General features: G+C 44.3%; 1 protein-coding gene across 5 annotated transcripts; it reads right to left on the bottom strand.

Annotated features, from left to right (window-relative positions):
* Positions 1–73,375: 73,375 nt before the first annotated feature.
* PPP1R12A (protein phosphatase 1 regulatory subunit 12A) lies at positions 73,376–255,172 on the bottom strand. Of its 5 annotated transcripts, XM_068276618.1 has the most exons (27): positions 254,694–255,172; positions 181,306–181,436; positions 179,214–179,332; positions 168,824–168,983; positions 166,238–166,382; positions 155,254–155,328; positions 154,088–154,170; positions 151,837–151,994; positions 147,834–147,949; positions 143,364–143,480; positions 142,685–142,900; positions 140,708–140,802; positions 137,702–137,815; positions 135,399–135,560; positions 132,067–132,243; positions 129,500–129,590; positions 122,478–122,648; positions 120,104–120,278; positions 117,818–117,933; positions 116,011–116,076; positions 112,940–112,956; positions 102,194–102,323; positions 97,743–97,847; positions 93,781–93,828; positions 88,821–88,871; positions 84,176–84,344; positions 75,524–75,604 (listed from the first exon to the last, which is right to left on the bottom strand). In XM_068276618.1, exons 1-26 carry the CDS (start codon positions 254,928–254,930, stop codon positions 84,210–84,212), a joined length of 3,210 nt encoding a protein of 1,069 aa, XP_068132719.1. In that variant the 5' UTR covers positions 254,931–255,172; the 3' UTR covers positions 75,524–75,604; positions 84,176–84,209. The 5 variants fall into 5 exon arrangements, with proteins under 5 accessions (XP_068132720.1, XP_068132723.1, XP_068132719.1 ...); XM_068276619.1 differs by lacking the exon at positions 84,176–84,344 and having other exon boundaries at positions 73,376–75,604; positions 254,694–255,171; XM_068276621.1 differs by lacking the exon at positions 132,067–132,243.
* Positions 255,173–288,358: the final 33,186 nt, after the last annotated feature.

The raw sequence follows: 288,358 nt of genomic DNA, 5'->3' as shown, positions 1-288,358 counted from the left end.
CACCACGGCAAGGTAATGATCACGAAGGGGAATGGGCGCATGCACATGCCTTTTCTTTTGTTGTTGCAGCTGCCCGCAGTGCAGCCAGAAAAATTAGGCAGTCATGTACACGCACCAGAAAAATTATTACAGCGGCCGCTGCTAGCAGCGGCCTAAAAAATTCAGCAATCCGCCTGGAGTCCCGGGCCCTGTTGGTGGTGGCGGAGAAGGTAGTCAAGCGGCCTGCAGGCAGACATGCTGTGTGGAGGGACTGGGAGTGACTTAGTCTTCTTGGGGCAGGCCAGGCAGCCAGTCACACGGCGTGCAGGCAGAGATGCTGTGTGTGCGGGGACTGACTTAGTCTTGGGGCAGGCAGCAGCCCTCCGGGATCCATGCCTCATTCATTTTGATAAAGGTGAGGTACTTAACACTTTTGTGACTTAGGCGACTTCTCTTCTCTGTGACAATGCCTCCAGCTGCGCTGAAGGTCCTTTCTGACAGGACGCTTGCGGCAGGGCAGAAGAGAAGTTGGATGGCAAATTGGGACAGCTCTGGCCACAGGTCAAGCCTGCGCACCCAGTAGTTCAAGGGTTCCTCATCGCTGTTCACAGCAGTGTCTGCATCCACACTTAAGGCCAGGTAGTCGGCTACCTGCCGTTCCAGGCGTTGGTGGAGGGTGGATCCGGAAGGGCTACGGCGAGGCGTTGGACTAAAGAACGCCTGCATGTCCGACATCACCATGAGATCGCTGGAGCGTCCTGTCTTTGACTGCGTGGACACGGGAGGAGGATTAGTGGCAGTGGTACCTTGCTGGCGTTGTGCCGTCACATCACCCTTAAAGGCATTGTAAAGCATAGTTGACAGCTGGTTCTGCATGTGCTGCATCCTTTCCACCTTCCGGTGAGTTGGTAACAGGTCCGCCACTTTGTGCCTGTACCGAGGGTCTAGTAGTGTGGCCACCCAGTACAGCTCATTCCCCTTGAGGTTTTTTATACGGGGGTCCCTCAACAGGCAGGACAGCATAAAAGACGACATCTGCACAAAGTCGGATCCAGTACCCTCCATCTCCTCTTGCTCTTCCTCAGTGACGTCAGGTAAGTCAACCTCCTCCCCCCAGCCGCGAACAATACCACGGGAAGGTTGAGCAGCACAAGCCCCTTGCGATGCCTGCTGAGGTTGTTCTCCTGCCGCTGTCCCCTCCTCCTCCTCCTCCTCCTCCCCCAAAGAAACACCTTGCTCATCATCCTCTGAGTCTGACTCGTCTTCTGCACACGACTTCTCTTCTTCCTCCTCCTCCCCCCTCTGTGCTGCCGCAGGTGTTGAGGAAACAGCTGGGTCTGATGAAAATTGGTCCCATGCCTGTTCCTGCCGTAACGGTTCCTGGTCACGCTCATTCACAGCTTCATCCGCCACTCTACGCACAGCACGCTCCAAGAAGTAAGCGTAGGGAATTAAGTCGCTGATGGTGCCCTCACTGCGGCTCACCAGGTTGGTCACCTCCTCAAACGGCCGCATGAGCCTGCATGCATTTTCCATCAGTGTCCAGTTGTCGGGCCAGAACATCCCCATCTTCCCAGACTGTTTCATTCTACTGTAGTTGTAGAGGTAGTGGGTCACGGCTTTCTTCTGTTCTAGCAGGCGGGAGAACATGAGCAGGGTCGAGTTCCAGCGAGTTGGGCTATCGCAAATGAGGCGTCTCACCGGCATGTTGTTTTTGCGCTGAATTTCCGCAAAGCGTGCCATGGCTGTGTAAGACCGCCTCAAATGCCCACAGAACTTCCTGGCCTGCTTCAGGACATTCGCTAAGCCAGGGTACTTTGCCACAAATCTTTGAACCACTAGATTCATGACATGTGCCATGCAGGGTATGTGTGTCAGCTTCCCCATATGCAAAGCGGCAAGCAGATTGCTGCCGTTGTCGCACACCACGTTGCCTATCTCCAGGTGGTGCGGGGTCAGCCACTCATCCACCTGTTTCTTAAGAGCAGCCAGGAGAGCTGCTCCAGTGTGACTCTCCGCTTTGAGACAAGACATGTCTAAGATGGCGTGACAGCGTCGTACCTGGCATGCAGCATAGGCCCTGCGGAGCTGGGGCTGTGTAGCTGGAGAGGAGAACTGCCACTCAGCCAAGGAGGAGGAGGACAGCGAAGAGCATGTAGCAGGAGGAGAGGAGGTGGCAGGAGGCCTGCCTGCAAGCCGTGGAGGTGTCACAATTTGGTCCGCTGCGCCCTGCTTGCCATCGTTCACCACCAGGTTCACCCAATGGGCTGTGTAGGTAATGTAGCGGCCCTGCCCGTGCTTGGCAGACCAGGCATCCGTGGTCAGGTGTACCCTTGACCCAACGCTCTTCGCAAGAGATGACACCACTTGCCTCTCAACTTCACGGTGCAGTTGGGGTATGGCCTTTCTCGAAAAATAAGTGCGGCCTGGCATCTTCCACTGCGGTGTTCCGATGGCCACAAATTTACGGAAGGCCTCAGAGTCCACCAGCCGGTATGGTAACAGCTGCCGAGCTAACAGTTCCGCCACGCCAGCTGTCAGACGCCGGGCAAGGGGGTGACTGGCCGAAATTGGCTTCTTCCGCTCAAACATTTCCTTCACGGACACCTGACTGCTGCTGTGGGCAGAGGAGCAGGAACCGCTCAAGGGCAGAGGCGGAGTGGAGGAGGGTGCCTGTGAAGGTGGAAGGGAGAAAGCGGCAGAAGCAGATAATGCACCTGATGGAGGAGGAAGAGGAGAAGGAGGGTGGCTTTGCTTTTGTGTGCTGCTGCTGCTTTTGCTCAGGTGGCCATCCCATTGCTGTTTGTGCCTTTTCTCCAGGTGCCTTCGTAAGGCACTTGTCCCTACGTGAGTGTTGGCCTTTCCACGGCTCAATTTTTGTTGGCAGAGCGAACAGATGGCTTTGGTCCGATCTGAGGCACACACATTAAAAAATTTCCACACCGCTGAGCCACCCTGGGATGTGGGCACTATGAGGACCTCAGCAGCTGATGCTGAAGGGCAAGTTGGCTGGCTGTACATAGGTGGCGATACATGGTGCCGGACTCTGCCACCAGCTGTTTCTGACGAAGAGCTGCCCCAGCTTCTTTCAGCAACTTCTCTCCTCCTACTACTCTCTGACTCCCCCTCTGAACTGTCCCCCTCTTCATCTCCTCTATTGGGAACATACAGAGGATCCCTATTACCGTCATCATCGTAGTCATCCTGCCCAGCTTCGCTTGCCTCAGACAAATCCAAACTTGAACCATCAGTAGGTCCTTCATCCTCCTGACACGTTACATCCATAGTGTTGCCGCGTAACTCAGACATATGAGCTGGTGAAAATTCATCTGGCTGTAACAACAATGGCTGTGCATCAGTGATTTCAACACTAAATAATTCTTGCGAAGTGTCAAATGCAGCGGAAGTGGTGCTAGTAGTAGCGCTGGTGGCTGAGCAAGATGAGGTGTTCTGTGTCGCTAAATACTCAACCACGTCCTGACAATCTTGGGAGGTGATGGGACGTGCCTTCTTCCGAGCACTGTACTGTGGGCCAGGTCCACACGAAATTACATTTACACGACCTCGCGCAGACCTGCCGGGTGGCCTTCCTCTGGCTCTGGCACTACCTCTTCCTCTACCTGTTTTGTCCATATCGGGTATGCACGGAGTGGTATTTCACACTGCGTGCACTCACGTAGGTAGGTGGGTTCACTTAACTGCACAGGTATGCGCACTGATGCGGTGGGTTCACTGAACAGAACAGGTATACAGTGGCGGGTTCACAGAACAGGTATGCAGTGGCGGGTCCACTGAACAGAACAGGTATGCAGTGGCGGGTTCACTAAACAGAACAGGTATACAGTGGCGGGTTCACTAAACAGAACAGGTATACAGTGGCGGGTTCACAGAACAGGTATGCAGTGGCAGGTTCACTGAACACAACAGGTATGCAGTGGCGGGTTCACTGAACAGGTATACAGTGGCGGGTCCACTGAACAGAACAGGTACGCAGTGGCGGGTTCACTAAACAGAACAAGTGTACAGTGGCGGGTTCACTAAACAGAACGGGTATACAGTGGCGGGTTCACTAAACAGAACAGGTATACAGTGGCGGGTTCACAGAACAGGTATGCAGTGGCAGGTTCACTGAACACAACAGGTATGCAGTGGCGGGTTCACTGAACAGGTATACAGTGGCGGGTCCACTGAACACAACAGGTATGCAGTGGCGGGTTCACTAAACAGAACAGGTATACAGTGGCGGGTTCACTAAACAGAACAGGTATACAGTGGCGGGTTCACAGAACAGGTATGCAGTGGCAGGTTCACTGAACACAACAGGTATGCAGTGGCGGGTTCACTGAACAGGTATACAGTGGCGGGTCCACTGAACAGAACAGGTATGCAGTGGCGGGTTCACTGAACAGGTATACAGTGGCGGGTCCACTGAACAGAACAGGTATGCAGTGGCGGGTTCACTAAACAGAACAGGTATACAGTGGCGGGTTCACTAAACAGAACAGGTATACAGTGGCGGGTTCACAGAACAGGTATGCAGTGGCAGGTTCACTGAACACAACAGGTATGCAGTGGCGGGTTCACTGAACAGGTATACAGTGGCGGGTCCACTGAACAGAACAGGTATGCAGTGGCGGGTTCACTAAACAGAACAGGTATACAGTGGCGGGTTCACTAAACAGAACAGGTATACAGTGGCGGGTTCACAGAACAGGTATGCAGTGGCAGGTTCACTGAACACAACAGGTATGCAGTGGCGGGTTCACTGAACAGGTATACAGTGGCGGGTCCACTGAACAGAACAGGTATGCAGTGGCGGGTTCACTAAACAGAACAGGTATACAGTGGCGGGTTCACTAAACAGAACAGGTATACAGTGGCGGGTTCACAGAACAGGTATGCAGTGGCAGGTTCACTGAACACAACAGGTATGCAGTGGCGGGTTCACTGAACAGGTATACAGTGGCGGGTCCACTGAACAGAACAGGTATGCAGTGGCGGGTTCACTGAACAGGTATACAGTGGCGGGTCCACTGAACAGAACAGGTATGCAGTGGCGGGTTCACTGAACAGGTATGCAGTGGTGGGTTCACAGAACAGGTATGCAGTGGTGGGTTCACAGCACAGGTATGCAGTGGTGGGTTCAATGAACAGGTATACAGTGGCGGGTCCACTGAACAGAACAGGTATGCAGTGGCAGGTTCACTGAACAGGTATGCAGTGGTGGGTTCACAGCACAGGTATGCAGTAGTGGGTTAACAGCACAGGTATGCAGTGGTGGGTTCACAGCACAGGTATGCAGTGGTGGGTTCACAGCACAGGTATGCAGTGGTGGGTTCACAGCACAGGTATGCAGCCAGACAGGAACAAGTTAAGTCTAACTAATCTTTCCCTGAGAGACAGTCTGCAGCAGCTCGCCCTACTCTCACTAACGCAGGCAGCACACGAGTGACCGTAATGGCCGCCGCTGCCTGCCTTATATAAGGGGGGGTGGGGCTCCAGGGGCTAGTGTAGCCTAATTGGCTACACTGGGCCTGCTGACTGTGATGTAGAGGGTCAAAGTTGACCCTCCATGTGCATTATGGGGCGAACCGAACTTCCGCAAAGGTTCGCCTGCGGGACGCGAACGCGAACCACGGAAGTTCGCATGGAACCGTTCGCAGGCGAACCGTTCGGCCCAACTCTACTGTGAGCGTTATCACTGCAGCCATAGGGGAAAGACTCTACACAAGAGCCTTACAATCAGCTCCTTGTCGTAGTGATGCATTTTGTATTTGACTTCTTCTGTTGAGATGAGGTCCTTCATTTTAGCCTAGTAGCATGGATCCAGTATTGTGGCAATCCAATACGCATATTTTTTTTTTATATGCTCTATGCAAGGGTCATTCTTGCAACATTCCACAACATTCCAACATGAAGGCATTCTAACAACAAAAAACAAAACTGAGATTCTTGAAGGTCAGGAAGCACCACTGTGTTCTCTTACTGCCCTTCCCACCCATGGACAATGGTGTTAGTGATGAATGGAATGTTTTTTTGAGTATCCTCCAACCTTTCTTCTCTACTCTTCGGCCTACAACCCTCTTGTACTCCCCACCCTTCCTTTATCTTTGGCCCTGCAAGAATGGAGATTCATGACTGGCATGATGTGCTGTAATATGTACGAACAGAGGCGCCAAGCAGAGTTAAACAATGTTCTAAAAATGATAAAAAGAGGGAAGTCGAGGTGGACTTACCTCCCTCTGGTAGTGGACATATACTCAAATGCAGAGTAAAAATATATATACAATTTATTCACAACTCCATAAAATCGCAACGCGTTTCGCGGTCAACAGTCCCGCTTCATCAAGCAGTATAGGAGCATAAAAAACTGGTTCAGGTCCATAAAGCGTGTGAGCGCCTCTGTCACAGAGGCGCTCACATGCTTTATGGACCTGAACCAGTTTTTTATGCTCCTATACTGCCTGATGAAGCGGGACTGTTGACCGCGAAACGCGTTGCGATTTTATGGAGTTGTGAATAAATTGTATATATATTTTTACTCTGCATTTGAGTATATGTCCACTACCAGAGGGAGGTAAGTCCACCTCGACTTCCCTCTTTTTATCATTTTTAGAACATTGTTTTACTCTGCTTGGCGCCTCTGTTCGTACATATTACAGCACTATTAAGTCCACCTCTGGTGGAGGGGTTCTTTCCCCATTTTCCGATCTACAAAGAGCGACTTTTATACCTGAGTGGGGTCAGGTACTAATACTCCCCACCTGCCTGTCAAGTGGTTGCCTGATGGTAACCCACCTTTGTGAGTATAAGAACCTTTGACATTATTTTATATATTGAGCTTACCAGACAATATTGCACTATTGGGCTCTCGGTGTCCTCTGTTTTGTTTTTACAAATGACTGGCATGATGAATACTGCTTCTTGCTCCTCTCTCTTTTTTTATTCAGAACCTATTCCTCAGTGGCACTGAAACTGACATGTAGAGATGTAGCGAATGGTTCGCCTGCGAACGGTTCCAGGCGAACTTTGGTGGTTCGCGTTCGCCTGGCGAACTTTTGTGGAAGTTCGATTTGCCCCATAACGCACTATGAGGGTCAACTTTGACCCTCTGCATCACAGTCAGCAGGCACATTGTAGCCATTCAGGCTACACTAAGCCCTGGAGCCCCCCCCCCCCTTATATAAGGCAGGCTCGCTGGCCATGACACTCACTTGTGTGCCTGCTGCAAAAAGACAGACTAGGGAGAGCTGCTGCAGATTTTTTCTCCTAGGGAAAGATTAGTTAGGCTCTTGGCTTGCTCCTGACTGATTGTTATTGCTAAAATAGCACCCCATCAACAGCTCTTTTGAGAGCTTATGTTTTCCTGATGTGTTTTTTTTTTTGTGTGTGTGTGTGTGTTGCTCACTGACACTGACATTATACAGCCCTATCTGTTGCAGCTGGACCTTGGTAATTTTTATTACTGTGCCAGCCAGGCCCTGCCTAACTATCTATACTGGGACACCTACCTATGCCTACCTAACTACTGGGGCACCTACCTATGCCTACCTACCTATACTGGGTCTCCTACCTATGCCTAGCTAATTACTGAGGCACCTACCTATGCCTACCTACCTATACTGGGACTCCTACCTATGCTGGGTCTCCTACCTATGCCTAGCTAACTACTGGGACACCTACCTACCTATACTGGGTCTCCTACCTATGCCTAGCTAACTACTGAGGCACCTACCTATGCCTACCTACCTATACTGGGTCTCCTACCTATGCCTAGCTAACTACTGGGACACCTACCTATGCCTACCTACCTATACTGGGTCTCCTACCTATGCCTAGCTAACTACTGAGGCACCTACCTATGCCTACCTACCTATACTGGGACTCCTACCTATGCTGGGTCTCCTACCTATGCCTAGCTAACTACTGGGACACCCACCTATGCCTACCTACCTATACTGGGTCTCCTACTTATGCCTAGCTAACTACTGAGGCACCTACCTATGCCTACCTACCTATACTGGGACTCCTACCTATACTGGGACACCTACCTATGCCTAGCTAACTACTGGGACACCTACCTATGCCTACCTACCTATACTGGGTCTCCTACCTATGCCTAGCTAACTACTGAGGCACCTACTTACCTATACGGGGACACCTACCTACCTACACTAGGGGACCTGACTATGCCTACCTACCTATACTGGGACTCCTACCTATGCCTAGCTAACTACTGGGACACCTACCTATGCCTACCTACCTATACTGGGTCTCCTACCTATGCCTAGCTAACTACTGGGACAGCTAGCTATGCCTACCTACCTATACTGGGTCTCCTACCTATGCCTAGCTAACTACTGAGGCACCTACCTATGCCTACCTACCTATACTGGGACTCCTACCTATACTGGGACACCTACCTATGCCTAGCTAACTACTGGGACACCTACCTATGCCTACCTACCTATACTGGGTCTCCTACCTATGCCTAGCTAACTACTGAGGCACCTACCTACCTATACTGGGACTCCTACCTATGCCTACCTACCTATACTGGGACTCCTACCTATGCCTAGCTAACTACTGGGACACCTACCTATGCCTACCTACCTATACTGGGTCTCCTACCTATGCCTAGCTAACTACTGAGGCACCTACCTATGCCTACCTACTACCTATACTGGGACTCCTACCTATGCCTACCTACCTATACTGGGACTCCTACCTATGCCTACCTACATACAAGAAGATAATAAGGTCTTTGCTTCATTGTGGACAGACCAAATTTGATCAGCTGGACAGTCACTGTTGTTCTATCATTGAGCTACCACAGCCCGGCGACCATATGGGCTGGAAAACTGCCATGGCCTGCACTCTGGCCATGTTGCGCACCAGTCCAGCATGGCCGTCACTACGCAAACAGCTGTTTGCGGTGCGTTACACAGTGAGTTTGGTGCGTCAGTGTGAAGCAGTACTCTAATTACACTCCCTGATTGATGTATACACATGCAAGATGTTGGAAAGCACTTTAGGCCTGCAATTTAGCATTCAATGTGATTTCTGCCCATAAAATGCTGCTTTGCGTCAAATCCAGATTTTTCCCCAGGACTTTTGGTGTCTATCCCACTCCGCCACCTGGGGGTCCAGGTGTTAGACCCCTTGAAACATGTTTTCCATCACTTTTCTGACCAGCATAATTTTTTCTATTTTTCAAAGTTCGCCTCCCCATTGAAGTCTATTGCGGTTCGCGAACTTTTACGCGAACCGAACCTTCCGCGGAAGTTCGCGAACGGGGTTCGCAAACCGAAAATCGGAGGTTCACGACATCTCTACTGACGTGAAGGAAATTTCAGCTCTTCCAGATCCTCCTGTGACCCCATCTCCTTGTTGGTGAGCCACAGCATTATTCCAGCATGCAGACAGTTGGGTTGATGCCACTAAGGACTACTTGATCAGAACTGTCCATTTCAGTTGTTACTTAAAATGGTACGTGTCTTCTATTTTCAACTACGCCTTGTGAGGGGAAGTAAACCAATTCCACTGACCTGCTCATCCGCACAACTTCTAACACATACTCCATTAGCGCAGCTATTGTAACATATTGAGTGTAGCATTTCAATGTGTACCAACACAGCACATCAGCTGTATTTTTTAATGTTATATTGGTGCTGGATTTCTGCCCACCGAGCAGTGAGTGTGTAAATCTGTTGGAAACATGCACTTTTCTAGCCTTTTCTGATAGCAGATGGAGGCTTGGGTATGTAGTTAGAAAATCTAGCGATTTGAGGTTTATAACATTGGCGAGGCAAGGTATGTGTGTGACTTTCCCAAGATGCAGGGCTGAAAGCAGATTAGCACCCTTGTCAAACACATCGTTGCCTAGCTTGAGGTTGTGTGGGGTCTGCTTCGCAACTGCCTGGACCTGCAGAACCCTTAACATTTCCTGGGCAGTATGGTTGAGATCGCCAAGGCATACCTGCATAATGACACTGCTCGTGCACCACTGTTCGATTTAAGTTGTTTATATGGAACACATGCTGGTGAGAATGGTGGCCATGAAAGATTCTCCATGAAAAAGGCGGATGAGGTGGGGAGAAGGACAAGGAGGTGGGAATTAAGAGCAAGCTGAAAAGTGATATTAAACAGAAGATAAAAATTATCTTCTTGGAGAAAACGTAGGAGAAAAAGTTAATTGTATAAGGGCCAATGACAGAAAGCAACTCCCCCCCCCCTCCTTAAAGAGGAACTCCAGTGAAAATAATGTAATAAAAAAGTGCTTCATTTTTACAATAGTTATGTATAAATGATTTAGTCAGTGTTTGGCCATTGTAAAATCTTTCCTCTCCCTGATTTACATTCTGACATTACATGGTGACATTTTTACTGTGGGCAGGTTATGTAGCTGCTGCTAGCTGTTTTGGCTGTTAGAGACAGCTGTAAACAGCTAATTCCAGTCTGTGAGCCTTGTTATATTTTAACAAACTGCCAAAATACATACAGCGCCCCCTGATGGTCTGCTTGTGAAAAGCAATATACTTCTCATGTAAAAGGGGGAATCAGCTACTGATTGGGATAAAGTTCAATTCTTGGTTGGAGTTTCTCTTTAAGAGAGAAGCTCGGGAACCAGAAGCCATGCAATATTCATATCATGTTATTGGGCTGGGGGGTTGCTTTGGAGATTATGTTTTTTTACACTCCAGCAGCTGTCAGATAGAAGGCCTGGCCACCAATACAGGCGATGTAGTAGTGAAAGGCAGTCCTGTTAATCGTGAGGATAGCTTCATTTCAAGCCTATGCTACCTGCCTTGACACCAGTTTTCCAGCTCAGCCTCTCACCACGGCTGGAGGTTGAAAATGTTAAGCCAATGATGATGAAGGGTGATTTGGCCTGAAACTGAAGGCTGCATCAGTTTGTCACTTTGTTTTCCCTTTTTCTGTCCAAGGATGTGGGTGCTCTGGACTTGCCTCTTCTTCCTATTCTAGTACTCTCTCATTTGCTAGGTGCTGCTAGGAAAAGACTCCTGTTTGAAGTTGTTTCCTGTAACATGGCAGCAACGACTGACAGGCTCTTGTAATATGGGGGTAATCTAATTTGTAACATGGAATTAGAAGCGGGTCTGTAATTAGTGGCATAAGCTCTGTGGAAGCTGTAGGGCCTGAAACCTGTCTTCTTACTTGGCTTCCCCTCTGATGCTAACTTTGCAGATACCTTTGCAAAGTGCTCTGAGGAGTACTTGTACCAGTTTTATATTTACCATGCAGCAGTCCCATCCTCCTATCTGCAATTCTTTTATCTAAGAATTCAGGACCTATTTTCTCCTCCCATTTGCCTCATTCTCCCTCTCCTGGTGCCCCCACTGCCATGTCTCAATGCTGGACCAAGAGAGGAAGAGTGATGCAGATGGGAGCAGAGACAGGACAAGGTCCTCCAGCACCCAAGGCTCAGATACCAAAGTGCGCCCCTCCATCTCTCCCACCCCAGCCAAAATATACTTATTGCTATTAGACTAAGAGGTGCCCCAGGGCCCCCAACACCTTAATCTCTAGTTATCTGGCCTGCAGTCACTGCCATGCATCCCCTTTTCTTATTTCTCTCTGCTTCAAACACAATAGGGGAATGATAGCAGAGTGAGTTGAGCGCCCCCCTCCTACACTGCGCCCTGAAGCTGGAGCCTCTCTCACCTCTGCCTCGGCCTTGCCCTGGTTGGAAGGAAAGGACCTGCACATCGTAAAAGGTAAATATAAAAACAAGTATTACACATGATGTAGTCAAAGATATTCATGTGTACACACACTGCATCATACCCATATAATCACTTGGGAAACAGAAGTGTGTCAAACTACAAAAAGAGTAGACATTTTAAAATACACATATTAGGTGATTTAGGAAGTGTCTTAACGTCCGCAATCCCCGCATGCGCCCTGTGCCCCTCGCCCATCCACGACTGCTGCCGAAGCCTGTCTAAGGCCGTGTCCTGTGCATGGATGTTAGGCAGCGGACAGGGACACAGGAGGATGCAGAGAGACAGTGGTATTATATAGGATACTAGTGACTTTAGCCCGTTTAAAAACAGGCTAGGTCTGTCACAAATCCGCTGTGCACACGCTCGCACCGCACGCCAGCCCCTTTTGGCCCCCGTCCTCCTCCGGCTCTCGGCAGTGTCTCTGCGTCTGTCCTTGCACATGTGCAGTGCAAAGAAGCCAGGCCTGGATTTACCTCACAGGAGCCTATAGGCACAGATGTCCTGGCACTCTAGACTTTGCCCACCATGAACCTACAAACGCCTGCCGAACTGCAACACAGGTGTGCTAGCTTTCCCAGCAGTCACTTCTCCCTTACTTTCCTTGTAGGTAGCTACAGGTGCGTCTTTGTATTAAGTAGCCACAGCTATCCCCGGTATTAAGTAGCTAAAGACTCTGCATAGGGTGGAAGGCACTTGGGGAGGGAAGTGAGCCACCTTACCATCATCAGGCGCCTGTAGGCACATGCCTACAGTGCCTTATGGTAAATCCCGCCCTGATCTAAAGTAAGCACAGAGGTGTGTTCATACTGGATCCACATACCTCTATGCGTTGTCCATTCCTTTCCTCGTTCCCCCTGTTCGCCATAATCACTTCTTTTGGCTACAGTCACATTTTCAAACAGGAAGAGGCAGGCTTGCTGTGATGTTCCCGCCTATCACCATCCCATTTCCTTCTCTTCCTGGCCCCCAGGGGTGGCCCTACCATGAAACGGACTGAATCACATGATTCAGGGCAGTAGACTGTAGGGACAGCATCAGCTCTACACTCAGCGTCCGGTGTCCCGGGATCCTCTCCGCTGCAGATGCCGACCTCGCCAGGTTGGCATCATCTGACCAATCGCGCTCACGTGGCCTGTAGTGTTTTGCGCAGGTGCAGAACTACTGCGCAGAACGATCCATGCCTCAGAGCAGGGCCGCGTACTCGCGTAGGTGCAGAAAATGCCAACCTGGCGAGGTTGGCATCTGAAACACAGGGGATACTAGAGCTGTAGCGAGGGACTATTTTAGCTGCCAGGGGCTGGAGGAAGCCCCAGGTAAGTAGATCCTGTTTTTTTTATTTTCCTTGGACCTGTCCTTTAAGAAGAGGGACTGGGAGGGTGATAGGAGAGAACATCATAGCAGGGCCGCCTATTCTTGTCTGAAAATTGATTTAAACAAAACCTGTGACTTTAATTTAAATAAACATCAGACCCATAGCTCAGGAGGGGAAAGCCTCTGAATCCTAACGAAGCTTCCCCTGTCCCTCTCTGTCCAGCATTAACAGTACATTCAACATCAGAAGTAGATACATAAATTGTTTAGAAATACAACAATAAATGTCATTCAGATGCCTTAAAGAGAATCTGTATTGTTAAAATCGCACAAAAGTAAACATACCAGTGCGTTAGGGGACATCTCCTATTACCGTTTTAAAAAGTTTGTTTATAAACAAACAAAATGGCCACCAAAACAGGAAGTAGGTTGATGTACAGTATGTCCACACATAGAAAATACATCCATACACAAGCAGGCTGTATACACCCTTCCTTTTGAATCTCAAGAGATCATTTGTGTGTTTCTTTCCCCCTGCATCTCTCATGCACTGAAGTTTCAGGCTGCTCCTTTCTTCCTGCAAACAGCTTTTCCCTTGTCTGTAACTCCTCAGTATGTGAAAGCCCAGCCAGCTCAGAGGACGATTTATCCAGCTTGTAAAAGATAAGAGAGAAGAGAGAAGCTGCCCTAATCTAAATAACACACAGGCAGTGTGCAGAGAGGGGCCTGGAGGGGGGAGATGCATCACAGAACCACAACACTGAAGAACTTGGCAGCCTTCCAGACACAGGCTGACAAGTCTGACAGGGGAAAAATACATTGATTTATTACAGAGATGGTGATAGCAGAAAGTGCTGCAGTAAGCCAGAACACATTTGAATAGCTTTTGGAACTTGTAGGATGATAAAAAACAGGATGCAATTTTTGTTACGGAGTCTCTTTAAAGTGTAACTGTCGTGCATAAAATCAATTCTTTATTTTTATCTGGTAATACGTAATAAGGATGCTAACCAGGCAATGCAAAAGTTAAAATCGCTATTACTTTTCTTGTTAATAAATGATCATTTCCCAGTTTACCTGACTTATTTGGTACACACAAAATTTGGTACACAAAAAGGAAGTTGCAGGGCATGCTGGGTTGTCCTTTTTTGCTACTCTACTTCCCCTCAGACTTAACTAATGCAGCCTGATTGGCTGAAGCCTCTCTCTCTCCTGTTTCCTCCTCACACACCTCTGTTCCTCTCTGATTGGCCTATATTTCTCATGCTAAGACAATGCACTTTTTATAGTGGAGGGCAGCCAATGCATACACAATCAGGAGGAGAGTAAGGGAGGAAATAACATCAGGATTGGCTTCAAAATAGCCACAGTTAAAATGGAAAATGCTAAGGATTTTCTCTTTTTTTACTGTAGAAAAATCACTAAAATCAAACCGTGGACAGTGCAATACATATGTAAGTAGAGTAAGTATTTCTCTACTTATAAATGTGGGTTTTTTTCTGAGATAGTATGGCTGACAGCTCCTCATTAACTACAACAGGACATCAAAAAGTTTATTGCGAGGATATTCATTAATTCATGACAAATAGATAAGACCGTGAGTGCCGCGGAAGCCGTTACAGTGAACCAACGTTACTTCCACAGCCTTGCAGGGTGATTCCGTGAGGAGAAAAAGTGAACTATTACAGATGAGAGAATAACAATGGTCCTGAGGAAAAGTTAATTCATATGTGTAGCTTCTTCTTCTGACTTTGGTCTCCATTTCATTTTCAGGCCAAGGAACCGAAAGCTGTGATTAAAGTTGACAGTGTTAACGCCACATTTCAGCCAGAAAAGATGAAACACAACCACGGCTTTCAGATCTTGTATATTAAGGATAACAGGGCCAGAAATATATTTGTGTACCACAATGATGGGCAGGTAAATAATCTGTAAGCATAACTCCTAACTGTCCCTCTTTTGGAGGGACAGTCCCTCTTTGGGAGCCCTGTCCCTCTTTCAGGGACTTTGTCTCTCTTTCTATGTGTGTATGTATATATATGTATATATATATATATATATATATATATATATATACTGTATCGCTAGAAAGGTTATATAAAGTGCGGCACTCCTATTCAGCTGTGCAGTGGAAGGGATAAAAAAAGCAAAAGCACTCTCACCACCTCTGGCCGGGTTCTTGCTGCAATTCACATATGGGGACGTGTGCTCCGCTGTAGCATAGAAAGAAAAGAAGCCAATCTGTATATTATGGAGAAAGAGAAAATACGTGCACCTTCCGTCCTCTGTAGCCGTGTTTATTTCAGCAATGGATTCAACATTGCTGAAATAAACACGGCTACAGAGGACGGAAGGTGCACATATTTTCTCTTTCTCCATAATATATATATATATATATATATATATATATATATATATATATATCTACTAAAAAATGTGTTTGATTAACTCTAAACTTAATTCCCATCCTTTACATTGATATATTACTAATTTGTAAATGTTAATATGAAGGAAAATGGACCAGGATAGAAAGGACCAGCATGGTTTGAATTATAAAAACATATTTTTCTTTGACATCTTTATGGTATGTGTGACTAGGGGTGTGATCGGGGCGTGATCAAGGGTGTGGCAGGGGTGTGACTTAAGTGTCCCTCTTTTCCATCTCAAAAAGTTGGGCGGTATGGATATTACATGTGTGGGGCAAGTACGGTGCACTTGTGTTTACATCTAGCGGGTGAAACTTGCTTCAATGTTTCCGGCGGGGGGAGGGGGAGGGGGTTATGGCATGGGGCATGCTTGTCAAATAATCCCTTTAGAGGGAACCTGGTGTGAGAGGAATATGGAGGCTGCCATATTTATTTCCTTTTAAAAACAATACCAGTTGCCTGGCAGCCATGCAGATCTTTCTGGCATCACACACCTGAAACAAGCATGCAGATAATCCAGTCACACTTCAGTCATAAACATCTGATCTGCATGCTTGTTCAGGGGCTATGGCTAAATTAATTAAAGACAGAGGATCAGCAGGGCTGCCAAGCAATGTGCATGGTTTAAAAGGAAATTAATATGGCAGCCTCCATATCCCTCTCGATTCAAGTGTGCTTTAACCCTCCTGGCGGTCTATTAAAAACCGCCAGGGTGCAGCACAGCAGTTTTTTTTTTAATCATGTAGCAAGCTCAGGGCTCGCTACATGATAGCCTCTGTGCAGCGGCATCCTCCCACCCGCATTGATCGCCTCCGGCGATCTCCGATCAGGAAATCCCGTTCAAAGAATAGGATTTCCTGAAGGGCTTCCCCGTCGCCACGACGACGGGCGAGATGACGTCACCGATGTCGTGAAGTCATTGGGAGTCCCGATCCACCCCTCAGCGCTGCCTGGCACTGATTGGCCAGGCAGCGCATGAGGTCTGGGGGAGGGGGGCGGCATGGCGCGGCGAGGGGCGGGTAATCGGCGCGGAGCAGCGGCGATCAGAGTGCACACGCAGCTAGCAAAGTGCTAGCTGCGTGTTGCAAAAAAAAAAATTTATGCAAATCGGCCCAGCAGGGCCTGAGAAAGCCTCCTGCGCCAGGAAGGTTAAAGGTCACATGAGACGAAGGATGTAAAAGAATTGATACTTACCTGGTGCTTCCTCCAGCCTCATGATCACCGTAGCCTCCCGCGCCGTCCTCCCGGACCGGGTGCCTCAGTTTGCTGCACTATTGGCACCGGTAATCTTCTTTCAGTCGCATGTGCAGGAGAGCAGACTGACACGACTGAGGCTGGGGGCACACATAACATAACATGAAAGGCTGCGTTTTTTGTTTGTTTTTTTAAAGTGTTTTTTATTTAATTTTCAATTTTTTTCCACAATGGTTCACAGCATATAATCCAATACATTTTTATATAAACGTGGTTCCCTCCCCCGCCCTCCCCTCCTACCCTCCTCCCCATCCACTCTCTGATCCAAAATATTGCATTCTTAATTGAAATGCTAGTCCATATTTCAACGTTCATACAACAATGAATGACACCTCAATATGGGCGAGTTATACTCCAAAGTTCAACTGACCCAACGATCCGGCAATGTGTGCTTTAAGATACCACTTGGTATATTTAAAGGGTGTTACTAGAGCACAGAGTTCCTCATCCGACATAGTATCTAATAGAAATGGTTTCCATTTGGTAAAGAATCTCTTGGTTCCCTTTTCTTTGTTTAACGTTGCATCCAGTTTTTCCAACATCATTAAATGTCGTAATTCTTCTTTTAAGTCCCATAGGGAGGGTGGCGTTGAGTATAACCATCTATTATATATTGTTTTTCTAGGTGCTATAAGAATTACATGCATTAAGTTGGATACTTTGTCTGCATTGGCTTCCTTTGGCACTGAGTTAAATAGCAATATTAATGGATCCTTAGCCATATTACACTTCCCTATTTTATTGGCATATTTCCATACCCTATCCCAGAATTTCTGGATTACCTCGCAACCCCATATGCAATGGAACATATCTGCTCTTAATTGCTTGCATTTTGGGCAATAGTCTATATAACCAAGTTTTGGTACTCTATACTTTATATTAAATGCATACTTTGCCTGATATATCATAATAATATGAGATTCTCTCCATCTTTCACTAGTTATCATTTGTCTTACACAATTATTTCCTTCTATAATACGGAGTTCCAGGTCTGGCACACGGAAATGCTTGTTCCAATTAGACATGTTTTTTGGAGCCTTCCCCCTCGCCCCTATATCCGCTAAAGCTTTTTGTATCTCAGAGAGACATTTTCTCTCCTCTGGGTTTCAGAAACGTATCGAAGGGTAATATCTGGGCTATTGGATCGATTTTATGTAAAAGAGCCCCAATATATGATCTTACCTGTCCATACGCTAGAAAATCAGCCTTTGGAACGCCATATTGCCTAACCACCTCCATAAAAGTTAACCATTTATGGGTAGATAAATTTAAAAATTTTCCTAGTTTTGTAATTCCTTTACATACCCATCTTTGGTAGTTTGCCTGCATTAGGCCAGGCTTAAATTCTGGATTACCTTCCAATGGGAGATATTTTGAAACCGTCCATGGAAGATTAAATATTTTTCTAACTTCTCGCCATGCCACCATGGTGTCTCTGTATATGATGCTATGCTTCAGTCGAAGTGGAACGTTTGCCCATTTTGAATGTAATAATCCGATTAAATGAAAGGGTTCTGCTACATTACGCTCCAAACTTGTGTTAGAAAATTCCTCCGTACCCGCTATCCAATCTCTAACATGTCTAAATGAACAAGAAAGATTATATTGCCTGATGTTTGGCAAGCCTAACCCCCCCCATCTCTTTTGGGAATTGTATTCGTAGTAGTTTGATACGTGCCTGTTTGTTGCTCCATACAAATTTTGAAAATGCTTTATTTAACGCCTGTATATCTTTGTGCTTCCATAATAATAGGAGAACCTGCATTGGGTATAGTAGTCTGCCTACACTAATCACTTTGAGTAAAGCTGCTCGCCCTGCCACCCCCAAAGGTATCGTGTTCCAACTATTCAGTTGTGCTATAACTGATTTGATCAGTGGGGAGCTGTTGCGTGTATACAGGGAGCTAGGATCTCTGCCAATTTCTACTTCTAAGTATTTAATCCTATCTTTTGCAACCTGCAGACCCAGTCCTTCAAAGTCGCTATGATGGGCATATTTTGACAAATACAGAATTTCACTTTTATTAAGATTTATTTTAAATCCAGAGTATTGTCCTATCTCCTCAATGGTGTTTAATGCCTTAGGGAGTTGTGATTGTGGTTCTGACAAGAACAACAGCAAATCGTCTGCAAATAATGTTTGCACTACCCTCATATGTCCTATCATGATCCCTGATATTTCCTTATGGAGTTTGCGAGCAAGTGGCTCTAATGCAATATAAAATAATAGAGGTGAAAGAGGGCACCCTTGTCTAGTCCCTCATTGCAATTGTATGGGTTGAGATAAAAAACCTGGTGTGTATATTTGTGCCTGTGGTGTTTTGTAGAGTAATTTAAACATGTTAAGGAAGGCCCCTTGGAATCCCATTCTTTCTAATACCCTTATAGTCCAGTTCCAATTTACAGCGTCAAACGCTTTTTCAGCGTCAAAAGTAATGATAGCACTATTTTTATGTGATTTCGGATAAGCTTTTACATGTTCCAAAATTGTAAGAACCTTCCTTATATTTGCAACTGCAGCTCTTCCTCTCACAAAGCCTACTTGTTCTTTATCAATTAGTTTTGGCATATATTGCGCCAGCCTATATGCCATTATCTTTGTCAGAACCTTTAAATCTTGATTAAGTAACAACACCGGTATACTTGATCCTGGGTCCAAAGGATCCTTCCCTGGTTTTAATAACAATTTTATATGTACTTCGTTTCCCGAGGCCAAAAATTTTTCTCCCTTCAAAATCTTATTATAAAGCTTAGTTAAAGTGGGTGCTATTTCTTTCACTAGCATTTTATAATACTCCCCTGGCAAACCGTCAGGTCCTGGGGCTTTATGGTTTGCTAGGGATTTAATCGTTTGTTCTACCTCTTTAACCGTGATATCAACATTTAAGTCTAAGAGTTCTTCCTGGGTCAATTTGCTTAATTTAATATCTGCTAATGTGTTGTCTATATTTTCTGCACTATCCCCAAGGGGATTTGTACTAGCCATATATACATTTCTATAGAATTTTTCAAAAACTTTATTTCTTTCGGTTGGTGTACCAGAGATCCATCCCCAGTTTTCAGAGAATGGGCTGCGTTTTATGTCATGTTATCATTTTCATGCGTTTTTATATTTCCATTTATGCAAATCACTAGGAAGACAACAGGAAGCGTAAATACATCACAAAAAAAATGTTTGTGTGGAAAAAACGCATATAAAACGCATGAAAAACGCATACCTTTGCATTCCCATTGACTTTCATTATGTGCGTCTTTGCTGCATTTTTGAAGATTATGCAACAAAACCTGCATTTTTTTCCTGTGGCCCATAGACTTCCATTAGCGCCAAAAACACAGCATTTTCCACAATACTAGCCTTTCTGCTATGTGTGCACCTAGCCTGAAAGAAGATTACCAGGGCTGATAGCAGGCGAACGGAGTCACCCAGTTCCTTTATATCCTTCTATACAACAGGAGGAGGTGGCAGCGCTTCAAAAGGAATTTATAACCTTCGTCTCAGGTTCTCTTTAAGCATTGAAACATCTAAGTTAAGCAGGTTCTGGGGCTATTTACATTTGTCAGTAATGAAGGGGAAGAGTTGGAAACACTGGGCAGACCTTGGCAGTGATTTTCATGCTAGTAATCAGGGATGTGGAACTCAGTAATCAAGGGCCGAGGTCCTCAAACATTTTTAGCACAGCTCACATTACTTGATGGGACTGAATCAGGAAAGGTGTGACTTATCGGGTAGAACATATTTCTCGGTCCATCCTATACACTGGCGATATGGCCCTTGAGGAGTGGAGTCTGACACCTGTGACTTACCGTAGGTTGTGAATTTCAACTTCAGGAGAAACGTTATTGTTGGATAGTGTGGAAATCAGGCTCGCATATACATCAGAGGAGCCTATAGGCACAGATGTCCTGGTACCCTAGACTCCGCCCCCCCCATGAACCTACAAACAGCCGCTGAACTGCACCAAAGTGTGCTGGCTAGCCCAAGTCACTTATCCCTTACTTCCCTTGCCCATCATAGGTAGCTACAGGTGTCCCTTAGTATTAGGTAGCCTGAAGTACCCTCAGTATTAAGTAGCTAGAGGTGCTCCTTAGTATTAGGTAGCCAGAACTATCCTCGGTATTAAGTAGCTAGAGGTGCCCCCAAGTATTAGGTAGCCAGAAGTACCCTCAATTTTAAGCAGCTAGAAGCACCCCTTAGTATTAGGTAGCCAGAAGTACCCCTTAGTATTTGGTATCCAGAACTATCCTCAGTATTAAGTAGCTAGAGGTGCCCCCAAGTATTAGGTAACTAGAAGTGCCCCCAACTGAAGGGAGATCTGGTCATTGGAATGCCGAGAACTGGGTGAGTAACTTTTACACTCCACTCGGGATCCTGCATAGGTAAGGCAGGAGGGAGGCACTAGGTGAGGGGAGTGAGCCGCCTTTCCATCTTCAGGCGCCTATAGGCGTGTGTCTTATGGTAAATCCGGCCCTGAAAGAAACACTGACACAGGGACACTTGGAAATTATATAGAGAGATAACAGGACAGATATATGCAGTGAGATGAACTGTGATCGCCAAGCCAACAACTAACCTCTTATTTCTATTGCTCATGATGAGCATGAAACAGCGGGCCTAACACACACGACATAAAAGCCATTTGGAAAACGTTATATGTAGGCAGAGCATGAATCCTTTAGGAATATTCTGAATGATGATTTAGTAATCTGGAATGCTTGTCTAAGGCATAATCATATTGAAAGGCTGGGAAACATAGGATAGCACATACTCTGATGTAGTGGAATTGCTGCAAATTAAGCTCCAAATAAGCAGCCTTTGTAGGCAAAACTAATTCATTAGTCAGGGAACACCTTATTAACAGGCCACAGTATTTGTAAGTATTGTGCACCTGAGCAACATATAATGAATTTCTGGCCCAAGGGACTCTGCAATTGATTGACTATATAAACTCTATATACCCCAGGTGTCTTCTGAATACAGAGCTATAAAACAATCCAGTTGTATTACCCAACCATGACTGGTGTCCCAAACTGACTGAGATGTCAAGGAAACTGATTTATGAGGTTATAATTATGCATTTGTCAGCAAATGAATTTCTCATTTTATAGTGGTTACCATCATGATTAAACAAATTCATATTTTCTTAGTTTAAATTATATTACGTTGGTAAAGATCAATGTTATGCTGAGGGAATAGTACAACAGTAATATGTTATCAAACCACTTTGTATATAAATGTACTGCTAAACCGGATCTAATGCGTTATTTCCAATTTGAACTTTTGCAGGTGGAATATGGCAACAGCCTTCACATTTTCCTGTGAACAGAAGTCTGTCTAGAGTACATTTTGTACAATACGTACTATATTATTTAGAAAACAAATATCAGAATAGCTGTTAAAAAGTGCATTTGTACTTCTGTAACTTCTCATTTGAGACTCTGATAATTATTATTAATTTATAAAGTGTCAACATATTCTGTGGGGCTGTACAAAGAAAAACCAACATTGGGTACGTCATACAGACAATAGTATACACCAAATATAGACACGGTTACAAAAACAGAATTGGAAATTTTAGTGAAAAAAATGTAACATGATAAATAAAATATCTAACAGATTGCAAGATACAAAATGAATAACAAATTCCAAGACAGAAAAAGGTGTAAGAACCCTGTCCTTGCAAGTTTACAATCTAAAGGAATGGTGTGTGTGTGTGTGTGTGGGGGGGGGGGAGGCAAGGGATGGGGAAGTATACAGTATTAATATAGGCGGTGTTTTTTTTTGGGGGGGGGGGGGTTATTTAGTGAGGAATATGACTTGGCCAGAGGTCGAAGGGGAATGGCCGCAGTTAGAGCATATGCTTGTCGGAAAAAGTGAGTTTTGAGTGAGCGTTTAAAGATTTCAAAGTTTGGAGAGTGGCGGTTGTGTTGGGGAAGGGCATTCCAGAGGAGGGTAAAGCATGTGAGAAGTCTTGTATATGGGAATGCAAGAAGGTGATTCTAGAGTTGGACAACAGAAGGTCATGTGCAGATCTGAAATTGCGGTTGGGTTGGTATCTGGAAACAATTGAGGAAATGTGTAGGGGATAGAGATTGTGGAGAGCTGTGCAGGTTAGGGTTAAGAGTTTGAAATAGATCTTCTCACTAATTGGTAGCCAATGAAGAGCTTAACAGAGAGAAGAAGAAGGAATCAATTCCTACTACATATAGCACATCAGTTTTCAGTAGATTCCAACAGGGTTAGTAGCTATCCTTGTTGGAATTTACTGGAAATTGATCTGAATCAATCATTTTGGAACATTGGATGGAAATCTATAAGTGTATGGCCAGCTTAAGTCCCTCCTCACATGCATTCCTGACTGTTTGTCTGCTATATCCTCTTTCATGACCTCTCGCTTCTTAAAACTTAGTATGAGTAAAACAGGACTAATCATCTTTCCATTGTCTCTGTCCACCTTTCTGCTGGATATAACAATAATTGGTAATAACATCCCTATAGTTCCCAAAGCACATTGCTTAGGGGTAATATCAGACTCCTCTCTCTCATTTATTCCTCACATTCACTCCCTAACCGGCTTTTGTCGCACTACGTGTGTTACTGTAGCAATGGACGTGCTACTCGAGTACACTAGTCATGCTAATACTCGCGTTACTTTCAGACGTAAGTTAGGGTGATATTTCCCTATGTTATGTGAGCACGGTTATATTACCGCTGTTTATTGAATCAACCCTATAGAATTAAGGGTTAGAGACTATTTTCAAATGTATGCCATGAGTTGATTTACAAATGCATACAGGGGATTAATAAATTATCATGAGTGGGGGAGGGGATCAAATCATTTCTGTACAAAAAATATTTTCAATGTGCATGTTCTCAAAATGCTTTATTTCAAATATTTTTATTAAAAGTCTGACAAAACAACATTCCAATGGCTTTTCACCTGCTTGAAAGTAGATATCACAGGCTCTAGTTACAAAGTATAAGAATTCTATCTAACCATCACATTACATCAATCCTCTGAATGCTTATATGTATAAATTATCTTATTACATTAGTATGTTCTTATTTTTAGGCGTACTGTAGTCATTTTTTGTTATAAAGCAAACATGAAATTAATACCCAAGGTTAACCACTTGCAAGTAGAAAGTTCTAAAGAACAAGGCTAGCTTTTTTCATCTTTGTTTACCAACCGTTGCTCTACGATCAGATTACCTTACATAGATGTGACTACTGCGGAACAGAATACCCCCCCCCCCCCCCTCTCCTTAAATCAATGTGAGACATTCCATCACCTTGCCAACATGCTTTTACAGGTGACTCCAAGAACACAAGTTTTGCTGAACAATTTTTGCAAGGTGAGTATCAAGGGGGTAGTTTCTCTAAATTGGGGTAAGCAGAATCGAGTGTGTAAAGTTTTCTACACGATGAATTAGGGCGTAATGCATTGCATGTATTATATTGCATTCTGCTCTACTCATGAATTACACAGCCCTTATGTAGACATCCAAGGTAGCCTTTGTTCTTGAACATTGTGCAAGCAAGTGGCAGGTCTCACAGATGTGATAAGTAAACTGCAGCCCACTAATTCCAACTGGAAGCTAGTATTAACTCACTCTCCAAGCCAGATCTCTGTTCCAGCTACCTCTGCTTCACACACTGAACCATATCCTTTGTTTATGCCTGTCCTTGTGTCCAGTCTCTACTGTCTTGGAGACAGAGCTTAGTTTAGGTCCTTCAAGAATGCTTGCCAGCTCTACTTTTCCCTGCAATCATGTACCTTCTGTGAGCAAAGTCAAAATGAACTTCCGCACACTCATCCAAATCCATTCACAGAGATCATGCAGCAACCAATGCTGTCCCTACAGTTAAGTTAAAAGCTCGGATCTTCGCTACAAGAATAAAGTCCTTCTGTGAGCAATGAGCACTAGTCAGCTGTAGCCTACTTACTAGTGAACTACAAAAGAACTACAAAAAAAGACTTCTTGTCTGCGGCATTGCTGAGAATTTGTATACTCATACTGTGGAATCGTTGGTCTCAAATCATGTCCAGTAAGTAGGTGAGAAGCTGAACTCCAGAACTAGATCTATGTTTATGGAAACCTTTCCTCTTCCCATATATACTACTTCTGGCTTTTAAAGTTGGGTTTTGTTCCCTCCCCCATGCATCCAAACATTCTAAGATTTCCCTAGTTCAGGCCTCTGAATCCAGTCATCATCTGGCTCACAGGGGAAGTCAAGTTCTCTTACTATGAACAGAGCTGCATTCCCCCCTCCAATTCTTCACTTTTGTCTCTGCTTAGTTCTAATGCTGAACTGTCAGTTCAGGAAGCCATTCCTCCCGCTCACAAACATTTCCTTAATATTCTTTACTCCCCAATTGTCTTTTTGACTTCCCAATTGAGCTAGGCTAAAGTCCTATTCAGACAAGTCTCCATCTCCATACCCAAAACCTGAGTGAATTGCACTATGTAAATATACAGATCTTTTTTCATCCTAGATATCTATGCATATCATAATTTAAGTTTAATGAGCTTGGTGTAATATTCTAGATTCTTAAAATCTTGATTGAAGAACACCATGACAGCCTGTATACAACACTCCATTCTACCACCGTTAAGGTCTTTTGTGTTTCGTCACAGCAGATAATATCATCCCATCGCGATGCAATGATATTCCTATGGTGTTTCCACATTAAAACCTCCCTGGCGGTTTATTTATTTTGCCAGGGAGGCTGCGGGAGGGTTTTTTTTAAATTAAAAAAAAAATATTTCATGCAGCCAACTGAAAGTTGGCTGCATGAAAGCCCACTAGAGGGCGCTCCGGAAGCGTACTTTCGATCGCCTCCGGCAATCGAAAGTAACAAGATAGGCCGCAATGAGCGGCCTATCTTGTTTCGCTTTCCTCGTCGCCATGGCGACGAGCGGAGTGACGTCATGGACGTCAGTCGACGTCCTGACGTCAGAGCCGCCCGATTCAGCCCCTAGCGCCGGCCGGAACTGTTTGTTCCGGCTGCGCTGGGCTCGGGCGGCTGGGGGGACCCTCTTTCGCCGCTGCACGCGGCGGATCGCCGCGGAGCGGCGGCGATCGGGCAGCACACGCGGCTGGCAAAGTGCCGGCTGCGTGTGCTGCTTTTTACAGAATTAGAATCGGCCCAGCAGGGCCTGAGCGGCGACCTCCGGCGGCATACCCCGAGCTCAGCTCGGGATTACCGCCAAGGAGGTTAAGTGCAGTGCCAACAGAGTAACTCACAGTAACAGCATGCTGTGCATGTAGCCAGCAATGTGCACATTTGCAGTATCAGTGAAGCATACTTTCATTGAACTGTATGCTTCACTGTATAGTCGAACCGGATGTCAAATGCAGGGTGAGACCTTCGGCAGCATTGGTATTGCAACACAACATTTGCAGTGTAGACCCTTACACTGAAAGGGAGAACCAGCATAGTCCTCTTTAAATCTACTGCCAGGGTTACTCATCAGCCCATTGATCTGGAGCGAAGAGAGGCCTTTCTGAGGAAATTCATGAACCGAAGAGAAACCCCTGTGGTAAGTTCAAAGTGTTTTATGCCAGGGCTGCCTTCTTACTGCTAGAGATGGTCAATGACAAGCAAATAATTCTGGTTTGCATGCAAATGTAATGCAAATTATATGCATCTTGGAACTAGGTCATACAAGTGCACTTCCTGCAGTCTAAGTCCAAGAAGCATACAGTACAATCATTAATTTGTATTAGCTTATTCAGGCTTTTGGTTTATGTATACTGGTATGCTAAACAAGTCTATTTTGGTAGTTTTTTATTGGCAAGGGGTTTTCAAAACAGACATAGTTTCCTTGTTGGAGAGTCAGCTGGACTTTGATCTGTGTTTTGCACTCTCCCTTGCTATTTTTATACACTTGTTCTTATATTGTTCATCACTGTTCCTTTTGCACTGCATTCCCTTGTTACAGAGTTTTTAGATGGATGTTTTGCCTTTCAGGTCTCTGCATTCTTATGTATTTCAGGAATAAACATTTTTGATTTTGTATTTCTGCAGATACCCACTCCTGCAATAAAGCTTTTTGATAAACTAAATTTGCATGCAAGCAGTATTATTTGCATCTCATTGACTGTCTCTACTTGCTGTATGTTATCACTATAATGAACATGTAGAGAACCTCGGCAAAGGCATTGAATCTCTTAGGGCCTTTTTCCACTACACAGCTGAATCGCAAAATCGCAAATCGCTAGTGATTTTTAAATCGCTAGGGTTGCTACTTTATCATAGGAATCAAGAGAAGTATTTTTCACTATAGTGATTCGATTTGAAAATCGCAAATTGCAATCACTTTCTGGAGCAATTTTAACCCCCTTGGCGGTATGAAAAATACCGCCAGGGGGCAGCGCAGCAGTTTTTTTTTAATTTTTTTTTAAAATCATGTAGCGAGCCGAGGGCTCGCTACATGATAGCCGCTGCTCAGCGGCATCCCCCCAGCCCCGCCGATCGCCTCCGGCGATAGGCGATCAGGAAATCCCGTTCAAAGAACAGGATTTCCTGGAGGGCTTCCCCCGTCGCCATGGCGACGGGGCGGAATGACGTCAGCGACGTCGGGACGTCATTGGGAGACCCGATCCACCCCTTGGCGCTGCCTGGCGCTGATTGGCCAGGCAGCGCAGGGGTCGGGGGGGGCCGCGCGCCGCACCGGATAGCGGCGATCAGGCGCGCGGCGGCGGCGATCGGGGTGCTGGCGCAGCTAGCTAAGTGCTAGCTGCGTCCAGCAAAAAAAAAATTATGTAAATCGGCCCAGCAGGGCCTGAGCGGCACCCTCCGGCGGTTTACACCGTGTCACACACGGGGTTACCGCTAAGGAGGTTAAGAGGGATAATGCAATGCAAATGAAAAATCTCAATCGCATAACAGAATTAATGAAAAATTGCAATCGCTGGCATTTGTGATTGCGATTGCTAGTGGAAAAGGTCCCTGACTCAGATTCTATCCAAGAAACACTGTAGGAGGTGCCCTGTATATCTAGTATCAAGTACATATATTAGGAGTGAATGGAGGCTTTATCGTTGAACGTGTAAAGATGCTGGAGGCACGTTCTGAGTTGGACCCACCCACCCCCTTTGCGAGCTATGAGTCCCAGACAATGGACACCGCACTGATAGCCACAGTCGGGGACTGAGAGAGACACATCGGTGCTGAACTGCGCCATTCTTTTCTACATGCGATCATTTCATTTTTATCTTGTGAGTATAACTTGAACTTTTATGAATAAACCTTTTGAAGCTAACACCCTATGGAGCGCTCCATTTTTCTCTAGATCTGCCACATTCCGCACTGCCCAAGAGCAGCATCTCTCTTGTGTAACATTTGACTGATTATCCTGGAGCGTGCTAACACTTGTGGGAGCACAATATACTTTATACTTAGGAGTGAATGGAACTTACCCCCTTCAAGGACAAACCACAAAGGTAAGTATAAATTTTACTCATGCCTATAAGACAATGCATTTCACGGGTGCTGGCCCTCTTCCTCAAGTCAATACAAAAGTGCTTTGTCAGCATAAACATGGAACTGATAACTTGATAGCCCCACTGGAGATGGATTTATGTGTCTAATTGCAATAGTAAGTTCAGATGGGCAGTTCTCAATCAGGCCGCAATCAGGTCCTTTTCTGCTACCACATAGAAAAATGTAAGACATTGGCATCATTTCTCATCCTGTTTAGAGGCTTAGGGAGATCGAATGTAGCAAATGCCGCCAACTCCAGAAGCTGCATTTGACATCCAAGAGAACTCGATCAACTGTGGCGCTTGGGCAAACGATGGTAAATGATGTGGGATGAACACTCCCATTCATAACAATTACAAGGCGGTGGATACCTAGCGGCAAACACTGGGGATAAACGTCAACAGACGCCCTTCCCTAAATTAGGCCCACTGCATCACAACCATTACACATAAAATCTTATTGTACAACAAAAAATGCCTTTTCTGCTTCTTTCTTTTCCTACTTCTACATTTTTTATTATTTCCTTTCTTCTCATTAATCTGAGTTTGCTATCCTGCTTACGCTGATTGAGACTACAAATGATCATGGCTGTCTAAGCTATACAGTGAAACAATAAAAAAAACCAAAAAATCTGTGAATTTATCTCTGTTGCGGAAGCTCATTTCTCTAGCTCACAGAGTAGTTTTGTTGTATGAAAAAGTTTTTGGATTGGACCTAGGAATTTCCAAATCATGTAGAAAAAAACTCTTTGCAATAAATATATTTATATAAATACATGAATTTAGTTTCTGGATATTTTCATGTCTTCTAAGCATACCTTTTATAATAACTACAGCTGGAGGAAGTGGCAGATGGATAGCCAAAAAGAATAAAGAGGTAGATTTCGCCATAGCTTCTGTTCCCAAACAAAGTCATGAATGTAATCTATCCAGTTCTACAGCCTTGATAATCTGCACATTTCCATGTTAATCATAGGTGTATTTCTTATAAGCTCCTGTGGTCACAACAGACCATGTGTTGTATATGCACTGTATTTTAATATAACCTGTTATAACCATTCATTATGGTCAAATGCAGGATGAGCTGTTGTGCAACTTGTGATCTCACAAGATGTTTATAGGTATATACTGTAGATGTTTTCTGGTTTTAAACCACACTCTCAGTTTGTAGGCTAAATAATTATCCTATATATAAACTCCTATTCAGTAAATAAAGGAGGAACTCCTCTAGGGGAGAGGTGTTCTGATGACATCATAACACTCTGCCTAGCTCTGCAGACATGAAAGGGGAAGTCTGAGCCGTGACAGAAAACTGCTACCTAGGATGACAGGAATACTGCTGACAAGCAGTTTGAGCAGCACTGGCGAACTGAGGGGGCTATTCCCGGTGTCTGGAACCTCCCCCCCCCCCTGCACTGAGCTGTGTATTCAGCCAGGGAAGCCCACATAATATAAACAGCCTCATTCTCCCTCCCTTTTAACTTCTGGTGCCTCCCTCCAGCTAATAGAATGAGAGAGGCAGCCCAGCTTCCCTCACAAGAAGATGCAGCCTGCAGTGAGAGAATATTGATTATGGAGTCCTGGACTCTCCACAGCACAGAAGTGTCAGACATGATGAAATTAGAGTGCAGGCAAGCTGGTAAATATGCACAGCATGATGCAGAGCTTGCCTGGACTCAGGGTCTGTGGGCAAACATCTGTCTGGTCTCTCCCAATTGTTATAATGACTGCATGTGTGGGTAAGGTGTTTAACAAGCTGAAAAGTTTTTGACAGTCCCTTGACTCCAGGAGGGCTTCTTTCTGACTTGTGTGAGAGACTGACAGGGACAGGAGTCCGATTACAGGCAAGTAGCCTGTGTGATGTGGGACTGCAATACAGATAAGTTCTCTGCTCCATCTCAGGCTATTCTCAATTTCTCCACTCCTCTCTCTGGGCTAGTGCACGCCAAAATGACAATAGCAATCACTAGCAATTTGTGAGTGTGATTTTGTGAAGTGATTTTCAGAGCGATTTTTGAATGAATTGCTCAAAAACATGCTACATGCAGTATATGTGCGATTTTGAAAAAATCACAACGCTGCTGTGGGAACACCCACATAGGGTAACATTAGCCAAGCGCTTTTCAAATCACTGTTGATTTGAAAACCGCTCAGAAGCACTCTTGGTGTGCACCAGCCTCCTTCATTCACCTTTGTTTCCCTCTTCCCCTAGAGCTGGCTGTGTGTTCTTGTCATACAGGAAAGCTAAATAAAAGTGCAATTCTGGTGAGGCAAAATATTATTATTTAGTATTTATATAGCGCCGCCATCTTCCGCAGATGCATATATCCCTGCATCATATGGGAATCGCTTGCGCTATGTGACACTATGTAGCATATTCCACTGAATTGTCCAAACTAAGTCTATCTCCTGTTCCTCTCTTGGGGAGTTGTTCCAGCGCTGTACCCCGTTCACATTTGCTGCTACCAGAAGCCCTCAGAAACACTCGTGTCCTTGAGTACTTCCAAAGATAGGCAGCTCCGTAATACGCCAGCGCACTTTTGTGCATGGGCAGTATGGAGCCACCTGTATTCGGAAGCACTCGGGGACATATGTGCTTCTGGACCTTTCAGGAACCCCCCCCTTAAAAATCCTGCGTTTGCCCCTGAGCACTGTACTAATCTGTGATCCTAGGTGCAAAATTGTGCAATATTTTTTATAATAGAGAGGATAATCACATTTTACAGCTAGAACAATGTCTTTTGCAGTCAGAGATTGATAAAAGATATATTAGGCCACATTTACTAGCCATCACTGCGCTGGATCATACATGATTCAGCAAACCCTGCCTAGATTTATTAGTTCTCACAGTACATATATCAGTATGTGACTGCAATTTAAAGCAGTTGATTCACTTGATTCAACAGTTGTCACTTTTGTCTGATAGAGCTTAGGCAAACCATTGGCAATTAAAAGCATAGGCTTGCTAATTGATCTAGATCAAATCTATGGAACACCGATTTTTGCATTCAGATAATGTGGAGATGAGTTAGAATTATTTTTGGTTGTCCCTCACTCCCTTCCCTGCAGGGTAGTAATAATCTCCTGATTTTACCTTTGCCCATAAAGAGAAGGTAAATGTAAACCTGAAGAATTTAGCAGCAACTGACAATTACAATTCTCTGTTTTAAATAGCTCAAGTTTGATCTGCAGTTGCTCCAAACCTAATTCTACACTGACTTCTAATTCTCATAACTCTTTTTTTCCAAACAGCGGTTTTCCTAATCCTAGTTCTTTTCCCTAGCTTAGTTCACTTTAGGTTAGCTGAGTTAGGGTCAATGTTAAATTAATAAGAGTTAGAATTAGTAGAACTAGATTAGCATTAGGAAAGTTGAGAGAATTGAGATTAGGAGTGGCATACTAAAGGTGCCCATACATCAGGTGAGTTGTCGCCGATCGACCAACCGATTAGATTAGTATAATCGAATTGGATGAAAATTGGTGCCGCCAGGTACATGCCCGACCAACAATGCGACCAATTATGGGATGAAAATTGGTTGCATTCTCAATCACGCATGCTGCAAGATGTTGTGTCAACTTGCTCAATCGGGTGCACAGCGGGAAAGGCACACAAATTTGCGATAATCGACAAACGTGACGAAACCCCCAGTGCTGTCCCACCGGTGAAAAATGTCCCCCCAATGCCCAGTGTAAAGTATAGATTACCTGTCTGCAGCCTGCCCTTGTCCATCCGCTGCTCTGGGCACATTCCGTTCTGTATACACGCTCGCCCCATGTGGTTTTCTAGTAAGGGTGCGCGACGTCACATGCGTGCCTTTACTAGGAAACCATGTCGGGCGCGTGTGGATGCAGGAGAAATCCCGGAATCCAGCAGGGAATAAGTGCAGGCCACGGACAGGTAATGTATACTTTACATTGGGCACAGGGGGAGAATTTGTCTTAGGGGGAAAGTGTCGGGGCCGCAAGGTGGCGGATGCAGCACACAAGGCTGAGTCCGGATCGATTTCAGCATGAAATTGATCGGGAATTGGCCTGTAGTGTATGAGCAGCTGACAGATCTCTCTCTAATCAGATTCGGTTAGAGAGAGATTTGTCTCTTGGTCAAATCTGCCCATCATCGCTAGATGTATGGCTACCTTTAGTCAGCATAAATAAGACTAGGAGAATTATGAGAAATACCAGAATTATGGTGCCAGAATTAATATTAAAGGGTACTTGAAGTGTGCTTGCTCCATCCCCAGGACAAATGATCTTTTCATCTCTATCTTACTTATATCTTCTTTTTGGGCTCAGCGCATTGTGAAAAGCATCAGAGGATGAGAAAGCAAGGCACTGCTCCCTTAAAAGCACTTAATTGCACCTCAAGCCTGTTGGCGAGCCATGAGTCTCCCCGCCTCCGTTCCATTGTGTCAACAAATAGAGGAGCGGCTGGGTAACCATGGTGAGCATTCAATGTTATATGCACTGCAAGGCAAAGCAGAATACATTACATGTACATTTCTACACATTAATATACAACCTATTTGGATGCTGCTGCTACATTGTGAAAATAATCCACTGGCATTGGGCACTACAGCGTTGTGGATGGAAAGCATGTGGGTAGGTTGGTGTATATGTACAGACTGTTAAGATTATATATATATATATATATATATATATATATATATATATATATATATATATATATATATATATATATATATATATATACACACTATACATACATACACACTAGTGGACCTAAGCCCATTTAAAAACGGGCTCTAAATCTGTTTTTCTGCCACCGCTGCCAGTCAGTGCGCATGCGTGCGCCCGCATCCGCCGCACGCGCACGCAATCGCCCGCCCACCTATATCTATCTATCTATATATATGCGCCATGTAAACAATAGGCAGCCTGGAAATGTTGGTGTCAACTGTCAGTAGAGTAGCAAAATTAGAAATCCATTATAATTTTATTATTCATCAGGGACCTTCTTGGAGTTGATTCACCATACTCCTGAGACAAGTGATTCATCATATTTATGATACGATTACATTATACAAAGCAATGAAAAACCTGGGTGTCACTTTCGGTAGTCCATAAATGTTTAGATTGACTGCAGTGCCATAATGAGCAGTTCTAAGCATTAGAGGCATCCTTGCTGTTTTTCTACAGCACTGTTAGAAACTCAATGAAGCATCAGGAAAAGATAGTGATAGCTCAAGCTGTCTGCATATAAGAAAACATAAATCTGAATAAGATACCCCAAATTCCTCCTCCTTTTTGTGCTTGGAAGCAACAATAGGCCTTACTTGTTTACAGAATTCAGCAAGTACATCTTGCGGGGCTGTTGGAGCCGTGTCTGGCAGAACAGCGATTTCACATAAAGTTAATTTACTTAAACCTGTGTGCATTGTGTAGTTTATATAAAGACATTGAAGGGATTAGAAAGATTCAACACTGAAGTGTGAGTCATAGCTCTGGCAATACACGACAAAGAAAGCCAGCTATAATCCTATAGCCAGTAGGACATTTTCTAGACAGCTGCACTTCAATGCCAGTGTAAGTGTGCTGGGGGTAGGAGAGGCAGCGTTTGCCTTGACTATTCACTGTGGCATCTCAGCAACAGAACAAAACATTATTTTTGTTTGTATTTCTTCTCAAGCACTGGATGTTTACTAGTTTAATAGTCTGTGGAATAAAAAGCAGAAGCATAACCAGAAACATCTGTGCTATGCACGTTTTCAGATACTACATCTAATTTAGATTTAAATGTTTACGTAGAATGAAGCATAATATCGTTTAAAGCAACACCAGGAAACTTCTGTAAGCTTGGAGTTCAAAATTATAATTAGTCTTTCTAAGCATTTATATGAAATACTGGTGTTGAGGAGATTTTTTTTATTTTTTTTTTGGTAAAATGTACTTTAGACCCTTTGCTAGATCACGAATGCTTTGTAAAGTTTACAGAAACAGATGTAGCCTTAAAACAGTTAACGGCTGTATAAAACAGCTGTAGCACGCTTCTATTGAGGGTTCCTTCCTTATCTTTCTCTTCCATGGTGCCCCTACCCTGTCCCTTTTTTGAAGTGCATGGCTGTTACCACTATTATTCCGCTTCACCCATCATCTGCAAGTAGATGGGATATGGATCTGGGTCAGTAGCATGACATTATTGAATGCAGAGATAATGGGCTGTGGGAGAGGCTGAGACAGACCTACCATGCAGCCTCCTACCTATTGTTTTCTGAAGCATGGAATGTGGTATATCCTTTGGAATGTGGGCGGTATTCAGACGCCAGGAACACCGTACCCATGATCATTTTTACGGCGATTTTACCGACAGTGATTTTTTTGGAGTGGTCGATTCCGCTATCTCATGACTTGGGTATGTGTGTGTGATTTCACGAATGACATTTTGCAGCAATAATGAATGATCCCAACAGATCTTTTAGATCCCCAACGACTCCCACGCTAAGTACCGCGATTGGGGGGGCGTGGTTAACTAATGGAGGATTAGGACGCTGTTCTCTGAGCTCCCGGCTAGCTGAAGCCTATATCCTGCACAAACAGCAGCTACTCCGCGCACTGCTAGATCTCCGTGAGGGGAAGAATGCCCGAAGGGTCGCGGGCTCCAAAGAACGGCAAAAAGAAGGGGAAGGAGCCATCCACAGGTCCCGGAATCCAGCGCTACCTGCGTGAAGCAAATACAGAGCAGACTATGCTCTCCAAGATGGCGACGGCCCGGCAGGAGAAAGCTGGCGCTGCCACAGACGAGAACACCCCACCTCCGACCCACCGAGTGGAATGCAGCCCTAACGCTCAGGCGAGCTCACCAGGTACAGGGTCACAGAGGAGGGTGGAAGACAGCCCGGGTTCTCAGGCGGGGAAGCCTCTCGGCTCTCAGAGTCCCCAGTCCCCACAGCAGAGAGACGCAATAGCGGACCTCCGCGCCCAGATCCGCAACCTTCCCACGAAAGAAGATTTAGACTCTTTTGCCAGCCGCATAGAGAGATCTTTCAGGAGAGAAATAGATGAGCTACATAAAGATAACACAGCTATTGGGCACAGAGTGGTGAATCTGGAAGATCACAGGGAGGAGGCAGACTCTAAGATGGCGGCCATGCAGACAAAGCTTACTAATCAGGATAAGCAGATAGAGGCCCTGATCTCACAAATGGACGATCAAGAAAACCGCTCCAGGAGGCAAAATGTGAGAATCAGGGGTCTCCCTGAAGCTACAGGAGCAGAGGACCCTAAAGCTATAGCAGCTGAAATATTCAGCACAATCCTAAACAGGCCTGCCTCAGAACCCATTGATATTGAAAGAGCCCACAGGGCCTTAGGTCCCAAGAACACTGATCCAAACAGGCCGAGAGATATAGTATGTCGGCTACTCAGATTCACTGATGCAGAACAACTATTACGCAACATGAGAAACAAAGAGAGCATAGACTATGCCGGTGCAAGAATAACCCTTTTCCCTGACCTGTCAAAAAGGACATTAATGCAAAGAAAAGCGGTGAAACCTTTATTAACAGCAATTAAACAAAAAGGAGGGATCTATAAATGGGGATACCCCTTTGCGTTACATGCAACAGTAGAAGGGGTCTCTGCTACTCTGAAAACTAAGGACGACCTGTCTAAATTCCTGGAAGATTTGAGCCTACCACCTGTCACCTTCGATGATTGGAGAGGCCCACCGAGTATCCCTCCCATGACGCAAAGGGACCGCTGGCAAACAAAGAACTCTAAGAGAAAAAGGGTTCACACTCAAGCTTCCCAGCCAGGGTCCCCTGTGGCACACAGGAGCCAGGATGAAGAGGCGGCTTAGCGGTGCTGCGGATATAACAGGAGAGAATGGGGATAAGAAGAGCTCGCCTTACACTACATGATACAGATAACTGGGACGCAGGCGAGCTCTGTGTACTTTGTCCCCATAGAAGGAAAATTACAAGTGCAGGAACTACAATACAGTTTATGTCGGAGGGAGGCGAGAGGCCTCTTTTCACACTTTAAAGCACATGCCGGGGGGCACAGATAGAGGACGACTGAGTTAAGATGGTTTGCTTTCTCCCACTTAGGGTTCCCTTTAATGAGGGAAGATTTGCAGAGATCTGCGGGCTCTGCTTCGACTGGAAGAACTCTTACTGGAGCCGCGCTTTAGGCTCATTTAGTTATGTTAATTTCTGTTATTTGAGTTTAGTTTTACAATTTCACTTTTGGATTGTACACATGTACTGGATGACATTCATGCTTATTTTGTTGGGTTTACTGTCATGGCTCAAAACGGGAAACTGAAGGTAATGACCTATAATGTCCGGGGATTAGGTTCGCCCTGTAAACGGGGTAGGTTATGGACGGAAATTAAGCGGCTGAAGCCGCAAGTACTTTTCCTCCAGGAAACTTATTTCAAAGATGGCTGTACTCCCCGCTTGCCCAAACACCTTTACAGCCACTGGTTCTTTAATAACACCACTATAAGTAGAGCAAAAGGAGTGGCTATAGCCCTGGCTAAAGAAATCCCCTTTCAAGTGTTAGCTACTGATAAAGACGACTCAGGAAGATATGTAGCAGTGAAAACACAATTAGGAGATAGGAAATTCACATTTGTGAATGTTTATGTGCCCAATGTACACCAGATCCTCTTCATGACACGCATTAAAAAGAGAATAGAGGCCTTTGCAGAGGGGGCCCTGGTGTTCGGCGGAGACATGTACATTGTGAGTAACCCAAAAGTATACGTCAGGGGCACATCAACCTTGTCCCTAAAAACCCTGAAAGATTTTAGCCTATTAATGAAACAAATGCACTTAGTGGATTGCTGGAGATATATACACCCATTGGACAGGGATTTCTCTTATTACTCACAGGTGCACAATGTGTACACACGTATTGACTCTCTTTGGGTGGATCAGTACCATCTACACGACCTACAAAAGGCAAAAATTGAAAATAACAGTATCTGATCACGCGGGGGTGTGGATAGACCCAGGGGCGTATCTGGGTAATATAGCGCCTATGGCAAACAATTGCGCCCCCTTCCCCACTAAAAAACGCATAATTTCTCGTGTACATGTGTTATGGTTGCTTGTGTGTTTGTTTTGGCTCAGGATATTGCTGAGGTTACTTTTTTGGAAATGGCTCTTGTTATTGACTCTCTGTCCTCTGTTCTAAAACTAAGCAAAGTGTGCCCTACATGCATAACTTAAAGGGAACCTAAACTGAGAAGGATGTGAATTTTTCCTTTTAAAATGCCAGTTGCCTGACTCTCCTGCTGATCCTGTGTCTCTAATACTTTTAGCCACAGCCCCTCAACAACAAGCATGCAGATCATGAGCTCTGACTGAAGTCAGACTGGATTAGCTGCATGTTTGTTTCAGGTGTGAGAGCCAGATACTACTGCAGCCAAAGAGATCAGCAGGAGTGCCAGGCAACTGGTATTGTTTAAAAGGAAACATCCATATCCCATATTCTCAGTTTAGGTTCCCTTTAAGTAGCCATGTTCCCCAGATAACAGCATTAATCTGATCTGAGGTCTGAATGACTGGGAGGCATGGAGGAAGGCAGGCTAGTGCAGCACAGGGGCATGCATGGTACCCATGGTGCTGTGGCTCCCGCGGCACAAGCCATACCTGCACCCCTCTAGATACGCCTCTGGATAGACCTCCATCTGTCTCACTCTCTTTCCAGAGGGCACCATTGGAGATTGAATGAGGCTCTCCTGGAAGATTTTGAAGTGAAACAGACGGTTGAAAAGGTGATTAACCATTACTTTAGGGAAAATATCTCCCCAGAGGTTTCAGAGCGAACAGTGTGGGAAGCCCATAAGGCAGTAGTGAGGGGAGAGCTTATTTCGCAGGGGGCACGTTTAAAGAGAGAGGAACAAGGATGGATTTTAAAAACACTAGAGAAAATTTCCACATTAGAACAGGCGCACAAAAAAAAACCCAACCAAGGAAATAGAGAAAGCCCTGGGGGAGGAAAGAAAAATCTTACTCGGGATCCTGGACCGCAAAACAAAACATAAACAAAGGCTCTGGTGGGCTAGAATTTACGAATTCAATAACAAGTGTGGAAAGATGTTAGCAAATAGCATACGAAAAAAGAGGGAACTAAATTATATTCACAAAATAAAGGACCAGAGGGGCCTGATGGAGTTTGGGGCAGACAAAATAGCTGACCTATTCAGAGGGTACTATGAGGCATTGTATAATATAAGAGGGAGACAGTTGGGGGAATCTGTAGAGAAATGTAAACAGAAAATAAAAGACTACTTACAGAGGGTAGGGATGCCCAAGTGGTCGAAGGAGTGGTGTGTGGATCTGGAACGAGACATATCTGTACAGGAATTGCAGGGGGTTCTAAAAGATATGCCAAATGGCAAAGCACCAGATGGCTTCTCAAAGAAATATTATTCCACTTTTGCTGACCTATTGCTCCCAAGATTAACGGTAGCTTTGAATAGCCTGAAAGGAGGAGGAAACTTTCCAGCACAGAGCATGGAAGCCCACATTGTGGTTATACCAAAGGAGGGGAAAGACCCTGCCTTGTGTCCGAGCTATAGGCCAATATCCCTTATAAACCTAGATATTAAACTATTCTCAAAGATACTGGCAAATCGAATTAAGACAGGATTGCCGGCCCTGGTTCACCCTGATCAAGCGGGCTTTGTGATGGGGAGAGAGGCGAGAGACAATTCTTACAAAGCATTAAGCATGATCCATTGGTCACGATATAGTGGCTCTCCTGTTCTCCTCCTTTCAACTGATGCAGAAAAGGCCTTTGACAGGGTGAACTGGGGTCTCATACAAGGAGTATTGGCTCATATAGGCTTGGGCCCTGTAATGAGGACCTGGATTACAAGCCTATACACAAACCCGTCAGCACGATTAAGAGTAAATGGGACCCTATCGGGGAGTTTCCACTTGACGAATGGCACAAGGCAGGGTTGCCCTCTCCTCTTCTTTTTGTATTAACTTTAGAACCGCTTTTAAGGAGCATAAGGATGAATCAGCAGATTAAAGGGGTACAAATTGGGGACCAAACTTGCAAACTATCTGCATTTGCGGATGACATATTGTTATACATAACAGATCCACAGACCACCATCCCTGAACTCCTAGAAGAATTTCAAAAGTATGGGGCAATATCTGATTTTAAAATCAATCCAAATAAATTGGAATTTCTAGGGGTGGGCTATAGCCAGGAAGACCTTACTAAATTCAAACAAAACTTCCCATTCACTGCAAAAGAAGGATCCCTAAAGTACTTGGGCATTAAACTACCTGCTAATTTGGCGGATTTATACACACTGAATTTTACCCCCCTACTGGAGGTCATAAATAAAGACCTAGATAGATGGAATGGGCATAGCTACACGTGGCTGGGTAGGGTTAGTATCTTTAAAATGAATGTCCTCCCCAGACTACTCTTCCCAATGTCCATGATACCAATATCCCTACCGAAAACATACTTTGGGAAAATCAGGTCCATCATGATAAAATTCCTCTGGAGAGGGAAAAGACCCAGATTAGCATATCAGATAATGACCAGATCAAAAGAAGGTGGGGGCTTAGGGGTACCAGACCTCAAAACATATTATAGAGCAGTAGCTCTTAATAGGGTCCTGGATTAGCAACATAACGGAAAACACAAAGGGTGGGTAAAATTAGAAAAAATTCTGGCGGGAAGGAATCTGGCAGGTGCAGTATGGATAGGACAGGAATATCGGGGTCTCGCTGGGGGAACCCCCCCATGGGTTAAACATACGCTGCGGCAATGGGATGAGGTCAGGAAAAAGCCAAACTGGACACAGGAACCTTCACCCCTGACCCCTCTAGAAGGCTTTATACATTTTCTTCCAGGCCTAGAAAAAGGTTACTTTGGGAAATGGAAGGGGGACAAAATAATGATGCTAGGACATTTCCTCAATGGGACTAAACTAAAAACAATAGGAGAACTAAGGAGAGAATATGGCACCTTCCCCCTTGATGCCTGGAGACTAGGCCAGATCTCTCACTGGCTTAGCTCCAGAGGAGAAATAAGAGCGATAATAGACATGACAGAGTGGGAGAAGCTTTTCGTTCAGGAAGAGAAACGTCCCCACTATCTCTTGGATCTATAAATTTCTACAAGAAGAGTTAAACAAGAGTAAACCTCTATACTTGAGGGAATGGGAAAAGGATACAGGTCATACACTAACAGAAGCACAGCGGTCCAGGATCCTGAACATGTCCCATGTGTCTTGCATAAGTACCCACATTCAGGAAGGGTGTTATAAATTACTGGTTCGCTGGTATAGAACCCCGGTCTTGTTGGCCAGGATATATGGGACTGATAATAAATGTTGGAGGGGGTGCGGGACCACAGGTACCATTCTCTATATTTTTTGGGAGTGTCCGATAATTTCCTCCTTCTGGTTAAAAGTTATTGAAATTATAAAAGAAATTACGGGGGAGACTCTGGAACTAGATTTATGGCAAATCTTATTCCATTTGGCACCTACACCCCTGAAACGGTATAAGACCTCAGTTACGCCTTTCTTATTAAACGCAGCGAAAAGTATGATACCAAAATATTGGAGGCAACCTAACCCCCCATCAATCAAACAATGGTTCCAGCAGATAAATAAACTGCATGAAGCAGAGGAAATTATCATGACAGGAAGAAACAGAGGGGAAAAATATAAGATGGTCTGGCTCCCATGGCTTACGTTCCAAGACTCTGACGCCTATAAACAAATAGTTAACTCAGGGGAACCGGACTAAACGGGACTTACCATTGTGGAATGTTGGAATAGACAGTAGCGTGGCAACGAAAGATACCCAGATATTTGTGTACAGTTAAAGGTTATATGTTTTGTTACTTCTCTCTACCTTTCTATTTCTTTATAAAGTTCTCTACCTTTTCCTTATCTTCTCTTCTCTTCTTTTCTCCTCTTCCTTTACTATTAAATACCAAAGAGTGTCGGTGACATAATATAACTACTGTAAAGATATAAAGGGAACTAATAGAAGAATATATACATCAAGACCCCTATTTGGTCTTTACAGTGAAGAATGTTCCTTGATTGCTGTTATTTAGTTTATATGCAATGTTTGCTGGGCAAATGTCTGTCAACTTATACTCTTTGATGACAAATAAAAATTATATAAAAAAAAAAAAAAAAAGTACCGCGATTGTTTGACCTTGTGTCGTGTGTCGTCACTTTTTCCCGTGGGTAAGAAGATGGATCAGGAAACCTTGTTTGTCAGGAGTCATCGCTGTGAGATTTCCTGGTCCATTCAGGTGAGTATTCAGCTGGGCAAAAAAAAAGCGGAGGTGTTTCTACCTTGGTGCCAGAGCACTAGGCATTGAGTTTACACAACAATAGTGTAGAACAGGATGTTGAAACAGTCCTCAAGAGCCGAGGTCCTCACACATTTTTTGGCACATCTCAAATTAATTGATGAGACTGAATCAGAAAAGGTGTGGTTCATCAAATACAACACATTTCTCCGTTCCACAGACCATCCTAAACACTGGCATGGATATGGCCCTCGAGGACTGGAGTTTGTCACCTCTTGCTTAGACTTTTGTGTAGACAAAATTTTTGGTACTGACCTTTGGTGAGCTCAGTGCTGGAGATTTTAGCACTAGAATTCTTCATTAGTGGAGTACAACTCAAGTTCCAAAAATGTTTCCATGATACAGGCAGCATGGTGGCGTAGTGGTTAGCGTTCTCGCCTTGCAGCGTTGGATCCCCGGTTCGTATTCCAGCACACACTGCAAGTGTGTCTGTACGGGTTTCCTCTGGCACTCCAGTTTCCTCCGGGTTCATCCTAAAAACAAAGTTAATTGGCTACCCCCTAAATTGGCCCTAGATTACAATAAATACATGATACATACATAGACATACGACTATGGTAGTGTCACACTCACCATAGTCGTCTGTCTCGGCGTCCTCGTGCGTGTCCTGCAGTGCGCACGTGCGGGGATTCGCTGGGCTTCCTGTGCTCTCTCCCTGCTCGGCGTTGGTATGGTGCAGAATGCGCACGCACGCAAAAGATTGCACACGCGGTGCACCGCGCATGCGCGCACAAAGGGGTTCGCGCATGCGCAAAGGACTGCGCACATCCTGCGCATGCGCAGGGCGTTCATTTTGGCGCCAATGATTACTATATAAGCAGCACTGCCCTTGACTGCAGTGCTGCTCGTTCTGATCAGCTTGGTGATCCGTCCCGGTGAACCGTTGTTCCTGCTGTGCCTTTGTTCATTGACTTCCTGTTGTGACCTCTGCCTGTGACCCCGACTTCCGCTGATTGCCGTCTGCCTCGACCTTTGGATCTGCCTCTTGAACTACTGCTGTCTGCCGCCTGCCCCAACCTTTGGCTTGTGACCCCGACCTTGTTTGAACGCCGCCTGCCCCGGACCTCCTGCTATTCGTCTGACTCCGCCTACTCCATAACTAGTGTCACCTGTTCTCCCGACCACTCGCTGAGACAATCCCAGTAGTGACCTGGTAGGGCACTAGGCAGCGAAGTTCCACATCCCCCTCCTGGGGGTGTGGTCCTGCACCCCCCTCAAGGGAGTGTGGATGAAGACCCGTGGTCACCTAGACTCCACTACTGGGTAACATCTTCCTTCGTGGGAGGGTCAACAGGGACTGAAGAGAAGTCCTAACAGTAACAAGAAGCCAAGATGGACACTAATGGAGCTCGTACCCCGGTGGAGATTTTGTATGATTTAGTGACACAACTGTGTCTCGGTGGATGAGGTCCAGAGAGGCTACCAAGAGATCCGTGATCAGCTCCGGGTGGCAATTCCCGTCTCCGAGGGCGTCTCCGCTCCTGCCTCTGCTTCTGCCGTTGCCTCTGCTCCTGTGGCTCTTCCCCGGCTGGAGATAGAGTAGTTCCAGTGGAAGGTGCTGCCTCCCTTCCTCCTGAACCAAGACTGCCACTACCTGAATGATTCTCGGGGGATCGTTCCAAGTTCCGCTGGTTTCAAAGTGCCTGCCGTCTTCACTCCTCTGTGTTACCTCGGACGTATGCTAGTGAGGAGATCAAAGTCGAGGCAGTCATCTCTTTGCTTCAAGGGGAACCCCAGGCCTGGGCCCTTCGTCTAGTTGAGCAACAACATCCGGCCTTAGGAAATCTTAATACTTTCTTTGAGACCATGGCAGAGATCTATGACGACCCTGGGAGGGCGGCTTCTGCTGAGAGTGCTCTCCAATCCCTTAGGCATGGAAGAAGACCGGTGGAGGACTATGTGATGAAGTTCCGCCGGTGGGAGGCAGATGTCACCTGGAATGATTCCGCCCTGAGGTTCCAGTTCCATCAGGGGCTCTCTGATACTCTCAGAGACGAGCTGGCCAGGGTTGGAGTTCCTGACTCTTTGAAAGACCTGATCCATCTGTCCATACAAATTGACAGACGACTGAGGGAAAGACGTTCTGAGAGGTCCGGTTCTGTCAGACCAGCCTGGGGTGTACCTAGTCCCAGACCCACGCCTGCTCCAGTACCATCTGTTCCTCCTGTTGAGGATGAATCTGAACCTATGCAAATAGGCCTGGCTCGAACGGCCATTTCACCAGAAGAAAGATTACGCAGGTGGTCTTCCAACCTGTGTCTGTATTGCGGGGCTCCGGGTCACTTCCGCATCAACTGTCCGGTCAGACCTTCGGGTGAGCCTGAGTTTGTGGTGTGTACTAGTCAGGGGAGGACTGGCCCAGGAGGACGGGGGGCAATTGCCCCCCGGGCTACCCAAATCTTAAGTAATTAGGGCCAGCCGCTGCTATACGCAGCGGCCGCAGACATACCACAGGTGACAGGTTTGCAGTGGGGATCGTAACTCCGCACGATATTTCCCGGCAAGTTGAAGTATCCAATCAGAGAAGGGGCTGAGGCGGCCGGCCGTGGTGTGCCCTTGTGCGTGGCTGCGCCTGCGGTGGATGTGAGCGGCACAAGGACACAAATAGCTTAGGTCCTCTCTGGCCCGGTGGGTTGACCCTGCTTGACTCCGTCCCCTGCCTGGAGCCATTGCCGCCCGCAACGTGCTGCTGTGCATGCGGTGTCATCGGAGTGAGCTGTCTCACTCTTCAGCTTTCTGTGCTGGGGGGGCTGGGGGCCTGGAGCTGCGGTTACGAGTGGCTGGCTGGCTGTCCTGGCTGGAGGAGTCAGACACTCTGGGGGCTGGGAGTCGGAGATGCCACCTATAGCTGCTTGCTGCTGTGGAGGAGGAGGAGGTGTAGGACTGAGGAGACAGGAGGATAGAGGAGGTCGGGTCCCAGGTTGCCAGAGGAGAAGGTGGTTTTTATAAATTTTGTTTCTGTACTTCTTCTCCCTTCTTGTCACTGAGTTACTCACACTTTGCTGCCTGCCTGCTACTGCTGTCAAATTCAATTCTCTGCCCAGGCCAGTTCCCTCTGAGTTTTTTTTTGTGTGTGATAATCATCCCAATTCTGACCCTGGCCTGAGGGGGAACGTTTTTTCTTCTTGTGGTGTGATTGGCAACAGGGGAGGGGGGAGGCAGGCAGTTATGCACTGTCAAACAGGTAGTTGGAGGGGAGGGGGTAGGTGTCAGACAAGTAGTTTGTATGGTGGGTGGGCAGGAGTGGGGTTAGGCATCACCAGGTAGGTAGGTTTGTGTGTGTGTGTGTGTGTGTGTGTGTGTGTGTGTGTGTGTGTGTGTGTGTGTGTGTGTGTGTGTGTGTGTGTGTGTGTGGTGGGGGGGGGGGTTGTTTAAAGGAGTTATCAGGCATTTTTAATGAACTAAGTGCTACTTACCCGGGGCTTCCTCCAGCCCCACGCTCCCAGCATGTCCCTCGCCGCAGCTCTGCAGTCAGCCATTCGCTGCCGCTGCCTCCCAGTCCCCGGCGATGGCACCAGTTCGACCTGGATGTCGGCCTGTACTGCGCCTGTGCGAGCAGCACTGTCAATCACCGCCACGTGGACCGGAGTGTACTGCGCAGGCGTAGTAGTTCTGCGTCTGCACAGTACGCTCTGGTCCATGTGGCGGTGATTGACAGCGCCGCTCGCACAGGCACAGTCGGCCTGACGTCATCGCCGGGGGCTGGGAGGCAGCGGCAGCGAACAGCTGACTGCAGAGCTGCGGCAAGGGACATGCTGGAAGCTTGGGGCTGGACGAGCCCTGGGTAAGTAGCACTTATTTTCATAAAAAAAAAAGCCTGATAACTCCTTTAAGGTTAGGCATCAGACACAGACAGGTAGATTGTGCGGAGAAATGGGGTTAGGCATCAGGTACATAGTGTGTGTGTGTGTGTGTGTGTGTGTGTGTGTGTGTGTGTGTGTGTGTGTGTGTGTGTGTGTGTGTGTGTGTGTGTGTGTGTGTGTGTGTGTGTGTGTGTGTGTGTGTGTGTGTGTGGCTGGGGCTGTTAGTCATCACAACTTGAAGATTTGCACACAAGAAAGATATGGCTTTGGGCTGGGGATGCCGTGAAACGGGCCTCTAGTTTGTGTTGTCCCCCCAGGCCAAAAGGTCCCAGTCCTCCCCTGGTACTAGTGGTACTCTTTCTCCTCCGTTTACCTCGTCTCATGTACCACTCACTCTCTTGTTACAGGGACCGCAAGGAAGGACCGTCCCAATTAACGCCATCGTGGACTCAGGAGCCTGCTCGTGCTTCCTAGATCTTCAGTTGGCGCAACAACTTCTGCTCCCTGTTCGTCAAAAACGCCAACCCCTGGTCATCCAATTAGCAGATGGATCTGCCATTAGTTCAGGCCCTATCACTACAGAGACCCTGCCGCTTCTTGTCACCATTCAAGGGGAGCATCAGGAATACTTAAGTTTCGACTTGATACCATCACCGCAGTTTCCTGTGATCCTGGGAATGCCTTGGCTGAGGACTCATAACCCCGCAGTCAATTAGGTTTCTCATGAGGTGTCTTTCCAGCCTGACTACTGTCTACGTTCCTGCTTCCCTCGAGCAGGAGCCTTGTTCTGCCTGGACTCACCAAAGAAAGATATAATTCCGGTGGCCTATCACGATTTCTTGGACGTGTTTGATAAGGCTAAGGCAGATACTCTCCCTCCTCATTGTCCATATGATTGCCCCATCGATCTGCAACCTGGAGCTCCCATTCTGTTCGGGAGAACATATCCTCTTTCTGAGCCAGAGACTCTGATCCTGAAAGAATATATCGAGGAAAACCTGAACAAGGGGTTTATTCACCCGTCCACATCTCCTGCGGAGCTGGAATATTCTTTGTTGAAAAGAAGGATGGTTCTCTGCGCCCCTGCACAGACTACCGGGAGCTTAATAAAATCACAGTCAAGGAACGCTACCCACTTCCCCTGATGCCTGACCTTTTTCAACGACTCGATTCTGCTTGCACCTTCTCTAAATTGGATTTGCGGGGAGCCTACAATTTAGTTAGAATTCAAGAAGGGGATGAGTGGAAGACGGCTTTCCGCTCCCGCTTCGGACATTTTGAGTACTTAGTAATGCCTTTCGGCCTGTGCAACGCTCCCGTCACCTTTCAGCACTTTGTCAACGACATCTTTAGGGACTACATTGATCACTTCATGGTGGTGTACCTGGACCACATCCTTATCTTCTCTTCCCAAAAGGAACACCGGGTGCACGTGAGAAAGGTTCTAGCCGCCTTCGTACCCATGGGTTATACGCCAAGCCTGAAAAGTGCAAATTTGACAAGGTGAACATACAGTTTTTGGGTCTGAAGATATCTCCAGGAGACCTTGTCTGGCTGTCTACTACTAATCTCAAGGTTCGTTGTTCTTCGAAGAAACTTGCACCTAGGTTTATTGGGCCCTTCCCCGTGTTGCAACAGATTAACCCTGTGGCATACAAATCATCTCTCCCTTCCTCTCTTCGAGTACACTTAGTCTTCCACATCTCCTGTCTAAAGAAGGTGGTAGCAAACGAATTTCCTGGCCGCACCTCTGATCACCCTCAACCAGTCATTATAGAGGGCTCTGAGGTGTTTGAGGTGGAAGGGTTTTGGAATAGAAGATAATTCCTGGGAGCCTGCTGATAATGTTCATGCGCCCCTACTGATTAAACGATTCCACCAGAGGTTTCCTGAAAAACCAGGGCCTAGGGGCACCCGGAGGTTGCCCGTAGGGAGGGGGCAATGTCACACTCCCCATAGTTGTTCCTGCTGTGCCTTTGTTGATTGACTTCCTGTTGTGACCTCTGCCTGTGACCCCCACTTCCGCTGATTGTCGCCTGCCTCGACCTTTGGATCTGCCTCTTGAACTACTGCTGTCTGCTGCCTGCCCCGACCTTTGGCTTGTGACCCTGACCTTGTTTGATCGCCACCTGCCCCGGAACCTCCTGCTTTTCGTTTGACTCCGCCTACTCCATAACTAGTGTCACCTGCTCTCCCGAACACTCGCTGAGACAATCCCAGTAGTGACCTGGTAGGGCACTAGGCAGCGAAGTTCCACATCCCCCTCCTGGGGGTGTGGTCCTGCACCCCCCTCAAGGGAGTGTGGGTGAAGACCCGTGGTCACCTAGACTCCACTACTGGGTAACGTCTCTTCCTTCATGGGAGGGTCAACAGGGACTGAAGAGAAGTCCTAACAGGTAGGGATTGGATTGTGAGCTCCTCTGAGGGACAGTTAATGGTTAATGACAAGACTATAACCTCTGTACAGCGCTGCGGAAGATGTCAGCGCTACATAAATACTAAATAATAATGTGTAATTTGTAATTCATTTAAATTCTATATACGGTATAACAGAAAATAGATCATATAATGCTGAAAATCATTTGATATAAAAAAGCGTATTTGTGAATTGCATGTGAGCCCGTGTCACAATTTTTGCTTAGAAATAGGTTGTATTTTGAGGCTTTATTTTACTTTTGGTGTTAGGAATGAAGTCCATTTAGCCTTACAGGGTAGTGATGATGAAAGTTAAATGAGTGAGTTTTAAATCAAGCAGTATAACGCACTTTAGTAATAGCAAGGCATGAAATCATTTTGTTATTAAGGGGCACTCTCCTTCAAGGGACGCACAAGGTGTCAATGGGGTCACAAGGAGAAGCGCAAGGTCTGCATCTGTGTTTTTAAGCAGTGGTTGCATTATTAGTGGACTGGAAGGAGGTTCAAGGACCCATTTATGCATTTGCAGTTATAAGTCAAAATAACACATTTTTATTCATTAAAGAGAATTATTATAATTATTTAGTATTTATTTAGAACATAAGATGCAGCTTGTGTTGGCTTTTCTTTTCTTAAAGTGGTCCCAGTAATAACTCAAACAATTGCTGTACAAGTTTACTGTTTTATACAAATGTGAAAACAGGCAATCTTTAAAACCGTATGACAACAATGGAAGGTAGGGCCGCTGCAACCACCAATGCAAAGCCAAATGGGAGCCAGGGATCCAAAAAGTCTCAAAAGCCAGGTTTCCAGAAAGGATGTCCCACTACACCAAATGGCAGGGTAAAAATACAAATCTTTATTTAGAACATCAAATGTCACACAGGTAAAAGCTCACGTGTATTGGAGCTCTGCTTAGCTCCTTAATACATAGCCAGCTATGATTAAAGAGCCATGCAGAGCTCCGATACGCGTGAGCTTTTACCTGTGTGTCATTTGATGTTCTAAATAAAGATTTGGATTTTTACCCTGCCATTTGCTGTAGCGGGACATCCTTTCTGGAAATATGCCTTTAAAACAGCATGTCCTTCTTGAAAGGCAAACGTTTGCTGTGTACGTGGAAGTTTTAATTTGAATGTGTTTGAACTATGTCGAATCTTAAACCAGTTTGAGGTTTTTAATGGGATCTTAGGAAGACGTGTAAACCAGTGTTTTAAGCTAAGTACACACAGATCAACCTGTAGCCTGATTATCGTCTGACTTTAGTCTGTTGGACGATAATTATGCATGTGTCCGCGTGCAAACTACTTGATGAGCGACTCATAACAGGCAGTTTGCCCGATCCAACTGTCGGATCTATGTGGGTCTGATATCATGCAGTTGGTGCGTGTGTATAAGTCGTTTGAATGACTTGTACTTGTTTTGAATGTGTAGTCTGTCAATCCGCTTGCGTACGCAGTATGTAAATGAGTTACTCGTTTAACCACCTAGACGTGGACATACAGGTCGTGCGGATTGTCATTTCGATCGTGTACATGTTTGACATGTGTACACACCTTTCTTTGCATTTGACATCATTTGCATTCATTTATTTTGCAAACTTCTTATCTTCCATGTAAAGTGATTTTCTATTTGTTTGATCACGTCCTCTCTGCTCTAAAAGATGCTCAAAAGCATAACCAACTTTAAACAAAAAACATTTCTTTGTTACAGCTGATACAAATCCTAAAATAAATATGCACGGTTTCTACTTCCTGATTAATGGAATCAGAAATATTAATATCCTGTGCTTTCAGATGAGCTTATCTGCCATCTCTGCCGTGGCAGTCATGTGACACGGGAGAGATCAAATTGCAACTTGTGATTAGACACAAATGAGGGGGAATTAAATAGGCAAAACTTTCTAAATACATACAGGGTGCATTTGTTTTAGGTTTTCCTTATGTCCTATGCAAGAGTTCAGGTCCACTTTAAAATTCAGGGGGTGACACTGACCAAAACATTAAAATGCAAAGGAACCATCTATTCCAAAACAAAAGTAAGTATCTATTCAAATTAAAATAATTATATATTCACATAAACACTGAACACAAATATCCATGTACACAATTGGCATACGAATTCCTTATATAAATTAAATAAGCTATTGGGTTTGGATTTGACACTACACCGATATTCAGGAAGTGTTAAGCTACTGAACAATATAAGGTATGAAAGCAAATGAAAATGTGCAGATCAAGTGGCAACTTGTCTCTGGGTTCTCTCCCGGAACCACCAGGTGACTGACCCATGAGCTAGTGGGAACTGATCTGACAGGTTATTTAATCAACCACCAGCAGTTGAGAGAGAAATTCTAACTTTACCTACTATCTCACCAAGTCAGATTCATGAAATAGTATTTTTTTTTAATCTTTTACAATCTGATTAGTCAGTTGAAGAATCACACAAAGTGAAATATTCTTATTTAGCACTGGATCCCATTTTATTAGCATAGGTTAGGCAGGTAAATGTTTTATTCTACCCAAAAAATACTAAGATAGTGAGTTTAGCATGGTGTTGTGTGTCCACCTGATTGTTGAGGTAGTGACAGCATCACATTGTTGCTCTCCTTAGTCATACATCAAGCATTTTTCGGTTCTTGTAGGAATTACTCAACATGCCAAATAAACCGTTGAATTAATGTGGAGCTATAGTGTGCTGTAAAAAGAATACAGAAGTAAATAGGCAGTTTTGAATCTAATCGAATTTTCAATTCAGTGTTTTCTTTCAATGAAACAAACAAAGGAAATCCAACTTCAAAATCATATTCAAAATGTCCGAGTTATACTAGTATAACAAAAAACATTATCACAGTCTTGCAAATGTGAACAAAGATACACATTAAGGCTGGTTTCACAGTGAGCTGCACAACGCGGCTCACTCTGACGTCCAGATCCAGCACCACCAGGCGTTGAGTTAGGGGGACGTTATGCGACCTTAACGCCCCCTCTAACGCAACGTCCTGGTGTGAAATTAGCCTCAAGCAGTATAAAAGCATTACATAATATTCAATAAAAATGTGTTCTCCCACTTTTTATATGCCATATGGTTATCATATTAGCTTTTGTGCATACATATTATTCATTTACAAATTACAAGCTCCCAAAGTACACTTATTTGCTCTGAGAACTGACTTTGCATTTTATTCATAACTGGTTTATTCATCTTGTAATGTGTGCAGAAATGCTTTCTGAGTGTCCGTCTGTGTTCAGGAGAGTCTGCAGTGTCAGAGAAGTGTTTACTTAATTGTATCAAGTGAGGAATGTAAACACAATATAACATTATCTCCAGTTCAGATGCGTCCAGCTTTCCCGGTAGGGAGCTTGTAAGTCCTGTGTTTAAGCCTTTAAATGCTGTTCTAGTAAAAAAAAAATGGTGGTAGTTTATAATATGCTGTAAATATTCTTTTAGAGCAAAGAAGAAATTCTGAGTTTCATTCCGCTTTAAGCACTATGTCAAGCTATTGAACAATTTTCTAAGCCTTTATTCAACAGTTAACAGACATTCTTATCAAAATACTCAAGTTCAGCCTCTGTTAATGAATGCTATAGAAAGGTCTGTCAAGTCTTTGGTTTCTCCCAATTAACATAATTGAAAGAATAGTTTGTACTATATAGGAGCTGTCTTGTGATTCAGGAAGTTGCTAGTTATTTTGTCTATAAATTCGCTCCTAGGCAATTGCTACAGCCAGCATTTTTGGGAGCTGACCCTCACAACTTCGAGCTACCTGCGTAGGCCAGGACCAAAGTCAATAGACTTGCACAGGAGGACACTCACTCTCTATGGGCTTTTAAGTTCCCCTCAAGGTTTAAAGAGGAACTCCAGCCTAAACAAACATACTGTCATTACGATACATTAATTATGTTAATTAAAATAGATAAGTAATATAATCTCTTACCCACCCTGTTTTAGAAGAACAGGCAAATGTTTGATTTCATGATGGCAGCCATCTTTTTGGTTGAAAGGAGGTGACAGGGAGCATGAGACACAATTCCAACTGTCCTGTGTCCTGAGCACCTCTCCCAGTTGATGGGCAATGTGAATAACAACATAGGAAATCCCATCATGCTCTGCACAGCATCAGGGAAAAAAATCCCGGGCTTTTTTTTGTGATGGGTGGAGCTTATCTAAAAATGCAGCTAAAAAATGATGCTTTGGTAAGAAAAACAGTTCTGATGCTGTGAAACTGTTAAAGAAACACCAAGCCTTTTCAGTTCTGCTGAGTAGATTTTTAGTCCGGAGGTTCACTTTAAGCAGTGCATTTTTACAGACATGTACCGTGACACCTACCCATAGCATGTCACTGCTATACTGAAGTATTGCAGTATAAAAGGCAACCTTAGTTAGTTAATAACCAACATGACAGGTTTCCTCCCTTACCAAATAAACTATTTTTAGATATTATCAAGTCTGTTTCAGAAAAGTTTATGACAAAACGGGCAGGATTAAAAATATGGGGAGTTGGTTTATTTGATAAATTACCTATTTTTCTTGTACAGTTAACTTAAATGGAACCTGAGACGAAGCATAGGTAAAAAATTGAAAAAGATTTTATACATACCTGGGGCTTCCTCCAGCCCCATAAGCCTGGATCGCTCCCACGCCGCCATCCTCCGCTGCCTCTATCCCGTCACTTCCGCCGGACGCGACCAGTTGTATGCATGTGCAGGGGCTCCCTCCGGCTTTGTACGCATGCGCCTGCGCAGTACAGAGGGAGCACACAGTGCTTGCGTCGACTGGCTAGACTGAGGCATCAGAGGACGGCGGAGTGGGAGTTATCCAGGCTTATGGAGCTAGAGGAAGCCCCAGGAATGTATAAATCTATTTCTTCTACGTCTCTGGTTCTCGTTAAGCATTAAGTTCAAAGCTGATTCACTGCATTCCTGTGGCAGAACGAGGTATTTCCCTTCCCGAAATCCCCGGGCAAAATTCTATCGCAGAATTTTGTTTTCTGGAAGAGGCAGATTTGCCTCTGCTCCAGTCAATCTCTGCCGACCTCCACCTCTCCGCCCCTCTGTCTTTTCACTGAGAGGAGCGGGGAAAGGCGAAGATCGACAGAGATTGACTGGACTAGAGGCAGAGCTACTGTGCAAAGCTCTGCCTACCACCGGGCAGCAAAATCAACCTGAAAAGTTGTGGAATTTTGCCCCAGGATTTTTGGGGGATAATTACCTTGTTCTGCTGTGTGGGTGAGGCGAATCAGCTTTGCTCTTAATGCTTAAGTTAACTGTACAAGAAAAAGAGGTACTTTAATTGGCTTCAGACTCTCTTCGAAGAGCACCTAGGTTAAAATATAAAATACATTAATTTAAACCGCTTCATAAGTTATGCTAGAATCGGTGAGTGTAACTAACCTGCTCAACCATAAATCAATATTAATATGTTAATCCGTTTTGGAATAAGGCTGTAACATCAAAAATGAATAAAAAAGTGATGTGAAAAGTGAATACTTTCCGAATGCACTGTAAATGCACTTTCTTTGCTGGATTATTTGCTATTGCCATGTTTTATTACTCATTGAGTGATTCTTGTTTTTTTTATTACACATTACTTATTTCAATAAAGATTTAGACTTTTTCAATCAGTTTGGTGCTAATTGGGCTTTTATTTGTTATTTAAACATTCTTTGGATTATCCCCCCAGCACATTCCAGTTAAAATTAACCTTTTCAGTATATTGGTATGGTGCTTGTCCATCTACTATAACAATATTGTAAGAAAAAACATTTGTGGCGAGTGCACTCCCATATTGCAATTGTATTGGTTGTAGACCCATTAGGTGGCGGGGCAACTTCCAGAGTATCAGTTTAAGCAATGAATCAAAAAGAAAAAAAGCTCCAGGAGCAGCTCACCATAGCCATAAAAACACTTAACTTTAAGGCTAATTTCACACCAGGACGTTGCGTTAGAGGGGGCGTTAAGGTCGCATAACGTCCCCCTAACTCAACGCCTGGTGGTGCTGGATCTGGACGTCAGAGTGAGCCGCGTTGTTCAGCTCACTCTGGCGTCAGTGATGCCGTGATGCGCACTCTTGTGCGCATGCGGCATCACGTGGTCCCGCCGGCCAATCGCCGCACAGAGCGGCTGCTCCAGGAAGGAAACACTGCACGTCATAACGTGCAGTGCATATTAATTAGCCATGTGCCTGGCCGCTCTCCGCTCCTCCCCAACATTAGTGAGCATGTGCAAGCAGTCTAACGCGGCTCAGCCGCGTCTAAAGTACTGCATGCAGTACGTTGCCTTGTGACGCAGCGTTACAATGTAACGCAACGTCCGCACTGTGAACAGCCCCATTGATTTTTTCATTACTGTGCGGTGGGCTGCGTTACAGGCTGCTCTAACGTGCGCCTGTAACGTCCCACTGTGAAACCAGCCTTAATTAGATCCATTAAAAAAAGTTGACAATCAATGCAGTAATAGAAATATACTTACCGATTCATCGGTCTCGAGAAAACCCTAATAGAGGGGCGAAACGGCCGTCGACTATCCTCCGCACCTCATCTACACATGTGTCTGATAAGTATATGTATTACTGCATTGATTGCATGTCAACTTTTTTAATGTATCTAATTAAAAGTTAAGTGTTTTTATGGCTATGGTGAGCTGCTCCTGGAGCTTGTCCATCTACTATTCAATATACGGACAGCGGGAGACATGTCAGCGCTTTCATACAGAGGCTGTACCCGAATGATCTATCTGCAAGGATGTGCAGAGCTCCAGAAACTGGACAACATTACACAACTAGCACTCAAAACAGGTATAACAAAAGGAGGGTATTAGCTTCAGTAAATAATTTGTGCACAGACTATTCCCTATTGGACTTTCCCACGGCGATGACGGACCCTCACGGGCAAGACCTAACACTAGTCGAACAATAAAAACATAATTTTTCCTTGTACTGCTGATCATAAATGGTATACACATTTCATCAAGCAGGCAGACAAATGACAGCGCTCAAGGCTGCACCTGAAATGAAAACCAACAGAGGCATGCAGAGCCCCACTGGGGCTAAATACATGCCTTGAATGCAAAACAGATGCAATTATGTACTAATTGTAATCTAAAAGATTTTGAATGCAGATTGAAGCAATGAATGCAGCTAGCCACAGGTATACTTACGTTCAATTTGTACAGCGGGAGACATACACATCTGTGCACAAATTATTTACTGTATTTACAGTATACCTGTTTTGAGTGCTAGTTGTGTAACGTTGTCCAGTTTCTGGAGCTCTGCACATCCATGCAGATAGATCATTTGGGTACAGCCTCTGTATGAAAGCGATGCCATGTCTCACCCTGTACATATTGAACGTAAGTAAACCTGAATATTGCTTCAATCTGCATTTAAAATCTTTTAGATTAGAATTAGTACATAATTGCATCTGTTTTGTATTTAAGGCATGTATTTAGCCCCAGTGGGGCTCTGCATGCCTCTGTTGGTTTTCATTTCAGGTGCAGTCTTGAGCGCTGTCATTTGTCTGCCTGCTTGATTCAATATATGGAACCTACATTTCTTAAAATGTAGACTTCATGGATAATGTCTTTCTTTTATCACCCATCTCAATATCTTGATAGCAAATTAATAACATTGAGAACATCGGCACACTCAGTACACAGCTGACCCCTAGTCAAGGGTGGCTTATACATATGCTCTGATTAAATGATTTGGTGACCACCTTAACCTTGGTGACATGCCAAACAACAAAAACATCTATAATAGGATTTCATAAGGTCAGCCATAATACTACAATTTCTTTGCTTTTAAAACAGTCAACATATATCTAGAATTCTAACAATTTACTTGAACCGTGGGGATGCAAATTTACAAACCTCCATATGTGCCATTAAGATATTACATCTTGTTTTGATTTATAAATTGCACACATTAATATGCTGTAATTTTACAATAATCCAAATATAACAGTTTTGAAAACAATTGAAATCTGTTTAGTTAAAAAACCCCAAAACTAAATAGCTCTAAATATAGCAAGATGGGAATTCTGACATGGTCAAGTTATAATTTTGTCATATGTGTGTGTATGTATGTATGTGTGTATATGTATGTACAGTGATGGGAAAAACTATTTGCCCCCTTCCTGATTTCTTATTCTTTTGCATGTTTGTCACACTTAAATGTTTCTGCTCATCAAAAACCGTTAACTATTAGTCAAAGATAACATAATTGAACACAAAACGCAGTTTTAAATGATGGTTTTTATTATTTAGTGAGAAAAAAAACCTCAAAACCTACATGGCCCTGTGTGAAAAAGAAATTGCCCCCTGAACCCAATAACTGGTTGGGCCACCCTTAGCAGCAATAACTGCAATCAAGTGTTTGCGATAACTTGCAACGAGTCTTTTACATCGCTTTGGAGGAATTGTGGCCCACTCATCCTTGCAGAATTGTTGTAATTCAGCTTTATTTAAAGGGTTTTCTAGCATGAACCGCCTTTTTAAGGTCATGCCAAAACATCTCAATAGGATTCAGGTCAGGACTTTGACTAGGCCACTCCAAAGTCTTCATTTTGTTTTTCTTCAGCCATTCAGAGGTGAATTTGCTGGTGTGTTTTGGGTCATTTCCCTGCTGCAGCACCCAAGATAGCTTCAGCTTGAGTTGACGAACAGATGGCCGGACATTCTCCTTCAGGATTTTTTGGTAGACAGTAGAATTCATGGTTCCATCTATCACAGCAAGCCTTCCAGGTCCTGAAGCAGCAAAACAACCCCAGACCATCACACTACCACCTTCATATTTTACTGTTGGTATGATGTTCTTTTGCTGAAATGCTGTGTTACTTCTACGCCAGATGTAACGGGACACGCACCTTCCAAAAAGTTCATCTTTTGTCTTGTCGATCCACAAGGTATTTTCCCAAAAGTCTTGGCAATCATTGAGATGTTTTTTTTAGCAAAATTGAGACGAGGCTTAATGTTCTTTTTGCTTAACCACTTCCCGGCCGCCGTATTGACAATTGGCGGCCGGGAAGTGGACCCCGCAATGACCGCCGTATTGACAAATGGCGGCGGTCCTTGTAGGGGCATGGGCGGAGCGATCGCGTCATCCGTGACGCAATCCTCCGCCGGCGCCTGTCTCCGCTCACCCGCCGCAACATCCCGCCGGCCATACGGAAGCGCCGGTGGGATGTTAACCCGACGATCGCCGCATACAAAGTATATAATACACTTTGTAATGTTTACAAAGTGTATTATACAGGCTCCCTTCTGCCCTGGTGGTCCCAGTGTCCAAGGGACCACCAGGGCAGGCTGCAGCCACCCTAGTCTGCACCCAAACACACTGATTTCTCCCCCCCCCTGCCCCAGATCGCCCACAGCACCCCTCAGACCCCCCCCTGCCCACCCCCCAGACCCCTGTTTGCACCCAATCACCCATCAATCACTCCCTGTCACTATCTGTCAACGCTATTTTTTTTACCCCCCCGCCCCCTGCCTCCTCCTGATCACCCCCCACCCCTCAGATTCTCCCCAGACCCCCCCCCCCCCCCCCCCTGTGTACTGTATGCATCTATCCCTCCTGATCACCTGTCAACTACCTGTCAATCACCCATCAATCACCCCCTGCCACTGCCACCCATCAATCAGCCCCTAACCTGCCCCTTGCGGGCAATCTGATCACCCACCCACACCAATAGATCGCCCGCAGATCCGACATCAGATCACCTCCCAAGTGCAGTGTTTACATCTGTTCTCTCCTCCAAACACCCACTAATTACCCATCAATCACCCCCTGTCACTGCTACCCATCAGATTAGACCCCTATCTGCCCCTAGGGCACTCAATCACCCGCCCATACCCTCAGAACGCCCTCAGACCTGAGCCCTGATCACCTCGCCAGTGCATTGCTTGCGTCTATTCCCCCCTCTAATCACACCTTGAGACACCCATCAATCACCTCCTGTCACCCCCTAGCACACCTACCCATCAGATCAGGCCCTAATTTGCCCCGTGTGGGCTCCTGATCACTCGGCCAAACCCTCAGATCCCCCTTCCGATCACCTCCCCAGTGCATTGATTGCATCTATTTTCCCCTCTAACCACCCCCTGAGACACCCATCAATCATCTCCTGTCACCCCCTAGCACTCCTATCCATCAGATCAGGCCCAATACAACCTGTCATCTAAAAGGCCACCCTGCTTATGACCGGTTCCACAAAATTCGCCCCCTCACCACCAGTCATCAAAATTTTCAGATGCTTATACCCCTGAACAGTCATTTTGAGACATTTGGTTTCCAGACTACTCACGGTTTTGGGCCCGTAAAATGCCAGGGCGGTATAGAAACCACACAAACTGACCCCATTTTAGAAAAAAGACACCCCAATGTATTCTGTTAGGTGTATGACGAGTTCATAGAAGATTTTATTTTTTGTCAAAAGTTAGCAGAAATTGATTTTTGTTTTTTTTTCACAAAGTGTCATTTTTCACTAACTTGTTGTGACAAAAAAAAAATCTATGAACTCGCCATACACCTAACGGAATACCTTGGGGTGTCTTCTTTCTAAAATGGGGTCACTTGTGGGGTTCCTATACTGCCCTGGCATTTTAGGGGCCCTAAACCGTGAGGAGTAGTCTTGAAACAGAAATGACCTGTGAAATCCTAAAGGTACTCATTGGACTTTGGGCCCCTTAGCGCAGTTAGGCTGCAAAACAGTGCCAATCATGTGGTGTCGCCGTACTCGGGAGAAGTAGTATAATGTGTTTTGGGGTGTATTTTTACACATACCAATGCTGGGTGGGAGAAATACCTCTGTAAATGACAATCTTTTGATTTTTTTACACACAATTGTCCATTTACAGAGTTATTTCTCTCACCCAGCATGGGTATGCGTAAAAATACACCCCAAAACACATTGTACTACTTCTCCCGAGTACGGCGATACCACATGTGTGGCACTTTTTTGCACCCTAACTGCGCTAAGGGGCCCAAAGTCCAATGAGTACCTTTAGGATTTCACAGGTCATTTTGAGAAATTTTGTTTCAAGACTACTCCTCACGGTTTAGGGCCCCTAAAATGCCAGGACAGTATAGGAACCCCACAAATGACTCCATTTTAGAAAGAAGACACCCCAAGGTATTCTGTTAGTAGTACGGTGAGTTCATAGAAGATTTTATTTTTTGTCACAAGTTAGCGGAAATTGATTTTTATTGGTTTTTTTCACAAAGTGTAATTTTCCGCTAACTTGTGACAAAAAATAAAATGGTGAGTCCGTGGCAGATTTCATTTTTTTTTGTCGCAAGTTAGAAGAAATGGAAACTTTTTTTTTTTTTGTCACAAAGTGTCATTTTCCGCTTACTTGTGACAAAAATTAATATCTTCTATGAACTCACTATGCCTCTCAGTGAGTACTTTGGGATGTCTTCTTTCCAAAATGGGGTCATTTGGGGGGTATTTATACTATCCTGGAATTAACATGTCAGGTGGTCAGAAAAGTCATAGATGCTTGAAAATGGGAAAATTCACTTTTTGCACCATAGTTTGTAAACGCTATAACTTTTACCCAAACCAATAAATATACACTGAATGGGTTTTTTTAAATCAAAAACATGTTTGTCCACATTTTTCGCGCTGCATGTATACAGAAATTTTACTTTATTTGAAAAATGTCAGCACAGAAAGTTAAAAAAAATCATTTTTTTCCAAAATTCATGTCTTTGATGAATATAATAAAAAGTAAAAATCGCAGGAGCAATCAAATAGCACCAAAAGAAAGCTTGATTAGTGACGAGAAAAGGAGCCAAAATTCATTTAGGTGGTAGGTTGTATGAGCGAGCAATAAACCGTGAAAGCTGCAGTGGTCTGAATGGAAAAAAAAGTGGCCGGTCCTTAAAGTGGTCTAACACCCAGCATTTCAACTTTGCTTTAAAAGATTGCTTACAGCTTATAAACTATTATGCCAGATTTTTTTTTTAGCAGAAATTCACTGAATGGATTAAACATGACATTTTAGTGCTGCATTTAGCTAGAAATCCTCCTCCGTGCTTGCTTGTTTAGTTACAAATGTATCGATCTACAATGTAACAAACAAACACTGCTCTGAGAGAACAAAGAGGGCTTCCCCGGCAGGCTTTTCAAAGGTCTATTTGTATTTCAAATAAAGATACATTTGTAACTAAAGATAAAAACGGATTCGGATTCCTAGTTAAATCCAACACTAAAATGTCATGTTTAACCCATTCAGTGAATTTCTGCTTAAAAAAAATCTGGCATAATAGTTTGTAAGCTGTAAGCAATCTTTTAAAGCAAAGTTGTAATGCTGGGTGTTAAACCGCTTTAAGAGGGGGTAAAGCCCACGGTAATCAAGTGGTTAAAAGTGGTTTGCGCCTTGGATATCTGCCATGCAGGCCGTTTTTGCCCAGTCTCTTTCTTATGGTGGAGTCTTGAACACTGACCTTAATTGAGGCAAGTGAGGCCTGCAGTTCTTTAGATGTTGTCCTGGGGTCTTTTGTGGCCTCTCGGATGAGTTTTCTCTGCGCTCTTGGGGTAATTTTGGTCGGCCGGCCACTCCTGGGAAGGTTCATCACTGTTCCGTTTTTGCCATTTGTGGATAATGGCTCTCACTGTGGTTCGCTGGAGTCCCAAAGCTTTAGAAATGGCTTTATAACCTTTACCAGACTGATAGATCTCAATTACTTTTGTTCTCATTTGTTCCTGAATTTCTTTGGATCTTGGCATGATGTCTAGCTTTTGAGGTGCTTTTGGTCTACTTCTCTGTGTCAGATAGCTCCTATTTAAGTGATTTCTTGATTGAAACAGGTGTGGCAGTAATCAGGCCTGGGGGTGACTACAGAAATTGAACTCAGGTGTGATAAACCACAGTTAAGTTATTTTTTTAACAAGGGGGGCAATCACTTTTTCACAAAGGGCCATGTAAGTTTTGAGTTTTTTTCTCACTAAATAATAAAAACCATCATTTAAAACTGCATTTTGTGTTCAATTATGTTATCTTTGACTAATAGTTAACGGTTTTTGATGAGCAGAAACATTTAAGTGTGACAAACATGCAAAAGAATAAGAAATCAGGAAGGGGGCAAATAGTTTTTCACATCATTGTATGTATATATATATATATATATATATATATATATATATATATATATATATATATATATAGATAGATAGATAGATAGATAGAGAGAGATAGCGTATGCCTCAGACTACAATTGTACATTACAACTCCAGATTGTGTTATTGAATTCTTTAGCTCCATCTACTGGATACAAAGCACATACTTATGATGATCTGTCTTGATTCAAAGGCTTCACAGGCATGCTGGAATTGTTTGCTAGATGAGAAGACAAAGTAATCACTTGTAAAAATCTCACTTTTTCCATGAAGGAAACTATGCAGAAAATAAACAAAAACAATATGCTTTGCTTTCAATAGGCCTGTTCGCAAGAGTCCATGTGCAGTGTCTGCACTGACTTAGGTGTAGATTCGAGTTTTTATGGGATGGTCCCTGTTTGCAGGCAAGGATCTGAAGAAGAAATGAGAGCACAATGTTAGTATTTGGCTACAACCAGCAAAAAAACCCAGCAACATCCCTGCAACTGACACAAGAGTAATTTGTCCTAATTGTTTGAAGTGATGTGTGTCCAAGCTGTGAGAAGCATGGGAGAATAGTAAGCTTCATTGTGGAGATATTGCCAGCTGGTAAGCAGCCTAGAATGAGGCATTATGGATTAGTAAAAATGTGCTTCAGCTATTGTGCGTAGTTTTAGGTTGGGTTCACACTGGCAGTAAAAAATTCCGTTTATTGTGACTTACCAGAATGGATCGTACGCAAAGCAATAGGATCTGTTCACAACAGTCTGTTTGTAACAGATCCATTCGTACAAGTGGATCGCAAGTATAGGGAGTACTCGATTTCTGCTGATTGGCTAGACGAAGTGGATGGCAACAGGCCAACAATCAATGCTAGCCTATAACAACAGATGGTGTCCATTCTCACTAGGCTGCTCACGTTAACTTCACAGATTTGACTTACCTGCTATTGTTCGTTTGGTTCTTCATTGAGTCACGTTCGTCACTTGTGCCAATATTGCTCACCATTACTGCCAAGCACCCGATTGTCCACGATGGGCAGACATCTTGCAGCATGTTCGATCGATACGTGCAACTAGTTTTGGCTCGAAATTGGTCTCATCATTGATCCGGCATGCTCCTGGCGACACAGATTTTCATCCGATTCAATAATTATGACCACCTTAAAGAGAAATTCCAACCAAGAATTGAACTTTATCCCAATCAGTAGCTGATACCCCCTTTTACATGAGAAATATATTCCTTTTCACAAACAGACCATCAGGGGGCGCTGTATGACTGATTTTGTGCTGAAACCCCTCCCACAAGAAGCTCTGAGTACCGCGGTACTTTTGGCAGTTTGTTACAATGTAACAAGGCTCACAGACAGGAATTAGCTGTTTACAGCTGTCTCTAACAGCCAAAACAGCTAGGAGCAGCTACATAACCTGCCCACAGTAAAAATGTCACCATGTAATAAATGTCAGAATGTAAATCAGGGAGAGGAAAGATTTTACAATGGGCAAACACTGACTAAATCATTTATACATAATTATTGTAAAAATGAAGCACTTTTTTATTACATTATTTTCACTGGAGTTCCTCTTTAAGTTGCAAAAACATTTGAAACTCCATGCAGATAGTGCCCTGGCTAGGATTCAAGATGGGGACCCAGAGCTGCAGGAAAGTCCAACAAGGTTTTTACCAAAGGTCCATTCTGGTATCAGCAGCAGATCGATGGTATTAGATCAAGCAAAAGACATAGGACATTTGTGTATCTGCAACACAAAGTGCAATTTGGCAGGCGGAGTTGTAATGGGAGCTGGGTGGCCTCTGCCATTTAAGCTGGCTCAGTCCCTCACATTAGGCATGATATACAGAACTATGCCATTTCTCCCTAAGAGGAAATAACCGTGCAAATAGCAGCCCAATGTCACTACTTGCCACCAACTGAGAGGAACCTGAGACCCCACAGACTGTATACCCCTTATGCTGCCCCCTATATCGTCCACATCCTGTATACCACAACCCCTTATACACTTCCCTTATTCCTACAGCCACTCTTCCCATGCTAATGCTTTGGCAATGCTAAATGTATTCGCTCCTGCCAATAAACTTTTTTTGGATTCACAAAAGGGTACTTACGTTTATAAGACTATCTGATGAACGTATCAGGGATTTAGGCTTGCTGCCAGAGGGTCTGGAGTTGATAGGAATTGATGGCACATCTGTGAGGCAGTCAGAACTGGGACAAGGTCCTTCAGCACACAAGGCTGATACACCAAAGTGCGCCCCTCCATCCCTCTCACCCCAGCCATCATACACTGATTGCTATTAGACTAAGAGGTGCAACAGGGCCCCTAAAACCTAAATCTCTAGTTATCTGGCTTGCAGTCACTGCCATGTATCTCCTTTTCTAATTTCTCTCTGCTTCAAACACAATGGGGGAATGATAGTTGAGTGAGTTGTGCACCCCGATTGGCATCTGGAACTATTAGTTCTCAAACACTTTCTGCCTTTTAAAAGACACCAATATAAGGGGAACTCTGCTGTCCCCAGCGCATGATTTTTGCTGAATTTGGAAGAAGAGCGATTATTCCTCACAGGCGGCAGAAGCAGCACTCAGTTCTCATCGAAGCAGCATAAATGGAGATCCGATTGCTAACTCACCGCATGGAGTGCATGAAATGAATGCTACCCTAAATCTGACAACCAGCGCAAACATTAGTCAAGGGCAGCAGTACCTGAGATTCTGGTGGATCTGCTGAGTGTCAGCTCAGCAGCAGCCTGGCCTCATCAAAGCTGCAGAACAGGAGACCACAACAGAGGCGCCAGGCTATGTACAGGCAGGGCCGGTCCTGGACTTTCTGCTGCCTGAGGCAAAGATCGTAAAGGCCCCCCCCCCCCAATATTTCTACAAAACATGAGCGGCGGCCGGCGGCAGCCAGCCAGCCTTATCATTATCGACACGTCGGCGGCGCTCGCTGCTCAGTGACTGACCGTGACAATCAGCCGCAGCCAGGGCAGCAGAGCGGGCGGCAGCCGCCGCCATGAAATCAGCAGGCTTAGGCACTAGGCAGCGTCACCAGCATACAGCTTTGGAGGAGACAGGACAGGCCGCAGAGCTCAGAGTCATCGGACTCGGAGGCCGGCGGCAACAGTGCAGTTTCTAGGCTAAAATGCACCCAGGGCGAGGGTGTAAAAATTGCGCCCCCCCCCGGTATAGGTAACCAGCTATAGGTCCCCCCCAGAGTATAGGTGGCCAGGCATGGGTGAGCCAGTAAAGTTGCCCCCAGTATAGGTTAGCCAGGTAGTTGCCTCCAGTATAGGTAGCCAGTATAGTTGCCCCCAGTATGTTAGATAGGCAGGCACCCCCCCCCCCCCGGTATAAGTTAGATAAGTAGGTGCCCCCAGTACAGGTTAGCTAGGTAGGTGCCTCCAATATAGGTAGCCAGTATAGTTGCCCCCAGCATAGGTTAGATAGGTAGGTACCCCCAGTATAGGTTAGTTAGGTAGGTGCCCCCAGTATAGGTAGCCAGTATAGTTGCCACCTGTATAGGCTAGCTAGGTAGGTAGGTGCCCCCAATACAGGTTAGATAAGTGCCCCCAGTATAGGTTAGATAGGTAGCTTCCCCCCAGTATAGGTTAGATTAGGTCGCTGCCCTTCAGTATAGGTTAGATTAGGTAGGTGCCCCCAGTACAGGTTAGATTAGGTAGGTGCCCCCAGTATAGATTAGATAGGTAGCTGCCCCCAGCATAGGTTAGACAGGTAGCTGCCCCCCAGCATAGGTTAGATAGGTAGCTGCCCCCCAGCATAGGTTAGATAGGTAGCTGCCCCCCAGTACAGGTTAGATTAGGTAGGTGCCCCCCAGTATAGGATAGATAGGTAGCTGCCCCCAGTACAGGTTAGATTAGGTAGGTGCCCCCCAGTATAGGATAGATAGGTAGCTGCCCCCCAGTATAGGTTAGATAGGTAGCTGCCCCCCAGTACAGGTTAGATTAGGTAGGTGCCCCCCAGTATAGGATAGATAGGTAGCTGCCCCCAGTACAGGTTAGATTAGGTAGGTGCCCCCCAGTGTAGGTTAGATAGGTAGCTGCCCCCCAGTATAGGATAGATAGGTAGCTGCCCCCCAGTATAGGTTAGATAGGTAGCTGCCCCCCAGTATAGGTTAGATAGGTAGCTGCCCCCCAGTATAGGTTAGATTAGGTAGGTGCCCCCCAGTATAGGATAGATAGGTAGCTGCCCCTAGTACAGGTTAGATTAGGTAGGTGCCCCCCAGTATAGGATAGATAGGTAGCTGCCCCCAAAACAGGTTAGATTAGGTAGGTGCCCCCCAGTATAGGATAGATAGGTAGCTGCCCCCCAGTATAGGTTAGATAGATAGCTGCCCCCCAGTATAGGATAGATAGGTAGCTGGCCCCCAGTATAGGTTAGATTAGGTAGGTGCCCCCCAGTATAGGATAGATAGGTAGCTGCCCCCCCAGTATAGGTTAGATAGGTAGCTGCCCCCCAGTATAGGATAGATAGGTAGCTGGCCCCCAGTATAGGTTAGATTAGGTGGGTGCCCCCCAGTATAGGATAGATAGGTAGCTGCCCCCCCAGTATAGGTTAGATAGGTAGCTGCCCCCCAGTATAGGATAGATAGGTAGCTGGCCCCCAGTATAGGTTAGATTAGGTAGGTGCCCCCCAGTATAGGATAGATAGGTAGCTGCCCCCAAAACAGGTTAGATTAGGTAGGAGCCCCCCAGTATAGGATAGATAGGTAGCTGCCCCCAAAACAGGTTAGATTAGGTAGGTGCCCCCCAGTATAGGATAGATAGGTAGCTTGCCCAGGTAGGTGCCCCCTCATAATGGCGGAGCCGGAGCCGCGGTGAGGGCAGCCCGACCTCTCCCTCCCTCTCCCCGGGCCGCCCTCCATGCTCCCCCCTCGGACTTTAGGCAGCAGAGTTAGCGCGCAGGGAAGCGCTGCTGTACACAGTCACAGCCTGTTACTCACCTCCCTGGATCCGATCGCCGCTCCCGCCCTGCTGGTCTCCTCTCTGCCTAGCCGGCTGATACACACGCGGCTGCTTCCTGTGTAAACAGGAAGCAGCCGCGTGTGTAATGTATCAGCGGCTACATTGCAGAGAGGAGACCAGCAGGGCGGGAGCGGCGATCGGATCCAGGGAGGTGAGTAACAGGCTGTGACTGTGTACAGCAGCGCTTCCCTGCGCGCTAACTCTGCTGCCTAAAGTCCGAGGGGGGAGCATGGAGGGCGGCCCGGGGAGAGGGAGGGAGAGGTCGGGCTGCCCTCACCGCGGCTCTGGCTCCCCCCCCCCCGCTCAGTCACAGCCATTCATCTGGTGCCGCCCCTCCACTTCCTGCCGCCTGAGGAACCCGCCTCACCCCGTCCTCATGGGCGGGCCGGCCCTGTGTACAGGACCGCATTGGTGATATGCTCCTATTTATTGCCTGAGGAAGTGGGATATACCCGCGAAACGCGTTGCACCTTGTTCGGAGTATGTAAATAAAATGATTTTTGCTTAAAACAGCATTTTTTGTGTCTGTTTTGGAGGGGTAAGTTCACCGCTACCTACTTCATTTTAAAGAAATATTGTTTTTACCCTGTTGGCGCCTCTGTACTAATTTTGCAGTTGTTTCCACCCCTGGTGGAGGGGAATTCTTTTTTCCCGATCTACAGAGAGCGACTTCTTAATCCTGAGTGGGGACAGGTCTAATCTCCTCACCTGCCTTCATAGTGGTTACCTGGACGGTAACCCTTGTTTGTGAGTATAATCTACCTATACTTACCTTCCATACCCAACTTACAGTACATACTACACTATACTGGGCTCTCGGCGTCTTCCCTTATATTAGGACAGGAGACCAGTTTGCTAGCTCCCAGCATGAAGTGAATTAAATTAATTCTACCCATAAACCTAACTATAAGTAGCATAAACATTGGGCAAAGACAGCAGTACCTGCAATTGTGGTGGTTCTGGTGGGCATACATTTAAAATGGCCACGGCAAAATTTCGGTGCAGTGTGAAGCACATAATTCTGGCATTGGCTACTGACGGCAGCGAAATTACCTTTTTGCTAATTTGAGCCAAGTGCTGCTATAGACATAGGCGGCACCCAAATCATCAGCCCCCACCGTTGCAGTGTGGTCCCCCGAAAGAAATCCAAGAACTTGCCAAATTTCTAATCACAACTGTGCTTCTCTTCATGTACGAGTTCATACGTACTGCAGCCGTGTAGTAAGCTGGATCCAATTACGGCTGCCCAGGTGCAGCACGGTCACACATGAATGAAAAGCACTGTCAAAATTTATAGGTAGCGTTTAGTATAAACTCTCCCACTTCGTAGGTAAGTATCTCTTATGTTCCTAGCCATCTTGGATTCTCTTTAAAGGAGTTCTTAGGCAAAATGAGTAAAATGAGGTTTACTCTCACCTGGGACTTTCTCCACCGCTCTGCTCCCCGCCGCTGTCCCGGTCTCGCTGCACGGCGCAGAGGCCGACCGCAGGGTCGGCTTTACTGCGCCTGCGCGAGCCGCCGCTGTCAATCATCGCCACGTGGTCCGCGGCACACAACTACTGAGCCTGCACAGTGCGCCGCGGACCACGTGGAGATGATTGATAACGGCGGCTCATGCAGGCGCAGTAAGGCCGACCCCGCGGTATACCTCTGCACCGTGCAGCGAGACCGAGACAGCAGCGGGGAGCAGATCGGTCGGCGTGGGACAGTCTGCTGCAAGGGGCTGAAAATTTACCTTCATTCAATTGGTGCCGATTTAGTATTTATCTTTCTATCTGCACACTGACATATGGTAAAACTGTGCTTCTAAACTCACTCTACATTTGGCGTTTCACTATAGCAAGCACTTGGAACCTGTCGTAGGACATCAATGCAAGGCTGCTACTCAAAGTGTAACTGTCGGGCATAAAATCAATTATTTTTATCTGATAAATAAGAAATAAGGATGCTAACCAGGCAATCCAAAAGTAAAAAAAAAAAAATCACTATTACTTTTCTTGTTGATAAATGATCATCCCCCAGTTTCCCCGACTCTTATTTGGTACATTGCCGCACAAAGGAAATTGCAGGGTATGCTGGGTTGTCTTTTTTTTTTTTTACTTTCCTCTCACAATTAACGAATGCAGCCTGATTGGCTGAAGCCCCCCCCCCCCTCTGTTCCTCTCCGATTGGCCACTATTTCTCATGCTGAGTCAATGCACTTTCTATTACAGAGCTGGGTGGCAGTGCCTGAAGACTGGGAGGAGGGCAGTCAATACATACACAATCAGGCAGAGAAGAGTAAGGGAGGAAATGGCATCAGGATTGGCTTTAAGATAGGATTCTCCATTTTAACTCTCTAAGAAGGATTTTCTTTTGATTTTAGTGATTTTTCTATAGTAAAAAAAAACAAAACAAAAAACAGTGCAATACAGAGGTTAGTAGAGCAAGTATTTATCTACTTATATATGTGTTTTTGTGTTTCTGAGATAGTATGGCTGACATCTCCTCTTTAAAGCAAACCTATGAGGTCTGCTAAGGTCACAATTCAGTACCTCAGGAGGGGGAAGCTCTGGATGCTCTGTCCTTGTATATCAGCCCATTCCAGTGCGCCCCCCCCCCCCCCATCCCCACTAGTCAGAAGCCCTGATCTACTCACCTGAGGGCTTTCTCCTGCGCTGGCCGCAATGGACACCCTCCTCCTCCATTGGCGAAGTCCCGGTCTCTGTCGTTACAGTTACGAGGCTCGGTGACGTCACCAATCCTCATAACTGTAATTACAGAGAACACAAGACTTCGCGATGGAGGAGGAAGTGCACCGCTTCCACCACAGGAGAAAGCCCTCAGGTGAGTAGATCAGGGCTTCTGACTGGAGGGACGGGTGAAGAGGCCACCCACAGCCCCCATGGAAGGGGACAGCCCCCATAGAAGGGGGAGTCCCCGACCCCCCCCCCCCCCGCACAGATGGAGGATCCCCGCAGACCACCACCAGCCCGCATAGAAGAGGGATCTCCCCCTACACACACAGGAGTCCGACCAGCCTGAACAGAAGGGGACAACCACCCCCCCACAGAAGGGACATCAGGCCACAGTCAAGGGGGAGTATGGTGATCGGGGGCAATGGGGGGCAGAGGCACCAGCAAACCAGGCTCTCTATACATCTGTCTCCTATACACCTGGCTCACTATATACCTGGCAAAACATCTGGCTACCTATTCCTGGCTAATAGATCTGGCTAACTATACATCTGGGGTCTTATACTCACCATTGGCGTGCTGATCCCTCGTCACGTACCTCTGATAGCTTCCCCAGTGCCTTCTTCCATGTCTCTTGGCGGATTTTGCTTCTCCCTCGGCGATCACGTCTCCTATTAATCGCCGTTGATGGCACCAGGGTCACACAGCATCAGCATCTCGCAGCAAACACTTTTTTTAATTGAATTCAATACAATAACCTAAATTGAATTCAATATATAAAAAAAAATTGATTGGAAAACAAAATTGGTTGAAAATTATTGCAAATTGCACGGAAATCCTGGGGAAATAGAACGCCAGGGTGGCTAACATAGCACCAACTTAAAGTGGCACAAAACTGACACAAAACATTCAATAAAATGTGTTTTCCTACTTCTTTACAGTTACCATATTTGTTTTTGTGCACAAGAAATATTGTCGGTGTACAAATTACCAGTTCCCAAAGTACAGTTTATCTGCCCTGAAAGTTGCCATCGCATGGATGCTATATTTATATATTAAAATCTATCTATTGATCACTTCTCAGTTTTCTGTTTCTATCTGTGCAGCTCAGTTTCAGCACTGCTGCTAATGTTTACTAAACGTAGCTGACAAAGCAATGTAAACAAACTAGATTGTTCTCACCTCTTCAGATTTGGCAACAAGCTTTTCACTGAAGAAGAAAGTGCTGTGTTTAAAGGATACATCCAAGCTGTGAAAAAAAACACAACACTTACTTGGGGCTTCCTCCAGCCCGTGGCAGCCGTCCTGTGCCCTCGCCACAGCTCCAGGTCTACTCCGCTGGCGCAGTGCCGTCCTGATGACGTCAGAGAGACCACGTGACACGCGAGGTGGAGCGCAGAAGAAGCCGACCCGGAACCCGACCTGGCCAGGTCGGCTGCGCCAGCAGAGAAAACCAGGAGCCACCGGAGCTGCGACAAGGGCACAGGACGGCTGCCACAGGCTGGAGGAAGCCCCAGGTAAGGTTTTTTTTTTTTTACAGCTTGGATCACTCCTTTAAAGGACAACTGAAGTGAGAAGAATATAGAGGCTGTCCTATGTATTTCCTTTAAAACAATACTAGTTGCCTTGCAGCCCTGCTGGTCCATGTGACTGCTGTAGTGTCGGAATCACATGAGAAACAAGCATGAAGCTAATTTTGTCAGATCTGATCATGTCAGAAACACCTTATCTACAATATGCTTATTCAGGGGCTATGGCTAAAAGTATTAGGATCAGTAGGACAGTCAGGAAGGAAATAAATATGGCAGCCTTCATATCCCTCTGGCTTCAGTTGTCCTTTAATGGTTTGAATTCTGTTCTGCTACCAATTTTTTTTTTTTTTTTTTTTTTTTGTGGTAATAGGTTTAAGGCTGTAAATAATCCTCAATGCCTGTAACACACCATGCTATTTCCTAGCCAATAGACAGATTAGATTCTTTTCAACAGGTCCGATCTGATTTCTAATTCTTTTTTGATCACTTCTATACAGAAATCGATCAGAAATCAGATTGGACCTGTTTGCATGGCAAATGGTATAAGACCATCTGCTTGCAGCTTGATGTTCCTGTGACAACAGCTTTCAATCTTAACCTTTTCCACTCCCCACAACCATGATGGTAAACTCATGTCCGACAAAGAGCATTATGGCTACCTCTGGCTAATGTAATCCAGCACGGCACCAGGCCACGCTGATCAAATTGTTATAGAAAGTCCAACACTTTGAGCCCCCGAACACTAATATTATGTGGAAGCATTTGGGATACTATTGCCCACACTACCACAGGATCTATTCCGAGACAACTGATCTAAGTGTCAAGTCCCTCAAATCAAGGTGTCAGACTAAGTAACAGATGTCCCCCAGCACCACATGGTGTAATTTGTGTGGAGTTATTGCGCACAAGCTGGAGCCGTCCCTCTGAGTGATGGGTCTCCTCCTTGCACTAGTGCAAAATGGAGGAGACCCCCACTGGCTCTCCCCAGCGTAGATCACCCATGTTAATAGAAATTAATTGTTTCGAGCTGATACAAATTCATGTAGATTTTATGCAGCTTTGACTTGCTCCTTACCAGTCAGTATAATAAAACAATGTTATCTGTAGCACATCTTGCTTCCATTTTCCCTGCACTGTATTAATACGTCAAATAAATATACCACACGATTCCTTAAAATAGCAAATGAAATACCACATAAATGAAAAATACTGGATAGGGGACAGTGTCCTCTACATATATGTGTGCATTCACTAATCAGGTCTCTGTCATAAAGTCCTGGAAGTGAGGGAACATTTTTTGATAATTTTACAGTTTGTTTACTGGCTTTTATGAGAAAAACTTGAATTCATAGTGAAGCAGTAAATACAATTGCATTACTGTATACCATTGGTGATATTGATCACATCATATTATGTGATTGGAACTGATAAGAGGATGTGAGAAGTGCAGCACTGTGGGTGGATGACGAGGAGAAGCCGGTCCAGCCAACTGGAACAGGTAAATATAAAGGAGACTCCCTGCACCGCTCTGCATAGTGGCATTAGGCAGCAAAAAAGCTCATGCCGCTAGAAGACGCCCTTGCATGCATTATGTATCTCAAGATAATGTGTGCAGGGCTGCTAATAGGTAAAGGGTGTTGGTGGTGAATTTTTGATCAGCGCTGAAGCTATTCATTTGTTTCATAAGGAGGGCTTATCTAAAGACTTGAATTTTGGCAGCTATTTGGAAATTTCTCAGGTGCAGATACTCTTTAAAGTCCTCAATAGGTTTGAATACTTCATGTGAAAATTATACAAACTATGACTTTCTGCAGGACTTAACATTTGTCTACAATCTGTCCATATCTTTCCAATGCAGCTCAGAAACACTCGGGAAAATTATTGTAAGATTACATTTATATGAACTCAAATAGATCTTTAGAAGAAAAGTTAAGGTATATGTCACCTATCTTAAAGCACTTCTCAAGACATGAAATTGTATAATGCCACTTTACTATAACAGCGTGCCTCTAAGAATAAATGTCAAGTTGTTCGGTCTACCAAAGAAACAGAATAAGTATAGTGCAAGAATAAATTGTGACGCTAAAAGCTGTCATTTGGAGAAGCAGGAAAGCAGCTGAACATGAATAGATGTCCGTGTAGCCTACGTGGTGTTGAGAGAAGTCATACCTATGCTCTCAGAGAATGCATTTAGTATTTCACAATCCGTACAGTATAATCCGTATAGTAAACATTTGGCTATAGTAAACTAAGTATCCAGGTCCTGGCAAAGCCCCATTATAAGTATATGGGAGTAACTCCTGGTATAGAAAACCCTGATCTAGTACTTCTGTTAAAGTAAACATGTTTTTGGCTCCTGCTGTATTTAGTATCTGGCTATAGTGGAAAGTGGGCAGATGCATGAGTCAGTTGGAGACCCATGAGCTGTAGACAGTGGGCAGGCTGGCAGCCACTTGTAGCCTGCTCACTGTCTGAACATAACTCTGGGCCTGGATGGGTTACCTAAAAAGCACCAGCCGGTGAGATCTAGGTTTCCTGTGTAATCTGCTGCCTGATTATGGAGAATATTGCCTGCCATCTGTGAATTGCTAGTGCATGGCTGCAACACGACACTATCATCCAGTCTGCACAGTAATGTGGACAGAGGAGCACAATATTTATACTTTATCTGCATGAACTAATGAGACCTATGCTTCCTGTGCAAGCTGTTGTGTGATTACTGAATGCAAATCCCTGCATATTGAGCACTGTCCATTGAGATCTAGCTTAAATGTGCTTGCTAGCTGAAGTATTGAAAAAAAAAAAATGACTCCCAATTATGGACTGCATTAGGATCCAGTAATCTAGTTCACTTAATATGCTTGATGATGACCTTTTCTGATATAGTAACCTACTTATCCCCGTCCCTTGGAATTTACTACAAAGGAATTGTACTGTATTATCCTAACATTTGCATAGCGCTATTCTCCTGTTAGACTCAAAGTGCGCAAGAGCTGCAGCCTCTAAGTGTGCGCTCTAGGACCCACCCTGCAGTGTTAGGAAGTCTTGCCCAAGGACTGAATAGGTTCTGATCCTAGCCAGGATTTGAACCTTAATCCCATGTCAAAGGCAGAGCCCTTAACCAGTACACTATCCATCCACTGTATACACATTTGGATTATTCCAAACTAGTTAAAAGCATTTAAAATGTATAACTGGGATACATGACCTAAAAAGGCCGTTGCAGAGCTCATGGCATTACATGCCCATTAATACCAGTGCTAAATGGTCTTTAATGCAATGACACCTTTAACAGGTTTATATACACACAGGGAAATAGTTTAATTCATTTTTATTTGTATATGTCAAAATACACTTTTCTCAAAAGATTAAGTTTGTTATGAGTTCCATGAAGATACAGAGCCTGCTCATTACTGCCAATAAAATCACTGTAGCACAGTAGCCAATCTATTTCAGATAAACAATAAATAACCTAAATATAAAATACTAACTTAGAAATATTTAATCATTCTTCACAGACACCCAAGCTTTACCAAGTATAACCCATAATATAAGCAATCTAACATCTCCACAATCGTGCAGCTTAGTCTGCTGCGCAGTTGTTTTTACCTGCATCCTCAAGATGCAGATCTCCAAAACCCCCACATACACAAATAAATGAACAACCCAAAATTATCTTTGTACCTTTAAAAAGTCAAAAATCCTGAGCTTGGCAGTAAGAGCAAGGCAATGTATCTTCATAAAACTTAGAAACCAAACAGGTGGTCATCAAGTCTGGATAACAAATAAAAAACAAACAAAAACCCCAAAATAGGCAGTAGATCATGATGACTTTTTTTGTAAATTAAAGGGGTACAAATTCACATTTAATATAGTATACATTACAGTCAATACAATAGCTGCTGCAAGCTTTACAATTTACAAGTTTGTTTTTAATGACCAAGCCGCTTCAGTGGATTAGATAATTCATGTGCCATCGTTACGCTGTCGTTCTCATAAGTCAGTGAAAATATAAAAGCTAAACAGAAAGAAAAAAAAGCAGCAACTCTCACTTAGCTGTATACACATACATATTTATAATATCAGTTACTTTCTGCAAAAAGGCCACTGAAATGTAGAAAATAGATATGACGGTGGTATTAAATACATGCCTTCTGACATGGTAACAGTGCATTTACACAACTGAGTGCATGTTAGAAGCATAGTGACATCACTCTGACTAGCACAAATATCGACAGCACTCAAAAGAAACATGAAATGTAGTGAAAATAATAACATTTTTAATAGTTGTGGCTTAAAAAGAAAAATCTGAATATTTTACAGTTATAACTAAAGTCACGCCTCCATAAAATAGATAATATATCATAAAATGACCGAACTTTATTAAGATCACTACTACTTAGGAACAATCTAACCTGGAGTAACAGACATTGCGGAGGAGTTGGTGGATTTGAGCATGCCACACAGTGGTTTGGAAACAATACAGCTTCTCCATATATACCAATATATAGATATAGACTTGCATATCTATATATTCCTGTATATAAGCACACACACACATATATACACATGCAAAAAAAAAAGGAAAAAGGGAGGGGAAGGTGAATAGCATCAGTACCGGCCAAAAGATTGTGAAGCCTGTAATACTGAACATCTCGTTCAAACCTTCTCATAGAAAGGGATGGCTAGGAAGGAAAGAAGCTTTGCTTGTTTATCCAGAGAGGATATCTTAGCACACAAATGGTAAATGCAACCTCCCCACTAACATCTGAGTAGTCAAATATGCCATTTAAAACCGATGCCCCAAAAGATGATCAACTGTGAGACATGTATCTGCTGTAAATCAATGCTAGGCCCAATCAGTCTGTAGCTGTCTTATCAGAAATCTTGGTACGTTCTCACAGTTCAACAACTGTATGAATGCTGCAGGCTGCATACAGGACCGCTGTAATAAGCTCTTTACAAACTATAGGAAGGAAACTGCTGGCACACTCACAGAATTAAAATTTTAACAGAATGTTATATAAAAGTAAAAATTAAAGTGAACTGAAAGATTTCACGTGTGGCACAACAAACTGTGTGTAACTTGTCTGTGGTAGCAGAAAGCTTTTTTCTTTTCTTTTTTTCTTTTAAATAGCAAAAAGGCATATGTACAACTAAGGCTTACTGGTTAAATATATAGGAGGCTTCTGGCCTTGAACACTTTTCCTTGCACGTTGTAACTGTAAACAAGAATTCATAGTCATTTTCTATCCTCAGCAGCTGCACTTTAATACAAAACATCTTTTGTACAAAATGGGGGTGGGGAAAAAGAGAAGGAGGGAGTTGGCAGGATTTTTTTTTTTAAAGATACAGTCGCCAAAGGAATTTCCCCCCACATATCCAGTGACTGTCGTGCTAAGGTCCACTGGAATTGCGCATGTGCAATGCCTTTACTGCTGCTGTGGAGAAACCATTTTTATTTGGAAAGCTTGCTTATAACTCTGATTAAGGCTCCATTTTCATCTTTTAGCCTCTGGTTGTCTGCTTTCAGGTCAGGTAACATCTGTGTGGAGAAAAAAATGGTAAGTTTAAAAGTAACAAATATATTAACTGGAAAAAAAGACTTATTTGCTGGCCTTTCTAGAAAGACTAGTTATGTGATGTTGGGCAGTGTATCAGTTTCAGAAGAAACCTGTCTAGTAAACTGCTCACAAAGATGAAACTCTTTTATAACCAAATTTAGAATTGTGTGCGTGTGCAACCCTTGAAACAGAAAAGCTTAAAGGGACTCCGAGCAGTGCAGTAACTATGGAAAGATGCATACCATTTTGAAGTTCTCTTTCTCCTCTTTCCAATGATATAGAAACCGCCACCCTACGCCTTTTAGTTTTTGTTATTTTCGCGGCTGCCATCTTGGATTCCTTATTCAGCATTGTATTATGCAGGACGACACTTTCCCCAGTGTCGGCAGCTCCATTCAGTGCAATGCAATGCAATACAAGGAACCCAGGGGGGGGTAGAATTACAAACATCATGGTAGGTGTGAGGATATAATTAATTAGTTGTGGGTATGCTTAAAGGCATACCCACAGGCACTGCTCGGAGTCCCTTTAAGAGTGAAAAAAAATAAAATAAAAATGAAAGCCCAACTCCAACAAAGATTGATTAATTATGCTTCATACACACTTGAGATAAAAGTCTTTAGAAAAGGCAAGATCAGAGACTAATTTTACCCCCTTCCATGTAGTATGAGAGCCATACTCTACACAGTCTATTCTATGGAGCTGCACTCCCCATCAAATACAGTCTTTGCAGGATGCTGCACACAAAGATGCCTATACACACTCAAAAGATCATTATCTGCAAAAGATCTGTTCCTGCAAAAGATGCATTCCTGCAAAATGCATTAATAGTCTGATATCTGCAGATCATCATACACGCCTTGTTTAACAGACAATCATCTGCAGATCATCTGCAGATCAGATCCACCAGGATGGATTTTCAGATCTGCAGATGAAGTCTGTTAAACAAGGCGTGTATGATGATCTGCTGATCTCATAGACTATGAATGCATTTTGCAGGAATGGATATTTTGCAGGAACAGATCTTTTGCAGATAATGATCTTTTGAGTGTGTACGGGCATCTTTGTGTGCAGTATCTTGCAAAGATTTTTATCTGATGGGGAGTTCAGCTCCATAGAATAGACTGTGTAGGTATGGCTCTCATACTACATGGAATGGGGTAAAATTGGTCTGTGATCTTGCCTTTTCCAAAGACTTATCTCAAGTGTGTATGAAGCATTACTCTCAACAATCACCCTTGCAAAAAGTCAACAAACTTTGTTCTTAAATTGTTCTTACTTGAAGACTCAAGTAAGGAGTCAATGTGACCACTCAATAGCCTTCCTCCCAGGTGTAGAGAGCCGAATAACTCAGGATCTATTCATTTATAGGGCTGCAATGTTACTGGATGTCTGGGGACTAGGATGCGGATACTGAGATCACTGTATTTGGACTTAATTTAAAAGACATTTGAAGCCAGAGGGATATGGAGGCTGCCATATTTATTTCCTCTTAAGCAATACCAGTTGCCTGGTGGTCCTGCTGAGCCTCTGCCTTTAAAGTGAACCTCCAGACTAAAAATCGACTCAGCAGCACTGAAAAGGCCTGCTGTTTTTTTAACAGTTTCACAGCATCAGAACTTTGTTTCTCTTATACAAGCCTCATGTTTAGCTGCACAGAAGAAAACTGCCCAGGCATTTTTCCCCTGATGCTGTGCAAAGCATGATGGGATTTCTGATGTTGTTGTTCTCGTTCTGCTGTTTTGGTGCAAATTTTTTTTTTACATTTTAAATTTGACTTTTGAAGCCTAGCGTGTGCAGCTGGGAGGGGTTAACAGGACACAGGACAGTTGTAACTGTGTCTCATGCTCCCTCTCACCTCCTTTCAACCAAAAAGATGGCTGCCCCCATGAATCACAAACATTTGCCTGTTCTTTTAAAACAGGGTGGGTAGGAGATTATATTACCTATCTATTCTAATTAACATAACTTATGTAACTTAATGACAGTATGTTTGTTTAGGCTGAAGTTCCTCTTTAATACTTTTATCCATAGACCCTGAACAAGCATGCAGCAGATCAGGTGTTTGACATTATTGTCAGATCTGACATGATTAACTGCATGCTTGTTTCTGGTGTTATTCAGACACCACTGCAGCCAAATAGACCAGCCAGGGCTGCCAGGCAACTTGTATTGTTTAAAAGGAAATAAATATGACAGCCTACACAACCCTCTTGCTACAGTTTTCTTTTAAGGTAGATTAATCAATTATGAAAAATGTAAGTAGACGATAACCTTAAAAACGCAAAACCTGTTCCTTACCCAAAGATAGTGTGTAGGTACTAAAAATTATTTAGCACAAAACAGTGGTAATGTGACTTGTGTCCACAATTTTAAAAGCAGCCTGCTACTACTGCTAGAAGAGTGTCTGCTATATGTACACAAATTACATAACATTATAGGGGTTTTCCTATGAAGAGCTATTGAAAGAAGTTTTGTGGTTAAAAAAAGACCACAACACACAAGTTCATTAGCTTTTGAATAACAATTTCAAGATAAAAAAAAAACAAAAAACAAAAAACTAAAGATTGCCTCAACAAAAATTTTATAATTTCAAGTTAATGCAATTTAAATCTTGTTAACTTTAATGAAATGTAGGCAGCTTTGGACTTGACCAATCAAATGCAATATGTGAAGATGTTCAACAAACCACTTCCAAGCTGCTTGTATTTCCATATCCTCAACATAGCTCTGAATGATTAGCATCTCATTGACCCTTACATTGCTACTTGGCCATACTGAAAAGTGCACAGTCCCACTTCTGTACTGGCATCAGTAGGGGAATGCCATATATAAAAGTGCCCAGTCCCACTTCTGTACCTGGCATCAGTAGGGGAATGCCATATTGAAAAGTGCCCAGTCCCACTTCTGTACCTGGCATCAGTAGGGGAATGCCATATTGAAAAGTGCCCAGTCCCACTTCTGTACCTGGCATCAGTAGGGGAATGCCATATTGAAAAGTGCCCAGTCCCACTTCTCTACCTGGCATCAGTAGGGGAATGCCATATTGAAAAGTGCCCAGTCCCACTTCTGTACCTGGCATCAGTAAGGGAATATTAAAGGAGCCACTGGTTATTTCCTCTTTTTGTTACTGCTAGCTCCCTGGTTGTGCTGTCCCTCGACCCCTAAGGGCCAGAGCTCACTAACGCAGTTGTGTCCGCTTTTCAGTTACACATCAATGTTACTGATGCTGAAAAGCGGACACAATTGCATTAGTGGGCTCAGGCCCTAATGGTTTTTGAACAACCGTACCGAATCAGAGAAAGTATGAAGATCTGAATTCTGCCTTCACTCCCGACTTCCTAAGCGGCATGTTAGTGCAGAGGCGTGACTGAAGTTACTCAAGCCAAAAGATCAGCATCACAACCAGATCACTGGCGGTTTTTAAGAGGAAATAAATAAGACGTCATCCTCCATATTACTCTTATTTCAGATGTCCTTTAAAGTGAACTTTAAGTGGGGGAAAAAAAAAAGAGTTCTACTCACCTGGGGCTTTCCTCAGCCCCCTGCAGCTGATCGGTGCACTCGACGTGTCTCTCCGATCCTCCTGGTCCCGGCGGCGACCACTTCCGGTTTTGCCATCAGGACCCGACAGGCTGGGAACGCAAGTGATTCTTTGCGTTCCCAGCAACAATAGCTCCCTCTATGTTGCTATAGCAGCATAGAGAGCTGCTATAGCAAAATAGAGGGAGCTATTGTTGCTGGGAACGCAAAGAATCACTCGCGTTCCCAGCCTGTCGGGTACTGACGACGAAACCGGAAGTGGTCGCCGCCGGGACCAGGAGGATCGGAGAGACACGTTGAGGGCACCGATCAGCTTCAGGGGGCTGAGGAAAGCCCCAGGTGAGTAGAACTCTTTTTTCACTTAAATGCCTCTTTAAATCAAAAAATATGCAGATTATCTTGGCAGGAGTTTGGCTTTAGGTTATATTAATCAGGACCTCAATCAAAATGAGATTGGGAAAAACACGCACACACCTATTGCATCACAAACAAGGCTGAAATTGGTATTGTCGCTTTTAAAGCTCCGAGAAAACTTCAATATGCTTTAAGTAAGTGACGAATATAGGTCAAACTGACTAGTGTTAACACAAAGTGAACACTTCCACAGCTTTAAAAATGGATTTTGTAGAAAGCCTCATCATACATGCTTAAAATCCAATATATCCTTGCATAAAAAAAACAAAAAACAAAAACAAAACCCACTACTGCCAGGCAGTTAAAGTGCAAGCACAAGCACAAATTATACCATATGTTGCATTGCTCACATGTCAAGTATTGAAGAAAAAACAAACAGCCATTTCCAAAAAATAGATTCTCCTAAAAAGTTCTCAATAGCATGAAATTTCTATACTTTGCAGTGGCTCATTACTGCTACCCCATACATACCTTATTGCTGCTTATATACAGACTGGATATAGTGTACACCGCAACCAACACAAGCCGCTCCCCCTCCCCCCTCAAAAACAAAAAAACATTTTCAGCCACCAGATATTTCAGGATAATGAGCACTTTATCCTATAATAGAGCCCTGCAAAGAAACGGATCCCTCTATTGAGGAGTCCCACCAGTAGCAAGTTTCCTGTAGTTAGGCGGTCACTGCTTTAAAGTTAACCAGAGTAGATTAAAAGTAAAAAGTGTTATACATACCTGGGGCTTCATCCAGCCCCATCCGCACGGATTGCTCCCACGTCACAATCCTCAGTCTTCTCCCTCTTCGGTACCAGGTCCCGTAACTTCAGCCAGTCGACGCAAGTACAGTGCGCTCCCTCTGTCTCTCTCCAGTGGAAAACAGTACTGCACAGGCGCAGAAGCTCCAAGCAGATGGAGAGAGCGCACTGCGCATGTTCAGACTGGCCGTGACTGGCTGAAGTTACGGGACTCGGTACCGGAGCTGGAGAAGACAGGACGGTGGCGTGGGAGTGATCCATGCGGATGGAGCTGGAGGAAGACCCAGGTATGTATAAAACTTTGACCACTCTCTGGTTAACTTTAAAACATTAGGCATCACCTATCCTAAAGCCTATGTCTGGCACAACTCCCCAGTGTGAACGTAGCTTTACAGTTCCAGAACAGGGATGAACAATGAGATGCAAAAAATTCGGAGTTGATGCAGAATTATGTTAATTTTTAATGCAAATTCATGCAGCTTGAAAACAGACCAATCAAATCCCACATTTGCTTTAAATTGGACTTTTTCAAGCTGCATTAATTTATTAATTTGCACAGTTCTGCATCAAAATGGATTTATTTGCACCTGATTGACGATCTCTACTCCACAAAAAAACAAAACAAAAAAAAAAAAAAAAAAAAAAAAGACAGACAGTTCCAGTGACAATGGAATGGGTGTATTGCAACTGGGAGATTGCTTATCAACAAACTGTCATATTCAGGAAAAAAAAATTATTTCAGGCCTGATAAACTGATAAAACAAGGCACACCCATGGCAAAACCTAAAAAAAGTATATTAGCAAGCTTTCAAAAGCAGATTGCAAGAGTAAAAGGATTTTGAACTAGCCAGCTTCTAGGATATGGATACCTTTTGATACTACCGTATATACTCGCATATAAGCCGACCCGCATATAAGCCAACCCCCCAACTTTTCCCTGAAAAACCAAGGAAAAAATGATTGACCCCCATATAAGCCGGGGGTAGGAAATGCTGGATTGGTGCAGCCCCCCAGTGTGTCCCAGTATAGCTAGTATAGTGCCCAGTATAGGTAGGTAGTGCCCAGTATAGCCAGTATAGTGCCCAGTATAGTGCCCAGTATAGCCAGTATAGTGCCCAGTATAGCCAGTATAGTGCTCAGTATAGCGCCCAGTATGGGTAGGTAGTGCCTCAGTTTAGCTAGTATAGTGCCGAGTTTAGCTAGTATAGTGCCCAGTTTAGCCAGTATAGTGCCCAGTTTAGCCAGTATAGTGCCCAGTATAGCCAGTATAGTGCCCAGTATAGCCAGTATAGTGCCCAGTATAGCCAGTATAGTGCCCAGTATAGCCAGTATAGTGCCCAGTATAGCCAGTATAGTGCCCAGTTTAGCCAGTATAGTAGCCAGTATAGTGCCCAGTTTAGCCAGTATAGTGCCCAGTTTAGCCAGTACAGTGCCCAGTTTAGCCAGTACAGTGCCCAGTTTAGCCAGTATAGTGCCCAGTTTAGCCAGTATAGTGCCCAGCATAGGTAGGTAGTGCTCCCCCCGCTGGTATTACCTGCGTAGGCAGCGTCCGCTTCCTAATCCGCGTTCCTCTTCTGAACTTTCAGAGTGTATCACAGCAGCGCGCCCGGCGCTGCTGCTGTGACGATGCAGAGTGCAGGAAAGAGCGCGGCTCCCTATAGCGGCGATCTGTATCGCCGTTACCAAGGGAACCGCTCTTTCCTGCCCCCCTGCATCGCCACAGCAGCAGCGCTGGGCGCGCTGCTGTGATACACTGACAGTTCAGAAGGGGAACGCGGATTAGGAAGCGGCCGCTGCCTAAGCAGGTAATAGCAGCGGCGGCCGCGGGGGGAGCGGGGAGGGGGGAGAGGGGCGCGGACCACCCACCACTAGACCACCAGGGAAGACTCGCATACAAGCCGACCCCCCAACTTTTGACCGCCTTTTTGGGGGTCAAAAATTCGGCTTGTATGCGAGTATATACGGTACTTCATGGAGATTTGCCTTAAAAATCAAAATTCAAAAATCTTGGTATTATGTATGACATACAAGCATATGGGGAGCTATATTTGCCAACTGCATATGCAGGCTCTGCTATTCTCAGTGCTTACATCCCTCAGTAGGACTTCCAAATAACTAAAAATCAGTAAACCATTTGTTCAGCCGGTAGACTCTTCGTAGCCTCTGACCACCTGATCTTTTTCCTATACTGTGTTATGCTGAGAATACAGTTCGTTTCTGGGGCTTGATTCACCTCTCGATTGTTTTTTTGCCACTCGATTCTGCAGTCGATTCTCTTATCTTTTTCCATTCATTTCTATCAGAAATCGAGCGACGAAAGGGAGATCGGACATGACGGAAATTATCTATCGAACCATCTTATCAGCTCAAAAACGAACAGTGTATTCTCAGCATAACAAATTGAAGGAACTCTTTCCTAGTTAACACATTCTTTCCTCTCCCGAAGGCCTCTTTTCCATGGACTGCTGATAGGCAGTGAAATGCCTCTCAAACTCTCACAACTGCTCACGGTTGCCTGGTAACTGCTTGTTGCTGCGTCGTAATTGCTCACTGCTGCCTGGTAACCGATTGCTGAGCACACAGCTCAACAATCCGTGGAAAAGAGGCCTAAATAATGATATTTTGTAATTTTCGTACGGGGCTTACTTACTCACATATAAATTATACGGATAGGCTGGCTTCTACTATCAGATTCAGGCAGAAGGGATTTTAACAGTCAAAGGGCAGAAAGGTTATTATATAATAAATTAAAGGACCACTACAGTGACGAAAGTAAGCAGTTAAAAACTGACAGGTTTTGAACTAGTCATCTTCTCATTGAAAGGAAGTTGCCAAGTATAAGAATGGGTTCACATATAAAAGGTGTACAGTTCCGTTACAGTCCTGTCAGTTTTTGGCTTGGTTCACACAAATCTGTACAGATGTGTGAACCAAGCCTAACTGCCAAAATAGTAAGTACCCAGCCAGCATCCCTACCCACTTGCACACTATTTTGGCAGTTACACTTGGCAATGTCTGTTCAGGAAATGCTTTTGAAAACAAAGAAAACCTTTAGAATCCTCCATGAGGAGACTGCATAGTCCAAAACCTGTAGGCTCTTTCAGAATTTAACTGCTTGCCTTTTTCGCTGCAGTGGTCCTTTAAAGAGTTCTAAATCATAAGTGTGTGCATGACAGAAATTAGATGTGTGCTGGGAAATAATATCAAAGCGGCTACAGTGCACATTTTTGATCTTCCCACCCCCTCCATAGATCAAAAAAGACCAAAGATGAGTGGAGATTATGTCTGCATTATGTGTACATGAGGAAATCTTGTGTTCTATGTCAGTCTGTCAAAACTAAGCCACAGATAGCCTCCCCAATCTGTGTGCCACTTCAACAAAAAAAAGAAAAAAAATTCAACTATGAAGAACCAAGCTTTTCCTTAAGACACTTTCAAACACAAGACATTGTGTCATGAATTATAGACAAAAAATACTGCATACATGGTAACTTTGTGATGGCGTTCATATTTTATTTTTTTTACAAACTCTTGCTGTGCACATATCTCTATTGAAGTCTATAATCACCCAATGTCATTTTTGCATGAGAGCAGCACACTAGGCTGATTAAGATGGAAACTGCTATAAAACTATATTTGGGCTACTACTGCAAAAATTGCAACAGGGGGTTTGATTTTAATGTGTGATTGTCCTGTGTGAGGCTCTGCACTGGGGATTACCATTCCAAACATTAGCCACTGCATGCAAAAAGCCACACTATAATTAACAAGCAAATCCCCAGGCACACTTATGCACTAGTAGCAGATTCATAGCAAGCCACTTGCTCAAAACAGGGCACCTGCCTGACTAGCCACAGGAGAGTAAATGCAGAAGAAATTATAAGTCCACAGATTGTAGCTGTCTACAGGACTCAGAGAGCTTCCCAACAACTCTAGTCAAAGCTTTATTTTCAGCCACCAGTCGTTCATTTAACTGCCTCAAAGTTTGTATCTGTTTTACTTGATGAAGGTTCTGCAGAATCGAACAGACAAGATAAAAGTGAAAGAATTACACATGATAAAAGGGTACATTAAGGCTTGAAAAGAAAAAAAAAAGTGAAACTCCACTATTGCTAAAAAAGGCAATGCCCTTCAGTTCTAGTCTATGTATTGTAGGAGTCATTTGCTAGCCTTATTTTGGCTTGCTTAAATGTAAAACACAGCTACTCAACATGGGAAGCAGGAAATTTGGGCAGTGGAGGCACAGGGGAAGTTTGGGCGACTGTACAAATATCAGCTATCGTGGGAAGGTTGGGCCCCCATCCCTGCAATAGCCGATATTTGTATGGGTGCCTACGGTGGTGGTTCCCAAACTACCGCCAAACCAAATATTTTGCATCAGGTTTGCGGTGGGAGGGGACAAGTGGGCGTTAAAACATGGGTGTGCGGGTGTGTGTATGTACAAATTGTAGCAATTTCCAGTCAGGGGGCTTTCAATGTAACATTATAAGAGAAAATGTAAAGATGCTGCATAGTTCTGATAGGCATTCCTGCAATTCCATACACTCTTTTAATGTGTAATGTATTGTAGCATTACCTGAACAATTTTAGATTCTAGATCCTGTAAACATTGAGCCATGTGGGTGCGTTACTGCTTGGAATCTAACCTGTGTACAATAGCATTGTTCTCCCCACCTACCTCACTCAGAGCCCTTTTGAAATGCTCCATGCTGTGGACCTGCCCTCTACAGCAAAAGAACACAATGGCCTCAATTCACTAAGCTTAACTCTTGTCTTTAATAACTCTTCTGAGCTGTTTTACAGTTATCACAATTATATCACCATGGTGATAACTGTAAAACAGCTCAGAAGAGTTATTAAAGGAGTTCCTTCGCGAATGATAAAAAAAATAAAAAGTGGTTTATGCATAAACTATTAAACATCCTTCTAAAATAGTGTAAAAAGTTTTTTAAAAAAATGACTGGTTTCCTCAAAGCAACATGTAATGTAATTAGTGACGGATGTCGGACTGGGAGGCTAATCCATTTGATAGGGGTGTTTGTTTTTTTTTACTTGCATTTCACAAACATAACTGCTGCCTAGTTTTCAGTTGAGTAATCTATTGCCATCAGTTGCAGTTACAGTGATAATGGCTGATCTCTGCATATTTTCTTCTTGTATTCACACACACAGAGAAAGGACACACACCCCTCCCTCCCTTCCCTGCAGGAATGGCTAAAGCACATGCCGATAACTATTCAGTGAGTACGTCAAATGTTTACATAGTTGCCCGGCAACCAGACGGCATCTGTGCAGAATAGTTCGTATCTTCTGCAAGCGAGTTATCTGCTATCAGCTGTAGTGTGTCCCCTTATTGAACTGCTTGCTTGCAGAAGATACGAACTATTCTGCACAGATGCCGTCTGGTTGCCGGGCAACTATGTAAACATTTGACGTACTCACTGAATAGTTATCGGCATGTGCTTTAGCCATTCCTGCAGGGAGGGGAGGAAGGGGGGTGGGTCCTTTCTCTGTGTGTGTGAATACAAGAAGAAAATATGCAGAGATCAGCCATTATCACTGTAACTGCAACTGATGGCAATAGATTACTCAACTGAAAACTAGGCAGCAGTTATGTTTGTGAAATGCAAGTAAAAAAAAACCACCCCTATCAAATGGATTAGCCTCCCAGTCTGTCATTTACATTACATGTTGCTTTGAGGAATCCATTCATTTTTTTGAAAAACTTTTTACACTATTTTAAAAGGATGTTAATAGTTTATGCATAAACAACTTTTTATTTTTTTCATAATTCGCGAAAGAACCCCTTTAAAGACAGGAGTTAAGCTTAGTGAATTGAGGCCAAAGCCTAGAGGCGCATATGTACAGCCTAGGCACTGCTGTTGCCAGAGGGATCGAGTCCTGTTCCCACCTGGGTGATGGCAATTGCAGGTCTGTGTGGTTCCTTAATGTTGGCAAAAAGTCCTGAAGTATTCAGTATAGGAATATGTGCCTGATGTGATGATCCTTAACCACTTCACCACTGAGGGGTTTTACCTCCTGAGCACCAGAGCAATTTTCACCTTTCAGCGGTCATTCCATTCATTCGTCTATAACTTTATCATTACTTATCGCAATGAAATGAACTATATCTTGTTTTTTCCGCCACCAATTAGGCTTTCTTTAGGTGGGACATTATGCCAAGAATTATTTTTTTCTAAATGTGTTTTAATGGGAAAATAGGAAAAATGTGGGGAAAAATATAATTATTTTTCAGTTTTCGGCCATTATAGTTTTTAAATAATGCATGCTACTGTAATTAAAACCCATGAAATGTATTTGCCCTTTTGTCCCGGTTATAAAACCATTTAAATTATGTCCCTATCACAATGTTTGGCGCCAATATTTTATTTGGAAATAAAGGTGCATTTTTTTCATTTTTGCGTCCATCCCTAATTACAAGCCCATAGTTTGTAAAGTAACAGTGTTATACCCTCTTGATATAAATATTTAAAAAGTTCAGTCCCTAAGGTAACTATTTATGTATTTTTTTTAATTGTAAATTATTATTTTTTTAATTACAAAAAAAAAAAAAAATGGGGAGTGTGGGAGGTAATGAGTTAATTTTATGTGTAAAAGTCATTTATTTGTATGTGAAAAATGTGTAGGGTGTAGTTTACTATTTGGCCACAAGATGGCCACAGTAACTTTTTGTTTTAATGCGACCTCCAAGCTTCCTTCCGGAAGCTTGGAGGAAGTATAAGGAGGCTGGACACGTGAGTTTTTTCTCACAACGATCGCGCTGCCCATAGGAGAGCAGCGGATCATTGCGGGGCTTAGATCAACGAACGGGAATGGATTTTCCCGTTCATTGATCTCTGGGCGAGCGGGCGGCGGCGTGTTTACTAGCGGCGGGCGGCGTGTTTACGAGCGGGAGCGCGGACAGCGTCGGGAACGCGGAAAGTACGTATTTCTCCGTCCCTGGTTGTTAAAGGATGGAAAAAGGGGCGGAGAAATACGTACGCGCGGGGGTAAAGTGGTTAAAGGATACCTTAGCGATCACACATTTAAAAAAACGGGTGAGCAGGCATGTGCAGGAAGCGGTCCTCATGTCCACTGCTCCCCTGTTCTCTTCTAAAGGTCTTGTAAAATTACTTCCTGGTCGGCAACTAGTACGCAGGCACCATTACCTCACGCTTTGTGCATGCACACCAGGTATGGGGATGTCTTTAAAAATTGTGACTGCTAAGGTATTCACTGGTCACATTGATTTTTTTTTTTTAAAGATAAAATGTTTCTATCTGTATTGATGATAATAAACACCATCAATATGTTCAATATGTTCCATGTTAATATAATCAATCAATGTACAAAAACAAATAAAAAAAACTGAAGCAAAACCTTGTCAAATAAAACTTTGTAGAACTATATTGCAAAGCGCTGTGGAAGATGTCGGCGCTATATAAATACTAAACAGCTGGAATAAGGGGAAAAAGTTTTATTGCTTTATCAGCAGTTTTATGATCCTAATCTCTGTAAGAACCTTAAAGAGAACCCGGGGTGGGATTTAAGTATGTTACTGGGGCACAGAGGCTGGTTGTGCACACTAAGACCAGCCTCCGTTGCCCCATGGTGTGCCTCCAGGACCCCCCACAGTGCTGGCGACACGCAGCGCGTCGCCAGCACAATGTTTACTTATGCGCTGTCAGTCAGTGCCGCACCCCCGCATCGGCGCTACCCGCCCGTGTCACTTCCCTCCTATCAGTGGGAGGGAAGGGACACGGGCGGGTAGCGCCGATGCGGAGGTGGCGGGGGAGCGCCGCTGACAGACAGCGCATAGGTAAACATTGTGCTGGCGAAACGTTGCGTGTCGCCAGCACTGCGGGGGTATAGTGGCGCGCAGGGGGGTCCTGGAGGCACACCATGGGGCAACGGAGGCTGGTCTTAGTGTGCACAACCAGCCTCTGTGCCCCAGTAAGATAATTAAATCCCACCTCAAGTTCTCTTTAAGTGTGTGCGGTTATCGATCTATTTCATGACATTTGTAGCCATCTTCCCTAGTTGCCTGTACTTGTTATGACACGGAGCATTACTTCTCAACATGGTGGGCTTGCCCATTCTTTAATGCATTGTGCACATATCCACACTTCCTAGAATTGTTCATCTACAGAACAAACAAGGATGTGAACTGAACATCAACCGGTACTGCATGTGTAGCATGGAATATATACATATACAGACTTTTTTTTAAGGTAAATACAAAATTGTTTTCAGAATGTGTGCATATACAAAATGTGTTTCTAAGCCTCCGTCCATTTTGAAACAATACTTATGGCTTTTCTCTGTCCAACATAACATGGCGTGAAAGTATTTATGTTAGACTTAAGGAAATGTACAGAATTTAAAAAACATATACACCATTAATATTAAAGTATTATTGGATCAAACTGTGCCATCTAATTTTTCACACTAAACATATTGTAAGGGCATGTTCTTCCCAAATACTTACTTTAAGCTCTTCCTCCATTTCAGATATCCTTCTTTCCAAGGCCCTTCTTTCCTAAAACAAACACATTTATGTTAATGACTTTTGTAATCTTAAAGCTGAATAATTCAGGCATGCAAACATTAAAGGTAGCCATACACTGGTCGATTTGCCATTAGATCGACCAGCTGACAGATCCCTATCTGATCGAATCTGATCAGAGAGGGATCGTATGGCTGCCTTTACTGCAAACAGATTGTGAATCGATTTCAGCCTGAAACCGATCACAATCTGTGGAGCCGCCGCTGCCGCCTGTCCCCCCCCCCGCGCATACATTACCCGACGCTGGCTCCTGGGCATCTTCACCGCATCTTCTCCACGCTGCACCCGCTCCATCCCGGCGCTTCCTGTGTCACTCCGTGACCAGGAAGTTCAAATAGAGCACCCTCTATTTGAACTTCCTGGTCACCGCAGTGACAGGAAGCGCCGGGATGGAGCGGGTGCAGCGCTGAGAAGATGCGGAGAAGATGCGGAGAAGACGCCCGGGAGCCAGCGTCAGGTAATGTATACCTGATCGGATCGGCCGCCGCTAGCGACGCGCTCCCTACCCGCGGGTGATCGAGGGTAATTTACCGCACGGCGCGATCGACGGACCGATCCGATTTCGGGAGGAAATCGGATCGGCGGGTGCGTTTAGCGCGAACGATTGGCAGCAGATTCGATCCCAGGATCGAATCTGCTGTCGAAACGGCCGCGAATCGGGCCAGTGTATGGCCACCTTAGACTGTGTTCCCACTTGAGATGAGAACGGACATTTTTTGTCTGTTCTCTGCTCACTGCAAAGTTGTCAGTGAACAGCTCCTATTTTATATATAGGATCCGTTCACACTTGTCAGCCTGCAATGGATACATTGGATCTGTTGAGGGGCGTACACACTTCTGTGCAGTACGCAACAATCCTGGAAGAGCAGATGCGTTCCCCATAAAGCCTATGGGCTAACATCTGCCCTGGGCTCCAGCAGGACCCCAGCAAACCATCTGAGTGGACACTATACTGTCCGCTCCTGCTGGCCGCACAAGATCTGGCGCAAGTGGGAACAGAGTCTAGCTCAGCACACGGAGGGGATACATATCCAGACAAACCATGTATGTAGCAAAAGTAGCAGACATTTGAAGAACAAATAACTTGTTCTAGTCCATTTACCTTCTCACCACACAAGGAAATTAAATAAAACCATGTTTTACAAGGTAACTGAATCGGATGCAGTTGTGTCAACACTTATTGTGTAGAGAACTATAGATCTATAGAAATATATGACTGGAAACAAGCAGTTTAGCTTGAGTGCAGTTGTCACAGCACATGCTTCTGTATAGACTTGGGATACAACCGGCCATTATGTTGCCATACAAAATGTTTCCTGTATTTTCTTAGGTGGCGTGATTTAAAAAGATATAACAATCAATGGGCTGATGCACTGTACACTGGTGAAGTTGCCATGCGCAGGCAGTGCACAGCAATTTTCCCGATACTACCACTGCGAGAACATAGCCCGTTAACACCTTAGCACCACACGTTTCTCGGTTAATGCTGCGTAGCTATGTTAACTCGCTGCGTAATGTGCATTGTTCTTGCACTGCATGTACTGGTAAAATTGCTGTGTGCTGCCTGCGCACGCCAATTTTACCACCATATAGTGCGTCAGGCTTAATTAGCTTAATTATGCATACCGTATATACTTGGATATAAGTCGACTTCGTGTGTAAGTCGACCCATATATTTGACCACCTTAAGCTGGAATTTTTTTGATAACTCAATTATAAGTCGGCCCAGGAAAGTAGTAAAGTGTGTCATCATGATGAGTGTTTATTTATGCAGTACATGGAGCAAGATACCTGGAGCAATTGACCCCCTCATGATCCCCATGCACCTTGTGCTACTGTTATTGTGTTAATACACATTAATTAACAGAAGTACAGTGTGGGGAAGAAGCTTTGCCTGTGAGACTATGAGGGGTTAATGGCACAGTTCAGTATTTAGTAATGGGAAAAAGTGCCCTGCTGTCCGTGGACTCATCTTTTCCTGGCAGCCTTCACTACCTCTCTGCTCTCAATGGCGCAGTGCAGTAACTGCTCTCCTCAGCCGTCCCAGCTGCAGATGAGTAAAAGTGCCCTGCTGTCTGTGGGCTCACCTGACAGCCTGCTCACCGATCTCCCCGATCACCGCATGTGTCGCTGGTTTCGGGATAACTCCTGGCTGCCTGATCAGCGCTCTCCCTGATCGCGGCTGGTGTCATTTCCTCTGATGTTGCTCATGACAATTCCCGCTATTAGCATCTGCCTTGCCGCCCCGATCATTGCTGCATTGCTGGACATGCGTAGCATCCTCTGCTCCTCCCTTTGCCGGAACTGTCAGCGTAAAGACCACCAGCAACGCAACAATGATCGGGGCGGCCAAGAGGATGCTAATAATGGGAAAAGTGTGATCGGGAGCAACATCACAGGACATTACACCAGTGGTGTAAGGGGCCAGAAACAAGTGAACCCGCAACCAGCAACACCCGCGGTGATCGGGGAGATCGGTGAGCAGGCTGTTAGGTGAGCCCACAGACAGCAGGGCACTTTTACTCATCTGCAGCTGGGACGGCTGGGGAGAGCAGTTACTGCACCGCGCCATTGAGTCCACGGACAGCAGGGCACTTTTACACATCTGCAGCCCGGGCAGCTGGGAAGATCAGAGAACGGGGCGGCCGGGGAGAGCAACTGTGGTGGTCGGAATGGAGAACCTTTTATACAGGCTATAAGTCAGAAATTTAGGTATTATCTGAAAATAAGTCGACCCCCTACTTTGCTTCAAAAAAATCTGACCTAAATTTCTCGACTTATAGCCGAGTATATACGGTACCTATAAGTGAAACAAGTGGTTTGACAAGGACAGCAGCGAAACTAAGGTAAATTGTATTTGTTAAAGTAACCCTTTTATCTCGCCCGGTCCCAGAACGTAAAAAAATAAATAAAAATAAAATGCTAGTTTTCCCATACAAGCATGCATTCTGGTATTCCACTTTCATGTACTGTAAGTACTGCAACTAGAGGATCAGGCATTATGTTAAGTAACCTCACACTTTCAGGAGGGCAGCAAGTGCTGACTTTACAACAGATTTATTTATATTTTCTGCAGTGGTTGTGTTTGGGCTCATGCTTACTAGAAACTTTCCAATAAGTTTTCCCAAATGCAAGTGTTTTATGTAATGCAAGGGCATTTTCACATAGAAAGCCACAAAATCTAGGGCTCATTCACACTATGTGCTGCGCTGTAAGTTTTGACACAATGCACATTGTGTACGATCCATATGGCAACATGAAAGTCCATAGACTTCTATGTTAACATTCTGACTACAGGTGTGCGTTAATGCATCTCGGAAGATTTTATCGTACGACATATACCGTATTTTGTGGACTGTAAGACGCACGTATTCTCCCCCAAAAATGGTCCCAGGTGTTAACGAGCGGCATAACAGCAGCTGCTGTGATGAATGTAAAGACTCTTTCTGGCTGCGATCCTGCCCCTTCCTCAACCTCATATCATTGCGATCCTCAGTGCTCCCAAGCGACATAGCAGCAGCCGCTGTTATGAATAGAAAGAACGGTACTCGTTTTGGCTGGTATCCTGTCGCTTCCTCCGCCCGATCCTCATTGCTCTCAAACGGCATAGCAGCCGCCTCTAATGTCTGGGGATGCTGCGCCTGGCTATGATTCATCTGTCTGCGTAATCCTGGGCCGGCAGAGATGTACATCTTCAGCCACTATAGCGGCAGAGTCCTCAGAGTCTTCCGTACTGTGCCCTGTTGCCAGGCGCCCTCTGATGACCATGTGCGTCTTAAATACAGTACATTTTCCCGATGGGTACAGCTGCCGACGTCTACGCTTTAGCGCAGCACAACGTGCATTCTGTGCGATGGTAGCGCATGCATGAACTCACATTCATGCATGTGTTCTGTTGTGTGAATGAGCCCTAAGACGTATGCATGCATGCAGTATGTGTGCCTTTTCATGTTATAGTGCACATGCTGTGAAAATTATGTGCGTGCAAATACTTTTCTGTTTTTGACACCGCACTTTGTAGTGGAGGTGAGCCCTTAGCCTTTTTACAGTACAAAAGGCATACACCACATAGCTGATGGCTGCAGAATATCTGGAACATGGCATGCCGATAGAATATGCATTCTTTTAACCTCTAAAAGGTATAATTAAAATGAGCTGTGTAACAGTGGGTCGCTATCTGAGCTATGGGGGCATTTGCAGAGTCAGATATTGTGATACAACAATGAGTATATTACAATGCCATGGAGGGAAAGCAACAAACTAGAAGAGCAGGCAGAGGGTCACCAATAAATGTAGATTATAATAATGGAAATACAGTATTTGTGCCTAAGCACAGAAACTGTAGCAATGACATGGTAAGATTACACTACTTCGATAGGTTCAGATCCTTTGACTTTCAATTATGACACTGCCTTCTATTGTATTAGCTTCAGCATTCTATTTTGATAACTTGATAGATTAATATTTTGCACTGGTCTGCTAATCTTTTAAATAGCAATTACACTCAAATGTTTCAGTTTTGGCAGTTATTCTGGCAGCCTGCAGTTCACATGCTCTGAGACCCCAGGAGGATCTCTATGCTTCCAGCACCTACACTATAATTGCAGCCGTTGTAAATGGATAGATTGTTAGGTGGTAAGCTGGATTCATGTATTTTACATGATGATAAATACAACAGGTGGAAGAAGAACAAGGAGCATTCAGACTATGAAAAAGAGAAGTGGTCACCAAGTTCTAGAGACTAAGTAAGCCCAGCCTATGGGCCTCCACAAATAACTGAAGTATGACCTTAGCGGACCAATATAAAATTTCAGAGCTGGCTCACAAAATGTCAGAAAAGGAAATCACTCAGTGAAGATATAAAATAAACTTGAAAACTTACCCTTTTTTCTATTTCTAAAAGTGATCTGTCAGCAAATCTTTCTTGCCTCTAAAACACAGAAAAAAGCAAAACAGACTTATACTTTTGCAGTCATGAGAAAAGGTGTACAGCAAGATCCCTAATATCCTGCACACAGGTCCAGCCCTAGGTTTCACAGCGCCCTGAGCGACACACACACACACACACACACACACACACACACACACACACACACACACACACACACACACACACACACACACACACCCCCCTTGTGTATATAGGCAGATTCCCCCCATTTAATATATGTGGGCAGATCACCCTTTAGTGTATATAGGGTAACACATGGCTCACACAGACTCAGTAAGAGTCAGCAGTAGGTTCCCTGAGTCTTCGACCCCATCACCCCCAGCGGCACCAGGGGGCGGAGCTGCCGCTCACAGCAGCCACAAACGGAGCCGCAGCCAGCAGGTAGAAATGCAGCCAGGGCCAGTTGAATGCACATCACGTGCGCCCCCCTGGAACTCTGGTCGCTCAGGTCAAAGGCCGGCCACGCCTGCACAGGTGGGGTTTGATGTGTGCTTGCCTGTTTCTTGAGAAGTTAAGCAACTGGCACTAAAACACCACTAACCTGCCCCCTGCAGAGTGGCATGCAGCACATGCAATGTGCCAAACCTCTAGGCGTCATCTTCTACACTTCCTGCAGCTTTCCTCTGTCCTCTTTGTACAGCTACCAATGTGTGCATGTGACCCAAAGCGGGTCAGGTGACACGCCAGGCCCTGTACATGGACACAAGAAAGCTGCAGGAAGTGAAGACGGCACCACTCTGCAAAAGCCAAAAGATCCACGCCCATTCTCCGACTCAGGCATGCCGGTTGGTTGAGACTTCCGGATGCCCGATTTCTGGATAGCAGGGGTTTACTGTATATCTTTTACTTCTAGGTGTCCTTGTCCCATCCATGTTAATATGTTTTGTTTTTTCCCACAGAAACCACATTTTTTTGAAAGAGGAAAGATATTCAAATTGAAACATTGAGAGGACTCCCAAAAATGTATAATGGAACTAAACTTTGGGCGAGATCTAGTCATTAAGGGTTGCCTTTTTTGAATAAAGCAGCGATGTTTATGCGAGCCAAACTGGTCCAGCTGAATGAGGTCACAGCAGGCACTGTTGGCCTGGTCACTGCAGTTTGACTCTGAATCATACCATGCAATGCAGACTGTAAAGCTGCAAGGCACCGACTGAGCAACCTGCAGCCTTCAAGTATGGAAGTCTGTGCTGCAGGGGTTTACAATCACATTTTAAAAGATCAGCAGCTAATCAACAAGCTGATACAAAGATAAAAAACAAGCTCCACCACAGAGGCTACACAGGGTGTGGAAGCAATTTGTGTTGGTGTCAGGTATAAAGGCACTGCCAAGTCAAAACCACAATATATTAAAGGTAGCCATACACTGGTCGATTTGCCATTAGATCGACCAGCTGACAGATCCCTATCTAATCGAATCTGAGAGGGATCGTATGGCTGCCTTTACTGCAAACAGATTGTGAATCGATTTCAGCCTGAAATCGATCACAATCTGTTGAGCTGCTCCTGCCGCCTGTGCCCCCCCCCGTATACATTACCTGAAGCTGGCTCCCGGGCGTCTTCTCCGCGCTGCACCGCACCACTCTGTTCTTGCTCCATCCCGCTCTGTTCTTGCTCCAGAGCGCCCTCTATTTGAACTTCCTGGTCACTGCAGTGACACAGGAAGCGCCGGGATGGAGCCGGAACAGAGCGGTGCAGCGCGGAGAAGACGCCCGGGAGCCAGCGTCAGGTAATGTATACCTGATCGGATCGGCCGCCGCTAGCGACGCGCACCCTACCCGCGGGCAATCGAGGGTAATTTCCCGCACGGAGCGATCGACAGACCGATCCGATTCCGGGAGGAAATCGGATCGGCGGGTGCGTTTAGCGCAAACGATTGGCAGCAGATTCGATCCCAGGATCGAATCTGCTGTCGAAACGGCCGCGAATCGGGCCAGTGTATGGCCACCTTAACTCTGCAGGGTCAGAGTTTGGGAGTCGGTGAGCATTTTTACTTTTCAGCTCGCATTCAGAGAGAAAGCAGTGATTATACAATACAAGAGAATGCTGGTTTGATTGTGTTAAACAAAGTTACATCGATAATTTTGGTGGTCATTAAACTGGGCTCATTCCAGATGAACCACAGTTTCCATTGTAAACTGAAAAGGAGAAGTACCGTATTTTTCGGACTATAAGACGCACTTTTTCTTCCCCAAAAGTGGGGGGGAAAAGTTGGTGCGTCTTATAGTCCGAATAATAAATTTTGTTACTGGCGCTGTCCTTCCCCTTGTCCCGTCTGGTGTCTGCTGTCCTCTGGTGTCCAGTCCACCTGTCCTTTGCCCCCTCTGGTATTGCTGCCCCCCATCCCCAGTGACCCCCCTGCCCCTTTAACATAGATACGGAGACCGCTGCAGAATACCAGCAAGTATCGCATATACATACACCGAGGGACGCGGCCACACAGCTTGACATTTCCCACCTCCAATCCGGTGACCTTTGCCCCTACGGACAATGCTGCAGGTTACCGGCAAGTGTTTTCATAGCACGGATATGAGCCAGACAGCTTCAAAACGCAATGCCCAATCAGGCGGGGAGCGCTGCGCGAGACAGCCAATCACAGCTCTCTCTGCTCCCTGCTTCCTCCCAATCACCAGCCCCGCTGATAGAGCCTTTGTCCCGCCTTCAGGACTATCGGGAAGGCTGTGATTGGCTGTCTCGTGCAGCGCTCCCCGCCTGATTGGGCATTGTGTTTTGAAGCTGTCTGGCTCATTCCCGTGCTATGAAAACACTTGCCGGTAACCTGCAGCATTGTCCGTAGGGGCAAAGGACACCGGATTGGAGGTGGGAAATGTAAAGCTGTGAGCCCGTGTCCCTCGGGGTATGTATATGCAACACTTGCTGGTATTCTGCAGCGGTCTCCGTATCTATGTTAAAGGGGCAGGGGGGTCACTGGGGATGGGGGGCAGCAATACCAGAGGGGGCAAAGGACAGGGGGGCTGTGATTGGCTGTCTCGCGCAGCGCTCCCCGCCTGATTGGGCATTGTGTTTTGAAGCTGTCTGGCTCATTCCCGTGCTATGAAAACACTTGCCGGTAACCTGCAGCGTTGACCGTCGGGGGCAAAGGACACCGGATTGGAGGTGGGAAATGTAAAGCTGTGAGCCCGCGTCCCTCAGTGTATGTATATGCGATACTTGCTGGTGTTCTGCAGCGGTCTCCGTATCTATGTTAAAGGGGCAGGGGGGTCACTGGGGATGGGGGGCAGTGACACCAGGGGGGCAAAGGACAGGGGGCGGGACACCAGAGGACATAGGGGCCATGTGAATCTTCCTCTGCATGAGTTACAATGCTGCTGCCCAAGTTTTGATCATAATGCTGGAAGCAACATTTGGACGTTTGTAATGTAAAGCAGCATTGCTTCAGCCAGGCACCCTCCTGCTAGCACTCACTGTCTTCCCTCTCCAGATTAGGATGCGATCATCCTAGTGGCCAGCCAGCTGAGAGGCTGATTTCCCTGCTATAGACAGGACTCAGCTGAAGAGCTGCTAAAGTAGCTAGTTAGTAAGTGGTGATAGTTTGCAGTGATTTTATCAGTAAAGCCACTGGAGGAAAAAGTACACATGGACAGAGGGGCAGAGAAGCACACGCGGGACATAGGGGGATACAGGAGGAAATGAGGACACCAGAGATACAAGGAAGGAACAAGGGGAACAATAATTGGGGGAGAACATATACAAAATGTTCCTGGACCATGGACACACCAGGTTTAGTATATTTTTTTTTTCCATGATTTTTATGCTCTAAACTTGGGTGCGTCTTATAGTCCGGAGCGTCTTATAGTCCGAAAAATACGGTACATACTAGAGGGATTTTGCCAACTTTCATGCAGAGCAAGTAATCCAAGATTTATTCAAACCTGTGTTGCTTTTTCAAGCTGCAGCTTCAGGTCTGTTAACTCCAGGTTTGTGTCATGGAGCTGGGCCTTTAGTTTCTCATTTTCAGCAATAATTTGTTCATATAACTGGGAAGAAAAACAAAGTCGATACATGTAAATACAGAAATAAAATATAACTAAGCTGATTGTTTAAATAACACATTTTACATCATAAAGCAAGTTAGCCAATTATAATGACCTAGCAGTTTTGTACACGGAAAGGATCAGCATGCACAAGGGTCCATCAGCTCAGTACAGGCTTCTAATGCTGGGTACTTACTGAGATTTTCTGGCAGATTTACGGTCAGATTGATTATTTCCAACATGTCCGATTTGTTTTCCGATCAATTTCCGAGCATTTCTCCGATCAATTTCCGTTCACTTTAATAGGAAGTCGATTGGAAAATGCTCGGAAATTGATCGTACAGCAAATCGAACATGTTGGAAATAACCGATCTGACAGTAAATCGTGTCAATTAGTTAAAAAAGGTGCGCTTGGCTATAAGAATCACAATTGATCATTTCCTCAATAGGAGACTTTTATTGTCACATTAAATGTTAAAAAATACATATAAAACTATCCCACACTCTATATGCACACATCCATCCACAATCACTCTAGAGCGTGCTGGTTCCCCTAAAAAAGGAAAAAAAATTCTGGGCAAAAAGACCCTATTAAAAATTATGTATCTGTGCAAGTTTCCTCAAAGACCTAAAAAGGAATTTATCTTTTCCAATTTACTTCGAAACACGGTCCGCATCAATTCGCATGTGTCCTATATCTGGGTCATGCAATAATCAGCAATCCCTAAATGCGTGCACATCCCACCAAGGGATAAAAGCTCAGTTGTGCGTGCTGACAGTTTATATTGTCTGCTATTCAAGAGAACAATGTTATTACCCTCACCGGCTCGGTACTCCTGGCCTCCTCTGCTGAGGGGTATTCTCTGGATACGTGTTGTCCGGAATTCCGCTCTCGTAGCTACGGCTTCACTAGTGTCTCGCCGTCCCAGTACTGGTCGTTGGCTGACGATCTTCCGGTCCCAGTGATGACGTCACTTCCTCCAGTGCGTCTCACTCTGCTGTTGTAAGCACTTCCTTGCGCTCCACCTCAGTTGCCTGTGTATCGTCTAGGGCAATAAGGGTTTTTCAAAGAGGACAAGTGGCTTACTGCTTGGTAGATAGAATGGGGCGCCCCTCTTCTCCCACGGAACAGCTTTAGAATCTAGCCGTGATTCTTATAGCCAAGCGCACCTTTTTTAACTAATTGACACTACACTTTTGAGGTGGGGGTAGGGGGTTAACCCCATCTGGTAAGGTCGCAGCTGGAGGAAGATTTCTGTGCACAATATAAGGGTTGTAACTATTATAATAAGTATTGTTGCAATTCTAGCAGCGCCCTCCATTACTTACTGTTTGGAACTGACAGTAAATCGGCCAGAAAATCTCAGTGTGTACCCAGCATAAGATAGACTGGGTAAATGAACTCCAGGCAAACAAAAGCCTCACTGTATACCAGTCACTGAGGCATTAAACACCATTAGCTTTAACACAATGGAAACATGGCTTTCCAAGCCCCTACACCTGCCCTGGTGCCATGCATAAAATTAGGGAAAAATTATCTGTCTAAGCTCACAATCTTAAGGAAAAGCCCTATATGCACCACACAAAAATGCAACTTTTATTGGTATACATAAAATAGAGAAGCTGTCACGCTATATACACTTATTTACAACAGCTGCTGTAACATGCGGCCTAGTGTGTACAATATGGTTCAGAGAGTGGTAGTAGTAACACACTGCCTATCTATTAGGCAACCATTCCAGGATGCAGAGCACTGGTCAACTAGTCCAGTGAGTGCTCATACAATACAGTGACACCTCCTGATAACCAGGCAAGTTTTGTCTTTGAGGCAGGGCTTTGTCAAGGGTTTAAAAAAGTGCATTCAAGAAATTAATCTAAAGCAGCATTGTATACTTAACCACTTCACAACTGAGGGGTTTTACCCCTTGAGCACCAGAGCAATTTTCCCCTTTCAGCGCTCCTTCCATTCATTTGTCTATAACTTTATCATTACTTATCGCAATGAAATTAACTATATCTTGTTTTTTCGCCACCAATTAGGCTTTCTTTAGGTGGGATATTATGCCAGGAATTATCTTATTCTAAATGTGTTTTAATAGGAAAATAGGAAAAATGTGGGAAAAAATAAATCACCATTTTTTCAGTTTTCGGCCATTATAGTTTTAAAACAATTCATGCTACTGTAATTAAAACCCATGAAATTTGCTCATTTGTCCCGGTTATAAAACCATTTAAATTATGTCCCTATCACAATGTTTGGCGCCAATATTTTATTTGGAAATAAAGGTACATGTTTTTCAGTTTTGCATCCACCCTCAATTACAAGCCCATAGTTTATAAAGTAACAGTGTTATACCCCCTTGACATAAATATTTAAAAAGTTCAGTCCCTAAGGTATCTATGTATTTTTTTTTATTGTAATTTTTTTTTATTACAAAAAAAAATAAATTGGGGAGTGTGGGAGGTAATGAGTTCATTTTTAGTGTAAAACTAATGTATTTGTATATGAAAAATGCTTTAGGGTGTAGTTTTACTATCTGGCCACAAGATGGCCACAGTAACTTTTTGTTTATGCGACCTGCAAGCGTAGGAAGTACGCTTGCAGGAAGTCTTATGAGGCTGGGAAACTTTTTTCACAATGATCGCTGCTTCTCATAGAAGCAGCTGATCATTGCGGGGGCTTAGATCAACGAACGGGAACGGTTTTTCCCGTTCATTGATCTCCGGGCGAGCGGGCGGCGGCGTGCACGAGAGCGTGCACACGAGCGGGAGCGCGCACGCGAGCGAGAGCGCGCACACTAGCGAGCGGGAGCGAGAGCGCGCACACTAGCGAGCGGGAGCGCGCACACAAGCGAGCGGGAGCGTGGGCAGCGGCAGGAGCACGCACACGTGCGAGCGGGAGCGTGGGCAGCGGCGGGAGCGTGGGAGGTGCGGATCTCTCAGACCCTGGGGGTGAAAGGATGGAAAAAGGGACGGAGATATCCGCACCTATGGGGGTAAAGTTAAGTAAAATCTTTAGAATTGTATTTCCCTTGCATCCTATTTGGAGCGTTTGCAGTAAACCATCTGCCCACATTGCTCCAGATCTTTGAGTAAAGTAATTTATGTACAGACCATAGGCTGAGGCAGCATGGCATAATCTATAAAGACTGCCACCAGAACAGAGTTGCAGGTGGAGAAGAGGCTGGACTCTGCCCAGCTTAGATTTCATACATGGCAGCAGGGAAGTTTCTCTTTATTTTGTATAGGTGGTGCTAACAGCAAGGTTTACACTTCCAGTGCAATAACACTTAAAATATATTTTTTGATTTAGCTAGTACAAGATAAGTCCTGATGAAAATTCATGGAGCCCCAGCAGCAAAATCTGACTGGGCCCCGACAGAAGCAGCGTATGCAGGGAGACTGTTCTGGGCAGCACACCTGAATATGCAGAAAAAAAGTCTCCTTATCTTTCCTGCATAGCTCTATTAGTCAGGGACATAAACTTCTGCAGGAACTGTGTTCTATTTGTGTATTGGGAGGAAACTATTGTGTCCAGTACAACTTCCTTGTGTACAGTGACAACTCGTCAGTGGACCACCATTGTTTACAGTCCATACAGCATATCCTTGCTTGTCTGTATTTACTAGTGTGTGCAAATTTCACTGTATATCTAGCAGTTTCCCCTGGAGTTCACTTCAAGTGGAAACCATGCATGCTCTGCAGGTAATCTTGCATAGACAGGGCTGGAGAAATTAGTGTCTCCTCAAAGTGAATTGGCTGCCTGTATTGACAGCCACAAAACATGCATGGTTTGCTATTGATTCCATTGAATTTGTATCTTAATAGGATAGTGGTTCATTTTATACAACGTTATAATTTGACTATGAAATGGTCAGCCTTAGTAAATATTTATGCGAATCGAAATTACTGTTTTTCTTGCAATACCAGAGATTTGAAGCCATGTGTAGACTAAGGAATATGAGATGCAGACCTAATGCAAATCCCTGCTCCCAAAATACTATATTATGGTATCAATGTAAATTGAGCAAAGAGGAACATATAAATTGCAGGTACTGCGATTAGACAGCTTCAACTGATCTGTACCATGGAGTATAAAGACAAAAATATTAAGGCTGATCCAGACATTACAGGTGAGGCATATAGAGCACAATTCAACTTCCATCTTTCAGTCTGAACACCAACCTCTGAAAAAATGCAAACACAGCTGACCGTGTCATAATTGCCACCCTGAGTGGACCTTGGCTATAAAGACCTTTACATTTTCATTTGCTCAAGTGAATAATAGTTGATACAGAAGACAGATATTAAATGACACTACAAAGATTAAACATATTGTCCCAAATTACCTTTTTAAAATCTGTTGAGTCGTCTTTGTCTAGCCTACTCTGTCCAAGTCTTCCTCTGTCTAAATAACTAGACCCAATGTTTGATTCATATCGGTCACTAGATAGAAAAGATGATGTTCCTGCAGGATATCTGTAAGATAAAACGACAGTTGCAGTCTTTATGTACTTCTATTCACCTGACAGCTTACATCAATATCACAGATGCCAGCTGAGTAATTGGATTTCTTTAAAACCAATCCTACTTTTAAAGTTGGTGTAATGGGGTTGGTCGGTCCATGTCACGAAGCATTCTTAAAGTGACCCTGAACAGAGAAAATACACGGAATATGGACTTACCTGGGGCTTCCTCCAAACTACACACATCACCCGAGACTCCAAAACTCCCAAAGCCTACGAGGTCCCGTAGCCTGCAAAGTCCCTCGGCGTCCTCTAGGTCCACCACTCCGTGGTCCTGCTGGCGGCTCTGTTAACCCGGCAATTTCAGCTGTCGTGGTTCTTGAAAGACTGAATCGTGCAGAGGGGGCACAGAGGGAAATCGCGGGCTATGGCGGGCTGGAGGAAGCCCCAGGTAAGTCCAGAATTCATTTGTTCCATTTTCTCTGTTAAGGGTCCTTTTAAGTAGCTTTGACTAGTTTTAAATCGGCAGCAAGTGCTTAACATCTCAGTAGCTGAAACCTACAGCACCCTCAAAAACGAGCCGTTTATGCTTCTATGTAAGCCCTTAAATCAAAAATAAAAACATAAATCCATGGAAAGTTCTATTTATCATTAATACAAAACATTACAGTTAAGTCTTATTTCATTTCAAGTTTGCTTTAAGGAATCTAAGATTTACATGCAAATACTGGGTCAATATAAACTAGAATACTAGATGGTCAATGAGATTATAATAATTTCAAGTTCTGAAAAAAATGTACCTTTAATGCAAATGTATTCAGCCTAGACAGACTAATCAAAATCAGGTACAGCATTTGATGGGTTTAAAAAGGTTTACATCAACTTAAAATTATCTGCATGTCATTGATCATGTCTATATAAGGGTGCATACACACAGACCATAGTCTTTGGAAAGTGAAAGATCACAGACCAATCTTACCCCATTCCATGTAGTATGAGAGACATACCTACACAGTCTATTCTATGGAGCTGAACTCCCCATCAGAAAAAAATCTTTGCAAGATGCTGCACACAAAGATGCTGTACACATGCAACAGTTCAGTATCTGAAAAAGATCTGTTCCTGCAAAAGATCCATTCCTGCAAAATGCATTCATAGTCTATGGGATCTGCAGATCATCATACACACCTTGTTTAACTGACATTCATCTGCAGATCACCTGCAGATCTGAAAATCCATCCTGGTGGATCTGATCTGCAGATGATTGTCTGTTAAACAAGGTGTGTATGATGATCTGCAGATCCCATAGACTATGAATGAAATTTGCAGGACCGGATCTTTGCCAGGAACAGATCTTTTGCAGATACTGATCTTTTTTGTCTGTACAGCATGTTTGTGAGCAGCATCTTGCAAAGATTTTTTCTGATGGGGAGTTCAGCTCCATAGAACAGACTGTAGATATGGCTCTCATACTACATGGGGTAAGATTGGTCTGTGATCTTTCACTTTCCAAAGACTATGGTCTGATGTGTGTATGCACCCTTAGAGGTAATCCAACAAAAACAATTTTGTGAACTTCCAAAGGGGGAATGCCTGATTATGCTAGTCAGAAGACCATAAAGTCTGATAAGCTTCGTATACATGCTAGATTAATTTGGCCGTGGCAGTCAATGAAGACTCCCTCGATACAATAAAATGATCCAATTTTACAGCAATTCGATAAAAACAATTGTATCGCCCAAAAAAATCGAAAGCTTTTTTTCATTCGACTGAAAAATCGGATCAGATTTCCCGTTTTTTTCGATTTATATCGTTCCGTAATGCCAGATATTTCTCTTCAATTTTTTTTAAAGATCGTATGGTGTATGTTCGATTGTCAATTTATTCATATACATACCCTAGCAATTTTCTCAGAGTTTCCAATCAGTTTTATCATAATTGGGGAAAAATTGAACATAGGTGTGTGGTACATTGGTCAATTTTTGAAATATTGCAATCAGTTAAAAATTGATTGCAATTCTTAAATTGAACAGATATTTAAAAAATTGTATGGTGTGTGTGGCCACCATTAGGTGTACACTGGCTGTCTAATGTCGCCTAGAGACCCAGCATGCCAGATATTTAGCAATCACCAAGTGACCACCCTACATGTTGGGAGCCACTTCATCTTGTGCCATGCATCATCCCTACGCTGCCCTCCATAGAAACAGATGCATCGCTAGCCTGCAAGCTAGTGACACATAAGTACAACATCAGGCCTCAAATTGTCACCTGAGGAATTGCATACCGATCCTTGTCAGGCCACTGTAATCTATGGTGTGCATATAGCTTTAGGACTGGATAATTAAAAACCTTCACACTCCAGTAAGCCGTACAACTACTAATACTGTAATTACTGTCAGTACTTCAGAATTTTTTTGTTTGTTTCTGCAACTTAACACCACACTTTGTATATAGTTTTATAGGAATCATTTACTAAAACAAAAAAACTTTAATCGGTAACTGTACCTCCTGCCGTTTCTTCTCCAACACATATTTGCTTTACCATCTTATTATGTTTCGTCAACCAGATGTTTGAGAGAAACTGTTGAGGAGTTTCGGAGGCAATTGGTGGAGGCGCCCTTAATCTTATTGACAAGCCATTAGCGGCGAAATACGTTCAAAAATAAAAATACAAATAAAAAGAGGTATCTTACCTCATCAGAAGACTCGTATAGGTGGAAAAAGGAGTCTTTATTAAGATAGTGTGGTTAAACTGTAGACAACGCGTTTCACGGGACACAGCCCGCTTCATCAGGTCAATAAAAAAAAACCATAATTGCCAGCCGTGCAGTGCGGGGGTGCATACAGAAAGAAGTTTCTATATGCGCCCTTGCACTGCACGGCTGGCAATTACGGTTTCTGTTTATTGACCTGATGAAGCGGGCTGTGTCCCGTGAAACGCATTGTCTACAGTTTATCCACATTATCTTAAGACTCCTTTTTCCACCTATATGAGTCTTCTGATGAAGTAAGATACCTCTTTTTATTTGTATTTTTATTTTTGAGTTTATTTCTCCGCTAATGGCTTGTCAATAAGATTAAGGGCGCCTCCACCAATTGCCTCTGCATCTCTCACCGCTTTGAGGTGCTACTATATTACCAGGGAGACCATCCACCTGTATGTAGGACCACAGGACAAGAGCGACCGCTGGGTCCCAGAGTGTTCCAGTACACCGAGCGGAAACGGGTTTTTTTCCGCATGTGATTGTCATTGGTTGCATCAGGGCAACCTACCTTTGTGAGTATTTATTACCCACATTATTACACAACCCACTTGTCTAACGATACTACACCATAAGGGCTCCCAGTCTATCCTTTCCCTAGGACTGAGACATTCTCCTCCATAGTGTGGCGACCGTCAAGGACCTTCCCAGAAACTTGAGGAGTTTAATCCCCATGTTGGAATGCAAGTAAATCTGGTAAAAAACGAGTAGTGTTATGTGCCAAAACTGTTCATATCCGTGGATCAATCTCTCAATCAGGAAAAAGCAAAGTTAGTACCTGCTAACGTTGTTTTGAACAATCCTTCAGGGCAAAGGTGAGACGTAGCTCCTCCCAGGAACAGGAACAGACAGCACTTCCCCTATAAAAAAGTCACATGGTTAGTCCACCCTCAGTGCGTTTAGCCAAGTACCGACAGGTGAACATTCCACTAACCCATAACCGTGCAACTATCAGACACAGACAATTAACACCCGGGTGGGATCGTTGCCCTGAAGGATTGTTCAAAACAACGTTAGCAGGTACTAACTTTGCTTTTTTCCCACAATCCTTCAGGGCAAAGGTGAGACGATTAACAAGTAATACAACCTCAGGGTGGGACCACTGCTTAGAGAACCTTTCTACCAAACGCTTGGTCGTGTGCAGACATTGCATCAATTCGGTAATGACGGCTGAACGTAGAAAAGCTTGACCACGTTGCTGCTTTACATATTTGCTCAGGCGAAGCCCCTGCATTATTAGCCCAAGAAGCTGCCCTAGCTCTAGTAGAATGCGCTCTAAATGAGGCAGGAGCCTCACTTCCATAACTCTGTAAGCTTCTATAATAGCTAACCTAATCCAATTAGCTATAGTAGATTTAGAAGTTCCTTGACTTAACAGTTTTCCCTGAAAATAAAACAAAGAATCTGTCTTCCTGACATCTGAAATTCTGTTCAAATATTCCAGAACACATCTTCTAACATCTAATGAGTGAAAAATCCTCTCTTTTCCACACTTTGGATTCACACAGAAAGTAGGCAAAATATCATGCGACCTGTGAAACCTAGACATAACCTTCGGACAAAACTCTGGATATGTCTGTAACCCTAATGTATCCTGAAAGTAAGGACTTTTCATAGACAAAGCTTGTAGCTCACTGACCCTTCTAGCTGTAGTGATGACTACTAAAAAATTCTGTTTTTAATGTAAGATATCTAAAAGAACTGTCCTTAAGAGGCTCTAAGAGGCTCTAAGGAACCTTTGGACAGTCCCTTTAAAACCCCTGATAATCCCAAGGAGAAACGTATGGTTTATAAACTGGCAGTTTCCTAGAAAAAGCCTTCAGAAACCTCACTATTAAAAGGAGAGGAAGACAAGGGGATAACTGAAAAGCAGATAAAGCAGCAATCTGCACTTTAAGCGTACCTACAGAAACATTTTTATCCCAACCCTCCTGAAGAAAATCCAGGACTGCTGGAACTGACAGGCTATCAAACTTAAAGCCGGACAGCCAAAGATGGAAAGTTTTCCAGTATTTCAAGTAGATCTTCCTAGTAACTTCTTTACGGATACCAATCAATGTAGAGGCTGCCTTGTCAGATACTCCCAATTTTTTGAGTAAGGATCCAGACTGACAGATTCAATCTGCCTGGATGTGGATGCCACAGGTTCCCTTGCAGCAGCAGATCTGGCCTGCAAGGAAGACTCCAAGGGTCCCCTAAGGTGCAATCAAAATCATCAGATTTTGACAACCTCTTGCTGATAACTGCCGGAATCAAATTGAGAGGAGGAAATGCATACCGAAGTGGAAAGTTCCACTTCTGAATGAATGCAGTCACCCCCAGATATATGCTTTCTTGGATTGACGGAGAAGAAACTCTGAATCTGGGCATGGTCTTCTGTTGTGAACAGATCGATTGTGTTCTCCATCGTTTTGTGATGTCTGGGAACACCTCTCTCTGTTTAGATACCACTCTGATGACAGAATCCTGCTTCTGCTCAGTTTGTCTGCCTCTATATTGAGTGTTCCCTCGAGACGAACAGCTCTCAAGGATAACACATTCTTTTCTGCCCAGGACACGATCTCCTCCACTTCTTCTTGCAACAACAGGGATCTCGTGCCTCAGTTTGTTGACAAAACGCTACTACCGTAACATTGTCAGAGTGGATCAGAACATTGGACTGTGACAGTATCGATCGCGCCTGAAATAAGGCCCACTTTACTGCCCTTAATTCCCTCCAGTTGGATGACCTCAGACTCCAGTTCTGTCCACTTCCTTTGAAAGGCTCTGTGAGCTATACGAGCTCTCCAGCCCCAAGCGCTTGCATCCGTAGTAATTACCTTGTCTACAGGCTCCTTCCAAAGCCTTCCCTTCACAAGGTTGGATTCCTCCAACCACCACTGCAGAGACAACACCACAGTTTGAGGAATTGTGACTTTGAAATCTTATGTTTATGGACGACCGTCCCAATTTCCTAGAAGGAAACTCTGCAACTTCCTGATGTGCGCCAGTGCCCAGGGTACTGCCACCATTGTGGATATCAATCCCAGCACAGACAAAATCATCCTTAGGGAAACCTTGTCTTCCCTCTGTAATGATTTCACTGCCAAATTTATCTTTAGGATATTTTCCGGAGGAAAGAAAATCCTATGTCTTAATGAATCCACTAGCATGCCTAGAAAAGGCGTTTTCTGACTTGGAATCAAAGAGTACTTCTCTAGGTTGAGAATCCAACCTAGGGATCGGAGATGTTCCGATACCAGATTTAAATGGTTTGTCAGTTGATCTGCTGAACTTCCGAGAATAAGCAAGTCGTCTAAACACAGAATGATTAAAATCGACTGCTCTCTTAATGGAATCAATGCTTCTCCCAGCATCTTTGTGAACACTCTTGGGGCAGAAGTGATCCCAAATGAAAGGCAAACAAACTGGTAGTGTTCTACCCTCCTATTTACTCCAACTGCAAATTTTAGGAATTTTTGCGATTTTTGGTGAATGCCAATATGCATCTCTTAGATCCAGAGATGCCATAAAGGCCCCTGGAAACAGTAGCTCCCTTACTGAAAAAATGGATTCCATCCGAACTTTTTCTGTCTCATAACAGGTTAAGTCTTTTTAGGTTCAGAATCAGGCGGAACTTGCCCGACGACTTTTTACTACAAAAATAGTGAAACAGAAGCTTTGCTTTTGTTCCTTTGCTGGCACAGGATACAGACTAACCAGCGAGCTCATGGTGACCCAGAACTCAGAGTGTGTAAGAGGCTACAATGGTCCTAAAAGCCCTCTTACTAAAATGCTAAGAAAAGCAAAAGTTTGCTTTCTTAAAACAGAAAGAATTTGCAATAATTCAGGTTGGAGTGAGCTTGAGATGTCTCCCAGTGCATCACTGCTGAATATATGCAAATTAACCAGTTACCCTTAGCAGCTACACACCGCTGGAATGCAATGATGTGTCAGCTTGTTAATTTGTGCAGAGCCCTAATAATCCAACATGCATACAGACTGTTTCGGATTGTTTGATCCGGCACAGGATAAAATACATTCTGTTTTAGCATGTTTTGCAATATACTCAAAATTTCTGGAAATAGAGTGGGATCTCCTGGGGCCTTTGAGACCACAAATCTTGACGATGGATGGAGTGCAAACTATTTGGTAACCAAACTTTATTGTTCGGCAAATAAACGGGCTTTTTGCCCTTTTTGCCCACCTGAGAGAGAAGCATCTTAGCCTCCCCCCACCGCCTGACACGAGTCATTGTGTCTGACTGTGTCTTCGGAGCTTTATATTTAAAGCCCCTTATCCCGGACTTGTCAGAAGTCCACTTTCTGCCTTTTCTCTGATCTTTAGAGGCATCTTTTTGATCACACAAAAAAAACTTTAGTTGCAACAGCTTTTTCTTTTTAGGAAATTTTTTTTTGTTCGATGTACTTTCCAAAGCTGATCATTAATTTCAGCAGTGGGTGTATAACCTAATTGCCTCAGCCGAGGAATCAGCTAAATATGCAGCAGATTTAATGAGAATCGCAATAGAATTCAACAAATGCTCAACAGGTGCCAGTATATTAGCTCTAAGCTGATTAATCAACAGCTCCAAAGCTCTGACCATACATGTAGAGGCAACAGCCGGCCTAAACATAGCCACACTAGCCTTTAAAGACCTCTTCAAATAAGCATCCACTTTTTTATCAAGTGGATCCTTTAGCTTCGTATAATTGATCATGAATAGACAAATTAGCTACCACATCCTTACTCAACTCCAAAAGAGTAATTAATGGCAGCAATCAACGCCTCCGTATCCTCAATACGGAATTTAAACTTTGGAACAGACTCAGATTTTATTTCTCTAATGTCTGAATCCTCAGAACTAGCTGCAAACTCAGCCTGACTAACATCAACCTCAGTCACAGATACTCCAGATACAGCAACCTGAGAAGTAGATGGATTAGCATTCAATAATGAGGACTTAATTGATTCCAATGAAGCATTAATCTCCTCTCAGAAGGATTTCAATGTATTCTGAACAGAGTGACCCGGCTCCTCCCTCATAACCCTCTCTATGCACAACTGACAGAGTCTTGCATAGGGCAACATTAGCTTAAAATTGCACAAAGGGCATCTCTTATAATTAGGAGGGAGCCTTTGCTTATCTGTAGCAGCAGCAGCAGCCTCAGCAGATTTAGCAGCAGCCTCAGTTTTGGCCTGCAAACAAACAAAACCAACAAGGCATGTAACTCTGTACAGCTTTAGCACATTTAGCCCAGAAAGAGAAGCCATTATCTCACCTTCTGGGCGGCCTGGTTGCTCTCAATCCTCTCAGCGTCTGACCTGTCTCCAAACTTTCATGTCCAGCGCAGGACCAAACTCCCTCTGAGCAACAGTGCAAACAGGCCTGCGCAGCCTCCCCTTTAAAACATATCCGGCCTGCCGCAATTGGATGAGGGGCGGACCGGAGGTTCAGGAGGAGTAATGAACCAGCTCTACAAATTGCTACATCCGGCATACCCGCCGGAAATTACGCATCCGGACGCGGCCAAGCGTCCTAATGGCCGCAATGCGCTCCACGCTGCACATGGCCGCTGGCTTACCTCCGTCCTGCTCCTCTGCCGCAAGGCCGCCAAGGGGAACCCACGCCTTCCACACTTGCTCTCCCTGGCAGCGGGAGAGAAAGGTAGGCAAACCCCAGTAAAGATCCAGCCTGGGGCGCACGGCCAGACTGCCTCAGTACCACAGTCTCAGCCACCCAGAGAGATCCACCTGCAGCCCAGCACACAGGCTTCACCCAGAGGGGAGATGCCGACCTGCCTGGACGCAGGAACAAACAGCACTGAGGGTGGACTAACCATGTGAGACTTTTTTATAGGGGAAGTGCTGTCTGTTCCTGGGAGGAGCTACGTCTCACCTTTGCCCTGAAGGATTGTGGGGAAAAAAGGTTTACTTAATTGTGTTTACAGAGCACAGTGTAAGGTCAGTTTAATGCTTTGTTCACACTACATCGTATTGGGACCATGTACCATCAGTCAATCTTGTATCTATTGGCATCTACTGCTGCAAGCCTGTCTACTTATCAAAGAACTGACTGTGGAGTACAGCTGGTGACAATGTCCAGTTTTTCCTCCTGTGCTGGAATGTGTTTTTTTATGTATAGTCTACAATACATCACTCATGTGGAGAACTGTTGCAGGTATTTGTTACTTTACATTATTGTATTTTTTGCCATTTTTGTGCAAGATGGATTATGTTCATCTGTTTAACCTCTGGCTAGGATTGGCATCTCTCTTGCCTTTTATTTTTGAAGTAAAGCAGTATAGCATTTCCTACCAGGACCTCTGAAGGCACATTGAGAAGAAGTTCTTCAAGCAATGCCAAAGTTGTAAGTATTTTTTTTTTTTTAACCACTTGCCGACCAGGGGAATTTTCACTGATCGGTTCTGCGTGGGCTCTACAGCCCGCAGCACCGATCAGCAATGCAGCAGGGCGATCAGACTACCCCCCTTTTTTCCCCACTAGGGGGATGTCCTGCTGGGGTGGTCTGATCGCCGCCGGCCATTAGTGGGTAGCGGGGGGGGCTCCTCAAAGCCCCCCTCCGCAGCGTTTTGTGCACTCCCTCCCTCCCCTTACCTCCCTCTCCCTTCCTGGGCTGCGCAGGACGGATAGCCGTCCTGCGCATTGTGGGATAGGCTTCAGCCTATCATATGCCGGCGATCCCCGGCCAGAGGCCGGGGATCGCCGATCTGAATTATGTCGCTGCTGCGCAGCAGCGCCGTATCATGTAAACAGCGGGGATTTCTTCCCCGCCTGTTTACATTTTGCCGGCGAGCCGCTATCGTGAACTGACATGGAAAGCCCTCCGTGAACTGACATGGAAAGGCCGCTCGATCGAGCGGCCGTTTCCATGGTAACCCGCAGACGACCAGTTTACGCCAATCGGCGTTAGCTGGTCGTCAAGAGGTTAAAGACAAAGAAAGACAAACACTTTTATAGCGCTTTTCTCCTGGCGGACTCAAAGCGCCAGAGCTGCAGCCACTAGGACGCGCTCTATAGGCAGTAGCAGTGTTAGGGAGACTTGCCTAAGGTCTCCTGCTGAATAGGTGCTGGCTTACTGAACAGGCAGAGCAGAGATTCGAACCCTGGTCTCCCGTGTTAGAGGCAGAGCCCTTAACCATTATACTTTCCAGCCACGCTTTTAGGACAATTTAACTTCCCATTTACCCTCTCATATCGCATTCCCCCCTTTTACACTACTCTATCCCTCTACTGGTCTAATCGCCATTGTTTTGGACAAATTGATAAACAGCTTGATTGTCCATTGTCCATCATTTGCAATGACCTGCAGCAGACACCCACTTGGGCAAGGCTGTAACAAACCGCCTAGATAGAACGTTTATAAAAAAAAAACCCAAAAAAAAACCTGCCTGCAACATTGTTATACTATCATCCAATACTGAGTGGAACAGAAAGAGGCAAAACTATACTTCTCACCCAAGAATTGCTTTAAAAAATGATGAGAGAACACACGTCATCTGCTACCATATGCTTTGATTGCGTTTGTATAAATATTTTTCCACTGTCCCAAAAAATAACTATCATACAGGCTGGGACAACAGTAGGTACACAACACAAGCTTGTGTGTAACGTGTATGTACTAAAGATCAGCAAATATTGCAATATATTAGCAACCTTCATGCAGTTCCTATATACAAATAACCAAAAATGTTCTAATAAATGTAACCAAAAATGTTCTAATAAATGTATCTAGCAATATATTTCAACACACTTTTCTATATTGGTAACAATGAACACACTATTCTCCCCCCCCCCCCAAAAAATCAGAAAATGTAAACTTATGATTGATACATAACACACTTTTGTTACTTAATATACATACCTTGATAGGCTCTCCGTCTACATGTGGGGAGAAAGACAGACAACAAGAGTCACAAAGTTGGTCATAACATAATACAAACAGACAATGCTATAAATAATGAAATCCTAGCCAGAAGAATCTAGAATTAGAGTAGTTAGCCTATGTGGATTCGTTTTCCTGCTTAGTTTTACTCACTTTATGATCAACGTCCATCAGATATACAGCAACAGCTTTTGCAAGACTTCAGGGAACATACTCGTGGATTCATGCAGGTTTTGCAAACAGCGTACTGCCCCCATTATAGTCTGTGGCCAGCTTGGGAATCGCACTCATTTGCATTTTCCTCCACAATTTTATATTAGCTAGCATTCTACTTTTTTTTTCTGCACAACACGCACATTCGTAATTGCAATGTATTCCACCACATGCAGAAAAGATTGTGAACAAACGTGGAATACTGTGTCATCCCAGAAGAGAGTGCAGAAAGAAAAAAAACAGGAATCCCAGTGGGAAAACACACAAATATTTGTTCTGAAGGAAGCCTGAAGCAGGGTGAATAGTTGGCGTACTTCCCTGGGGCATATTTTAGCTCCCGTTGTCTTTTATGGTCCCTCAGGGTCTTTTTGACCCCCATTTGTTGTGCTACCGTCTCCCTCTGAAAGATTGCCCACTAGTGGGTCACACGCAGCCTCGTCGTCCTCCATCCCGGCAGGAGTGAAAATGCACAGTAAGTCTTAACTACGCATGTGTAGATTGCGCCAAGTCACCTGACTGAGGAGGTGCGTGGCTGGGACCACACATACACAGTAGCCCGCAACTAGAATAATCAGCAAGCTTTCCAAAGGAGGGGATAGGGAGGAAACTGAGGGACTGCAGAGGGCTGGAAGTAAACTTTACCACCCACTAGCTTTACTAGTGAACCGTGTCTACATGGTAACATTCTTGAGCAAAAGCCAGATTTGAAGCTATGCGCCGCACACTTTTATAACAAACTCCTGAAGGGAACATGTGAAGTATGAATTTGTACTAATCCTATTTACTTAAGAACCTGCAGAAAGAATAACCATAAAAATCTGAAACATCCACAAGCAGGTTTGGCTAAGTTGATGTAAGAAGCACTTTAACACAACTCTTCACACATTCAAGCATGAAAAATAAATGCAAGTGGGATCAACATGCAGCACTGGTTTAATGAACTGTAATAAACATCAACGTAACTGCAGTGCAATAAGGAAATGTAAAATAACAACTGAATGATTTAAAACAAAAACAAGTAGCTTTAAAGGTTACTAATAAACTTTTAGACTGAGGCCTGGAACTCACTACAAGTCGCAAATCGATATCGCTCGAGTTTTAAATTAGCAATTTCTAAGCGATTTCAAGCAGCATTTTCTGCCGATTTTGGAAGCGATTTAAAAAGTGTAAGCTTTTTGCCAGCGATTGTGATTTGAAATTTCAACTCTGATTGGTCGTTTTAAATTATAATTTTTTTTTACAGTTTGCATTCATTTAAAATAACACAAATTGCTCTCTGTAGCGATTCATAAGCGATTTGCCAGCGCTTCAATACTTTACAATGAAGCGCAAATGCTCCCAAAATGCTGCATGTCCTGCAATTTCGATTTTGCTAATTGCAATCGCTACTATAGAATTTGTCTCACCCATTTACATTAGCTGAGCATTTAGGGAAATCGCTAGCGATTAGAAGCACCCCTTAATTCCCCCCCCCCCCCCAAAAAAAAAGGCTCTAGTGCAGTTATGGCTAACCTTGGCACTCCAGCTGTGGCAAAACTACAAATCCCATCATGCCTCTGCCTCCCCAAGTTATGCTTAGAGCTGTCAGATTATTGCAATGCCTCATGGGACTTGTAGTTCCACCACAGCTGGAGTGCCAAGGTTAGCTATCACTGCTCTAGTGAGTTCCAGCACTTAGAGCACATTACCTGCAGTGCTAGGGGAAGAGGTAGAAGTTGGCATTCACACAAAAGCTGAAAATTACTTTTTTGTTAAATCTTTTTCAGGCCATGTTTCTAGTGGATGCACTGTGCCAGCAGATCCTTTACTTTATATAACGGCAATGTATCTGCTGTGAGCTGAACATGCAGAAGTATGGAACATGGTACAACCGCCGCGTTCAGCAATGGATGTTCTGCTGCAGCACATCCAACATAGCTTCTAAGGCTCTATTGCACCTGGATAACGAGGCCGCGTAAACACGCGCACACAGAAAAAAAGAGGCTTATTGCTCCAAGAAGAAAATAGCACACAAATGCTGTGTGCTTGGAGGCGGGAAGGGGGGGGGGGCGGGGTGTCCCAGCGCTGGATACCCTCCACTGAGGAGGAAAGGGTAAGCCTCTTTAGGATCCAGAGGCATCTTCCTCCCAGGGTAAGTACTACCTCTCCTCCCCCCCCCCCCCAAAGCTCTTGTGTTACACCCTACTCCCCCCCCCCCCCAAAAAAAAAAGGACTCAAAAAAATCCATGCTATGCTTCTTGTGAGTATAAAGTGAATACCTTGCAACAATCTTGCAGAAAGTTTTTTCTCCAAAGACCATCCGTTCTTAAACTACTGCTAGGTTTTCTCACTTTTCCTGGCTGGCACTGCAGATAGTTTTTACAGTCTAAAAGTAGATTGATTTGTCTTGGGTATACTGCTTTAGTGTGGGTTGAAATTAACATGCTACATGCTGGTCTAACTAGTTAAACAAGTCTCGAATAGGATTCTATGCTCACTGATCCAACAAGGTGTAAAGAAATGTGCCAAATGCACAGAGCATTCACAAGCAGAATTTCTGAGATGGCCTCTGCCGGAGTATTAGTCACATACCCCAACTCTGCACCAACCATTTTCATTCTTAACATGGCCACCCACAGCATGCATAAATGTGATCTGTTGTATACATTTTTTTGTATCCTTAAATAGCTCTGCAAAATTTGACAGGTATCCAGCTAGTGCCTTCTTAGCCAGGGCTGTGGAGTCAGTACAAAAATCCAACTCTTCAGTTAACTGAAACCCAAAATTGCTCTGACACTTAGACTCAAGACTTCACAGCCCTGTTCTTAGCAAGTAAACTAAGTGCAAGAATTACTTACTCGGCTGTCTTTCCTGTTGGTGCCATCATCTGTGTCTGACTGATGGTCTTGGTCATTGTCGTCACTCTAAGACAGGAAACCAAAATCAAATATGAAATCCAAAAGCACACAGCAACATGGTCTGAAGCTATGTTTTAGTTGGTTTTAAAGCTAATAACACTAAATACACTAAAATTATTTTTAACACGACAGCACCTTTAATCTAACAAGAGGGAAAAGAACCCCACACACAAGTGCATACTGTATTATATATATTCCAACACACTGTTACTTGAGCATATTACTGACAAATAGTGGGTAAAAGGTGGCAGTATCTTTAATAAAACTTCATTAAAAATGTGTCTTTCCATGAAAAATTAAAACAATGCCTTACCACTGCTGTAATCAAAGAAACACTTGGTCGTCCCCCAAAAACCAGATTTTAGCGGTTTTATTTATACAGTATAAATGACTATGTGAAAGCTTCAACCTGCTCGTTACAGTCAAACTATCATACCTCTTCTCAAATTCAAAAGGTTCAGAAAAGGTTAAATTTTAAAGCTTGAACTCTTGAGGGGCAAAGCAAAAGAGAAGTCATGCAGTGGGCAAGGAAGATGGGGAGAACAATGTTCTCCCCATCAATAAACAATGGGCAGAGAACAATGCGCAGCATGGTGGCGTACTGGTTAGCGCTCTCGCCTTGCATAGCTGGGTCCCCGGTTTGAATCTCAGCCGGGTCAACAACTGCACAGAGTTTGTATGTTCTACCCGTGTCTGCTTGGGTTTCCTCTGGGCACTCTGGTTTCCTCTTGCATCCCGAAAATATACAGATAAGTTAATTAGCTTCCCCCTAAATTGGCCCTAGACTATGAAACATACACTACACAATACATACAGACATAGGACTATGATGGGGACTAGATTGTGAGCCCCTCTGAGGAACAGTTAAGTGACAAGATAATATACTCTGTACAGCGCTGTGTAATATGTACAGCGCTGCGTAATATGTCGGTGCTATATAAATAAAATAAATCTTCTCGGTAGTTGCTTGGCTGAAGCGATTCACCAGGGGGATTCAAGCGGCCAATGGGGTGTTAGGGACTGCTGTACTCTTGTTAAATACTCGGCAGGGGTAGTCATAGGCCACCTCAGCTGCATTTCATCTAGTGTGTGTACAGAGCTTAAAGTGTACCAGAGACGTTAAGTTATAAAGATTTGATACTTACCCGGGGCTTCCTCCATCCCCATAAACTTGTCCAAAGTCCCTCGGCGTCCTCCCGCGGTCTGCCGTTCAGCTGCAATCAGTCCCAGTTACAGGCTCAGTTGGGTAAAGTCTGGCGGACATCCCGCGCATGCACAGTAGATCCGGACTGCCGCGACACAGCCAGTTACCAAGGCTGATTGAAGCTGAACGGCAGACCGTGGGAGCACACCGAGGGACTCTGACAAGTTTATGGGGCTGGAGCAAGCCCCGGGTAAGTATCAAATCTTTACAACTTAACGTCTCTGGTTTCCTTTTAGTCATTAAATACATTTAATTAAAGCCATGCCTCACAGATGACTTGCCTTCTATGAGTAACCATTATGCAGCAGGTATTTGCCCTCTTATTTAGCAAACACTGCATTCTTTTCTCTGTGCAGTTAATTTAACAATGTCCTTTATGCACATAAGACAGAACCTAAGTGTGAGGTTAAAGTACACTCTGTATACCAAAAAAAATGGAAATATTAAAAATACTATGCAAGAATACATTCCTTATGTACCTGCTAAGAATAAAAAAACAAAACTGCAGGTTTAGAGAACATTAAAAATTGATAATCCACTTACATCTTGAGTCCAAAAAGAAACGCCAGTCGATCGTCTTTTTTCCCTCGGTCGCCGCCTCTCTCGTATTGATTTTGACTGAGATTTGTCCTCTTCTTTATCCTCCTCTTTCCTTTCATCTGAAAAATGTCAAGACATTTTCAGTATTTAGGAGACTTTCAGACACCAAGTCCAGAAATGGCCCAGTGGCATTGACTCTTCAACATCACTTTGGACATTTGAGACTAGAGAATCTTATGTAGGCCTAAAACTCATCAATGACTGATCAAATCTGCCAGAACTTCCGTATCAGCTGATTGGGAGAGCGGTGGTAGGAGTCGGCAGGACCTAGAGCTCTAGCATGCCATTCGCATCATGAATGATACAGAAGTCCATATTGGTAGCCACAGTGGATTATACGAGCCGCTGGTGTGTTCTTCCGGGGAGGTCCTGGAGACTGCACATTGATGATATATGCTTTTATGACACTATACAGACTAAGTAAAATTCTTTTATTTACAGTACTATTAAAATATTTGATGCACTATAGAGTGCTCCTTTTTTGTTTATTAGATATATGCTTTGCCCACAAGTTCCAAGGAGCTGCACTGTTTGTGTCATTGGATTTATATACTGGGAGTAACACTTTTTGGCACAAGTGTAGTCTAACTTTTTTTGGATTATGTAATTAGTAAAGTACTCCCAGACCCAGAGTTTAGACAGTACTTTTTAATATGCTATAAAGCACCATTGCAATTAATAATTCATAAAGTTTTGAAAAAAAAATACTGTTTTAGGAAAATTAAGTAAAATACTTGCTAAATCCATTCATGCATCATTATGTGTTGTTCAGTGAAGTAGAACTAAACTCAAAACTATTTCTTTCTCTGTCTCTCTCTCAAAGATAAGCCACAGCACAATAACTAAGTGGGAAAAAATGTATTACACTTTACAGAAATTCTAAATAAAAAATTAAAAAACAAAAACAAACAAACCCTGATGCTTTTACTTCCTTTCCCATTCCTGGGAGCACTCAAAAGAATAAGCCACAGGGTTACCTTTCTAAAGGGGCCCATACACCTAACGATTTTCCCGCCGAAATACGGGCGATTCGATCACAGTGACCGAATCGGCTGTGAAATCGCTGCGCACACCGCTGACAGAACGATCGATTTCCATCTGAAATCGATCGTTCCCGCCGATTCCCGACAATCCGTCCGTGCGGAAGATTTTTCTCGATCGCCGGCGGGTCGGGAGTGCGTCGATAGCGGCATTCGAATTCCCGACGCAATAGAGCGGGTATACATTACCTGTTCCGGCTGGCGCGAATCCCCGCTGTCACTGCTGTCTTCTCCGCTCTGGTCTCCGGCATGCTTCACTTCGTCCTGCCCGGCAGGAAGTTTAAACAGTAGAGGGCGTTCTACTGTTTAAACTTCCTGCCGGGCAGGAAGAAGTGAAGCATGTCGGAGACCAGACCAGAGCAGAGAAGACAGCAGTGACAGCGGGGATTCGCGCCGGTGGAGCAGGTAATGTATGCGGGGGGGGAGGGAGGGGAGAGCGGCGGCAGCACCACCGATTGTGAACGGTTTCAGACTAAATTGGTTCACAATCTGTTTGCAGTAAAGGTGGCCATGCGATCCCTCTCTGATCAGATTCGATCAGAGAGGGATCTATCTGTTGGTCGAATCTGATGGCAGCGTATGGCCACCTTAAGCAGAGAGCTGTGCACAGATCTGATTCACAGCTACTGATTAGAGCTGATTACATGGGCTGATCTGCCTAAACACACACATCACATACATCAGTGAATTATATGTCAAATGAAGACGTTTCATTTTCTGTTGTGAGGGTTAAGGCTCGTTTGAATGTCCGGTCGTTTGGACGTCAAATCGGGCATGTGTACAGTCTGTCATTCAGCTGATAAGACTGGATTTGAACGATCCGCCAAGTCCAGTCCTATCAGCCGATTTGACGTCCAAACGACCGGACGTTCAAACGTCCAAACGATGGGTCGTTTGTGAAAATCTGACGTGTGTATGTACCTTTAGGGTCCACTAAGCTTCTCTCCTACCTACAAATCCACATAATTAAAGGAGGAACATTTTACACAGTGTGAGTGAGCAGACAAATTAAGGTTACAGAGGAGGCAACAATTATCTATAAAATGGTTGTAACAGTATTTCCCTCTAATTTTGCATTTTTTTAACACAAGTTTGAATGCATAACTTAATTTAAAATACATACACAGAATATACTGCATTTGGAAAAGTGAAATAAAAGTCAAGTCCTACAACACAGTGTGGCAATTACCTTTTTCAGGCTCTCTTGACGCAAGCCTTGAAAAGTTGGAGTACGAAGAAGAGAGACTAGATAGGCTACTTGGTCGGTTTAATTGGCTTGAAGTATATAAAGAACTAGTAGATGAAGAAAGTGATGGTGTGGACGATGACGTGACAGTAGTACTTGTGGATAATGGCCTGTACCGCTGCAAAAATCAGGAAGAACAGGAAGGCACACTATAAATGTTAATTCTCATATACTGCACATTTCAGGTTTAGGTTATGTTTTGGGTAGGGGGTCCATTAAGCAAACTACCAGTGACAATCATTTTACTCCAAAAACATTTCCTTTATAGTGATAATCTAACCTCTGACTTATGTCGTTAGCAAGGAAAAAAAGTAAAGGTTAGCCCCAATTTTCATTTGCAGGAAACCTGTACTGACACATGCAGACCAAACAACCCACATTATAAGGTTGTCAGAGCATGTTGAAAACAATCCTAATCTCCTGGTTCTCAGTATGCTCCAGCTCCTATGCCACAATCATCCTCAATAGTAGATTGGTTGGTGATGATCCCAATTGCGTTATAACTCTCACATCCACGATTCCTCATGAGTAGAATGTGGACCAGGATATGGGGATAGTTTTCAACATGCACTACTGACAACCTTATAATGTGGTTTGTTATCAGCTGGTAAGCCTATGTTTTCATCCTATCACCTGAAGTAACAAATTGTTTTTTCTGGCAGCAGCTTACCAATACTATGCAACTTCGCCATTGATTCACCGCTTATAATTTAGGAAAGTCAATTAGCCCAGGTCTTCAATATGTTACAGTGGCTTTCAACAAAAACTTCTAGGGCCTTTTGAGCATTTGTCTCATCCAGTCAATGTGTCAGTCTTTAAAGAGAAGCTAAATTGAGATGGATATGGAGGCTACCCCTATTTGTTTCCCTTTAAACAATACCAGTTGCCTGGCAGTCCTGCTGATTCTGGTCAGTAGTGTCTGAATTACACACTTGTAACAAGCATGCAGACTTGAGTCAGAATATCTGATCTGCATGCTTGTTGAGGGACTATGACTTAAGTATAAGGCTGGGAGTACACGTCTTTAAATCGCATGCAGCAGAGCAGAAAACACATGCAAAATTGTGTTTAATGAGAATCTATGGTCCACACTGTAAATCGCAGCTCTCTTCTCACATACAATGCTTTCCTATTGGGCATATAAATAAAAAAAAATACATTATTACTAAATAGATCTTATGCTGTATTTCTCTCAATACAAAAGGCAGATTTAAAGGAAATTCAACAGCATACAAAAAAATTCCCCAAAACGCATATGCATAAAAAAAAAATATGCACATGGCAAAAAACATGGTTTTCTGCACATACAACTGCGATCCCTAGAGGCAGAGGATCAGCAGGACGGTCAGGCAATTTCCATGGTTTAAAAGGAAATAAATAGGTCAGTCTTTAAAAGGGATACTGTAGGGGCTCGGGGGAAAATGAGCTGAACTTACCCAGGGCTTCTAATGGTCCCCCGCAGACATCCTGTGTTGGCGCAGCCACTCCCCAATGCTCCGGCCCCGCCTTCGGTTCACTTATGGAATTTCTGACTTTAAAGTCAGAAAACCACTGCGCCTGCGTTGCCGTATCCTCGCTAACGCTGATGTCACCAGGAGTGTACTGCGCAGACAGACCATACTGGGCCTGCGCTGTGCGCTCTTGATGACATTAGCGGGATTGAGGACACGGCAACGCAGGCGCAGTGGTTTTCTGACTTTAAAGTCAGAAATTCCAGAAGTGAGCCGGAGGCGGGGCCGGAGCATCGGTGAGTGGCTGCGTGGGCACAGGATGTCTGCGGGGGACCATTAGAAGCCCCGGGTAAGTTCAGCTCATTTTCCCCTGACCCCCCTACAGTATCCCTTTAAAGGGAACATCCAAGCTGGAAAAAACAAAATCCACTTACCTGGGGCTTCCTCTAGCCCCTGGCTGCCGGTCCTGTGCCCTCGCCGCAGCTCAAGTGGCTCCCGGTGTCCTGCACTGCAAAAGCCGACCTCGCCAGGTTGGCTTCCTGGGCGCTCCACGGTGCAGGTCACGTGGTCCGGCTGACGTCATTAGGTATGTACTGCGCATGCGCAGTACAGAACTGATGACGTCAGCCGGACCACGTGACCCGCGCCGTGGAGCGCACAGGAAGCCGACCTGGCGAGGTCGGCTTCTGCAGCGCAGGACACCGGGAGCCTCTTGAGCTGCGGCGAGGGCACAAGACCGGCAGCCAGGGGCTGGAGGAAGCCCCAGGGATTTCATTTTTTCCAGCTTGGATGTTCCCTTTAAGGAAAAGGAAAGCTGTAGTTTGTGGAATGGCAAGACAACATTCAGATCTAATCACTACAAATACCTCAGAGAATCTTTGCCGGTAATCATCATTTTTATTTTCAGATTCTTTTTTTTCTTCTTGCTTTTCTTTGTCTTGTTTTTCTTTTTCTTCGCTTTCCTGATCTTTAGCTTGAGTAGGACGACTTCTGCCAATTGTTTTCTCTGCTTCTTGAAGATCTGTTAATGTAACCCCCTGCAAAAGAAGCAATTTTCAGCGGAATGAAATCTGAAACAAATAATTCTTTACAGGACATGTCAATCGGATGAATTACCATCATATCTCCAACTTCTACAAACTTGGCAATTATATGGTGACCAAGTTAAAATGCAACTGTCAGGCATAAAATTAATTCTTTATTTTTATCTGGTGAACAAGTAATAAGGATACTAATCAAGCAATCCAAAATAAAAAAAATCAAAAAAAAATCACTCTTCTCAGACCCATAAATCATCATACCCCAGTTTCCCTGGCTGTTATTTGGTACATCTGCCGCACAAAGGAGGTTGCAGGACATGCTGTGTTTTCTTTCTTACTTTCCTGCCCTTTAGCCCTCAGACATAACTAATGCAGCCTGATTGGCTGAAACCTTTTTCCCTCCAGTTTTCCCCTCCCACACCTCTGTTCCTCTCCGATTGGCCAATATTTATCTTGCTGAGAAAATCACTCAGAGCTGGATAGGAGTGTCTGAAGACTGGCAGGAGGGCAGGCAATGCATACACACTCAGGCAGAGAGAAGGAGGAAATTACATCAGGATTGGCTTCAAAATAGCCACAGTTAACATGGAAAAACCTATTAAGTATAGAAAAAAATCACTAAAACCAAAATGTGGACAGTGCAAAACATAGGTTATTTATTTAAGCAGTATTTATCTACTTATATATTTTTTTTCTGAGATAGTATGGCTGACAGCTCCTCTAGCATTCTTGCTTTGCAGCTTTATGTTTCTAGCCTCTCGTCCTACAAGAGACACCACAGAAAAAATTCATGTGTTCTTGCCATTAACCTTTCTGTAGCCTGGCCCAAGTTCTCATATTAGACAACTCATGGCAGGGCATCTGCTGCCGGCTAAACTCTGTTACCTAATGCAGGCATGCAGATCAGGCGGCAGGAAGCGGTCATAGCTACCTGTCCTGACTGTTGGATCCGCTTTCTTCTCCTCTCCACCATCCCGCAGCACTCCACTCCTGTCACTGTCTTCTGATCACATGATATGACTTGATCGTGTCAACGTTATAGCGTCACTTGGTGGTGGGAGAGGGGTGATGGAAGACACTCTTCCACCACCAATTGGCGCTACAATGCCAACTCCATCCTCTGAGCACAGATGACATCATTTAATCGGAGGCCAGAAGATGATGGCATTGAAGTGCTGCGTTTAGAGGACAGAACACGATCCAGCCGTCCGGATAGTTGCCTGGCTGTCCTGTTGGTCTATTTGGCTGCACTAGTGTGTGAATTACACCAGAAACCAGCATGCAGCTAAATCTTGTCATATCTGACAATGTCAGGAACACCTGATCTGCTGCATGCTTGTTCAGGGTCTATGGCTAAAAATATTGCAGGCAGAGGCTCAGGAGGACAGCCAGGCAACTGTTATCGCTTAAAAAGAAATAAACATTGCAGCCTCCATAGCCCTCTCACTTCAGATGTCGTTTAAACAGATACCTTACCAAACCGACATTACCATCAGTGTATGATCTTAGTAGGTTAAACTTTACTGCAATCTCTTTGTGGGGTCAGGGTCAGACGTGAATGGTTTTGTGTGCCATATACCAGATGTTGACATATTGTGCAAATATATTGCACACTTGTAATGATCAAATGCAATTTTAAGGGCTGGGGCCTCTACAAGCGCTTTTGCAGCACTTGCCGATTGCTGGCAACAGCAACAAAGAACTAAAACTATTTAGAGATTTAAATAAGACAGCTGTCCTCCAAGACCCTCTAAAGATGTATTGATCATTTGTACTGGATCTGATTCACCAGATAAAATTTAGGAATCTGAGGTAGTTAAAGACTCGTAATACAATAATGTAGATTTGCACTCCCAAGTCACATGCAGCGCGCAAGCACCAGAGTAAATTGTAGAATCATAATTACACAAAAAGAAAATGAATCCCTGGTATAGAAAATGCTGCACCACCATTAATCATAGAAAAAGTTTTATTGAATGCTAGGCACATCTAAAAACATTTAAAACCAAAAGATCCACAATACAATCATGTGGGAATCACACATATAGGAAATCTCAAGTGCCTCACACCTCCAAAGTAGAATAATAAGCACTAAATGCCACTATAGATGGCTATCTCGGTTCGTGTGAACCCAGAATGGACTAACGGGACCCGGGTCCTAGTATCAAACATGAAGTAGCTGCCAATGAATAAAGTGCTATTGGTTCAAACAAGTGCAAAAAATGAAAAGGTCATTGCATAGTATCGAGGACAATATGCTCATCAGCATATGAGCCAAATATAAAGAGCAAGAAAAATGGACAAGCTAGTGTTGCCCAGGGTCTGGCAATGCCAATATATACCGGTATATATGATGATACATACATAGTCCTGGACAGAGTCCCCTGGTAGCAATGTAAGGCAGCCAGAAATAATGAGGGAGAAGGGAGGCACAGCAAACGCTCATGAGCATATTGTTCTTGATACTATGCACTGACCTTTCATTTTTGCACTTGTTTGAACCAATATCACTTTATTCATTGGCAGCTACTTCATGATTATTGATACTAGGACCCGGGTCCCGTTAGACCATTCTGGGTTCACACGAACCGAGATAGCCATCTAAAGCAGCATTTAGGGCTTATTATTCTACTTTGGAGGCGAGACACTTGAGATTTCCTATGTGTGTGATTCCCACATGATTGTATTGTGGATCTTTTGGTTTTAAAGGTTTTTAGATGTGTCTAGCATTCAATACAACTTTTTGTATGATTAATGGTGGTGCAGCATTTTCTATACCAGGGATGATTTTTCTTTTTGTGAAGGTAGTTAAAGACTGTGTACACAAAACAGAATGGCCCTTTTCTAAGTGTGCCAATGTTAAGGTAGCCATACACTGGTCGATTTGCCATTAGATCGACCAACTGACATATCCCTATCTGATCGAATCTGATCAGAGAGGGATCGTATGGCTGCCATTAATGCAAACAGAATGCTAATCGATTTCAGCCTGAAACCGATCACAATCTGTTGAGCTGCTCCTGCCGCCTGTTCCCCCCCCCCCCGTATACATTACCTGAAGCTGGCTCCGGGTCCTCTTCTCCGCGCGGCACGCATCCCAGCATCCTGCACCGCATCCCAGCGTACACTGTCACTCCGTGACCAGGAAGTTCAAATAGAGCGCCCTCTATCTGAACTTCCTGGTCACTGGAGTGACACAGGAAGTTAGTCTACGCTGGGATGGAAGCAGGAACAGAGCGGTGCAGCACGGAGAAGATGCCCGGGAGCCAGCACAGGTAATGTATACCTGATCGGCCGCTGCTAGCGACGCGCTCCCTACCCGCGGGCGATCGACGGTAATTTCCCGCACGGCGCGATCGACGGACCGATCCGATTTCGGGAGGAAATCGGATTGGCGGGTGCATTTAGCGCGAACGATTGGCAGCAGAGTCGATCCCAGTGATGGAATCTGCTGTCAAAACGGCAGCAAATCGGGCCAGTGTATGGCCAGCTTTAAGCTCAACACACACCATACAATCTTGGTTGTACAGATTTACCAAATCTATGTAGTATAAGGGCCAACAGACTGAAAATACCTTGATTGACTGATGGTAAAAGCTCTTATACTACATGAAAGTGGTAAGATTGAACAACCTAGATTGTATGGTGTGTGTTGAGCCTTAGTCTCAAAGACAGAAGCTGCAACTTGAGCTAGTGGGATGATAACGCATCTGGATCCCCACACAGCTATGGGGTTCTGAAAAGGAATCCATCAAAAAATACTGCAGGCATGTGAATTCAGAGGCAGCCAATAGGCTGTGATTCCCGGTCTATATTTGCGCATGGGGAAATGGTGCAATTCACCCCTGGTGGAAAAAAAAAAACCCTAAAACAAACCCTATCTAGTGTACATTGGCTACGTAAAGTCTGTCAAGATTGTTAAAATTATTATACATATACATGCTACAAAAGGTACAAAAATGTACATGAAGTGGTGCCCAAATATATCTATCTCATAAATGTAGCTTTCAAACTTGTACGATAAATGGTAGGATGATACTGGCAAATTACCAATCTTATTAAAGAAAACCTAAAGTTTGCGGGGGGGGGGGGGGGGGGGGGGAAGGGAGTTATTACTGTAGAGGGAGGCCTCTTCTAGATGCTCCAGAGGCTTCCCAATGTCCACAACCTCTCCATTGCTGGTTGGAACCCTCATCCTCATTGACACTATGCTCCCCTCTGTGTACGAGCACAGCTGCACTGCGAAGGCACCAAAAGTGTTTCCACCTGCACAGTTGCCCATGCACGGCTGAGAAGCAGTGAGCGAGTGGCTCCACGTTACTGAGTAGGCTGTACTTTGCCCTCGTACACTGAGGGGAGCGCGGTCACAAGCAATATAAAAATAATAATGTTGAGCGTTGTAAAAAGGGTCCAAGTGCAAAAACCAAGGGGTTGTAAGAAGACCACAGAGGTCTCTGGACTGCCCAGATGCTTCTCTCTACTGAGAAAAGTATTTCACTTTATTTTTTAATTGCTTCAGGCAAACTTTAAATCATTTGGCATATCTTAAAGGGGTTTGTGTAAAAATACAGCTTTCCTTGGATGTCTTAGCTACAAATCCATGAACAGTACCATTCCATATACAACTTACTTTACATGTGAAGACCGATTTTCCGAATAAACACAAATTTACTTGAAAAAAAAAAAAAAAAAAGATTAAAAATATAAATTAACATTTTCAAAACTAGCTGGAAAAGATTGGCACTTTCCAAGCCCTTTTTCAGCGTTTTAGGTAAAAGGAAAGTCCATAAACTTTCATTTTACCTTTCACACCCGACGCTGCGCTTCGATGCGTTGCGGTATGACGCACCCGGGAGCATTTTATTGTCGGGAATCTGCGTTTCCCCGTTGGGTTAATTGTTACTACCGCCGCTACTTCCACCCCGGCCATCCATAAACCTCCCAGATGTGCATGTCACTGTTAACCACACTACCATTCGCCCTACCTCTCAAGCCCGCTGTCTGGGTGTCACCCTGGACTCCGCACCCTCCTTCACTCCCCACATCCAAAACCTCACAACCTACAACTTCCACCTTCGTAACATCTGTAAGATTCGCCCTTTCCTGACCTCTGCCACCACCAAACTCCTCATTCATACCCTCATAATTACCCGCCTTGACTACTGCAATGCCCTGCTGTCTGGTCTCCCTATGACCCGAACAGCCCCACTGCAGTCCATCATAAATGCGGCAGCCAGAATTATCCACTGCTCCCATAGCTCCACCACGGCGGATCCACTCCTTGAATCCCTCCACTGGCTTCCTATCCAGTCCAGAATCAGATTCAAGATACTGTGTCTGACCTACAAATCTGTCCACAAAACCTGTCCAGCCTACATTTCCGATCTTACTCAGAGATACACACCTAGCCGCTCACTCCGCTCTTCAAATGAACTTCGCCTAACCGCCCCCCGCATCACCCAGTCCCATGCACGCCTCCAGGACTTCTCAAGAGCTGCTCCAACACTATGGAACTCCCTATCTCCACCCATTAGAGAGGCCCCCTCCTTCAACATCTTCAAGAAAGCCCTCAAAACTCACCTTTTCACTCTGGCCTACTACCCCTCACAAGTGCTCTAAACCCACAACGGAACTCTGGTCCCTTACGTTTCGTGTCCTTACTTCTCCCTCTAGATTGTAAGCCATTGGGCAGGATCCTCTTCCTTTTGTGTCCTACCTGATCATGCACCTCCATTACTATGAACCCAGGCTATGCATCTGAGTGAGCCTAACTTGCCTAATCTCCATGCTCCCCTCCAATGACTAAGAATTACCTTGTACTCATACTGTGCTGCATGATCTGGTCTTTCTTGTATTCAGGTATTGTCATTTTGCTGTATGTCACCCCGAAAGATTGTCTGTAACCTAAACTAAATGTTCAGCGCTGCGTAATATGTTGGCGCTTTATAAATACAACAAACAAATACTCAGCGTCGCACCGCAGATTGTTAGATGTGAAAGGAGCAGGAAAAAAAAAAAAACACGTATGCATCCTGCAAGGTTTTAAAAATGTATCAGCTCTTAAAGAAAAAAATCTAACCGAAAACAGTCAGAAAGCATAAAGATTTGCTAAGGGCCTGTCTCTACCCGTCAGTTTTTCTATGCATTTTCTGCACAGGAAAATAGCAACCAACGTTAATCAATGGGCTAGTTCACACTAAAAAGTGATTTTCACATGCTGCAATGGGCTAGTTCACACTAGAATGTGATTTTCACATGCTGAAAAATAATTAACAGCACAACTTTTGCAGAAAAACTGATGAGTGGAGACAGGGGTCCTCAAACTAAGGCCGAATGCGGCCCCCTGAGGCTTTTTCACTGCCAAACACACACACAAAATCTATTACTTATAGATGCGGTCAGCTACATCTTTAAATATTGCTGGTCTGCATATAGCATAGCAGTGCTGGCACCACCCATTCACATGGAAGCCAGAAAGCAGTAATTCACTGGTTTCCAATCAAATTCCACATCAGGTGACACTGCAATTGGACAGCAGGTTGTCACCTGGGTATGTTTCGCTGTCTGGCTCGCAAAGACTTCTACATCATTTTATGTATATTCTGGCCCCCCAGCAGTCTGATGTTAACCCCGCCCTCGACCCAAAATGTTTGGGAACCACTGCCCTAAGTAAATCTTTTGAACACACACACGTACTATGGTGCAAGTAAACAAACACAAGATGGCTAAAACACCGTGGAGGTGGTCTGCACTATATACACCAATAACAGTAACAATACGTATTTGTATTACGACCACCTTATGGAGTGGTTGTATTTTATAAAGTAATTCCACACTTTCTAACATACTTGCGTGGATCTTCTGGACTGTCTGGCTTGTCTTGATCTAGCTTTTCTTTGGGATTCTGATTCCTCATCCCGAACTGGAGTGAGATATGACCTAAAAACAAAATTTAGAAAATGTATGTAATTTGCAAAGACCAGTCAATTTCAGGTGTCCTTGAAAGTTCTTCTAGTTAATTATATGCTGTGGTAAACTACTAATTTCTATACACTACAAATGATAATAGTTTGTTGAACTGCCAGGATACAAGTTACAGAAAAAAGATCAAATGTAGAAATGAAGACAACCAGTGCTCAAAAATGAAGTGGCACAGAATTTAGCTACAACCTTTGTCTACATAAAAATCAAAGTTATATTTTGGAGATGTCCAAGCTCCTTTCTCAAGGTGTAAACAGACTATATGGAAATTGCAGTACACACTACCACTGATTACCTGTACTGAGGAGGCACTCCTTTGGCTTCCTATATTGGGGAAGGGAGGGGGAGTGGCATCACTGCCTACTAAAAACCGGTTTTGGGGATGCATTATAGTTTTTTGAACTTTTAGGATAAAGGAAAGAGGGGGTTTGAAGGATATTGTCAGCTACTCTGCTGTGAGTATATACTGTATATACTCGAATATAAGTCGACCCAAATATTTGACCCTCTTAACCACCCTGGCGTTCTATTAAGATCGCCAGGGCGGCTGCGGGAGGGTTTTTTTTAAATTTAAAAAAAACTATTTCATGCAGCCAACTGAAAGTTGGCTGCATGAAAGCCCACTAGAGGGCGCTCCGGAGGCGTTCTTCCGATCGCCTCCGGCGCCCAGAATAAACAAGGAAGGCCGCAATGAGCGGCCTTCCTTGTTTTGTTTAGATCGTCGCCATAGCGACGAGCGGAGTGACGTCATGGACGTCAGCCGACGTCCTGACGTCAGCCGCCTCCGATCCAGCCCTTAGCGCTGGCCGGAACTTTTTGTTCCGGCTACGCTGGGCTCAGGCGGCTGGGGGGACCCTCTTTCGCCGCTGCTCGCGGCGAATCGCCGCAGAGCGGCGGCGATCGGGCAGCACACGCGGCTGGCAAAGTGCCGGCTGCGTGTGCTGCTCTTTATTTGAACAAAATCGGCCCAGCAGGGCCTGAGCGGCAGCCATCGGCGGTGATGGACGAGCTGAGCTCGTCCATACCGCTAAGATGGTTAAGCTGGATTTTTTGATGACTCAAGTATAAGTCGACCCAGTCCGCTCTCTCCCTGGCGCTGCACAGTGATGCTATAATATCTGTATAAACAGAGCTGACACTTCAGGGGGAGCAGCTATTAGACAGGCTGGGCTTGTGACAGTGATGCTACCCCCTCCACGCAGGAGAATGGACTAACCAATGCTCATTACATATGCCTTCAGGCAGCGGCTGAATATGCTGACCCCCGCTCGGCACGTGATCCTCCATAGCTGCGGGGGTAGGAACTGCTCACTGTGCCTCACTTGTACCTGTCTAGCTGAGATGATTAATGCAGCTCTCTCTCCCCAGCAATCGCTCTATAAACAGCGCTGGCACTTCAGGGGAAGCAGCTATTAGCCAAGCTGTGCTTATGACAGATGCGGGGCGGAGCTTAACTCGCAGGGGCAGAGCTTAAATCGCCAGTGTCTTGTTAAAAAAAAGCTGCTTGCATCAGGGACAGCTGGTGAGGACAATGATCGGTGGCTGGAACTGAGAGATTTAGAGCGGCTCCTACCTCCGATCATTGTCCTCACCAGCTGTCCCTGATACAAGCAGCAATTTTTAACAAAACACCGGCGATTTAAGCCCCACCCCCCCCCCCCGATTTAAGCTCCGCCCGCATCAGTCATAAGCACAGCCTGGCTAATAGCTGCTCCTCCTGAAGTGCCAGCGCTGTTTATAGAGAGATTGCTGGGGAGAGAGCTGTGTTAATCATCTCAGCTAGACAGGTACAAGTGAGGCACAGTGAGCAGCTCCTACCCCCCCCCCCCAGCTACGGAGGATCACTGCTGAGCGGGATCAGCTGCCTGAAGGCATATGTAATGAACGGGAGTTAGTCCATTCTCCTGCGTGGAGGGGTGAGCGACATTATGGCAACCAAAAATATTACAGCAGGGGGATACGATCTAACTGGCTGGCAGCACTAGGAGGGCAGAATACAGCAGATGCAGAGTAGAGGGGACTCTTGTTACTCGGCTGCAAGTCAGAAATTTAGGTCTGACGTGAGTATAAGTCTACCCCCCTACTTTACAAAAGTAGATCAGACCTAAATTTCTCGACTTGTAGTCGAGTATATAGGGTACCGTGTCCATTTTCAGAACTTGGACTTTGAATAGCACCAATGCTTGCCATAAAAACAGTCAAAAATGTCTAAGAGACAGTTAAAAGTTCCAGAAAAATATGGCAAAGCAAAATCTCCAGGAACAGCGTTCCATTTGGCTTTTGATTCATAAGATCTACTGCAGGAGGATACAAAATTAAATGAGTAAAATTACAACTCTTGGGAAGCTCATGCACATCATTGATTTGTATTAAAGATAAGCTTGAAAATAATGTTGAACACCACAGCAAAGTGAAAGTGAAGAAATGTACACACCTGCGCCTTTCCCTGACCTCTGTTGTGGAAGGAACAGTGCCAGTGGAAGTTGTGGTCATAGATGTGAATGTAGTAGTGGGATTTACAACTGTTGGTGCAACTGGAATGGTAAGAGCTGTAGGGACAGTATCCTTCTCTTTATCAGAACTCTCCTCTGTCCAAAAACGGTTTGAGGTACTGAAACAGCGTAAGCAGCAAAACATAGAAAGGAAAGACAACACAATGAAAGCAATTTCTAGAATTTTTTTTTGTACTAGTCAACAGACATGAAAGCAGGTTTACAAGTAGATCTGTAAAACAAGAAGTGAAACACAGCAACATAAAACTAAGGCTGCTTTACACATGGTATGATACAAATTTACGCATGGTAAAGAAATTTTGATGCATTGTGGCATAACTGACACGAACATGTGGCAGATTTCATTAGCAGGGAAATTGGGGGCAACCTGCCTTCAAAAAAAGTTGCCGCCATCAGACAGGATGCAATCTGAAAATCAGCATTTGTGTATTTGCACTGCAAATGCGCCACAAATACAAGTTTGCACTTCACAATTAACTTTAAAAGCTTTCAGGGGCAACGCATGATATTGCACTGCAGCTTCTGCATCAGTTGTGGCACTTGTGGTGCACTTCCGTCGCATCGCAAGAAGTGTGTAAGGTCCTATTAGTTGTAATGGCTACTGTGGTGAGGTACGTTATTTGGAGGTGACAAAGCGGTAAGTGTAAAAGGGGCTTTAGTGATTTTGCTAATGTAGAGCTAAAGCTTCAGTGTAATATTAGTGAAATAAAAGCAACAAAAGTTACATTGTTAAGCATTTCACAAAATACAACCTTTGTCCCTCTAAGCAAGCCCTACAGATACCAAAAGTACATCAGAGTGCAACCATAAAAATTTCAGTCTAAGGAATCATAACTTTCTCCAAGTGATACCGTACACACTTGAGTATAAGCCAAGATTTTGGGACCAAAAAACTTGTCCCAAAAGTGGGGGTCTCCGCTTATACTCGAGTCTTAACTTAGTGCCAGTGTAGCCCCCCTCCCCGAGAGCCCCCTCTATCAAATGTCTTTCAGCTTTTGCGTTTAATTTGTACATTGTTCCGGCTGAATGCACCGCAATTGATGTCACGGATCCCAGTGTCTGCAAACCTTATCCCTCTCATTGGCATATGCTGCGTGGTGTACACAGCTGGAGCCTTCACTCGCCCGTCCTCCCCGGCAGAGCGGAGCAGCGAAGTATATGCCTGCTCTCTGTCTCCCATTAGCGCACGCTGATCAGAAATGGCAGGAACGGGAGGTTTTCACTCACCGTTCCTCACCGGCAGAATTCCCCTGCATGCGTGTAATGGACTCACTCCTATCTCGCCACTGCTTGACGTCATAGGAGTGAATCCATTACACATATGCAGGGGAATTCTGCCGGTGAGTGAAAACCTCCCGCTCCTGTTATTTCCGATCAGCGTGTGCTAATGGGAGACCGAGAGCAGGCATATACTTCGCTGCTCTGCTCTGCCGGAGAGGACGGGCGAGTGAAGGCTCCCGCCCCGTGCACCACGCAGCATATGCCAATGAGGGGGATGAGGTTTGGAGACACGGGGATCGGTGACCTCAATTGCGGTGCATTCGGCCGGCCCAATGTACAAATTGCCCACAAAAGCTGAACGGCATTTGATAGAGGGGGCACTCGGGGAGGAGGAGGGGGGGGGGTCGACACTGGCACTAAGTTGTGATTTGGGCGGGGGTTGGGCAGCATGTCACTTATATCTGCAGTGTTTCTACTGCCTAATGCATGGAAGCAGATATATTGTTAACGGCCTGTGCTTGGAAATGAGCTTACCTGTCATCTCTGTTGTGGCAGTCAGAGGACCCAGGGAATAGTCAGCATTCAACTTGTGATTAGACACTAATGAGGTGGGAAATAAACAGGCTAAACTCTCTAAATACATGCAATGTGTATTTCTCTATGTTTTCCTTCTGTCCTGTGCAAGAAGTCAGGTCCACTTTAACTAGCAATAGGGGATGCAGAGGCTGAGACCGCAATGGGCCCCCTGGCCCAGTCCTTCATCCATCTTGTTAGCTTTTAGTTGATGCTATCCTGGCAATGAACACATCTATATGTGCATTGCATAGTGGTACTCCTTAAACTGTTTCCCAACTATGATTACACCTTATAGCTGCCGCATTTCCTATCCCCGGCTTATACTCGGGACACTAATTTTTTCCTGTTCTTAAGGTAAAAGTTGGGGGGTCGGCTTATACTCGGGCCGGCTTATGCTCGAGTATATACGGTAAGTCTGTGGTTTTTCTATAGCAGCACTTGTGAGAGCCAGTGTAGGACAGTTTAGCTATATAGGAGGACCCTCTGCAAGCTCTTACTAACAGAATGCCGACATAAGGAAACAAGTAATGGTTTTGTTTTTTAACCCTCCTGGCGGTATGAAAAATTCCGCCAGGAGGCAGCGCAGCAGTTTTTTTTTTTTTTTTTAAATCATGTAGCGAGCCCAGGGCTCGCTACATGATAGCCGCTGCTCAGCGGCATCCCCCCGCCCGCTTCGATCGCCTTCGGCGATCTCCGATCAGGAAATGCCGTTCAAAGAACGGGATTTCCTGGAGGGCTTCCCCCGTCGCCATGGCAACGGGGCGGGATGACGTCAGCGACGTCATTGGGAGTCTCGATCCACCCCTCGGCGCTGCCTGGCACTGATTGGCCAGGCAGCGCATGGGGTCTGGGAGGGGGGGGCGTGTGCCGCGACGGATAGCGGCGATCGGGCACGGGGCGGCGGCGATCGGTGTGCTGGCGCTGCTAGCAAAGTGCTAGCTGCGTCCAGCAAAAAAAAAAAATTAAGTAAATCGGCCGAGCAGGGCCTGAGAAAACCTCCTGCGCGACTTACCCCGAACTACGTTCGGGGTTACCGCCAGGAAGGTATTGCAAGATGTGAAGGATAAATGTAGGAAGCACTCCTTGCACACCATGGCCTTTGAGATCATTTAAGTATTGCAAGTAATTAGGGCATTTAAAACACCTTATTGCTATTATAAATTACACATAGAATTAAGAAGAAAGTTAAGTGGACAGAACATATAAAAGCAAAAATAGTTGGGCACGTTGCAAGCACATACGAAAAGCTAACTGCACTTTTGTGGGATTTTATGCACAAGTATGCAGGCAGAAATTAAATAAAGGACAAACTTCCTGGAAGTCAGTAGAGGACATATAAGCTACTTAGCATACCAGGTGTTTGGTAGTACATTAAGATCAGAATTCCAATACACAAAAAAAAAAAAAAAAAAAAAAAAAAAAAAAAAAGCAGTAAAACAAAGTATTTTATCCATACCTGCTTGGCAAGCCTGAAGAACCTAGTGTGCTCTTTGCATTACTAATAGTGCTAGAAAGACTCCGTGTAAGCCCTGAAGAGGTGATTGTTGATGTAGAACCAGGTGTAGTACTGGAAACACTAGAACTAATAAGATCATCATGTCTTCTACCAAAAGAGCCACTAAAGTATAAGAAATATATAAAGAAAATCTAATCATTACACATCTTAAGCATTCTATGCAAGAATAATGTATAACTGCAATGACAAGTCTCATGATCAGACAGTCCAATGTTGTGACAAGTGCAACATTTAAATGTAATGTTAGCAGTTTTCTGTGCTTTTCTAACAGCCTTGACGTTGGAAGAATGGTTTTCATTTTGTAATGGGCAGCTAGCCCCACACCAATCTCAGCCACCTTCACAGACCTTGAAAGGAGCAACTGACACCATGCATATCTCCTTTGTGTTGGGTTCATCCCAGTGCCCTTCCCCTTCAATACAGTAGAGTAAAAAAGCAGCTCGGGGTGACCCAAAATCACAAGAATAGGGGACTAAAAGATCGACAAGCTCTCCTACTAAAAAGCAATGCTTAGTATGGTTTGCTTTCTTAAAACAGAAGGTATAAAGAGATAATGTGCATATTCAGTAGTAGTACATTGTGGGTAGCCACAGATGTTCACTTTAAGCTGAATGATCGCAAACACCTTCAATACATCTAAAACAAGGCGGCCAGCACAAAGATATATTAAGAGTACATGTGTTCCTTGCTCTGAAAGCAGACTGCTATTCCACTGCAAAATGCCTAATAGAGCGTGAACAGAACAAAACAACCAGGGCAAAGTACACTGCTGTACACACCCCTGTTAAAAGCGTACGAGAGATAACGGCGCTAGAGACTTGGGCGCAGGATTCAGCTGGTATATGGCTGATCCTGCTGCCGCACAAGTCCTGGCTGTATTAAATACTATTCTCCCTCCAGGCCGCCATGGATGGTGGGGAATGATATAATTCGGCTTTCAGCAATTGCTGGAAGCCGAATTATGTTTTAAAAGTAACTTCAGCTCCGTCTTCTGACGGCGCTGAAGTTACTCCCTGTGCTTGCTATAGCCATAATTCCTATTACGGCCTATGGTGGCGCCGGCTGCGCCCAAATCTCCTGGGCTGGTTTCAGCGTGTTCGTGTTAAAATGCCAGGTGCACCAGACACATGGAGAATGCAGGAGATTTGTCACATGTAGTACACAACCAGTACTTGCCAGAATTTCCAGCAGTTTCTCCAGTGGGCGTTATGGTGTTTTGGGGAAAGGAACTGATGCTTCCTCCTGTGCAGAACCAATCCAGCGCTGGCTCCCTCGAACAGCTGTAGACAACAATATTTACCTCTGAGATCCAATGCAGGCATAGTACCAGCTTCTCCCTTGCGCTACAGTGGAAATAACCGAACCTGAGCGCAGCAGAGCAGACTTGATCGGGTTCGGCTATTTCTGTCGAAGCCCAAGGGGGAAGTTGGTACTGCGCCTGCACTGGATCTCAGAGGTAAATATTGCCGTCTGCAGCTATCTGAGGGAGCCAGTGCTGGATTGGTGCTGCACAGGAGGAAGGGGGAAGCCTCATTAGGATGCAGAGGCTTTCCCCTCCCTCAAGGAACACTATAACACAGAATGTGCAAGTAAGCTTACATATCACATGGAAGTAGTACAATTAGCCAATGATTAGTCAAACAAAGTTAGATGTGCATACACAGCTTTAGTTTAAAAGCACCCTTCTACAACCAGTAGATTGTGGGTTTTTTTTTTTTTTTTTTAAGATCTGCCAAGCTTTTATATTGCCCTTTTGATATATTTATGCAGCTTAATTAGATCTCCTCTAATGCTGGTTACACACTGAGATTTTATGGTCGATTTACTGTCAGATCAACATGTCAGATTTGCTTTCCGATCGATTTCTGAGCATTCTCCGACCAATTTCCTATTGAAGTTAATGGAAATCGATCAGAAAATGCTCAGAAATCGTTCGGAAAGCAAATTGGACATGTTGGAAATAATCGATCTGACAGTAAATCGGCCATAAAATCTCAGAGTGTGTACCCAGCATAAGGTTTCTTTTTTCCCATACTAAATAAGCCCAGTTTATGTAACCTTTCCTGGTGAGACCTTCTATCCCCTCTAATCAATTATGTTCCTAGTTTCTGCACATGATCTCACATTGGTAAATGGCAATAGAAATATTTGCAGCCTTGAAAAGTGGGAGCAATAGATTAGTGTTCTCTGTTGAGGCTGACAATGCTACACATCCAAACATTTTTTACAAAAACATCCCTCACCTTCTTTGATATGCTGTATTCAAAATCTCATTAACAGTGCTATTTTTCTTTTCATCTTCCCATTTTCTTCTTGTGTAAGAACTACCAATACGTGACAATCCAAAAGAAGATTCTCTGTAGATGGAAAAATAAAACCCATTTGCAATCCAACTTGTAGAACCTGCATGCATCAAATGATCGCTTAAAGGACAACTGAAGCCAGAGGGATATGGAGGTTGCCATATTTATTTCCTTTTAAGTAATACAAGTTGCCTGGCTGTCCTGACTCGGTTTCAAATACTTTTAGCAGTACTTGGAACAAGCATGCAGGAGATCAGATGTTTCTGACAATCAAATCTGACAAAATTAGCTGCAAGCTTGTTTCTGGCATTATTCAGACCCTTCTGCAGCCAAATAAATCAGCAGGATAGCCAGGCAACTGGCATGTCAGCCTCCATATTCTTTTCACTTTGTTCTTTAAGGATAATCCATGGTTTACAATATATGCATTTATCTTGAACAACATTGTGTTTGTATTTAAATAAATGTGTGAATTGCATATATTCATCTACCTCTACAGGCATTAGAGATACTATAGACAATGTATGCTGTCAGCAAACATTAACTGCAAAGTATTGCTGAATGAAAAATTGTAGAATGTTGCACATAAGATGAAACCTAATCACAACCATATTGTCTTGTCCTACATCACAGAACAAACCCATGTGCAGTTGCACTGAATATTTGTGTGTGCACCAAGTGTGACAATATAGCTAGGAAGAATGTAAACAGCTATATTGGCAGAATTGTGGCCAAATGGTTAGTACACTCAGTTACCAGTGCTAAAAAAAAATAAAAATTAAGTAATTGCATAGAGTTTGGATGCCTTTGGGTTTACACGGTTTTCTTTGACTGTTGCAGGGACAATAAACAGTGAGCCCCACTGAAGGAAAAAAGTTTGTGATGTGAAGTTTTTGATGTAACCCATAAAGCACTGCTGGTACTGCAGTGGTTCTGTATACATGTAAAAAAAAAAAGCAAATGCTACCAGGGTGGTAACATATCTATGCAGACCAACAGCATCTAAACTTGACCAACCCTAGAGTCCAAATAAAAACCTTTGAAGCCAGAGCCTTCTGTCATGCTGCCCCTAACCTTTGGCATGTCTTGCCACAACCAAGACAGCTCCAACCCTGGAGACTAATCAAAACTGAAAAGCCACCTGTTTAGACTGCAATTTACGATCTCAAATAATTTTTCACCCTGTAACATCACTATGTACCAATCTGAGACAAGCACAGACGCTTTGAGTCCTAAGTGAGAAAAGCTTTTAAAAATGTTTGGTTTCAGTTTTCTGGATTGCAACACTCTCACAAACTAAAAAGGAAGTAAGCAGACCACACATCACGCTAGTTTTTGTATATTGACAACAATGCATATCCCAGAAGGAGAAGATGGTGAACCGGCTTGAAGTAGTAAGTGCGCCGGTGTGAGGCTTGCAAGGCGACCAAAAGGATGCATGCAAGCTTTTTGGAATGTGGAGCAGACGGCAGAATTATGGGTAAATAACCCCTTGTATACCCACCGCACACCTGCGCCAATTAAACCTCATCACTGAGTGATTACTCATGAGAGCATCCGGTAAGCATCCTTGCTGGCTACACTATTTGGTATTAAAGTGAACCTCCAGACTAAAAATCGACTCAGCAGCACTGAAAAGGCTTGGTGTTTCTTTAACAGTTTCACAGCATCAGAACTTTGTTTCTCTTATACAAGCCTCATTTTTAGCTGCACAGAAGAAATCTGCCCGGGCAGTTTTCCCCTTATGCTGTGCAAAGCATGATAAGATTTCTGATGTTATTTTTCTCGTTCTGCTGTTTTGGTGCACATTTTTTTTTTTTTTTTTTTTACATTTTAAATTTGACATTTGAAGCCTAGCACGTGCAGCTGGGAGGGGTTATCAGGACACAGGACAGTTGGAACTGTGTCTCATGCTCCCTGTCACCTCCTTTCAACCAAAAAGATGGCTGCCCCCATGACAAATATGGCAGCCCCCATGAATCACAAACATTTGCCTGTTCTTTTAAAACAGGGTGGGTAAAAGATTATATTATCTATCTATTCTAATTAACATAACTAATGTAACTTAATGACAGTATGTTTGTTTAGGCTGAAGTTCCCCTTTAATGACCACTCCAGGGGTTAGCAAGATGGTCAATGAGCTTGAAAATTCATTGGAATGATGCTGCAGTCCATTTTCAAGCTGCATACATTTGCATAAAATGAAGTTTGCATCAATTTAGGATTATTTGCATCTCATTGACCATACCAAACAAAGATAATTATATACAAGTTCAGTACATTTATGAAATCATTCAACCAAATTATTGCTGCCAAGTGGCACAGCTAAACAGGGTTGCATTATACAAATCAATTCATTTTTATTCAAGGAAAAAAAAAACCTAAGCCATGGAAACTGAAGGCTGAAGACACGGTTCACATAGCAACCACAACAAAACACTTCATGAAACCACCTACACACTCTAGGATGGCAGCTACTTTCCCATTAGCACTCCAATAAATTCGATTATAAGCCATAGAGTGTTTAAGTACTGTAACCTGCTAATCTCACTAAAGTTCATAAATACATGCAGCAAAGGTAAGGTATTATGGCATTTCTCTATTTCTATTTCTAAAATGCATTACATCCTAAAATACATAATCATTAGGGATACTCAGTGAGATGCATATAATTTCAAGTTGATGCATGTTTATTGTAATTTTGTTTACAAAGTTATGCAGGTTGAAAAAAGCCCAATCACATCCCACCAAGGTTTAATCTGATTGGTCATTTTCAAGCCACATATATTTGCATGACTCTCCATCAATTTGGAATTATTTGCATCTCATTGACTATCCCTATTTTTCACCCATACTTGTAGATCTGGGTGACTGAATCTAAATGATTACATTCATAAACTTCACAAACCCCACTTGAGATGAGTCTGTTTCCTGGTGCTCACATACCTATTTTCTTTTTCTTCTATGTCAGAAGTACTTGCAAGTCGCCGAGGTATTGTTGGAGCTACATACGCAAGTCTTGTCCCTCTTCCATCTTTCTCCTAAAAAAAACACAACAAACATTTCTATAAATAACAAGCAGCATATGCAGGAGAAAGGAAACATTCCCACTGTGTGTAAGCACTTTATTATGAGAGCATTAGCCTGAAAGCTGATCAAAGGTCCTTTGAACATGGCTACAAACACTCTGCAAGATAGTCTATAAAATTAATGCTATTACAAGGTGTATTTGCATTATAATTTGCAGTCATCTATGAGCTGTGAATTTCCCAAAAACTGACTGGAGCTGAAATGGCACTTCTGAGCAAAGCTGAATTCTGAACTCCCTTTGTTGAGTATAGAAAGCTTAGACACTTCACACCTTGCTGCATGAGCAATTAGCTGGAGCTTGTCACTCATTTTCTACACCTGGACTAATTCAGTGACTGACAGAAAACTTAGATGAGGCAGGGAGCACACTTCTCAATCTGTTGCGTTTTGCTTCATGCAGCAAGACATGCACCACCACACTGGCCATTGATTTCAATGGACTCGCACGTAGTTTGCGCTCTTGCATGACACACGTTTCCGTTTGCAATGCACTCCCCACTTCTATCAGAAAATCAGGTGCGGAAAACACACACGGAGAGCAAAGCACCGGTAAAGACTGCAAAGTCTAAGACGCAAGTCTGCCTCAAGCCTAAATTATTTACATGTGCATTTACAGTAAGTCTTTCACCAACATCAAGTTTTGTTGCTTACCACTTCTGAAGACAAAATAGGTCTAAATTACAAGTTTTATTACTAGTCAATTGTCAGTCCAGGGACATAGTAGAAACCGCATAAAATGTCAATTCTTTATCTCCCAAATGAAGATATTTAGCGAAAACTTAAGAAAATGTAATTACCATTAAAAATGTAGTTGACTAACATTTGTCAGGTGGATCAAATCAGATTTTGTTGCAAAAAAATAAGATGCATCAACTACCTTTAAAATTTTCACTGACTTGTGCTAGAATTTGTGATATAAATGGCATGGTTCTGTTACTATAGGCACAGCCATTCACTGCCTGGGCAGAACTACAGGGTTATCAGAGGGAGGCTTCAAATATTTACCAGTTAAAGCGGAATATAACCCTGTATTTCAACTTTGCTCTAAAACATTTACAGCATATTATATGCAACCAGCATTCTATTTTTACTAGACCAGCATTGGAAGGGTTACACACAGAGCTTTAAAGTTCCATGGATAGAAATGCAGACGCATCCGAAGTTTAGATAGATACATTTAAGTAAACACAATGTAACAAGTGGTGAATGTTAAACACTCTCTGGCTGTCCTCCAGCTCCTGCACAGTCAGAGAGTGTCACATTCCACACTTGTTACATTGTGTTTACTTAAATGTATCTATCTAAACTTCAGATGCGTCTGTATTTCTATCCACGGAACTTTAAAGCTCTGTGTGTAACCCTTCCAATGCTGGTCTAGTAAAAAAAAAAAAAATGCTGGTTGCATATAATATGCTGTGAATAATGTTTTAGAGCAAAGTTGAAATGCAGGGTTATATTCCGCTTTAAGCAATAAAAAAACAAAAAACAAACTCACTCCATAATATGGAAATTATTGACTGCCCACTCCCTCACTCTAGTTGAATCACAACCCAGTTTGAGCTAGGAAGGAAAGAAGGATTTTGCGTCAGTGCTACTTAGGGGAATTACTGCCAAGTATAGCATGAAGCCTCACTACCTGCTAGCCCCAAACAAATTACTTCGGGCTACTGTAGCCGATTTTCTGACCCCATTCTTTCATTCATTAGTATAACTTTTACATGAACTATGCCAAACCGAATGTTAAATGAAGAGAGATGTCAGATGGCCATATACAAAACAATATGTACAGTTTATGCCACTCCAATTCACTGCACGTTTGTAATAAGGCAATACCTTTTCTTTATTATCTAATGAAGAGGAAAGTCTGGGACTTGAGGCAGAGCGCATGACACCAGTAAAATCTCTCTCTTTCTGAGAGTCTTTGGATGCAGTAATCTCAGACAAGGCACCATAACTTCCTGTCTTACGAAGTCCTAAGCGCCAGGAAGCTGGAGATTCATCTTTCCTTTCTTCTTCTTTAGGTGAGATTTTGGTGGCTGGAGTGGGGAACTGCAAGTAGAAAACACAGCTAGATTGGCTTTTGTGCCTCAGACACATGATAATGGGACCCAACACCAAAGCAATCATCTACTGTATTTGCAGAGGCATTTGATCAAGTGCTGCAGGTTCTGTGACAGACATAATTCGGCTTACACAACAGAATAATCTCTAGCGTAAAGACATTTGATTTTCAAAACAAAGTGCAAATCTACGTAAATGAAGTTAAACCATCACTGAAAACAAAAATAAAATAACACACAACAAAACGTGTTAATAAAATGATGGAAAACACCCACTGCTGAAACCAAATTTGCCACTTTCAATGTTAGATAAGTCATTGTGGACAGCATTTATTATCACCAATAAAGATCATCACTTTTGTTAAGTTAAAAACCATGCACAGTGAAGTAAATCTGATTAAATGTATTTTGCAACCTGAAACCACAGCCAAGTGTGCACACTATTTCCTCACCATAGACTTGTCACCTTTATTTGGCACAAGGACTATGCCAGTTTTGCGTAAGCCCTGTCTCCAAGAAGTAGGATGTGCTGATTCCACCACTGGCATGAAAGGGGCAATGAAATCAAACTGAACCCAGCATGAGCAAGACAGAATAAGACGGAAAGCAGAGAATGAGACACTGAAGAATAGACCAATATCTTCTACGGCTTATAATTATTTGCATGGCTGAAGGCACCACATGAAAGATATTTAAAGACATTGAAAGATTGTTAGCGTGCATTTGAGAGTGTTGGCCTTCATAATGAACACCTATTGGTTTGATAGCAAACTATAAGGCCTCGTTTCAAACTAGGGGTTTAGGTGCCGGATTTCACACACACACAAACTGAACTGCTTCGGAATTCTGGACAACGCATTTGAATCACATAGCAGTGCATCGCTCAGCTATGGGGATTAAAATGTGTAATTGTGCTGTACAGGTGTCGGCATCCATCTCTGAGACTAACGCCCGGAACTAGCGGAAACTCAGCTCTTAAAGCCAATGGGTACTAGTTTAAAAATAAAAAAGTCGGATACTCACCTAAGGAGAGGGAACGCTCGGTCCTAATGAGCCTTCCCTCTCCTCTCCCGGTGCCCTCGGTGCTGCGCTGACTCCTCCGTTCGCCGCTGCAGGGACTTCGGAGGTCTTCGGGAGCACTCGGGCTTCCGAAGACGGGCCGCTCCATACTACGCACGCGCGAGTGCGTCATAGAGGGCACTCGCGCATGCGTAGTATGGAGCGGCCCGTCTTCGGGAGCCCGAGTGCTCCCGAAAGCTCCCTTCGGCATGCAGAAGTGGCAGTATTTGACCGAACTGGTCGAATACTGCCACGGGGGATCCTGCGCGGGACCGGGCACCGGGAGAGGAGAGGGAAGGCTCATTAGGACCGAGCCTTCCCTCTCCTTAGGTGAGTATCTGACTTTATTTTTAAATTGGTAAACACTCACTTTAAAGAGACTCTGAAGTCTCCTAAAAATGAGGTTTTTACTTTAAAAACCTCTTTAACCTAATTGCGCCTCCAAAAATGCTACACCCCCGCCGCTGACAATGCCATAAATCACCCCAAATTACCTGGGGGACATCACAGGGCTCATTCCGCATAGAGGCAGAGCTTTCAGCTGCAGCTCTGCCTCTACATGCGTCTATCAGCACGGATTGCCGCCTTTCCCCCACCCATCTTCCTTCACTGAGAGGGGCAGGGGAGAGGTTGAGATACATGCTGATTGACGCGCATGGAGGCAAAGCTGCAGCTGAAAGCTCTGCCTCCCGGAGCAGCAAAAACCACGACCAAGGAAGTCGTGGATTGTGTTCCGGGGGAATTAACCTGCCTGGCGTTCTGATTCCCGCAGCCGCGGGAACGTTTTCTGCACATTTTTATTTTTCATGTAGCTAGCCTAGCACTAGCTACACGATTCCCCCCTCCCTGCGGCATCCCTCCCACCCCTCCGATCGCTGCCGGTGCAATGGCCCGTCCGGAAATCCCGTTTGTGACGTCGGCGACGTCGTGACGTCACAGGGAGACCCGATCCACCCCTCAGCGCTGCCTGGCACTGATTGGCCAGGCAGCGCACGGGGTCTCGGCTGGGGGGGTGCTGTATCACGGCGGATCGGCGGCGGCGATCGTGGTTTTTTTTTTTTTAATATTCAAATCGGCTAAGCGGGGCCTGAGCGGTCACCTCCGGCGTCTCTGCACGAGCCTAGCTCGTCCAGAACGCCAGGGAGGTTAAGGATGATTTATGGAGTTTTAAGCTGCTGGGATGCTGTGTTTTAGGAGGGGCAATTAGGTTAAAGAGATTTTCAACCTTCCTGGCGGTAGCCGCGCAGGAGGTTTTCTCAGGCCCTGCTGGGCACTTGCGTGTGCACTCCGATCGCCGCCGTTCTGCGCCGATTAGCCGCCGCGCCCCCCCCCCAGATCCCGTGCGCTGCCTGGCCAATCAGTGCCAGGCAGCGCTGATGGGTGGATCGGGACTTTCAATGACGTCACGCGTTGATGACGTCGGGGGAAGCCCTCCAGGATTTTCTGATCGCCATGATTTAAAAAAATAAATAAAAAAAACTGCTGCGCTGCATCTATTAAAAACCGCCAGGGGGGTTAAAGTAAAATCCTTGTTTTTAGGACACTTCAGAGTCTCTTTAAAGTTGACCTGAACTCTTGCAAAGGATAAAAGGAAAACAGAGAAAATGCACCCTGTATGCGTTTAGTGAGTTTAGTCTGTTTAAGTCCCACTTATGTGTCTAACCACAAGATGTAATTTTGTCTTTCCCCTGTGTCACATGACTGTCATGGCAGATAAGTGCATTTGAAAGCACAGGATGTTAAAGAGAGTCTGAAGCGCAAAATAATTGCTAAGTTTACCTTAGCATTCGCTTCAGAACTCTCAGACGCAAACCGCCGCATTCCCAGTGAAAAACGAGGGCTGCAGACCCCCCAAATACCCCGGGATGGGGGGGGGGGTCTAAGGACGGCACTTCCTGGAAGGGGCAGAGCTCTCTGCCTTTCCTGCTATCAATCGGTGCGCATTGCCGCCTCTCCCCGCCCCTCTCTCTGATTGACAGCAGGAGAGGCGGAGCTACAGCAAATAGCTCAGCCTCTCAGGACAGCACAATCCAAAACCAAGTTGGTCGTGAATGTTTGCCCGGGGATTTGGGGGGGTCTGCAGCCCTCGTTTTTCGGCAAGGATGTGGCGGTTTAGTGCTGGTGAGACTTCTGAAGCGAATGCTAAAGCCGCATCTACAGGAGTAGAGCTGATGCGGCTCGATTGATAAGATCCGACAGGACGGATCTCCGCACCGCCGATTCCCTGCTCGATCCCCGCGAGGGGACAATGGCAGGGAATCGTGCGGGAGATAAGCGGCGCCGGCGGGGACGAGCGGGCAATCAAATGCGGGGGACGCGCAAGAAGCCGCCGATCGCCACAACATCTCCACGTGTAGACGGGGCTTAAGGTAAATATAAAAAAAACACAAATTCGCTTCAGAGTCTCTAACACGTCTGCTTCCATGAATCAGGAAGTAGAAACCATGCAGATTTATTTTAGGATTTGTATCAGCTGTAACAAAGAAATGTGTTTCTTTAAAAGTTATTATGCTTTTGCACATCCTTTAGAGCAGAGGACGGTCTGAGTTCAGGTCCCCTTTAAGAGCTATCCCCTGAAAAGGTTTTTAATATTCCTATATCATCCCGATCTATACCAGAGGAATAATCGCCTCATTCAAATGCTTAATTGGAAGGCCCAAAGAAAGAAAACAAGGACTAGATCTAGATTAAGAGAAACTATTCACTGTTTAGACAGCCATCATAAGCCCAAAACCTGCTGTTCAATCATATTGAAAGGGTATTTAAGGATTAACTACAATAACTAATGCTTCATAAAATTCTCTTGTTCATCTCAGCAGATAAACTGATTTATTGTATGAATGGTGCAAAACAGAAATGAGGTTATGTATACCAAGTTTCATTGAAATCTGTCACGGTATTTCAGTGATGGTGGCACACATACACTATTGATCTATATATCTATATATATCTACCGTCTTTCTCCGAAAACAAGACAGTGGCCTCAATTCACGGAGCATTATCAAACGTTTATCAAACACTTTATCAAACGTTTGATAATTTACCTCATGGGTAAAATCTCATTTTAATTTCACTAATGTGTTATATATTTGTTGAACGTTTTATCGGTAAAACATTCAATAAATATATAACACCTTAGTGCATTTAAAATTAAATTTTACCCATGAGGTAAATTATCAAACGTTTGATAAAGTGTTTGATAAACGTTTGATAATGCTCCGTGAATTGAGGCCACTGTCTTGTATTAATTTTTGCTCTAAAAGATGTGCTAGGGCTTATTTTCAGGGGATGTCATATTACTATTAGGAAGTGTCTCTCAGCGGAACATTTCCTGTTATTTTGTATTGTGATGTTCATGGATTTGAAAGTATGCTTCTGTACTGATCGGGCACCTGCCCTGTCTTCCCTGCACACAGCTGATAACCTTGCTGTGTGCTGAGATGACAGGATCAGTGCCCGATTGGCACTGCACCACACTGTCCCCACTTACTGGCTGCCTCCTCCTCCTCTTTAGCTATTGCTAGGGCTTATTTTTGGGGTAGGGCTTATATTTCAAGCATGCTCAAAATTCCAGCTAGGGCTTATTTTCAGGGTAGGTCTTATTTTCAGGGAAAGAGGGTATATATATATATATATATATATATATATATATATATATATATATATATATATATATATATATATATATATATATATATATATATATATATATAACACACACACACACACACACACACACACACACAATGGATGCACACTACTAGGCAAAGCAATTGAACAAATGTGGCACTAGGTTGTGCAAGCTTCACTACCTAGTGTGTCAGTGAACATTTTGCATTTGGATGATGAGCTGTGTGATTTACCTTCTTGATTGGTGATGTTGGTGTGACCTGTCCAGTTGGCACAGAAGAGGCTGTGGAAGTTACAGTAGTCATCTGAGATTTGAGGTTTGTACTATTTGTAGATTGTTTGTTTTTATCTGTATTTGAACAAAAGTCAACAACAAAGTTTAAATGAAAATATGAAACATGTTCTGCTTACTTGTAAACACAGAACCAGAAGAGGGCAGCATTTAGTAAATGAAATATAAATATTTTGTTAAAATAACTTTGTCTAGAAAATAATAAAAACTTAAAGCAAAAAACACTGCCAGAAGAAGATGAGCACCATTGTGACATGCTGTTACAAACCGTACAAAGGCTAAAATCATGATCTCATAATGAGGCTTATAAATATATATGTCAAGTAGGAACTCTAATCAGATTTTGAAATAGTACAAACTTTAAAAAAAAAACTAAAAGAAAAAAAAAACAAGCTTCTACGCAAACGGAGGATGAATGGAAGAAATACAATGGTCTTCTCTCTTTTATCCTTGCAAAGCCACCACTAGCTCCATTGTTAAAGTGTACTTGAAGTGACACACAGAATTGTTACATGAAACATTTTTATACAGTACAAGTCCTACTTAAAGAAAACCTGAACTGAAAATTAAAAGTGAAATAAACATACACAGGTCATACTTACCTCCCGTGTAGTCTACTTCTTAATCTCTTTCTCCTTTCCCACATCCTGTTTGTCCACTGTGATCAAGGGAATTCTCTGTCCATTTTGAAAATGGTCATTACCCCATAACAGCTTTCTGGTCAGCACACTGTTAAACTGTCATATCGCCCACTTGAGCCATAGGGAAACATAGACCTTACTTGGCACATAAGTTGTCCTCTCAGCTATAACTGACAGCAACCGATATATTTCAATTCTGACAAAATGTTGTCAGAACTCAAAGCGATCACTGTCAGAAGAAAATGGTGCGCTTCTGAGAGGAACTGATGGCAAGGTAACTATGTAATGTTCATTTGAAGTTACCTCGTGTTTATTTTAAATAATTTTACTCAGTACAGGTTCTCTTTAAGGCTAGTCTGAGTTCCCATTTCATTTTTTTTCATAGTAAGGGTTAAACTAAACTGGTGTAAAAAAAATAAGGGGGTCAAAATTTGGGCATCATTGGCAAACATTCCTGAAAAAAAAAAGTTCTAAAAGTCACCAATACTTTGTGTGGGAGTGGATCACACAATAAGCAGATACCAGTACGTTTTTACACAGACTTATAACCCGTAGCCTCCCTGGGGGTATGGACGAGCTGAGTTCGTCCAGCAAAAACTTGCAAAAAACGTTAATGACGAGCTGAGCTCGTCCATGCCGACAGGGAGATTTCCTGTTTCTCTGCCCCGCCAGCTGTATTTTTTTCTCATCAGAGGGATTCCCCAGGATGGCTGGATGCCTGACTGCACGCTGTGGGTAGCGATCTGTGCTTCCCACAGCGTGCAGAACAAGCATCCAGCCACCCTAGGGAATCCCTGGGCAGCCAGCGGGGCAGGGAATGTGCGGGGTTCCCCCCTGTATGCGGAGGCTATGTGGGCGGGGGGATCACCCTCTGTGCGGGTGGGGGGATCCCCCTTCTATGGTGGCTGTTGTGAGTGGGGATCCCCCTCTGTGCGGGTGGGGGGAACCCCCTTCTATGGTGGCTGCTGCGGGCGGGGATCCCCCTCTGTGCGGGTGGGGGGATCCCCCTTCTATGGTGGCTGTTGCGGACGGGGATCCCCCTCTGTGCGGGTGGGGGGATCCCCCTTCTATGGTGGCTGATGTGGGCGGGGATCCCCCTCTGTGCGGGTGGGGGGATCCCCCTTCTATGGTGGCTGTTGCGGGTGGCCTATTCCCCCCTCCCTCCCGATCTCCCCCCCCCCCCCTCTAAGCCCGTGGAGTAAATAGTTGTACTCACCAGAGGGCTTTCTCCAGCGACGCAGCAGCACTTCCTCCTCCATCTCCGAAGTCCCGGTTTCTGTACAGTTACATTACGAGGCTTGGTGACATCACCAAGCCTCGTAATGTAACTATACAGAGAACGAGACTTCGGAGATGGAGGAGGAAGTGCTGCTGCGTCGCTGGAGAAAGCCCTTTGGTGAGTACAACTATTTACTCCACGGGCTTAGAGCGGGGAGATCGGGAGGGAGGGGGGAATAGGCCACCCGCAACAGCCACCATAGAAGGGGGATCCCCCCACCCGCACAGAGGGGGATCCCCGCCCACATAGCCTCCGCATACAGGGGGGAACCACGCACATTCCCTGCCCCGCTGGCTGCCCAGGGATTCCCTAGGGTGTGCTTGTTCTGCACGCTGTGGGTAGCACAGATAGCTACCCACAGCGTGCTAGGAGGGGGGGGGGGAGGGTCATCTGGCTCGCTATACACCTGGCTAAACACCTGGCTCGCTATACACCTGGCTAAACACCTGGCTCGCTATACACCTGGCTAAACACCTGGCTCGCTATACACCTGGCTAAACACCTGGCTAAACACCTGGCTAAACACCTGGCTAAACACCTGGCTAAACACCTGGCTAAACACCTGGCTAAACACCTGGCTAAACACCTGGCTAAACACCTGGCTCACTTTACACCTGGCTCACTTTACACCTGGCTCACTTTACACCTGGCTCACTTTACACCTGGCTCACTTTACACCTGGCTAACTTTACATCTGGCTAACTTTACATCTGGCTAACTTTACATCTGGCTAACTTTACATCTGGCTAACTATAACTGGCTATACCTGGCTGCACATCTGGCTAACTATACCTGGCTGCACATCTGGCTAACTATACATCTGGGTCTTATACTCACCATTGGCATGCTGATCCCTCGTTGCGTACCTCTGATAGCTTCCCCAGTGTCTTCTTCCATGTCCCTTGGTGGATTTTGCTTCTCCCTCGGCGATCACATGTCCCCCGTTGATCGGCGTTGATGACACCAGGGTCACACAGCGTCATCAACATCTTGCAGAAAACACTTTTTTTTTTTATTGAATTCAATACAATAACCTGTATTGAATTCAATATCAAAACAAAATAGGTTGCAAAAAAAAAAAAAAAAAATGGTTGCAAATTATTGGAAATTAATTGAAACACTTTTTGCACGGAAATCCTGGGGAAACTGAACGCCAGGGTGGTTAAAGTGTAGCTGACGTGAGGTACAGTAACTCACTTCAGGTAAGATACTTTTCTAAGAACGAAGGCTCTGGATATCATAACATGGACATTTAATTAATGTGTGCTGTGCATCAGTAACTCAGTGCACAAATAAAAAAGGAAAGGACATCAGGCAAGTTATTAGCTCGGCTAGTACCAGGGATGAGCTTCTGATCAGAACACTGTTCCGAATGATTCAGAACAGTGTAAGAATTTGAAGCACTGCGAATCACAGCAAAGGGGTTAACTCACACTTTATGCCGCCTTGGCGCACTGCCCTTTGTGGTGCGTTTCCTGGTCTCAATACTTCCTTCACAGAACAGGAACACATTATGGAGGGCAGTGCACGAAGGCGGCGCCAAGGAAAAGTTAACCCCCTGCCGCAATCCGCAGTGCTTCCAATTATCGCTCTGTTCTGAACCATTCAGAACGAGTCATGCCTAATGTAGTATTATAATCTCACGTCACATATCTGTTCAGGTACACTTGAACATACTGAAAAAAAAACAAAAAAAAACAAAACCTTAAAATACATACAAAATACAAACAAATAGGATGTACAATGCACAATAAATTATATTTTCCTATGTCACGATCAATAGGTAAAATGGGTTTTATTAAGCCCATTGGCTACAATTCTGAAGTCGGGAGTCTTTCCAATTGATCAGTAACTAGGACATAACATAACTCCTAACTAAGATCACCAGAAACGCAATGCTATAAAATGGTACCACACTATTCAATAAAACAAATAAACGGTTGACCTCTCTATGGAACGGCTAGGCAGAGTTCTATACATGAAGCATTTTGTACTTTGCCTGTAATGAACACACAGAAACATACCAGTTTCAGTCTCAGATTCTGAGTCTTCTTCCTCCTCCTCTTCACTAGAACAGCTAGATTCATCTTTCTTTCCTTCATCTTCTTCATCTACTTTCTCTTGCTCAAGAGACTCAATGGTTGAAAGGGGTTTCTCTTGATCAATAATTAAGGTCTCTTTGCTAGGTAAGGAGGGAAAAAAAAACTGTTACGAACACAAATTGTACTGGAAGAAAAGACACACTTTCTAAATTAAGTATAAACCCAACAGATATTAATGGGGCAATTTATTGCAATCATATTGGCCCTTCATGATCACCACATTTTTATAGGGGAGAAATAACTTTCCACTAAGATAATGAGTGCTTTCAATCTGAATGGACCCTAACAATACAAATGAAAAAAGACATTTGGAATGGGAAAGGGGGTGATCATTTTAATGATTATTTAAGTGGCAAGTACAAACATCCAGTAATAGCTTGTTATCAATCCAAACCAACTGGTAGAACATACAAAAGAAAACAAGTAGATCAATCCAGAGGCTATAGACAGTTGTAGTCAAAGCCTAATGTTTTTAAGGCAAACTGAGTATAATGTTTTAAAAAATTGCAGTTTTTTGTGCATGGCATTTTTTTAAAGTAAATTATTCATTACTTGATTTGATTTGAAGGGATTACAAACCTGTTTCAGATGCCAATTGCCCAGCAGAACATTTCATCCATAAACATCTCCCTCATTCCATTATTACCCACATGAGGTTAAGGAGGAGCTGGATGGGGCACCAGCCGACTTTTACTGCAACACTAAGCCGAACACCTGAACTCACCCACCTCCAAAACTATGCAGCTGAGACAACAAAGTTTTTTGTTGTCAGTAGTACCTCCCCGCTCAGTGTGTAAAGCATATTTATTTTCCCCCAAACTGTCAACGGTAGTTCTGTAGTTTTAAAAGGGTTATATTAAACAGTACTTAGAAATGTTTTCTAATGCTATCAGAGTAACAGCTGATACACATAGCTTTTATTCGCACACAGAGGAAGCTGTGGGAAGGGTTAAATGCTTTAATACATACTGATCAGGGAGAACTCTGGCAGGAATATAAGACCGCTGAGCTGCAGTGCTGACCAAAGAGTTAATTAGAAGCTAATGCTGGGCATACACGGCTCGGCGCTAGCTTATCAATCGAGCCGCTGATGGCTCGATTGATAATATCAGACGTGTCCGATCACCGCGGGGATCGATTCCGTGCTCGATACCCGCGGGTGGACAATAGCAGCGAATCGAGTGAAAGAAGCGCCGGCGGAGAAGAGCGGGAATCGATCCGGGTGCATGCGTGGACGAGGGGGGGACACGGTGGAGTCGATCCAGTGGCTTATCGGAATGATAGCTGTGGAACAGCCACTCTTTGCTGCTTCAAATTTTTTCACTAGATCCTGGGTCACATGACAGCTTTCCAAAGGGAACTTCTCAAACAATTTTCATAGTTATTTATATAACAGCACAATCCCAATTCACCTTTAATAGAAATGAGAGAAAGAAAGTGCAGGCCACTCCCGGAGCTTTTATTTCCCTCACAGGCTGATATAGCCACAATAGTTGATCTCAAAGGGCATGAGGCTCTGGCACCAGACAAAATACCAGCTTATGTGGCTCCTGACACTGGGAGATACTCAAAGGGGTGGTTGGGTAAGGAAAGGAAGGGGGGGGGGGGGGGGGGTTACAATGTATATAGTGTAAAAAGCCTCATTCAAAGCAATGGGTAGTGCATTGGTATGCAATAACACAAGTAAGGCACTCTACATGCACAGTGTGAATGGAGGCTAAACAGTATCTCTGGGAGTATTCCGGGGAGTTATGGATCTCCAGTGGCCATCCGCACACCAGCCACTATACTACAAAAAGAAAATAAAGAGAGTCCTGGCTAAAGCATTTTTTAATCGCCAGTGGTGCCTTCACATTAGTCTACTGATCAGGCCAGATCAGTGTCCAATGGGAGCCCCAGCCAGAGATTAAAATATACCTTTACCAGGGCTTCCATATTAGTATAGCAGCACAGTACAGTGATGCAGATGGGTCATTGGTAAGGTTTATCAAAACTGAAAGCAGACCCCGGAGGTTACAACGTGTGTGACAGTTGATAAGGGGCCCTAATGTAACCCAATACTAATTTCCTGGTAGACGGAGTTACTACGAAATACCCAAGAGCACCTTATTACTTTTTTGATGCTGTATAAAATCAAAGACATTTAAATATTAGCACATTTTGCAATATTTACTTTTTAAGAGTTTTCAGTGACTGATTGTTTTCTGTAGTTGAAGACTCAATTAAAGGCGACTTTTCTTGTTTTTCACTAAGAAGCTACAAGAAAACAGAGTATGAATAAACATGGCAGTTTAGTATATTTTGTAATGTTAACAGATATACACATCTCAGCTTGAATACATTATTATAGCATGTCTACACACTACAGTAATAACTAAGCAGATTTAAATACCTTAATATTGCAGATGTCAGCAGTACAGAAATACTGCGCAGTAAGTCATACTTTAGCAGCCGATTATCAAAACGCCAGAAACTGTTTCCATGCAGTTTAATAAGTGGTTACAAAGATGTCAAGGAATGATTACAATTAACATTTAATCCTTTGCCAAAGGCAGGTGAGAAACTAAAAAAAACACACTATGGGCTAAACTCTCAGACTGCACATCATTTACATCTACAACTTATCTCCTACAAAATGCAAAAGAATAGTTTTACATTCAACAAAAGGTGTTCAGATTTCAGTGACTTTATCTTTAGCTGGGGAGTCGAGATAAATTAACAGCTATTTGTGAAGTCATTAGAAAGTAGTCAATAAGTTTGTCAGTCTTTTATGAATTCCGATGAGAAAAGGAATTGTAAATTAAAATACATAACAAAAACCTTTTGAATTGAAACACCTGAGTGCAATATATTTCAACTTATTTGAATTGGAGAAATTAGTAATCAATATGGCTTTGAATAACTGTATGAGCTGAGTAGCAGCTCAAAACATCGCCAATTATAATTTCAGTCTGCGCTGGGCTATTGGTAACCTAGTGCAGCTAAACCATTCAGGTTCAGCCACCCACCAAACAGGTATCTGACCAGAAAGATTTAATCAGGAGAATTAGGGGAAACAAACTATCATCCTGTTGATAATTTTCTACTACACTAGCAATGTCTGGTCAGACTTGTATCAGTGAGAGAGGAACCCAGTAGATGAGCTATAAAAGTAAGTTACTCAGATCAGCAATTGCTCTGATTCACCTCAATTAAATAGAAAAATAATTTCTTTGTAAATATTCAGAACTGAGGGAGATTTTTTACACTACTAAATATTCAAACAGTAAACAGGACTTTACTATAGCAAGTATGAAATGCCGTGCCTACAAATCAGGTAAAATAATAAACATAACAAACCAATTTCTGCTTCTTTTGAAGTTCTTCTAAATATCCTAATATATCTTCGTCTGCAACATCAAGTGCAGTTTGACCCTGAAACAAAAGCAAATATATACTTAGAGTTAGGCATGAGTTACATTGCAGAATACATTAGAATATAAAAAGGTATATAAAACTTCAAGGGACCTGGCCAAGTGGCTTACTATATTAGGATTGGATCATACATTGAATATATACAGTTGCATGGTCAGGACCTAAGAACTAAGTTTACTATTATGAGATTTTACTGTATGGGTTTTATTTCTTGCATTTGTATAGCACTAAATATATGCAAAACTGTACAAAGTACAGTGAACAGTTATCACCACTTATTACGCCTCCAAAAGGCTCACATTCCTATGTCTGTTATGCCTGGTACATACCATACAATTTCACATCACAGACAGGACAAATCAATTTCCAAGAGGTCCGATCGGATTTCCAATCATTTTTCCCAATCTCTTTAATACAGAATTGATCAGAAAAACAATCAGAAATCAGATCAGACCAGTTGAAAATTCTGATGGTAAATTGCATGGTGTGTACCAGGCATAATGCAGCTGGGACCAGTATGGACAAAAGCCAATTAACCTAGTAGTGTTTTCAAGATTGAGAGAAAACAAAACACATGGAGAGCATACAAACTTCAAGTAATCTCCTTCATAGGGCTCCAGACAGACTCTATAGCTACAAGACAAGAGTGCTAACCACTGCAGCAGTGCAGCACCATACAGTTTCAGGAAGTTAATAGAGAGGGTATGAATACACTCACATTATGCAATGCAAAATGCATGTGTTTTAAAGTGCATCCTAATGTGTCTGCAGCCACATTATAAATGTGTATGTTGTGCAAGAAAGTGCATGCAACAGAGTATAATTGCACATTCAACATAGGCAATATGTTGCCATGTGTCAAATCACTGTATAGGAATGCAAAGCATATGTCTGGGGTGCTCATTAGGTAGATTGCGATCTACCGGTAGATCGCAAAGGCCTTCATGGTAGATCTCAACCCCACTATATTTTCCATTCTGTACATACAAGTGTGCTCCTAAAATTGTACATAGGTAGATCATTTTGACTTGCTAATTTTTAAAAGTAGCTCACAAGCCGAAAAAAAGTATGGGCACCTCTGGCATATGTAGTGTGGCCAGGCCCTGAAAGCTAAAACAACTGAAACAACCTAATCTTAGTACCAAAAATTAAAACCCATAGTCAGGAATTCTAAAACTGAATGATATACTAAACCATTAAAAAAAAAAATCAAATAGGGAGCAGTATGACAATGTTGCATTAATTCTGGCACACAGTATTTTCCTTTCGAACCCAATGTTCCGTAGGGCCCATTCACACTTGTGGGTTTTCAGAGCGATTTCAGCTTTGCTGAAAATCGCTAGCGATTTGAAAAACGTGTGCACAATGAAAGTGCATGGAAGTGTTCTCATCTAAGCGTTTAGCGATTTGCTGAAACGCAAACGCGTTGCATGCAGCGTTTTCTGAGCGATTCTGGAGCGATTAGCGATTCAATAAAAAGTATTTGAATTGAACTAGAATTCGCAAAACGCTAATCGCTGGAAAAACGCTCTGTATACAGTGAAAAAAATCGCTAGGAAAAAACGCCAGAAAAACGCTCAGCGTTTTGCGTTAGCGATTTCTAGTGTGAATGGGCCCTTAGAAAACTTCCTAAAGGTTCTAACAGGGCCGGTTACAGTAACAGTTGGGCCATAGGGGAAAATTAGCCCGGGGGCCCCCAAACAGACACCGCCCCCGACCAAAAAGCGTCATTAGAGGCCCTTTGTTGCAGCCAAACTTCCCTCCTGGGCCCCAGAGCTGGCTGCTGACCCTCCCCCAATCACCTCCCAACTTAAAAGACTCTGCAGAGACCCTGGGGAGCAACAGTTAACATGGGGAGAGACACCTTTGGGGCCCCTACAGGCTCTGGGGCAGTTGCCTATTTTTTCCTATGGTAGCTCCGGCTCTGGGTTCTAAACAGGGGCGTTTCTAGGGTCCTTGGAGATCGGGGGCACCAGGCGGGGAGGTATATGCGGCACGCGCAGCGTGACAAAAATGGGCGTGGCTATGAGGTGAGTGGGCGTGGCCATGGGTGGGGCCAAATGTACATGAACTTAGCAGCGGTGTAAGCTACAGATAACGGGCCTGCCCATCGAAATATTGGATGGAGCCCCCTGTCCTTTATTTGGATAATTTACAATCAGTATAGGCATAGATCAAAGATGTGTACGCACATACAATTTTGATTGGTCAATCACTGACCCCCAATTTTACCACCCCCGTGCAGTAAGTGGGCCAACAGACAATGAATTTTATGAACAGAGCTAAAATTGGCTAATCAAAATTGTATGTGTGTACCAGGCTTTACAGCTAATACTGTACATACTGAAAGTAGCAGGGATCAGCATACAATACAGCTGGTTTACAATCAGTAAAGGCACAGAGTAACACCTTACACTGTACACACTGGAGGTAAATCAGCACACAGTGCAGGCACTAGAGAACAGCGTATACTGTACATACTGTTGGCAGCAGAATTCAGCACACTGCAGCTAGCGTGCCAAAAATATGAGGATCACGTTGTGCGGCGTGCTTATCGCGCCACACCGAAAAATGGGTGGGCCATGGACCAGAATATAGGTGTGGTAACGGGTGGAGACAAATTTACATGAACCTAGCAATGGTGGGACATTAGATTATGACAGTGGTGGCGAACCTTTTGGAGGCCGAGTGCCCAAACTGCAACCAAAAAGTCACTTATCTACAGCAATTTAAACTAAATACTGTACAAACGTTTTAACTCATACATGAACATTATGGAAAATCCAAGTTGAAAATAAACTGTGAAGATAAACAATTTCATCCATCCTACTCCTGAAAAATGTATTCAATTTTTTAGAACCTCCCAGTTTTATTTTCTGTTTTAAAAAGCTAAAAAAGTAGGTTTAATGCTATTGTCTCATATGATAAGGATTCAGCTTTTCCCATAGTCTCGCAGTTAGCAATCATGTGACCCCCAACAAGACAAATTCAGCAATCATGAGGCCCCCAACAAATCATGAGGCCCCCAACAAGACAAATTCAGCAATCATGAGGCCTCCAACAAATCATGAGGCCCCCAACAAGACAAATTCAGCAATCATGAGGCCCCCAACAAATCATGAGGCCCCCAACAAGACAAATTCAGCAATCTTGAGGCCCCCAACAAATCATAAGGCTCCCAACAAGACAAATTCAGCAGTCATGAGGCACATAAATAGACAGCATTTCACATAAATAGGCAGAATGCCCCCTTAATATGGTAGCCCCCCAAGTTAGGTAGTGAGTGACAGGGACCCCCAGGTTAGCTAGTGAGTGACAGGCGCCTCCAGTTAGGTAGTAAGTGACAGGGACCCCGATAGTGACTGACAAGGAGCCCCTTTAGGTAGTGAGTGAGTGCCAGGGAGCCCCTTCAGGCAGTGAGAGTGCCAGGGAGCCCCTTCAGGCAGTGAGTGAGTGCCAGGGAGCCCCTTCAGGCAGTGAGTGAGTGCCAGGGAGCCCCTTCAGGCAGTGAGTGAGTGCCAGGGAGCCCCTTTAGGTAGTGAGTGAGTGCCAGGGAGCCCCTTTAGACAGTGAGTGAGTGCCAGGGAGCCCCTTTAGGGAGTGAGTGACAGGGAGGCCCTTTAGGGAGTGAGTGAGTGCCAGGGAGCCCCTTTAGGGAGTGAGTGCCAGGGAGCCCCTTTAGGAAGTGAGTGAGTGACAGGGAGGCCCTTTAGGGAGTGAGTGAGTGCCAGGGAGGCCCTTTAGGGAGTGAGTGAGTGCCAGGGAGGCCCTTTAGGGAGTGAGTGACAGGGAGGCCCTTTAGGTAGTGAGTGAGTGAGTGCCAGGGAGCCCCTTTAGGGAGTGAGTGAGTGCCAGGGAGGCCCTTTAGGGAGTGAGTGACAGGGAGGCCCTTTAGGGAGTGAGTGAGTGCCAGGGAGCCCCTTTAGGCAGTGAGAGTGCCAGGGAGCCCCTTTAGGCAGTGAGAGTGCCAGGGAGCCCCTTTAGGCAGTGAGAGTGCCAGGGAGCCCCTTTAGGCAGTGAGAGTGCCAGGGAGCCCCTTTAGGGAGTGAGTGAGTGCCAGGGAGCCCCTTTAGGGAGTGAATGAGTGCCAGGAACCCCTTTAGGAAGTGAGTGAGTGACAGGGAGGCCCTTTAGGTAGTGAGTGAGTGCCAGGGAGCCCCTTTAGGGAGTGAGTGAGTGCCAGGGAGGCCCTTTAGGGAGTGAGTGAGTGACAGGGTTGCCCCCTAGGGAGTGAGTTAGTGACAGGGAGGCCCCCCCTCCAGCCGCCGCCGCTCCCCCCCCTTACCTCGCAGCAGAGTCAGACCTCATGATCAGCGGCGACCCGACCAGTACCAGCGGGCGCTGGACGCACCCGCTCGATATGTGGAAGTGATGGGTCCTAGCGCCCGCACGATTGGTCGCCGGGTCGCCGCCTGATCCTGAGGTCTGAGGACACGGCGGCGGCGGCTGGAGGGAGCCGCTGACAGAGGGGGCGGCCGAGCGGAGATCCGTGGCACCCCAGGACAGATTGGGGGCACGTGCCCCCCCAAAATAGGGCTAGCGACGCCCCAGGTTCTAAATATCCAGTACCTTATTTAAAATACCTTGAGGCTGCATTTACAGTGGATGTTGCGGAGCTGCGTTATTAAGTCTTACAACGCAGCTTACCGCACTGCAATGATAATCCTTTGGGCCGTTCACAGTGTAAAGTTATCGTTGTGTTGAAAATGTTGTGTTGTGGTAACTCACTGCTTACAGTGAGTTACCTCTTAACGCAGACACGTTGCCAAGTTAACGTTGCATTAAAATTCAACGTCCCACTGTGAATATGCCCTCAATGAGCATATACCCCTTTGAATTCCTATGTACGCATGCTTTTTTTCAATATTTAAATTTTTTTTGTACTATTTCTAATCAAATACAGGGTGTAAATGATTTGCAAATCACCACATTCTGTTTTATCTACATGTTACACAGTTTTTTTTTCCAAAAAGGATTGGTCTGATTTCTTTGCACATGGTATTCCAAACTGTATTACATGCATGCTCTGCTAATTCAAATAATGAAATGTTACAGTTAGACTTACCGGTAACTGTATTTCTAGACGTCATACGGGACACTGGAGATGTGGCTCCGCCCATCCAATTAGTGGAAACCACCTGAAAGAGTAAAAAGAGTATTAATAGCCCCCACCCTCCCCTGGCTCCTCAGTGTAATGAAAGTAACTTCCAACTAAAACACAGAGAAGAGGAGAGGAAATAAAAGACACCTCAAAAGGAGTGTAACCCATAAACCCCCAATCCAATAGCCGTAAGAGAGTGCGACAGGAATAGAGGTGGGTCGGTGTCCCGTATGACGTCTAGAAATACAGTTACCGGTAAGTCTAACTGTAACATTCTCTAGCCGTCATACGGGACACTGGAGAGATAAACAAGTAGTCTGAAAAGACATAACTAGGGAGGGCCACAACCCTGGAGCACTACTCTGCCAAAACGACACCGTACTATGCATAGGTCCACAGAACCGTATGGGCAGTAAATTCCCATGCAGAACAATTCTGCCACACAACCGCATTGGCCCTCAGAGCAGGATTGTCAATATCCATTATAATCTTACTGCATACATTTCTAAGATTCCAGCATCTCGAAACCCTCTGCTCTGCATCCACTTATATCCTCTATACAAGATTTTCAATCTCCACAGCCAGCATAGGTAAAGTGCCGGCCTGTATATCAGACCAATTCGAAACAGGTTTGCAGACCAATTCGAAAGAGGCTCGAAGTCAAAATCAAAAACAGACAAAGTCAAAACTGAAAGAAAGTCATAATCGAAAGACTGAAAGTCATAATCGAAAGACTGAAAGTCATAATCGAAAGACTGAAAGTCATAATCGAAAGACTGAAAGTCATAATCGAAAGACTGAAAGTCATAATCGAAAGACTGAAAGTCATAATCGAAAGACTGAAAGTCATAATCGAAAGACTGAAAGTCATAATCGAAAGACTGAAAGTCATAATCGAAAGACTGAAAGTCATAATCGAAAGACTGAAAGTCATAATCGAAAGACTGAAAGTCATAATCGAAAGACTGAAAGTCATAATCGAAAGACTGAAAGTCATAATCGAAAGACTGAAAGTCATAATCGAAAGACTCGAAGTCATAATCGAAAGACTCGAAGTCATAATCGAAAGACTCGAAGTCATAATCGAAAGACTCGAAGTCATAATCGAAAGACTCGAAGTCATAATCGAAAGACTCGAAGTCATAATCGAAAGACTCGAAGTCATAATCGAAAGACTCGAAGTCATAATCGAAAGACTCGAAGTCATAATCGAAAGACTCGAAGTCATAATCGAAAGACTCGAAGTCATAATCGAAAGACTCGAAGTCATAATCGAAAGACTCGAAGTCATAATCGAAAGACTCGAAGTCATAATCGAAAGACTCGAAGTCATAATCGAAAGACTCGAAGTCATAATCGAAAGACTCGAAGTCATAATCGAAAGACTCGAAGTCATAATCGAAAGACTCGAAGTCATAATCGAAAGACTCGAAGTCATAATCGAAAGACTCGAAGTCATAATCGAAAGACTCGAAGTCATAATCGAAAGACTCGAAGTCATAATCGAAAGACTCGAAGTCATAATCGAAAGACTCGAAGTCATAATCGAAAGACTCGAAGTCATAATCGAAAGACTCGAAGTCATAATCGAAAGACTCGAAGTCATAATCGAAAGACTCGAAGTCATAATCGAAAGACTCGAAGTCATAATCGAAAGACTCGAAGTCATAATCGAAAGACTCGAAGTCATAATCGAAAGACTCGAAGTCATAATCGAAAGACTCGAAGTCATAATCGAAAGACTCGAAGTCATAATCGAAAGACTCGAAGTCATAATCGAAAGACTCGAAGTCATAATCGAAAGACTCGAAGTCATAATCGAAAGACTCGAAGTCATAATCGAAAGACTCGAAGTCATAATCGAAAGACTCGAAGTCATAATCGAAAGACTCGAAGTCATAATCGAAAGACTCGAAGTCATAATCGAAAGACTCGAAGTCATAATCGAAAGACTCGAAGTCATAATCGAAAGACTCGAAGTCATAATCGAAAGACTCGAAGTCATAATCGAAAGACTCGAAGTCATAATCGAAAGACTCGAAGTCATAATCAAAAGACTCGAAGTCATAATCAAAAGACTCGAAGTCATAATCGAAAGACTCGAAGTCATAATCAAAAGACTCGAAGTCATAATCAAAAGACTCGAAGTCAAAATCGAAAGACTGAAAGTCAAAATCGAAAGACTGAAAGTCAAAATCGAAAGACTGAAAGTCAAAATCGAAAGACTGAAAGTCAAAATCGAAAGACTGAAAGTCAAAATCGAAACAGACTCGAAGTCAAAATCGAAACAGACTCGAAGTCATAATCGAAACAGACTCGAAGTCATAATCGAAACAGACTCGAAGTCATAATCGAAACAGACTCGAAGTCATAATCGAAACAGACTCGAAGTCAAAATCGAAACAGACTCGAAGTCATAATCGAAACAGACTCGAAGTCATAATCGAAACAGACTCGAAGTCATAATCGAAACAGACTCGAAGTCAAAATCGAAAGACTGGAAGTCAAAATCGAAAGACTGGAAGTCAAAATCGAAAGACTGAAAGTCATAATTTAAAGACTGAAAGTCATAATCGAAAGACTGAAAGTCATAATCGAAAGACTGAAAGTCATAATCGAAAGACTCGAAGTCATACTCGAAAGACTCGAAGTCATAATCGAAAGACTCGAAGTCATAATCAAAAGACTCGAAGTCATAATCAAAAGACTCGAAGTCATAATCAAAAGACTCGAAGTCATAATCAAAAGACTCGAAGTCAAAATCGAAAGACTGAAAGTCAAAATCGAAAGACTGAAAGTCAAAATCGAAAGACTGAAAGTCATAATCGAAAGACTCGAAGTCATAATCGAAAGACTCGAAGTCATAATCGCAACAGACAAAGTCATAATCGCAACAGACAAAGTCATAATCGCAACAGACAAAGTCATAATCGCAACAGACAAAGTCATAATCGCAACAGACAAAGTCATAATCGCAACAGACAAAGTCATAATCGCAACATACTGCGAAAGACTCGAAGTCATAATCGAAACCGACTGAAAGTCGTAATCGAAACAGATTCGAAGTCAAATTCGAAACAAGGGACTCCCTGAAAACTAACCAGAGATTCATTTCTTGAAAGTTTCCATTACCCCTTAATTGTCAATCACCATCGCTTCAGTGCAGGTTTGACAAATCATCATGTTCTAATATTGGGGAAGCCAATTGCTGCAATGGCAACAATTCACCTTCACCCCACCTGCTGCTTAACATTCACAGCTAGATCACATGGACACAGGATAGGAGAAAAGAAAAAAATAGATACAGGGAAAAACTCTCTAATCTTAAACATATGAGTGCACATCCCTGCAAAATGTTAGTTTCTGCATCTAGCATAGGAAACAAATGACTCCTTAAGACTGCTCAGGGCTTTCCTTACCCTGAAAGACTCCATTACCTCTTTGAATAAATTGTCAATCACTACAGCTCTCATAGATCTAGTGCAGGCTTGACAAATTATCTCGTTATAATACTGGGGAAGCTTAATGATGCAATAGCAACCTTTTTAGTCCTTGGCTTCTCCACACATTATCCTATACCTCCCCCGCTTTTACTTTCAGCTTGCTATGATATAGATAGCGGGAAAGGATAAAACACAGGTGAAATCACACTCTAAACTGCATAATATGAGTGTATATCCCTGCAAAAAAACACTATCAGTGCACACACCTCATCTGCTGGAACAGACTAGGAAGCCTCATGCCTGATATCCCATCTCTCCAGCATGGTCAATGCACTCACCTCTGCTGCTGGAACAGACTGGGAAGCCTCTTGCCTGTGATCCCATCTCTCCAGCATGGTTAATGCACTCACCTCTGCTGCTGGAAAAGACTGGGAAGCCTCTTGCCTGTGATCCCATCTCTCCAGTATGGTCAATGCAGTCACCTCTGCTGCTGGAACAGACTGGGAAGCCTCTTGCCTGTGATCCCATCTTTCCAGCATGGGGGAGAACAACAGGAGCAGTTCCATTTCTTATGCTGCCTAGTTCTCCTATATTAGACTCCCCCACCAGCGCCAGCTTCCCAACCATCGCTTGTGGCCCAGGGATTTCATGCATGCGCAGTGCTGCCATGCCAAGCAGCTGGGGGAGAGTCCCATGATCCTTGCCCGCACAAATGCATACGGAGGGCAGAGGGATCGACATCCGAACACCGCGTTCGGCAGAAAACCGGGTGCATAAAGAGACGCCACTTAGCGTTCACAATGATCACCCAAGCCACCCGGTCTTCTCTTGGCCTCACCACCTAGTGAAAAATAATAAAAATTAAGGGAGCTACTCCTCTTCGGTGTTTCCGGGACGGAAACCAAATTAAACTGAGGAGCCAGGGGAGGGTGGGGGCTATTAATACTCTTTTTACTCTTTCAGGTGGTTTCCACTAATTGGATGGGCGGAGCCACATCTCCAGTGTCCCGTATGACGGCTAGAGAAATATTTCTAAAGCTTAAAGAGAACCCAAGGCAGGGTTCTGAGAATAAAATCCCCATACAGAGGCTGGGTCTGTCTATAGAGCCCAGCCTCTGTTGGTATATAGATCGCCGCTAAATCCCCCCTGCACTCTGTAATCCCCCCATAAAACACAGTCGCACTGCTGACATGCAGCTTGTCAGAGCGCGCTGTGTATACCTCTCCTCTGTCAGTCTCGCCGCTCCCCGCCTCCTGCATCGCTCCGGTCTCCGCTCAAGTCCCTTCCCTCGCCGGTAATTGGAGGGAAGGGACGTGGGCGGGACCGGAGCGATGCAGGAGGTGGGGAGTAGCCGAGACTGACATAGGAAAGGTAAACACAGCCGCACAGCGCGGCTGTGAGTTATGGGGTATTGCAGAGCGCAGGGGAACTTAGGAGCGATCTATATAGCAACAGAGGCTGGGCTCTATAGACAGACCCAGCCACTGTATGGGGATTTCATTCCCAGAACCCCGCCTCGGGTTCTCTTTAAAGGAGATATAGATATATAGATATATATATATAGATATATATAGATATATATATATATATATATATTAATATATATATATATATATATATATATATATATATATATATATATATATTAGAGCTACTTGTTTTAAAATTTACTGTATGTAATGTGTGGTTAGGCAATATAAAGCAATTGGGATATATTAGGAGGAACCAATATCCAGCAGCTTTCCAGTAGCCAAAACAGTGGAGAATGAGGGATGAGTGTCAGAATGGTTCTGAAATTAAGTTAAAAATTGCCTCATTTAAAAGGAATCACCAGGCAAAGAATAGGAAAGCCGATTTACTTACCTCTGCCTTTCTCCAGCCCCTTGCAGCTGTCTGTCCCATGCTGACTGCTCCGTTCGCAGCCGCCCGGGGTCGACATACGGTGCAGAGGACGACCTCGAGGTCGTTCTTACTGCGCTTGCATGAAGCGCCGCTGTCAATCAAGCACACATTGTCCGTGGCTTACTGCGCAGTACGCCACAGACAACGTGGACATGATTGACAGAGGAGCTTTACGCAGGCGCAGTAAGTACTACCTCGAGGTCGTCCTCTCCCTTGTGCGGGGACCCGGGCCGGCAGCTGTGAACGAAGCAGTCAGCATGGGACAGACAACTGCAAGGGGCTGGAGAAAGGCAGAGGTAAGTAAATCGGCTTTCCTATTCTTTGCCTGATGACTCCTTTAAATTGAGCACTGCACAAGGTGGTAAGGATTCACAGCCTTACACATGGTGAACACAGCATCAACTGACAATTCACATAAATTCTGTAAAAGAAAAATCCATAAAATATTCAACTAAGACTTACCACTTTATTGACAGCATCCATATCACAAAGGTTTTCCACTAGGATTCTGCAGGCCTCCTCTTTGCCCCAATGAGCTGCTGCATGGAGTGGTGTCCAACCATCAAAATCTTTAATATTAATATCATAACCTGCTTGAATTAAAAGCCTGCCAAGAAAAAAAATAAAGTTAATCTTTGCTATTTAAGTCTACTATAAAAACCTTGTATACACAACTTTATCCACTGACACTTAAAAAAAAAAATGTCCAAGCAACTGGTAGTATAGTGAGCATCCATTATGCTGGGGTAAAACTGCTAAGTGTACAAAGCAAACGGGCACCATATTCTGCACTGTCTAGAAATAAAAACGGAGACGCAAACATTAACATGAGGAAGTCATAGGATTAAGGTTAGGTAGAGTGAAATAAGGAGCAGGTTGTCAGAACTATGACCAGAGACAGACGCACAAGCATAGCGGTAATCTTGTCATTTTACAATTACAAATTATACAAAGACACATAAAACATGAAGGTGTTCTTGGCCGCGGTAGCGGTTTGGGATCGGCTCTGTCGAGAATCCAGTGCGTGTACAGTGGCCTCCAATCTCCTTTATGTGTCATCATAGAAACAGAAGCATTTCCAATCCTGGTGGGCGACAGACTTTGGAGGGTTGTACAAAAACAAAAAAGGTTGCGTTTATGCCATGTGTGTAGGAAGCAAAGGCCTACCTGCTTGGCTTGCTACTGAAAAACTACTGCTACTGCTGGAAAAACTTAAAGTGAACCTCCAGACTAAAAATCGACTCAGCAGCACTGAAAAGGCTTGGTGTTTCTTTAACAGTTTCACAGCATCAGAATTTTGTTTCTCTTATACAAGCCTCATTTTTAGCTGCACAGTAGAAAACTGCCCGGGCATTTTTCCCCTGATGCTGTGCAAAGCATGATGGGATTTCTGATGTTGTTCTCGTTCTGCTGTTTTGGTGCAAATTTTTTTTTTTTACATTTTGAATTTGACATTTGAAACCTAGCATGTGCAGCTGGGAGTGGTAATCGGGACACAGGACAGTTGGAACTGTGTCTCCTGCTCCCTGTCATTTCCTTTCAACCAAAAAGATGGTTGCCCCCATGACAAAGATGGCAGCCCCCATGAATCACAAACCTTTGCCTGTTCTTTTAAAACAGGGTGGGTAAGAGATTATATTACCTATCTATTCTAATTAACATAACTAATGTAACTTAATGACAGTATGTTTGTTTAGGCTGAAGTTCCACTTTAATTATGGTTATGAAAGAAAGATGACCAAACTCAAAAATTATTGCATAGCTCAGTGCTTGTAGAGTAGTGTAATAGACCAGTCCCAGTCCACACCACAAATACGTGAGCTAGTGTCAGAAACTGGACCAAACTTCCGTCCATATGTGTAACTTTCAAAATTTTGCCAACTCCCGTATTTTCCACCGTATAAGACGCACTTTCTCCCCAAAAAATGGGGAGAAAAAGGCCCTGCGCCTTATACAGCAAAGGCAGGGAATCCGCGACTTACGGACGGCCGCCGATAAGAACCGCCGACATCGGGGATTCCCTGCCTTGCCTGTGTTCCCCCTTCCCCCCGCTTGTCTCTACTCCCTCCTGTGTTGTCGGGTCCCACTCCCCTGCCCCCCCCCCACCCCCCGTGTGAGAAGCGGCAGAAGCTTACCTACTCCATCTTGCCCACGGTGATTGAAGACATCCGGCTCTTGTGTGCACGTTCCTCTAGTGCCGGCTTCTAATGGTGCGTCATAAATTCCGCGTCATTAGAAGCCGGCACTAGACGAAGCCGCACACAAGAGCCGGATGTCTTCAATCACCGCGGGCAAGATGGAGTAGGTAAGCTTCTGCTGCTTCTCACACGGGGGTCCCAGCGACACAAGGAGGGGGTAGAAACAAGCGGGGTTGGGGGGGGGGGGGGGACACTCACAGCGGGACACAGAGTGGAGGAGGCACTTGGAGGAGAGAGGACACACCTGGGGGTGACAGGAGGACACCATTTGGGGAGGTCATTTAGAAGACGCTACTGAAATATGGACGCACCAGGTTTAGTTAATATTTTTTTTCCCTGGTTTTTGCTCTCTAAACCTAGGTGCGTCCTATATTGCGGAGCGTCTTATACGGTGCGAAATATGGTATATAAAGATTATTGCTGCCCCACGTATAACTCTTTATGGTAACAGTACTTCGAGGCCTTAAAATGTACCTATGCTCAGATCAAAGGCTGCATCAGCCTTGCAATCTCCCAGCTGCAACAATATCAGGGAGGAAGGTTTCATTTTTGGCTGACCAACATATTTTTTGGGTAGAATGGCAACTACTAGAACTTTTCCCACTCAAAGCACAGTGTTAATCTGAAACCTTATTACTGTCAAGTTCTGTGTCACACCCAACTCTTTGCCAGTGATTTCGCCACTGTAATAAAAAAAATAAATAAAAAAAAAATAAAAAAGCCACTTGTCTAGGGCAGTAAATATCACCCTTTCTGGTGGATGAGACCAGAGTATGGAGATAAGAGGAAGTTCCCTCCAGTCAACAAACCAATTACTGTATAAATCATATAATGTATATTTTGCACATACTTTAAAACTTCAGTGTATCCTTTTGCGGCAGCCACGTGAAGCGCTGTGCCTCCTGATTTTGTATGTCGTACATCATTTATCTGTCCGCTGTTCAGCCACTGCCTAGCATCTCGGAGCATTATTCTTTCTTCCTCTTTCCTGGCTGCTTCAATATCAACACCTAACATGACAAGAAAAACATTACAAAAAAGTTTTACTCTGTAACTGGATTAAAAGCATCCACAGTAAAGATTAACATTTCAAAAAATGTCAAAACATCCAAACCAGCCTTTAAAGCATAGCATACAAAACGATTTCTAGTCAATTTTGCCCTTGCCAAAAAAGGAGGGAAGCATGCCACTGATTAGTGTGGTTAGCTGGTCTCTGTAGGCAAATGCTCTGCAGCAAGACAGGGACCCAGGGGAACACCATTTGACAGAGGTGGCCCATCAGCCGACTAAAGGCCCGTACACACGCTAGATAGGCTGGAACGACAGGTCTGAGCCCGGCAGATCGTTCAGAAACAGCCTCATCAGTCTGCAGACAGACTGTACACACCCCGGACTGTCGCTGGAACGCCCACCCAGCGGGAGGGTCTGACGGACCCGTCGTTCCAGCCTGTCTAGCGTGTGTACGGGCCGAATCTGTATTGTTAAAATCGCACAAAAGTAAACATACCAGTGCGTTAGGGTACATCTCCTATTCCCCTCTGTCACAATTTTGCCGCTCCTCGCCGCATTAAAAGTGGTTAAAAACAGTTTTAAAAAGTTTATAAACAAACAAAATGGCCACCAAAACAGGAAGTAGGTTGATGTACAGTATGTCCACACATAGAAAATACATTCATACACAAGCAGGCTGTATACAGCCTTCCTTTTGAATCTCAAGAGATCATTTGTGTGTTTCTTTCCCCCTGCAGCTATCTTCCACTGAAGTGTCAGGCTGTTTCTTCCTGCAGAGTGCAGACAGCTCTGCCTGTATGTAATTCCTCAGTATGTGAAAGCCCAGCCAGCTCAAAGGAGGATTTAGCCAGCTTGTAAAAGATAAGAGAGAAGAGAGAAGCTGCCCTAATCTAAATAATACACAGGCAGTGTGCATAGAGGGGCCTGGAGGGGGGAGATGCATCACAGAACCACAACACTGAAGAACTTGGCAGCCTTCCAGACACAGGCTGACAAGTCTGACAAGAGAGAGATAAGTTGATTTATTACAGAGATGGTGATAGTAGAACGTGCTGCAGTAAGCCAGAACACATTAGAATAGCTTTTGGAACTTGTAGGATGATAAAAAAACAGGATACAATTTTTGTTACGGAGTCTCTTTAAGGGATCTCAAGGATAGAGTAATATGTAGTGGTCTGAAACCTATTAAAAATCTATTTGCAAAGTGTGCAGGAAAAAAAATCTCTTTCTGATCAGAGATAGGAATGTATCTTTTTGGCTTCTCGGTTAGTGTATGGCCACCTTAAGATTGACCCGACTAGTTTTGAGGGCATCTTATGTTTGTGTGATTCAACATTGTTAAGTACTTGGCAAAGGTCATGTAACCAAAACGTCCATTTCTGGTCACTGATATTCCAGTAAAGAAAGGATGATTGCTAGCAAATACAAGTGCATCCCAGGTCTCCATTTATGCCAGGTATGCTTTCATAAATACTTAGCATGTTGGAACTGCAGCTGCAGTACAGGCCACAAAAATGAGTCTCGGAGGAGAGAGTCTCAGAAGAGGGAGGAGAGAGTCTCAGAAGAGGGAGGAGAGAGTCTCAGAAGAGGGAGGAGAGAGTCTCAGAAGAGGGAGGAGAGAGTCTCAGAAGAGGGAGGAGAGAGTCTCAGAAGAGGGAGGAGAGAGTCTCAGAAGAGGGAGGAGAGAGTCTCAGAAGAGGGAGGAGAGAGTCTCAGAAGAGGGAGGAGAGAGTCTCAGAAGAGGGAGGAGAGAGTCTCAGAAGAGGGAGGAGAGAGTCTCAGAAGAGGGAGGAGAGAGTCTCAGAAGAGGGAGGAGAGAGTCTCAGAAGAGGGAGGAGAGAGTCTCAGAAGAGGGAGGAGAGAGTCTCAGAGGAGGGAGGAGGGAGTCTCAGAGGAGGGAGTCTCAGAGGAGGGAGTTCAGAAGAGGGAGGAGGGAGTCTCAGAAGAGGGAGGAGGGAGTCTCAGAAGAGGGAGGAGGGAGTCTCAGAAGAGGGAGGAGGGAGTCTCAGAAGAGGGAGGAGGGAGTCTCAGAAGAGGGAGGAGGGAGTCTCAGAAGAGGGAGGAGGGAGTCTCAGAAGAGGGAGGAGGGAGTCTCAGAAGAGGGAGGAGGGAGTCTCAGAAGAGGGAGTAGGTGGGCGGAATCAGGAGATGGCTCTACTGGAGAAGTAACTCTTAAAGTGAACCTTAAGCCAGAAAAAAAAAAAAGTTTTACTCACCTGGGGCTTCTACCAGCCCCCTGCATCAGTCCTGTGCCCTCGCAGCCACTCACTAATTCTCTGGTCCCCCGATGCCAGCTAATTTCGTTTTTGCCGACAGGCCCGTCAGGACTTGCCACACGTAGCTTTTTCCACATTCCCCACTGTAATTAGCGCTATTGCAGGCCACAACGTGCACAAAAATCAGCGTTGCCGCATATCTATGCGTTCGTAATGTGGCAACGCGTATTTTTGTGCGCGTTGCGTCCTGCAATAGTGCTAATTACAGTCGGGAATGCGGAAAAAGCTACGCATGGCCAGTCCTGACGGGCCTGTCGCCAAAAACGAAACTAGCTGCCAGCGGGGGACCAGAGGATTAGTGAGTGGCTGCGAGGGCACAGGACTGCTGCAGGGGGCTGGTAGAAGCACTGTTGGCTGAACGTCCGCCCAGTGGGAGGGTCTGACGGACCAGTCGTTTGCGGCGGTATGGCGTGTGTACGCGCCTTTATGGAAGTAAGCAACTACAGAAGTCAGATATTTAAAATTTACTGAAGAAAAAAGTAAATGTGTAATACAAAATGTCTTTGTGCATTGCTAATTCAAGCACATATATTATCGTACCTATTAAACAAATTGAGTCAACAAGAATTTCATATGACAATGACACCTTGCCTCAAATAACTGTTGATTTTCTAAGTGAAACTACAGTAGTCCAGAACTGATGAAATAAAAACTAAACAGAAAGTCTGCATTAACAGCAGCTTTACAGTACCCCTCTGTGGTGACAGCTATGAAAAGCCAAGGCCTGCAGCAAATGATGCTGTGCAATGGCACAACAGGTTATGCTTACATGTCTACTACACAGAAGTATCAGTTTTAATATAGATCAATTTTCACAACTGGCACAATGGAGGAATACATAAAGCTGCTTTCAACCTTGCAGACGGCCACTGACATTTATAGAATTTCTGGGTTTTCTACATCTATAAAGGTCGGTTCATGCGTGTTTTAAAACTGTATCCATGGCTCCGCTTTTTGGCCTGGATCAAAACCGGAGCCACCGATACCAATGTTTAAAATAGCAACTGTCTTCCCACACTGCGTGATCAGTTTTGAAAAACTGGAGAATCCAGATTTGCAGTTTTTTCACTGACTCCGGATACACGGTGGGGTAGTGAAAGGCTACACAAATTGGATCTCCCTCTACACAGAGAGCTTTTCCACACAAAACAGAGGTAAAAATGGATTGCCTACTGCCTGCTCCTCCCATCAACATCATCTCTTATCCATTAGAAACATGAAAAAAGGACATGCAGTTTAAACGGACTGGAAACGTATGCTACAAAAGGACAACATTCTGAAAAACTGATCCGTTAACGGATCCGATCTGCAACTGGACAAGTGTGGACCGACCCTTAGTCATGGATGTTTAAAGGCGTTTTAGAACAAAAATACTTCTGTCTGCTGCAGTCTATAGGTGTTTTTGTCTCCCCATATTCCTGTGCTACAGACAACTAAAGAGGTATTTTTTACATTTGGGTCACTTTTTACTTGATATGCAAATAATTCCAAGTTGTTGCGGAATTATGCAAATATCACAGCAAATCTATGCAGCTTGAAATGGACCAACAAAATGCCTTCCCTACAAGATTTCATTATTGCATTTTCAACAGCATTTCATAATTAGCATAATTATATATCACAATAATTAGCATAATCCATAATAATTTCAAATTAATTTGCACCTCAATGGCAATCCTAACCAACCAATGTGGACTTTTGTTCAGGGTAGATTTTAGACAGCCATTAAACAAAAATCAATTACTACAGGCAGTGGTGCATTTTTCTCTTTTTTTTTTTTTTTTTTTAAACATTTTAAACATACTGGCGGGCTAATTGTTAATCGAGACGGTTATGCCATTTGAGCAGTTCAAGCACAAAACAAAAAAAATAAAAAAATGGTTTGCCTTCAACTGTACAAACTGGGATATACAGGTGTTGGGCAAATAATGGAAACACCTAACATTTTGGCATCATAATCTTTGAACATGTTTTAGGCTATCAAAACTTGACATGTTAATTTTTTTTTGTTTATTATTTTTGTTATTTGATGTTTAATTAAAATCGTCTTTTTACAGATGTTTAAACCAAAGTTGGTTATAATTTATAAAAATGCCAGATCTCTCAGACTTTCAAAGAGGCCAAATTGTTAGTGCTCGTATGGCAAGCGTTACTGTAACAGAAACTGCCCAAATGCTTGGCATTTCAAAAGGGAAGGTCTCAAAAGTAATGACTGCCTTTGAAAGAGAAGGAAAAACGTCCTCGGCAAAGCGCAGTTGTGGCCGAAAGTCGAAGTTGTCAGAGAGACCATCAGACTCTAAATTGAACTGTTAGAAAAGCTTGCAAGACCACGGCTCCTAAAATCACTGCAGAGCTGAATGAACACCTACAGTACCCAGTTTCCACAAACTGGGTTCGTCGGAAGCTGCACAAATCTGGATTCCACAGTATTACTTCAATTAGAAAACCTTTGCTCTCAAAGACAAATGTTTCATAGCGTTTAGAGTGCTGTAGAAACCACCAGAATTGGTCCCTCGAGCAGTAGAAAAATGTGATTTTCTCTGACAAATCGTTTACCTTATTTCCGACCTCCGTCCAAGTGTACGTTTGGAGACAGCCGAAAGAAGCATTTGATCCAGACTGCCTTCTGCCAACCGTAAAACATGGCAGGAGTTCTATGATAATCTGGGGTGCTATTTCTTGGAAATACGCCGGGCCAATGATTTCCCTTCATGGAAGAATTAACAGCCGAGACTATTTAGGAATTTTGGGCGACCAAGTTCATCCTATGGTTAAAGAACAGTTTCCAGAGGGGAATGCCATCTTTCAAGATAATTCCCCAATCCACACAGCTAGAATTGTTAAAGAATGGCACAAGGAACATTCTAATGAAGTTGAGCATCTCATCTGGCCACCACAATCCCCAGACCTCAACATTATTGAGCATTTATGGCCGTTATTAGAGATTCAAGTAAGAAGTCTATTTCCGCCGCCATCGTCTCTAAAAGAACTGGAGGGTGTTTTAACTGACTAATTGGCTAAAATTCCTTTGGCAACAATTCACAATTTGTATGAATCAATACCTCAGAGAATTGAGGCTGTAATTGCTGCAAAAGGTAGACCTACACCATATTAAAATATATTTTGTTGATTTTCAAGGTGTTTCCATTATTTTGTCCAACCCCTATATGTGCACCACCTTTTATGATTGTGTTGCTCTGTTTAAATGTGGGAAGAGTACAGGGACCCCCTGTGGAGTCGGTAGCCCTTATATCAGGGCTATGGAGTCGGTAGAAAAATCGTCAGACTCCTCAGTTTATGAAACCACCGACGCAAAGTACCCAAAATTGCTCTGACTCCACCTCCTACTCCACAGCCCTTGCATGGCTATGGAGTGGGTAGAAAAATCATCCGACTGAGTTTATGAAACCAACTCCAAGTACCCGATAATTGCTCCGACTCCTCAACTCCAACTTCACAGCCCTGCCTTAGGCCCCGTTCACACTTGCGGTTCTCTGCCAAACGGATCGGATGACCTGACCGGATCCGGATCGGAACCGTACGGTTCTGATCCGGATCCGGTCAGTTTGCATCAGGTGTTCATCAGGATGCGATCCGGATCAGTTTGGCAAAAGATAGTAGAAATAGAATAAAAATGTTGGGGTCTGGGAGGTCAGCAGAAGGTGGACCTGTGGAATCAGGCCCTCCGCTGTTTAGCACTCACCTCCACCTCCAACATACTGCCAACATCTCCAGCACGTTTAAAGTCACTGCTGCTCCACTCCAAAATGCTTGCCCATGTGTCCCCATTCAAAATCGCTGCTACAATACGCATAGGAAGTGGGGTAGAACATCCGGATTTTATAGCCAGTGTGTTGTGCGCTCTCCGGTTCTCATTGGTTTGTATTGGCCGGATGGTGCAGTCCGGCTCCGCTCCGGATACGTCTGCCGGAGGAGCCGGACCAAAAAATAGCGCATGTTGGGTCTTATGCTGGAGTCCGGATCCGGTCCGGACGAAACGGACGCATGTGAACGGACGCATAGACTTTCATTGCTATGCCGTGCGTCCGTTCCGTCCGTTCCGCATGCGGTCCGGCTCCGGCACGGCGATTCCGGACGGCGACCGCTAATGTGAACCGGGCCTTATACTGATGTCTGTGCCCCTAATACTGTGCTGTAAAGACCGGTCACTCACTGTATATCTCTTGATAAAATGAATCTACTAAGAAAACTGGAGCAGCTGCACAACGCAATTAATTGGGCTTAAACTATAGTAAGAACCCTGGTATCCGGCACAAGCAGTGATTCCCTAATGCCAGATGTGTTTGTGCCAGTTGCTTAAGTTAAGCATCCGCCCTATAACACCAACGTGCCCCCCCACCCCCTTGCAGATCTGCGTGCAGCAGAGGCGACTTACCAAACTTCCAGGCGTTATCTTCTACACTTCCTGCAGCTCCAACTGCTTTCTTCTGTCCTCTGTGTACAACTCCTGAAGTGTGCATGTGAACTGATGCAGGTCAGATGACACCCCAGGACCTGTACATGGACAGGAAAGCAGCTAGGAGCTGCAGGAAGTGCAAGAGACGATGCCCGGAGGTTTTGGAAATTGCTTCTGCTGTGCACAGCTCTGCAAAACGGTAAAGTTCTGCCCTCTTTCTCTGCCTCAGGCATGCCGGTCGGTTGAGACCAGAGTTCCAGAGGACAGGAGTTTAAAGCCTCAACCACACTGTACAATTTTCCATCAGAGACAGATCTATTAGATAGATAGACTGGAAACTGCATTGTGTGTAGACATCCAAATTCTTTCAGATCAATATTGCGATAGATTTTTCTTTGTGAAGTACACAAAATCTATTGCAAAATCTAACGCAATCCAATTGGACCGGTTGGAAATTATCTAATAGATCCGATCTGATGGAAAATTGTACAGTGTAGATGAGGCTTTACTGTATAACAAAAATAACTAGTTTTGGCCAACTGCTCACCTTTTTGCAGATTTCTGTGCATTTGTCTTGATAAATTAGCCGCAATGTTGAAAAGGAAAAAATATCTTGCTATTTGAGAGATTCTTAAACGAACAATAGCGGTAAAGGGTCTTTCTAGCAATCATCAAACTGTCCTATCAACATTTACATATATCCCAATTATTCCAACCAAGGGGAAAATGATCTGAAACAGAAGTTAATGTCATTTATAAATTTTAAAAAATCCTGTAAGAAATTCAAAACTACTAAAAATCCCTCCATTTTGTTTTACAATAAACTGGGAAAAAATCCTAGAAATAGGACTGTAAACAGACCACAACAAACTGAGGACCCAGATTTTACCAAGCACTACTATGGTAAGCACATGCAGCACTTTATCTACAAACTGTTACACAGTTGCAGAACTGTCAGTTTCATTTTTTTGTACCTCGCATAAGTGTTGATTGCTTTTCATTGAACAGCAAATTGTACCCACAGGTTTCCACAACTGGACACTAAATCTCAAAATACTTCCTGCTACTACTGATTCAAGAGGAAAGCATCTTGAAAACATCTTTGTTCCTCATTTTATGGCTCCAAAGGATGTTCCAGGAACACAAACATTAAATCTATCTGGACGTCAACTAGATATCCCCTGGGATTTGTTGTGTTGAGAAATTCTCAGCAGGCCAAAAAGGCAGCATACACTAGGCAGAGTAATATCTCTGTATCATTTCCCATCTTAAGTCAAAACTACTAGGCCGTAAAACCGCTAATGAAATGTGAACGTATGAAGTACTACATTTTTCAAGCAAAACAGTTATAACAGTAACTACTCCCTGAAAGCATTCAGATAGGAACAACAGATTGTTACATGCTTAGGAATTAAAGAACTCCAAATTAAGAAAGTCGTAAAAAAAAAAAAGGCAATATGCTAAACATCATGCCCATGTTTACTACCTCAGGGGGATATATTTTAAAAAAACAATAAATTACCAGAATGTTAACAGAAGAGTATGAACAGAAAAGCAGCACAGATTTTAGTTATACACTAGTCATTATCCACTCCATCTCCTTAGTAAGCATTGCAGGCCAGTATCTTTCTCCCTACCCTTGCCTTATTTTCTTTGCATCTCTTTATCAAGAAAGCATCACTTACTTATTGGTGCAAATGGGAATGACGTTAATAGTGCACACATTACTCAGTGTGCTCAGTTTTGAAGCCATTGATTGGCAACAGTGCCAGTGTCTTACAATGTAGTGTTTTTCCAATCAAAACGTGACGGTGGTAGGGGGATTATAAAGCATGCTGGCCGTTCTAGTTCGCTCTGCAAAGGTTAGGAGTCAGAAATTCAGGCACGACTAGAGTACAAGTCGACCCCTATACTTTTATTTAGTGATTCAGACCTAAATTTCTAGACTTCTAGTCGAGTATATACAGTAAAAATAAATAAAAAATAAAATCAACCACTCCCCTGGTAACCCAGGATAGTGTTTGCAGTGCCATCTTGTGGCCAAAAATAAAATCAGAATTAAAATAAATTAATGAATGGCAGGGAGTGCTGACCAGGGCTGCGGAGTCAGAGTTGGAGTCAGAGCAATTTTGGGTACCTGGAGTCGAATCGGTGGTTTCATAAACTGACGAGTCGGATGATTTCAGCCCTGATGCTGACAACTGAAAATGGCTCTTGCCGATAAGGGTGAACTATCCTGTGGGGTTAAAGAGGAACTGTAACATAAAAAGATCCCCTGGGGGGTACTCACCTCGGGTGGGGGAAGCCTCCGGATCCTAATGAGGCTTCCCACGCCGTCCTCCATCCGTCAGGGGTCTCGCTGCAGCCCTCCGTGGAGTCCGGGCACCGGTGACGTCAATATTTACCTTCCTGGCTCCTGCGCAGGCGCTCTGACGGCTGTCGGCTCCGAACTACACGGAAATACCCGATCGCCGTCGGGTCCGCTCTACTGCGCAGGCGCAAGTTTCCTGCGCCTGCGCAGTAGAGCGGACCCGAATGAGATCGGGTATTTCCGTGTAGTTCGGAATGGAAAGCCGCCACAGCGCCCCCGCTGGAGCCAGCAAAGGTAAATATTGAAATGACAGTCGGCACAGTCGCCGGCTGTTCGGAGGGCTGCGGAGAGACCCCCGTGGGACAGAGGACGGCGTGGGAAGCCTCATTAGGATCCGGAGGCTTCCCCCACCCGAGGTGAGTACCCCCCAGGGGATCTTTTGACTGTTACAGAGTCTCTTTAAGGGCTTAAAGAGAACCTGAGGTGGTTTCTAAAGGCTCATACACACATCAGACTATAGTCTTTGGAAAATGTAAGATCACAGACCAATCTTACCACCCTTCATGTAGTATGATAGCCATACCTTCAGTCTTCTCTATGGAGCTGAACTCCCCATCAGAAAAAAAATCTTTGCAAGATGCAGCACACACAAATGCTGTACAGACACAAAAGATCAGTATCTGCAAAAGATCTGTTCCTGCCAAAGATCCGTTCCTGCAAATTGCATTCATAGTCTATGAGATCTGCAGATCATCATACACACCTTGTTTAACTGACATTCATCTGCAGATCAGACAATCATCTGCAGATCTGAAAATCCATCCTGGGTGGATCTGCGCTCCCACCATTCTCCCGTGTCCCCCACTGTCAACTAAACCCCCTCGGCATCCTATTTCGGGTTGCCAGAGTCGGGCTCCACTGTGCAGGTGCTTATCCGGCTTGTGCGCGGCAGGCAGCACTCTGTGCAGGTGCATGTTGTCAGGATTACAAGTCGGGCTAGCACCTGCGCAGTGAAGCCCCCCGGCGAAGAGGCCACCAGGGGGCTTTAGATGACAAAGGAGGGGGACACAGGAGAACGGGAAGCGCTGGCCATCAGGACAGCTTACTATACATGCCGGCTCCCCCAGTTCTCCGAAGATTGTCAGCTCTGGTATCGTTTAAAGCATACACATTTCACTGTAAACTAAGCTTTATACATGCACAGTAAAAATGAGCGTGTTGGCACCTTGACGGTTGACTTCATTCTGAATAAGTTCCTCCATTGGCTCCTCCTCAGCAATGTGTAGTGGAGTATCTCCTTCACTGTTTACAGCCCCCACATTTGCACCTTGACTAATTAAATATCTAAAAGAGAACAAAATACACAAAAATTTACTTCAGGACACACATTTTCATAGGATATGCAAGTGAGGGGTGCAGGGTAGACATTAAGGGTCTATTTTCAGTAGCATATGGCATTCCACATAAGATTTTCAGTATGCATATTTCCTTTGTTCCCACAAAATTTGAATGCGGAAATCATAAGTGGCTATCGTATGGTAAACTGATACTTGCTGTAAAATTCTACAGCATCAAAGTGAACAGCCATACAGAATCTGAATCATCACTCAAATCACATCAAGAAATATAGGCTGCTTGATGCAGCTCAAAGCTGTGCAAGTACTGCTCATGTACAGCTCCCGTTCTAGGCTCCCTGTGCTTCCAAGCAATCAGGCAAAGACTGGGCAAGTCCAATCAATATTTTGGATTGTAATAGCAATTAAAAATGTCAATTTGAGAAGTTTATTACATTTGATGTGTACATTGACTCTAATGTCTAACCAACTGGAAATACGGTAGGATTGGTAAATCGTAAATACGGTAGCGTGTAAATAGATGAAACCCTATGTATAAACAAATGCCATATCTGCATGTATTATACGGGACTTTATTTTTTAAAAAAAGGCAGCAGGGCATAATCCAACTGCTAGAATAACGTGAAGAGTGAAGACAAGCTCGCTAGCATCTTTGTATAGATCCTTTCCATTGAGTGCTTTTGAAAAAAAAAAAAGGGAACACTAAAAATCCCCCATGAGGAGATGGACCAATCTAAAACATGATACAAAATTGTGCAGAATCATCAACTCTCAGGAAGATAGTGTCATATTGCAACAGAATCTGGATAGGATGGCTATATGGGCACATACATGGCAGATGAAATTCAATGTTGACAAATGTAAGGTCATACATTCTGGACGTACTAATGGTCTAGCACCATACAAAATAAATGGGATACAGTTGGGGACATCAAACTTGGAGAAGGACTTAGGAGTACTCATTGACAACAAGTTAAATAATCGTACTCAATGCCAAGCAGCTGCAGCTAAAGCTAACAAAATTTTGGGATGCATTAAAAGGGAAATAAAAACTCGAGATGCTAGCATAATATTGCCCCTGTTTAACTCTCTAGTAAGGCCACATCTGGAATATGGAATTCAGTTCTGGGCACCACATTACTAAAAAGATATTGCAGTTTTAAAGCAGGTGCAGAGACGAGCAACAACATTGATACGTGGGATGGAAGGTCTCACTTACCAAGAAAGGTTAGATAAACTGGGTTTATTTAGTCTAGAGAAAAGACGCCTTAGAGGGGATCTAATTAACATGTATAAATACATCAGAGGGCAATATAATAGCTTGGCGGATGAGCTTTTTGTCCCTAGGCCTTCTCAAAGGACTAGAGGACATGATCTGCGCATGGAGGAAAACCGTTTTAGCCATTTATTTAGGAAAGGGTTCTTTACAGTAAGAGTGATTAAGATGTGGAATGCATTGCCACAGGAAGTCGTTATGGCAAACTCTATACCTGCATTTAAAGGGGGCTTAGATGCTTTCCTTGCGTGAAAGACATCCATGGCTACAATTACTAGGTAATGCCTAATGATGTTGATCCAGGGATTTTATCTGATTGCCATCTGGAGTCGGGAAGGAATTTTTCCCTTTAGGGGCTAATTGGACCATGCCTTGTAAGGGTTTTTTCGCCTTCCTCTGGATCAAAAGGGATATGTGAGGGAGCAGGCTGGTGTTGTACTTTACACTGGTTGAACTCGATGGACGTATGTCTTTTTTCAACCAAAATAACGATGTAACTATGTAAGATTTGTGCTACCTACTGTAAGCAGCAGCACTGAAAGAATAGGGGGGGGGGGGAGGGGAGTAGTTTACAGTGCATTATATTCTGGGACAAATGTGCCTTGTATGCCTATATGCATTTTAAAATGTTATTTTTTCACAATAGTTGTCCTTTAAAGATTCAAATTCTAACAGACATGACTTACTCTGCTATGTCCAGGTATCCACAGGATGAAGCGGCATGCAGAGGTATCCAACCTTCATTATCCGGTTGATTAATACTGGCTCCATTCTCAACAAGAAATTTGACCATCTCAAGATTATCATCAATGCAAGCCTGCAAGAGAAATTTTATATATTAACAGAAATGTTACTGACAAATCATCTAGTGATGGTCAAGTAGATGCAAATAACTTAGAGTTGATGCAAATTTATATGCACATTTGTGCAGCTTGAAAATGAACCAATCGAATTTTACCTCAGCGAGATTTGATTGGTTCATTTTCAAGCTGCATACATTTGCATAAAAATATGCATACATTTGCAGCAACGCGAAGTTATTTGCATATACTTGATCATAACTAAAATCATCCTCTTCACCCTATATGCTGACACAACTAAATCTGGTAGCGGCATAACATAAAATCTTTAAATGACCACAGACTTTATGAGATTACGGGCTTTTAACTACCTAATTACCGCCTAATGCCAATGGGCGTGATCAAGACGGCAGCCCCAGAACCGCCTGACGCCAATTGGCATCAGGTCCTGGGGCGGGGATTTGCAAGATCAGCGTGTGCATCTCTGCATGGATGATGGAGCTCCGCCCCGCCATCAGTCTCCCAGCGGCGATCGCCACCAGGAGACTGTAAGACGGCGAAAGAGCCAGCTATTTGCTTAGTACAGCGCTGCGAAAATTAAAAATAAACAAAAAATCCTGGGGCCGATCTGACCTCAGCAACAGTGAGTTTTGTTGGGGGGGGGGGGGGGGGGGGTGGAATCACTTGTGTGCTGTGTTGGACAGTCCCTGCTTTGAGGCCTTAAAGCTGCAGCAGCCCAATCAGGAAAAAATGGCCTGGTCACTGGGGGGGGGGGGGGGGGATGGTGTTAACCCCACAGTCCTCAGGAGGTTAATTAGTGATGGATGCAAAATTAAAAAAATGCACCTTTATTTTTAAATAAAATATTGTTCACAACCTTTAGAGCACATTAAAACCAAAACAATGACTTTGTGGGAGGAAGATTTGGGACAGACAATGTCCATCAAACAATGGACCAACTGTTGTCTTACACTTGCAAAGGGAAGTAGCTACTTCTCTCATATAGAGACAAATTATAAAATACTTCACCGAACTTACATTACACCCAAGAAAATGCACGACATCTCTAAACATAACTCCCCTAACTGCTTTAGAGGATGTGGCCAAATAGGAGATATGCCCCACGTTTGGTGGTTTTGCCCAATAGCTAAACAATTCTGGGCCCAAGTTGCTTCTGTCATAGGCACAGCTTTAGAGATTTCAGTCTCCCCAGACCCACTCCAGCTATTATTAGGTCACAAACCAGTGAAATGGAAATACCCACAGCATAGGCTGGCCCAACACATTGCTAAAGCAGCGCGCCTTCACATTGCCAGACAGTGGCTAAAGCCTAACCTCTCACTAGAACTCACCGACCATATAATCACAGACATTCTAATTTCGGAAAGAATGTTGGCCATAGTCAATGATGCCACCATACCATTCACTAGAACTTGGCAACCATGGTTAGCAGCATCAACCTCGCTGGGATTGCGCTTGTGTGCCCTCTCCTTCTAGGGACCATGAATACTCTACATTATCTGCTTTTTTATAAAATCTAAATATGTCTTGCATACTTTTCTATGTAAATGTTTGTTATCTATGCAAAAGATTGTTGTGCCCTATGTTTTGGGCTAATGTAAAAGCTGTTATACTTCTTCAAAAAACTTAATAAAAAGTTTTGAAACTAAATAAAATATTGACATATTGTACTAGGGAAATATTTTAAACGTTTTAATAACCGGGACAAATGGGCAAATACAGTGTGTGAGTTTTAATTATGATAGCATGTATTTTAAAAATATACTGGCTGAATACTGAGAAAATGATTTTTTTCCCCATTTTTTTCCTGTTAAAATGCATTTAGAATAATAATAAAAAAAAATTCTTAGCCAATTGTACCACCCAAAGAAAGCCTAATTGGTGATGGAAAAAAAAAAAAAAAAAAAAAAAAGATACAGATCGTTTCATTGTGATAAGTAATAATAAAGTTATAGGTGAATGAATGGAAGGAGAGCTGAAAGGTAAAAATTGCTCAGGTACAGAAGGGGAAAAAAAAACCCTCAGTAGTGAAGTGGTTAAAGCCATGGATATCTCAAAAGACAGGAAGAGTTGGAAACAAGTTGGCCTATAGTAAAATCTACTATGTTATGCCTTCAATTATTGACCATCTTCTAAGGGCCCGTTTCCACTACACGCAGATTTGATGCAGAAAAACTGACTCCAATGAATTCCTATGGGCCCGTTTCCACTAAACGCGATTATTCTGATGCAGATTCTACCATAGCCATTCATTGGAGTCAGTTAATCTGCATCCAATCTGCGTGTAGTGGAAACAGGCCCTTATAGACTCCAATGAATACCTATGGGAAAATCTGCATCAGAAATATTGCGTTTAGTGGAAACGGGCCCATAGGCATTCATTGGAGTCAGTTTTTCTGCATCCAATTTGCATCAAATCTGCGTGTAGTGGAAACAGGCCCTAAGTGTTCTACAAAATAACAGTACCCTCCTAGCCATCAAGGTTATATTTTGGGCTTTGAGCAGTCTGAGCCACGAACCAACATGAAGAAGACCCGATCAGATAATTCAGTTTGGGATAGTAATTCAAAAAAAGATTAAAACAAAAGCCAGTAAATGACACACCCTATTGTTTCACGAAATTAAAATCAAGCTGAACACTGATTATGCCAGGCATATTAGAAATGGGTGTGAATGTTCTAAACAATCAACACTGATACTTCCGCAACCATTTTTAATGTAGTAGCTACTACACAAATGAAATGCTCTTTGAAGTGGATATTAACAGCTTAGCAGTCAGTTTTGAAGCACCATTTCTATATTGTATTACAAATGTATTTAATATTAAAAGGTTGCCAGCATGCATTCAGTGTAAAGGGCTTGCAAAGGGAATCCAGCAGTTTATGCTACCCATTGCAAGGCACAGGAGTAGGTCTCTTTAGATATTTGACCAAATTTGGTCAAATAATGGTGCCTTATTTGGCAGTAATCAGCTTGAACAGCTCAGGCATTCTTTTCACAAGTCATTATGTGGTTTGCCTGTGTGTATTTCTATTCAGTGAAGGTCGAGTACACAGAAGTGGTCAAGGAAAAGTTTCCAATTCACTTTCCTATTTGGATTTGTAACATTATTCAAGAGAAATATTACTTCAAGACAAAAGCACAAAAAACAAACAGTAAAACGATTGTCAACTTAAGTAAAAATAAAGAAAAAGGTGCGACCTGCAGAAGAAAGTGCTCTGTGCTTCATTAATAGCATCAATCTGCAGCTAGGCACACACCTTAAAACTTCTGACCTGAACAACTGTTTCAGCAGAAGGGAATCTAGGTTTCAATAATTTTTATTGGGGTTTTTCAAATTTTTAAATACAGCCATTTTTATAAAAAGGCACATCAATAACCGTATGATTATTACATCAAACAATGAACTATTAGACCAATTTCAACAGATCAGAATAAAAACTATTATAGAACAGTATGCCATAAATCCTATTCAACACCACAATACAAGATGTATGCTAATAAACACTATAATACTGCTCATTGTCTGTTATTTTCCATGGAGCTGAATCCTCCAGTAACTGGTGGACTAAGATCCAACCAACAAAAGCACTGGAAGTCGCATTCAACCTTAATAAAACTATATTACAGTTAGATCATCATTCAACAATTTTGATGATCTATTCTAATATACAGTATGTCTTCATATCTAGAATGTATGGAGTATTTATACTCCTATGTATCAAAATTATTAACCTCTAAACTAATAAACAATAAAAGGGGAAAAGAAAAAAAAAAGTGTGAATACAGTTGCCGAGATTATATTGGAGTGCATTTGAATATTATTTTAACTTTCAAATAGAGTCCTGGGGAATCATATACAATCTGTGAGAGGGTATGAGTTTTAAAACTACAGATCTGATCATTGAGACTGAGGATATAATGTGGGCCATTAGGGCTGCACGGTTTTTCGGTTTAAAACCGAAACCGCGGTTTGTGACAAGACGATCTAGTGATCGTCAGTGTCCTCGTTTTTTTTTCCCCGCTGTCTGTATGCTTTTATCTGGCCCCGCTGTGCGCGGATTGGCCAGAGCAGTGAATATGCAGTAGTGTTAATTAGCGGGTGGGGCGGATCCACTTGAGCGAGCAGAGTGGATCCGTCCCCCGCTCATTAACCCTAATGCATATTCACTGCTTCTGGCCAATCCGCGCACAGCGGGGCCAGATACAAGCGCAGTGTTCTCCCCAGAGCCATTTACCTGGGCAGGCCGCCTGGGTGAGATCCATGAGCGCCCGGGTAAAATGATCCCTGCTCTGTGCATTTATTAGTGATCAGCGGCAGGCTGTATCATTGCAGCCAGCCGCTGTCACTCAGGGACGCTGCCTCCGCCCTCCTCCTCAGCTCCTGGCACTGGCAGTTGTGTGTTGTGTGGAGGGGCGGGGAATGCAGGGACGTCACACGAGAGAGCGCGGTTCTCGGAATGTTCAGCCAGATGCTGTCCTCCTCTCCCTGTTTTTGCAGCTCATAGAGCTGAGCTGCAGCTGGGAGATAACACAGCTCTGATCTTTGTGGCATGTCCAGCCAGACGCTCTCCTGCTTTCCCTGTGCTGGTCCCAGCCGCAGCTTGTGCATGTGTGTGATCTCGCTGGCTACTACTAATGGAGGAGATTCCAGTACAAAAAAAAAAATCGTGAAAAAAAATCGTGACAAAAAATCGAAATCGCAATTTTTTGAATGAAAAATCGCAATTTCAATTTTTACCTAAAATCGTGCAGCCCTATGGGCCATAAATCAGTCTTCCTTAAAGGGAACCAGAGAGGAACGAGGGGTGAAAAAGGGCAAAGATTTTATACATACCTGGGGCTTCTTCCAGCCCCATAAGCCTGAATCGCTCCCACACCGCCGTCCTCAGCTTCCTGGATCCGCCGGTACCGGGCCCGTCACTTCCGGCGGACGCGACCAATTGTCCGCATCACAGGGGCTCCCTCCATACCCGTACGCATGCGGCTGTGCAGTAAGCAGCCACATGCGTATCTGTATGGGGAGAGCACCCTGTGATGCGGAGAATTGGCCGCGTCCGCCCGCCGACTTGCGGCAATGACGGGACCCGTTGGTGGCGGATCCAGGCAGCGGAGGATGGCGGCGTGGGAGCGATCCGTGCGTATGGGGCTGGAGGAAGCCCCAGGTATGTATATCTCATCCTCTCTGGTTCCCTTTAAAAATGAATGCAAATTTCCTGTTTTGACTGCCCATGACTGTTATGAAGTTAAATTCCACTTTTTATAAGACATCTTCAAATCTTGGCACCTGTGTAGTTTTCCAATATTCAACAATTTGTAATTTAGTGGCTCTAAATAAATGATTGAAAATAAGTATCTCTTTGGGTGGTAATTTAACTGTGTGGATGTGCAATATTGCCATATGCGGAGGTATATGAGAGAGACTTGCAGGTAGTTTTTTTTTTAAATCTTTATTTCCTTCCAAGCGGTTGGATTTTTGGAGAAGTCCAAAATATTTGTTCCGAAGAGCCTGTATAATGACACGCTCTCCAGCATAATGGTGAAACCTTAGGGTCAAATTTAGAATTTTTTTCTGGTGTAAAGTACCACTGCCACAACAGTTTAATAAAGTTTTCCAAATGTGATACACAATGTGAAGATTTCTTTACGGATTTGACTGCAAATTCCCATTCTTCCTGGCCAATTTCCATTTTGAAAAAGTCTTGCCATTTCTTTAATTGCCATTTGGGGACTTCTCCCCTAACAGATGACCATGATCTGTAAAAGAGAGCCGTCCCTTTCATATAATCTTTTTCTGGAGTAAGTAATTTCTTGATTTGGGGTGGATATAGAACCTGAATTGGTATGTTTCTGAAGATATTTTTTCATTTTAAAATATGTACATTCTTCTGAACTAGGTAAATGATATGCATTAACCAGTTCTTCAAAAGATTTAAGATCAGTCTCCTCAAAGGCTATCATTCATAAAGCATTTCCGCATGCGGAAATGCTTAATACCGGTGACTTTACCGACCACTCTGCAAAATCCCCATTCATAAAGGCTCTTTCCGCATGAAAAGCTGACAGAGCGATACATTTCCGCCTTGTGCGGAGTTTTTCTAGATTTATCTAGAAAAAGTTAAACACGTCCATTCATAAAGATTAGAGCAAGCGGTATGCAGAAGGAAAATACCGCTTGCTCAACAGTAGCGATAGGCGGGCGGAATAAGTGTAAATGAATGGGACGGACCTCCCAAGCAGCATCAGACAGAGGAGCGCACGGAGGGAATCGGGCAGCTTTTATCTTTCCGCATGTCTTCCGCCACGCTACCGCCAGCTTCCTCCAGAAAACCTCCGCACTTCTACCGCAACAGGCAACTTCTTTATGAATGACCACCCAGAAGTCTTAAGTACCGCTTGCGGAGAAGAACGGTGTTTTCCCGCACTACCAACTGCACCTTTATGAATGATAGCCAAAGAGTTTATCCAATGTATCAATTCCTACCTCTATCCATTTGTCAACAGAAATTTTCCTAACCACATTTCTGATATTTACTAAAGGTATAGATAAATTAGTAGCTAGTGTAGGATTTGTGTGCTGCTTAGTAAAGTCTTTCCAGATGTTCTATGTATTTTTTATTATTGGATTTGCTGTTGTTTTTTTTTAATGTTCCAGACCAGATTTTTTTCTAAACCGCTTCTATAAGTATTGTATGAAGTCTGATTTTGTTCCAGAACCAACCATTGCTTTGACTTATCACCAGTCCAAATAGCTCTGGATTGTTCCAGTATTGTTGCTTTATAATAAAGTTCTAGATCTGGAACACCAAATCCCATCTCTGATTGAAGTTGCAACTACATTTTGTTCGAAGATCTAGAAGATTTGTTAAACAAATTTATTAAAGCGGACCCAAACCAAACATTTTTTAAATTCAAAATATTTAGTTGCACCACTCTGACACATACAAAGATAAATAAACACTCCTTCAAGCCTAGGAGCATTTCAGTGCATGCTTTTCACCCTTCTCTTTTCATAACGAGGGTTATACAGGTGGCAGCCATTAGCAATTCCACCTTTGCTGGACACCAACTACTCCACCAGTTTGCTGGATTCTGTCCCGGCAATAGGAAAGGAAGGGAGGGGTTTCTCCAATAAATGTAAAATATTTTATATTTGTCATCATGCAGCTGAAAAAAGGCTGCCATTTATTATATTTTAGAAAATAGATTTTATTTCTGAAATCTTGTATTTTTAATTTGGGTCCACTTTAAGTAGTCTCTGTAATGTGGTAAAAATATTTCGGGTACTTTAATTGGGAGGTTACGGAATAAATATAGCATTTGGGCAATATTTTAAAAGCAGCCGTTCATCCCAGCCAGGAAAATTCAAATTTAGATAGGGCTTCTAATAAGCAGAAGGAAATCTAAAGCCTGGTACACACCATGCAATTTTGCCATCCGATAAATGGGTTGAAAAGATAACTGACAGGTTCATTCTGATTTCCAATAGTTTTTTTGATCGATCTGCATAGAACTGATCAGAAAAATTATTGGAAATCCGATCAGATCTGTCAGAAATGATCTATCGACCCATCTATCTGATAGGAAATTGCGTGGTTTGCACCAGGCATAAAGTGTACATGTATCCCACAGTCCCTGGCCTCCTCTGTACAAATAGTTGATTGCCGTCCCGATGCCCATTGCTCACTGTGGAAACTTAAATGGAGGTTGCAGCTAGCGTGTCATCCTATTCCTTTTCTATAGATTCATTAGACCACACTGATAAGCCAAGATTAGAACAGCATGTCTGCACAGTGATCATTTCAAAAGTGCCAACCAAAACCATTGTAAAGTTTACTTGAAGCATCACACCATTCTGGTATGTAGGAAGCACAGCATCTAAGTAACTAGCCAAACAGCAGACTAGGACAACAGATTAGGGAGTAATGAAGGTGCCTATAGTAAGAAATTCTGAAGTCTCTATTTATAAAAAAAAAATAAAAATAAAAATACAAATGTTATTCTTACTGAATTGACAAGCTAAAGAACTGCACACAAAGTTTGGAGCTAAAAGGAGAGTGGTACTTCCTTCCCCAGCACAGAGCCATCAGATCTCACCCACTTCCTCCTTCTGCACCTTCCTGTGGAGCAAAGGGAGGAGGTAGGCAGAGGGCTCAGAGGAAAAGACTATCTGTGTCCTTTCCAGCTCCTCCTCAATCACTTTCTGTGGGTCATAACTAGACAGGTGTACTGGAGGGCTCACAGACTAGCTGTTCTCTCAGGTAAGCTACATCCGACATAAGCTTAAAGCGGACCCAAACCAAACATTTTTTTAATTCAAAATATTTAGTTGCACCACTCTGACACATACAAAGATAAACACTCCTTCAAGCCTATGAGCATTTCATTGCATGCTTTTCACCCTTCGCTTTTCATTAATAGGGTTATACAGGTGGCAGCCATTAGCAATACCTCCTTTGCCGGACACCCACCAGTTTGCCGGATTCTGTCCTGGCAATATAAAAAAGGAAGAGAGGGGTTCCTCCAATAAATGTAGAATATTTTATATTTGTCATGCAGCTGAAAAAAAGACTGCTATTATAATTTAGGAAATGGATTTTATTTCTGAAATCTTGTATTTTTAATTTGGGTCCACTTTAAGCCTTGTACACACATTCAACTATAATAATTTGAAACAATCGCTCCAGTAGGTATCGGCCAACTGACGTTGGTAAAAATGTACAAAACTATTAAAACCAATGACTCCAGATGTTCCAGAAGCACGATCCAACCAGCCAGATTTTTTTTTCTAAACAATTATCGTTAATAAAAGTGTGTGTACAGAGATCATTAAGGAAACAACCATTCACAAACCACAGTGCATGCGTAAAAAAAAAGTAAAAAAACAAAACAAAACTACAAAATGGTATATTCTTACTGCATTTGCTTTTCAACAACTGCATCGTTGGAAACTTTTAGAGCCCGTTTCCACTAGAGTGAATCTGTATGCGAATCTATGCAACAATACAAGTGGATGGGCCTGCTTCCACTTGTCAGGATTTCTGAGCGTTTTTCTGTGCAGAAAAAAATCTGCATGGTAGAACCTGCAGAATTCACATACCGCTATGAGATTTGCATACAATGTATTCGATAGGAAATTTGCATGTGTTTTCGTATGCAAATTTTATAGTGAATTTTACCGCGAATTCGCGGGCGTTTTCGCATAAAATCAATGTAAAAGCACACAGGCACCTACATGGTTAAATTTGCATACTTCCTAACATATGCGAAAACGCCCGCGAATTCGCGGTAAAATTTGCATACGCGTGCAAATTAGTTTTGCGTTTTCCGCGACTAATTCGCACCGCACAAGTGGAAACCGGCCCTTAAAGTTGTTACTTTGTTTTACTGACCGATTATTTTAAACATCGTTTGTCGCTTATTAAGAATGATCGTCGCATGTGTGTACGCACCTTAATAAAGACAGTGCTGCACACCCAACATGCCAGGCAATACAGTAAAAAAAATAAAAAAAAATACTGGCATAATAGGTTTATGTGCAACGAACAATAACTGTGTGTTGCAAACTGTATGTTCCATACGCTATGCATTAAAACAAAGCCTGAACTAGTTCTGTGCTTCATGCTGATGCATCACTAAGGCCTTGTTCACATTGCGCTCGGCTCGAGTGTCCGTCCGCGGTGGGCTTTTCTGCAATTTTCTGCGAGTTTGCTCGTTTTTGTAAGCGCTTTTGCAGAGCGCTTCAGTCTTTTGATCTGGGAAAAAAAATAGTGTTTGTTTTTTTTAAAAAACACTCATGCAATCGCTTGCCAAAGCGATTTTGTGAGCACTTTGCGTTTTTCCTATACCTTCCATTGAGGCAAATCGCCTCAAAAATGGCCCAAGCACCGCTTTTCAAAGCAAAACAAACTGCTCTGATATGAACTCTCTAATATAGAATCATTACACAAGCGCTTTCAGGGCGATTTTGAAAATTTCCCGTGCTTAAAATTTTATAAAAACGTCTCTAATGTGAACAAGGCCTAAGGACCCATTCACATGACAGCAAGCGCTGCTATGTAAAGTAGGCAAAGCAGGTGATCATTCACATTAAGCTGTGCTGCTTTAGTAGCGCAGCTTAATGAATCAGGCCCTCAGCCCTCAATTTTGGGAGCAGGGCAATGTGCCCAGATTAAAGTCAGCTCCCTGTAGCAACTTGTGGGAGAGACATGGCCCAGACTGACACTCACCCACCATCGTCCAAAGGAGTTGTAAAGGCCAGACTGCCAGGCATCTTGGAAGATCAATACAGAGGCTGGTGCACTGGGCAGAAGAGAAAGGGCCAGTAAAATTAAAAAGGTAAGTATGGTACAAACCAGACCTGGACAAATGAAAAAAAAAAACAGAAAAAACAAAAGCACAAATGTAGGGACTATATGTAATCTTTAAAGGGAACCTTAACCACTTGCCGACCGCACGCTTATATCGTGCGTCGGCAAAGTGGCAGCTGCAGGACCAGCGACGCAGTTCTGCGTCGCCAGCTGCAGGCTAATTAATCAGGAAGCAGCCGCTCGCGCGGCTGCTTCCTGTCAATTCACGGCGGGAGGCTCCGTGAATAGCCTGCGGGCCGCCGATGGCGGCTCGCAGGCTAAATGTAAACACAAGCGGAAATAATCCGCTTTGTTTACACTGTACGGCGCTGCTGCGCAGCAGCGCCGTAAGGCAGATCGGCGATCCCCGGCCAATCAGCGGCCGGGGATCGCCGCCATGTGACAGGGGACGTCCTGTCACAGGCTGCACAGGACGGATAGCGTCCTGTGCAGCCCGGATCACTGGGCATGACAGGTAGGAGAGGGAGGGGGGGAATTTCGCCGCGGAGGGAGGCTTTGAGGTGCCCCCCCCCCCCGCAACATGCCTGCAGACCGGAGCGATCAGACCCCCCCTGCACATCATCCCCATAGGGGGGAAAAAAGGGGGGGGGCGATCTGATCGCTCTGCGTGCTCGCTGATCTGTGCTGGGGGCTGCAGAGCCCACCCAGCACAGATCCCAACAAACCAAGCGCTGGTCCTTAAAGAGAACCTGTACTGAGTAAAAATATTTAAAATAAACACATGCGGTAACTTCAAGTGAACATTACAGAGTTACCTTGCCATCAGTTCCTCTCAGAAGCTCACCATTTTCTTCTGACAATAATCCCATCCAGTTCTGACAATATTTTGTCAGATCTGAAATATATCAGTTGCTGTCAGTAAAATATCAGTTGCTGTCAGTTATAGCTGAGAGGAAAACTGATGTACCAGGTAATGTTCATGTTTCCCTATGGTTTAAGTGAGCGATGTTACAGTTTAACTGTGTGCTGACCAGAAAGCTGTTATGGGGTAATGGCTATTTTCAAAATGGAGGATGGAAAATTCCCTTGATCATAGTGAACAAACAGGACGCGGGACAGGAGAAAGACACTGAGGAGTAGACTATATGGAAGGTAAGTATGACTTATGTATGCTTATTTTGACTTATTTTCAGTACAGGTTTTCTTTAAGGGGGGGTAAAGGGTGGGTCCTCAAGTGGTTAACAGAGGGATATTGATGTTTCCTTTTACACAATACCAGTTGCTTGTCAGTCCTGCTGATCTCTTTTGCTGCAGTAGTGGCTGAATCAGACCTGAAACAAGCATGCAGCTAATTCAGTCTGCCTTCAGTCAGAGCACCTGATCTGCATGCTTGTTGAGGGGCTGTGGCTAAAAGTATTAAGAGACACAGGATCAGCAGGAGCATCAGGCAACTGGTATTGTTTTAAACTGAAAAATCCATATCGTTGTCAGTTTAGGTTCCCTTTAAGGTGAACTGGTTACCAGGCTCCAGAGACTTGCCCAGCCCTGGTGTAAACTCAATTAGACTAGGGCTTGTTTCCATCTATGCGCTTCTGTCTGCTTTTTATCAGCACATCAATGTTACAGATTGATACATGTTGCTGAAAAGCGGATAGAAGCGCATAGATTAAACAGCGGGGACCCGGCGGAAGTAAACGGAGGGCGCGGATGGCGTCCTCCATGGGTTCAGATTTGAAGCAGGTACTTCACTTTTTTTTATTTTGACCTCGTAAGTTGTTTAACAATTCAAAGCCTTTTTTAGAGAGAAATCTCCTTTTACGAACACCACAAGGCTCATCAGGGCTGTGGAGTTGGAGTCGGAGAGTCGGAGTCGGGGCAATTTTGGGCATCCGGAGTCTGAGTCGTGGTTTCATAAACGGAGGAGTCGGAAGATTTTTGTACCGACTCCACAGCCCTGAGGCTCATGGCCCAAAATCTGACACTATCCTGTTGGCCATCCAGGCATATTATTGCCATTGTAAATAAGGAGACAGATAAACTTTGCAGGGCTGCGTATTCAGTCATGGAGTCGGAGTAATTTTTTAGTGACCTGGATTTGTAATCGTAAAAAAACTGTACCTAAGAAAAAAAATCCGATAAAATATTCTATTTTTCAGACAATAGTCATCATAAATCACATGTATATACAGTAAGAGCAGTTTAAAAGGAACTGTAGTGAAAAAAGTAATAAATAAAATTGCTTTTTTTTTTTACAAGAGTCATATACAGTATACCGTATTTTTCTGAATATAAGACTTCCTCCCCCCAAACTGGGGAGAAAAAGTCACAACATATATTGCAAATACAGGGAGTCACCTACTTCTGAACTCCCACCGATACAATGTCAGGAACTCGCTTATTGCCCCCATGTCGTCCTCTGCTCCCCCTGAATAAAGCAGTGGCAGCATGTCTCACCTAATCCATCGGAGCACGTGGCAATCAGAGACCTCTCCCTCACTGCTCCAATAGTGCTGGCTTCTGATGACCCGATCAGCAGAAGCCGGCACTAGGGGAACAGCGAGAGAAAGGAGAGGTCTCCGTTGGCCACGGGGTCCAAATGGATTAGGCAAGCCGTGCTGCTTTCATTTATTCTGGGGGAAAGGGAGACAGAAGAGGACAAAGGAGGACACAAGGGGTACAATAATTGGGGCAGAATATCTACAAGACGTTCCTGGACCATGGACTAGGGTTGCCGCGATATACCGGTATTATGATATATCGCGGTTTGATTGTGCACGGTAACCATACCGTGCACAATCTCATTTTACTGGTTTTAGGGGGCGGGGCGACGTATCGGCGGGGATGCGACGCAGCGACGAGCACACAAACAGCGGCGGGGATTCAAATACTCACTTGCTAGAAGCCAGCTCCGTCCTTCACGATGTACCTGGGCTTCATTGTACGTCCCTGTTCTTGCATCACATTTCCTTGAAACAGCGCCCCCTGGGTGCTATTACAACATGATGCAAGAACATGAAGTACAATTAAAGCCCGTACATCGGTGAAGGACCTGGCTGCCGGCATGTGAGTATTTATCCCTGCTGCTGCTGCGTCCCCTCTCCCTCCCCCTGGCTCTCTGTGCTGCAGCCACCTGTTTCTGGCTACCTATGCTGCGAGCACCTTCTCCTGACTACATCTATCTCTGGCTACCTATGCTGCGAGCACCTTCTCCTGACTACACCTATCTCTGGCTACCTATTCTGCGAGCACCTTCTACAGGCTACACCTATCTCTGGCTACCCATGCTGCGAGCACCTACTACTGGCTACACCTGTCACTGGCTACCTATGCTGCAAGCACCTACTACTGGCTACACCCGTCACTGGCTACCTATGCTGCAAGCACCTACTACTGGCTACACCCATCACTGGCTACCTATGCTGCGAGCACCTACTACTGGCTACACCCATCACTGGCTACCTATGCTGCGAGCACCTACTACTGGCTACACCCATCACTAGCTACCTTTGCTGCGAGCACCTACTACTTGCAACACTTGTCCCTGGCTACCTACTACTGACTACACCTATCTCTGACTACCTATACTGCGGCCACCTATCACTGGCTACCTATACTGCGGTCACCAATTACTGGCTACACCTATCCCTGGCTACCTATGCTGTGGCCACCTACTACTAGCTACACCTATCCCTGGCTACCTATGTTGCGGCCACCTACTACTGGCTACAGGGGGGGGGGGCTCGGGTCCAAATAATTGAATACCGTATACCGTAATATTTTTTTTGACGGTTATACCGTGGAATTTCATACCGTTGCAAGCCTACCATGGACGCACCAGGTTTAGTATATTTTTCCCCCCTGGTTTTTGCCCTCTAAACCTAGGTGTGTCTTATAATCCAGAGCATCTTGCATGCCAAAAATATGGTATTTAGTGAATGTTTGCCCAATGTAAAGTCTTTTCCCATCCTTATTTACATTCTGAAATTTATCACAGGCAGCAACATCTTTAGTCCTGGCAGGCCATCTCTGTGGAATGTGCGCTTCTGAGAGCTCTATGCACAGAGAGAGATGTTGCTTGCTTGGCAGTTGGAAACAGTCGTGACTTTCCACAATGCAAGGAGGTTCACAGACTGAGAACTTTCAAGGCCACAGCACCACACTGTGGGAGGGGTTTCACCACATTATGAGCCAAACAGAGCCCCCTGATCTATTCGAGAAAAGTAAAGATTTCTCATGGAAAATGGGGATTGGCTACTGATTAGGATAAAGTTCAATCCTGGGTTTGAATAAATCATTCAAACAGTAACTTGTGCTGCTGCAATAAATACATCAGAGATACATCCTATCTAAATGTGTACACAGGAATCTTTTATACATAGATTCCTGTGTATACAATGCTGTATGCTGTAAGAATAAAGCTCAATGAGTAGTTGTGTCACTAGAAGGGATTTATACAAAGAGGTAGCGCCACTCAAGTTAATACAATAGTCGTATCAGTCTCTGTAATACAGTTCAGCAAGCTTAACCACGCGAGCAGGAAGTGGATACGGAGCGGTGGGCATCTCACGTGAAGTGAAGCCGGGTGGAAGCACGCACTAGCAGCGATACGCACGGAGGGACTACAGAAACAAGCCTGCCTGCAGCCAATATTACGGGGGAGAGCCCGTCCTAAGGAAAAACTCTAAGCTGACATATCTTTGCAAAACATGAGTGCAATAGGATTTTATATGCTAATAAATATTACAGTTTTACACTATGAGAGGCCTGTTTTTTTGAGGTTGTTGAAGACAAGTGCAATATATAAGGAAGACAGTGCTTGCTGGTGAATGATCCAGGTGTGATCCAGGAGTTGCCAGAGAGGTGGGGGGGGCGACCAGGTAACGGCCCCAAGGCTGCATCTGACCCACCAGAGGGTCTTAGACAGCGAGTCTGGCACAAAGGGTGAGGTGGCGGTACTCTACTATCCAGAAGAAAGTTTCTGAAGTGTTGATGAAGAGATGTCATGAAGCTGCTATAGGAGATATTGATTGAAATTTTAGGAAAACTGTGTCTGGACTGTATTACAGAGACTGATACGGACTATTGTGTTAACTTGAGTGGCGCTACCTCTTTGTATACATTTTAGCTGTTAGTCTGAAGCCAAATTAAAAATGGCTTTTAAGCTTATATTCAGCTGGGGCATGTTTGCCCCTGCTAAAACGCCGATATCCCGCGGCATAACGAGGGGTCTTTACCACCCCAAATCCCCCCTGCTACCTCAGGGGAGCACTTCCGTGTGAGGCAGGGCTATGAGCTGCAGCCCTGCCTCACACGCGTCTATCAGCGGCGGATCTCCGCCTCTCCTCTGCCCCTCTCAGTCTGCCTTCGCTGACAGGGGCGGGGAGAGGCGGAGATCCGCCGCTGACAGACGCGTGTGAGGCAGGGCTGCAGCCCATAGCCCTGCTCACACGGAAGAGCACAGGGCAGCAAAATCTGCGACCAAGTTGGTCGTTGATTTTGCAGGAGGGGATTTGGGGTAAAGACCCCTTGTTATGCCGCGGGATAGCGGTGTTTTAGCAGGGGCAAACATGCCCCTGCTAAATATAAGCTTAAAAGCCATTTTTAATTTGTCTTCAGACTCTCTTTAAGGGGAGGAGGCGAACCAAGGCTTTTCACATCGTGGGAAGTAACGGTTTACAGGTGTCAGCGCGATTGTGTTTTTGAACATCATTAGAAGGGATGTCCAATGAGAGGTAGAGAATTCTACGTTGATGCAGGTTTTGCAAATTATGTATGAGCTTGAAAATTGACTAAATTCCACCTTTGCAGGCGTTGTTTGGTCCATTTTCAAGCTGCATACATTTTCATTCAAAATTTGCATAATCCTGGAACAATTACAGTATAATCTCATAGTAAACTCCAAGGGACCAGGAAAAGTGGTTTACTATTTATTTATTTATTGTATTTATAAAGCGCCAACATATTACGCAGCGCTGGACAATAAATAGGGATACATACATTACTATATCAGAATATTACTATATAAGAAATTGTTCTCGAGTACGCTTACAGGAAGTGTACTGAGGGTGGGAAACTTTTTCACAACGATCGCGTGGCTTTTCATAGAAGCCACCGATCATTGCTACAGGGACTTAGATCAACGAATGGAAACTGCGTTCCTAATAATTTATTTCTGGGCGATGAAGTGAATGAGTGCGAGAGCGCGCACATGAGGGAGAGGGAGTGCAGACAGCGGCGGTGGGAGTACCTATATCTACGCCCCAGGCGCGGAAGTAAAGTTTAAAGAGGCGTAGACATACTGTAAGGGGCCGGGGAACTGATTAAGTGTATCTTATTGTTCCATAGCCAGGCTGGACAAATCACTAGTACAGTATCCAGGGCTTCTTAAAAAATTGCAGCCATCACTGAATAGAGGCAGCCACTCACTTCCTGTGAGTGGCTCCCATACCTCAGGAGGTCGGGACCTGCAGCACCTGTCCTGCAAAACTTTCTCTTCTTACTTGAGCCAATCATGAAGCCGCTCTTCAAAATGCAGTAAATCATAATAAGCCACTGGAGTGTGGCTCCGTTACCTCTGCGGGCAAGACTTAGCACTCTACTCTCCACTCAGTTTTGCAATGATTAGGTCCGATCTGCACTACAAGTGAACGTAGCCTGTACACATTACCATGAGAGTCATCGCTAAAAAGGGAAGCGATACCCGGAAGTGCGGTGGTAACACTGCAGCCTCTTGTTTATGTTCACATTATTCCTCATTTTTCCCGGGCTGATTATTTGTACAGTACTGTGCATCCAGCACTGGTGCCATTCTTCTGGTCTTACAAAAGTTATCAGGCATCAACTCACTTGCAACCAGCCTGAAGAGAGCAGCCAACCATGGGTTTCACACTGACATATGATGAATGCACCGTACACTGTTTACTATATCCAGAGTCCGCATCACGTAGGGACCAAAAAATATGTTTACTATAACAGACCTTTTATTGTATCAGAGTTTACTATACCAGACACTGCTCCCATAGACTTATAATGAAGATTGGCCAGGACCTGGAGAGGTAGATTACTATACTAAAATGTTTTCTATATCAGTTTATTATAACGTGATTATACTGTATTTGCATCTCATTGACCTTTACTAGTCCCTACTGCAACATCCAGCTGAGCCATTATGGAAACGGACATTCATATATCATTTTAATATTTAAGTACCTTGAAAAAACAGTAATCATTTTATATGAGCTTTAAATTTGAAAGTGAATTTGAGTGTTAACTGAGTACATGTAACTATTGTCAGCCTTCATACCAATTCTACACTTTGTACTCACCACTCAGTTTTCCCTCTGCACTTCCTGCATAGCAACACAACGCATTATCAGCTACATAGCTGACAAGCTTATCAACAGGCTGGCCCAACGAAGTCACCCAAGGGGATCGGGTAAAAACTGGCAATGTCAAAGCTGTGTACACACCTTTAGATGTACACACAGGTAGATTGCCTAGGGCCTGACTGATGTATTTTCTTTGTTCCTGTCTGCACCCTCTACATCAGGGGTGCCCAACAGGTTGATCGCGATCTACCGGTAGATCGCGATCGCCTGATCGGTAGATCGCGGCCTCTTGGCCGTATCCCATTGAATTTAGCAGCCAGCAGCTGTAGAACGCAGTTTCTGCTGCTGGCCGCTGACCGCGAAGCCTATCGGGAGGAGAGAGCCATAGCCAATTAGGGGAAGAGAGAGCCTGGCCAATCAGGGGAGGAGAGGCGCGCAGCCAATCAGGGGAGGAGAGAAGCAAAACTTCCGAGTTCCGACTCCACTCGCGCTGCCCACCGAAGCCTCCCTCAGCCGCCGAATTGCATATCTGCCCTCCAGGCAGCCGCGGCTGAGGGAGTGAAGACCTGGACGCCACCGCGGGAAGCCAGTTGAAACGTGTGCCCGGCCCTATACCCAGCTAACCTATACTGAAGGGACCTATACCCGGCTAACCTATACTGAAGGGACCTATACCCGGCTAACCTATACTGAAGGGACCTATACCCGGCTAACCTGTACTGAAGGGACCTATACCCGGCTAACCTGTACTGAAGGGACCTATACCCGGCTAACCTGTACTGAAGGGACCTATACCCGGCTAACCTGTACTGAAGGGACCTATACCCGGCTAACCTGTACTGAAGGGACCTATACCCGGCTAACCTGTACTGAAGGGACCTATACCCGGCTAACCTGTACTGAAGGGACCTATACCCGGCTAACCTGTACTGAAGGGACCTATACCCGGCTAACCTGTACTGAAGGGACCTATACCCGGCTAACCTGTGCTGAAGGGACCTATACCCGGCTAACCTGTACTGAAGGGACCTATACCCGGCTAACCTGTACTGAAGGGACCTATACCCGGCTAACCTGTATTGAAGGGACCTATACCCGGCTAACCTGTACTACTGAAGGGACCGATACCTGGCTAACCTATACTGAAGGGACCTATACCTAACTACATTTTTTTGGGGGGGGGGGGGGTGTCCGGGTGCATTTCAAACATCGGTAGCTCTCCTGGCCTCGGCGAATTTTAAAGTAGCTCGCGAGCCAAAAAAGTGTGGGCACCCCTGCTCTACATGTACCCTTTTGTTCCTGTCTGCACCCTCTACATGTACTCTACAGCTATATCCTAAGTTTAGTTAAAGTGCATCTCTGTGGTACATAAAAAAAAACACATATGCTAACTAACGTTAAAAAGCCCCAACACATAGCCTCATTCATACGATTCACAGCTAGGATCTAGTGCACAGCTCCACACCATGCAGAAAATGGTCCTGGCCTTTTTCTTTATTATGTATAGAAAAGGCAAAAGCCTTTTTCTGCAATGGGCAGGACTACACGTCAGAACCCGGCTGATATTGGGCTCTGGTGAATCATCTTATACAGACGACATTCTTGCACACATTGACATATTTATAGCCTAGCCTGCCGTTGTTGCCTTTATACTTTTATTATTAAAGTACACATCTGGATACCTTGAACAAAAAAACAACTCAATCCTCTAATAAGAACAAGCCAGCAACTCTCCTTTCAAGTAAGTGTCACAGTAGCTCCATATTAGCCAGGTTCCTGCACGTAGCCCTAACCTCTTGAGGAAAAGGGCCTTGGCCATCTCTAATGGTCGAGATATGGCATGGTGGGGGCATTTTCTTCAAGGGTGCGAGACTAGGTGCAACTGATACACGGGTCTGGTGACACATGAAATGCAATTTTCTGGCCATAACATTCTGTCCTCAGAGGATCAAGTAGTTTTTTTCATGGTGACCATGGTGCTTGACTGAAAATACAAAACATTAACCTTGAAGTCTAAACAAAAGAAAAAAAAATTCAAACAAGGTTATATTTGTAGTTTATCAAAAGGCTATAAAGTAACAGCATACATAAAAATCAGGGACAACCTTACAATTTCAGTTAAAAATAAATAAACCCAATCCTTTGGTTATTCTGAAACAAGATCAAAGTTAAACTACACATACAATCAGAAAATCTAAAAACAATCTATGGTGTATATATACAAAAAACTAAAACTTAGGACATAACTGTAGAAAAGCAGTTACAAACAATCCAAAACTAGTCCTGGGTAGATGTACATTATATGCAGAGGATGCAGACAAGCATTCTGAACACCAGTCAGGCCCTAGGAAATCAACCCTAGGTACATTTATAGATTGCCATAGAAGCATCAATTTCCCCCCTGATGTGGCAAACCAATCGCTCATCAGAATCAGACAGGATTTTTATTGAATCCTAGTATATTGATATTTCAATAGACTTCAGCAAACTGCAGTGTTGCACTGTTCAATTGACCACTGCTCTGTCCCAACCCCTATCAACAGAAATATTTTCTGTCAACTCCATCTGATGGTCTCTATCTTAAGTAAATAAATTTTGGCGCAATACATTTCTGGCAGAATAATTTGATCAGGGATTGAATAATGAATATACTGGAAATCAAAACTGAAAAACTGATGTGTGTATGGGTACCTTTAGGCCTTGTTCACATCATAAATCGCCCAGCGCTTTCGCAAGCACTGAGTGTTTTTTGCACCTTTAGCGATTCCCGGCGTTTTCTGAGCATTGGGCGATTTTGTGCAATCGCTTTTCTAAGTGCTTTTGATGAGCGATTGAGATTTTCACTTCCTGGCGTTAGTCAGGAAGAGAACTCTTTGACCCGGAAAAAAATAAATACAATGCATATAGTCTTTAAAGCGCTCGGGAAATCGCCATACAAATCACTAAGCGATTTTCCTATACTTTCCACTATAGCCAAAACTCTCAGAAAATGGTACAAGCAGCGCTTGTGGTCAGCGGAAAGCAATAGACACGTGCAAATGTGAACACCATCATAGGGAATCATTTAACAAGTGCTTTTAGGGCGATTTTCAAAATCCCTGGCTCTTAAACAAAACAAAAAAAAACAACTGAAAACGCTCTAGGTATGAACAAGCCCTAAGGGCTGGAACCCACAGGAGCGCTTTTGGCAGCGTTTTGGCAGCACTGCGATACGCTAGCAGTTTGCCAAAACGCTGGGCTAATGTTAATGGATGGGGCAACTTCCACAGGAGCGTTTGCGTTTCTCAGAAACGCAAACGCAGGACATGCAGCATTTTGGGAGCGTTAGCGCTTCAATGTAAAGTATTGAACCGCTAGCGGAAACGCTCAGCAAAACCTAAACTGAGCGGTTTTGCTAGCGTTTTGCGGTTCAGCACACTGTAACAAAATGAAAAATAATTCACAGGACCAATCAGGATAAAAACGCAAAACGCAAAACGCTAGGCACCCGCTGGGGAAAAAAATACAATGTTGCAAAACACGACCAAAAACGCGCATGAATCCGCTTGCAAACCGCTCAGACAAAACGCTAGCGGTTGCGTTTTGCGTTTTTCAGTGGGTTCCAGGCCTAAGGGTTCGTTCACATCTAGCTAGAGCAGATGGCTGTGCGATCCAAGCGCAAAGCATACGATCGCACGACATCTGTGCCTCTGCCTGCTGCATTCAGTTAGATAGAATATAAAGATTTTTCCAGCATGTCCAATCAGATTTTTCTCGGAAAAAAAACTGGATAATCGTTCAAATTTCTTGATCGGGAAAAAAAATATTTTCAACTTTCATTCGATCATTTAGATCGAACGGGAAAACTGAACGTTTTTATTGTATCGTGCATGGGCATCATTAAAGTGATGTGCAGTTACGCTGCAAGAAAATAAGGGTATTCTTTTTCTATTACAAATTCTACACGCACAATCTGAACCAGGTTGACGGTTGATAGATAACACCTCTGCACAACATTCTCAGTGCATTCACAAAAGCTCTGCAGAAAATGTATACAGTGGAGGAAATAATTATTTGACCCCTCACTGATTTTGTAAGTTTGTCCAATGACAAAGAAATGAAGTCTCAGAACAGTATCATTTCAATGGTAGGTTTATTTTAACGGTGGCAGATAGCACATCAAAAGGAAAATCGAAAAAAATAACCTTAAATAAAAGATAGCAACTGATTTGCATTTCATTGAGTGAAATAAGTTTTTGAACCCCTACCAACCATTAAGAGTTCTGGCTCCCACAGAGTGGTTAGACACTTCTACTCAATTAGTCACCCTCATTAAGGACACCTGTCTTAACTAGTCACCTGTATAAAAGACACCTGTCCACAGAATCAATCAATCAAGCAGACTCCAAACTCTCCAACATGGGAAAGACCAAAGAGCTGTCCAAGGATGTCAGAGACAAAATTGTAGACCTGCACAAGGCTGGAATGGGCAACAAAACCATTAGCAAGAAGCTGGGAGAGAAGATGACAACTGTTGGTGCGATTGTTCGAAAATGGAAGGAGCACAAAATGACCATCAATCGACCTCGCTCTGGGGCTCCACGCAAGATCTCACCTCGTGGGGTGTCAATGGTTCTGAGAAAGGTGAAAAAGCATCCTAGAACTACACGGGAGGAGTTAATGAATGACCTCAAATTAGCAGGAACCACAGTCACCAAGAAAACCATTGGAAACACATTACATCGCAATGCATTAAAATCCTGCAGGGCTCGCAAAGTCCCCCTGTTCAAGAAGGCACATGTGCAGGCCCGTCTGAAGTTTGCCAGTGAACACCTGAATGATTCTGTGAGCGACTGGGAGAAGGTGCTGTGGTCTGATGAGACCAAAATAGAGCTCTTTGGCATTAACTCAACTCGCTGTGTTTGGAGGAAGAAAAATGCTGCCTATGACCCCCAAAACACCATCCCCACCGTCAAGCATGGGGGTGGAAACATTTTGCTTTGGCGGTGTTTTTCTGCTAAGGGCACAGGACAACTTAATCGCATTAAAGGGAAAATGGACGGAGCCATGTATCGTGAAAACCTGAACGACAACCTCCTTCCCTCTGCCAGGAAACTGAAAATGGGTCATGGATGGGTGTTTCAGCACGACAATGACCCAAAACATACAGCAAAGGCAACAAAGGAGTGGTTCAAAAAGAAGCACATAAAGGTCATGGAGTGGCCTAGTCAGTCTCCGGACCTTAATCCAATAGAAAACCTATGGAGGGAGCTCAAGCTCAGAGTTGCACAGAGACAGCCTCGAAACATTAGGGATTTAGAGATGATCTGCAAAGAGGAGTGGACCAACATTCCTCCTAAAATGTGTGCAAACTTGGTCATCAATTACAAGAAATGTTTGACCTCTGTGCTTGCAAACAAGGGTTTTTCCACTAAGTGTTAAGTCTTTTATTTTTAGAGGGTTCAAAAACTTATTTCACTCAATGAAATGCAAATCAGTTGCTATCTTTTTTTTAAGGTTATTTTTTCGATTTTCCTTTTGATGTGCTATCTGCCACTGTTAAAATAAACCTACCATTGAAATTATACTGTTCTGAGACTTTTCATTTCTTTGTCATTGGACAAACTTACAAAATCAGTGAGGGGTCAAATAATTATTTCCTCCACTGTATGTAGAAAATAATAGTACTGTATAACAGTTATCAAATTGTAGATACCAACCCCAAATGTAAAGCAAAATTATTTTCAAAAGCACAAGTTAGCAAATCATGTGGAATTGGTCCTGGAGTTGACAGTTACAAGTATTAATATTAAAATACCCATGTTATACCATACACATGCAACAGCTCATAAAATTAATATTTTTTTGTAATGTACTAAAATGCATATTAAAATGAAATACCAGTGAACAGCAGCTTACGGTAGTTACATGTCCCTAATGAAAACTACGGTAAGCACCGAGCCTTATGCTTACAGCAAAGATTTTTTAACACCTTATTCTAGTGTACTAGTGAGATATACAGTCACAATCAGATATGCATATGATATTTTGAATATCCGGTGACTGCTTTATTGCAACAGAACAAATAACTGATTCATTTATATGTTTAATGCTGGGAATACACTAGGCCTGCACGATTTTAGGAAAAAAATTGAATTGCGAGTTGTGTCAAAAATTGCGATTTCGATTTCACGATTTTCTTCAAATCAAGCTTTAACATTAAATTCACAATGTACAGTAACATTTACAAACACGCATTGACAGAAAATGACATACTATTAAATTGATAGTATGTCATTTTCTGTCATGTTTATACATTTTACTGCATTGTGAATTTATCAAAACAAATAGCAGGTATTAATAAATTCAAAGCTGAGTACCATAGCAGGTCCTGGGCAGTGGTCACTTACTAAGCAGTGGTGGTGATCCAAGTTGTTTGCTGGACAGGATAGTGGAGAGATAACAGATCCTGGGGCAGTGAGCAAATATGCAGTACACAGTGTGACCGGGGGAGGCAGGGTGCAGAGTACAGAAAAGGAGATTTATTTATTTCTTGTATTTATAAAACGCCAACATATTACGCAGCGGAGATGTGCAGAACCTTCTCCTCCACATTACCATTACTCACTACCGCTCACTTCTTCCGGCCGGAAGCATGCCGCGCGGCCAACACAATTTTACGCATAGAATGCTTAAAAGAGTACACGTAAGAAGCCCGCGTAAAATTGTATGCATGAAAAAAAAATCATCACTTTCACGATTAGGAAATCGCCTTGCCGCAAATCACGATTTTAAAACAATATATCGTGCAGCCCTACAATACACAATGAGATTTTTCAGCAGATTTAATGTCCGATCGATTGTCAAATCGTTTTTCATTCTTCTATGAGAAATCGATCAGAAAACGATCGAAAATCGGATCGGACAAGTCGGAAATTATCTGTCGAACCATCTATCTGCCAAAAAATCTCAGTGTATTCCCAGCATAAAATTTATTAGGAGTAGGAACAGTTTTAAAACAACTGAATCCAGGTACCCATTGAATTGCTGCCAACTGACTCCACAGCCCTGAGCTGAACTGTCTGCAACCAACATAGCATCAGGTTTGGTATTCCAGTGCCTCACAACACGTCAGCATTGGTACAGTGACAGGAATTATTCAATTATCAACCTTCAAACAAATGCTTTTATGACCTCTTCCAAACTCTTCAAAGCAAACACTCATACCAAAAAGGAGGATGTGGGGGAGGGGGGGGGGATACCATCGCACAGATCTTATAAACCATTTACTATGTCATTCAAGCAAACCTGACATGCTATTTGTGACTAAATAGCAACATTTACCACCTAATCACTTTGTGGAATTAATGCTAGGTACACACTTCAATTTTCGGACAGATTTACCCGCAAGATTGATTTTTTCCAACAGGTCGGATCTGAATTTCGATCGGTTTTCCAATCAATTTCCATAGAAGTGAACAGAAAATCAATTGTAAAAAGCGATTGAAATTCAGATCGGACATGTTGGAAAGAAAAATCGATCTGGCAGGTAAATCTGCCAGAAAATTGTGTTGTGTGTACCAAGCATAAGACTTACATCAAATTAGACATTCCACAGATCTAAGAATAATCACAAAAAACAAACAAAAAAAAAAAAAAAACAAAAAAAAAAAAACCTTTTATACATGCAAAGGACCGAACTCAAACGTTCATTCATAATGCAATATAAACTCATGGGTAGCATTAAACTGCAAATATACTGATGCAAAAAAACCTCAAAAAGTAGCTTTGCTCTTTTTTTTTTTTTTTTTCAGTGTATCGGTATTTCAGCTACCAAGTGGGGCCAAAAAGCAGGGTGTTATGGACAAAAGTCAAAGACAGCTGGAAGAATGACATCACTTTACAGCGGCATTACAAACTTAGCTCTGACTATACATGGTTTGGGATTCCCCATAGCCAGAACAAGAGGGGAGGGTGAAGAGAGTGTTGGCATACGATAACATGAACATGCTTGCCATGTGAACCATTCTTGGACATTACATAAAGCCGCTTTTTTTTCCACTCTCATCCAAAAGCCATATACGGTACGTAACATAAAACCTATGGATGTGAAATTACATTTTAAGGAAAGTATTTCGTCAAAATATTAACCAGCTGTTTACTGCCTACTAGAAAAATGTTAAGAGGGTGAGTAACATGCTTATAATCTGAATGTTATAAGCAGGAGGAAAAGCTGCTATTACCTTACCCTGTTACTATATTGTGTGGCCGTCACATGCACAAGAGGCAAGTATACAAAATGTTTCAAGTGTCTACAGCAGAGCACACTATAGACCTACATGTGAAGGGGAGAAAAGGCTGGTCACCATATCTTATAAAAAAATAATAATCCTTTTTTCAGTTTGATAGATGCACAACTACTGTCACCAGAAAATGTGGCCTGCCAGTAGAAGCTTGAGCCTGGTCCAACGGTGTACAGATTACACTATATGAATCTCTTGACATGGGGGTCTCGCCAGGATGACATTACAGTACAACTGTCCAAAAGATTAAAGGGATACTGTAGGGGGGGTGGGGTGGTCGGGGGAAAATGAGTTGAACCTACCCGGGACTTCTAATGGTCCCCCGCAGGCATCATGTATCCGTGCAGCCACTCACCGATGCTCTGGCCCCGCCTCTGGTTCACTTCTGGAATTTCAGACTTTAAAGTCTGAAAACCACTGCGCCTGCGTTGCCGTGTCCTCGCTTCCCCTGATGTCACCAAGGGCGTACTGCGCAGACACAGACCATACTGGGCTTGTGCCATACACTCCTGGTGACATCAGCGGGAGCGAGGACACGGCAATGCAGGCGCAGTGGTTTTCAGACTTTAAAGTCTGAAATTCCAGAAGTGAACCGGAGGCGGGGCATCGGTGAGTGGCTGCGCGGGCACAAGATGTCTATGGGGGACTATTAGAAGCCCCGGGTAACTTCAACTCATTTTCCCCCCTACAGTATCCCTTTAACTGAACGTGTAAGTTAAAAACACACACACACACTTTTTTTAAACTAAAGGCGGCCACTAACTGTCCAATTTCTAGCGAAAAATCGTTCGAGCGATCAGAAATTCTGATCGGATGAAAAATCGTTCACTACACCATCAACTAACCAAACTTTGCTTTCCATCTATCACGACCACCAAGAAAATGCAAATTTTCGTTCGACGAAGGCGACATTTTTTTCACTCGTTCATAATCGATTGTGTCCATCAATGGAGATTTACAACCAATCCGATCAGACTTTCTGATCGCTCAAACGATTTTTCGCTAGAAATTGGACCGTTAGTGGCCAGCTTTAAGGTGGCCACTAATGATCCAACCTTTTTCATCCAATCTTACCATTTCTATGTAATATAAGGGAACTGCCTAAGTTATCCATTCAGTATATTTACTCAGTTTACCCTTCTACTACATAGATTTGGTAAGATTGGATGAAAAAGATTGGATCATTAGTGGCCACCTTTAGTGTAGCAGGACTAACCAACTGCCAACTGAGTTCTGAAGTGCAAACCCTGTGAAAATGCATTTTTTATTGCTTAGACACGTTCAACACTTTGCAACAAAGGATGCATGTAAAGAATGGCATGCAAGATGGAAATGGAATGTGAACAAGAGCATACAGACAAATTGACAGCTGAAATGACTCTGCTCTTTGATTGATAGATGTCATAAAAATGGTCATCTTTGGGAGGCTTCTAAATCCACTGCAAACTCTCATGCTGTGTTAAGTTAAACGCTGCATTTGTAAAGTTTTTATGGAGGAAGTGAGGCCCAGAGTTTAAGAAAAGTTGTCCTATATAACAAAATGATAAAAGCTTGATTTCTATCTTGTGTAAGGAATACAAGTGCCCAATGAGATAATTTAATGTAAACTGGGTCAAACAAATGCATTTGCAACAGATTTTGATAGGTCCTACCTAGCCACATACAATTTGCATTGAAGGCAGGAAAAAACGCATCTCACTGATCCCTAATCAGGACATTTTTAATATGCTCAATTAACGGGTACCAGGAAATATGGACATCGAATGAAGTCACTGGCAGAATAATGGCAATGTCTGAGATAACCTTAAAGCGGAACTGTACATACGTTTCAAACACACTTACTTACTTGGGGCTTCTGCAAGCCCCCAGCAGCAGTCCTGTCCCGCGCCGGTCCTCAACGAGCCTGTTCTCCCCCTGCCGATCCGTTCCTCGACTTGTAAGTCAAGGCCAGTGCAGCCCTGCCAAGCGCATATTTTCTTTGAGTTCCCCTCTGCAATAGCGCTATTGGAGGGGAATGCGAAGAAAGGATACGCATGGCCAAAACCGCGCAGGCGCGAAACCGAAAGTAGCTGGCGGCAGGAGAACGGAGGCTCGTTGAGGACCGGTGCGGGACAGGACAGCTGCTGGGGGCTTGCAGGAGCCCCAGGTCAGTGAAACCGTGTTTAAAATGTATCTAAAGTTCCGCTTTAAAGTAAACCTGAGCTGAGTGATATAAACACCAGTTGCCTGTCATCCTTTGGAATCTCTGCCTCTAAAATACTTTTAGCCATAGACTGAAGAAGCATGCAGCAGATCTGACAGTATTGCCAGAAATGCCTGATCGGACAAGATTAGCTACATGCTGGTTTCTGATGTAATTCAGACCCTATGGCAGCCAAATAGATCAGCAGGCCTGCCAGGCAACTGGTATTGTTTAAAAGGAAATAGATATGGCTCACTTTATAAGTAGGCAAAAGCAGCTGTCATTGGCAGCTGGCTATTTGTTAAAGCCTCACAAAAAAAAAAAAAAAAAAAGTTGGTGTGAGCCAACACACGATTTTTCTTATAGTGAAAGTTTTTTTTTTGTTTTTTTTTTAACATTTTTCTATAAAGGTTTGTAGATTTTGGAGCGAATCATGTGAGTTTCCATTACTCCTTATGGGGAAAATTACTGGTACAAGAGTACTTTGGATTACAAGCATGTTTCTGGAACGAATTATGCTTGCGACCTAATGTTCCACTGTATATGGAAAGTACATGAAGTACAACAGTATACAGATTAATAATTCATAAATATATAGACCCAGCAGTACCAGGAAATAATTCTTATGATGGAGAATAAGATGCAAATTATGTGCCGTATAAACATACAATAATAAAAACTAAGAACACTGAAGACCAATGAAGCACCAGCTGAAGTAATAAAACTCACTCCAGAGCTCTTTTCTGTTCTTTGCTTTTAATTAATTCTTTTACAGCACTTTATGCTGCAGAATAGTTGATATTAGAGGGTAAAGTATTTTGGCTAAAATTAATGTCAATAGTGTGATAAGAACTTACAAAACTAACAGCAGTTAACACAGTCTATACACAGTCTATTTTTAAAACCGTGAGTCAGTAAAAGCCATTGCCGTCTAGACAAGAGAACAGAAATGTTGATAGATAGCAAGTTCTAGGATCTATAAGTTAAACAGGCTGACTATTTGTCACATGACCTGTATAAATGCAGAATTTGTATTTAATAGTAAAAAAATAAAAATCTTAATTTAAATTTTCCAAATGCCAGAGCCCATAATTTTACATCAGTTTGTATGTTCTACCCGTGTCTGCATGGGTTTCTTCTTGGCACTCTGGTTTCCTCCCACATCCCAGAAACATACAGCCAAGTTAATTGGCTTCCCTCTAAATTTGCCCCATATTGCAATGCACGCATGGCTATGGTAGGGATTAGATTGTAAGCTCCTCTGAGAGACAGTGAGTGACAAGACTATATACTCTGTAAAGCGCTGTGGAAGATGTTGAGGCTATAGAAATACGAAATAATTATCTATCCCTGGACAGGCAGAGATCGGCTTCACAATCAGGGCTGTGGAGTCAGTACAAAAATCCTCCAACTCCGACGTTTAGGATACCACCATCTCCTCGACTAGATGCATAGTACAATCCTGTTGATTGAAAGTATAACAAAGGGCACATTACTGTCAACGCTTAGGAATTTTAAGACAACTGAAGCAAGAGATATTGAGGCTACCATATTTATTCCATTTTAAACAATACCAATTACCTGGCTATTCTGCTGATCCTCTAAAAAACTTTTAGCAATAGACCCCGAACATGCATGCAGATCAGGTATTTCTGACAACTGTCAGATCTGACAAGATTAGCTGCATGCTTGTCTCTGGAGTTATTCAGACACTATTGCAGTCAAATAGATCAGCAGGGCTGCCAGGCAACTGGTATTGCTTAAAAAGAAATATATGTGGCAGCCTCCATATTCTCACCAGAGTTGTCTTTTAAAGAGATATTAAGATGGCATCTGCTTTCAGGAAAGCTTATAGCCAGGATGCTGACACTTTACCCTGTCAGCCATCCTGGGCTTTCATTGTCAACGTGAATGCCCCGGCATGTCGTCCAGATAATTTTAAGATACACCGGAGCTCCATATTACCTGGGTTCCAGCGAGTAGCCCTACCACCTTGCAGAAAAAGGCCTCCACCTTTCCTATATCTGGTATAGTAAAGAGCAGAAACATTTTCTGCAAGGGGGCAGATAATGCACTGGACCCCAGCTGATACGGGGTTCCAGTGGATCTTATTAAAAAAGACAATATGTTGGGACACTAACGTTTAACCATTAGCATAGATCTGTTTTTTTTTTAATGTTCACCAGGGACGCATTTTAACTAAACTTAAAACTAGTCCTTGGTAAAAGTACTTGTATAAGGTACAGACAGGAACCAAGATCATCAATCAACCTAGGCAATTTAACTGTGGGTACATGTAATGATGTGCAGGTACTCTGCAGGAGAATGAGGGGATTTTTCCTCTATTAAACATTCTTAATGCACTATCTGAACCAGCTTTATGGGTTATAGACAACACCTCTTTGTTCAATGTGCACAACATTCTCAGTGGATTCACAACAGCTCTGCAGGAAGTGCATATGTACTACTGTGTAACTTAATTCATAGTCAACAACCCCAATTCTAATATCTCAAATTAATTGCTTTCATAAGCAATGGTAATACATACATTTGCATACAAAATTTGCAAAAACCTGCATCAACGCAGAATTATTTGCATGTCACTGACTATACCTATTAGTGACAACTACACATCAGGGTTTATTCTTACAGCAGAGATGTTATTTATTGGAGAAAAAAAAAATCAGATATACAATCACAATAAGATATGTATATCTGACTTGAAAAATATGGTGACTGCTTTAGTGCAGCAGTGCAAGTAACTTTTTTTTGATAGGTGTATTTCATTTTTGTTGACAGATATGTATGTTATATATGTATATATGCAGGGCCGTATCTATTAAGAGGCACCCGTGGGCCGGTGCTAGTGGCGGGCCTTGGGGGGCGGGGGGGGGGGGTTGCGTCCACCTATAGTTCATTTATTTTTTAATTTCTTCATAAAAAAATATATATTTTTGTTGTTGTTGTTGGAAGGGGGGGGGGGGGTGTTTTGGGCATGAGGGGGGGAGTCGGCGGAGAGCGCACCTACAGATGAGGGGAGCTCGCTCACCCCCGCCCTCCAGCAGAGTGGCAGCGGCCGGCCAGGACATGATCCTGAACTCTGCATGCCGCCGCCTGGTCTAGTGACGTCCAGTGACGACCAGGCGGCGGCATGCAGAGTTCAGGATCACGTCCTGGCCAAAAGCTGCCACTCTGCTGGAGGGCGGGAGAGAGTCGGAAAAAGCCCGGGAGACACGAAGGAGCCGCTGGCAAGAAGACTTGAGTCGCCGCTGGTGCTGCAGCCCAGCTACCCAGCCAGGAGCCCGCTCGCCCAGCCAGGTAGGTACCCAGCCAGCCCGCATGGCCAGCCAGGGGCCCAGCCAGCCCGCATGCCCAGCCAGGGACCCAGCCAGCCCGCATGCCCAGCCCGTTGCCCAGCCAGCCCGCATGCCCAGCCAGGGACCCAGCCAGCCCGCATGCCCAGCCAGGGACCCAGCCAGCCCGCATGCCCAGCCAGGTACCCAGCCAGCCCGCATGCCCAGCCAGCCAGGTACCCAGCCAGCCCGCATGCACAGCCAGGGACCCAGCCAGCCCGCTGCCCAGCCAGGTACCCAGCCAGCCCGCATGCCCAGCCAGCCCGCATGCCCAGCCAGGTACCCAGCCAGCCCGCATGCCCAGCCAGGTACCCAGCCAGCCCGCATGCCCAGCCAGGTACCCAGCCCGCATGCCCAGCCAGGTACCCAGCCCGCATGCCCAGCCAGGTACCCAGCCAGCCCGCGTGCCCAGCCCGCCCGCATGCCCAGCCAGGGACCCAGCCAGCCCGCATGCCCAGCCAGGAACCCAGCCAGCCCACTGCCTGCATGCCCAGCCAGGTACCCAGCCAGCCCACTGCCTGCATGCCCAGCCAGGTGCCCAGCCAGCCCACTGCCCGCATGCCCAGCCAGGTGCCCAGCCAGCCCACTGCCCGCATGCCCAGCCAGGTGCCCAGCCAAGCCCACTGCCCTCACGCCCAGCCAGGTATCCAGCCAGCCCGCATGCCCAGCCAGGTACCCAGCCAGCCCACTGCCCGCTTGCCCAGCCAGCCCACTGCCCGCTCGCCCAGCCATGCAGTGGCTGGATAGTGTAATGGTTAAGGGCTCTGCCTCTGACACAGGAGACATGGGTTCAAATCTCGGCTCTGCCTGTTCAGTAAGCCAGCACCTATTCAGTGAGGAGTTTCTTGGGCAAGTCTCCTTAACACTGCTACTGCTTACTGAGTGCGCTCTAGTGGCTGCCTCTCAAGTGCTTTGAGTCCGACAGGAGAAAGGCGCTATACAAATACAGCAATTAATTACTCAGCCAGCCAGCCCACTGCTTGCTCACCCAGCTACCCAGCCAGCCCACTACCCACTCACCCAGCCAGGTACTCAGCCAGCCCACTGGTGTTATGCTGCCCACTGTGTGATTTACTGCTCAAATGCTGCCCACATTGTGATTATTTTCTGGTGATATGTTGCCCACATTGTGATTATTTTCTGGTGAAATGTTGCCCACATTGCGATTATTCTCTGCTGAAATGCTGCACACATTGCGATTATTTTATGGTGAAACATTGCTGCATTACGATTATTTTATGGGGAAATGCTGCCCCATTATGATTATTTGGCACCTATGAGGGGAGGGGGCCATCCAAATTTTCGCAAGGGGGCCCAGTGATTTCTAGTTACGCCCCTGACTACTACCTAAACTGGGGATACCTATAGACCTGGATAGCTATACTGGGGACACCTATAGTATGTCTACATTTGGACACCTATAGACCTGGCTACTGTACTTATACTAATTATTTATATAGCGCCAACATATTACGCAGCGCTGTACAGAGTATGTATTGTTTTGTCACATAACTGTCACACAGAGGGGCTCACAATCTAATCCCTACCATAGTCATGTGTTTATGTAAGTATCGTAGTCTAGGGCCAATTTTTAGGGGAAGCCAATTAACATTATACTTATCTGTATCGTATGTTGTTGGGATGTGGGAGGAAACCAGAGTGTCTGAAGGAAACCCACACAGACACGGGAGAACATACAAACTCCTTGCAGATGTTGACCTGGCTAGGATTCGAACCAGGAACCCAGCGCTGCAAGGCGAGAGTGCTAACCACTAAGCCATCATGCTGCCATACCACTGTACTATATTGTACTTACATCTTCAGCAGTACTTCACGGAGTACGTATGTCACTGACTATCCTCTTAGGAGCTTACAATCTTATTCTCCCATAGTCTAATGTCCTACCATATTATTATGTATTTATATAGCACTGGCATCTTCTGCAGCACTTTGCAGAGAACAGTCATGTTACTGACTTTTCTCAGGGGAGCTTACACTCTAATACCTACCACTATTTTGTGCGAGAGAACACTGGCTAATGTGTGGGGTTTTTTTTTTAGGGGGGGGGGGTGTATTTCCTACTTGCTTTTTTAGGGTCACTTTACTCATACCCGGGGAGAAACCATGGCCCCACTGACTTTGGGCTGCACTCTTACGAGGAAATTTTAATTGGCCACACCCACTGTGTTATGGAAACGCCCACTGCATTCTGTGGCCACACCCATGCTTCGCGCGCCGCCAACATCCTCCTAGGGGGCGCCGTAGGTTTGGGGTGCCCAATCCCTAAATACAGCCCTGTATATATGTTATTTATGACGACTATTATCTGAGAAATAAAACAGGAAAAAAAAATAAATCATATTTTCTCTTTTAATTACAGTTTAAAGCAAGGCTGTGGAGTTCGCACAAAAAAGAAAAAAAAAATCATCCAGCTTCAACTTAGTTTATGAAACCACCGACTCCAACTCAGACTCCAGGTACCCAAAATGGCTCCGACTCCGTAGTCTAATACTTACTACGGCTGTGGATTTGGTACAAAAATCATTAGACTCCCGACTCCAGTTTATGAAACCAACTCCAGGAACCCAAAATTGCTCTAACTGCACTGCCCTGGTTTGAAGTGTACCTGAGCCAAAGCTCAGGTACGCAAAGTCAGTCTTGCCTAAAGAGAAGGAAGCCTCAGGATTCTATTGAGGCTTCCCTCTACTCTGCTGCCCCCAGTCACTGAGCATGGCCTCCCGGAAGATTGGCGACAATGCACTGTTGCTAATCAGATCAGGGCCGCGCAGCTCCTCTTCTGTGTACATAGCCGTACAATAGCCAACTGAGCTCGTCCACGCATGCACACTAAGCCGCAGCCACGGGCTCCATGCTACTGTGCATGAGCGGGAAGGCTCACGAGGCTACAGAGCAGCCATTATTGCGACCGTGAAGACCCAATTCGGATGGGGCTGCGGACAAGACAGAGAAGACTCAATAGGATCCTGAGGCTTCCCTCTCTGCAGGGTAAGAACTTTGGGCCAGGCACCCTTTCCATCTCACTCCCATTGCAGGGAGCGTTCTGCGGATGCTCTAGGCGACGTGAACGAGGCCGGGCCATGCATTTGGCCCTGCACCTGAAGACTTTCCAGGGCCAATTATGGGCAAACTGAGTGGGAGAAGAGGACTCCGTGGGAGCAATCAGGCTGAAGGAAGTCCCTGGTATGTATATTTTATGGTGGGGGGCAACGGTCTAAGATCCCTTTAAGTTCATTCAGAGTCTGAGTATTTTTTCCCCGACACAGACTCCAGGTACCTCAAATTTGCCCCGACTCCGCAGCCCCGTTCCCAGTACCATTTTAAAACAGTCATGTCACTGGAACAAAACCAGTCTTTAGCTGGATGTTGCATTCAATAATTCAGCTAGGACCTACAATAATGAAAAAAAAAAAAAAAAAAAAAAAAATCTATTAATTTGGGATACACGGTTTTATTTCTGAGTAACTCAACACTATTGAGTTAGTGGAATTAACAAAGTGAATGGACTTTAATGTAATCATGCATATTTCACACTATGTGCAGTGCTTTACAACTGACAGCACCGTACATGTGAACGAACGCTCTGGCCAAGTTCAGTCTAGCATGTTTATGAGGCTTAAGATTCTGTTGCCAAGATCAGCACGCAAAATCAGGTAATCTGCTTATTACCACAGAGGGCCCCAACAACCCCTATAGAACTTCACAGGTTCCAGCAGCTGCATGAGGTTTGTTTATAAAGACCGACACAGAGTGTAAATCTGGCGTTTCCATATAAGTGAAGGCTCTTTTATTAGTTTCTTACTTGACAACATCGTTTAAATTACGGCTGACAAGTGTTATGACGAAAGGGTTAACATGCTTTTATTGTTCATATAGTTACATAGGCTGCTGGGTTTGCGTTTCATCACCAAGGCAGATAATGTGACCTAACAGGAGAGACAGGTTTCACATAACCTGTGTTTAGTCCCATTTGCTGCATTAATGGTGATACACTTTGCTATGTAAATCGCTAGAAACTTTGTGAGTAGATTCCAGCTTTATCAAGTCTTATTTTTAGACGTCCTTATTGAGGAGGAAATCCTTAGCCAGACAGCTGTACGACGGGGGGTGCTGCTAAGTTCCTGGCTTTGCTGCCTTCCAGATTAAATAGAAAAAACGAGCGTGGGGCATATGACTTTCGAATATCTTAGTATGCAACTGTGCAAATATCAGGCATTTGCAATTCTTAAAACAGTTTTTTCTTTAAGTGGGAAGCTGTGATGGCAGAAGCACAAGCAAGTTTCAGGTCATTGGAGTTATAGGCCGTCATGACATTGGTTTCTCCAGAGAAACTCAGCAAAGGACATTCACACTGAAATGTCAACCACTGGAGAAGAAGTGCCCATTCTTTCTCAAAACGGGCCGTTGACTAGAACAGCCAGTGTGTGTTTTAGGGCTAGGTTTCCACTGTGGCCAAATTACAGCTTCTTCCCACATGCAAATTCGGAGTCACAGTCTATTGAAATCAATAGGTTGATTTCAACACACACCCACATAAGATGGCGCCGGACTCGGTCGCCACGGCCACAGGGCTCCAGCTTTATCTCTTTTTTTCCTAGTAATCTCTCACCTTTGCTCACTTCTGAGCCCCCCTGCCTCCAGGGTGAGATCTGGGGATCACGGGCATGCCGGTTTTTCTGCACCAGCCATCGGGTCCAGCTGATTCGGACATCGGCGGACGGGACCCACGTGCTCTGCAGGATAGGAGGCTCACCACGTGGTCGGCTCAGCTGATAACCCACATGGTCTGCCATCATTTCGCCTCCACCGCTGCCTTATTCTCCGCTGCTGCCTGGGGATATCTTGCAGCTTGGAGATGTGATGTCAGGCCAGCTGCTCTGGAGGAATCCGGTCCCTGCTGCCATCGGGCCCAGCTGCTCTGGAGGATTCCGTCCCTGCTGCCCAGCACTCCCGCTTGTCATCGCTGCTGTGGGGAAGATCAATGGGCCACCACCGGGGAGTGATGCGGCTGTGCCCGGGTAGCTGCGAGGACTGCGCGTTGCTCCAGCTGGGGAGTTCAGAGGGCAGTGGGATGCTGGCGCCCACTCACTGCCGATGTGGCTGGTCTGCGGATTCACCAGGGGAGGTATGTAGGCCCATCAGTGGCCTGAACAACAGGGGCAAGGGGGCACTCTCTGGCTGGCTACATGCACTTAGCCATGGACATTGCTGCCTGCCCATCCAGTAACGCAGCGCTCCTCCATCACCACCAGATTGTCCCCTTGGCCTCTCTCCCCCGGCCCCTGTACATCCCAGCCAGGGCCACAGCTCCAGTTGCCTGCCCATCCATCCATCCATCCATCCATCATGGCAGCCACGCTCATCCACCCACCAGCTGTCCCCTCTGCCCTTTATCCTCCGGCTCTTTGGAGGCAGCTCGCTCCAGCCTCTAACAGCCTTCCACTGCAGAGTAAAGGTTGCCAGCCTCCCTTAGCAGCTGTACACCGGCACAAAGCAGCTACACAGGGACTAAGACGCCGCCAGACCAGCAGCCGTGGTCTCATTGCTGTTACCGTTTTTTTGGGACACTAACCGGACAGATCAAGTCACAACCCCAGGGGACTCACCTCATTTTTCTACTTTTTCTACATACTCTCTTTCTTTATCTTTCTCTCTCTCTTCCCCAAGATTGTCCAAGGGCATCTGATTCAAAGTATCGCTATAGAAGCGTTTTGAGTGCCTTAGACGGCAGCGGATGTCCCCTGGTCCTGCTCTTGGGCCCATTCCTTACAAGTTCTTTACCTATGCTTTACTCTGACTGTATTATGCATTGTACCTACTGTATGTATCCGCTGTATATATGTATGCGCTATATGTATCTACTGTGTACCTACTGTATGCTGTTCAATTTCTGTACTGTACCACCACCGACCCTGTTGTGCCAAAACCAATTCCGGGTACAACTCACGTTGTACTTGGCGAAATAAATGATTCTGATTCTGATGTGGGGACCATTTTCTTCTGCCATATGGCTAACATGCTAAGGCAAGCAAACAAGAAGAAAGTACATTTAAATAAAAAGCCAATAGAAAGTTTGTATCATGCCAAACTCCTTAAAAATGGAATATCACATCACTAACAATACATGTTAGTATTGAACCTACAGAAGATACGTGTTGTGCACTGTAGGAAATAAATGGGGGGGAAAAAAAGCCGACAACAGGTCAGAAAGGCAGTGAAACAACACAAATTTGACCTGAAATGAGCTACATAGAAAACAGAGGATTTGCTGCTCACGAAACAAATACTGTGCTGATCATATGTGGGACACTTTCTGTAAATATGCGAACATTATGAAAATGTTTGCCTAAAGCAAGTCAACTATTGTCTGTGCATGCAAAAGGCTTTTCTAAATGTTTTACCCAAGGCCAAAAGAATCAATTCATTTACAATGGGGAGTTTAGCTCCAAAAGAACTAACAATCATACTTAAAGTGGATCTGAGCTAATGGTGGGAATAGACTTTGCATTCCTGCTGCTCGATTCTCTTATCTTCCACTCGTTTTTCTTAGCTTTTCCATTCACTTCTATCAGTAATCGAGTGGCAAAACGATCGAACAGGAGTTCGGACATGTCGGAAATTATCGAACCATCTATTGGCGGCAGAAACGACCCAAGTACTCCCAGAATCAGAGAGAACTGACTACAATGCACCAGCAGCAATATAAATAAGAACAGTATTACTTAGCTAAGCCTCACCCACTGTTGAAAATTTCTAATAAGTGGGTTTCTGGATCAAATTCAGCATACCACCATATTAAAACTGCAAAAACAAAAGTCACCTAATAAAATGTAAAGCACAATCTTTAAAACATGGCCTAAAAGCCATAAGGATTCTGGGACAGCTTTTACTAGGAACATGCAACATCAGACTAACTTCATCTAACATCAGATAATAGGAGAAAAAGGGGAATGGGGGGGGGGGGGGGGTTAATTTTAGGCAAGGCTGTGGAGTCGGTACACAAATCTTTGACTCCAACTCAGACTCCTCAGTTTATGAAACCACCGACTCCAACTCTGGGTACCCAAAATGGCTGACTCCAAGACTTTGACTCCTTAGTCTAAAGGTGGCCACTAACTGTCCAATTTCTAGCGAAAAATCGTTCGAGCGATCAGAAATTCTGATCGGATGAAAAATCGTTCACTACACCATCAACTAACCAATCTTTGCTTCCTATCTATCACGACCACCAAGAAAATCCAAATTTTCGTTCGACGAAAATTCATTCGGGCGACATTTTTTTCACTCGTTCATAATCGATTGTGTCCATCAACTGAGATTATTTACAACCAATCCGATCAGAATTTCTGATCGCTCGAACGATTTTTCGCTAGAAATTGGACCGTTAGTGGCCAGCTTTATACTTACCAGGGCTGTGGCTTTTGAACAAAATCATCTGACTCCTCAGTTTGTGAAATCACCGACTCCAACTCCAGGTACTCAAAATTGCTCCGACTCCAACTCCACGGCCCTGATTTTAGGTGAAAAGTTGACTAATTATGTGAGGAGGCCATTAGTGATGACCTCACATTTGATTCTGGATCCACTTCAAAGAGACTCCGTAACAAAAATTGCATCCTGTTTTTTATCATCCTACAAGTTCCAAAAGCTATTCTAATGTGTTCTGGCTTACTGCAGCACTTTCTGCTATCACAGTCTCTGTAATAAATCAATGTATCTTTCCCTTGTCAGACTTGTCAGCCTGTGTCTGGAAGGCTGCCAAGTTCTTCAGTGTTGTGGTTCTGCTATGAATTTCCCCGTCCAGGCCCCTCTATGCACACTGCCTGTGTAGTATTTAGATTAGAGCAGCTTCTCTCCTCTCTTATCTTTTACAAGCTGGATAAATCGTCCTCTGAGCTGGCTGGGCTTTCACATACTGAGGATTACAGACAAGGACAAAGCTGTTTGCAGGAGAAAAAAGAGCAGCCTGAAAATTCAGTGCATGAGAACTGCAGGGAGAAAGAAACACACAAATGATCTCTTGAGATTCTAAAGGAAGGCTGTATACAGCCTGCTTGTGTATGGTTGTATTTTCTATGTGTGGACATACTGTACATCAACCTACTTCCTGTTTTGGTGGCCATTTTGTTTGTTTATAAACAAACTTTTTAAAACTGTTTTTAACCACTTTTAATGCAGCGAGGAGCGGCGAAATTGTGACAGAGGGTAATAGGAGATGTCCCCTAACGCACTGGTATGTTTACTTTTGTGCGATTTTAAGAATACAGATTCTCTTTAAAGTTTATGTTACATACACAGATCTGATCTAAGTATTTCAATCCTAAGCTTATTTCACTGAAGTTTAAATTTGGATAAGCAACATTATTTAACACTGAATTGTTCAAGCATTATTTACTGCCTCCAGTGAAATTACCTCCAGTGAAATAGACAGAGCTTGCAATGACAGGCTCTGCCCTCCATGAAATCAGATTGGGGCTGGGGGGTGTCAGGGGACAGCTGTAATTATGAACAGACTCATTTTTTAAGTCCCTCACCTCCTCGCCTGGCTCTTCATGACAGTCAATCTGAAGGCAGTAACCTTGGTGACCTGTCATGATGTGAAGCGGGGCAATGTGATTTTCCCAATGCTGATGCATGCCTGGAGATGCAGTGCTCCCGGCTCCCAGTGCATGCCAGGAGATGTAGTCTTTACATCTCATGACCAGGAGATGGAGACATTAAAGAGTACATCTCCCAGCAAGTACCACCACCATTTGTAAAGCGCTTTTCTACTCAAAGCGCGTAAGCCTGGCTCAGACCAATAATTGGTTGATTGGTAAGTCCTGGAACAGAGAGTGAATTCTATACATCTGGAAATGCCAGGTTAAACAGGTGGGTTTTCAGTCTGGATCTGAATAATTCCAGGAAGGGGGCTGTCTTAACTAGGTGTGGTAGGGAGTTCCAAAGGGTAGGGGCAGCATGACAGCAAGCTCTGTCTCCAAAGGTTTTGAGGTGCACTCTTTGAATGACCAAGTTTATGGAACCTGCTGATCTGAGGTTGTGAGAGGTGTAGTGCAGTTTCAGCAAGCCTTTCATGTATTCAGGGCCCAAATTGTGTAGGGATTGTTAGCAATCTGGCAGCAGCATTCTGCACTAATTGCAGGCGGTGCAGGTCCTCGTTTGGGAGGCCAGCATAAAGGGCATTGCAGCAGTCCAGATGTGATGTGAAGAAAGCGTGAACTAGGTTGGAAGATTCTCTGGGGGGACCAGATGTTTAATTTTTGCATGTTCTTCAATTTTAATGTTCTTCAGATGAAAGTAGGAAGACTAGGGGCTGGATATGCTCCATCTTCCGGAATGCAGCACTGTGAAAACCACATTTCCCAGCATACATTGGCCCCCAGGAACGCACTGGACCTGCGGCCACTTTGAAGTGCGGCAGTGACAGCTACAAGATGGACCCCATCGTGGAGATGGGGGCTATGGAGCAGCCCCCATAGCCAAGTTTATTTGAACCCACCTTTTCCCCCCAGCCACCATCATTTACAAACCTCCCTTGGGAGGCAGTTCATTTTTAATAATTTATGTACATGGTTCTCAGTTCTCTTTAACCTGGTTCTCCTTAGGAAAGAGACTACTTCTGTGAAATGCATCAGCATCTTTATAAACAGTCTTTCAACATTATGTGAAAATACTACAAACAAGCAATGTATTTGTCTGGTATGGTTATGTAAATATTATAGACTAAATGCACTTGTGGCAATGCAAAATATTGTGAATATGTGCCCAAGATATAACCTGTTCTATTTATTTTCTTCCTTTAACATTGGTTGTTGAAACCAATAATTGACTGTGTTTTTGGGCTATTGTTCACCAATTACAAAAACAAGTGTTTATTACACAGCTTTGCCACTTAAAAATCCCTTAGGCCACATTATTCACTCATATACTTGGGATCTCAGAATGGGAGAGTTTTCAGGTAATAACATTTCAATTGAAAGCAGTCAGGCCTGCTTTATACACTGTTACTGACGCCCACTGTACGAAAAATTCCCAATCTGGCAAAAGATAGATTCCTCTTTGATCTAAAAACTTTTACTATGGGGAACTTAGCTCCTGGCAAAAAACTAGGGCAGTGGAGTCGGAGTTGGAGTCGGAGTCGAGGAGTCGGGGCAATTTTGGGCACCTGGAGTCGGAGTTGGAGTAGTTGATTTCATAAACTGAGTCGGAGTCGGATGATTTTTGTACAAAATCCACAGCCTTGTTAAGTATTAGACTAAGGAGTCGGAGTCGAGGAGTCAGGGCCATTTTGGGTACCCAGAGTCAGAGTTGGAGTCGTGGTTTCATAAACTGAGGAGTCGGAGTCAGAGTTGGAAGATTTTTGTACCGAATCCACAACCCTGCAAAAAACGTAACAAGACCTGTCTTATCAATTTCCTCCACTTACAGGAATCAATTTCCTACACTCACAGCACATTGATTTCAATAGATCACAACAGGGAAGTAGATCAACTACTGCTCTTGCCCCACCCCTAATCAGCATGAATTTTACGTGTTCAATCGATATCATCAATCCTTGGTCAAAAGAAACAGAATCTGCTCTGTACTGATTCCTCAGAATGTTTGGTTGATCAGATTGATCAAATGTGTCAGAAATCTAATGGGGGGGGGGGAGATCGATGTGTAGGAGCACCTTACAACAAAGTACTACAGTATAATCTCGTAATAGTAAACTCTGATATATTAAACAGATTTGGGTATATAGTAAACAAAGTTTAGGTCCCGGACAAGCACCATCATAAGTATTTAGGAGTAATGCCTGCTATAGTAAAACTGATATAATTTAACTATTATAGTAAACCTGTTTTTTGTCCGCTTCAGTTTTCTGTATCTGGGTATAGTGTAACATGGCTGTGCTTTTGCATCATGTCAGTTGTAGACCCATGAGCTGTGGTTGGCAGGCTGGCAGCCACTTGTAGCCTGCTTACTATCTGCACACTACTCTAGGCCTGTGTGGATCACCTCACAAACACCAGCCTATAAGACTGATGCTAGGCATACACCTAGTCAATTATGCACCAGATCGAGCAGCTGGCTCGATGCCGGCGCATCCCCGCTCGCCCACGCCGGCGCTGCTCATCACCCGCTCGATTACCCGCTATTGTCCGCCAGCGGGGAATCTATCCGGCAGGTCATCGGACCTGTCGGATATTATCAATCGAGCTATCAGCGGCTCGATTGATAAGGGGTGAAAATGCTGTGTATGCCCGGCATTAAGTAAGCTGCTGCCTGATTACTGGGGGAATTGACCATTATCTGTGGTTTTGCACATGGCTACAACACTACAGTATAATCCAAGCTGCACAGAAGCACTCTATCAGTAGTGTACTTGCTTTAACCGGTGACAACCCATGCTTTCTGTGCACGCTGTTGTGATTATTGCATGCAAATCCCTGCTTATTGAGCACTGTGTATTTTGATCTTTGGGTCCTCAGGGAGAAAAGCTCTTCACAAATGTTTTGTTGTTGATCTAACTAAGACACCGTCTGTACTCACTTTCTGAAGCATTAAAATGACTTCCAATTATTTAATGAATTAAGATCCAGTACTATAGTATACTCTCTGTGCTTGAGTAGGACCATTTCTGATAGAGTAAACTACTTATCCCTGTCCCTTGGAGTTTACTATATAGGGATTCTACTGTATACATTTATTTATTTTTTTTCTATATCGCTGTCACTAAAGGTGCTCAGACATCAATTCAGGAAGAAAAGTGCAATTTTCAAAAGCACTTACTGAACAACACTTGCTCAATTCAACTACCAAAATGGTGTGCAATCGAGTAGGGAGGTAGGCTGCTATCTTTGTACAAGTCATTTTCCTGGAGTGCTTTTTGAAGTACAGGAAATACTAACAATTCCAAATAAGTAGATGGACTAGTCCAAAATTTGCCAGAGCTATCAGATGTTTGCTACCTGCCATAAGTCACATAAACATATGAAAAAGTAATCTATAATGCATTTTGCTCTGGGACAAATGAACATCTTACAGGTATTTACACATTTAAAATTTTACAATTATTTGCGATAGTGGTCGTTTGGTCCACAAATAAGGAACTTATGTTTTTAAAGTTAAACAGCTTTTGCCTACTTGCAAAAGTACTGCAGATAATTTGCTTCTACATGTTTTGGTTTGTAAACCCAAGACTACAAAGTTACTACTTTAAGAATTTCCCTTCACTGTTCTAGCAAACTTGAGTTGTAGGATATTTTTAAGATGACACCGTAAAATGAGGCTACACTAGGACAGCTGCTTTAACTTCAGAATTTCAAAAATGTTAAGAATTCTGGCTACTTGCCCACAATCTCCTGTACGATGATTGACCCATTTCAAGGCCACAGCTACATTTAATAGCATTTAAAAAAAAGTTCTATGGCAGACAACATTGTGCTGCAAATACATCAGAAAACTTATAAATTACTCAGTTGATAAAATATTTTTAATCTCAATCTTGATGAAACATATGAACATATAAAAGACTAAAAAGAGTTAAGATTTACCGTAATAAGCGCTAGGGATGAAAAAGCATGAAATAGGGGGTAGGGAAAAAAAAGAAAAAAAAAAGTGGAGGTATGGACCTGTCTAATCCAGGACACAAAAGGACATTACTAGAAGCCAGTTAATTGACAGAGAAATTATGGTGCATAGAAAGTTTGCATTGTTTTAGACTGGAATACAAGGTTCACCATGAGCTCGCTGGGTAAACTATTATTTATTGTATTCATAAAGCGCCAACACATTACGCAGCGCTGGACATTAATTTAGGTTACAGACAATATTTAGGGGTGACAAACAGCAATATGACAATACAGGAATACAAGAAAACCAGATCACACAGCACAGTATGAGTACAAGGTAATGCTTAGTCAGTCACTGGATGGAGCATGGAGATTAGGCAAGTTAGTTCACTCAAATGCATAGCATGGGTGCACAGTAATGGAGGCGCATGATCAGGTAGGACACAAAAGGAGGAGGATCCTGCCCAAAGGCTTACAATCTAGAGGGAGAGGTAGGGACACGAGAGGTAGGGGACCAGAGTTCATCTGTGGGTTTAGAGCAATTGTGAGGGGTGGTAGGCCAGAGTGAAAAGGTGAGTTTTGAGGGCCTTCTTGAAGGTGTTGGAGGGGGCTGCCCTAATGGCTGGAGGTAGGGAGTTCCATAGTGTTGGAGCTGCTCTTGAGAAGTCTTGGAGGCGTGCATGGGACTGGGTGATGCGGGGGACGGTCAGGCGAAGTTCATTGGAGGAGCGGAGTGAGCGGCTTGGTGTGTATCTCTAAGTAAGATCAGAAATGTAGGTTGGACAGGTTTTGTGGACGGATTTGTAGGTCAGACACAATATCTTTAATCTGATTCTAGACTGGATAGGAAGCCAGTGGAGGGATTCAAGGGGGGGAGCCGCCCTGGTGGATCGATGGGAGGAGTGGATAATTCTGGCCGCCGCATTCATGATGGACTGCAGTGGGGCTGTTCGGGTCATAGGGAGACCCGACAGAAGGGCATTGCAGTAGTCGAGGCAGGAAATTATGAGGGCATGGATGAGGAGTTTGGTGGTGACAAAGGTCAGGAAAGGGCGAATCTTACAGTGGTTACGAAGGTGGAAGTTGCATGACTTTGTGAGGTTTTGGATGTGGAAAGTGAAGGAGAGTGCGGAGTCCAGGGTGACACCCAGACAGCGGGCTTGAGAGGTAGGGCGAATGGTAGTGTGGTTAACAGTGACATGCACATCTGGGAGGTCCAGGGATGGCCGGGGTGGGAAGATCATAAATTCCATTTTGTCTAGATTTAGTTTCAGGAACCTAGCGGACATCCAGAAGGAGACGGCAGATAGGCAGGAGGAGACCTTCTCCATGGTAGTGGTGGATATGTCAGGGGTGTGGAGGTAGATTTGAGTGTCATCTGCATTCAGATAGTTAAAACCCATGGAGGAGATAACCTTGCCAATGGAGGATGTGTATAGGGAGAACAGTAGGTGGCCAAGGATCGAGCCTTGGGGACTCCCACTGAAAGGTGGTTGGGGGTAGACGAGGACTCATTGAAGGCGGTCGTGAAGGAGTGGTTGGAGAGGTGGGACGAAAGCCAGGTCAGGGCGAGATCGTGAATGCCCATGGATTGGAGGGACTGGAGGAGTAGGGGATGATCTACTGTATCAAAAGCTGCTGAAAGGTCAAGGAGGAGGAGGCTGGAGTAGTTACCTTCAGCTTTAGCTAAGGCGAGGTCATTGACCACTTTGGTGAGAGCCGTTTCGGTTGAGTGGGCAGGCCGAAATCCAGATTGCAGTGGGTCTAGTAGTGAGTTGGCATTGAGGTACTGGGTCAGGCGTTTGTGAACCAGACGCTCAAGGAGTTTTGAGGCGAAGGGGAGGAGGGAGATCGGGCGGTAGTTGGAGGGTAGCGAGGGGTCGAGGGAAGGTTTCTTGAGCAGTGGCAGTACTGTGGCCTGCTTGAAGTCTGATGGGAAGGTGCCTGTGGATAGGGAGAGGTTAAATAGGGTAGTGAGGACTGGAGCCAGATCCGTGAAGTGAGGCTAAAGTAGATCAGAAGGGATAGGGTCACGGGGGGAGGCAGTGGTATGGGAAGTCTGCAGTAGGTGGTTGACTTCCTCAGTGGTAGTAGGAGTGAAGGAGATGAGTGAAGGAGATGAGGGGAGGATAGGGTGGAGGAGGAGTTGGTTGTGAGCGGGTGGGAGGTGAAGACTGAAGATTGGATATTTCCTGACGGATGGAGACTATTTTGTTGGTGAAGTGGGTGGCTAAATCTGTGGCAGAGAGGGAGGAAACAGAAGGTGGGTGGTAGGTTTAAGCAGGGAGTTGAAGGTGCCAAAAAGCCGCCGGGGATTGGAAGCTTGTGCTCTGATGAGCTTGGTAAAGTATTCCTGCTTCGCATGAGCAAGGGTAGTGTGGAACTGTAGCAGGTTAGTCTTGTACTGTAAGAAATCCTGGTTTAGTTGAGTTTTCCTCCATTTTCGTTCAGTGGCACGTGTTTCCCTCTGGAGGTTGCGAGTATGGGTAGTGCGCCAGGGCTGGGGGTTAGGGGGTCAGTTGGGGCGGAATATTGGTGGAGTAGCTTTCTCTACGGCTGATGAGAGAGTTTGGTGATACTGAGCTGGAGCAAGATTAGGACACGTGACTTAAGGGTGGGGAGAGTGGAGGAGAGGCCATGGAGGGAGTCCGTAAGGACGCCAGGGTTGAGCGTGCGTAGGTCTCGCTGCCATAGACCAGGTGGGTGGGCGGGTCGTTTGGAGGTGCCTTCTGTGAGGAGGTTGAAGGTGAGAAGGTAATGGTCTGAGGGTGGAAATGGTGCGATGTCGAGGTTTGCAATGGTGGTGAATTTAGTGAATATAAGGTCGAGAGTGTGACGTGCAGTGCGAGTGGGGGCGTTGGTGTGTTGTACTAGGCCATGTGAGTGAGTAGCCGGATCACAACAGAGTTCTTGGTGTTTCAAGTGCTACCCCATAGAGCCACACTGACCCATGCCATGAACTGATGGGGATCAACCAAAACGAAACAGTCAGTATGCATGTTGGATTATTGTGGCTCTGTACAAAAAAAAAAAGCAGATATCACTGCATTCCAGAGGTTCTGGAGGTGTATTTAGCTTGCAGGGACAACAAGGGGGCCATTTGCCAATTCAGCAGTGATGCACTGTGGGACACTTCAGATGCACACTCCAACCTGAATAATTGCATACCTTCTATTATAAGAAGGCAAATGTCTGCTTTACATAACATTTTAGTAAGAGTACCTTTTTAGCCCCTTACACACTCCTAGGAGCTCTGGTTCACTTGCTGGGCAATCTAAGTATTTAGGTTGTGAAAGTAGGGAAGGGATAGAACCTGGTCCGTTTTCATGTTTTATTGTAGTGTCTACGTTGACTAGATTTACCCTCAGTCCATTATGCCACCTGATTTAGCCAAAAGGTAAATCCCGCTTTGATTGAAATCTGAACAGAGAGGGATCTATTACTGCCACTCATTGCAAATAGATTTTTTTTAATAGATTTCAGAATGAAGTCTATTAAAAAAAAATACATAGTCCTGCTGCTCTCCCTCAAAGTGATTGCATCTGTTGGGGGGGGGGGGGGGAATCAATCTATGAGGACTTTAGGTGCCCATTGACTGTAAATTTATTATGAATCTTTATTTCGATCATGATTACGATTTGAGAAGATCTGTCAGCTCAACTGTACCATTAATGGGTACCTAATCCTTTGTTAGATCAAAAACAATTTAAAAGACAAATCATGATTTTGGACTAATCCATCTCCTTATTGGGGATACTCAGGTTTTTCTTTGTTTTTAAAAGCATTTCCTAAACAGCAGTTGCAAAGTCTGACAAAATAGTGTGAAAGTAGGGAGGTTGGCTGGTATCTTATTATGTTGGCAGTTAGACTTAGCAACTGCCATTCAGGAAATGCTTTTTGAAAAAGAAGAAAACCCTGATAATCCTCCATGAGGAGATGGACTAATACAAAACCTTTGGGTTCTGTCAGATTTTAACGGCTTACTTTTTCACTATAGAAGTCCTTTAAGAAGTGAATGCCAAGAGTCAGTGGACAGGAAGGGAATTCACCAACCCTCCAAAGTATACAGGAAACCATGACAAGTGTCACCAAAGCAGACCATACATTGGTTAATGTGGTCAAAAGATATATCCCTCTCAGATTTATCTGATCAAGTTCCTCCACACATTGCACAAAGATTTTTATTAGATTTCAGTGTGATCTAATACTCTACATTGAATAATCGGTAAGCACAAAAGCAAGGACAGGTAACTGGCTTAAAAAAACAACAAAAAAACAGCAATTAGTCTTTAGTTTCATACGGTATGAGATATGTCGCTTGGCAGGGATCAGAGTAGCAGCAGTGGAGTATTGTACCGTGTTAGCCATGGGTATATAGCTTACTCCTATTCTTTTCAGTTAGCCAATAAATGGCATAATCCGGATTCAAAACTTCTTGTTTTTAATGTAGTAGAGATAATACAAGCGCTTTATAACTGAACCTTTAGGTCAAAGTAGCTGCTAGAGGTTCCCACTCCCCGACAGGTCAACAGGATCACACAAAAATCCTCAGTGCTTGCCATCAAAAGTCAATCTAGATGCTTGAGTCCCAATACAACAGACCTGCAGTCACTCGGTGCTCATAGAACAAAACCACTGACAGTCACCACATTAAATCCTATAAAATAATTGTCAAGCGTCTGTGTCCCGTCCCTGTGTCCGTGCGTTTGCGCTACTGCGCATGTGCAGCGCGGACAGCTGTTGGGACAGAGGGAGCAGGGGGCCGGTCGAGCGTATGCCGGCGTGTGTATGTGCGCTGACCATGTGGCAGTCACAAGGGCATGGAGGGGGGGCAGTGTGAGGTGCACAATGGGGAATGGTAGCAGGGCTGTGGAGTCGGTCCAAAAATCCACCGCCTCCGACTCCTCAGTTTAGGATTCCACCGACTCCGACTCCACGACTCAGACTCCTCTAATTTGCATATTACAATTTTGTTGATTAAAAGTATGTAACATGAAATTCGTCTCTTAACTGCCAAAGCTTAGGAATTTTACAAGACAACTGAAGTGAGAAGGATATGTAGACTACTACATTTATTCCCTTTAGACTAAAACTAGTCCTTGGTAAGAGTACTTGTAAAAGGTACAAACCGGAACAAAGAACATCTATCAGGCCCTAGGCAATGTAAGTGTGGGTACATGTAAGAATGATGTGCAGGTACTCTGCAGGGGAATGAGGAGATTGTAAACAGACAACACCTCTGTGTTCAATGTGCACAGCATTCTCAGTGGATTCCCTGCAGCTATGTGGGGAGTGCATACGTAGAGTATAGTACTACTATGTAACAAAGTAAACCTGAGACAGATGAAATTAAAGTTTTATACATACCTGGGGCTTCCTCCAGCTGCCTTCAGGATAATCAGTCCCTCGTTGTCCTCCTCCACCACCTGGATCTTCTGCTATGAGTCCAGGTACTTGAGCCAGTCAGGCGTAGTGCGCATGCACACACTCCGCCGCCAGGAGCATACTACACCTGTGCAGCACTATTGCGCAGGTACAGAATGTTCCTGGCTGTGGGAGCGGCATGCGGCCGGACAGCGCTGACTGGCTGAATTACCAGGACTCATAGCAGAAGATCCGGGTGGTGGAAGACAGTGAGGGACTGATTAGCCTGAAGGGGGCTGGAGGAAACCCCAGGTATGTATAAAACTTTACTTTTCATCCGTCTCAGTTTCCCTTTAATTTGTAGTCACCAAACCAAATTTTAATAACATATCAAATTATTTGATTTCATCAGCAAAGGGAGTGCATACATTTGCATAAATCAGCATCAATGCAGAATTATTTCCATCTCGTTGACCATCTCTATTAGTGACACGGCTACACATCAGGCTTTATACTTACAGCATAGATGTTATTTAGTGTATAAAAGAGATTCCTGTGTACACTTCATATATACAGTCACAATCAGATATGTATATCTGACTTTAAAAATACGGGGACTGCTTTATTGAAGCAGCACAAGTAACTAATTTTGATTGGTTTATTTCATTTTTGTAGACTAAGCACAGCTATTACTGTATATATACATTATTTTTAATGACTTATCTGAGAAATAGAACATTTTATCATATTTTCTATTTTAATTACAGTTACAAATTCATTAGGAGTCGGAGTCGGTGCATTTTTCCCCGACTCCAGGCACCCAAAATTGCCCGACTCCACGACTCAGACTCCACGACTCCGACTCCACAGCCCTGAATGGTAGTGGACTGGGGTCCAACAGAGGGCATTTATAAGCAAGCAACATACAGGCAAAGGAGGACAGATCGCTTGATATGAAAAATAGGAATAGTAAAGAAAGTTGATGTGATACAAGAAAAATGGCAACTGGAGCTAGTCAGTAGGGAGCTGTGAGAGTAAATCTTGTCATATGCAGGCAAACCAGGAGGGAGCTGCATGGACTAAACAGTTGAATGAAGATCTGCTTGAGAAAGGCCCTGCATCTGAATTTGGAGCAGCGGAGACTGTCTGGCCTGCTTCTGGTTACACCGAAGGATAAGCAGGCCCACTAGCAGGATGTGAGAGCAGAACTTCAAAGTTTGTTGAAGTGAATGCGTTTTTTTTGTTTTTTTTTTATTATGCCATTTACAGGGTATATATGTTGGGAACTAGGCGTCAGTGTTTTGGGGTAGTGTGTCTTACAGCACTTTTGTTCGGTGTTACATTTACATTGTGTTAAATTGTAGAACTAGAGGCAGGATAAAAGTTGCCAATAGTAGGGATAGTCAATGAGATGCAAATAATCTCATGTTGATGCAGGATTATGCAAATTTGCATGTACATACATGCACCTTGAAAGCAAACCAATTGAATTCCACCTTGGTGGAATCCGATGCGTCCATTTTCAAACTGCATTCAAAAGTTGCATAATACTGCTTCAACTCAGAATTTTCATTTTATTGACCATCCATAGTTAATACAATGTCAACATTTGCATCTAGCAGCAAGGCTATACTACCACGAAAGCGGGCCATACAAACACTCAGATTAAAACCCGATTTGGCAAAATAATCAATTCATCTCTGACCAGAATCAATTCAGAGAAGAGTGGATTGTGATCAAACAGCAACATTGCACTGTTCAATGCAGTGCAACTATATGGGCCTCTCCTGCTCTGCTGCAGATCGACCTAGAAAAAAAAAACCCACATATAAGTAGATAAATACCACCACTTACATAACAGATGTATTGTGCTAGCCACGTAATGATTCCTGTGAATTTTATAAAGGAAAAGCAGAAAATCCTATTCTAGGCAGCTGCCATTTTGCCAAGCTAATGCTGACATATTCTCCCTGACTGTTTCCCCCTCCCTTCTCTTGCTCATTGTGTATTCATTAGCTGCCCTCCTCCCAGAGTCTTCAAACACTGAGGTGTATACTAGGAACTGCTCTTTTCTCCTCCAATCGCTGAGTCACCCCAGCCTTGCTTGTAAACACAAGTGAGCAGAAGTGTCTCGGATAAGCTAGGCTGGGAAATAAATGGAGGAGGAGGACTATATTATAGATAAAAAGAACCCCAGCATTGAACTGTTTGGCACTGACTACTAAAGGGACAGTGATCCTAATGTGATAATTCCAAACCATAACAGCAGAAAAAGTTTTGCAAGTTTTGAATGCAGGATTAGCATCTTTATCACTTAATACCAGGGCTGTGGAGTCGGGACAGGAATCTACCGACTCCAACTCCTCAGTTTATGAAACCACAACTCAGACTCCAACTCCGGGTACCCAAAATGGCTCCGACTCCTCGACTCCGACTGCTTAATACACTCAGACCAGTTGTTGAAATTTGATTTTTAACCACTTAAGTCTATCTGGACGGAAATATCCGTCCAGATAGACTGTGCAGCTGCCGCCGTCTGAGGCGCGCTCACGCTGCCGGCCATTACCCCCGATCAGTGAATGGGAGTATGATTCCCATTCACCGATCTAAGTCCCTTGCAGAAAAACGACGCTCTCTAATCGGAGACCGCGGTATTTCTGCAAAAAAAAAAAAAAAAAAATTTCACAGTCTCCTTGTAGTTCCTGGTAGCGTGATCGTAGGCTCCAGGACTTTGACTGTGGGCAGTTTCCCTCCCACACCAAAAAATATCCAAATATATTTTTTTATTAAAAAAAAACAAAAAAAAAAAAAAAAAACACCATATAAATAGTTACCTAAGGGTCTGAACTTTTTAAATATACATGTCTAGAGAGTGTCTGATTGTATTTTTTAAATTATAAGCTTGTAAATAGTGATGGACGCAAATTGAAAAAATGCACCTTTATTTCTAAATAAAATATCGGTGCCATAAATTGTGATAGGGACATAATTTAAATGGTGTAATAACCGGGACAAATTGGCAAATAAAATATGAGTTAGGCCCGGTTCACATTAGCGTTCCCTGTCCGGATTTTCCTGATCTGATCCGGACCGTATACTGTACAAACGGAACGTACGTTCCGCATAGCAATGCTAAGTCTATGCGGACGTTCACACGTGTCCGTTCCGTACAGTACGGAGCCGGACCCGGACACTTTTCAAACATGCGCTATTTTTTGGGACCGGATCTCCGGCCCACGCACCCGGACCGGAGCCTGCCAACACCATCCAGAATACAGAAACCAATGGGAAACGGAAGGCACAGAACACACTGCCTACAAAAACCTGACGTTCTACCCCACTTCCTATGCGTATCCAAGCGGCCATTTCGGATGGGGACACATGGGCCAAGCATGTCTGGAGTGTTTTGCAGAATGTCAGAGGTGGAGGTGAGGCCTACAGCAGAGGAACCTGATTCTACAGGTGCACCTTCTGCTGACCAACATTTTTTTTATTTAAATTTCACTATTTTTTTGCCCACGGATCCAGATGGCAGCCTGATGCATGCCTGATACAAACGGATCGGATCCGGATCGGAACCGTACGGTCCTGATCCGATCAGGATCCGGTCCGTTTACTTGCCAAAACGCAAGTGTAAACGAGGGCCTTAATTACGGTAACATTTATTTTAAAGCAGATCCAAGATGAAAAACTAACTATAACAAGTAACTTGCGTATATATGTTACCTAAAGTTTAGATAGTTCACACAGCATATGTGTGCTGCAAACAGCTTTAACAGAATATGATGGATTATTCCTGTGATACAATGACAGCAGCCATGTTGTTTGTAAACATTACACAGAGGCAGGCTTATCTGCATCTTGAGCAAAAAAAAAACGAATCCCCCCTCCTCCTCCCTCCTCTCTGCCTCTGAAATCTCTGGCTAGTAAACCTCCCCCTCCTCCTGCCCAGACTGAGCTCCCATAAACCCTTGCTACTGTCTGAAAGTGCCTTGGCTCTCTGAAAACCTGTGGGTGTGGCTTGTGTAGTTTATAGGGAATTAGAGTATTAAAACAAAAAAGTATTTGGCTTGAGGAATGCCCTATAAACAATAGGGAAGGAACACAATTAAGCAATGAGTAAAAGTTCATCTAGGATCCACTTTAAACTATAATGGCCAAAAACTAATAATGAATTTTTTCCATTTCTTTCCTAATCTTCCTGTTAAAATGGATTTGAAAAAAATAATTCTTAGCAAAATGTACTACCCAAAGAAAGCCTAATTAGTGGCGGAAAAAATAAGATATAGATCAATTAATTGTGATTAGTGATAAAGTTATTGGCGAATGAATGGGAGGTGAAATTTGCTCGGATGCATACGATTTTCGACACTGTAGGCTGAAGTGGTTAAAAAGTGACAATACCGCTTAAAGGATACAATCCCTCTCAGATCAGATTTGATCTCAGAGGGATCTATCTGATGGTCAAACCTGGTGGCCATCTGTTAGTGTATCACCACCATGCCAGCCGAGTACATTTTTTTAATTTATTTATTTTTAATTGTTCTAATGTTTGTTTGTTTTTTTTTTTATGGGGAAGTTGAAAATTGACCATTGTGGAATTCGACTGGTCCATTTTAAAGCTGGTATACAAACATCAACTTGGAACTATCTGCACCACATTGACCATCACTAGCTGAACCCTGCCACTTCCTGCAGCAGACATATTGATGCAGGGTGCATTTTTCTCAGATTCCAATCTGTGCTTCATTGCAATTTTTAAACAGAAAGAGAATAGACACCACCACCATGCAGCAGCCTGACCCATGGACCTTAAAGTGAACCTCCGGACTAAAAATCTACTCAGCAGAACTGAAAAGGCTTGGTGTTTCTTTAACAGTTTCACAGCATCAGAACTTTGTTTTTCTTACCAAAGCATCATTTTTAGCTGCATTTTTAGATAAGCTCCACCCATCAAAGAAAAAAAGTCTGGGCATTTTTTCCCTGATGCTGTGCAGAGCATGATGGGATTTCCTATGTTATTCACGTTGCCTAGCAACTGGGAGAGGTGCTCAGGACACAGGACAGTTGGAACTGTGTCTCATGCTCCCTGTCACCTCCTTTCAACCAAAAAATGAAATCAAACATTTGCCTGTTCTTTTAAAACAGTATGGATAAGAGATTACCTATCTATTTTAATTAACATAACTAATGTAACGTAATGACAGTATGTTTGTTTAGGCTGGAGTTCCTCTAACATTATCTCCTTCAACACAACTGCATTTAACACTTTAAAGCATACCCAAGATAAAACTAATAAATTCATACTTACCCAGGGCTTCCTTCAGCCACCTTCAAGCTCTGGGCTCTCGCGCCGTCTCCCGGTGCTGCCAAGATCCCCCGTTGTCTGCATTAGTAATTTGCTTCAGTCATGCTTTATCGTGCATGCGCAGCCCGGCCGCATGTAAGCCCCAATGGCTGGGAGCTTTCTGCGTCTGTACAGTACTATCAAGCAGGAGCAGAACACTCTTGGCCACAGGAGCGTGAGGCATTGCCGCGCATGTGTTTCGAATAAAGTTACCAATGCAGACAGCAGGGAATAGAAGCAGACCTAGGAGACGGCGAGGGAGCACAGAACTTGAAGGGGACTGGAGGAATCCGCGGTTAAGTATAAATTAATTTTATCTTAGGTACCCTTTAAGGTCTTTGACGACTGAATAAAGTACTACTAAATGAGTAAAGAGACCGCCATTTAAAAAAAAAAAAAAAAAAAAAAATGCTAAATCCACAATGGTCCAGAATTTAAAATGTTCATCTAAAAGAGTAACTGTTTAGCATAAAAATCAAAACACAATTCTCTATTTGTATATGGTAAACAAATAAGGATGCTTATCAGGCAATTCAAAAGTTAAAAATCTTAGGAGCCAATGATACTGTAAAACACTCGGCCCCGAACTCTCATCCAAGGCTTTGCATCCCAAAGCACCTTTATGTCCAGGGCTGTGGAGTCGGAGTCGAGGAGTCAGGCAATTTTGGGTGCCTGGAGTCGGAGTCGGGAAAAAATGCACCGACTCCTAATGAATTTGTAACTGTAATTAAAATAGAAAATATGATGAAATGTTCTATTTCTCAGATAATAGTCATTAAAAATAATGTATATATACAGTAATAGCTGTGCTTAGTCCACAAAAATGAAATAAACCAATCAAAATTAGTTACTTGTGCTGCTTCAATAAAGCAGTCCCCGTATTTTTAAGGTCAGATATACATATCTGATTGTGACTGTATATATGATGTGTACACAGGAATCTCCTATATATACTAAATAACATCTATGCTGTAAGAATAAAGCCTGATGTGTAGCTGTGTCACTAATAAAGATGGTCAATGAGATGGAAATAATTCTGCACTGATGCTGATTTATGCAAATGTATGCACTCCCTTTGCTGATGAAATCAAATAATTTGATATGTTAAAATTTGGTTTGGTGACTACAAATTAAAGGGTACATGAGACGGATGAAAAGTAAAGTTTTTTATACATATCTGGGGCTTCCTCCAGCCCCCTTCAGGCTAATCAGTCCCTCGCTGTCCTCCACCACCTGGATCTTCTGCTATGAGTCCTGGTAATTCAGCCAGTCAGCGCTGTCCGGCCGCATGCCGCTCCCACAGCCAGGAACATTCTGCACCTGCGCAATAGTGCTGCACAGGTGTAGTATGCTCCTGGCGGCGGAGTGTGTGCATGCGCACTACGCCCGACTGGCTCAAGTACCTGGACTCATAGATGATCCAGGTGGTGGAGGAGGACAACGAGGGACTGATTATCCTGAAGGCGACTGGAGGAAGCCCCAGGTATGTATAAAACTTTAATTTCATCTGTCTCAGGTTTACTTTGTTACACAGTAGTACTATACTCTACATATGCACTCCCCACAGAGCTGCAGGGAATCCACTGAGAATGCTGTGCACATTGAACACAGAGGTGTCGTCTGTCACCCATAAACCTTGTTCAGATTGTGCATGAAGAATGTGTAATAGAGGAAGAATCTCCTCGTTCCCCTGCAGAGTACCTGCACATCACTCTTACATGTACCCACAGTTACATTGCCTAGGGCCTGATAGATGTTCTTTGTTCCGGTCGGTACCTTTTACAAGTACTCTTACCAAGGACTAGTTTTAGTCTAAAGGGAATAAATATAGTAGTCTACATATCCTCACTTCAGTTGTCTTGTAAAATTCCTAAGCGTTGGCAGTTAAGAGACGAATTTCATGTTACATACTTTTAATCAACAAAATTGTAATATGCAAATTAGAGGAGTCGGAGGAATCCTAAACTGAGTCGTCGGAGGATTTTTGGACCGACTCCACAGCCCTGTTTATGTCTGGTACACATCATGGGGGAGAGGAAAAGGTGGTGGTGGTGGGCATGCACATTCACGGCCACTTCCCACGGCCTATGGATGGTTGGGAAGGGTGTGACCCCTGCCTTAGAGACCTGTTCAAAACAAATACACTCTGGCCTCTACTGGCTAGAAGTGTTTTTAGACAACATAAAAATACTGGCTAAACCCCAAACATGAGTATTAGGATCATGGATAGGTTCTTTAGAAAAATGCACTTGCCAGTGTTCTCCCCAGAATCTTTTAGCCAGGTCCTCCACACGGCTAGTTTTGGTGAGCACCCGGCTGTCATCGGCTCACCTCCTCCTATGCTATAAGCAGAGTTGTGAAGAGAAGCACCAGCCCTGCATTCTCTCATCACACCCCACCCGGCTAATTTCTCATGCCACCCGGCTACTATTTCTTGCCACCCGGCTTGAAAAATTTTCTGGGGAGAACACTGCTTGCATAGGTCGCATCCAACAATCCTCAATAAACAAGCTTTGTTAGTTATGGATGCCTCCAGAGCTTCTCGACCCACCCCTCAACAAAACTGTTATAACAACGTGTCTGTACAGCACTTGTACGCGTACTGTCGTCAGAGGGACAGAGTCCAGATATCTGTGGGCCACAGTAATTGTGTGTGTTTATACACCCCCTAAAGAGAAACCATAACCAAGAATTGAACTTCATCCCAATCCGTAGCCGATACCCCCTTTCCCAAGAGAAATCTATTCCTTTTCTCAAACAGGTCATGATTTTGTGGTGAAACCTCTCCCACAGTGCGATGTCAGCACCTTACAGCACTGAGGTACTGACATCACGCGGTGGGAGCCTTGTCACATGGTGGGAACTAACAGCTGTTTCCAACTGCCAAAAAAAAATCAAGCAGTATCTCCTCCCAGTGACATCACCTGCCAGCAGTAAAAAATCTCACCATGTGATAAATGTAAGAATGTAATTCAGAGAGAGAGGAAAGATTTTACAATGCGCAAACACTGACTAAATTATTTATACATAATTATTGTAAAAAGTAAGCACTTTTTATTACATTATTTTCCCTGGAGTTCCTCTTTAAAGTAAAACTGAAGTAAGAGAGATAAGGAGATTACCATATTTATTTCCTTTAACCACTTGGCCCTATCTGGACGCGTGCGCTCCAGCTGCCTGCCGCCAGCCCCCCGACCAGTGAATGTAAATACAATTCCCATTCACCGATGAAAGCCCCCCGGAGAAATACCGACGCTTTCTAAGCAGAGAGCGCGGTATTTCTGCCCAGAAAAAAAATTTGCAGCCTCCTAATAGTTCCTGGCAGCGTGATCGTATGCTCCAGGAATTTTTTTTACTCTGGCCTTGTGGCCAAATAGTAAACTGCACCCACATACATTTTTTAAAGAAAGAATTACATTATATTACACCTAAAAATAGCTGTTTACCTCCCAAACTAAAAATCACCCACATACATTTTTCAATTAAAAAATAAAAAAATTACAATTTAAAAAAAATAAAAAAAAAACTACATAGTTACCTAAGGGTCTAAACTTTAACTATACATGTTAAGAGAGCATCTTATTAATTTTTTTTTTAATTATAAGCTTGTAAATAGTGATGAACGCAAATTGAAAAAATGCACCTTTATTTCTAAATAAAATATCGGCGCCATAAATTGTGATAGGGACATAATTTAAAAGGCGTAATAAGCGGGACAAATACGCAAATACATGGGTTTTAATTACGCTAGCATGTATTCATTTTAAACTACAATGGCCAAAAACTGAGAAATAATGTTTTTTTTCCATTTCTTAATCTTCCTGTTAAAATGGATTTAGAAAAAAATTCTTAGCAAAATGTACTACCTAAAGAAAGCCTAATTAGTGGCGGAAAAAACAAGATATAGATCAATTAATTGTGATTAGTAGCGATAAAGTTATTGCATGAGATTTTCCACGCTGTAGGCTGAAGTGGTTAAGCAATGTCAGTTATCTGGCTATCCTGCTGAGCATCTGCCTCAAACACCATGGACCCTGAACAAGCATGCACCAGATTAAATGTTACTGACATTGTGAGATCTGACAAAATTAGCTGAAAGCTTGTTTCTGCTGTTATTCAGACACTACAGCATCCAAATAAATCAGCAGGACTGCCAGGCAATTGGTATGGTTTAAAAATAAATAAATATGGCAGCCTCTATCATCTTCTCTATTCAGTTGTCCTTCAAGGCCAACTTTGGAGGTAGAGACAGTCAAAGAGGAAATGTATTGGAAATAAAATTACCTATTTTCTCAGAATATTCATTAACCACTTCAGCCTACAGGGTTGAGATTTTTTATTTTTTTTTACATCTGAGCAACTTTCACCTCCCATTCATTTGCCAATAACTTTATCACTACTCATCACAATGAATTGATCTATATCTTGTTTTTTCCGCCACCAATTAGGCTTTCTGTGGGTGATACATTTTGCTGAGAATTTATTCTAAATCCATTTTAACAGGAATATTAAGAAAGAAATGGAAAAAAAAAATCATTGCTCAGCTTTTGGCCATTATAGTTTGAAATTAATACATGCCACCATAATTAAAACCTATGTACTTTATTTACCAATTTCTCCCGCTTATTACACCATTTAAATTATATCCCTATCACAATGTATGGCGCCGATATGTAATTTGGAAATAAAGGTGCATTTTTTTCAATTTGCATCCATCACTATTTAGAAGCCCATAATTTAATAAATCATATTGATATACTCCTTTGACATGAATATTTAAAAAGTTCAGGCCCTTAGGTAACTATTTATGTTTTTTTTATTATTGTAATTTTTTTATTTTATTTTTTATTAAAACTTTTATGTGGGTATTTTTTGATGTGGGGGGTAAACAGGGGATTTTAAATGTTTAAACATGTATTTAATAAAATGTGGTTTGGGGTATAGTTTTACTATTTGGCCACATGATGGCCACAGTCAAAAAGTCCTGGGAGCGAGCGATCTCGCTCCCAGGAAGAAGAAAGAAGACCAGGAACTTTTTTAGCTCAGAAAAGTCGCAGCATCTGAAGAGATGCTGTCGGCATTTCTCCCAGGGGGTCTGATGAATGAAAGGGATCTATTATCCCTTTTCATTGATCGCTGGGCTAACGGCTGCCGGCGGGAGCACGCACGGGGGGCCCGCGGGAGCACGCGTGACCCGCGGGAGTGCGCGCAGCCTAACTGGACAAAAATTTGTCCAGTTAGGCTCAAGTGGTTAATAAATTTAGTCAGTGTTCACTTATTTCCTCGCCTTGCTTTACATTCAGAAAATTATCACAGATTGCAACATTTTTACTGCTAGAAGGTACATCATTGTGGAACGTTTACAGTGTTCTCCAAACCCAGCAGAAAGAATACCTAGTCTCCCATAGTGCATTGGGAAGACAATTCTACATATCTAATTAGCTTAGGCTGTGACATTCCTGGAAGGGCAGGACAATATATACACTGCGTTCCAAATTATATTTTTCTCAAATTTTCCTGAATAGATGATGCAAGTGGCAGTCAACATTATTTTGCGTCATCAACCATTACAGTATAGTTTGAATGTTAATTAAACCTCCTAATGATAAAGGTAGGTTTTTCAAAAATAAAAAAATAAAAATGGCCTGTTCCAAATTATATCGCACAACAGAGTTTCAAAACATTTTATAGATCATAAGGAACTGAAAATGGTAATTTGTAGCAATAGGAGTAGGATGTAATATTTACTGGAATAAAAAACTATTTTAATCAAAAACATCTAAATGGGTCAAGTTACAAATGAACTTGTTAGTTTTTGCAGAGTTTCTGCTTGAATTTGTTTGCAGGATGTCAGCATAGCCTGCCAAAGCTGCTGTTTGGATGTAAACTGCCTCCCACTCAAGATATTTCGCTTGAGGTTGCTCCAAAGGTTCTCAATAGGATGGAGGTGAGGGGAGGATGTGGGCCACACCATGAGTTTTTCTCCTTTTATGACAATAGCAGCCAATGAAGCAAAGGTAATCCTTGCAGCAGGAGATGGTGCATTGTCATGCATGAAGAGGATTTTATCACAGAAAATACAATTCTTTTTGTACCATGGAAAAAAGTCATCAATAGCTCCACATACGTTTCAGAGGTTATTTTTCACACCTTCGGGGACCATGAAGGGGCCAAACCGTAATCTTCCCATGATTGCAGCCCATAACATTACGCTGCCAACTCCTTGCTGAAATCGCAGCCTTATTGGGATGTGGTGGCCGTTAACCAGCCATTCACCACTCCATTTATCCGGAGTTGCACAGGACTTATCAGAAAACAAGACTGTCTTCTTGTAGTTCTGGGCCTACTGCAGCTGTTTCTGCTTGTGAGCTTAGACAGGGCTGTGGAGTCGGTACAAAAATAATCCGACTCCAACTCCTCAATTTATGAAACCACCGACTTCAGGTACACAAAACTGCTCCGACTTCTAGACTGACTCCTTAGCCTAATTTTTACCAGGGCTGTGGAATTGGAACAAAAAAAATAATCTAACTCAGACTCAGTTTATTGAAACCACCGACTTCAGATACCTAAAATTGTGTGTGCTCCAAGTCAGCCACAATGCTTTTAACAGTACAAAGTAGATGCTTAAAGGGAACCTAGACTGAGAAGGATATAGATTTTTCCTTTTAAAATAATACCGGTTGCCCGAATCTTCTGCTGACCCTGTGTCTCTAATACTTTTAGCCCCAGCCCCTCAACAAGCATCCAGATCAAGTGCTCTGACTGAAGTCAGCCTGGATTATCTGCATGCTTGTTTCAGGTGTGCGATTCAGCAACTAGTGCAAGCAAAGAGATCAGCAGGACTGACAAGCAACTGGCATTGTTTAAAAGGAAACATCCATATCCCTCTCAGTTAAGGTTCCCTTTAAGTTTTCATGAAATATAAAGGAATTCTTACATTGTCCAATGCATTCAACTATTTCACACTTTTCGGCAGCATCATTTTTCTCTCTCATATTGCTTGAAAATGGTGTTCTGCTTAAAAACATGAAACCCCCTTATTTGTTTTTATGAGTTTTTCCTTTAATCGGGGCTCACCTGGCAAACTAGTTATCAGAGGTGTCAGATTGATTTCAGTGATTAAAATAGCTCTCAAACAATGCCATCCATGAGTTTAATTGAAAAGCAAAATATTTAATCTTTATGACACTTAAATACAATTTTCATAATAATTTGGAAGGTAGTGTAGACATAGAAAGGTTTTCTGGTGCTGCAACCAAGGTAATTAACGCAGAAATGGGTAAAATTTACTACATTGTACTATACCTCACTATGGTGCCTCTGACTATGGGCTGGTGCACAACGAGCGGCTTTTTGGGCGTTTTCAGATCCGCTTGCGGCTGCGGATCTGCTATGTCAATGTATCTCAATGGGGTGGTGCACACCAGAGCGGGAGGCGTTTTGCAGAAACGAAAAATGCCTGGGTGAGGCATTTTTTGGATTGTGGATGCGTTTCTGCCTCAATGTTAAGTATAGGAAAACCGCAAACCGCTCTGAAAAACGGCGCATCAGAGCGGTTTGCCAGGCGTTTTTTGTTACAGTAGCTGTTCAGTAACAGCTTTACTGTAACAATACAGGAAATCTACTACACCAAAACCGCTAGACAAAACCGCAAAACGCTACAGAAAAAGAGGAAAAAGCGTTTCAAAATCTGCTAGCATTTTGCGGATCTGCTAGCGGGTTTTGGTGTGCACCAGCCCTATGTCTGGAATTGCTTTGCTCAATTTAAGCAAACCTGAAGTGAGGAAAGTCATGTCAGGTTAAATACTTACCTATAGAAAAGGGCGCTGTATCCCATACAGCCTTCCTGATCTTCACCCCACCCCTTCTCCTTCCACTGCTGTCCCCCAGTCAAGTTGCATGCCATTTGACCAAGCTGGCTGAAGAACTTCACTAGGGCCCATTGCTGGAATGAGTTGACAAAGAGGACCAGAAGGCTCTGCAGCAGGGGTCTCAAACTCAATTTACCTGGGGGCCGCAGGAGGCAAAGTCAGGATAAACCTGGGTCGCATAAGGGATTTCACAAAAAAAAAAAAAAAAGTCCTCAAATGTCATTAGCAGTTTTGATAATTTCTTCTGAACATGAAGTGTCCTACCTCATAGTTCGCTTCAGTGCTCCCATTACAAGTAATCCGCCGTGTCCCCTGAACTGAATATCTCCCACTTGAGCCATAGGAAAACATGGACATTACGTTGCTTATCAGTTGTCCTTTCAGTTATAACTGACAGATATTTTAGTTCTGATAAAATGTCAGAATTGGAAGAAATAAAATTGTGAGCTTCTGAGAGGAACGGACGGCGAGGTAAGTATGGAATATTCCTTTGCAGTGAACACCATGTGCTGATTTTAAATAATTTTACTCGGTTCAGGTTCACTTTAATTATGATAAATGTGGAATATAATATACAGTTCTTTGACAATATCAGAGGCCACACCTGAGGCCCTCTATATCTAGCAAGTTGACCTTTTTTGAAGCCTAATACACACCTTCAATATTGACTGGCCAATTACAGACCAATTTTATCACTTCCATGTAAATATAAGAGTTCACCTACACAATCTGCTCACAGTATTCAAAAGCTGTTAACCATCATACTACAAGGTTTTAAAATTGGCCAATCAAAATTGAAGGAGTGTACCAAGGCTCAGCCAATCTCAATCCCAGAATTCTACTTCAAGTCCGTAATATTTGTGTGTACTCATTAACACAGCCAACACCAATTTGTGAATGAGGAGAGGGGGGGAAAAAAGATACAAACTGTACTGCCCTACAATAATACATCCACCAATACATATGAAACTAAAAGAAAAAAAAAAACTTGAATCTGATTGGTGTATGTGGCCAAAGCAGAAAACCCTTTATTAAAAGAGTGGCCTACTATGGAACCAATGTTAAATACCCCTCTAAACTAGTTAACATTTTCTAGAAAAAAAAAAGTATCTTATTAGCATTACAGTAAAACCCAGGGCTGTGGAGTCGGAGCAAATTTGGGTACCTGGAGTTGGAGACAGTGGTTTCATAAACTGAGGAGTCGTGAGTTTGGCCTGGTGCACACCAAAACCCGCTAGCAGATCCGCAAAATGCTAGCAGATTTTGAAACGCTTTTTTCTTATTTTTCTGTAGCGTTTCAGCTAGCATTTTGCGGTTTTGTGAAGCGTTTTTGGTGTAGTAGATTTCAGATATTGTTACAGTAAAGCTGTTACTGAACAGCTTCTGTAACAAAAACGCCTGCAAAACCGCTCTGAACTGCCGTTTTTCAGAGCGGTTTGCGGTTTTCCTATCCTTTACATTGGAGGCAGAAACGCCGCCGCAATCCAAAATCTGCAGCAGCCCGGGAGTATGAGTTTCTGCAAAACGCCTCCCGCTCTGGTGTGCACCAGCCCATTGAAATACATTACCCAAGCGTTTCCACATCCGCAAGCGGATCGAAAAACGCTGCCGAACCGCTCTGGTGTGCACTAGGCCTTTGAGTCGGATGATTTTTGTATCAAATCCACAGCCCTGGCAAGTATTAGAGTAAGGAGTTGGAGTCAAAGAGTCAGAGCCATTTTGGGTACCTGGAGTCGGAGGTTTCATAAACTGGGGAGTCGGATGATTTTTGAACAGACTCCACAGCCTTGTTAAAAAACACTCAATAACCGGCACCAATGAAGATTGGCTGATGTCGGTTAGCGTAGTTTCTGGTTGCTTGAGAGTCAATCTTAAAAATAGGCCTTGCCAAAACAGTACTATACCCAACACTGTATACTTCCAATAAGCTCTGTATTAATATTGAAATACTGTAAATAAAAACAAATTAAGACGAAGGCCAGACTTAATGTATCAGATGTTTATAAGTGTTTAAAGTGTAAAAGTAGCTTTATGCATCCTGCCAGAAAAAAAGCTTTTCTTTTCTGGTTGCTTGAGAACTCTGGTTAACCTAGTTCTGGATAATGGGAGTTTTACTGTACTATAAGTGCTAGAGGACAGAATGAGAAAAAAAAGCCACTATAATAACGAATGCATGTAATTATCATGGCATAGTTAAAGCGGACCCAAACCAAACATTTTTTTTAATTCAAAATATTTAGTTGCACTACTCTGACACATACAAAGATAAATAAGCACTCCTTCAAGCCTATGAACATTTCAGTGCATGCTTTTCACCCTCTCTTTGCATAACTAGAGTTATACAGGGGGCAGCCATTAGCAATTCCTCCTTTGCTGGACACCATCTACTCCACCAGTTTGCCGGATTATTTGCCGGCAATATGAAAGGAAGGGAGGGGTTTCTCCAATAAATGTAAAATATTTTATATCTGTCATCATGCAGCTGAAAAAAGGCTGCTATTTTATTATTATAATTTAGAAAATAGATTTTATTTCTGAAATCTTGTATTTTTAGTTTGGGTCCACTTTAAGCAGGAAACAGCACCAACAATAAATATCTTTAAACAAACGCATTATGAAGAAGAAGAATTTTACAGTGAAAAACTTACACTTCTAACCAATATCTGCAACATAACTACTGAAGGTCATAGATAAATGTATTGCAACAAAACCTGACTCAAAACTGCTCACTACCTCATTATCTTCTAATGCTAGCCTGCCCTTATTTGGCCAACACAGAGATTCCAATCAGTAGGCTACAAACAGAATACTGTATATACAACACATTCATTTTGTTGGAAATTGGGTACTAGCAGTTGTGAACATCAGTCCTATGCACAAGTCACAAAGTTACAAAATACAGTACCACTGGGGCTTTCGTGGCGAATAATTAAGACTTTAAAGCAGAACTGAATAAAATATATAGTGCACCTGAATAGCAGAATTTGTAACTATGACTCAATGGTTGTGCAGCAGAAAACCACTATGTATAACATCTACCGCACAGTTGTGCAGATCTACATGCAGCAGACAGACAATTCCTCACCATCTATGCTGAATGCTTACAGATGCCTGCAAGCAACCATAAGATCAAAGAAGAAAGTCATCAGGCAGTGGACTGATACACTGGTGTAAACCATCTGAAACGGCCCTACCACACTTCTGTGCATTTTTCAGCAGAACAATGTTACAGACTAGGGCTGAACGATTTGCGGTTTTAAACAGAGAATCGTGATCAAGCCCAAGACGATCTTCAGATCGTCAAAGCACTGTTATCCACTTTGCGCTTGGCCTTCCCCTCCGCTGCTGGCCCCCTCCTTCTGTAAAATTTCAATACCAATTGGCCGCTCTGCCTTGCATAGCTGCGGGGCAAGCCGCGGTGAAGAGACGGCGAGCGTTGCCTAGTAACGCTGGCCGCCAGGAAGTAATGTCAAACTTCCTGGTACAGGCCCCGCGTTACTATGCGAGCACTCGTTCGCTCTTCACCACGGCTCCCCCTGCAGCTATGCAATGTGGTGCAATGGAATTTAAACTTTACCGGAGGAGGAGGCCGGGAGCGAAGGAGAAGGCCAGGAACAAAGCACGCAACATCGGCCATTGGCGGCAAGGGGGATCTGCCTGTATACACGAGGGTGGATCTGCCTGTATACACGAAGGCAAGAGAGATTTGTATGGCTAACCTGTACTGCAGCACCTATACACTGGCTAACTCAGGCATGGGCAAACTTGGCCCTCCAGCTGTTAAGGAACTACAAATCCCACAATGCATTTGCCTTTATGAGTCGTGACTGTGGCTGTCAGACTCCTACAATGCATTGTGGGACTTGTAGTTCCTCAACAGCTGGAGCGCCAAGTTTGCCCATGCCTGGGCTAACCTGTAGTGCGGCACCCATACTGGCTAGCCTGTGGTGCGGCACCCATACTGGCTAGCCTGTGGTGCGGCACCCATACTGGCTAGCCTGTGGTGCGGCACCCATACTGGCTAGCCTGTGGTGCGGCACCCATACTGGCTAGCCTGTGGTGCGGCACCCATACTGGCTAGCCTGTGGTGCGGCACCCATACTGGCTAGCCTGTGGTGCGGCACCCATACTGGCTAGCCTGTGGTGCGGCACCCATACTGGCTAGCCTGTGGTGCGGCACCCATACTGGCTAGCCTGTGGTGCGGCACCCATACTGGCTAGCCTGTGGTGCGCACCCATACTGGCTAGCCTGTAGTGCGGCACCCATACTGGCTAGCCTGTAGTGCGGCACCCATACTGGCTAGCCTGTAGTGCGGCACCCATACTGGCTAGCCTGTAGTGCGGCACCCATACTGGCTAGCCTGTAGTGCGGCACCCATACTGGCTAGCCTGTAGTGCGGCACCCATACTGGCTAGCCTGTAGTGCGGCACCCATACTGGCTAGCCTGTAGTGCGGCACCCATACTGGCTAGCCTGTAGTGCGGCACCCATACTGGCTAGCCTGTAGTGCGGCACCCATACTGGCTAGCCTGTAGTGCGGCACCCATACTGGCTAGCCTGTAGTGCGGCACCCATACTGGCTAGCCTGTAGTGCGGCACCCATACTGGCTAGCCTGTAGTGCGGCACCCATACTGGCTAGCCTGTAGTGCGGCACCCATACTGGCTAGCCTGTAGTGCGGCACCCATACTGGCTAGCCTGTAGTGCGGCACCCATACTGGCTAGCCTGTAGTGCGGCACCCATACTGGCTAGCCTGTAGTGCGGCACCCATACTGGCTAGCCTGTAGTGCGGCACCCATACTGGCTAGCCTGTAGTGCGGCACCCATACTGGCTAGCCTGTAGTGCGGCACCCATACTGGCTAGCCTGTAGTGCGGCACCCATACTGGCTAGCCTGTAGTGCGGCACCCATACTGGCTAGCCTGTAGTGCGGCACCCATACTGGCTAGCCTGTAGTGCGGCACCCATACTGGCTAGCCTGTAGTGCGGCACCCATACTGGCTAGCCTGTAGTGCGGCACCCATACTGGCTAGCCTGTAGTGCGGCACCCATACTGGCTAGCCTGTAGTGCGGCACCCATACTGGCTAGCCTGTAGTGCGGCACCCATACTGGCTAGCCTGTAGTGCGGCACCCATACTGGCTAGCCTGTAGTGCGGCACCCATACTGGCTAGCCTGTAGTGCGGCACCCATACTGGCTAGCCTGTAGTGCGGCACCCATACTGGCTAGCCTGTAGTGCGGCACCCATACTGGCTAGCCTGTAGTGCGGCACCCATACTGGCTAGCCTGTAGTGCGGCACCCATACTGGCTAGCCTGTAGTGCGGCACCCATACTGGCTAGCCTGTAGTGCGGCACCCATACTGGCTAGCCTGTAGTGCGGCACCCATACTGGCTAGCCTGTAGTGCGGCACCCATACTGGCTAACCTGTAGTGCGGCACCCATACTGGCTAACCTGTAGTGCGGCACCCATACTGGCTAGCCTGTAGTGCGGCACCCATACTGGCTAGCCTGTAGTGCGGCACCCATACTGGCTAACCTGTAGTGCGGCACCCATACTGGCTAACCTGTAGTGCGGCACTTATAGCTGGCTTACCTATACTGGCACACCTATAGCTAGCTAACCTTTCCTAGGGCACCTATAGTTTGCTAAACTATCCTGGGGGCACCTATATTTGGCTACCTATACTGGGGGAACTCATACCATCGGTGTGCTGATCCATCGTTGTGTATTGAAAATCGTGAATCGAATACGCAATTTCTCACAGAAATCGTGCAATTCTATTTTTTCCTAAAATCGTTCAGGCCTATTACAGATTGATATGCACTGGTGAACACACAAGTGTGTTGAGACTTAAAAACACATAGCTGACCACACAACATAGCTGGCTATAGACTGGATATTTTATTCTCAGAGCTCATTCAGACATTACAAGAATAATGTCTGCAGACACTAATATCTGTTATAAGCCCTGTTTTAGCTGATGACTATGGATAGTGAAGTGGTACACCAGTTAAATGCTTTATTCTATCATAAAAAAGCCATTCTAAAGCTATTCTGATGCTACTATGCACATCTCTGAAGATATATTATTCTTGCATCTTCTATTAAAGTGACACTGGAGCTAACAAAAAAAAATTGTAAAAATTGTATGTGTAGTACGGATAATTGATAGGACATTAGTAGCAATGAAAAACAAAAAAATGCATTTTTATTTTCAGTTATATAGCATTTTTTTATCACTCTCTAATATTTTCAGTTTACAAACTACACTCTGCATTTTAAACTATGAAACAGGGCAGAACTAATGACCCTTTGAACTTCACTGCAGCAAAATTTTATCTGAAGTTGTCTTTCACTGTTTCTTTGATCTATAAGTGCTTCAGTAAATAGCACTGCTCTCTGACAGTCAGAGAGCTCAGTGAAGATCTTTAAAGCCGCATCTACACGCATAGATGCTGCTGCGATCCGGCGGCTGGATTAGCCGCCGGATCGCCTCTTCCGCGTCCCCGCCGCGTCAGATTAGATTCCCCGCTCGTCCCCGCTTATCTTCCGCTCGATTCCCAGCCATTGTCCCCTCGCGGGGAGCGAGCATGGAATCGGCGGTGCGGAGATCCGTCCTGTCGGATCTTATCAATCAAGCCGCATCTGCGGCTCGATTGATAAGGAACATCGGAGCCGCAACTACGCGTGTAGATGCGGCTTAAGTTTCTTAACCATATCTGTACTGGAAACAATAGGAGACTTCTTTCTTTGCTACTGATGTTCTATTTCTTAGCTGTACATTACAGTACTACTAGTTTATTTTCACTTCAGATTCCCCTTAAGCTTTGAGAGAGGCGACTGAAGTGGGCCTGAAAATTTGTTTAAATTACAAATATCAGATCAAATCCCAGCAAAGATCTGATCTGATGTCCATTTTCCAATCACAACCACCAGCTTTCTTTTATTATTGTGGTGTATTGGATGATCGCACCACGAAAAAAAAGCAGTTTTATAGTTACCTGTGTCAATAAACATTAATGTAATGCTTCGCTCCAAAACACACCATAAATGAGGCTCTCTATCGCTCACTTCCTGCGGAAATACGCAAATGCGCACCACTAATGCTAAAGTTTAAAATAACTGCGGCACCATTGACTTACGGTCAACGTACATTACCACAGATGCTATACCATTATGCGCTGATGACCTAGCGCCAGATTAAATGCTTCTGGTGCATTGCATCAGACTTTAATTGCTTTAGCATTACCCTGCGTTAAAAATGGGTAAGGTAATGCAATGAAAACACGCTAGTTTGAAAAGGGCCTAACTCTTGTGCCACTTCTGCACAGGTCTCCCTCAATGTCAGTATAGCCTTTCATAATCAATATCCAATTGAAAATGACCACCGATTTTCACCACCATTGTGAAGAAAAAAAAAGAAAAAAAAAAAAAAAAAAAGGGTAGTAAAATACATGTACATACATAAATAAAAAGTTAAATTTTCCCAGGGTAAAATGTACTATAAATTACCTATTCTCCTATGTTGCTGTCACTTAAAGAAGTAGGCAGTTGAAATCTGACAGGTTTTCAACTAGCCCATCTCTTCATGGGGGATTCTCAAGGTTTTCAGTATTTTCAAAAGTACTTCGTGAACAGCAGTTGCTCAGTCCCAACTGCTAGAATAGTGTGCAAACAGGTGGGGGGGTGGGCTGCATGTTTGTATAGATCCTTTCCAGAGAGTGCTTTAGAATCTCCCATTAAGAGATGGACTAGTCAAACACCAGTCGATTCTGTCAGGTTTCTACTCACTACTGTAAGTGACAGCAACACAGGAGAAAAGTAATTTAGGCTCATTTTACTCTGGAAGAAACATACTTCACATGCATTTGGATGTATTACAATTTTTCACAATAGTGCTCCTTTAATGATCAATATTTAATCAAATGTTTAATCCAGCAGATCTCAAAGTGGGTGCCCAGCAAGCACTTTGCAGGGGTGCCTAGCACCTTTACAGCGTTTGTTCTTGTGTCAGCATGCACTGACACGCTGATTTTTCTGCCCTAGCCATGCACAGCGGAGATGTCAGAGTAGCGCTACCCCTTGCTCACATTAATGGACAGCTCTAATTGGTCCGCTGCTCACGGGTGGGTGGATGTAGCAGAGAAGACATGCCCCACTCCCTGACTTCAAACTATGTCACACACTCCTGGATGGTACTCATCCTCCATATTGATGCCAGATATGTAAAGGTTGATGGCGATCGCAGGTGCAGGGCACGCTTTAGGGCTGGACTTTCTTTCAGGCCCACATGTGGTTTCTTGGGGGGGGGGGGGGTGTTTCTCTCAGGCCCACGTGGTTTTCGGCCATACTTTTACGTGGAAGGAGCTCGGTCTCAGGCCCACGTTTTTACCTGGAGGGGGGGGGGGGGACTTTTAATGCTGTTTTCACCAAAAAGAGGACTCCCACTTCCAGTCCTGGTGACAGTCAAGGAACAGAAGACAAACTCTCCAACAAGGAAAACAAAAACACAGCCCAACTTGTAAACAGCCCATACTCTATCCAAAATCAAAACAGTGTTAGCTTGAGCAATACTTTATCTTCAGCCACAAAAACTATAAAGTTTAGGAAAGTTGAAACCCAAATCCTCATTAATGGTTTTCATTATTACTTTTTGCTCCAACAACTGCTGTTTTAACAACCTCATTTTTGAGCTTGTTTTCTACTTGTGCAAATCTGAAAAGAGTCAGAGCAACGTAGCTAGACAAACCTTCACATTACCTCCTATCAAAGACAAATGCTTGTTGATGTTAGTCTACTTGATGTGACCCAGCGGGAAACCTCACACGCAACAGTTCTCCAATCACAGCACCCTCTACAACTTGAAGCATTGTAATTGGCTGAATAGTGTGGACATCATAACAACCTATCTGAGTCCTAAAAGTCAAAGAGGATTCAGTCATTGGAGAACTGTTGAAACACCAACCAATCACATTAGCATCATTTACTAATGAGTGTTTCTGCTGGGTCACCTAAAGTAGACTAGTGCCAGCTTGTTTACATACTAAACTTGTGACAAGGTATAGATCTATAAAAATAAAAAAGTTTGCAAGTCCAGTTTAACAAGAATCAGAACTTTGCTAGGAGCTAATCATATCTACACACTGGCAATTAAAGGAAAGCGGCAGTGAAAATAGTGTCCGAAACTAGAAGAGATCCTCTGGATTTGCCCAGTATTCCTCATCCTTGACATTCCAGCACAGAGACCCTTGCAACTAAGTTGACAAGGGACTGTTGACGGAGCTTGGCCGCAATGCACAGGCAGCTCAGACTACCACTGAGCTGAACGGCTTGTCTTTTTCCGCCAAACCCGAGCAGTGGCTCTGTGCTACTGCGCAAGCTGTTTGCAGTGCTGCTGATCGCAAGCTTTAGGGGTGCCAATGCTGAAACTGTGAGCCAGAGGACAGGTTATTCCTCTGGAGGATCCAGAGACTTCTCTCTACTGAGTTATCTGAATTTTTTTCCTTATGCTGGGACTACAAGGCTCGATTCTGAGCCATTAGGATGGCTACATAGATAATTTCCGACATGTCCGATCACCGTTCGATCGTTTTGCTGCTCGATTCACTATTGAAGTTAATTGAAAAAAAAAAAAATAGATAAGAAAAACGAGCAGAAGATAAGAGAATTAAGCGGGCAAAAATGATTGGGCGCAGAATCGAGCCGTGTATTCCCAGCATTACAGTTTCTTTAACTAGTATATGATTAATTGATCATCAACTCCCAAGTTTGATAAGCCCCAACGAACGTCTGGTTAAAGTGAGCCAGTATGAAAGTCCATGTAGAACAGTTCTTCAATCACAGCAACGTCTACAACTTGAAGCATTCTAATTGGCCGAATGGTGTGGGCATAACACTACCACCCGTCTGAAACCTAGCAGTTGAAGAGGGTGCCGTCTACCCAATCAAGTTAGCAGAATTTTCTCCTAATTCAATACAACATGAGCTCATCACCACTATTTACCCTTCACAGGGAACGCAAAACAAAAAAGGGAAACTGAGAAATCTCACATCATCAAATTAAAAAACAAATTCACCTGTCAGAAAATGATCTTGGCCAATGTCAGTTGACTACCCACAATTACCATTATGAACGGTCTTGGAATGTGTATGAAAAGCTTCAAATACAATATTTACAGATTACCACTTTTAGAACAGATAAACAATCTGCAAACATACTGAAGGAATAGTACAATAAGCAAACAAAATAAAAAGCTATGCCAACCATATCACACATCCCTGCAAAACAATAACTATTTGTACACAAATTTGAAACATTTGGAAGAAGCCATGCATTGTTTATACCCCTCTGACAACTCACAGAATGATTTTGGTGTTATTTAGGGATGATACAAACACTGGGCATCTTGAGAATGACCGTATTGACAAACATATTTATTGTAGGACTACAAAAGTAAGGAAGCTCCTTATGGGGCCTAGTCAGAGGCCAGGTGTCTGCTACATTCCCTGCAGCAGCCAGGATTAACCCTCTAGTGACCAGAGAGCCTCCCCCTCCTTCAGCCAGGGCTTCCCAGGGATGTCAGCAGGCGGATGTAGCCCTCAGGTGAGGCAGCCTGGCAGAGGCAGTGACGGGTACCTGGTGCAGAGCGGTCAGGCCGTCCACATTGGCGTAGTTGATGTCAGCCCCCCGGTCCAGCAGCTTCAGCACCTCCTCGGTATCCCCGCTGGAACAGGCGGCCAGGAACACCGCTCCATCGTCAAACTTCACCTTGGTCTTCTTCCGCTTGATAATGTGCGGCTCCAAGTCAGTCTCCGAGCCTATCCAGCGCTTGAGCTGCTCGTTCCTCTTCTGCTTGGCGTCCGCCATCTTCATTCCCTCCCAGCCCCGGGTCCTGCCCTCCCTCCCCGCAGCTCTCCTCTGCGCCTTCTGTGGGCCTGACACTCCGGGGGGGAGAAGTGTTCAACACCACCCCACTGCCTCGACTGCTGCTGAGCCTCGGCCGGCTCCGGGGCCCACACCCAGCTTCTCCTCTCTGTCACACAGACGTCTGCAGGCCCCGACCGGCTGCGCACACACGACGCGCGTCCTCGACACTCATCTGCATATTCTCGCGAGAACGCGGACGACAGGCTATATGTTGAAGAAGCTCAACGCCGTCGCCTCTGCTTAGGGAGGAGCGCTGTTCGTGTAGAAGAGCGTTGATTGGCTGGTGGGAAGAGGACGTCATATCTGCCTTGTTTTGAGAAGGATGAGTTGTTACATGTAGTAAGAAGAGGCAGCAGCTTCGCTGTGACTTCTGGGCGGACAGCCAGCTGATCTAGGCGCTCGGAGAACACTTCGCTTCTTTATTCTCACGTACACCGTTTAATAGCTGTTATGTATGATAATTGGGACACATTGGCATATAACCCTTCTGGGAGCTAATATGTGGTCAGATCATTATTTTGGATTACTGTGTTACCATTTATGTGCGATTTGCAACCTTGTGTGAGATTTGCAATATGATTGCTACAATTGTATTTCAATGACATCACATTTTATTTGAGTTCACAATTTTTCTGTAGTTAGGTTTTGGTTAAGTTTGTGAACCGGGCAGTTTTTAGGCTACGTAGCTCCTAAGGCGAGGGTGTTAAAACCCCCCTCCCGCGGTAGCCAGAGAGACCCCCTACCCATCTCAGTATAGGTAGCAGGAGAGGCCCCCTTTAGTATAGGTAGCCACAGAGCCACCCTTCAATGTAGGTAGCCAGAGGGCCTTCCCCTTCAGTATCCAGAGAGCAGCCCCCCCTTCAGTGTAGGTAGCCAGAGTGTTTGGCAGGGACATGGTAATCCAGGGAATGCTGCAGCGGTGGGGGTTCCAGAGGGTCTTTAGCTCCTCACCCTAGAGCAAGGAGGCACCCCAGCATTGGGGAGGGGGTTCTGTGTCAGATTGTGCTGCCTGGAAATGTATGCTGCCCCGCAGGCGCAGTACGATGCTGTACTGCGAGGTTACCTATTATTTTATGGTGTAGGCAATATCTCCGTAGCCACGCCTCCTACGCTCCCCAAATTTTGACGGTAGGGAGGGGAGAGGGGAGCCCCCCCTCAAACTACCTTTGTGCCAAATTGCAGCCACTGAAACCTGCCAGTTCCCGATATAGATCAAATACACCTATCTCAGGAACCTATAGGGATTGGTGGCTGTAATCTGGCACAGATGTAGCTTGGGGGTGTCCCCTTCATACCCTAACAATTTGGGGAGTGTAGGAGGCATGGCTGTGGAGATATTTGATGTAATTCGTTTAAATTTGCCACTGAGCATGTGCATAACTCAGTGCAACAGGCAGCATGACACAGCAGGGGCATGGCAGGTGTCAGCTAACATGCTGTAGCTCTGCTCCATCGAATGCACAGCAGCGTAACTGTGTGGCGCAGCATGGTGCTGAAGGGGATCAAAGTGTTAGACTTTGTCCAACACTTTAATCTACATCGTGTGGCGCCATGCAGGACTTGATCAGGCAACGACAACCCAAAAGCGCAAAAGAATATATCTAAATTATGTTGCACAGGGAACGGAGGATGGGGTCGGCGGCAATCAAAGTATTAGACTATATCTGACATTGGATCTATGGTGGGAAAGACCAATGTCGGACATGGTCCGACATGATTGAACAGGGTTAAATGTTTACCACATAAGTTAAGTTATCTGTTTATCACCTACAGAGCATCAAAATATTTGGACTCCTCCCCTAGGGTGTCCAGATGCAGAGGCAAGCGGAAGGTTGGAGCTGTTGATGGCAGAGGGAAGTGTTTTGTCTGTGGCTGTGATATTTGAAATCCCACATTGCTTTAGCAGAAGCTATGTCTCCAGCCTCCGCAATATTTGCCATCTGTCTTTCCACTAGTTTTATGAGAGCCAATGACATCACTGTTGTTTACAGCTGTCAGCATGGATTGGGGAACACTAGGCCACAGTGGCCATATCTCCTGGCATACTCGGTAGGTGCATTGCAGTTTTTGATGCACTTTGGGCCAAACAGATAAGGGTGCTTATGGATGTAAATACCATTACCCTTTAAGGTTACCCATAGTCATTAGAGTTCAGTCAGTCATGCAGTCATTTCAGACAGACCTCTAGGAATTCTTTTTAACTGGTGGAAAGTATGAAGATTTTGCTGAGTCAGGTATTTCTATTTATCAAAAAGGAAGAAGGACATGATGCAAACATTGCCAAAATGATTTCTCTCTGAACATTACGATAGGTTTTAAAATACACCATATAGAAAATGATATCCGGCACTATTCCTTCATATCAATAAAATCGCTTTAGGCCCCGTTCACACTTGCGGTTGTCTGCCAAACGGACCGGATGACCTGACCGGATCCGGACCGGATCCGGATCGGAACCGTACGGTTCTGATCCGGATCCGATCCGGATCCGGTCAGGTTGCATCAGGTGTTCATCAGGATGCGATCCGGATCCGTTTGGCAAAAGTTACGTAAAAAACAAAAAAAATGTTGGGGTCTGGGAGGTCAGCAGAAGGGGGACCTGTGGAATCAGGCCCTCCGCTGTTTAGCACTCACCTCCACCTCCAACATGCTGCCAACATCTCCAGCTCGTGCTGCTCCACTCCAAAATGCTTGCCCATGTGTCCCCGATCCAATATCGCCGCAACAATCCTCATAGGAAGTGGGGTAGAACATCCGGATTTTTAGCCAGTGTGTTGTGCGCTATCCGGTTCTCATTGATTTGTATTGGCCGGATGGTGCAGTCCGGCTCCGCCCCGGATACGGCTGCCGGAGGAGCCGGACCAAAAAATAGCGCATGTTGGAACGGACGCCGGAGTCCGGATCCGGTCCGGACGAAACGGACGCATGTGAACGGTGGCATAGACTTACATTGCTATGCCGTGCGTCCGTTTCGTCCGTTCCGCATGCGGTGCGGCTCCGGCACGGCGATTCCAGATAGCCACCGCTAATGTGAACCGGGCCTAATTATTCTAAATATGCTGCATTTCCTCAGCATCACACATAAAAGTCATCTTAAGGTTTTAAAATACGTTTTCTAACCTGTATCTTTTATATTTCCTCCATAAATGTTATCAGTAGATACTTGTGATACACTTCAAATCAATCTCTGTGCATCCGGTTAGGGCTTGGTGTTTTTTTTTAACTTAGGTTTTCAGCATGTGGTACATGTACCCCTGGGGGTCGTTTTAAAGGGTACTTGAAGTTGTCATATTCATTCTATTACAGTGAGTTTTAGGATTAAAAAAAAAGGTTGATCATGTATAAATAAGTCTAAATAAATAGTTTTAGTTTTTTCAAAGTATAACGAGATGTTTGAAGAGCATTTATACACAAATATCAGGAACTTGTAAAGAATACAGGTGCCAGTGACTACTTGAGATGACCTTTTCAACAATGGTGGTACTTAGCAAGCATCATCTTTCATAGTAATAATGTTTAAAAACACTGATCAGTACAAGAGGCCTTTGACGTTCTGAGCTTTATATTCATTCCCGTGTGAAGCACCATCTTCTGTCCCCTACCATTTAAAAGTCGGGGTATTGAAACTCTGCAGTTGGGAAGTTAAGTATTTGAAAGCAAGGCTTATTTCCATACTGAAGAATATCAAGGCCCTCCAATATAATTTGTGTATCGGGATAAAGGGGGTCCTCTGAGTGCATAAAAATCAATCTGAAGCTCATCATAGATTCCTGCAGACACTGCGCTGTTACTTATAATTTTATTTTTTGTAATAGGTTCACTTTAACGTTGCTTAGATTTTAAAGCTGCGCAGACACCCACATAGTTCTACAAGCATTTTAGTGTGCTTTCTGCCTCCACTTCTGTACCAAGCTTGGCTTCCTGTTCTACTCCTCTTGGCAGAATAAAATAGTTAATTTTATCTCCTACAGAAATGATTTTCATTATAAATCAAGCAAGCACCATGGCAACCATGAATCACTGTGAGCAAAGAAGAAACATTTGTCATGAATATTTTTTTCTGTTATAATTTTTTCTTTGTATTAAAATAATATCTTGATTAGAAATCATCTCAAATATAAATGCATGTTCTATACTGAGCTGCAAGTCTTAATTGTATACTATTTTGAACATTAGCAGATATGTATATTTTGTAATTTCTCAGGACAGCATACAGTCATTGGTTGAAGCCGATTCATTGCCTCTTTCCACAGAAGGACTGCAGAGGGGTTTGTTTCTTGTTTACTAGCCATTCAGAGTGGGAGACAACATAGATGTTTATGTGATATACTCTGTATAGTGCTGCTGAAGATGCAATATAATATAGCTCAGCCAAGCAAATCACTTCAGTTGGCATAGCAAAGGAAAAAAACCTTACTGATGAGGATACGAAATGGAAATGAATAACAATTTATTATTTTGATTTATAAAGTGCCAACATATTCTGTGGCACTGTACAAAGTAAGCAAAACAAACATGGGGTACATAATAATAATACAGACAATGCTATACATCAAATATGGCTTGAGTAAATATTCCTTGAGTAAAGCCAGTTTTTAAGAATGTAAGGACAATTCCTTGAATTTCTTGTTCCACAACCTCCCATATAGGGCAAATAGTGCATAACTTTCCAAAACGAATAAACCTAAGTTCAGGTCTACCCATAAAGGGTAGTGTCCTCACACATAGGAACTCTAGAGCATGCAACCCCTCCTGTCCACTAGCTCTTTACTGACCTTTCTTTTGTGGCATACAAACTCTCACCAGCTACACAGCACTCTACACAAGTGGATTATATAAGCACAGTCAGGTGAGGTCAAGTGAAAAGGTGGCCCTAGGATCTGCTTATGCAAAATCTATGGAAGGAGTAATGAGGGTCACACAGCACACTGTATATGACAGATTTAGGCCCGGTTCACACGGGTGTCCTCCGGCAGCGTGCAGCTCACTGTGTTTCTGGTACCGGCCACTGGAAGTTCAGAAATTACATGCTGACAGGTGCATAGTTTACTATCCTTACACAGCATTTCATCGTTCAGTGGCACACAAATGCGGCGATTGCACAAACGATGATAAACGATAACGAACATGTGCACCATCGGTAAAATAACAGTTTTGTAACGATCGGTGTAACACAGAGAGGGTCTGATTATTGGTGATCTGCAGTATCACCAAGAATACAGATATATACCTGATTATTGATGATCTGCAGTATCACCGATAATCAGATATATTACTAACCTCTGGACACCTGAGAGATATGAGTGTTTGGTGCAACAGTAATACTTTGAGAACAATACCAGGAGGACAGGTACAAGGCAGTAAGGAAGGAATACTGCTGGAGTAGTACCTTTCAACAGCCTGAGACTCTCCCGTGGGGAGGAGTCAGACTGGGAGAAGGAAGGACCAGAGCGTGAGTGACACCAATAGAAGGATGCCACTGACTGATCTGTGAACTATCTCTTAACTGGGGAGATAGCTCTCAAGGTCGGACAAGCCAGGTCGGCAACACACTGACATACAAGGTACAAAAACAGGAGGCTGATTTGGTAATCCTAAGGCAAGCAGGGTTTGACAACAGAGTATCAGATATAGCGAAGTACCAAATCAGTGAACAGAAGAGTGGTCAGGAAAGCAGAAGGTCATAACAGATAATAAACAATGCCTAGTCTTGGTGTGAGCTCCGTGATCATCAACACCCTGGAACTAGTCTGAAGTATAACAGAATGATAATACAATTCCCTAGTCTGGGTGTGAGGTCTGTGATCATCAACACCCTGGAACTAGTCTGAAGTATAACAGATTGGTAACACAAGTCCCTAATCTTTGGGTGTGAGGTCCTTGATCATTAACACCCTGGAACTAGTCTGAGGTATAACAGAATGATAACACAGATTCCTAATCTTTGGGTGTGAGGTCCTTGATCATCAACACCCTGGGACTAGTCTGAAGTATAACAGAATGATAACACAGACTCTGACAATAAGGTCTGAGTGCTTCCACGTAGTGATCGCAAAGGCAGACAACCAGTGAATGACCAGCACCCAGTATATATAGCCCAGCGCTCTCCAGCGCCTCCCCTAAGTGCTGGACCAATGGGAACTGGTGCAATCGTCAGCTGACTCCCTTCTGGCTGTCATAAAAGTTCTGCCTCTCAATGTGCGTGCGCGCGCGTCCTTCTGAACCTGTGTGGACTATCAGTCCCAGCCACACCAGACATGTCTTGCGTACCACCCGCCGCGCTGGACGCGGAATCCGCCACACCGCTATCAAGGCATGCAGCGGTTTCTCCGCGTTCGGCCATACTGGCAGATGTAGGCCCACGCGTGCAGACCGCCGCGTTGGACGCGGAAACAGCCGCCTTACTCTGAGCGCACGCGGCGGCTTTTCCGCGTTTTCTCGCAGTACCCCCCCTGAGGAGTGGACTCCGGACAGCTCCTACCCGGTTCCTCAGGATATAGGGCGTGGAACTCCCTCTTCAATTCATCCGCATGCATGCGGCACTCGGGTACCCATGTTCTTTCCTCAATGCCATAACCCTTCCAGTGAACCAAATACTGTACCGAGTTCTGTACAATACGTGAGTCTAAAATCTTTTCCACTTCATACTCAGGTTGGTCATCCATGATCACAGGAGGAGGAGGAGTGGAATCTACCTGCACTGCTGGCTTAAGCAGGGATACATGGAATGATCTCACACCCCACATACTGGCAGGAAGATCAATGGCATAAGTAACATTGTTGATTTTCCTGGTTACAGGGAAGGGACCCACGAATCTGGGTCCTAGCTTGGGTGAAGGCTGTTTTAGGGCCAAATGACGAGTGGACACCCAGACCAAGTCTCCTGGCTGAAACTTCCACTCTATGGAACGTTTCTTGTCAGCTTGTCCTTTCTGACTCTGGAAAGCCTTCTCTAGATTCTTTTTACTATTCCCCAAATGTTTTTAAATGACTTTTGCCAAGCCTCCAGAGCTGGAAACGGAGTAGAGGCCACTGGCAATGGGGAGAACCTAGGCAACCTTCCTGTTACCACCTGAAATGGAGAGAATCCAGAAGAAGAGCTTTTCAAATTATTGTGTGCAAATTCTGCGAACGGCAAAAACTTGACCCAATCAGTCTGTGCATCCGCCACATAACATCTTAAAAACTGTTCCAGAGATTGATTAATTCTCTCGGTCTGACCATTGGTCTGTGGGTGGTAGCCCAACGAAAATGAAAGTTCCATGCCCAACTGATGACAGAATGCCCTCCAAAATTTGTAAACAAATTGGACTCCCCGATCTGACCCTATATTCTCCGGAATACCGTGTAGCCGGAAAATATGCAGGATGAAAAGATCGGCCAATTCCTGGGACGAGGGGAGTCCTTTCAGGGGCACGAAATGGGCCATTTTACTGAATCTGTCGACTACCACCCAAATGACCGACATGCCCTCAGACTTCGGGAGTTCGCCCACAAAATCCATGGACAAATGGGTCCATGGTTCACTCGGGGTGGGTAAAGGCTGCAATGTTCCCACAGGTGCCTGACGGGAGGGTTTACTTCTAGCACACACTGCACATTCTCTCACATACTCCTTGCAGTCAGTTGCCAATGAAGGCCACCATGCACACCTAGCAACAAGGTCCTGTGTTCTGGTGGCACCAGGATGTCCAGCATTTTTGTAGGAGTGGAACATTTGCAAAATCTGGAGACGGAATGGCAACGGTACAAACATGACCCCTTCAGGCTTTCCCTCAGGGACATCCTGTTGGAAAGGACTTAAAGAGACTCCGTAACAAAAATTGCATCCTGTTTTTTATCATCCTACAAGTTCCAAAAGCTATTCTAATGTGTTCTGGCTTACTGCAGCACTTTCTACTATCACAGTCTCTGTAATAAATCAATGTATCTTTCCCCTGTCAGACTTGTCAGCCTGTGTCTGGAAGGCTGGCAAGTGCTTCAGTGTTGTGGTTCTGCTATGAACTCCCCCTTCCAGGCCCCTCTATGCACACTGCCTGTGTATTATTTAGATTAGGGCAGCTTCTCTCTTCTCTCTCTTATCTTTTACAAGCTGGATAAATCGTCCTCTGAGCTGGCTGGGCTTTCACATACTGAGGAATTACAGACAAAGGCAAAGCTATTTGCAGGAAGAAACGAGCAGCCTGAAACTTCAGTGCATGAGAACTGCAGGGGGAAAGAAACACACAAATGATCTCTTGAGATTCAAAAGGAAGGGTGTATACAGCCTGCTTGTGTATGGATGTATTTTCTATGTGTGGACATACTGTACAGCAACCTACTTCCTGTTTTGGTGGCCATTTTGTTTGTTTACAAACAAACTTTTTAAAACTGTTTTTAACCACTTTTAATGCGGCGAGGAGCGGCGAAATTGTGACAGAGGGTAATAGGAGATGTCCCCTAACGCACTGGTATGTTTACTTTTGTGCGATTTTAACAATACAGATTCTCTTTAAGGTTTCAGTCCAGTTCCTCCAGGTCTCTGTGGCTGCCAACACCACTTTCTGTGGGAGAATAGTCTCTGGGTCTGAGGGCTGTGCTGTCTCTGGCTCGAAACATCTGGATAAAGCATCTGCTTTAACGTTTTTACTACCCGGGGTATACGTGATTATAAATCTGAATCTCGAGAAAAACAGTGACCTCCGAGCCTGTCGGGGACTCAATCTCTTAGCCCCCTCGATGTATTCCAAATTTTTGTGATCAGTGTAAACTGTAATCGTATGTTCTGCTCCCTCTAGCCAATGACGCCATTCTTCAAAGGCCAATTTAATGGCTAGGAGCTCCCTGTTGCCTATATCGTAGTTTTTTTCTGCGGGTGAAAATCTACGAGAGAAATAGGCACACGGGTGTAACCTTCCCTGCAACCCAGAACACTGAGACAGCACAGCCCCTACCCCAACCTCTGAGGCATCTACCTCCACAATAAAGGGATAGGAGATGTCAACGTGTCTTAAAATAGGTGCAGTACAAAACAATTCCTTCAGGGTGGAGAAAGCAGCAAGGGCCTCGGAGGACCAGTGGTTATTATCTGCCCCTTTCTTTGTGAGACTGGTAAGGGGTGCGATGACTGTGGAGTACCCCTTTATGAACCTTCTATAGAAGTTAGCAAACCCTAAGAATCTCTGGAGAGCCTTCAGACCCACAGGCTGAGGCCACTCCAGAACAGCAGAGACCTTGGCAAGGTCCATAGAAAGGCCCGAGGTAGAAATAATGTACCCCAGAAAGGTGACAGATGTTACCTCAAAAATGCATTTCTCCAATTTGGCGTATAACATGTTTTGTCTTAGCTTGTGCAACACAAACCTGACATGATCCCTATGCTCCGAGAGGTTGGCTGAGAAGATTAGTATATCATCCAAATATACCAGGACAAATTTGCCCAAAACCTCTCTGAACACCTCATTAATGAGTTCCTGAAAGACGGCCGGGGCGTTACACAACCCGAAGGGCATCACCAGGTACTCGTAGTGCCCATCGGGTGTGTTAAAGGCCGTCTTCCATTCATCGCCCTCTCTGATCCGTACCAGGTTGTATGCACCCCGCAAATCCAATTTTGAGAAAATCTTAGCATTGGTGACCTGAGTAAATAAATCGTCTATCAAAGGCAATGGATAGTGATTTTTTACTGTGATTTTATTCAGGCCCCGATAATCAATGCACGGCCGAAGGCCTCCGTCTTTTTTCTTAACAAAAAAGAAACCTGCACCAGCAGGCGACCGGGAAGGGCGAATGAACCCTTTAGCTAAGTTTTCACGCATGTATTCCTGCATGGCCAACTTTTCGGGCCCAGATAAATTGTAGAGATGACCTCTAGGGGGCATACAACCAGACCGGAGATCAATCGGACAATCGAAAGGGCGGTGTGGAGGAAGTTTATCGGCCGATTTAGGACAAAACACGTCCGCAAACTCAGAATACTGATCTGGCAATCCTTCCACATGAATCTTGGTCTCACCTAAGGTTACCTTCGCAATGATGAAAACACTGTGAAGACCAGCTCGTTAGCTGACCAGTAGCCCAGTTAATCTGAGGTGAGTGAAGTTGTAACCAAGGCATGCCAAGAATGATTGTGGAGGTTGTCATACGTAACACACAAAAAAACAAATTTTCCCTATGCAACACCCCGATAGCGACCCCTACTTCTGGAGTCTGTGACAGAGGACTGTTACTCTGCAGAGGGGAATCATCTACTGCAGTAACCTGTATCTGTGGTTCTACCGGGGTGACCGGAATACCCAATTTTTTCGCATATTCAAAATCCATAAAATGAAGGCTTCAGTCAATGAAGGCTTCAGTGACTTCAGACCTATCTCCCCATGAAATGGTACAGGGAAGAAGCAACCGTTTATCATCTAGGGGTAACAATTGCTTGCCTAGGGTATTACCCCCGACTACACCTGGGCAGTAGCGTTTCCGCTCCACTTGAGACAACTTTGACCGACCAATCTGCATTGGCTCTGGTGGAGGTGAAGCGGGTGGAAGTAGAGTTACTGGGGGGGCAGCGCGGGACACCATTCTTACATGATTTTTACCCCGGGTCTGTCTCTGATATCGCAGCCGGCGATCTATCCTGATGGCCAATGAAATGGCTTCATCGATGGACTTAGGTTCCGGCTGACTTAGCTCAAAGTATGATAACACTCTACTTCTAAAATTTCGGAAGTCAGATCTGTGACCAGAAAAATTTTCAGTTACAGGCATACGTATGTCTGTGCTAGGAGGAGATCGCACTGAGTTTATAGCTGATTGAAGTTCCTGAATAGACCCAAATAGCTGGTTGATCTGGGTCTGTTGGTTCAAACCTGCCCCGGAAAGATTGTTTACCGCGGCGGTCAGGACTTCAACATGACTATACAGTGCGTCCATTTGGGTTTGGTCTGCCGTTCTGTAACGATCGGTGTAACACAGAGAGGGTCTGATTATTGGTGATCTGCAGTATCACCAAGAATACAGATATATACCCGATTATTGATGATCTGCAGTATCACCGATAATCAGATATATTACTAACCTCTGGACACCTGAGAGATATGAGTGTTTGGTGCAACAGTAATACTTTGAGAACAATACCAGGAGGACAGGTACAAGGCAGTAAGGAATACTGCTGGAGTAGTACCTTTCAACAGCCTGAGACTCTCCCGTGGGGAGGAGTCAGACTGGGAGAAGGAAGGACCAGAGCGTGAGTGACACCAATAGAAGGATGCCACTGACTGATCTGTGAACTATCTCTTAACTGGGGAGATAGCTCTCAAGGTCGGACAAGCCAGGTCGGCAACACACTGACATACAAGGTACAAAAACAGGAGGCTGATTTGGTAATCCTAAGGCAAGCAGGGTTTGGCAACAGAGTATCAGATATAGCGAAGTATCAAATCAGTGAACAGAAGAGTTGTCAGGAAAGCAGAAGGTCATAACAGATAATAAACAATGCCTAGTCTTGGTGTGAGCTCCGTGATCATCAACACCCTGGAACTAGTCTGAAGTATAACAGAATGATAATACAATTCCCTAGTCTGGGTGTGAGGTCCGTGATCATCAACACCCTGGAACTAGTCTGAAGTATAACAGATTGGTCACACAAGTCCCTAATCTTTGGGTGTGAGGTCCTTGATCATCAACACCCTGGAACTAGTCTGAGGTATAACAGAATGATAACACAGATTCCTAATCTTTGGGTGTGAGGTCCTTGATCATCAACACCCTGGGACTAGTCTGAAGTATAACAGAATGATAACACAGACTCTGACAATAAGGTCTGAGTGCTTCCACGTAGTGATCGCAACGGCAGACAACCAGTGAATGACCAGCACCCAGTATATATAGCCCAGCGCCTCCCCTAAGTGCTGGACCAATGGGAACTGGTGCAATCGTCAGCTGACCGGCTTGGTCAGCTGACTCCCTTCTGGCTGTCATAAAAGTTCTGCCTCTCAACGCGCGCGCGTCCTTCTGAACCTGTGTGGACTATCAGTCCCAGCCACACCAGACATGTCTTGCGTACCACCCGCTGCGCTGGACGCGGAATCCGCCGCACCGCTATCAAGGCATGCGGCGGTTTCTCCGCGTTCGGCCATACTAGCAGGTGTAGGCCCATGCGTGCAGACCGCCGCGTTGGACGCGGAAACAGCCGCCTTACTCTGAGCGCACGCGGCGGCTTTTCCGCGTTTTCTCACAAGTTTTTCTCTAAAAACAGCATTGACAAGAATGAAGGGGTAACCGTCTGTGTGAACCGGCCCTTAAAGCATTCCTGAAGCATAAAAGAAAGAGATATTTATCTCAGTAGTGGAAAGTCTCTGGATGGCCCAGGGGCTTCCCAGATCCTTCTCCAGGTAACCGTTCCAGTGCTGGTTACCTCTTTATCTTCTAGCTGGAAACACAAGCATGAATGAGCACATCTGCACTGGGCATGCGCGAGTACAGTCCACGCCTGCCCACTTGAAGGAAACACTCATGCACGGACCGTACTTGCACATGCCCAGTGTGGATGGACCAGTTTACGGCTGTGCTCCAGGCCAGAAGAAAACTAAGATGATCCGGTAAGCCTCAGAAATATTCCCACTACTGCTTTCCTTACTTCAAGATTGCTTTAACCTCTTGTTCCTGGCCTAACCTAACCAAGGTATCCTACCCTGGTCTCAAATCAGCTGGAAGCGATGTTGGGTAAGTATGTCTCACCACTCTTGGTTGATGCAGCGACAGGCTCTCTCCAGTGGCTTTTACTGCAGCCAGACTCCTGTATTTGCATGTACTGAGTCCCAGCTTGATGACAGCTTGATGACCTTGTTAAGCCTGGATCTGATTCTTGAAGCCTGGGGAGAGCTGCAATCACCACAGGAATGGGGAGAGCTACTTACCAGCATCACTTCTTGCTGCTGATTGTTGCAAAGGTGAGGGGGACGCTAGCCTATCAAGGAAAGCTATTAGGCTGGAGGGAGGGCCACTACACTACCAGGGTAAGCTATAAGGAGGTTTGGAGGGACAACTAGACTACCAGAGACTGACATAAGGGGGAAGGGTGATGGAACCACTACACTACCAGGGTAAGCTATAAGGAGGTTTGGAGGGACAACTACTAGACTACCAGAGACTGACATAAGGGGGGAGGGTGAGGGAACCACTACACTAGCAGGGTAAGCTATAAGGAGGATCGGAGGGACAACTATACTACCAGAGACTGACATAAGGGGGGAGGGTGATGCAACCACTACACTACCAGGCTAAGCAATAAGGAGGATCAGAGGGACAACTACACTACCAGAGACTGACATAAGGGGGGAGGGTGAGGGAACCACTACACAACCAGGGTAAGCTACAAGGGGGATTGGAGGGACAGCCAGACTACCAGAGACTGACATAAGGGGGGGGGGGGGGTGAGGGAACCACTACACTACCAGGGCAAGCTATAAGGGAAAGCGAAGAAAGGGGATGTGCAATCTTGCGCTATATAAACACGGGTGTGGTATATAATACAGTACTTCTGCTGCTCCTCCTCCCCGGCTGAAGGGATGAACTGTAGTAAAAGTGATAAAGAAGAAACGGAGGAGCTCTCTGTAGTGTATTAACGTTTTTATTTTTCAAGAACACACAAATAAAAATCCACTTACTAAAAAGCTGTGTAAATCAGCTTGTCATGGGTAAAACCCATAAAAAAAAACCTCCAGCGGGCAACCAACTCTTTCTCTGTGGCCAGCAGCGTGGGGTGTCCCAGATGGTGTGGACGGGGTGCCTCCTGTCGTTATCTGTGTGCCAGTGACCTCACAACGTGTTTTGGCATAGCCACGCCTTTGTCAAGTGAGTCCTATAAGGAGGTTCGGAGGGACAACTAGACTACCAGAGACTGACATAAGGGGGGAGGGTGAGGGAACCACTACACTACCAGGGTAAGCTATAAGGAGGTTTGGAGGGACAACTACTAGACTACCAGAGACTGACATAAGGGGGAAGGGTGAGGGAACCACTACACTACCAGGGTAAGCTATAAGGGGGATTGGCGGGACAACTAGACTACCAGAGACTGAAATAAGGGGGAAGGGTGAGGGAACCACTACACTACCAGGGTAAGCTATAAGGAGGTTTGGAGGAACAACTACTAGACTACCAGAGACTGACATAAGGGGGGAGGGTGATGGAACCACTACACTACCAGGGTAAGCTATAAGGAGGATTGGAGGGATAACTAGACTACCAGAGACTGACATAAGGGGGAAGGGTGAGGGAACCACTACACTACCAGGGTAAGCTATAAGGAGGTTTGGAGGGACAACTACTAGACTACCAGAGACTGACATAAGGGGGAAGGGTGAGGGAACCACTACACTACCAGGGTAAGCTATAAGGGGGATTGGAGGGACAACTAGACTACCAGAGACTGAAATAAAGGGGAAGGGTGAGGGAACCACTACACTACCAGGGTAAGCTATCAGGGGGATTGGAGGGACAACCAGACTACCAGAGACTGACATAAGGGGGAAGAGTGATGGAACCACTACACTACCAGGGTAAGCTATAAGGAGGTTTGGAGGGACAACTACTAGACTACCAGAGACTGACATAAGGGGGGAGGGTGATGGAACCACTACACTACCAGGGTAATCTATAAGGAGGATTGGAGGGATAACTAGACTACAACTAGACTACCAGAGACTGACATAAGGGGGGAGGGTGATGGAACCACTACACTACCAGGGTAAGCTATAAGGAGGATTGGAGGGATAACTAGACTACAACTAGACTACCAGAGACTGACATAAGGGGGAAGGGTGATGGAACCACTACACTACCAGGGTAAGCTTTAAGGAGGTTTGGAGGGACAACTACTAGACTACCAGAGACTGACATAAGGGGGGAGGGTGATGGAACCACTACACTACCAGGGTAAGCTATAAGGAGGATTGGAGGGATAACTAGACTACCAGAGACTGACATAAGGGGGGAGGGTGATGGAACCACTACACTACCAGGGTAAGCTATAAGGAGGATTGGAGGGATAACTAGACTACAACTAGACTACCAGAGACTGACATAAGGGGGAAGGGTGATGGAACCACTACACTACCAGGGTAAGCTATAAGGAGGTTTGGAGGGACAACTACTAGACTACCAGAGACTGACATAAGGGGGGAGGGTGATGGAACCACTACACTACCAGGATAAGCTATAAGGAGGTTTGGAGGGACAACTACTAGACTACCAGAGACTGACATAAGGGGGGAGGGTGATGGAACCACTACACTACCAGGGTAAGCTATAAGGAGGATTGGAGGGATAACTAGACTACAACTAGACTACCAGAGACTGACATAAGGGGGAAGGGTGATGGAACCACTACACTACCAGGGTAAGCTATAAGGAGGTTTGGAGGGACAACTACTAGACTACCAGAGACTGACATAAGGGGGGAGGGTGATGGAACCACTACACTACCAGGGTAAGCTATAAGGAGGTTTGGAGGGACAACTACTAGACTACCAGAGACTGACATAAGGGGGGAGGGTGATGGAACCACTACACTACCAGGGTAAGCTATAAGGAGGATTGGAGGGATAACTAGACTACAACTAGACTACCAGAGACTGACATAAGGGGGAAGGGTGATGGAACCACTACACTACCAGGGTAAGCTATAAGGAGGTTTGGAGGGACAACTACTAGACTACCAGAGACTGACATAAGGGGGGAGGGTGATGGAACCACTACACTACCAGGGTAAGCTATAAGGAGGTTTGGAGGGACAACTACTAGACTACCAGAGACTGACATAAGGGGGGAGGGTGATGGAACCACTACACTACCAGGGTAAGCTATAAGGAGGATTGGAGGGATAACTAGACTACAACTAGACTACCAGAGACTGACATAAAGGGGAAGGGTGATGGAACCACTACACTACCAGGGTAAGCTATAAGGAGGTTTGGAGGGACAACTACTAGACTACCAGAGACTGACATAAGGGGGGAGGGTGATGGAACCACTACACTACCAGGGTAAGCTATAAGGAGGATTGGAGGGATAACTAGACTACAACTAGACTACCAGAGACTGACATAAGGGGGGAGGGTGATGGAACCACTACACTACCAGGGTAAGCTATAAGGAGGATTGGAGGGATAACTAGACTACAACTAGACTACCAGAGACTGACATAAGGGGGAAGGGTGATGGAACCACTACACTACCAGGGTAAGCTATAAGGAGGTTTGGAGGGACAACTACTAGACTACCAGAGACTGACAGAAGGGGGGAGGGTGATGGAACCACTACACTACCAGGGTAAGCTATAAGGAGGATTGGAGGGATAACTAGACTACCAGAGACTGACATAAGGGGGAAGAGTGATGGAACCACTACACTACCAGGGTAAGCTATAAGGAGGATCAGAGGGACAACTACACTACCAGAGACTGACATAAGGGGGGAGGGTGAGGGAACCACTACACAACCAGGGTAAGCTATAAGGAGGTTTGGAGGAACAACTACTAGACTACCAGAGACTGACATAAGGGGGGAGGGTGATGGAACCACTACACTACCAGGGTAAGCTATAAGGAGGATTGGAGGGATAACTAGACTACCAGAGACTGACATAAGGGGGGAGGGTGAGGGAACCACTACACTACCAGGGTAAGCTATAAGGAGGTTTGGAGGGACAACTACTAGACTACCAGAGACTGACATAAGGGGGAAGGGTGAGGGAACCACTACACTACCAGGGTAAGCTATAAGGGGGATTGGAGGGACAACTAGACTACCAGAGACTGAAATAAGGGGGAAGGGTGAGGGAACCACTACACTACCAGGGTAAGCTATCAGGGGGATTGGAGGGACAACCAGACTACCAGAGACTGACATAAGGGGGAAGAGTGATGGAACCACTACACTACCAGGGTAAGCTATAAGGAGGTTTGGAGGGACAACTACTAGACTACCAGAGACTGACATAAGGGGGGAGGGTGATAGAACCACTACACTACCAGGGTAAGCTATAAGGAGGATTGGAGGGATAACTAGACTACAACTAGACTACCAGAGACTGACATAAGGGGGGAGGGTGATGGAACCACTACACTACCAGGGTAAGCTATAAGGAGGATTGGAGGGATAACTAGACTACAACTAGACTACCAGAGACTGACATAAGGGGGAAGGGTGATGGAACCACTACACTACCAGGGTAAGCTTTAAGGAGGTTTGGAGGGACAACTACTAGACTACCAGAGACTGACATAAGGGGGGAGGGTGATGGAACCACTACACTACCAGGGTAAGCTATAAGGAGGATTGGAGGGATAACTAGACTACCAGAGACTGACATAAGGGGGGAGGGTGATGGAACCACTACACTACCAGGGTAAGCTATAAGGAGGATTGGAGGGATAACTAGACTACAACTAGACTACCAGAGACTGACATAAGGGGGAAGGGTGATGGAACCACTACACTACCAGGGTAAGCTATAAGGAGGTTTGGAGGGACAACTACTAGACTACCAGAGACTGACATAAGGGGGGAGGGTGATGGAACCACTACACTACCAGGATAAGCTATAAGGAGGTTTGGAGGGACAACTACTAGACTACCAGAGACTGACATAAGGGGGGAGGGTGATGGAACCACTACACTACCAGGGTAAGCTATAAGGAGGATTGGAGGGATAACTAGACTACCAGAGACTGACATAAGGGGGAAGGGTGATGGAACCACTACACTACCAGGGTAAGCTATAAGGAGGTTTGGAGGGACAACTACTAGACTACCAGAGACTGACATAAGGGGGGAGGGTGATGGAACCACTACACTACCAGGGTAAGCTATAAGGAGGTTTGGAGGGACAACTACTAGACTACCAGAGACTGACATAAGGGGGGAGGGTGATGGAACCACTACACTACCAGGGTAAGCTATAAGGAGGATTGGAGGGATAACTAGACTACAACTAGACTACCAGAGACTGACATAAGGGGGAAGGGTGATGGAACCACTACACTACCAGGGTAAGCTATAAGGAGGTTTGGAGGGACAACTACTAGACTACCAGAGACTGACATAAGGGGGGAGGGTGATGGAACCACTACACTACCAGGGTAAGCTATAAGGAGGTTTGGAGGGACAACTACTAGACTACCAGAGACTGACATAAGGGGGGAGGGTGATGGAACCACTACACTACCAGGGTAATCTATAAGGAGGATTGGAGGGATAACTAGACTACAACTAGACTACCAGAGACTGACATAAGGGGGAAGGGTGATGGAACCACTACACTACCAGGGTAAGCTATAAGGAGGTTTGGAGGGACAACTACTAGACTACCAGAGACTGACATAAGGGGGGAGGGTGATGGAACCACTACACTACCAGGGTAAGCTATAAGGAGGATTGGAGGGATAACTAGACTACAACTAGACTACCAGAGACTGACATAAGGGGGGAGGGTGATGGAACCACTACACTACCAGGGTAAGCTATAAGGAGGATTGGAGGGATAACTAGACTACAACTAGACTACCAGAGACTGACATAAGGGGGAAGGGTGATGGAACCACTACACTACCAGGGTAAGCTATAAGGAGGTTTGGAGGGACAACTACTAGACTACCAGAGACTGACAGAAGGAGGGAGGGTGATGGAACCACTACACTACCAGGGTAAGCTATAAGGAGGATTGGAGGGATAACTAGACTACCAGAAACTGACATAAGGGGGAAGAGTGATGGAACCACTACACTACCAGGGTAAGCTATAAGGAGGATCAGAGGGACAACTACACTACCAGAGACTGACATAAGGGGGGAGGGTGAGGGAACCACTACACAACCAGGGTAAGCTATAAGGGGGATTGGAGGGACAGCTAGACTACCAGAAATTGACATAAGGGGGGGGGGGGACCACTACACTACCAGGGCAACCTACAAGAGGGGGTTGGACGTACCTCTAGATTACCAACTATAAGGTTGAAGGGCTAACTATAAGTGGGAGGGGGAACCACTAGGCCAGTGACATGCAAACTTGGCTCTCCAGCTGTTAAGGAACTACAAGTCCCACAATGCATTGCAGGAGTCTGACAGCCACAGTCATGATTCATAAAGGCAAATGTATTGTGGGACTTGTAGTTCCTTAACCTCCTTGGCGGTATGAAAAATACCGCCAGGAGGGAGCGCAGCAGTTTTTAAAAAAAAAATTTTTTTTTTAATCATGTAGCGAGCCGAGGGCTCGCTACATGATAGCCGCTGCTGAGCGGCATCCCCCCGCCCGCTTCGATCGCCTTCGGCGATCTCCGATCAGGAAATCCCGTTCATAGAACGGGATTTCCTGGAGGGCTTCCCCCGTCGCCATGGCGACGGGGCGGGATGACGTCACCGACGTCACTGACGTCGGGACGTCATTGGGAGTCCCGGGCCACCCCTCGGCGCTGCCTGGCACTGATTGGCCAGGCAGCGCTGGGGTCTGGGGGGGGGGGGCGCGCGCCGCAGCAAATAGCGGCGATCGGGCGGGGGCCGGCGGCGATCAGAGTGCTGGCGCAGCTAGCAAAGTGCTAGCTGCGTCCAGCAAAAAAAAAATTATGAAAATCGGCCCAGCAGGGCCTGAGCGGCACCCTCCGGCGGCTTACCCCGTGTCACACACGGGGTTACCGCCAGGGAGGTTAACAGCTGGAGAGCCTAGTTTGCAGATCACTGCACTAGGCTGTTAGGGAAAGCTGTAAGGGGGGAAAGCTAGACAACAAGGGAAATATATATGAGGGGGATGAGAACCACTAGACACCAGGGAAAGCTATAAATAAGAGGGAGGAACCACTAGATAACCAGGGCAAGCTATAAGAAAGAGGGAAGTTATTATAGCAAAATACTGTTCAGGCTACATAAAACAACCAATTATACTTTCTATAAACTTTTTATTCACCATTTTTACCTTTAGAAATGCTTTTTTTTCCTTATTATTATTATTGCACTGCTAGAAGAAAAAAGTAAATAATGCAGAAAAATAAGTCTTTATTTAAAAATCAAATATCGTTACCATACATTGTAGCAGCAATACAATCTTTGTTTTATGATACATGGCATGAATAGCTACATTTAATTTGTGGGTTTTTTTTTAATCTAGAGTAGCACTTTTTCTTTTAAAACAACAGTGGGTGAAAACTAAGAAACTGTATTTTCTCCATATTTTTTACATCATTTTCCCTTTAAAATGCATAGAAAATAATAATGATAATAATAATTAGAAAATAATTCCATTCCATAGAAAGTCTAGTTTGTCTAGAAAAAAAATAGAGGAGTACACTATCAGTACTGTATGTGCATTGACTGGAGAGACCTATGCTTCTGGTGTAAGCTTTTGTAGGATTATTGCGTGTAAATTCCTGCATATTGAGCACTGTGCATTTTGATCTAGCTTAGATGCTGAAAGGAAAAAAAGACTCCCAATTATTGACTGAATTAAGATACAATACTACTTTATGTGCTTGAGCATGACAATTTCTGATACAGTAGAATCTCGTTATAGTAAACTGATATAGTAAACATTTGGATAAAACTCAGTCCCTAGGTCCTGACCATGCACCTGTATTAATATACAATGTATGACCAATCCTTATATAATTAACCACTTGGCCAGGTCCCTTGAAGTTTACTCCATGAAGTTTACTATAAAGGGATTTTGTATAGTAAACTACTTGGCCCTTTCCATTGGAATTTACTATAAAGGGATTCTACTGTATATGGAATGGTTTGCATTACAGGTTTCAGTGGAATGTGGAAACTGATAGTTTTTGTTAGCATTATTCGGTGATTTTCCCTTTCACACGTTAGGCCTGAATTCTGATGCAATTCACTTTTACTCCTAAGTTTTCTCCTAGGTGATATTTTCACATGTTAAATAAATGCTTTTAAGGCCTGTGCTGAAAAGTTATTTTAAATGGAAATGAAAAATTATCTCAGAGGAGTAAACCTATAGGTAGCCATACACTGGTCGATTTGCCATCAGATCGACCAACAGATAGATCCCTCTCTGATCAAATCTGATCAGAGAGGGATCGTATGGCTGCCTTTACTGCAAACAGATTGTGAATCGATTTCAGCATGAAACAGATCACAATCTGTGGTGGTGCTGTCGCCGCCCCCCCCCCCCCCCCCCCCGCATACATTACCTGATCCGGCTGGCGCGAGTCCTGCGGTCTCCGCTGTCCTCTTCTCCGCTCTGGGCTCCAGCTTCACTTTACTTCCTGTCCGGGGAGGTTTAAACAGTAGAGGGCGCTCTACTGTTTAAACTTCCTGTCGGGACAGGAAGAAGTGAAGCCTGCCGGAGCCCAGCGTAGAAGGAGCAGCGGGGACAGAAGGAATACGCGCAGGACGGATCAGGTAATGTATTGCCGCTAGCGTCGGTCATCGGACATTCGAACGCCGCTATCGACGCACTCCCAACCCGCCGGCGATCGAGCAAAATCTCCCGCGTGGACAGATCGACGGGAACGATCGATTTTGGACGGAAATTGATCGTTTGGTCGGCGTTTGCGCAACGATTTCACAGCAGATTTGATCACAGTGATCGAATCTTCTGTATATCGGCGGGAAATAGTATAAGTGTATGGGCCCCTTAAGAGAAAAAGTGGATTGGATTGGGCCATTTGTTTTGTATGTATGTAGCACTGGCATCTTCCACAGCATTTCTTCATCAGATTATTTAGTCTTATCGCTAATTGTTACTCAGGTGGGCTCCTAGTCTGATCCCTACTATAGTCATATTTCCAGCATAGTTTAAGGCCAATTTTGGGGGGAAGGAAATTAATGTATCTGTATGTTTTTGAAGGTGTGGGGAGGAAACCAATGTGAACACAGAAGACACACAAACTGCCTTCAGAAGTGTCCTGTTGCACTGTAGTTATGAAACTGCTGAAGTGGGAGAGCATCCTACCTTTGGGTCTCCCTGGTCACTATCCGAAATAAAATCCTAAATTGTGAATGATCCTCTGCCCACCTCTCTTCCATACAAAGCATAGTTCTTATTGCTGTCTTTCATTTTTTGTCCCTACTACCTACTACTACTACTACTACTACTAAAGGGACAAGAAGCAAAGGGGATTTCAACAGCAATGAAAAAGAAACTGAAAATGCTTCCAACCCCTTTACACACCATCAAAATTAGGTGGATTACAGGAATACGTGTACTGTAAATATTACCAAGAGATTATTTTAGGTCTCTAATAAGGATTTTTGTATTTGAGCCATGATTTTGCTTTAACACTGAAGAATACACAAGGGATGTGGAAAGCCCTTAAATCATTCAGTATATTTGGCACTGAAGAGGCATACCATTTTACAAAAGGCAAAGTGATGACAGACTAAAGTATGGTTTGTAGATAAATAGAGCTCAACAAATGTGTCTCCATGCAAACAATGATTAAAGAACCAAGAACTATGTGCATTATGCAGCAGTGCTGTCAGTCAAATTCTACATTTGCCACCTCACATTGCACCAACAGTTTTCATATCAGTACACCATACAGTTTGAATGAATATCCTATATGTAGTTCTGATTAAATTATTACTACTATGGTCATATTTTTACTTATGCATGAGATAACCAGTGTCCTTTTTTATTTACAATACACATAGACTGGGCCGCCATCAGACATTTTGGGCCCCTCACCTATCATCAGGCCTGGGCCCCCCCTCCCTGGGCCCACCTACTGGTTGCTGTGCCTGCCCACTAGCCACCCCATCCCCGTGTCCCTGTGCGAAGTGCGCTGCAGCGAAAAAAATTTGCACGTCTTCAACACTGAAGAAAGCGGCATGCACAGCGTGATGCGGCAAAAAGTGGGCATGACCATGACATGTTGTGGGTGGAGCCAAATACTAGCAAAATACAGGTAGTGCCCGGTTAACAAATGAGATAGGGACTTGTAGGTTCGTTCTTATCCTTTATCCATTCTCTTTTGCCCCCTCTTATGTCCCCCTCTGTCTCACCTCAGTTTGTGCCTTTTTGTGTCCCTCTGTGTGACCTCATGTTCCTACGACCTCTCCCTCCCTCCGCATCTATGCAGAGAGGGGAAGATCAGCGGCGAGAGAGCAGCGCTTGGAGCCAGGCAGGTGAGTTGTAAACAGCGCTTCCTGGCTGCTCGCTCTGCATCTGAGGGGGGAGCACGTAGGGCGCCCGGGAGACGAAGGGAGAGGTCGGGCTGCCCTCTACCTATCTAACCTATCCTGGGGGCACCTACCTAATCTAACCTACGCTGGGGGGGCAGCTACCTAATCTAACCTACACTGGGGGGCAGCTACCTATTTAACCTATACTGGGGGGCACCTACCTAATCTAACATACACTGGGGGGCAGCTACCTATCTAACCTATCCTGGGGGCACCTACCTAATCTAACCTACGCTGGGGGGCAGCTACCTAATCTAACCTACACTGGGGGGCAGCTACCTATCTAACCTATACTGGGGGGCACCTACCTAATCTAACATACACTGGGGGGCAGCTACCTAATCTAACATACACTGTGGGGCACCTACCTAATCTAACCTATACTGGGGGGCACCTACCTAATCTAACCTACACTGGGGGGCACCTACCCAATCTAACATACACTGGGGGGGCACCTACCTAATCTAACCTATACTGGGGGGCACCTACCTAATCTAACATACACTGGGGGGCACCTACCTAATCTACATACACTGGGGGGCACCTACCTAATCTAACCTACACTGGGGGGCAGCTACCTATCTAACCTATACTGGGGGGCAGCTACCTATCTAACCTACACTGGGGGGCAGCTACCTATCTAACCTATACTGGGGGGCAGCTACCTAATCTAACCTACACTGGGGGGCAGCTACCTAATCTAACCTACACTGGGGGGCAGCTACCTATCTAACCTACACTGGGGGGGCTCCTACCTAATCTAACATACACTGGGGGGCACCTACCTAATCTAACCTATACTGGGGGGCACCTACCTAATCTAACATACACTGGGGGGCACCTACCTAATCTAACATACACTGGGGGGCACCTACCTAATCTAACCTACACTGGGGGGCAGCTACCTATCTAACCTATACTGGGGGGCAGCTACCTAATCTAACCTACGCTGGGGGCAGCTACCTATCTAACCTATGCTGGGGGGCACCTACCTAATCTAACCTACACTGGGGGGCAGCTACCTATCTAACCTACACTGGGGGGCAGCTACCTATCTAACCTACACTGGGGGGCAGCTACCTATCTAACCTACACTGGGGGGCAGCTACCTATCTAACCTATACTGGGGGGGCACCTACCTAATCTAACCTATACTGGGGGGCACCTACCTAATCTAACCTACACTGGGGGGCAGCTACCTAATCTAACCTATACTGGGGGGCACCTACCTAATCTAACCTACACTGGGGGGCAGCTACCTTTCTAACCTACACTGGGGGGGAGCTACCTAATCTAACCTATACTGGGGGGCAGCTACCTATCTAACCTACACTGGAGGGCAGCTACCTATCTAGCCTATACTGGGGGGCAGCTACTTATCTAACCTACACTGGGGGGGCAGCTACCTAATCTAACCTACACTGGGGGGCAGCTACCTATCTAACCTACACTGGGGGGCAGCTACCTAATCTAACCTATACTGGGGGGCAGCTACCTATCTAACCTATACTGGGGGCACTTATCTAACCTGTATTGGGGGCACCTACCTAGCTAGCCTATACAGGTGGCAACTATACTGACTACCTATATTGCAGGCACCTACCTAAATAACCTATACTGGGGGCACCTACCTATCTAACCTATGCTGGGGGCAACTATTCTGGCTACCTATATTAGAGGCACCCACCTAGCTAACCTGTACTGGGGCACCTACCTATCTAACTTATACCGGGGCGCCTGCCTATCTAACCTATACTGGGGGCAACTATACTGGCTACCTATACTGGAGGCACCTACCTGGCTAACCTATAGTGGGGGCAACTATACTGGCTCACCTATGCCTGGCTACCTATACTGGGGTACCTATTCTTGGCTACCTATACTGGGGGGACCTATACTAAGTGCAACTAGACCTGGCCAACCTATTCTGCGGGCACCCATACCTTGCTCGGGGGGGGGGGGGGGCGCAATTTTTACACCCTCGCCCTGGGTGCATTTTAGCCTAGAAACTGCACTGGCTGGTGCTCCCAGTAAAGGTACCCAGGCATAGGTGCACCCAGTATAGGTAGCCAGGTATAGGTTCCCCAAGTATAAGTAGCCAGCTATAGGTGGTGCCCCGGTATAGGTAGCCTGGTATAGTTGCTCCCAGTATAGGTAGCCTGGTATGGGTGGTGCACCAGTATCGGTTAGCCAGGTACAGGTGCTCCCAGTATAGGTAGCAAGCTATAGGCACCCCAGTATAAGTAGTCAAGTATAGGTGCTGCCCCAGTATAGGTAGCCAGGAATAGGTGGTGCCCCAGTATAGGTAGCTAGGTATAGGTGGTTCCAGCCCCAGTATAGGTAGCCAGGTATAGGTGGTGGCCCAGTATGCTAGTGAGTGAGCCACAGGCCCGCAGCCAGCACATGCGGCCCTTCCAGCGCTTTGGGGGGGCCCAGGGCCCCCAGAAGCCCGGGGCCCCTCACTGCAGTGTCAGTTGCCCCCCCCCCCCTGATGGCTGCCCTGCACATAGAACAAAAGGAACAGATACAAAGATGAATTAAAAATGTGCCTGTGTGCATTAAGATAGCCATACATCTAGCGATGAATGATGGGCAGATTCGACCAAGTGACAACTCTCTCTCTAATCGAATCTGATTAGAGAGCGATCTGTTGGCTGCCCATACACTGTAGGCCGATTCCCGATCAATTTCATGCTGAAATTGATCAGGAATCGACTTGTGATGCCACATCTGGCCGCGTCGCCGACCCGACGTTATCCCCCTAATGTTTAATGTCCCCCCAGGTGCCCAGTGCAAGTTAAACATTACCTGCCCGAGGCTGCCACGTGGTTGCCTAGTAACATGGGCTCGTGTGTAATGTGTAACTTGCACTGGGAGGGGACATTAAATATTTGGGGAGAAAGTGTTGGGGGTTTCCATGCTCATCCCTAAATCACACGCCATTACCGCCATGCACCCGATTGAGCAAGTCAACCCTATATCTTGCAGCATGTCCAATCAACTAATGTGACCTGAAATTGGTTGCATTGTTGGTCTAGCATCCACTTGGTAGCACCGATTTTCATTTGATTTGATTATGGTCGATCGGCTGTCAAGTCAACTGATGTATGACTACCTTAAGGGCTGGTTCACACTTGGCGCTTATGCAGCGCTTTGATGATCGCTGCGAATGTATCCCTATGGACACATTCACACTGCAGCATTTGCGTTCAATCGCAAACGCGCTGCGTGCGCTGTGATTCCCGTTCTATTGAATTGGAATCACAAGTGCAAATCACGGTAAAACATGAGATTTAGGCAGTAGAATTGTGATCGCGGTAAAAGCGCCCAATGTAATCTAGGCCTAAGATATAGCTTTAGCAGGTGTAAACAAGCTAATGATTTTGTTTGTTTGATGTTAGATTTACTGTACTCTTTACAAAATATCTTCTAAGTCTTTTAAAAACAACTACCAGTAATTAAAGGATATTTCAAGTCAGTGGAATTATGATGGCACCAGTTCTAATTTCTCTAAGCCACTGGATCAGTTTTATATCCATTTTATGGGAGTGTTGTTCTCTACAAAAATAAAATCTAGTATTGAGTATATTTGTTTTTAACATATTTGTTTTATTTATTAGTTAATTTTTTTTTTCACAAATAGTATTTATGTTTTATTTTCATTTGTGGGCACATTTAGAAGCATTTTTTATAAGGATGTAGTTTGATAACAGAGCGTAGCGATAAGCCTGCAATATTTTTCCATGCATGTAAAAGTCTCAAACGTCACACTCAAATGTATATTTTTCATTTGGATCTAGACAGAATTCTGCTATTAAAATGTATTTATACTTTTTCTGTGTTCATATGAAAAGTTACAATGAATAGAATGAATACAATGAATTTTTTTCATGATAATTCTCTTGTGTAAAAATAAGTACAAATAATATGCATGGAACCATTAAGCATGAATAATCGCAAAATTAGTAGAAATAGAGTCATCTATTGTGTTGCTTTGTTACAGCTTCAACAACCCAAAATAGTGCGATAATACGCACATATAAGTATGACATTTTAGGGACAATTGTTCTGAGTCAACAGAAGAATATAAATAGACTATAAATAGAATACAATTCAACCTAATTCACCACAGTTACAAGAAAAGAAAGAAAGAAGAGAAGCCATGATCATCTATCCTTCTGATTTGAAAATAATCTGATGTGTACATACTATATTTATAGACTATAATGGGATTGACTCAGGAAATGTCTCTGGTGCCTTTGATGCTTCATTTAAAGCATACACGGAACGATCTGTAACCAATTGAAAAATTGTTTGATTCTTCCTCTCGATCAAAAATGGGAAGGTTGATCAAATTGTCATCGATCAAACGCCCATAAACAGGAATCAATATCTGAAAGATTTGCAGTAGAAATGAGTCTTACTAATCATTTGATCACTACACATCTCAAAACAATCAATCAAATATAGACACAGAAATCAGGATCATATGTAGTGTAGAAGAGCCCTAATGGCTCATACACACGGGGTACGGCCGTCGCTGCATCCACGTGGCACGCGCCTGTGTTGCGGTGACAGGTCGCCCGTGTGTATGATGCGCGCGCCCCGAACTGTCGCCCGTCGGAGCTGTCGCCAGGCGATTGACATGTTCAATCGCCAGCTACAGCTGTCGCCGCAACTTCGCCAGAACTGTCGCTAGTCCCGCGTGAGTATGCAGGCTAGCGACAGGAGACCTACGCGAGTGAATGGAGCATCCGGCCGGGGGATGCTCCATTCACAAACAGCTTCCGCCGCGTCTCTGCCTTTCTGGAGAAACGTGTGGACAGCTGTCGCCGGCAGGGAGCTGTTCGCATGCACGCATGCAACGGGGGACAATTGTCCCCCGTGTGTATGTAGCTTAAGGCCGAGGTCAAATCAAATCATGATTCAGGCTGAAGATGTGGCAGATCAAGGTTGGGGGCAGTTGGATAGCTAGTAGAGTAAGATAGCTAGCAAAGTCAATGTCATGATAGGCAGAAAACTGGTCGAGGTCACAGGTCAGGGTCACAACAGGAAGGCAACAATAATCAAGGAGCATGTAGGTATGGGAAACAAGGCTGTTCAAGAACGGGCTAGCCCAAGCTGCAACAACAATCAGCATCAAGTGCTGAGAGAGGGAAGCTTTAATAGGCAAGGGCAAGGTGGTTTGGCAAAAAATTTCAGGTGTATCTTGTGTGCAAACACAAGTGAGTTTTCCATGCAGAAAGGTATTAAGCTCCTACCCAAACACATGAAGTCACAGCCAGCCTTGTGTGAGTCCACACGAGCAGAGGAACGACATGGAGGGCTGTAAGTATGACAGGCAGGGTTCACACTTGAGAAGATCACACGCGGTTTCCCTGCATGCAGAATCGCAAAACAGATGTTGAAAATTGACGTTGTTTTCCACAGATGGAACCCTCGCTTAGTGATCCTTCTCTCTCTTTTTGCCCACCATTCTAATCATTTTCACAGTAGAAACAGCATATAGGCATTAGAGCAAAATCAGAAGTAGACTTGATCAATGAGTTGCTAGTAGGTCTTTATGCAATGTAATGCCAGTTGTTATTTGCTTGGATTTGGACCAATCAAATGCGCTGCCTGACAATTTTGATTGGCTCAATTGCAAGCTGTCATCAGTTTGCATGCTATTACTATGCAAGTCAAAATTAGAAGCATCTCATTGACCACCTCTAATAAGCAGGACCAACTGATAGTAGGGCTCAAAACCACTAGCAGCGCTTTCTAAGCGCTAATGATTTCAAAAAGCTCTTGCTAAAGCAATGCTATGAGGGATTTTTATAAAATCACATTTCAACCTCCTCTGCTCAGGGCGTCGCTATAGGTCCATTCCCACCAAAACCACCAGGCGCAGAAATACATTCTTCCCTCAGGCAATCACCCTTCTCAATTCAGAACATCCCAAAAAAGCCATCCTCCAGCACCCTCCCTGCTCCTTGGTACACCAGTGCACGATCGCAGCCCTATGACTGTTTCCAAATGCTGGCACAATATGGTTGCCATAAATACTAAGCCATGCGGTGTAAAAAATGGGACTGTATAGAATGTAGATAACTGAAATACTACGTATTGTAATTTGTAACTTGCACTATCCTGTTGTGTTATTTGTATCATAATGTCTGCACAAATTCTTATGCTGCTGAGTTATTGCACCATGCCAACTGCCTGTGTCCACAAATAATTCCGGGTGCGGCACCTGTCGCACTTGGCGAATAAAGAATTCTGATTCTGATTCTGACATTGCTCATTTGGGATCACACCCATAGCATTACATTAGCAAGAGCTTTTCAAATCACAACTGCTTAGTAATGTACTGCTAGTGGGTTCCAAGCCTAAACGATTGTCTGAGGCCTTGTTCAAACTATTTCATATGTTCATTAGGGATGGTCGGAAATGCCGATTTCCGATTCAGCAGAAATTCCAATTTCCTCCAATGCCAATTACAGATTGGTCATCGTTTGCATTCTCTGTTTGGCCCAAAACTTCCAAGTTGACTCTGCATTCTCTGGTCTAATGCTTCTGAGTTCTGTGATTGGGCTAAAATTACAGAGTTGCTGTAATGTGGTATTTCCACATTTTCTGCCATACATGCTCTTATACTGTCTGCAAATCGCGCTGCACCATGTGTGAAACTAGCCTCAGGCTTCAAGTAATAGGGAAAAGGTTTCCTCATTCATCTGCAATCAATTGTGGAAATATTCTGGGTTGTTCTCCTTCAGTTTTTTTAAAAGACTGATGAGATAAAAAATTGTATTTATCTTCCTAAAGGCGCGTACACACGCCGGATCTCCGCAAACGACGGGTCATCAGTCCCACACACAGGGCGGCCATCCGCTCGGCGGATCTGTCAAAACTAGCCTTATCAACCCGCCGACAGACTGCACACACAGGCAAGCTGCAGGCAGAGACCCGTCGTTTGCGGAGATCCGGCGTGTGTACGCACCTTAATCCCAAAAATTACTTTTTTTTTTTTTAGATATATTTATTTTATGTTAAAACATTTACAAAATAGATTGTTTTATTGTCTCTGCTCAATGGCATTCTATATAAGTGTCTCAGAGCTAAAATTTGTGAACTATTGATTTTTTTCATCTACCCCCCCCCCCCCCCCCTTTTCACTCATAAGTTTTTCTCTGCTGGAAAAAAGTTGATGGCTGTAATTCCTTATCAGTGAGGGTAAAGATGCGTACACACGCACTACAAAAGGAAACGACGGGTCCGCCGGACCCTCCCGCTGGGCGGTCAGCGGATCGTTCAGAAACAGCCTTATCAGTCCACCGACAGCGCGTACACACTGTCGGCTAAAGACCACCCAGCGGGAGGGTCCGGCGGACCCGTCGTATCCTTTTGTAGTGCGTGTGTACGCACCTTTATGCTATAGTCCGTCAAGATTCCATCAAGAGAGAAACTGTCACTTGCATGCCTGAAGGTCTTTCAGGCAGATAAAGAAAAAATGGAACACAGCCTATTTATTAATATGTTTGGCACTGTACATACACATGTTTATCTCATCATGTCACATATCACCTTGAGTATCCATTAAGAAAGACAATTAAAAAACAATAACATGGGAATTTGGTTGCAGAATAGGGAGTGACACTTCAAAAGAGGGACAATGGGGAGCTGTGGTGCAGGCTTTTGAAATGGGTGCCAGAGGATAAAAAAGCACACAGAGATTGTTTCTATAAGCACAGTGCTTGCTAGCTGGCAGAGTAGAAAGGTGCATGCCCACAGAAGGTGTGTCTAGAACAGAGGTCAGGAACCTTTTTGTCTGAGAGAGCCATAAACGCCACATATTTTAAAATGTAATTCCGTGGGAGCAATACAATATGTTTCAAACTGGGACAGTAGGGCTCACATCCCTGCTATGGTGATTTGAAGTGTCAGGCATGTCTTCAGATTCTCTTGGGTTTCAGCAACATCAGAAATTTCCCTGAGAGCCAGACAGGAGAAATACCGACTATCAGCTTGTACAATTAGCCAGCTGACTTGGGGGTTGATTCACTTTGTAGGACGAGATCTCCACACTTTGATTGGCCCAATAGTCTGCCTGTCAAGTGACAGGCAGCCTATTGGGCCAAAATGCAGGGATCTCATCCTACAAAATCACTGGACCTGACAGGGTCCAGAGTGGGACAATTGAAGCAGTCGTTCGTTTTGGGAGAAGCGAGAGTGAGTTAGTAGTGCACGCTACATCAGTAACAAGAATCGAGGTCAGCACTCTACTGGTGATGATAAACTTGCGTTTATTCAAAAAAGTTGCAAACACCACATGTTTCGGGGTCACCCCCTTCCTCAGTGTAGTGATACACTGTGACATCACCTCCGTCAGCTGACCAGTAGGGGTGTGTCTTGTATTGGAAGGTGTGGTGCAGTTTAGTGGATGTAGTACATAAGATGGCTGTGTGTCAAGGTTGTATGTACACTTGAGGAAGGGGGTGACCCCGAAACATGTCGTGTTTGCAACTTTTTTGAATAAATGCAAGTTTATCATCGCCAGTGGAGTGCTGACCTTGATTCTTGTTACATTGTACAGAGTTTGTGGAGTGGTGACCCACGGAGTGATCGTGCACTGGCGGACCAGGTGTGTGAAGCCTGGGTGGGTGAGTACCCCGGCACCCTGACTGTTTGCACACTGCAGCAGTGCCTACTTTGAAAATGTTACTAGCGCTGCCACGCTAAGCTGTGCTGCTTGAGCAGTGTAGCTTAGTGAATCAAACCCTGCTGATTAGTCTGTGAGCCAGATGCAGCCATCCTGAGCCATAGGTTCCCTACCTCTGGTCTAGGAGTTCAACCTTAGCATCAGTGAAGTGATGCTGCACAATTCTGTGGGAGGTGTAGTGTAGAATGTACATCTCATAAGGAGAAATTGAGCACCACTTTAGTTGTTACGGTACTTCAGAATGCTGTGGTAATCAACTGACCATTTCATTTTAAATACAAACATAAAAAGGCATTGCACAAACTGTTCATCCTTTTTAAAGCAAGTGCTGGAAAATATGAATCATTTTTGACAGAAGCTTGGATCCAGTATCAGCTGCAGGGTTTTAGCTTGGAGATAACAGTATGTTATGCTGGTCGGCTGCCAGAACGGTAATTAGAACAAAATGACTTAATACATACGATACATCAAAAAAAAAATGTGCTCCAAAATAGATGATACCGTTACATTATGATTAGGGTGTTGCATGCTGTAGTGTAGAAATGTAGTATAGTGTAAATACAAAAACAGATTTGTATGCTTGTAATGTAAATGGCTGTGCACAGTAACAAACATTTGCAACTCATTATTGAATGAACAATACAGACTTGTATACACATCCAATTTTGATTGGCCATTTTTACCTTTTCCATATAGCATAAGGGCCAACACATTTTTAATACTATGAACAGATTATGTAGGTAAGCTCATGTATTACATGGAGATTACATAATTGGCCAATCATTGACCAATCAAAATTGGATGTGTGTACACACTCTTAAAAAGTCACCTAAAGTAATTGTTCATCTTTGTTTTGGAAGACAGGTCAGACACACAGCTCAATTACTGCCATGCTGCCCCTTCTGTTCTATGGGGGGGAGGCAGACAGGTGGAAAGCACACTGCTGCAGGGACAAAATACAGAAATCTCTTGTTAGTGAATTAACCTGGTGGCGTTACTGATGCTAAATTTACATCCAGGATTTTCAAGGACAATCATTGTGCAGCCCAGCAGATGATCAGTGCCAGTACTGGTAATTGAGAAACTACATTAAAAGGACTCCGAGCAGTGCCTGTGGGTATGCCTTTAAGCATTCCCACAACTAATTAATTATATCCTCACACCTACCGGCATGATGTTTGTAATTATATCCCCCTGGGTTCCTTGTATTTCATTGCATTGCACTGAATGTAGCTGCCGACACTGGGGAAAGTGTTGTCCTGCATAATACAATGCTGATTAAGGTATCCAAGATGGCGGCCCCCGATTTCGATCGCGAAAATAGCGAAAACTAAAAGGCGTAGGGTAGCAGTTTATATATCACTGGAAAGAGGAGAAAGAGAGCTTCAAAATGGTATGCATCTTTCCATAGTTACTGCACTGCTCGGAGTCCCTTTAATAAACAGAGAATTTTGCCTAATGCCACAATATTCAGGGCCAGGGCTCCATAGTTGCCCAGG

The sequence above is a fragment of the Hyperolius riggenbachi genome, chromosome 3, assembly GCF_040937935.1.
Source record: "Hyperolius riggenbachi isolate aHypRig1 chromosome 3, aHypRig1.pri, whole genome shotgun sequence".
Lineage (NCBI taxonomy): Eukaryota > Metazoa > Chordata > Amphibia > Anura > Hyperoliidae > Hyperolius > Hyperolius riggenbachi.
This window is presented reverse-complemented; position numbering and strand designations above follow the sequence as displayed.

Coding starts and splice junctions, on each gene's coding strand:
- PPP1R12A (XM_068276618.1), bottom strand. CDS start 254,930: ATGAAGATGGCGGACGCCAAGCAGAAGAGGAACGAGCAGCTCAAGCGC. Junction 135,561..137,701: donor AATACAGCATATCAAAGAAG/GTGAGGGATGTT, acceptor CTTATACTTTAG/TGGCTCTTTTGGTAGAAGAC. Junction 93,829..97,742: donor AGCTTGAAAAAGCAACACAG/GTTTGAATAAAT, acceptor TCTGTGTTTTAG/AGGCAAGAAAGATTTGCTGA.